Below are 288,358 nucleotides of genomic sequence, written 5' to 3'. Positions count from 1 at the left end.
TTAGAGGTAAATAAGAAGTAATAAAATGAGGATCAAATATGTACAGATAAAGGAAATGGTTGGTGATTAAAAACCACTATATTTATGCTCTTGCTGATGGGTGGAATGGGGCTTATACATTTAAGTATTTCAAGTTTGAACAACAATTTGTAAACTGCAAATGTTTATAATAAGTGTAATTTGTTCAGCTTATGTTAATAGAATAAAATAAGACATGGTGTTAGCCATTAAGAGATACTTCTCAGATTTACAAAAAGATAATTATTTTTATGGGAACACAATCAATTACAAGATAGATATTTTATTATTTTTACAAATCAGGGAAATTTGAATTTCAGATAAGACTAAAACATAATCCTGTCCACAGCTGCACTGGTACTGGCACTACAAAAACAGGTTATTCTCAATGAAAAGGGACTAAAGAAAATGACAACTAAATGCAATGCCCAATTCTTGATTAGGTCTTGGATTTAAAAGTAGCTATAAAGTATATTATTGGGACAATCAGATAAATTTGAGTAGGGGCTGTATATCACATAATATTATTGTACTAATGTGACTAAATAATGTAGTATACTAGTGGTGTTGTTACTATATTAGAGATTGAGTTCATTCTGGGAAATACATACTGAAGGACTTAGAAGTAAAGTGTCATGAAGTCTGCAATTAATGTCTTTTTTCAAATGGTTCAGCAAATATGAAATGATTACATGCACACACAAAGAGGGGGCAAATGTTGCAAAGTCTTAATAATTAGTGAATCTAGGTTAAGGGTATATTGGTGTTCATTGCAATATTCTTCCAAATTTTCTGTAAGTTTTTAAATTTTCAAAATAAGAAGTTGGGAAATATACAGTTTTAATATTTACATGAACTCAGAAATCTAGATGGAAAATGGCCAAAATTATTGTGGAACTCATAGGGCAAATAATTTAGCTGCAAAATGTTTAACTCTGTCTCATGAATGAGAGATGCAAGCAATCTATTCGTCAGCCTGCTACTTGACCAATTAGATGACTCTTATAGAATCTAGATGGCTCGGTTTCATAAAATGACAATTATTCTAGGGGATAATAGATGTAGAAATCAGGAAAACATTATTTCACTCAGGATAGGTCAATTTTATGAAACAAAAAAATTAGCAACCTCAAGGTGATATAGCCTATGTTATATAAAAATCCTTAAAGATCCTGCAGGAAGCCAATTTATGGAAATATGCAAGCACAGAATTCCATATTGTCAGTGTGGCTCATCAGTACAGATTGCTCCCAACTTCCCATGAAAAGAATCATATAGATAGATAAATAACCACAAAGCCCAATCACATATTGAAACATAAGTTAAGAACTGCCATGGAGAAATTTCCATTAACTGCAATTTTGGGGGATAAAAGCAAAAGGCATTCTTCAACATCATGCACTCTGTTTTTAGAAGCAGAACAAGACAGAAAGCATTAACATAGATAAGAAGTCTTAAATTCACTGCCTGTTGACCCTCACACAGGGATGTAACGAAGTGTAGGGATTGTTTTATGAACTGATCTCTTCCTTTTTAACCAGATGTTTTCTAAGTTGCACCTTCTTCCTTCACTGTAATTCCATCAGTTCATTTTGGTAGCTGCTCTGCGGAGAGCACAGTGTGCTCTGAAATGCATTGTCACTTACGAAGAAACAAAGATACAGAAGAAGCCCTGACAATGGGGCCAAATAGGAGGGAATCCCTCAGGGTACACACCCAAACCAAGAAAAAGTATAGACTATTATCTTACTGGTGAAGTCATAAAGCATAATGAGCAAAGCAGAATCTTCTAACTCAGTGAAGTTTATGAAGTGATGAAACATTTGCTAATCACACAAACTTCTGTCATATCTCCATCTAAAAAGAGGCATCAATTAATACCCAAGTGTACACAGAGAAATTTAGGACACTCCTCTCCTCTCTGTTTCCTTTCTATTGGAAAATCCTCAGCTAATACACACCACTTCACCATGAACAGACTCTGTATTTAATACGGAGAGGGAGCATTATGAAGAAGACTCTGAGCAAAAGCATTTCTCTATTATAATAGTTCTACAGGAATTTTAGAACCTACACCTTTGCTGTCCTCAACTAATTTGAAGGAGAGGAAACATGAACAAGAAACTGGAAGACAAATGGCTGAGACAAAAGTTGAGATAAAAATAGAATACTCTAGCCCTGACAAGGTGGCCCAGTTGGTTGAAGCTCATACCATACACCAAAAGGTTGTGGGTTTGATTCCCCGTTAGGACACATATCTAGGTTTCAGATTTGAGCCCCAGTTGGGGTGCATATGGGAGGTAACTGGTCAATGTTTCTCTCTAACATTCATGTTGCTTACTCTCTCCCTTTTTCTGTCTCTCTAAAATCAATAAACATATCCTTGGGTGAGGATTAAAAAAAACTAGAACACTCTGAAGTTTAAAAATAAGTGAAAGAAAACTAGAAATATGAGGTTGAAAGTAAAATTCACATCATACACCAAAAGAATGTTATATTTAGAACAACATTTAAACACAAAATTAAAACTAATATGGTATATGACTTTGAAAATTTGTTGATGATGCGTAGAAAAATAACAAAAGTATCATTGAAGTGAGTGAATACAATACTCATGTAATGCAAAGAACAGAGATTCAACCAAATGATATTTTGTTGTCTACAAAAATGCTTCAGAATTTTGGAGAAATATTAATCCACAAACTCAGAAATAATAATTATAATGAAACTGCAGAACACTAATGACAGAGAAAATACTATGAGGGGATCAGAAAGGAAAGATAACAAAAATAACACAAAAATTAGACAGATAGTTGACTTCAAAATAATGTGGGAAGACAGATGTAAATAGGAAAAAAGTATCCTCAAAGTGCTGACCTAAACCAAAATAAAGCAACTGCAACAAAACTGTTAACCAAGACCTGTGTTCTTCATAAAAGTATCTCCCACAACAAGCTTTATATAAAAATATTTTAAGATAAACAAAAACAGAGTTTCTGAACTACATATACTCTAAAAATTTCTAATAAAATATATTTCAAAAAGAACACTGGAAAGGTGTATATGTGGATAAATATAAACAAACACTGAAATACTAAAACAATAATAACAATCCAAATTGGGGGGATAATTAAAATAAGATAGAGATAAAATACACAACAACAATTGAACGTTAACTGGAAGGAACAGATTTGACTTAACAGCATTCTAAGGGTCTGTGTTGTTTGAGTAGAAATACTGGATAGCTTTTGTCTTTGGTAAATATTAAGATTGAAATTCCAGTGGTAATAACTTGAAGAACATACCTCTTTCAAACCAGTACAAAGGGAAAAAATTGAACAAGAAAAACTAACAAGCAAATAAATAAGAGAAATGGTAAAACTTTATTGAAAGACCTTAAGGAATACCTAAATAAATAGAGAGATAAATAGTGTTTATGGCTTATCTCCTGAGAGTAGGAGTTTTCTTTTGTTCACTACTCTCTTCCTAGTGAATATACAGTACTTGGCCCAATAAATTTTTTGAGGTGCTTGGTAAATATTTTTGGAATGAAAAGATGAATAAATGCATGCATGAGTTAATAAATGTGAGGAAAAAATATGGTAAAGATATAAATTTGTGGAAAATTCTTACACTAAATATGATTTATAAATTGATGGCAATCAACTATAATACAATTAAAATAAATGGTGACTGTAGTATAAATATTTTTTAAAACAATGCAAAACCTTGCCATTTGTGACAACACAGATAGGCCTACAGAGTATTATGGTCAGTGAAATAAGTCAGACAGAGAAAGACAAATACTGTATGATTTCACTTATATGTGGTGAGAAGAAAACAAGTAAAACAAAACAGAAACATAGATTCAGAGAACAAATTGATGATTGCCAGAGGAGAAGGAGAGATGGATAAAAAGGGTAAAGGGGAATAAGAGGTATAAACTTCCAGTTATAAAAAAATAAGTCAGCGATATAATGTACACCATAGGGAAAATAGTCATTATAATAAATTTGTGTGGTGACAGATGGTTACCAGGCTTATTGTAGTGATCATATAGTAAGGAATATAAATGTGGAATTATTGCTTTATACATGAAACAAATATACTATTGTGTATTAAATATACCTTAGTAGAAAAAAATGTAGACTCTCAGCGTTTTTCCTGATGATGGCATTTAGATTTTTTCTAATTTTTAGCCTTTAGAAACCAAGTGGAAAATTGCATTACTGTACATGTAGCAATGCACAGTTGTCTAGTATATTTTGTAGAATAGTTTCTACTGGGTGGATCAATGATTATGAGCATTTTATATTTTATAGGCAATATTCTCTCAGTTGTACTAATACTACTAACAACAGTGCAAGACAGTACCTGTGTTCTTAGTTCCTTGTCAGCATGGATATTATAAAAATTTTTACTTCACAGCCCTGGCTGGCGTAGCTCAGTGGACTGAGCATGGGCTGCAAACCAAAGTATCGCAGGTTCGATTCCTAGTCAGGGTACATACCTGGGTTGCAGGCCATGACCCCCAGCAACTGCACATTGATGTTTCTCTCTCTTTCTCCCTCCTTTCCCTCTCTAAAAATAAATAAATAAAATCTTTAAAAAATGTTTTACTTCACCTCTCTAAAGAAAATTGCTTTTTATGATTAATTTATTTTGTGTTAAAAAACTATAAGGTTTAAAATTCTTACATAGAGCTAAACTTGATAAAATGGATAAATTTCTAGAATCACAAAGACTGCCAAAATTAAATCATGAAGGGATACAAAATCTGAAAAGATTTATAACTAGCAAGGAGATTGAATCAGTAATTGAAAATCTCCCAACAAAGAAAACTCTAGGATCAGATGGTTTCACCGATGAACTCTACCAAAAGTGTAAAGAACTAACACCAACCTTCCTTAAACTCCTTGACCTGCTTATATGTGACTAGAGCAAAAAAGGGGTATGTGGAAACTAATGAAGCCAGAGAACTCTGCCCTCCCTGAAGAGGTTAAGGCATTAAAGGCTTCTGGGGTGGTAAAGGAGGTGAGCAAAACAAAGGTCTGGAAACAAGAGAACAACTGAAAACCTGGAGGTAGAAGAGTTTATTCCCACCACTGTGAATAGAACTCAGGCAACTAAGTGTCTGCCTCCAGGCCAGAGATCAGAGGCTTCTGGGCATCCCTAGCTCATGTGACCATCCAGCTAAAATGATCCTCATCAGTCAGCAAGATACTTCACCGTCAGTAACATGCAGAATTCTCAATTAGTTTTTCAATGCCTCGTTCTTTAATATCACCATATACTTTAGAAGATCTTTCAACATAAGAGGGGAAATAAATACTAAAGAAGCAGGGAAAGAGAAAAGAAATGACCATGAGGACACAAAGAGACGGATTAGAACTTTACAAATCTCTATTTGATGATGCTCAGAAATTTCTGAGGTGATATGGTAACCATATAAGATCAGAATGTTAGACAATTTTTCTAATGAAAGATCAAGTTTAGACAAGACAAAAAAAAGACAAGATGGATTATGTATGATGAAAATAAAAGATGCTCAATCTAAGAAGCCTAACATTTCACTACTAGGTGTGCCAAAGAGAGGAGAAAAAGTAAGAGGAAATCATCAAAGAAGAGTGTCCAGTACAGTAATGAAAGGATGTTCAGCCCTAGATGTGCAATTATAAAATTTTTCCACACTAGGAGTAAAGATATCAAAACCTTACAAAGGGAAAACAGGGACCAAGAGAAATGGAGACAGGATGGAGGGAGGGGGCAGGAGAGAGAAAGTGAGAGACAGAAGGAGCAGCACCAGAGCTTTCAACCTCAACCCTACAAGTTAGAAGAATATGAGAACATGAAACTGTGAGTCCAACCGAGGAGAGAAGTCAGGAGAAGACTCAAGGTGACGGAGCTACATAAGGCCTGGAGAGCAACATGTTTACATTAAAGCAGGATAGACCCCTGGAAGGGAATTTTACTTGGAGGGGAAAGGAGAGATGAATGGGGGGGGGCGTTAGAACAATATACCTGAAATTATACTAGTATGTACAAAACACTATTCCAAATTCTTTTTAGGTAAATGTTTTTAGTCCTCATAGCAACCTGTGATATAGGTAATACTATTCACCTCATTTTACAGGTAAGAAAATAAAGGCATAGATTTGTTGAGTAACTTGCTCAAGGCCACACAGCTAGGAAGTTCTAGAGCCAGAATTTGGGCTGGGTGGCTGGACTCCAGAGCCCATGTTCTTACACTGTACTGTGTGTCACTATATGAATAATCTATGGGGAGAAAGATTGGGCTTGAGGTTGGAATGTAAAGTAACACAAGTAAGAAAAATAAAATTATAATAAGTGCTGGAAAAAAACAAAGTTGCACAAGAAAGAATGCAAGACTTGGTTTGGCAGTGAACTGCATTGTCACTGTTAAAATCATATAAAAGCTAGAATAAAGTCAAAATAGAAATAAAACTATATTGGTTTAATGAGGAGTGGAAGAAGTTAATAAGTACTTTAAGAAGTACATTCTCCTGGCTGGCGTAGCTCAGTGGATTGAGCGCGGGCTGTGAACCAGGCATCACAGGTTCGATTCCCAGTCAGGGCACATGCCTAGGTTGCAGGCCACGACCCCCAGCAACCGCACATTGATGTTTCTGTCTGTTTCTCTCTCTTTCTCCCTCCCTTCCCTCTCTAAAAATAAATAAATAAAATCTTCAAAAAAATAAAAAAAATATGGAAAAAAAAAAAAAAAGAAGTACATTCTCATCCATTTGTGCAGGAAAAAAAAAGATAATGCCCAAAGTGGATAAATCAAGAAGGTGTTCAGAATATTGTGGGAACAGTCAAAAGAGACAGCCAAAATGATAGAGTCGCTTCTGGGCCATAGAATGAGATTGGGAAGAGACAGTGCAGAACGCTATTTTTTAAAATTGTCATTACAAGTACATTACTTTTAAAAAATACATTAGATAATACTTAACAAAATGATTTAGATGATTTTTAAAACTAAAGGACACACTCATGACTGTTCCAGGCCCAGAGAACAACCGGTCCCATGGGGATAGAAAGTCTGAGGGCTACAGAGTATCTGTAAGAAGAAAGATTTGATGCAACAGAAACCGTAATTAAGAAAATGAATAATCTTAGTGATATGGTGCAGGCATACAAAAAGAGGAGTTGAAAAATGAAATTAGATATGCAAGAAAAACAAAAGATAGAAATAAAGACATGGCCCAAACTTGACTAAACTAAAATACGTATTGAATGACTGAGATGAAGTCAAAAATTAAAATCTATGTGAGGTTAATACATGGAAAATTCTCCTTCAAGTGGCTTGGGTTCTGGTAGTGACTTTTTTCTTTAATGGTAAAATCAGATTTCTTGTTTCTGTAGTGAATGATACAGCAACAGAAACACCATTTGAGAGGATTCAAGTTTTAGAGATAAAGCCACAGACAAAGCCTTCTCTCAACTGCAAATGTGGAGGGCAGGGTCAGGTCAGATGGAGTTTTGCAGCACTGAAAAGACTGGAGAAGAGACTTAAAGATCACCTGGGTTAAGCATTGTGGTGAATTCACAACTTTTCTACTAGCTTCCTCTTCACCCAACAGATATTTACATTCTCCTCTTGAGCCAGAATAATCCAAACAATATGATTACTATTGTTTGTATGCTTAGACCATGTCAGAATCATAGATGATAAGTTATGATTCCTGCCCTTTACATGAAATAACAAAAACTTAAATACAGAGAACATACACAATAACCTAAACAGTGATTGGGATGTGCTAAATTGCATACTGTGGGCTGTGTATTGCTATAGGACCCAAGAGCACAGCCCAGTCTGTGAGGGTGGCAATGGTCAGAAAGACCTTGAAAAGAGGCTAAGTCTTACGCTAAATTTTGGAAGGCCTGTAAAGTGAAGAAATGGAGAGGAAGGTGTTCCAGGAGATAAGTAGCAAGTGAAAACAGTGGAAGTGACTCATCAACATAGAGCAGACCTGCCTGAGGGAGAATGAGAGTTGCCAGCTGGGGAATAGAAGAGGCACACCTGAATGGTGAGGAGGGGACAGTGAAACTATGGGAGACTTTGAGGCTCAGGCGTAGTTTAGATTTGATGGACTTACCTGGGCTTGAGCAAAAAAGTTAAGGCTCGAAAGTAAAGTCTACCAGGGAGGGTCAGAGTATGGCATGGAAAATTATCTAGGAGGCTGATGAAATAATTCAAGAATGGGAGAGGAATTATTCATGTGTACGGGTTTTCCCAGCTTTCACAACCTTGTTCCAAGAAGGATGCCAAGTCAGCATCCTTCTTGGGATGCAAAAGATCTGAGATACAGGGAGAAGGCTACTCTAAGAAGAATATTTGACATTAAAGCAAAATCAGTTTTAACAGCTCCTGATCCATAAGACAAAATTGTTTTCACTAATAATCGTGTAGTAGTAATTAGTATTACTCATTATTATCTTGACACTTCCTTAGATTTAAACCAATAACAATTAAAAATGAATAAATTTCTATTTTAAAGTGCTATTCAAATACAGTAAAATATATGAAGTCTATCCAGAAGGTATCCAGCCATGTAATATGAAAAATAGAGATATTTAGTGAAGAAGAAACAAGATACAAGAAACATTGTACATAGGACAAAGACACCTCAGTCCCCTTCAAAGTAGGCACCTTGGGACCTCACACAGTTCTCCCAATCACCATCAGCTGCCCTGTTGTTTTCCTGAACCTCATCAACAGTCTCAAATCTTTTCATTTCAAAGCCAGAAGTCACAGGACACCAAATCTGGGCTACAGCAGGGCTGAGTCACCTGGGTGGTTTGATGTTTCACCAAAACACTCTGTTTAAGACATGATTCATACATAGGCACATCGTAGCGATGAAGCTGACAATCACCAGTTGCACATAGCTGTGGCCTTCTGAATCATCTGAACAGTTCCCATGGAGGAATGTTCAAGCTTAACTCAAAATTTGAAGTAGATTTGTTGCTCTACTCACTCAGTCATTTTGAATGTGACAGCCACGGAGTACACATGCTCACTCAACAGTGTCTACTGCCCTCACTGACTAGTACAGTGAAATTCTCATTGTTCATGTATGTGCATTCCAATCCACTCTCCTTGGCTGCCAGGGTACATCAAAGTTGCACAAACTATTCTTGTTATATTCACAACGGCTGGACTTTTTCCAGACAGGCCTCATACATTGCAGGTCATGTTCTATTTCATTGTTTTAAATTTAAACACAAATTAAAACTTCAGCTAGTTATGTAAAATGCCAGAATGGAAATAACTCAAGTTCAGTTTCTACATCTTTATAGTCACTGTGCTACCTTTTTTAAAAAAAATTTTACTGTTAAGTGCAGGAATATGCAATACCGTAGATTTGGAGGTAGAAATTGTGTCCAATGTGGCTGGAATGATTGAACTCTCATGAACATATTCTCAAAAAGAACACATATCTTTTAGTCCACGTGTTAGGAGAAGTGAACTATGTAGCTGAGAGTTCTCAGAATTTATTTGTAGGTAGAACCCAATGTTGAGTAGAAATATGAAATAAAAACACAGTCATATAAAATTTTTAAAAAGATTTTATTTATTTATTTTTAGAGAGAGAGGAAGACAGGAAGAAAGAGAGGAGAGAAACATGAATGTGTGGCTGTCTCTCATGAGCCCCCTGCCAGGGACCTGGCCCACAACTCAGGCATGTGCCCTGACTGGGAATTGATCCAGCAACCCTTTAGTTCACAGGCTGGCACTCAATCCACTGAGCTACACCAGCCAGGGTCATATAAAGGTTTATATGCTGTTGACACCAAGAAGGAATATATCCATCAAAAAGGACTCCTTGTGGTAAATTGAGCCCAAATTTATAATCAGAGTCTAGCAGCCAGATGTTTACAGGGGCCCTCTCACACATGCAGGGAAAAGCCACAGACTGGACTGCCAAGCCCCTGCTCTCTGAATCATTCCTTATGAAGGAGTTCCTGGAATTGCATTTTGCCCAATGGGCTGAGACCTGCCCTATCCAATCAGAGCTCTGCAGCTATATCTTCATTTGCATGTTTACTGACCAATTAAAGCACTTCATAAAACCTATCAAGACTCTGACCAATCAAGACAGTGTTATTTGGACCAATCAAATTATACAATTTGATTCTCATTTATACAATTTGATTCCTCATTTATATAAAAATAGAGCAGTCAAGGTCTAGGGCAGGCACTTTCTCTACTAAGCTGGCCCCCCTTTGTCTGTGGGTAGTAGGCCTTCAGTTTTCTCCGGAGGCTGCGTTTCCTCATTTTGCAAGTGGTTCACCTAAATAGAGTCTCTCCTTTTACTGCACTCCTCTCAGATTGGGAACTCCTGTTGGCATCGGATTGGTGACAGTGGCCTTTTGTTGATAATACATAACATATATGCATATATGTGTTATGTGTATATGTATTTATATATATATGTGTGTATGTTATTAAAGTTCAAAGTTGCCATATCAACTAGATTAATAAAAGATTGGGAGAAAGAGAGAAGTAGTTTATCACTGATATTTTAAGAATTGCCAGCACATGGCAAAAATAAAAATCAAGCTGACTTTTCATTAGTTTGGTTATTGATTTTAAGTTTTCTATAATGAGGAGACCTCTCATTAACTGCACCTGGTAGACTGCTTTCACCATTCTTTCCTTGGTAGAAAGTTTGAAAAATCTAAAACGATTGGAGATGAGCTAGGGGACTTTATAGTGGAACAAGACGAGAAAAGTGTCCAGCAAGTTGAAAGAATGGCCAGAGATATTATGAGCAAGGTGGGCTAGTTTCTGTGAAAGGATTTGAGTCAAATAGTTGAGAGTGGAATAAGAGATATTTTAGAGAAAACAACTGCTATCCTCTTTGATAGTAACAAAGACTAATAAGGATTTCAATAACAGTAAAATCAATAATAAAGCATAATAATCTACTATGTACCAGACATTGTTGTAAATGCTTTACATGTGTTGAGTCTTCTTAGTCTCACAATAATTCTCTGATGTAGGTACTACCTCCTTTTATCACTTATTATCCCCCTTTATCATTTCTCAGATGAAGTAACTGAGCCAGATGAAGGGGCTAGTAGGAACTGAGAGAGCCTGCTTTTAACCCAGGCTGTCTGCCTTCAGATCCTCCCTCTTAACTATTACTCTATGCATTTCTTGAGAGAATAAGTAAAGACTTGAACTGTCATCAATTTTATTTTTTAGTCACACTGCTTTTCCTCTAAATTGATGTAGCACAGGAACTCAAAGTACACAAAGGGTATCTGAGTTACACAAGGACAGGCGGTAAGAATATGAAAATAGGAGAAAATGAATGGAATCCAGAGACATTCTGCAAAACAATTACATAGGATTTCATGGTGACTAAATAAAATCAGAAGATAAGAAGGATGAGTCAACAATGACTCAAAAATTAAGCCTTAGTAATGCAGAAAATGATCATGGGATGATGAGTGGGAAGTGTACAAGTTGGTGGATCAGCGGTGGAAGGTGATGGTGAATTTAGCTTTGATAACCAAGGAGAAATTTTCGGTAAGCATTTAGAAATACTGCAACACTCGAAAAGAGATGAAAAATGGAAACGATTTCAGAAATAATAGTGTAGATGGCATAGGACACAGTTGAAAATTTAACTCATTTTATAAGTTAGCATGTGATGCACTGATTGAATGCTTTAGTTTATAGCTTGTTTTTTTTCTACAGAGAAGCTGAAGCAGTTTATGTGAAAATGTATATGATTATTGCTGATAATTAATTGTATATATAGATTCACTTATTTTTAACTTCATTTTTGTCTTTTCAAATTAGGGTGATTTCATTTTTTCCTCAGCCCTTATCCTAGATTCAAACTTTTTTTCACTTTTAAACAAGATTTTTGTTGCCTTCTGAATTGGGATGGTAACACTATTTGCCAGTTATGGTATTTTATATACACTGTCTTGTTTTGTCTCATTTTGCTTTGTTCCACATCATATGAAATATTGGAAGTCTAAGTGGTAGTAACAGCATTTGAAAATCATAATTGGAATTATATGTATATATATATATTTTTCCACAATCTATTTATACCTTTGCTCTCCTTTTCTATTTTCTCAACAATTGATAATTTTTGCAGATTTTTAATAGAAACTTTTGAGATCAGTCTTCCTCCTCCAGCATCTAAGAAACCAGCAAGTACATAAATGTGGCTTTGACTTAAATAGTAATAATTATGATAATAGATATGTCAAGTAAGAGAATTAGTAATGAAACTGAGCAGTAATTTTGAATTCTCTCTTACTAAATTTCAGTTTTAGCAGAAGCTTTACAGAAGTTTAGCAGAAGTTTGAACTTGGAATCTATAATGTGTATCAATTGGTAATAAGTGCTTGTTAGGTTCTATCCATTCATTGCCACTGACTAGCCCTTAATTCTCAAGCAAGTCTATTTTCATCTGTAATATATGCATAATGTAGAATTTCAACTGTGGCATTTATAGTGTATTTTGAGGACTATTCCTTACTAAAGGTAGAGTAGAATCAGAGATAAGCAGAAATCACAGTAATAGGGAGTGCAGAGAAAAGGCTGCAAGTTGAGGACCAAGGCATCACAGTAATGTAAGACCTTAACAATTGCGGAAACTAGGCGTGGAGTACAGGGAAACACTCTAACATCTTTCTGACTTCATTGTAAATCTAAAACTATTGCAAAATTTAAAAGTTTATTTATAAAAAGTTTAAGAAAATAAGTGAAAATACAGGAAAGATTGGAGAATTTTACCAGACTCTCTTAATCATTTTTTTTAATGAATCAAATGGATAAAAGTGGTTCAGATACACTCAGCAACTGAAACTTATGAAGAGGAAGATAACTCAAGTAAGAATAAATAAAATGGAGCACAGAGAAAAAGAACATTGAAATAAGAAATATGTGGGGCATATGTAAAATTTCTACATATATGCAGTTGGAGTTCCAGGAGAGGAGAAAGAAAATGAAAAAGGAAAAATATCCTAAGAGAAAATAGCCAAACATTTTCCAATACTGATTTAAAAAAAAAAACTCACAGATTAAAGAAGCTCAGAGAAGCTGAAATATGATAAACACAAATGCAAAAGAAAATTGCACCTAAATAACATCATTGTCAAACTGTCAAAAGCCAAAGAAAAGAGAAAATCTTGAAAGAATTTTAAAAAGCTACATTATTATGATATATTAAAAAAACTCTTACAATTCAACTGATAAGAAAACAACTTGATTTTACAAAGGAGGAGGCAAAATATGTTAACAGGTATTTCACAAAAAGTTTTACAAATGGCAACAAAGCACATAATGAATATTCAATATCATTAGTCATTAGGAAAATGCGAATTAAAACCACAAGTAAATACCACTGCACACAAACTAAAGTGGTTCTAATGAAAAGTGGAATAAATCCTAAGAGGTTATTTTGAGAGAGGGCTGGCGGATCGAAGAGGCCATCTCCACAATGACTCCCTCTCTGGGCCACCAGTATATTTCACCCGTGAGCATGTATGTGATGTTTCAAAATAAGTTCTATCTGGTACTTCAGATTTTGTTTAGGGCTAATCTTACAGGGTTCCAGTGAGGTGAAGGGAAGGTTAGGGACATGAGGAGGAAGGTCAATAGCCTTGGACAGTTTAAAAGAATAGAGAACAGTTATATTGAACTTATTGTAGTAAACTTGTTAGTGCCTTGGAGCTACTGTAAAGTATCTATGAAGCCAAACTTTGTTTATAGACTAAAAATAAATTCTGTATACATATGTACCAATATACATCACTTCATATAGACAACATTGTGATTACTAGTTGAATAATATAAATGCATGTAAAGGTGTGACTAAAATTGTAGTAGTTGCTTTTTTTATCATGATGCATTTTCTAAATCACTGGTAATCAAAACATGACTATTAGGGAAGATTATCAGAACTGTTTTCTCTCTCAAAAGAAGGCTTATGCTCCACAACATTTGAAATGACCTCTTTAAAGAGAACCAGTGAATTACAGACAAAGGCTGTTCTTTTGAACAGCCTGTCATGATGATGAAAATGGTAAACCAAGCATCCCTGACCTCTGAGAGAGGGTTCACACATGTAGGGAAGTTTGCCTTTCCACTTTTGGTACAACAAGCACTTCCAAAATTCATAGGTGACCAGTTGCTAGAAAATAAATTTTAAAAATAGAGGGGAGTTCAGCACAACTATGCTTTCCTGTTCAGAAAGCTTGTAACTGCCGTGGCTAAGCCATTGCCACGTGCCTCTCACTGAGAGTGAGCAGAGGCACCTGATAGTTGAGCCAACATCCCCCTCAGACAGTTCTGATTCCCTATGATGCAGATAAAAGGCCAATGAATAGATCTCCCAATGCACCTGGCACAGTATGCATATACAACGGAATATTATTCAGTCACAAAAATGAAGAAAATATTGTCATTCAGAACTATGGATGGACCCTCAGGGTATTATGCTAAGTGAAATAAATCAGACAGAGAATCCAATACTGTATAGTCTCATTTGTGTGTAGAATCTAAAAGAAAGTAACAACCCAAACTCATACATACAGAGAATAGATAGGTGGTTGCTAAAAGTGGGGCTGGCAGTGGGAAAAATGGTTGAAGGTGTCAAAAGCTACAAACTTATAGTTATTAAATAAGCCATGATAATGTAATTACAGCGTGGTGACTAAGTTAATAATACTGCATTTCATATTTGAAAGTTACTAATAGAGTAGTTCTTATCACAAGAAAAGAAATATTTGCAGCAGTCAATAGTGACTGATGTTAACTAGACTTGTGGTGGTCATTTCCCAATATATACAAATATCATTATGTTGTATACCTGAGAATAATGTTATATGTCAATTTATCTCAATAAAAAGAAAAAAAAACCTTTGGGCTGCATTTTTCCCCAGGCAATGAAATAGAAATGTGGGGAGCCTACTGACTGACCACTGCTCCACACCCTGGGGGAGAGTCAGACCTGTCTGAGGAGGAAGTCTGCCCGAACGTCAGGTTCTTCTCCTTCAGCTCACCTCAGGACAGCGGCACAAACTTCCAGTCAGGCAAGAGCCCTTGCTGGATCTTAGTTTCCATATCTGGATTTTAAGGGACTCTTCTATGACAGTTGTTAAGGTTTCAAAACCTCCCAGAGAGCACAGCCTAGGCTCACTGCAGTTGGAATGTTTAAATATGTCCCTGAATCCAGAGTTTGGCAGAAAGGTGGATACCTACACCATAGTAATTTGACCCCTCGAATTTCTTTTAAAAAATTGTGGAATGTTGTGATGTCATAAACGCATACAAAGCTTTATTTAAAAAAGGCCCTGATTCCATCGTAAAGATGACATCATCTATACTATCCATGGTCCTTTTTATGAGGAATCCAGGAAAAACTCCTGTCTGATCTTAGAAAAAAATAGTTGTAAGGGGGTGAGGATATACATGGTGATAAAAGGACACTTGACTTGGGTTGGTAAGCACACAATACAATAAACAGATGATGTATTATGGAACTGTACACCCGAACTTGTATACTTTTACTAACCAATGTTACCCCAATAAATTAGATAAAAATAGTTGTAATTTTCTTGAGCTGTTATATTCATTTTTATCTCATGTACTGTATGAATCAGATCTGTCTTTGTTTCCTTTTTCCTGGTTCTAGAACACTGTAGTGGGCTTTGCGGGGCTGACCAATATCCTGCTCCGCCTCTTCCACATGGAAGGCTAGAAGTTCCAGCTCTCTTGCAGTTGGAGTCATGCGACCAGTTCTAGCCAGTGAGAGAGCATAGAAACAACGGGACCAAAGCACTTAATTGCTAGTATAAGATCCTTCAAAGCTTTCTTTCCCTCTGCACAGTGACTGACAGCATGAGTGACAGTGGCTCCCCATTAGCATAGACATTAGAGGGAAGCGTGGGGAGCAGAACTCCAGCTCCTGCAGTGGGTCTGCAACCTGAAAGAGAAATTATAGTTGTTATCAGCTCCTGAGATTTTGGAACAGTTTTTGCTATAGGTAACCTACTGTATCCTGATTAATATGTGCATGAAGGGCTAACTATACAGCCCATCGATGAAAGGAAGGTCAGTTGTCATTCTATATATTGTAATCTAATTTCTTGGTCATTTTGCCTCACTTTTTAAAAAATCATTCAATACAGTTTAACATATCCAATTTTGTCATATTTTATGCATCCTTGTAAGCCATTTATGAGCCATTTATGAGACTAGGTAAGATATAATTCATAAGGTGAAATAGTGAATTTGTATGAGTTCTGGAGAAAGACAATAGTATGAGCTCGGTATGCAGCATATACTGAGATTTTTAAGCAGAAACTGCTCTGGAAATTCTCTTCTTAAAAGAGAAAAATATTTACATAAACAAAGAGCTAGCCGCTGTATTTCCAGAGGAATGCACTAGAGGGCGTGTCAAATTCAAGTACAGTAATGACATAATTGGCCACTACGGGGGCCCTAAAAAGGGATACTGTCCAAACATTTTGGTGAGAGTCTTTGTCTATTTTTCCATATTTGAAATTTTAAAAATCTGTATTAATTGAGTTCCCTTTTATTCAAAGTCAGTCAGTCAGTCCAGGGCAAAATGACTTAAAAAATCTAAGCTTGCCTGTATGTAACATTATTTTACTATAAAATTCAGAATTGAAAGGCATCTTGGAGTTTTATGGAGTCTCTTTTCTCACTGGTATTTGCTTTCAGTGCAGAACTCTACCCAAACTTGCTCAGTGTTCTTTAGTTATTGTCGCCTCTTTTCTCAAAACCAGTAAATCCTGGCTTTCACTTCCCGGGAGAGACCTGGTAATTGACCTGTGTGTTAATCTGGTAATCTAATTTGGGATAAAGTACTAACAGCTGGCAATATTTTATAACTAACCACACCTATCTGTCCAGATAAAATTATGTTTTTAATTGGCTCAAACTCCACAGTCAAAAGGGAACTACGAAGTGTGGTAGTTGCTTTAGGGTAGAAAAGCCTCCAGGCATGAGTACCATAACCAACTTCCCATATGTACCCATGAGCCTAAATTCACAGAGATTTATAAATCAACCAAGGCAAGAGTTCGCTCCCAGTAGAATTTCTACTCATATAGCAAGTCAAGTACCATTAAATATGTCATAGAATTTTGTTATTCAGATCCCCAATGTGAGGATAATACATCTGAAGTTTTGGTATGTTTTGAGCTGTTTTTGTGATTGTTTTAATCTTTGATAAGAGTAACAGGAATAGGTACAGGGTTGAAATGCATTTTATAATTTCCAAACATTTTTTTAGTCAATAGCTTCAACCTTCTCTCTTTTAGGAAGAACGTATAGGACAAATGAAAGAGCACAGATTTTGGAGTCAAATAAATCTAGATTCAGACCCAGCTACCACATTATTCTGAGACTTATATTCCTCAACTTGAAGATGGGACATCAATACACATCTCAAGGACCAAGGGAAAGTTCTATGTCTTATGAAAAGTGCCTGGAATATCTCAAGAAAATGTTAACTTTGTCTTTTCCAACTCCTTTATGAGGGCTGGCTCGGGTTGCAGAAACGTGGTGCAGGCAGGCAGTTCAGGGCAGAAGCAGATATTTCAGTCCAGGCTTGTCCTTGAAGTGCAGTTTGCATGAGGTGCTACTGTGTAGAAACAGCTCTAAATTCTGTTTTTTTTCTTTGTGTTTGTCTTTTGGGTTTTATTGTTTGTTGTTTGTTTTGCTTTGTTCTGTTTTTAATTTGAGCCCAGTTACCTACCAGGAGCCCTTCTTAGTAGGTCTCTTCTTCTCAGATAAAAAGAAAATAAAACTTTAGAGTAGAATAGACAATATAGTTAAAATGCTTGTGTCGCTTGGATAGACTCTAAGGTTTATTTTTTCATTAATTAGTCTTTTCAACAGTATAATAAACTAAAGAAATAGTCAGTTTTAGGGACATTTTCCAGGTCATATGCTATTTTAGTTTCTGCCCCAAAATCTATATGCCTGGTTAAATTCAATTATTATAAACTGGCATTTTCAAAATAACCACTTAAGTTCAACATGTTATTTTAACCAATTGGAATATGCACCAGAACCAATAAAAAACAATATGTATATAGGATAAGAAGTTTCTATTATAAGTGTCTGCTATAAGATGTACCTTAAAAAAAGTTATGTATTATTCTAGAAAATGATTACTGAAATATCAGCTACTCTAATGACAATCAGGCCACTCTTGTCTGCAGAGCGAATACAAAGGAAAATAAGCAATTCTATGAGATCTTTGATTACCTACATCTAATTTTTATTGAGTCATGGCTTGAAACTTGATACTCTTTGCTACCATCTTTTATATTTTCACTAATGTCCTGGAGCCTGCACAGATTGTATTGGACAATGGGTGACACAGTCTTTTTGTAGTTTTTGTCCTGAATCTTCAAATCATTCTGAGGAAAGAAGAATTGCTGTCATCACCCTTCCTTTAGAGAAATAAATGGCTCTGTTCAAAGTATTAATTTCCAGAACCATCCTATTATGACCTTCTGTTTGAACCAGAGACAGTATTCAAAACTGATTAAAATACAACCACTAATGGGAACTCCCTTGGGTTTCACTGTAAAATATAATTTTGTGCATTTCAGATTTAGTTAGTTAAGTTTTTATAGCTAAATTTTTCAAGCTTTTATTTTTTGAGAACTTGTATAATTTTGCATCATGTATGTACATTAAACAAGATTAAAGGGAGCTATTTCAGAGGGCAACCCATTCTCTTTTTCTGGTTTGCCAATCTTCTTAATTTTGCCAAGGAACTAGAATCACTCCCACTCTATGGGCAAACTCCTTAGACCTTGTTCTGAGTTCTCCTGACTCCCTTTCTCCTCTCCATCTTCTCTCCCTACACTTCCTGGATGTTTTGTTCCTTTGTCCTTTTAACCCTAAAGACTAGCAGAAATTGCATGCAAACCTTAGTTATTTTGAGCAAAGGAAATAGACAAACTGTATGATACAAGGAACAAGAGGAAGAACTTTGGAGAAAGAAGATACAATATTAAGGGAGGGAGAAAGGGGTTAAGTCCTGAACAGACCAGAAGAAGGGCCAGGTCAGCAGCCAGGTGGAAACAAGTGCACTGGGGCAATAGAAAATGAAAATCATTCTTCAACTTGGACCAAAGGGAGTGAGAGCTCAACAGGCTCCTCACATTCCCAGACACTGCACTGAGTACAGAGACACAGTATGGAGGTTAGGATTTGGGGTGAGCCAAGTCAAAAAAAAAAACAATATTAAGGAGAACAACTAACACAATATTAACCAAGAACAAAATTAAGATGGTTGTAAAAGAGAAGATGAATGTTTTGGGGATAAATTACATCAAATAAATTGTGGTTTCCTATGTGGTCTAGCTATTTCTATGGGAGTTTCTACTTCTCTTTTTACTTCAAATAGGAAAATAACTGATCATTTATCTTGCATAGGAGATTCTATTCTAGTCAATCTTGCAACTTACTTTGTTTGTTTTCAAAGGAACTCACTTTATTCTCATTAATTCACAATTTACATCACTGCAGCTCAGCTCATATAAGGAGGCTACACAAACATTTACCCAGCCCCAACTCCACACCATCTCCACTAACTCCTTCACAGCAAGAACATCCTCTGCCATGGTGATTCTGAAGCAAAGAAGTTGCCAGTATGGAGGAGAGGTTTAATTGGTTGTTTTACACTTTATTCTTTTACCATCAACTACAGTTTTTACGCTAAAAACCCATTTTCTATTTATTCAATTTAATCTTATTGATTCACTTAATCCATTTACAGACCTGCTCTGCTTTAGCACCTCATTGAAACCCTTACGGAAGCAAAACCCTTACTACAGGTCTGGGCCCCCTCCAAAACCTTTCATTTCATGGCGGCCAAGCCCAAACTTCCGCTGGTATGCTGGTGGGAATCCTTTGGCTTCTGGTCAGGATGTCAGGTGTTGAAAGCTCAGCACGCATTCCTCCACTGAAGCCCCCAGGATGACATGGCCCAGTGTATGTGAGATAGTAGAGTCCACAGCCATGCTAGCTGCAGTGGTTGCCATCTCTGCCATCAGATCTGGGCGCCAGGGCACAGCACTAGGTAAGGCCACTGCAAACAGTGGGGACCCTACTGGTGCTGAGCTGCTGCTGCTGAGCTGCTGGTGCTGCCAGGCAGCTCCCTTCCAAGACACTTAGCTGGCCAGATGCTCTGACTTCCAACAGGCATTGCAACTCCTCCACAATTTGGCTCCTAGAAGTGAGAAACTCCCGAGTGTTCATTAAATATTCAAGCTTCCACTGTTGGATACTTTTTGATATAAAATCTATCCATTATTTTTACTGGTAAAACTTACATAAAAAAACAATTGTTCAGGCCTTCCTTATATAATAAAAGTCACACAATGTTCCCTTCCTAAGTTTTATTTAAAATATGAGTGTAGTTATTTTAAACATGTTTCAAAACTGGTTTTTATTTAAAAGAGGCAAGTAGTCATTTAGGAGCAGTAACTGTATCCAGAATTATCCCATCTTCAGTATTTCCTTTTTTTCATCTACAAGGTAGAAACAGCTGTACCAATACCCTTAGCCTCCAACCTGGGTAAGAAGATTGGAGTTCTTTAATATAAAATCTGCATCTCAAAGTCTTCCTGAACCTCCAACTTTTCTATATCCTTTGCTTACCTTTTCCAAGAATCATTCCTCTGTCTTCCTGATCCCTTCTCTCCAGCTAGCTCCAGACAACCTTGAACTTTTTTATACCTTTGTCTATAAATTGGCTCTGGTCTTTTCTCTGCTTAAACAAAATGGCTTTCTCCTCAACCCCTTTTTTTTAAAAAAATAATATTATTTTTGTGTATATTCTTTAGCTATTTTCTTTGTGATTACCATGGGGATTACATTTGATATCCTAACACCCTAACTTTTATACTATCTTAACTTCAATAATATATATGAATTCTGCTCCTTCAACAGCTCCATTACTACCCTTTTCAGTTGATGTCACAAAATTACATCTATATATATTGTGTGTCCAAAAACAAACTAATAATTTTTTAAATATTTTATTTATGTATTTATTTTTTTAGAGAGAGGTGGGGAGGGAGAGAGAGAGGGAAACATCAATGTGTGAAAGAAACATTGATTAGTCACCTCTCACATACTTTCAACTGGGGACCAAACCCACAACCCAGGCATGTGCCCTGACTGGGAATTGAACCAGCAACCTTTCAGTTTGCAGAACGATGCCCAACCTACTGAGCCACACCAGTTAGGGCTAAACTAATAATTTTTTAATGCGTTAGTCTCTTAAATTATGTAGAGAACAAATTGTGGCTTTATAAACCATTGCTATAAAATTATCAGCTTTTGAAAGAAGAGATTTTGCAAATGTATTAATCTCTTAAGTCATATAGAAAACAAAAGGTGGAGTTATAAACCTTTGTTACAATAATTCTAACTTTTACAATTGCCCATGTACAAAAGTTCTTAATTCAGTTCATGGATCTTTTCTCCTTTCTGTTGCTGTTAAATTACTTGAAAAATTATATGAACTAAACCAGTAGCTTCACTTCTTTAATACCCATTCACTTCTAAAAGTAACTCTTTATCGATGTATAAAATAATATACATAAAAATGCAAAAACCATTAAGTGTACAACTCAAGGAATTTTCACCAAGTTTGGGGAAAAAACAATCTAACTGCCACCAGATCAAAAAACAGAACACCATGAACACCCCCAGAAACCTCCTTTATGTCCTTTTCCAGTAGTTTCCTCAACCCAAGGGGAACCACTCTCCTGAATTCTGTTACTATCAATTAGTTGGACCTTATGAAATGGAGTCATAAAAGTTGCATTGTTTTGTGTGTGGATTTTTTGCTCAATTTTATTCTTGAGAGATTAATTATTGTTCCCGCATGTAGCAGCAGTACTTCACTCATTTTCATTGCTGATAATTCCATTGTTTGAGTGTATCATGATTTGTTTGTTCTTTCTACAATCATTGTTTCATTTTTGGATTATTGTAAAAGCTCCCCCCAAAATTTTGAACATGCTTTTTCCCATACATATACATGCTTTCTGTTAGATATATACCTAGGTGTGGGAGGTGTATGTCTCTGGTACATAGAAGGTATTCAAGTCAGTGAAGGAAGGAAAAAAAGGAGGAGGGAGGGAAGGAGAAAAGGAAGAAGTAATGGAGGGAGGGAAAGAAGGAGGGAAGGAGAGAGAAGATTTGAATATTTCTTACTCATCTTCTAGGCAGTTTATGTTACTTCCTGATATTGTGAATGAAATAGCTCCATTGCATTATCTGATTTGGAATTATTGATATATATTTTTAATGCCAGGTTTTTAAATAATTGTAGTTGACTTACATTTTCTAGATACACAACCAACAATCTGCAAATGATGACAGATACATCTCCCTGTTTCTCCCTCTCTCTGTTTCTCTCTCTCTCTCTCTCTCTCCTCCCTTCCCTCCCTCTTATATTTCTTTTATGTTTCTTATTCTTGTCTTCTTGTGATAGACAAAGAGTTCCAGTAAAATACTGGTTTGTAGAGGTGATGAAAGGCACACTTGAATTACAATGATGATATATAGTGGTTATGGGTTTCAGATGGGTGTGTTGTGTGTGTGTGTGTGTGTGTGTGTGTGTGTGTTGGAAGTTCCCTTTTATTGCTAACTTACTGAGACTTTTCATTAAGAATAATTATGGAAATTTAGCAAATGATTTTATGCACCTCTTGGCATGATTATATTTTGCCTTTTAATTTGTTTGTGTAGAGTTTTTTAAAAACCCATCCTTAGGCCCTGGCTGGCATAGTTAAGTGGATTGAGTGCAGGCTGCGAACCAAAGTGTTGCAGGTTCAGTTCCCAGTCAGGGTACATGCCTGGGTTGCAGGCCATGACCCCCAGCAACTGCACATTGATGTTTCTCTCTCTCTCTCTTTCTCCCTTCCTTCCCTCTCTAAAAAATAAATAAATAAAATCTTTCAAAAAAAAACTTGCATTTCTAAAAATTGTATAGTGTTGGCTCTTTCATTTAAGTCTAGAATCTTTTCAGTTAACTTTTATATAAGGGGTGAGATGAATATCTAATTTACCATATTTTTGGACCATAAAGACACACCTAGGTTTCACAGGAGTAAAATAGGGAAAAAAATTTGAAGCAAAAAAATGTGGTAAAATATTTAATAACATAAATAACATAGTATTTCACCAATGTAAATCTAAACAGAACTCAACAGCAGCATTAACAACCATTATTCCTCCCAAATTTGGGGTGGAAAGTGCATCTTATAGTCCAAAAATGTGGCATATTTTTGTGTGTAGGTATGCAATTGGCCTAGTACCATTTGTTGAACAGACTATATATATTCTCTAGAAAGTTGTCTTGGAACCTTTCTTGAACATTAGCTGACTAAAATGTAAGGATTTATTTCCAGACTCTCAGTTCCATTTCATTACGCTATAGTTCTATAAGTCTATCCTTACACAAGTACCATACTTTCTTCATAACTATAGCTTTAAAGTAAGTTTTAAAATCAAGAAAGAGAAAATTTCTTATTTTATTCCTCTTTTTCAAAGTTGTTATGGCAACTCTAGACATTTTTCCATATAAATGAAAGATTGTCAATTTCGATTTAAAAAGCTGCTGTGGTTTTCATAAGGGTTGCATTAAGTGTATAGCATCTTTTCATTTCTGATATAAATCCAACTTGGTATGATTTTTTAAATATATTGCTTATTTTATTTATTATTATTTTATGTGTGATGTTACATGATAGTTTAAATAAACTATCATTTTTTCTCTTCAGTGAATTTTAATCTATTTTTGATCAGTTTTAATATCAATGATCTCTAATTGAGAATGTTTTCATATTTTTGTATGGTGAGAACTCTTACCAAAACTATCTTTATGTGGGGATCAGACATGATTATTTTATTAGGCTTTCCAAAATATTATCTATTCTGTAATTGATTAAGTAGACTAACTTTTAATTTGCTCTTTACTTGAATTTTGATTTTATACTTATCTCAAGAGTTGCTATATAGTGTTCTCATTTACAGTCATTCCTCAGTAGCTTATAATTTTCATTTTGTTTTCCTATTCACCCCAACAGTTGTGTTTCTGTTATTAACAGCATTCCATTTTTATCAATGACTGATCTGTAGGTTCTATGTTCTTAAGACTTTATTACAGTTTTGTTTGTGACCTAATTTAGTCTATTGTTTAATGTTCTGCATATGTTTGAAAATAATAATGCTTATATAGTGTGTTAAAATTTTATTTAAATCTAAAAGATTAAGCTTGTTAATTGTGCTAGTCAAATTCTCTATATTCGCATTTAATTTTTCCTCTCTTTAATCTGTCATTTCATGAGAAAAAATGTTTCCCATTATACTTGTGGATCTATCAACATTTGTAAATGTATTATTTTTTCTTTATTAATATTAAAGATATAGTGTTAGTTACATATTTATAGTGAATAAGTTTTTATTCCATATATTTTTCATTGATTTCTATTTGACATGAAAATATCTTTGATATCTTCAAATTTTCTGGTGCATTTTTTAGACAGTTCTTTTTTTCCCATGTTATTATGGAGTTTTTCTTTGTAACATGTTTTCATAGCATAGTTATGGGGAATGGGGGGAGGTATACATGCTCAGTGTGCCGTTTTGGCCCAATCTCACGTCTTTCTAACTGTGTCCCCTTCCATACTCTGTGTACCAGCCACATTCATTTAACAAACGTTATGGGTACATATCTTTTGCTTGTATTCCCTCAAATCTTGCATCTTCTATTGGGACTCTCACTACACATTTCTTTGCCTATCTCAAGGACTTTCTGTTCCTTGAAGACTTCCCTGATTCCCATGTCCAAATGTCAATACTCTCCCCCAGTGAATATGTGTGGTCCTTAAGTTGAATCTCTGTTAGGACAAAGTTATAGCAAAGCAGAATTTATTATCTCTGAACTTGTTACTCATTCACAACCTAGCATGGTATCTTTCTTATCTTAGTATTCCCATTAAACATAACAGTTCCTTCCACATAGTAGGGACAAACTTCTGTGACTGAAGTTGAATTAATTTGAAATTGTGCCCAGGTCCCATCAATAAGAGAAAATTTGTCTTTATACTATGCTTGGGCTGAACATCAAATGATATTTGTTAAGAAGCACGATAAAATAAATTCTGCTTGTGATTAACTTTTGTCCTTAAAATTGAATTGATGCCTTTCTCACATACTATGTTTGTATATTAAGAACCCCAAAGAGATATTTTAAATATTTCTGATTTACTCATTACTTATACACATTAGTTGATAATGATATTTTCTTATACAATGCTATCTACTCAGCACACACAGCCTTAATCTCTGGCAGAGGGTACCACACTGACACATATTATTATTTATCACAACACTGCCCCTAATCATTCACGCTGCTCAACCTCATCAGAGGTCCTTCCATCAAAGTGTGTCTCCATGGTAACACAAGCCAGATTGGCCATTTGGTCTCTGTTTGGAACACAAAGGTCACTTGAGTGTTTATGACATTTGGATTTGGAATATATCTCCAAAACAACACATTCTGCATGGTGTTGACATTTAGAAATACTCTTTATTAATAGTATTTCCCTTGGTGTACATATATTTTTCAATTTGGAATTATATTTGTTTATTGGAAATAAAAGCAGCCAATGTAACCAATTTTATGAAATTCTCTTTTTTGTTTCTTCATTACAATTCTTTCAAGAAAATATTAGTTTGTACTTTAACAAAGTGTAAGAAAATAACTGTAAAAAAAGAAAATCACTGTAAAGTATAAACACTGAGATCACTAAAAATATCATAAACTGACAAAACTAAAAACCCGATTATTGATTATTTTATAATGTTCTCCTTTTCCTCAAAATATAATTATATCTTGAATTGTATTGACACAGGATAAAAGAATTATTTAATCTGTCATTAGGTATTGCAATCTTTCTTATTTCTAGAAAATATTTGATTTTTGGATGAAAAGAACAAATATGTTTTTATTGAAACAGAATCATTTGCATCTAGATTTGAGGTTGTCTAGAAGAGAAAAACTTAAGTTTTTAATAAAATATTTAGAACTCTAGAGTCTTCCCAAAGGATATTTGGATATCATAAAGACCATAGCTATTTCTGGATAATAAGACAATATCACAGAATCAATACTTTATAAAGGTATATATTTAAAATAATAATAGCTAACACATACTAAGTACTGCTATGTGCATGATTCTGTCCTAAATACTTTAGACATATTTGCTTACTTAATCCTCATGGCAACCCTAAGAAATCAATGCCATAATACCCTCCATTTTACCAATGACAAACATACCCAAAGAGATTAATCACTTGCCCAAGCACATACAACTACTAAGTGGCATAATCAGGATGCAAACCCAGGCAGTCTGGTGCGACAGCCTAAGTTAAACTGCCTCCAGCTCTCTGAATTAGGGAGATTACAATAAAAATCCAAACAAGATTTTTTTTCAGAATTTTTTAAATGTAGATTTTATCTAAAGGAAAAAAAGAGTGTAGCTATGAAAAGTCTCCAAAAAGAAGAGGAATTTACCCAATATTTAAGTATTAAAAAAACAGGAACTAGTTAAAAAATAGCTTTAAAAATTATGGACTTCATTTTTCTCAACCATTTTCTTAACCAGAAACCTTGAGGACCTGCAGTGCCTCCACAATATCTTCACAAGAACACAAACTCCCTGTCAGTTTCCTCTTAGCCATGCTCAGTGGGAGCCTTAATTCTCAGCTTCTTCCTTCATGGTTACAAGATGGCTGCCCTCCATCCCACAACACTTTTGGACTCTAGTGAACAAGAAGGGGATGAGCAAGACAGAAAAAGACATAAGCCAGATGAGTTGGCCCCTTTTAAAGAACTTTTTCAGAAACCACACTGATTTTCACCTACAGTTGCCTAGTTCTATCACATCACCAAACCTAGCTGCAAAAAAAAAGGCTGATTTAAAATTTTTGAAGAAGTACCTTTGACTGGACATATCACCCCCATGATCAAAAGCTGGATTCTGATAGTAAAAAAGTGACATTGGGTCAGGTCTGGACTAGACTTTACTCCGAAGTGAATTTATTCCTCATACTGTTGCACAGTTGAGTATGTCCTTAGCAGACTCTGGATGTATAATGAGCTTTCTCACACTAGTCAGGTCCCAACTGTTTGGAAATGGTGAGTTCACAGCTTCCTGTTAGTTTTTTGCTCTGCTTCACGGAGCTTCACCCTAAGGAGACATTTTTTTCATATACCTCCCTCCTCTCACATATCACAGCCCTGTGCCATGTGTCAATCAATGTCTAGAAATACCTTGTTGAGTTTTCCAACTGTTTTTAAGAGAGGGCAAGTTTAGTGCAGTTTCACCATCACAGGAAGAAGGAGTCTTCCAATTGTCCTTGTTTAGATTATCCTATATGACACTAAAAAAGAAGCATTTCTTCTCTTGAGTTGTATGTAACTCTTCCTTTATTAAACAGTTGCTCGGAAAGTGAAATACATTTCTCATAGAAGCTCATTAAACATTTGCAAATTTACCAAAGATGTGGGTTCCACAGGCTAAGATTTTAATCACAGTTTATCATACTGGGTTGGTAGGAATGCCTGTGGAATTTCAAATAATTCCCACATGTAACAGATGATCTACATGCCATCAATCCTCTGGTATACCAGAAGCTATGTTCCACTAACAGACCTCAGTCATTCCAAATCTTTTGTAAATTATGACTATGTATCACTTTGAAGTTATAATTACATAAATCTGTCACATCTCAATGCTAAGTGTCCTATTTTGTATTTGTTTTTAACATTAAGGAAAATTTAAGTTACCATTTTTTGAGAAAACGAGATGATTTTATAATGGGCCTTAAGAGGGATGCCATGCAACTAAGATTCACAAATCCTGTCTTAAGCAAAACTGTTTCGTGCCAGATAAATTCACTAATAATGTAAATATGGGAATTTAGGGTAAATTATAAATCTAGTGGAGATTTTGCTATTGCATTTTTGTTTTTTTATTTGTGTTTTGTTTTATTTAATATTCAAAGTGCTTTTAAACATCCCTCTAGTTATGTCTAACTCCCAGAGTTAAGGATGTCAGCTCGCATGTAGAGGAAATAACCCTCTGCATAGAATGATTAGATGGGTAGCGAAAAGTCTGCCTGTACAACATCACTTCTCCATTTCTCTTATCTTGGGATCACAGCTAAGAAAGGTCTAGTTAAGTCCATTGTGTGAAGGTAGACCAAAACTTGCTATTTATAGACATTATTTCTTGGATTGGCCAAGCACCATAAAACCAGGTTCTAGAAGGGAGGTTAGTGAACTAGAAAGAGTTCAGTACCCAGAGCCTGTGGGGCCAGAAGCTCAGTACTCTGTGCAGTTGATGTGGTGTTGGGGGAGGAGGATTCCACACAAGCAAGTGGAAAGGAAGCACAGGTGATTCCAAAGTGGATAGCATTGAGAATCGGCCAAGCAAAGAGAATCAGCATTGACAAAAATCTATCCTAGCATTGCAGGAACCCAGCAGAATATCTAAGATTTGGGGAATAGTGCTAGTCTCTTGGAGCAAGACTAGAAAGGCCTTATAGGCCATAGGCCTTATTTCTGGAAGGACAATGGTACTAGGACAGGGGTAAGGCAGAAAATCTAATATTTGAGTTGAACTGGTGGCCAAAGGATCCATTCAGAAAGTATCCATTCATACTGTGAGGCAAGAACTTTCTAATCAGTTAGCGGACATTTGGTCCTGTCCAAACACCCATGGAGACATTTGGTTCACTTCAACTCATGCCCAGTGCTCTGTGACATTACCAGTTAGGCTTCCAAAGCTAGAAGGGTTCTTATTAGCAATACAGCCACAACCCAATATTGGACATAAAATATGATAGAATTTTTATGAATTAATCCTATAAACCAAAAGCATAAATATTATGGGATGTGGGAAGCCAGTGAACATTTTGGATGGGACCAAATGACTCTAATCCATCTGGTCCTGTGTACCAGTTGATCTTTGCAGGTTTTTATGAAGCTGAGTCTGACGGAGAAAGGGAAGAGGCACAGCCCCAGGGGAAAAAATTACACTAGGGGAACCCTGGCAGGGCCTGCAACTGCCAGCCAGCCTGCCATGTGCTTAAACAGCTCATCTTTAAAGTCATTTTCTGGAGTTCTTTCAGAAGATCAGTTAAGATAAATATATATATATTTCCTCCAGGGAGGAGACATTTCAAGCTCTGGGGAGAAACTAGATGTTAGCATATATTAGTTTATCAGATTAAGTGTTAGTTTCAAACAGGGGGAGTGGTGTCCTGAGGAAATACGATTCAGACATTAGATTTAAAGGATAATTGAAGGAAATAAAGTTGCAGAGTGGATAATCTTACACATATTGTAAATTAGGGGGAAATTTGTCTTTTATGCCTCTCATATTGCATTTTCCCCTAGGCAACATGCATCAAGAGTCACTATGCATCCTGCACATCCAAGGTTCTTTAAATATATTATTTCATTTTATCTTCCAACCCTATGAGTATGTTCCTTTTAATTTTAGAAATAGAAAAACAGAGGCTCCAAAAGTACTCCAGGATTACACAGATAGTAAGCTAAAGAACCTGGATTTAAACTCCTCTATGCCTGATGACCCAAATATTCTTATAGGAGAGTCATTCATAGGTCCAAGTGAAAAGCATTGACAATTTCACTAGGGAAGGTGTCATTGGAAATAGTGGGATGGGAATGAGGCAAAAAAAGTAAATACATATCAGAGAGAGCAAGTCAATAGTTAACTGCTATTGTTACTCATCAACCATGATCAGAGACTGTGCCAAGTACTAAGGATACTGTCATTAGAAACCAGATGTGACTCAGAGACTTCATGGAGCTTATAGTCTGGCAGGGAAAAGACATTCAACCGATAATGGAAAATAACTGTAAACAAGTATCGACATTACAAAGAGTTGAAAATAGAGGTACCAGGGGTGGCTGCCACTGGTAGAACTGCCACTACTGTTTTCATAACTCATATTTTAGCAAAAGGAGGACATGAAAAATTATTCTGAAGGTGAGAGAGAATGGAGGTAGGAAAATCAGGGGGCATTTGTGGAGGAAAACATGCTGAGACGCGTTCAGCATATGTTGAATTTAGGGTGAGTTTGAGACATCCAAGAATTGTCCACTAAACCACTGCTGATAAGATCAGGTGCCAAAAGCAAGGGAAAAAGACCCTTTTATGAGCCCCAGAAAAACACTTTGCATACAACCAGGCTGGACACGGAGAAGAAAGAAGCTAAGGGCTCTTCAAGGCATGATCTTCAATTCATATCCACACTTCCAGCAGCCCCTGCGGTAAGAGAGGGGAGGGAGGGCTCATGAGGGGTAAATGAACAAAACTGATAGCTCAGTTGTAATATTACTCAACAACATTCTACCCTTTCCTCTTTGTTTCCTAATTTTTAGGTATCATTTGGGCAGAACAATGTGAACTTCAAAGCAAACCTAGGGAACAACCACAGATTGGTATGGAAGTTAAAATCTTAATTCACCTAAGCATTAAAACAAAAAATGAAAACAAAGCATTTAAAATAGGTCTTTATTTTTGTATTATAAAATCCAGGAAAGTTATTGTATTGTACCCTAATCTGATTGTTACTGTGCCTCATTTATTCCTTTTGGTGATTAAGATAATTATGCTTATTTGGAGGAGCAGAGTTTTAGCTGTGTGTGCAGTAGGCAGCAGAAAGACAAGGCGACCCTACACCCTTACTGTCATTGGCATTCCATAGGCAGGGCAGCCAGTGTGTCCTTAATTTCTTGCTCCACTGATTTACAAATGGTAACTGTATAGCTGGGAATCAGCACAGTGGGAGACCAAGGAAAAAAAGCCCCTAATCTCTTAAATGGCCAGCAGGCAAGTATCCAAAAAGCATTGTTATCTCAAATAGCAGAGTGACAATGGAAACATTGATGTTGGAAGATAGCAAGTCACAAAGCTAGATGAGAATACTGGGTCATTGGTGCTTAAATGTTTCATATTGTTTTCAAAGGTGCAACTTTTATTATTCAGGTTCACAATGGTACACTTGCACAGAATAGCTTTTAGATATTATTAATATTATGGTAAACATGACAAATAAGAAGACCCTTAAAGAGAAGGAGTGATGTCAATATTTCAGCTTGAAATAGATCTTTGCAGGTGTCTACATATTCCCAATACACAAATGAGTCAATTTTCTCTTCTCCATATCTAAAAAGGAGTCACCTTTATATAGTATTTTAGGCTTAAAAGGTGCTTTCATATGTACTACATCTTTTTTAAAGGCAAACATTTATTTTAAGGACTTGTTCAGCCTCATACGCTGTGTGGAGAGCGTATGAGCATTGCATTGTTATAAAATCCTCACAGGGCAGCACAGGGTGACTTTCAGATTAGCCCTGTTAAATAGATGAGGGAACAGAGGTTACATAGGGCAGGGAATTTTCCCAAGGTTATGCCCCATTTCTAGTAAGTGCTAAGAAAAAAGATTACTCTTTCTGTATTTGGCCATCCTGGACCAACTTTCTGTAGACCTCAGAGTCTACTTTAGAAGTTTCTTGATAAGCTGATTTTTCCAGTATTCGATATCCTTTGATGTCTCTTTGGGCTTCTAACTTCTTTCCTCCCCATCTTCAAAGCTTTTTTGGAAGCAGCCACAAAGGGGACCTTATTATGAACTCATGGATGGAGCATCAGTAATCTTGATCAGTTGGAAGAATTAGGTATGAGCAGATGAAACAAATTCAGAATATCAGGCCTGTCTGACAAAATGTATTTAAAATACTTGGGACTCCGAAATGCAGACTAATATCGGCTCCCCTCTAAGAGCATTGGAGTATAAAGTTACATCTTTATGTCTCTGCAAGATACAAGAAGGAGCTCCATTTTTTCCCCTTTACACCAGGACTTGAGGGAACCATGTAAGTAACTGAGTCTCAAATGGCTTATGAACAAAAACGACATTTCTGCAATGTTTTTACAAGTTTGAAATTGTTTCAAAATAACATTAATTTCCCCCAAAAAACAAACAAGTGTACCTCTTCCAAATTATACATTTTTGCCTTCTGCCAGTTGGCTACATCTAAATCCTGTGTTAATATCATCATATATGTTTGGTATATCAGTTACAGCAGTTTAATTTTCCCTTGTACAAATTTAAATGTCAAACATTAGAGGAATTATTAGGATATAGCTATATCCTAGACATTATAAATATTTTTAAATGCTCCTGTTTTGACAAGTAGGTAATAACATGGGAAAATTCTCATAGTATATTATTTTAAAATAGGATTAAAGTAGTACATACCAAACTAATTTGATTCTGTGTGTACATTTGTGACTTCAAGGGATTAAAACATTGCAACTATGGTCCTATCTGAGCAGTATAAATATGGATGATTTGTTTTTATTCTAATGTAGTGTCTCAATTTCCTAAAATGACCGTTTGTTCATTTTTTAAAATAACCTAAAATGTTCATTTTTAGTAATAAAAATTTTAAATATAATATTAATATAAAATGATGTGAAGAAGAGCAAGAGTAGTTGATTAATGAGAAAGCCTAAGGGTGTGAAACCCTGCTGGATATATTATAGAAGTTACAGTGGTAAAGAAGGAATTAGGGTAAGACCAGAGACCAACAATTTTGCTCAAAGAAGGGACCCTCAGGTGTGATTCTGCAACTGATGTCTGCATCTTTGCTGAAATACAGCTTTAATCCATGAGTAACCCGAAGGTGATCAGCAGAAGACTGATGGGTGTGGCAAGGACACAGACTGGCTGTTGGCCTGGGTTTCCCCCTCCTTATTTTGGTATGAAGTTCAGAGACACTGTAGGTGAAGCCCCCAGCACAGTGTCTGGCACACTTACCTGGTCATGGCACTTCCTGGCTCATGTTGGGGCTACCCCTCTCTTGGTGCAGGGAAACCTGGGCATCCCCAGGTACACAGAGCAGCTCCACTGGAAGATGGTCACCACCATCTGCATCCACGCACATGAAGGGCACCTTTCTCTATCCATCCTCTGGTGGCTGGGGTGTTTGGCGGGGCTTGGCCTACAACAATAAAAATGGGGCAAGAGACGTCAGTAATTCACAAACTCCAAATATTCAGTCTTCTGTCAGACATATAATTACCCTTATTCTCAAATCAAAAGGCTGAAAATTATGAATCAAAACATATGAAAATTAATGCATCTCACTGCCTTTAACATTAACAGAAACTACAGGCAGAAGTCCTCTATAAAAACAACAGACATTACGGATTTGACAATTCATCCTGCCTTCTATTCTAGGATCGGTTTAGCATATTTGAATTCAGCTGGGAGGCTTCTGTTGATACAAAATATTGCAGACTACTTATGCTAAACTAGTCATATGACAGATGGTGGCAAAGTATTAACTGAAACTACCACATGACAATATGAAGAAAATAAGTTGCCTTGCAGAGAAATATTAGAATGTTTCATAAACAATAGTAAAAAATCAACATCTCAGAAGGCTTAAATTCAGTCTGTAGAAAAACGGCATAAGCTTTGAAGCCAGGCTCCGTGAGCTCAAATCCCAATAGGTAGGCAGTAGCCAGACAAATACATAATATGACTTTGAGGGAGTGATTTAAACTCTATAAGTTTCGGTTTCCTCATATGATAAATGAGGTCAGCCTCTTGTGATTGTAGGAGGAATAAATAAAATACACATATGCAGCATGTAGCATAATCCCTGGTCTATATGGAAAAAATGATAAAATTATTATTATCCTCATTATTGCTTTTATATTGTTAATATATTTTTTGTATTACGCATGAGGTTAATATCTTTATGCTATGAAGACATACATAGGCATGCAGATAGAGAAGGTGAGAAAAAGAAGGAAGACCCCGAAAATCAGAAAATAAATGCTAATTTACTCCCCAACACCTAACACTCAAATATTTTTTTCTGTTCCTAATCCTCCTCATCTCAGTAAATTGAAGTATCATCTGCCCAGCTGCTCAAACCAAATATTTTGGAGTCAGCCTTAATGTCACCCTTCCCTTGCTGCCTGGCTCCACCCCACGCTCCATACAATCTCAATGTTCTCATCCCAATCATCTCACCCTGCTTTTTAGGAAGAGTAGCTTTCCTAACTCTTTTCCTTGTTTTTACCCACAGACCCCTCTAGTCCATTCTCAACATATAACCAGAGATACCTTCTTAAAATATAAATTAGGTCTCCCTTCTCAGCTGGAAACCCTCAATGACTTCTCACTGTACTTGGAATAACATCAGAACACCTCCATAGCCCGGCATGATCTGCATCCTAGCAATTCCCTAATGCCACCTTCTCTCACTCTCAACACTTCAGTCAAGTGACAAACAAGGCACCTTCTTCCTTCCCCTCTCACAGCCTTTGGACACATTGTTCTCTCTGCCTGGGACACTTTCTCTTTCACAGAAATGTCTATCTGGTCCCTTCTTCACCTTCAAGCCAGAGATCCAAGGTCATCTCAGAGGCAACTTTCCAATACCCCAGTGAAAGCACTGACCTTTTTACCGCAGTTTCCTCTTGATTGGCATGCTGTCTCCTTAGTATCCCATAAACCAATTTGTAATTATGTTGCTTTTTTTTTACTTTTTTTTTGTCTGTGTCCCCCAAAGACTATAAATAACTTGAAGGCTAGGGTCATATCTTTTTTATTTTTAAAGCACTGCCAGTGCTTAGCTTAGGCATTATTCTGGGCACAGAGATGTTCAGTAAATGTTTGTTGAAAAACACAATGAACTGAGTAATTTAATCATGCAAATTTCTATGATTAAAATACTTTAGATATATAAAAATTTATTTTCACTCTATTAAAAGGACGGTGAAGGGGAAAGGTAAATAACATGTACCCTAAAATGGTTAGAAATATCTCACTCTATATAGAGCAATTGTTTGAGAATTCTCTGTTGCCCAGAAAAAGGTCATGTTCAAGAGGCAAATGTAAATTCAAGAATTTTGCTTATTGCATTTACTTAATTGACATTTTTAGGGCCACTAGATTGCATAAGTGCATTTTCTAAAAGCCCTCATTTCAGAGGATACTTGGGTTTGAAATCAACATCATGAGTACGTTTCATAAGATTCACCCTTTTTTGGTCAAGGATAACCAAAGATCAATTTTTTTCAGATGGGTATTTGTCATTTGGGGGCTTGTCATCTTCACATGGGCCCCCAACTGATTGGCTTCTGAATTATTTAGCCAACATATGAAGTCTGTACAGAAAAAGTCTAGCCATTGTTAATATAAAGAGAATGGTTTGCATGACATCGATGTAACCTGGCAGCCAAGGAGAGTGAACTGGAATGAGCATATGTAAACAAAGATGACTTGACTGTACTTAGTCAGTGGGGGTGGTAGAGCCATTGAGTGAGCATGTGTATTGTGTGGCCATCACATTCAAAATGAGTGAATAAGTAAAGCAATGAATCTACATCCAATTTTATGTTAAGCTTGAACATTCCTCTGTGAAAACTATTTGGATGATTCAGAAGCCACAGCTATGGGCAACTGGTGATTGGGAGCTTCAACACAACAATGTGCCACTTATGCATGACATCTTGTGCAGAGTTTTTTGGCAAAACATCTAATAACCTAGGTGACTCAGGCCCTCTACAGCCAAGATTTGGTGCCCTGTGACTTCTGGCTTTTCCTAAAGCTAAAATCACATTTGAAAGGGAAGAGATTTCAGACTATTGATGAGATTTGGGGAAATACAATGAGGCAGCTGATGGCAATTGGGAGAACTATATGAGGTGCCTACTTTGAATGGGGACTGAGGCATCATTGTCCTATGTACAATGTTTCTTGTATCTTCTTCAACAAATGTCTCTATTTTTCATATTACATGGCTGGATACCTTCTGAACAGACCTCATATATAAAGTTGACTGTAGTGGGTACTGTGGTATGGCACTTGGATCCTGCCTTTGGGACTCAAGCCTTCATACTCTAGCTGTTGGGCATGTAGTTGAAGAAACTGACTTGTCTAGGGTCACACCCCATTATTAAATGAGGGGATGGTCCTCATTTAATAACTGGCCCTGAAGTGTGTGTGAGTGAGGAGACAGAGGGAGATTCAGATTCATTCCTCTTGCCTAACAAAGGCACAACTCATAGGGACCATCCCATTCCAAATCTCTGTGAGATTAGCTGAGACCTTTGCTGCAATTGCACTGACTACACAGAATCTGGTTTTTCCTTACACCCAATCTTGCTTTCTTATTTCTTCATAACTGCTCATCCTGACAGCACTCCCCAGTAAACTCCCTTCACCCAAATCTCCATCTCAAGACACTGACCAAGCTGATTTGTTGCCACTTTTTCCCACCATTTCCCTTTTCCTTGGCATGAAAGAACTCCTATCTAGTAAAGGTGAACAGGTAAAATCTGTTGCCCAGCTCTCTCCCAATGACAAGTAGTATTTGATGGCAGAATAGGAAACAATAACACAATCTGTTGCTGACCATCCCTGAGCCTATACCACCACCCTCTCCTTTCCCTACCTCATGTGTCTTCTCAGTGCAAAGGAAAATGTAATAGAGACCACTTCTTTACTAGTTAGTTAGTAAGAAACTAACCATGAGTCTGTATTCTGATATAATTATTCTAACAACATGTGTTATGGCACCTAGGCCAGTGTGGCTCAGTTGGTTGCAGTGTCAACCCATAGACCAAAAGGTGGCAGGTTGGATTCCCATTCAGGGCATATGCCTGGATTGCAGTTTCAATCCCCAGTTTGGGTGTGTATAAGAGGTAACTGCTCCATGTTTGTCCCTCACATCAATGTTTCACTCCCTCTCTCTCTCCTTCCCTCCCTTTCTCTCCAAAATCAATGAGCACGTCTCCAGATTGAGCATGTTCCCAGGTGAGATTAAAAAAATAACATTTGTTATGAGATTAATTGTGTCCCACCCCAAAATTGATATGTTAAAGTTCTAACCACCCCCTCCCCAGTATCTGAGAATGTGACTGAATTTGGAGACAGGGTCTTTAAAGAGACAATTAAGGTTAACTGAGGTCACTCAGGTGGACCCTAACACAATGTGACTGGTGCCTATGTAAAAATAGCTGAGGATATAGGCATGTACAAGAAGATGGTGTGAAGGCCCAAGGAGAAGAGGGCCATCTGCAAGCCAAAAGAAACCAACCATGGTGACATCTTGATCTCAAACTTCTAACCACCAGAACAGTGAGGAAATAAATTTCTGTTGAGTAAATCGAGTGAATGCTTTGTTAAACTAGCCCTAGCAAATTAATACAACATGCAATTTTAATGCCTGTGGCTTTTGTTCCATGCCCTTTAAATGCACTGGGCACACCTAACAAGGCCAGAGAAGGCACCTACAGGAGGCCTCAGGACAGCTCTAGGCTGTATGGATTCTTCATGTCTTGCCCTGCCCTATTTTTGTTTTTCTCCCCCATTCCCCTCCCCCATATCTTTATTTCTGCTTGATATGGGTACCTCACACTAACTGTGTAGTTTTAGAGTGTTTCCTTCAGCCCCAATGTACACTTCTGTCTACACCTTCTTTTGTTTTGATGCTGTTGTTTGGCTGATTCCTTATTCTGTATCCCAAATCCCGGGCCCCAGGAAGTTATTTTGGTCAGCTTCCCACTAATCTAGCCTTTCCTGAAAGAGCTGCTCATAGCTCAGAGGTCCTGAGTTAGCAGCTTGGGATTAATCACATTGATTTTATACTGATTTCCCACCTAGAAAGGTAGGAAATTATCTGTGGGAAGCCTAGTGCTTCCTAGATGTAAAGCATTAGACTATAATGTATTAAAGCTATTTAATTTAGGAATAAAGAAGAAAAATATATTTTAGAAGAGAACATCATTGAAAATGAAAATTTCTATTGTCCTAGAGAGCTCTTATGTGACACTTTAGAGCCTCTATCCAGTCTTCTCTAGGCATTCTGATGATCAAAGCATCTCAGATGACAGCTTCCTGGCTTCTGCTGTCTCACACCTGGACCATCACCGATGTCAGGAGCCCCTAGGACCATGCGGTGGTCTATGGTGGAAAGGACAGCTCAGTCTCCTTGCAGGACTCATACTTAAAGAGCAGCAGATCTGTGCTGCCCACATGGAAACTCTCAGCTTCCTATGTAACAGCTTTTAGTTGCTTCACTTACAGCTTCCATCTTTGCCCTTGACTCAGTCAAAGTCCAGGGATGTAGTTGAGTGACAGCTTCTGGTCTGTGCTCCCCTCTGATGACTAAGGCTGTATTTCTGGGTCAAGCTTGTCACGACTCCTTGCTCCCTTCAGGGGAATCTCTCTCCCAGTTCCCTCCTCAGTCCCTCATGCAAAGAGACTTTTGATAGTCTGTCCTGCCAGCTCTCAGAGCATGCCTGCGAGAGCAAATGCTAGCTTCAGGGCAGCCACAGCTTTTTGTCTCCAAACATCTACCCTCAGCCCCCTCCCTTATATCTGCACAGAATGACTACATAGTAAAAAAAGAAAAAAAGAAAAACAAAAACAATGCAGTTGTTCCTTTAGGGAGAAGCTGCAATGCTAGCTGCATGCTGTCTGGATATTCTGTGTTACTCTTGAATCTGTTGTCTGATCTGAGATAGGACACCTAATTTTGCATTATTATTACTATAGATGAGTCTTTGTCTCTTCTTGTTCATAGAGAATGGCCATGGTACTTCCTAGTTCTGTCACCTAAGTGTCTGTAGATTTCTTGTCAGGTGAGTGTTCCTTCACAAAATCAGTGTTGTCCTGTTCTGTTCCTGAATCTTCTAAGCACACCCGGATAATGTGAGGAGTTTGAGAGCTTTTCCAGTGACAGTAGTCCCTCCTACCTAGAGCTCAGACAAAAAGTGAACACTCCTGAATGTTTTAGCTTAAAAACCCCATGTTTGATTTGACATGGAAATCAATTGAATAAAAATATGATGTGTAAATTGACATTACACATTGGATTGGAGAGAATAACCTTGTGTAGGGTTAACAGTTTGCCATCATAGAATCCTTCAGATATGCTACTTGGATCATCTGCTAACAAATTATTTTCTTTGTTAAATAAAATTTTCCTTAAAATAAGTGATATTTTCTCTTTTTATTTGTATGTAAATCTGAATTGCTGTTCTTATTAAGACAAGAGGGTAAAGCTAAGATACAGTAGGATTTTTTTTGTTTGCTGGTTGGCTAGTTTTTTCCATGTGAAAGGATATAACGATCCAGCTTCCATCAGGACTTAGGAAAAATGGAAAGCAAGAAGATGGGCAGAAAAGAGTTAATTCTTTATTGATGTAGGAGCAATAGCCCTTGACATCTTCACTGTGCCTTCACCCCACTGAAAGAAGCATGTGACCTGGTGCAGGCGAGTACTCTGGGGACCAACTCAGGGGCAGCTGCCCGAGGCATGTTATGACCTGGGTTTCTTTGGGAGCTATTTGCTCTGCCATGTACTAATACCCATGAGTATTAACCCCTGCATGGGATCAAAGTTAAACACCAGAGCCAAAGACAGAGCCAGAGGACATGGTTTTAAAATCTACTCCCAAGAAATTCCAAAAACAGGTCTTCACTCATAAGTGCAAATAAACTAATGTCTGATAACAATAAAGTCAACAAGAGAAAAAATCCTAAAATAATTCAGCTGAATCATCTACACCCAGACTCTGCTATTATTCTTCTAAGCTCACATCCCTTGCTTTTAATTCTCCCTTACATGTTTATGATGCTTACTGCTTGGGTGCTTTAAAAGGAAATTGCTGTGTGAGAGTGTGTGCAAGTGCAGTTTGCACAGATTCCTCAAAAAATAAATTGTGCAAATATATTAGACTTTCAGGAGCCAATGTCAATTATTACTTCATTTAGATTTAATATATCCTAAATCCTTGTCCACATAATCTCCCCTGCCATTTTAGATGAGGCAAAGATTACATCATTTCAACTACCATGTCCTCTCATTAGAGGCCACTGTGCAGATACAAAGGAAGTCAATGCTTTGGTAGCACCAATGAGATTTTTCCTAGCAGAGGAACTGGCTATAGTGGGAGAGGAGACCCACTCCCCTTTCCTGGGAGGGCCGCATGGCCAGGCTGAGCTAGATATCCAGCTCAGTTACGAGCTAGATGTCCAGGCAATTAGCTAGATGTCAAAGGTCATAATGATCTTTGATATATGACAGGGATTGCTGTTGGCAGCTTTGTCAAGGCAAATCCTCATGCATAAATAGCAAAGGAATTGAAGTCTGGCACTGTGGTCAAGGTTCTAGGCAGTCCTAACAATGGCAGAATATTTCCCAAAGCTGGTGGCTCAATTTTCTTTTTATGACAAAAACTAACATTATAGCAAGATGTAAATGTGTTAAAACACCAGAGATTTTAAGAGACACATAACTACAGGAGAACAATGATCTATTACCCATGACATTGAGAGGAGACAAATAGTTAAACAAATAGTCCTGGTTTTGAATCTCAGCTCAGCTGTTTGCAAATTGCAAATCTCTCTGTGCTTTAAATACTGTTTTGATATGTAAAGGAGATGATTCATATAAACACCTAGTATAGAGCTTGGTATATGGTAATTACTGAAGACCCTATTGAGAATAATTGGTATTTTAAAAAAACTTTTGGGTTTAATTCACCTAAAATTAGGAACAAAACTTCATGGTAAATGATAAAAATAAAGTACCAATCAGTAAACAAATAGGACAGTAATTGGGACTCTATCTTGAATATAGAAGTTTTAAAGAAATTTTATTTTATAATCAGCCTTACACTATAATTGTTAGCAAATTCCTGTTCCCATTTCTTATGTGCATGTCCTGTCCCCTCACCCTGATCCCAGGTGGTGGGATGAAAAGGTAAGCAGCACTTGGCTTGAGACTTATAATCAAGACCCGCTCCCCCAGGGCAATGGGGAGTAGGCATCCACCTTTTCCCAGTCCGGCATTCCCTCTGTCAGCATTGAGGACAAACAGAGGAGGATAGGAATGCACACCCCTGACCTATCACTTCCCATGACATGGTCCCCAGGCCAGTGGGACAAGCAGAGCCCAAGTGGTTCCCACAAGCTCCCTCAAATTATTTCCCCACATGCCCTCCATCTTTGTCTGTGTTGTAAATCTGTCCCAAATTCCTTCTCAGATCACCCCTTAAAATGGAATTAAGCAGACTACACACACAGCTCTGTCTCTGGTTACTTCTTATTTCCTTTCACAAGCCTTTTCAATTTTAATGTAATTAGCATTGAAAAAGAGCCCCATAACCAAAGCAGCTGCCCTGGTGCTCACAGCTGAGCCTTGGGCCAACCACCTGTTCCAGTTGGTTAATCCCCACACAAATTCTTAAAGACCCTAAACTTCTGGTGTCAGCCTGGATGGAGCAGGCCAATTTACTGGGGACTTCAGGTAAAACCTGAATAAGCTGTAACAGGGGTGAGTTCCCCATTTGTAGTTCCCTCTATATCCCAGCTTCAACCTGCAGTTGGGCCTGATGGCAGAGCTGTGCTGCAAAATCCCATGGAGAAACCCCTTGTTTTAGCCAGATGACTTGGAGAAGGGGCCCCTGAACACCAGTGAGTGTGGCAGGAGTTCCAGATTTTTTTCTTGTTTTCTCTCTTTCCCCTCCCAGCCCTGTCCTAAAGCCAATAGGGAGCTGCTTCGTTGCGGCAGCAACTCTGAGATTTAAAACCCAGAGAGATGAGAGAAAACCACACTGTCCAGAGGAAGAAGGCAAAGGGGTTTTTAGGAGCCAAAGAGTGGGTAGGTACTGCTGGAAAGAACAGCTCTAGAGAAGGTGATCTGTTTATTATACAAACTTGCTCTTGAGCTGAGCATGTGCTGAACACACCCAAAGAAGCATAGCAAATGCTTCAAGAACTCAACTATGATATAAACCACTACCTAAATTCTAGACTAACTCTAAAGTGACACATGTACCAGGTAGACCTAACCAGCAAAGGAAAGGTGAAAACTAAACTAGTATTAGAACCACTGTCCAGAAAATGAGAGACAGAACTTACAGTCTGACCCAACTAAAGTAATACCCATGAACACATACACTTAAATTATTGTCATAGTTGCCTTAGCCAGGTGATTCAGTTGGTTGAAGCATTGTCCTATATACCAAAACATTGCGAGTTCAATTCCCAGTCAGGGGTCAGGGCATATACCTAGGTTGTGGGTTCATTCTCAATTGGGGTATGTATGGGAGGCAACCAATTGAAGTTTCTCTCTCACACTGATATTTCTCTCTCTCTCTTTCTCTTTCTCTCTCTCTTTCCCCCTCCCATCCTCCCTTCATTTCCCTGTTAAATCAATAAACATACCCTTGGGTGAGGATTTAAAAAATTACCTTAATATTACAGGGATTCAAACTACCTAGAAAGATCTATTGCCCTCAGGGATATGTTCTGACCACAGTTAAGACTGGATGATAGGTAAATGGGTACTTCTCAAATAGCCGAGATTCTTGGAAAGAAATAATTTGTCAAGATTTTAGGCATTACAAATTATTTTTTGTTTTTTAATATATTTTATTGATTATGCTATTACAGTTGTGCCATTTCCCCCCATTATTTCCCTCCACCCTGATTCCCCTTCCATCCCTATTCCACCCCCTTAGTTCATGTCCATGGCTTGTACATATACATTCTTTCACTTCTACATTTCCAATACTTTTCTTAACCTCCCCCTGTCTATTTTCTACCTACCATTATGCTTCTTATTCCCTGTACCTTTTTCCCCATTCTCCCCCTCCACCTCCCTGCTGATAACCCTCTGTGTGATTGATCTCCATTTCTATAATTCTGTTCCTGCTCTAGTTGTTTGCTTAGTTTATTTTTGTTTTTGGTTTTTAGGTTCAGTTGTTGATAGTTGTGAGTTTATTATCATTTTAACTGTTCGTATTTTTTTATCTTCTTCTTAGATAAGTCCCTTTAACATTTCATATAATAAGGGCTTGGTGATGATGAACTCCTTTAACATGACCTTATCTGAGAAGCACTTTATCTGCCCTTCCATTCTAAATGATAGCTTTGCTGGATAGAGTAATCTTGGATGTAGGTCCTTGCCTTCCATGACTTGGAATACTGCTTTCTAGGTCCTTCTTGCCTGAAAGTTTTCTCTTGAGAAATCAGCTGCTAGTCTTATGGGAACTCCTTTGTAGGTAACTGTCTCCTTTTCTCTTGCTGCTTTTAAGATTCTCTCCTTCATTTTAATCTTGGGTAATGCAATTATGATGTGCCTTGGTGTATGCTTCCTTGGGTTCAACTTCTTTAGGACTCTCTGAGCTTCCTGAACTTCCTGAAGCCTGTTTCCTTTGCCAGATTGGGGAAGTCCTCCTTCATTATGTTTTCAAATAAGTTTTCCATTTCTTGCTCTTCCTCTTCTCCTTCTGGCACCCCAATGATTTGAATGTTGGAATGTTTAAAGTTGTCCTGGAAGTTCCTAAGCCTCACTTCATTTTTTTAAAATCCTTGTTTCTTCATCCTATCCTGGTTAAATGTTTCTTTCTTCTGCTACAAACCATTGATTTGAGTCCCAGTTTCCTTCCTGTCACTGTTGGTTCCCTGTGCATTTTTCTTTATTTCAATTTTCATAGCTTTCACTTTTTTTCCTCTATTTTGCGACCATACTCAACCAATTTCTGTGACCATCCTGATTACCAGTGTTTTGAATTGTGCATCTGATAGGTTAGCTATCTCTTCATTGCTTAGTTCTATTTTTTCTGGAGTTTTGATCTGTTCTTTCATTTGGGCCATATTTTTTTTAATCTTAGCATGCCTGTTACATAGTAAGGGTGGAGTCTTAGGGGAGGGCAACCCAATTCACTGCATTGTAGCACAGTATGGGGGAGAAGAGTCTGAGAGGGAACAGTGCCACTTGCTCAGCTCTCAGTGGGCTTTCAGTCACTTCCTTCACTTCCCACAAGCAAATTGGGCCCTTTGGGTGCTGAGTCATGGGTGGGCAGGCTTATGTACATTCTAGGACCCTGTGGGTCTCTCCAAGAAACTCTCCTGTGAAGCTGAGAGTTTCTCCTACTGCTGCAACCCCCACAGGTTTTTTCAGTCAGAGGTTTTGAGGATTTATTTCCCCACGCTGGAACCCTAGGCTGCGTGGTCTGTCTCACTCCCCAGCTGTTCCTCCAGGTTTATCTGCATGCAAATGTGGAACCACTCATTCTGACAGCTGCTGCCCACCCAGCCACTCTGTCTTGCCAAGAGTCCTCTCTTCCAAGCTGCCCCTCTCCAACCCTCATATCAGTCTGGATGAATGTTTCTTCTTTAACTTCTTGGTTGTCGGACTTCCATACAGTTTGACTTTCTTCCAGTTCTGGTTTTTGTTTTTAAATTTGCTGTTGTCCTTCTTTTGGTTGTGCAAGGAGGCACAGTGTATTTACCTATGCCTCATTATACAACTACTTTATAGTTAATGAAAGAAGGGTCTGCCATGTAAAATTAATTTGAAAATATCAATTTCAAAAAATCATCAGTAGAAGGGTATAATTTATAAAGAAGTATTTATTATATCTCAGAACTAAAGGGTGGCAAAGGAATTAGAGGGTAGAAAGACAGTTTTTACTTGTTTTAATTATATTTTATTAATTATGCTATTAGAGTTGTCTTGATTTTCCCCTCCACCAGCAACCCCACTCCCTCAGGCAATCCCCACACTATTATTCATGTCCATGGATCATGCGTATAAGTTCTTTGGCTACTCCATTTTGTATACTGAACTTTACATCCCCATAGCTATTCTGTAACTACCTACTTGTACTTCTTAACCCCTCATCTCTTCACCCATTCCCCTTAACTCCTTCCCATATGGCAACCATAAAATTACTTTCCAAATCCATGATTCTGTCTCTGTTCTTCTTTGCTTAGTTTGTTTTTTAGATTCAGTTGTTGATGTATTTGTATTTTTTGTCATTTTATTGTTCATAGTTTTGATCTTCTTTGTCTTAAAAAAGTCCCTTGAATATTTCATATAGTAATGGTTTGGTGACGAAGTTTTTTCTTGTCTGCAAAGCTCTTTATCTGACTTTTGACTCTAAATGATATCTTTGCTGGGTAGAGCACTTGGCTATAGGTCCCTGTTTTTCATGACTTTGAATATTTTTCACCAGTCTCTTCTAGCCTGCAAAGTTCCTTTTTTTTTACAGTTGTGTAAGAGACACAGACTCGTTTATTTTCAGTGTGTATTTTTTGTTATGTACAACTTAAAGTCTTAATGGATAAGAACTTCTCCTCAGGAATTAGTATATATCAAATTAAGGTACCTAAAAAGATATCTAAGGGTTCTACCAGCCCATAACCAGCTTTTAATAATTAATAATTTAGACAGAATAATTAAAGAGAATTTTATCAGATGGATGACTTTTGACTAATAATAACAGCAATGCTCTCCTCATTTAAAAGTTCAAGTTAATGTTTAGGGTGCTAACATATAAACAAGACTTTTACAGGATATTTTGGAAACTGTTTTTAAGAGGCAAATTGAGAATACAAAGATTCCTGTTTCTTCAGAATATTTGAAAACAAATCATCTTGATTATTTGTGTATAAGTGTAGACTGATGTGTTAGAATGACATCTTTGAAATGTTAATAGGATCATTTGGAACATGTGTTATTAATTATTTAGCAGCAAAATATATTTGAAGTTTCATTTGAAAATACATTTATTTCTTGAATTTCTTTTGCCTAATTAAGACATTGTTAAGGTGTTCTAACAAAAGAAAAAAATGAGGGGCTTGGTCAGATGAAGGTGGATCACAGAAATCCCACATAGATTTGCTCGAGCCAACTCCCATCCCCTGGACAGAGACTGAGAGGTCAGTGGGATCCCAGAACAGCAATGGCAGTGTCCCAAGGTCAGGAGAGGCAGAAAAGTTAAACAGAACCCAAGACAGGCACAGGATTTAGATCAAAGAACAAGAAAGATCTAGAGTTTTAAAAGCAGAAATAAGGGGCAACTTGGCAAAGACTGTCAGATAAAGTGTGGTATTATTACAATTTTATAGGTTAACTAAAGTGTAAATTGAGCTTAATTGGCCAAGACCATACAAACAGTAAACAGAGGAGCAAGGACCTATACTCATTTGACTCCTTCAAAGTTGTATAATGACATTGGTATGTGAGTGAAGAATAAACCAATGGAACAGAACAGCTAACCACAATTCACATATTTAGAAACTTTGTTTATGACATTTCAAATCCATGGGACAAGAATGGCCTATTTTATAAGGTTAACCTGGGGAAATTTCCATCAAAATAAAAATTAATAAAATTGGACTCTTTCCAAATCAAACATAATAATCCATTACAAATGTGAATTATAAAATTATAAAATTTTTAGAACATGTAGAAGATTACCTTATGACTGTGATGTGGGGAAGGACTTCCTAAACAACATAAAAAAGCTAATAACCCACTATTGGCAAAATTTAAATTATAATTTCCAATTTGACTAAAAGTTTATAAGGGAAGTAAGAAAAAAATGCACAATCTGAAAGAAGATGTTTCAACACATGTGGCATAAAATTATAGCTAAAAATATAAAGAATTGTTATAAATTAATAAGAGGACACAGACTTTGATAGAATTGTGTCACAACATGTATTATATTCAAAACATATAAAAATTGCTGAAAATCCAGAAAAAATAACAATAAAAATATGGGAAAATGCACAAAAGAAATAAATAGACATTTGACAAAATTGCATCATAATTTATGAAAATATATCCAAACATACTAGTAATAATAACAATGCATATTAAGGCTGCAGTAAGATATTTCATATCATTAGTTTGGCAAAAAAAATTTAAATATGATGATATGAGGTGTTTGTGATGAAATAAGGGGAAGACAGAGAGAACACAAGAGCACTTCTACCCTGCTGATAGAATGTAAACTGGCACAACCATTTTTGAAAACAACTTGGCATTTTCTTGCAACATTAAGGAAACATAACTAAAGACCCAGAAATACTACTCCCAGGCCTGTACACACCAGGAGATGTATAAAAGAATGTTTGTAGAGCATTATTTGCAATATGGCATAATGAGAAAAAGAAATATAGCAGTGGAAATGAACTTCAGGTGCATACATTAACACCAATGAATTTCACAAACATAATGTGGTGGAATATAATGCCAAAATGCATTCTATATGATACTTTACTAAGTTAAAGAACAGTTTTTTAAAAACATAGAAAATTGTATGTCCTCCTTGGAGAAGTGTCTATTCAGTTACTTTGCCCATTTTTTTCATTGGATTGTTTGTCTTCCTGGTGGGGAGCCATGTGAGTTCTTTATATTTTGGAGATCAAACCCTTGTCTGAGGTATCATTGGCAAATATATTTTCCCATACAGTTGGCTCCCTTTTCATTTTGCTGATGTTTTCTTTAGCTGTGCAGAAGACTTTTAATTTGATTAAGTCTCAGTTGTTTATTCTTTCCTTTATGTCCTCGTTCTAGGGGTCACATTGCTGAAAATATTGCTGCATGGAATATCTGAGATTTTCTGACCTATGTTCTTCTCTAAGACTTATATGATGTTGTGACTTATATTTAAGTCTTTTATCCACCTTGAGTTTATTTTTGTATATGGTGTTAAGTTGGTGGTCTAGTTTCATTTTTTTGCATGTAGCTGAGCAGATGTCCCAACACCATTTGTTTAAGAAGCTATTTTTACTCTATTTTATGTTCCTGCCCCTTCATCAAATAGTAATTGACAATAGAGACATGGGCTTATTTCTGGGCTCTCAAAGAGAGGCCAGAGACATATGAAAGGATACTCAGCATCACTAGCCATCAAAGAAATGCAAATTACAACCACAATAAAATAGCACATCACACCAGTCAGAATGGCCATCATAAACAAATCAACAAACAAGTGTTGGTGAGGTTGTGGAGAAAAGGGGACCCTACTACCTTGTTGGTGGGAATGCAGACTGGTGCAGACACTGTGGAAAATAGTATGGAATTTCCTCCAAAAACTAAAAATGGAACTGCCTTTTGACCCAGCAATTCCACTGCTGTGATTATATCCTAAGAATCCTGAAACACCAATTCAAAAGAAACTATGCACCCTTATGTTCATAGCAGCACTATTTAGAATAGCCAAGTGCTAGAAATAGCATAAGTGCCCATTAGTAAATGAGTGGATCTCAAAACTGTGGTACAGTTACACAATGGAATACTACACAGCAGAAAGAAAAAAGGAGCTCCTACGCACATGACAGCATGAATGGAACTGGAGAGCATTATGCTAAGTGAAATAAGCCAGACAGTGAAAGACAAATAGCATAGAATCTCACCAATAAGTGGAACGTAGTCAACAAAACAAACAAGCAAACAAAATAGAGCCAAAGACATGGAAACAAAGAATGAACTGAACACAACCAGAGGTGCAGGAGGAGGGGTATAACAGGAGAAAGAAAGGTCACCAAGGAACACATATAAAGGACCCATGGACAAAGACAATGGGGGGGGAGGACTGAATGTGGGAGGTGGGGGTGGGTAGGGCAGGGGAGAGTAATGGGGGGAAAATGAGGACAACTGTAATTGATCAACAACAAAAGAAACACAGAAAATTTGGCTTCATACAAATCCAGTAAACTAATAAGGCCTTTAAAAATCCTCAGTTTAGGGTAGTGGTATCCAAGTTTGAGGTGGGGAATGGCGAGGGGGCTGAAATAGGGCACCATCAAGACTCAAGGTATTTCTAATGTACTTTTAAGCTTTGTGAAGTGCAGTGTTCATTAATATATGTATATATATTAAATATATATATTTAATATATATTCAAAGGGAACAAAGAGTATGAGGTCTCAGAAAGAAAATCTTGTCCCCTCCTTTTACAGGATCAGAGATGGAGAAAACAGGTCAGAGGTCTCCTGGTGAAAGCATTTGTCAAGTTTCCATTTAACTTCTTAGTTCTAAAGAAATCTTCACTTCCCCCTCCTTATAAAACAGAAACCATTGTGTGTAATAATGTTTCACATTCTTATGTGACTTTGAGAATGGTTTCATAAACGCTATTTTGTTGGCTGGGCTTATGGTTCTCATTTTACAGATGAAGAAACTGGATCTGTGTGTCCATGTTCAGCAGCCAGTAAGTGATAAACCCAGAGAAGAACCTGGATCTGGAGACTGCATCACCCTAAACACACACACACACACACACACATATGTGTGTGTGGTTTTGTGTATATGTATATATGTAAATGTAAAGGTGTACACACCTATATATTCACTATGTAGTATAAATACATATTAAAGTATATTTATATATAAATATTATATACACACATATGTACACACAGACAGACTTATGGTGTACTAAGGAGACTAAAGTGATTTAGAATGCAAATAACTGCATACAAAACCTGGTCCCATGAAGAGATCCCCATAGATCTCTTGTGAGAAAGAGAGAAATAAGACTGTGAGAAAGCACTTAAGTACAAGTCACCATAAAGGGCAGCTATTAAGTTTTTCTGTCATGCTGTTCAATGTGACATAAACAAACACTTGACGGCAGGAACCATTTCATCTATTTCTTTTCTGTCAAGGGAACCTAATCCAGTGCTAAACACACGTGGTTAACATTAATAGGGAATAAATTCTTGCTCGTTGAAAACCATCATGGTATTAATAAGATGCCAAAACATTTTGAAGAAATTTATGAATAAAAATTAAAGTAGAGGAACAAAGAGATGAAACACAGGAGGGTAGATTGCTACTGGAAAATGTCTGGCCTCTGTTCAGATGTGTTTGCCTTTCTCAGATGCTCATTCTCGCCTAGTGGAATTAAGCAGGCCTCTCGGAGTCAGGCAGCTGCTGGCACAAAAGTGATTTTGGAAAAAGTGGGCTGAGTATCCTAGACCAAAGTGGCAGGTGTAGTTGTTTCTTAGAATTACTTTCAGAGTGACTCAGATGATCAGATGCTAAATGTGTATAATGTCTAAGAACCAGAAAGATAGTTCACAATCACAGAGGAAGAAATCATGTCACTGAGATATACGTACATTGTGTATTAATGTCAATATATGTGAATCATCTTGTCAGGTCGTCATGATCTGCAATGCTCTCTCTGTGGATGAATCTATGAGGTAAATGGGCAATTGACATTCCCTAGTGGAAACAATGATAGATTTAGCTGAGGAGTCTTATTCAAATTTAATGTTTGCTTATTTTTCTATGTAATTCATCCTGCAGGGGAGGCCAGAAATTCCCTCACTGTAGACTTCTCCTAACTCACACTAAAGGAAAGCTGGGGTCCCAGATCAATCATGAGAGCAAGGTAACAAAAACTCGCTGACATGGGTAGTTCTTGGCCACGCACATTCTGTAAAAGGCCTGGAGGACACATGAATGAGTAAATGATGGCTTCTGCCTCTGAGGAGACATTAGCAGTTGTTCTGAAAAAACTTGTGGAAAGCGAGTAGCACAGGGCATGACACAGATGCTTAACATATACTATAGATTTCTTTTGCAAGATAGATCGACACATGACCTTCAGTTACTCCCCTTCTATTGGCTCCTTTCTCTTGCCCTGATTTCCACTAATGTAAAGAAAGCCTTTTCTACATGCTGCCTCTCCTTCTAACCTTTATCCTTTATAATCAAACCTCTTAATACAGTCTCCTCTGGCTAAATTTTCTTATTTACCACCCATTCATTCTAAAAATATTTGTGACCTTGTGTGAAACAGGAATCATGCAGTATATGTGCATATGTATACATACTGATACACTATGGAATTCATTTTCCAAACAAAGTATTTTGGATTATTTACATTTGTGTGTGTGTGTATGTGTGTGTGTGTGTGTGTGTGTGTGATGTTGGAGAAATTACGTGAAGACAGGGAGAAAGCATTCCTGTTCTGGTATTTTGGGGCTTTTCCTAACTTACTCTTTAGTCCTTTTAGGGCCTTCCTGATCCAATATAACTTTGAGAGGCATCAAGCTCTCCACAGTCTCTATTAACCAGAGCCAATCCCTTGGGGATGATCAAAGTTTATATCTTCATTTCCAGGACTGGTATAGAATTGGATCACCCTCCACAGGCCAGAGAGTCGAGTAACATTTGCTGAGGCACTTGTCCAAGTGAGTATAATGAGCCATGGAAATAATCTTTTATATCACACTCACCAAAAAGATATACTATGTCATTGTTTATTTAGAGACTTTTAAGTTAGGCATCATTCTTGGTATTTTATATCACCTAATTCATGGTCTTTTTTGGAAAAAACATGTATAATCTCACTGCTGATGTGCTATCCCTGATGGTAGAACATGACTCTGCTAGTTTGTTTAGTTTTAAGCTTATATTTAGTAGTCACGGTGAATGTGTGAATTGTAATCACCACTTGCACACTACTATGTAAATCTGTGATACCCAAGCTGCGGCCCATGGGCTGCTTGCAGCTCAGGAATGCTATCATTTCAGCCCAACACAAAATTGTGAATTTACTTAAAGTATTATGAGCTTTTCTGTGATTACATGTCACAATGTATTTAATGCATGACCCAAAACAACTTTTCTTCCAGTGTGACCCAGAGATGCCTAAAGGTTGGACACCTCTGATATAAATTAAGAAATACTTTGAAATAGGGAAATTATATTAAGAAACCATTTTTATTAAGGATACTAGATTGTGATAGGTCATTCTAAAGCTTATTTCCATATTCTTTATTATATTTTTCTGTTTATTAATGTTTCTAATTTTGTCTCATCCCTGAATTCAACACATTATTGTTCTATTCTTCTAAATTATTTAGTTAATAAAATCAGTAGATTGCTACATGGTTTTCCATATTTGAAAGTTCTTAGTGTCAGTTGATCAGGTGCGGAACAGATGAGTGGGGTTATGATGTCTGATCGTTTCTTACTGTCTAGCTTATTTTAAAACACAGGTATTGAATTGATATTTTAAGTTGCATTATTGGAATGTTAAACATTATTAAATGTCTATTTTTAAATAAATGGTGTCCATAGTAATTCTAGAGCCATAATGTACCAATTTCTGAATGGGAGTATAACACTTACACATAATGTTTCATTTGAAATATTCAAGTTTTATACTGAACACACAAAAAATGTTTGATGAGCTTTGTCATTTTCAGTTAAATCAAGTAAATAAAAGACCATAATTCTCTGAGAAGCTTAGGAAACATTACAAATTCAAATGCTTTCTTTTCCCTGTGAAGATAGTGATCTCCATATTTTAGGTATAAAATTGTGAGGGAGAGAGGATCTTGCCAATACCCAATAAGGCAAAATCCACCCTCAGTAAAATGTTACTGCATTGTTTCCCTTAACTGACATTTCAACATTCCACTCTTTTGAAAGCTTTCAAGTCCTAGGATCTTTCACTTGAATTTAGTTTTACTGCACACATCCACGTTTTCAGCCCTTTTAACTCCCAAACCATCATCAACATGAAGCAGTGCCATGTCCCACACTCCCTCGGGTCCTGCTCTTGCTAAGCAGTTCAATGATTTTTATATCAGTGATAATAATATCTGCTGTTGGATGCTGACCAACAGCGTCCAACCTGGAGGAACCTGGGTTTGAATCTCCTACTTCTTGCATAATCCAGATCTCAGTTTCCTCAAATGTAACATGAAGATAATATTGACTTCACACAAATGTTTTAAGAATTAGCCATATGTGAAGACAATTACAAAAGTGCTTTTTACTGTTAACAACTAATATGTATTTTACTGAGACCCTTGAATGACTCATACATTGCAGAGAATTTCAGATTAAGTTATAAGAAAATGGGAAAGATATTTTGGTATATTTATGAAGTTTCATACCTTTTTATGCAGAGGCAAACTTATGCATTAAGTGGCAATCAATCTCACCTCCCATGTATGAGGATCACTATTATCAAAAATCAGAACATAATAAACATTGGAGCAGATGAGGAAAAATTAGAACTCTTGTGCACTCTTGGTAGGAATGTAAAATAGCACAACCTCTGGGGAAACAGTATGGTGGTTCTTCAAAAAAAATTAAAATAGAGCTTACCATTTGATTCCAAAATTAAACCTTGGGTGTATACCCAAAAATGAAAGAGACTTAATGACATATTTGTACATCCATGTTCATAGCACCATTACCCACATGGCCAAAAGGAGGAAGCAGCCCAAGTGTCCATTGACAGACGAAGGAAAAACAAAATGTGGTGTGTTTATGCAATGAATATAATTCAGCATTAAAAAGGAAAGAAATTCTGACACACACTACAACACAGATGAACCTTGAAGACATTATGCTAAGTGAAACAAGCCAGTCCCAGAAGAACAAATACTACATGAAACCACTTATATTAGGTACCTGGAGGAGTTAACTCATGCAGATGGAAAGTAGAATGGTGGTTGCCAGGGGCTGGGGGAATGGGAAATGACTGTGTAATGGATACAGAGTTTCAGTTTTACAAGACGAAAAGAGTTCTGTGGATGATTGTGATGGTAGCACACAGTGTTAATGTGCTTAATGCCACTGAACTCTACACTTAAAATAGTTAAGATGGTTAATAGTTAAATTTTATGTTATGTGTATTTTATCACATATTCTTATAAAAGCAATCAACCAACCTGGCACATCAAAGTCCCTCATTTCTTCTTTTTTAAGTAATTTTTTAATTTTATTTCCTCATTTCTTATCTAAATAAAGAAGTGTTATTAGAATTTATTATCTCAGGCAACTTTTCAAACAAGACAAGTCTGCTCCACATCTCTTGTTCTGTGAAGCTCAAATGCATATAAAATTGCTTCTCTCTACTTGGCTTCACCACTTATAAACAGTACTACATAGGCTAGTTGTTTAAACTCTCTTAGTCTTAGTTTACTCATCTGTAAAATGGAAAAGCTAATTTCTTTCTGCTCGGGTTCTTGCTAGGATTAAATTAAATGGTGTAGTGGCAGGGTCTAGCAGGTGTATAGCTCAGTCATTGTTCAATCTTTGTTTCCTTTTATAGATGAGCTCATTAAAAGGAGAATTAATTGTACCATAAAGGTCACAATAAAAAAAGATGAGAACAGATATGCATGGAAGGGAGTAGGGTGAGCCCACTCTTTCTCTTGAAGATAATGGGTACCTTGTGGCTTTGCAGCCTGTGGTGTACATTTAGCCATCAGCTTCTTTTTGGCACCACAAGAAGATATAGTTCTCAACACTCACCCCTCCTGACTCCCTACCCAGTCTGTACTCTGCTTCCACCAACACTGAGGAGATCCCCACTAGCAAGGGGCTACAGTCATTAGCTCTAATTTTCTCTGCCAGAAAAATGTCCCTGTATGTGTTTTTAAACTTCAAAGACTAAACACTCAAAGTTGTATAAAACCACATACTTGGTGGAGTTGGAGGTGGGAGGAGAATATGCTGGTGGATCTGGAAACATTTTAAAACTTATTGCCAAATGTGGATTTTGTTCTTGTTTCTGTTTTACATGTACTTTGCTAGTTTTCCTGCTTTTTAAAGCTATCTTATACAGAATCTACTGTCCCCATTACACTAATTGGCAATGTAAATATTTTAACAAACTCCACGGGATTACTTTACCTCATCTTTAGGCAAATGTATAATTTAGCACTACCAACCCAACTTGTATCACCCCATCATATGATGCCTCTCTGTCTTGAATTAATTACATGACAAGGAATTTTGCAGTTTTGAAATCAGAAATTACTTTGTAATGCAGAAAACAAGGCTGTGCCTTCATTCAACTTCATGAGTTCTCAAAAAAGAATGCATATTGAGATTTTTGTTGGTGTTTCTTAAATCAAAGGAAACAAATTCTACAAATGTACATGTTCTGAACTCTTGGCCTGTTAATTAACTATTATAATCATGGGGAAGTTTAATTATATCGCTAATCAGGAGTTCATCTTGACCCATGTTTGTCTACAAACTCTTATTTCATGGTCTTTAAATGACATGTATACAATCTCTCCACCCCCTCCCCATTGTGTTGAAAGAGGCTTGCTTTGGAGTGGAATATACAAAAACAAATTTTATGTTAATTTTTCTATTCTTCCTTCTTTTCCTCTTCTCCCCCTCTTGTCTCTAATACTCAAAATCTCCAAAAGTGCAGTATTTATTAAATATTGCATATAGTATATATACACTATTATATTTTATATTATGTTCTGTATTGTGTGTTTTTATTATCTATATACATATAGATATTAGCAGAGTTACTGTTGCATCAAAGCAGAGTCCAGCAGCTGGTTGACGTTCTCTCTTCCTTCCCAGCCAATGCCAAGAAAGAAAGGACTTCATCTGCAGTGCCAATTCCTAAAGGATTTCTTAAATTTTTTGGCCGAGATGAGGAGTCATTCTGGTCAAGCACCATAGGAAGCTACATTGTATTTTACATCTTTCTTCTAGTACCTTCATGTCTGAGTGTGTATCAATGAAAACTTGTTAAAATGAACATTAAGAGAAACTTTAATTTGTGGAACTCAAGAAACAAACACTATGAATTGCAGCTTCAGATAGAAGTAGTCCTCAGAGCAAATACCAAACAGCCTGAGAGAATCACAAAGGGTGGAGGTGGGAGCCAGACATCAATGAGACCAGGTTGGATACTGATGTTAATTGTTTTACACAATCTCCGAATTGCTGTCAGTGAGTGGCCAGCTCTCAGCTCCTTCTTCCCTTGCCTTTCCCATTTATTACCAGTGCCCACAACACTTTAAATTTCTAGATGCTTAGGACAGTTTTAGACGGAAGGTAAACTTACACTAGCCACACCACTACTGACAAGAGTGAAGATGAAGTGAGTATGGAACCCCTGGGAATTAGGGGGCTTCAGAGGAGATAGCCCTTCCCATTGGAGGGGCCACCTTCAATGGTGTCAAGAACTTCAGCTCCATGTGTTCCAGCTGCACCTTCAGTCTCGAAGTCTCACTCACAGGGCCCATGTTCTACCTTCTCGGTGGGTCCTGCCTCCCATAGTACTTAAAGTTATATTCTCCACCTGCCCACACATGCTTTAAGAAATTTTATTGTATCTTCACCCAAGGACATTTTTTCATTGCTTACAGAGAGAAGAAAGGAGAAAGGGACAGAGAGAAACGTCCATTCAAGAGAAACATTGATTGGCTGCCTCCCACAGGCACCTAATTCAGGGATCATACGTGCCTGGACTGAGGATGGAACCTGCAAGCTAGGTATATGCTCTGACTGACAATCAAAACTGCAACTATTTGGTTATGGGATGACACTCCAACCAGCTGAGCCACATGGGGCAGGGCCTCACACATACTTTTTATCCACCTTCCCTGCTTTATTTTTTTCGCGTTTATCACTATCTGACATGAAATATATTTCACTTATTGATTTACTTAATCTCCACAACTAGAACACACTCTCCACAAAAGCAGTGATTTTTGACCATTTTTAAAGTTATTATATATTCCATACTTATTACAACACATCTGCCATTAGGGAAGCTCTTGATCCATATTTCCGAATGAAAGAAGTAACAGCTTATTTTCTTAAATCTTTCTCTATACACTGATCCTTTACAAATAGGATTTCATAATGTTGACATGAGGACATCTAATTCCATTTTCTGTGGACACTGAGCTGGAGATCAATGAGTATAAGCTTAACAGTAAAGATTGTGACAATATGCATCTTTGTTTAAAAAAGTGATACTATATAGCTCATTCCTCTCATACACCATAATGCAAAGCAATGAAGGAAGTTGAAAATACATAGAGAAAAATAAAGTAGATAACACCTATGACCTCTTAAAATGTGTAATATTTTATGAACAATTATGTAAGTCAAGTGTTGGACCCATTTTGCATGAGTAGATGTAATGAAATTATAGTTCTTATGTACTTGAGCTTGTAGTGTGTCTATAGACATGTATACAGGTCCTTAGAGCTAGAAAACAGACCATGAATGGGGCACCAGCCAAAGTACCCAAAACACACCTGTCAAGAACACAACTGAGCTACCTTTTCTACTAAGTCAAGAATCTAAACAATAAATTAGATGATTTAGAGAAAGTTAGTAGTGAAAGAATGTGTTCATCTCAACTATCAGAGTATCATTTACATTAGTAATCTTCCACTCAGTTATGAAGTGAGTGTCAGCTCAAGTAAAAGGCAATTCTGCAAATATTTTGTAGGTATATATATATATATATATATACCTTTACTATATATATATAGTAAAGATCTGTTTCAATGTCAATGCCTAGAATAGTTCTAGCATGTGCCAGCACTCAGTAACCATTTATTCAGTGACGAATAAAAGTGCCTACTGTATCCATCATGGTGATAAATGCTATTCCATAGGAAAGGAATAATCAAGTATATCACTACTGAGATTATAATGGCTCAGTAAGTACAGAGGACAGTGGGTGTTCAGTTGAGATAGAAGAGCAAGAGGGATGTCCCAGGAAAGTCTCACCATGCAGAGCTCTGACTAAGCCCATCACTGTCCCAGCATTCAGAAGTTAATGAATGGTGTTTAGATCATTTGAAGCATCATGATTTCAACATTTGCTACCTCTGTGAGGATCATACTCTAATTTGAACATTTACAGGGTTGGTAGCTTTTTGAATTTATTATCTTAAAAAGGCAATTACTTTAATACAATTATGGCTTTTGAGAAGTCATTAATGAATCTGTGCTTCAATTTTCTTATTAGTAAATAGAGGCTCTGACCTTACAGGTATTTCCATTAGAGAGGATACTGTGCAAATAAAAGGAGATAATGCACTTGAAGAAGCATATTTAGTATATTTTATTAATTACTGTATTTTCTATTTATTATATTTCTTGCCTGAGAGAGGCACCACATATGTGTACTATTAATGCAAGGAGACTTCCTACAAGGCCTGGAGTAACACATCCAATGTTTTAATTTATTATAAAGCTGAGGGGGCAAGGCAGGGACAAACATCAGGGAAATGTTGGAACATTCTAGGATGGTGAAAGTCTAAAGGCAATACCAGTGGAATAAAGATAAGGATACATTTCAGATGTAATTTAATTGGATGGCAATTCACATACAAATAGTGCCTGGTGGGGTTGCTGAGGCTCAGAAAGCAGACCGAGTGCTGTTCATTCCCTTGCTCGCTCTTCTGGGGTTCTGCACCAGCGGTGCTGGGTCCTCTTACAAGGAGCCATTAGCTTACATGGCAGGTCCATTCCTCTGCTTTCTTTGAGTTCCTTTGCCCCACACTGAATGAGTGGGTTAAACCAGAATGAGAGGTAGAGAGGATTGAGCTTATCATATAATTTCATTTGAACAATAATAAAGATCACATTCAGTTTCTTCGGTCTCATTTCCAACTTGTTAGAAGTGAATCGAAGATATGTTTGTGTTAATTAACTTCCCTAAGCCTCTGACAGAGACATAAGTATTTTCTGATAAGATGGGGGAAATCCAGGAAAAAAATACTGTGAGAAGGCAGAGAACTAAACCAATATGAAGAGCTTATGAGCAGAACAAAGTGATATAAAAGGCAAAGGAAAAGCAAACTCTGTCCTTTTTGAAGCTATAAACAAATATGAACCTATTCTTAAAAAGGGACTTTGAGCATTCTAAGGAAGTTCTATCTTATGTCTAATAATAATTTACATTTCAATCTCAATATATAAAATTTAAAATTCATTGTTTCCATCCAAAACCCACATCTCCTACTGTATTTCTGATCAGTTTCTGGCCCAGCAGTTCATTAACCAGCCCATGTAACAACAACAGGAATGAGTCTATTTGAGTCAGTGGAGGCCAGACTTAGTGCTTCCCTTAGCCTCCATCCCACACCAACCCACCTGTAGATGCTACTGGAAACTTCATGGAGGGGAGATGGCTCCATCCCCTCACCTTCTAGCAAAATGTAATCAAATGGCTGAGTCTATCAGTTCTTTCCCCAGAGCCTTTCCCCCAATTTTTTAATTCTACTCAGCAAAACAAAGCCCTCAATTAAGCCCATGGAGCTTTTTGTAGAAAACAGTTCTGCAACTATTTATCACTTTCCTTGGGGGGATAGTGGTGGTGGTGGTTATAGTATGTGCATGTGTATCCAAGTATGCTTATTGAGGTATTCCTTCATTGAAAATACATCTCATGTGTAGGCAGAAGGAATGGGGAGTCTACTGCTAACTAAAATAAGGCTGCCTTTTCTGTCATTACATCCAAGACAAAATAGTCATTCTTGACTACATTATCTCTCTTCTACATTTAGTCACCAAATCTGACCACCAAAATCCTGAATATCTCTCAAAGTCACCTCTTCCTCTTTGTTTCCAGTATCAGAGTGTGTTATTCATTACCAAACATTCTTCAATAACTTCCCATGATCTATACTGTTTGTTCTGGCATGTTGGGGTCTAGTCGAGCTCACCAGTTTTGCAGCTTTATCTCCCATGCCTCTCCAGCCACATTCAAGTAACTTCTTTCCTCCATGTGTCTATTTTTGCACATACTACTCTGTTTCATATGACCTTTTCCCTCCATCTACCTGACTTGCTATGCATTCTTACACCTTAAACCAAACATCTGTTCTCAGAAGCCTTCCCTGACTGCCACCTTCTCTTTGCCCTGATCCAACCCCTCAACCCAGGCCCACATAGAATTATTACTTGCCCTTTCTGTTCCCACAGCCAACTGCCTGTCCATCTTTTGTAGCACCTACAATTTCTGTATAGCATCCTCTAAAGCCCTGGTGTTTTTCTTATCCATTTTAATACACTTTTTTATGGATTAAATATACGGACCCTATTTGATCTGTTGCATGTGAGTCGTAGAGAATTTGTGTCCCTTCGCATGCTTGTTGGGGTTTGTTTGTTTTAGGCGATGTTTTTTAGGGACATACCAAATTTTTAAATAAAATGTACCAATTATTTTCCTGTGTAATTGTTTTTAATATTTTAAACATAAAACATTTTCCTATCCAGATATTTGATACATATTAATTTTAATTTTATCTAAACTTTTGGTCTAAATTTAACTTTTTTATCCTTATAGTATTTATCTTGTGCATGATGTGACACAAGGATCTAATTACACACAGGATTTCCTAAACCTAACCAATAGTCCTCAAATTATTTCCTAAACAAACTTGTTCTCCTATATTGCTTTTTATGGCCTTGTATCAGATGTTAAGTTCTTATTATATCTTTTAGCAAGTGCTTTTGGGCTAGTTAATTAGTTTATTTTGAGAAAGAGAAAGTAGGTCAGTTGAAAAAAGTACAATCCACCTGGCTTTTCTGGTAGAGCCAGCAGGAAACCACACTTGTCCCAAGGGCTCTCTACAGCTGTAACGCCGTCACAGCAGTAGTTGTGTCATTTTCTTTGAGTGACTACTGTTTTCTTACTTGATAGAAAATCTTGTTCTCTAATATCACACACTGTCAGAATTTTTTATTTTTGAAATTGTATTAGTGAGATAGAAGCATCCTGCTCTTGCATGGAGATTCTAATTCACTTGGACACAAAGAAGTGGTCTTGATTCACAACTCAGGTGCAGAGCTTCAGATAAGGCATTTCTGCATACAGCGTTCTACATTTACAGCAGGAAACAGGGCCTCTGGGATCATTGTGTGGTCCAAGCCTCATGTTGATCTACTCACAGTGTTGATCTGCCTTGAGCCTACCAAACTTCAACTCGTGGCTTCTCTGGTGGGCTGTGTCCACTGTTGCAATGAGTCGGCAAACCTGACTGTGAGACTAGAGGTTCTGTCTTTGATGGTTTTAGGTTGATTGGATTGGATGCATTATTTTATTCATGTGTTAGTGCCATACTCTTAATTATTAGAGTTTAATAATATGTGGGATTTTTTTCACTGTTACCAAAAGGTTCTGAAATGTTTTGATCTTCGGACACATTTTTTACACCCTTTTTTAAAAGATTTTATTTATTTTTAGAAAGAGGGGAAGGGAAGGAGAAAGAGAGGGAGAGAAACATCAATGTGTGCTTGCCTGTTGCATGCCCCCTTACTGGGGACCTGGCCTGCAACCCAGGCATGTTCCCTGACTGGGAATCCAATCGGTGACCCTTTGGTTCATAGGCCAGTGCTCAATCCACTGTACTACATGAGCCATGGCCTATTTTACACTCTTAAGAACCATTGAAGACACCAAATAACTTTTTTTGTTTATGTGTTATAGCTATTGATATTTCCAATATCAGAAATTAAAACTGAGAAATTAAAAATGTATTTATTTTAAAAATAATTTTAAAACACTAGTCAACTTATTACATGTTCACATAAATATCATTTTTATAAAAAATGACTATAGTTTCCGACACAAAAGAAATTTAGTAATAGAATATTTTTGCAAATTTCCTGAATGTCTGGTGTAACAGTAGATGTATCTGCTTCTGCATTCAATCTGTTGTGATACTACATACTATGTAGCTACTGGAAGACTTCCCTGTGTACTTGTGAAAGAATGGGAGTGAGAAGGCAGTTAAAAAATGTCAACCCTGGTCAGTGTGACTCAGTGGGTTGAAGCAGCAGCCCATTAACCAAAAGGTCATGGGTTCAGTTCCCCGTAAGGGCACCTGTCTGGGTTGAGGGTTCTGCCCTACTTGGGACATGTGCGGGAGGCAACCAATCAACGTTTCCCTCACACCAATGTTTCTTTCCCTCTCTCCCTCCCTCCCTTCCCCTCTCTCTAAGCATCTCCTCAGGTGAGGATTAATTTTTAAAAAGTCAGTATTATTATGGAAACAATTTTGATTCTGTGAACTCCTTGAAAGGATTTCTTGGAACCCCAAATGCCTCCAAACCACACACAGCCTGAGAACCCCTGATCTAAGCTAGTCTAGTTTGTGTAGTTTCTCATATGAATTGTAGAATATTTTTGTCTCTGAATTTGAGAAGTAGTAATTATGTATGTAAAGTTTTATCTTGTCACTTAAGGATATCCTATGTCTTTGCAGTTAATAAAATACTTTATAAAATATTTTTCAGTAGCCTTACATTCTTTTTTTAAAACTCCCTACATTTCTCATTTTTATCAGTCCTAGGGTTTTTTTTTTTTTGCTCTTGTGAGTGGCCTTCGTTTTTTTCATTGCATTTTAATTGGTTATTGTTGGCCCATTTTATTATGTGTGTGGCCTTGTTATCTTTATAAATTCTTCTGTTAAATAGTTGATATAATATTTTCAAAAGAAATACCTTGAAATTTGAATGTTTATATTAGTATTGATATGATATTCTCAATATTTCAAGATGTCATCTATAAAAGATGCAATACATAATATTCTAAGAAAAATCCACTGCTCAATTTCAACATTTCAGAGATATTTTATGAGGAAAGATCTTGAATATGCTGAATAACTGATTGGGTATTTTCTTTTTTTAAAGACTTTATTTATTTATTTTTAGAGAGTGAGGAGGGAGAAAAGGAGTGAAACATCAATGTGTGGTTGTCTCTCCTGCACCCCCATCTGGGGACCTGGCTTGCAACCCAGGCATGCGCCCTGACTGGGAATGGAACCTGAGACACTTTGGTTTGCAGACCGGTGCTCAATCCACTGAGCTACACCAGCCAGGTGATCATGTATTTTCTTAACACAAATGGTTGATTAGGACTAAATGACCTCCCTTGGGTCTCATTAAGGCAACATCATAAATGACAGACCCTTTTGGATGTTAACAAAATCAAAATGTTGCTTGAGACTGTTCAGGAGCATCTGGCCAGACTGGACTAGTGAGCCCTGTTTGTTAGAAGACAGGACAGGACTGCAACGGACCAGTTAGAGGGATGATCATTAACATGCGTCCTCCTGAAGGCAGAAGTTACTGCCTTGCCTTCAGCTTGAGCCCCAACTTCCTGAAATCTGCAAGTGAATTGGTATACAGGAGTGGTCTCATCATCTAAACCGATCCTTATTTTCAGTGTCGGAGCCTCCCAGGAAGTAGCTCCATTTAGTTTGGGCAGGCACTGTGCACTAAAAGTTTAATTTGCTGTAGAACACTGGCCTGTCCGAGAAGGTTCCAGGGATCTAGGGGCGCCCCGGTGGGAGCTGCACTCCCTTTCTCCTGGGCGCTGGCCAGGGAGGCGCGGCCGGAGCCTCTTGAAGCCTTGGCCGCCAGCCCGCCAGCCAGCCCGCCAGCCCACCAGCCCACCGCCGAGGCACCAATGGCACTTCCTCCTCTTGGCTGTCACCGGGTAGGCGGCTCCAGGGGACAAGGTGAAAGAATATTCCTCAGAGCCTGGACAGGTTGCCCCAGTCAACTCTTCCCACAGACCTGGCAAGAGGCCCTGTCCCACCCCCGGGAGGCTGCCCCGCCTGCCCGCCCTGCAAGGGAGCGGCGCCACGGGCGCCGGGAGGGGAGTCAGGAGGAGCCCTGCTGCCGGCCCAGGTAGGGGTCAGGCCGTGCCCAGATCCGAGGGGCACTAAGGGAGGGGCAGGACCGTGGGCACCGCGGGTGGCTCTGCTTCCCCAGCCACAGGAGGTGTGTGGGGGGTGCGCAAGGCAAGGCTCCCGGGAGCGTGGGCCCATCTCTCCCGCCCCCAACTCGGACAACAGCAGGTAGATCTCAAAGGGGAGCAGGAAGAGCGTGAGGTGAACCCCAGGCAGAACGTGGGGGGCGGGGAGTGCTTTAGAACCTGCAGAGAGAACTCCAGGGGTATACCCACCTCCAGTAAGCCAAGCCTTAGGGGAGAACCTGTGGCCGGTGTGGGGTGGAGTCCATCTAAGAGATGGAGGTTCAGGGTTGATTCTCTAGGGCAGGTTGGTGGAGCCTGCGGTCCCTGCTACCCTAAATGCATCTGCAAAGTCTTCTTTTAAAGGAGAAAGACAAGACAAGATCATGGTGGTCGTTACTGCAAAATAAAGAAATCCTACCAGAAAAGTCATTTTAACTTGCTCAACAACAGCTTTGTTCTGTTCCCCAGTAATTTCTATTTGCGCCTTGCTAAAATCTTCCTACGAGAAATGTAATATAATTCTTAAGATGGTAATTGGATGTAAGTCTTAAACTAGCTATTTTAATGGCACCAAAATTATTATTTTTTAAGATTTTTTGAAAATTTTTGCAAATGCCCAAATCCTCATAGATTTTGATGTTGTCTCCAGTTTCTTGGTGATTGCTTGGTGCTCTCAAAGCCTCTTAAACATTTTTAGAGTTCACACTGGTCCAGTATAACTATAACAACTTTAGAGTGGTTTTATGCAGGCACAGAAAATGACATGCTTTGTGTAAAAACGCTAAAACCGAGGAGTAAATAACAGTCATGCCATACTGTCTAAATGTTTCTAAGTGCAAGTTCTAATTATGTTCCTCAGATCATGAATGCTCGTCCTTGTAACTCCATGGCTTTTTTGTTGTGTTACAGGCCGAGGATCACAGCTGCTTCCTGGACATTCACCCTGTCTGGATATCTGAGCATTATTATGCATTACGTTCAAACTTTGCTAAAGGTGGGTGATGACGTTGACAAATCTTCTGAATTTGCTAGAGCCTAAGTGCCAAGTTTTGACAGATAAATGAGGGTGCATGTTATTTGTGCCATATTGATTTTTATTACATTATCAAAGATAATTGTTTTAAAATGGGAAAATTGAGAGATGTATTAGCTTTCAAAGATAACTTGCTCTTTATGAATATATTGATGTGATGTCTGACATGTGAAAAATTACTCTCATTTGTCTCAGTCCTTTTTTTATTATCATTGTTGGTACCAAAAAAAAGTGCAAAGTAAATGGTTCAATTTGGTGATCTCTAATGCCAGCTTAGTATACCTATTATCAGAGTGGTCACATCACATAACAGGATAGCATCATCCCACACTTCCCTTTTCAACTGTATTTCTACCAGTCTAATTTTTTTGTGCAAATATTCTTTGAAAAATAACTGTAATCTGCCAAGTTCAAAATATTTGAAAGTTTATTAGTTGTTACTAATGGTTTGATAAATAATATTTGAAAGTGAAAATATGTTTTAGGTTATGTAAGTGTAAATTATAAGTTTTGATGTAAAAATGTTTTATCATTTTAATAATTTCTGCAATGTCAGTGCTTTTGCCTAGCCATTTCCAACTTTTTTTTAAACGAAGGTCCCTTCCTTAGTTTTTTCCCTGTATTGCTATTTTGAGAGATTATATCTAACAAATTCCCTTTCCTTGGTAATGGGAAACAAACTGTTTTTCCATTAAAGGGTTAATAAATTTCCATTAGGCTTTCAAACTAATTCTCAGAAGACCCTTTACCACTTTGGGGACACACACAGTGAGTCAGGAACCTCAGGCTGGGAAGATTCAGTCCTTTGAACTGAAATCATGAGCATTGAACACCAAATTTCTTCCATGGACTTTTACCTGGTTTGTATCTTGACTTTACCATTTACCAGCATTTTGGCCTTAAGAACTCTCTCTAATCCTCAGTTTTCTTTTCTGAAAACATAGATTACAGTAGTGCCTTTATGAGAGGTCTCTTATGAGTATTAAATAACACAATGCATGTAAAAGTGTAAGCACAGTAGGTTCCTAGCATACAGCAACCAGTCAGAAAAATGCTAGCCACTGTTATTATCCATTTTTCCACTGTCTGAGGGTGATTACACCTGTGGAGAGGTTTATGTTTATGTTTATTGGCCTTGGTTGTCCAAGAACACAAAACCCCAGGTAGAAGTCATAGGCTGATAGCATAAAGGCTGAATTTGGCCTTCAGTTATATTTATCTGGGCCAGCTCAGTACTTTAATTGGATACTTTAAAATTATTTTCCAATGCTTTAGAATTAGTAAACTTTACATAATCCCCAATGTCCTAGCTTCTCCTGAAAAACAAGAGAATCAGGCCAGGCAAGGCTTGTAACTACCAGCACTGAAGCCAGGATGTGGTTTTCCACTTTGGGTGGAATATAGTCTCCACGTTGCCACAGTGCTTTACTCCCTGGTTGTATTTCATCCAGACCTGCTTCACTCATGTATTTTACCTCTCTTGCCCCTACAAACATTTTCAGTTTGTGAGCTCTGGCTAAGATATATCATTAACTAATTTGTGTTGCCAAAACAGTAAGAGATAGAGGTAATTGTATCCAAAATTGTAAACTCTTTCATGCTTAAAGAGTAATCTTGTATTATAATTTACAAAGCATTTTCTCCTAAAACTCATTCAATACCTATATCATTTCTGACAGTTAGTTCAGACATGCATCATTATTGCATTTTATAGCAGTGGACATTGGAACTTTTAGTGTTCCAATGACTTAAAGTTCTCACTAATCCCACTTTTTAAATATGGAGAAATCCTCTAGGAAATGATAGCCTTTCTTTTGGTTCCAGCATTTATTTTCAGCAAGTGCTTTGATCCCTGTAATTGCAAAATGATAAAATGGTGGTAGAAAGAAGAACACATGTATCAAGTACATGAATAGACCTTTTTCCCTGTCTCCACAAAACATTTTTAAGTAAATTGAAGGGAACAAAACATTGGTTATGGCTTATTCAGAGCAAACTATAAATTTAAGTGCAAAAGTCTGTTTTAAACCATACTTTAGGTTATTTAAAAGATGAGAGGTCTATGTGTCCAATTCATCTAGTCTGTAGTTGGGCTAGACCAGAGATTTTTGTGTCGGTGTTTTAAAGTTTTCTGAGAGAGATGGTACCTGAAGCTTGTTTGGTGATTCAGCCTACTGTCTCTGGAAGGTTGTTTTACATGCCAGATTAACATTCGGTAGGCTTTATTTTCTTACTTTCATTATTATACCAAGAGAAGAATCTATAGAATAAATTAATCAGAGGTAGTTCATTTGTAGATATAGTAACTGTATGTAAGTATGTATGAGAGAAGTTGAAGGCAACCAAGCAGAGGACTGGGGGAAACCTCTAGGCAAAGATGTCAGGAGGTCCTGCAGCAGAAGAGTTTGCAGTGTTTGAAGAACAGTTAGTTAGAAGGCAGTTGAAGCTGAAGTCACTGTGACTGGTAAAGAAGAACATACTATGAATTTAGGGAGGTCAGAAAGGGCCAGATCCTTCCAGGTCTGGAGGACATAGTAAGAAAGTAGATTTTGAAGGATTTTTAGCAGGAAAACAATGTGATCTGAATTCTGTGCTGAGATCATCCCAGCTGCTCTGTGGAGAGAGACAAGTTCCGTAGCTGACCTGCTGACATCCCAGTAGGTGTCTTCCATCATAGGCAGCTCATTTTCAATCTAACATAAATATTACCTAGTAGAGTTTAAGCAACTTGGCAAAAGGGAAGGATCTTGGAATAATATTCTACAGAAAATGTATATAGAAGGTTGGTTTTGAGTAAAGCCTTCTGCTAATTTCTTAGTGTGTTCTATATCGTGGAGAAATTGGAAGAGTAATTTTTCTGGCATTAATTTATCTACTCTCCTCAGAGATTTTATGAGTTAAGAATTAAGTGTTAGCAGTGTGAAAGCCAATTAATGCAAACATACCAAGAAAAATCACTTTTCTTTTTTCTTTTTCTATTTTTTCCTTCTATAATATTATTTCTATAAAATTATCCATTTAATCTCAGTGTTTATTAGTATAAAATTATATCCTTTATGGAACATTGTAGTTCCTGCTTTAATTTCTTAGTCTCTTTATCCTTAGTGTAGCTCCCCTGTATATTTTCTCTTGCTTTTTTCTTGATCAGTCTTGGCAGGAGTTATCAATTTTTAAAAATTAACTATGAAGAATTATTATATTTATCAATCCTCTCATATCTTATAATGTCTTTCTTTAATTTCTACTGTTATCTATCTTTTTCCTACACTCTTTGCTACATAATTTTTAGCCATCTTTCCTTTGTAATATAAAATTTGAGGCTGCATGTTTTCCTTTATGTACTGCTTTAGCTGCATCCCACAATTTTTTTAAGGAAATGTTAGGGGCTGTGGATGCCCTCAGTGTTATTGGAGTCATATTTATCTTTAAAGACAGGGGAAAAAAGGAGAAAGAGAAGGAGAGAAACATCAATGTGTAGTTGCCTCTTGTGTGCTCCCTACTGAGAATCTGGCTGGCAACCTAGGCATGTGCCCTAATTGGGACTTGAACCAGTGACCCTTTGGTTCACAGCCCGGCACTCAATCCACTGAGCCATATCAACCCAGGGCTGCATCCCACACATTTTGATGAGTAGTATTTTCATCATTATTAAATTTTAATTGAGTTATAAATGACATGCATTATATTAGTTTCAGGTATACAATGTAGTGAATCCATATTTATGTATATTGTGAAATGATCACAACAATAAGTGTAATTAACATCCACCAGCATGCATAGTTGTGGAATTTCTTTTACTTGTGATAAGAACTTTTAGGATCTACTCTCCTAGCAAATTGCAATACTGTATTATTAACTACAGTTGCTGTGCTGTACATCCTCATGACATTTATTTGCTAACTGGATGTTTGTAGCTTCTGACTCCCTTCACTTATTTTGCTCCCCCCACCTCTAATCTGTTATTTTTATCTATGAGCTTGTTTTACTTCTGTCTTTGTTTTTGATTCCACATAGAAGTGAAATAGGATTGTTGTCTTTCTCTGTCTGATTTATTTCACTTAGCATAATGCCCTCAAGGTCCACCCATGTTGTCACAAATGAAAAGACTTCATTCTTTTTTATGGCTGCATAATATACACACACATACACGTCTCACATTTTCTTTATTCGTTCATCCTTTGATGGACACTTAGGTTGTTTCCATATCTTGGCTGTTATAAGTAATGCAACAGTGAACATGGGGTGCATATATCTATTTGAGTTAGTGTTTTTGTTTTCTTTGGATAAATACTAAGAAATGGAATTGTTGGATCATATGATAGTTTGATTTTTAACATTTTGAGCAACCTCATATTATTATCTGTAGTGGCTGCACCAATTTACATTCCCACCAATAGTGCACAAGAGTTCCCTTTTCTCCACATTCTCTCCAGCACTTGTGATTTCTTGTTTTGTTTTGGGTGTTTTTGATAATCATTCTACCAGGTATGAGGTAATATCTCATTATGATTTTGATTTGCATTGCCCTGATGATTAGTAATGTTGAGCATCTTTTCATGTACCTGTTAGCTGTCTGTATGTCTTCTTTGGTGAAATGTCTATTCAGATCCCCAGCCCATTTTTAATCAGATCGTTTGTTTTTGTTTTGTTTTGTTTTTACTGTTGAGTTATGTGAGTTCTTTCTATATTTTGGATATTAACTCCTTAGCAGATACATGATTTGCAAATATTTTCTCCTATTCAGCAGGTTGCCTTTTCATTTTATTGATGGTTTCCTGGCTATGCATAAAAATTTTTGTTTGATAATGACATGTTTATTTTTGCTTTTGTTGTCTGTGCTTTTGGTGTCATATCTAAAAAGTCATTGTCAAGACCAATGTAAAGGAGCTCACTGCCTATGTGTTCTTCTAGGACTTTTATGGTTTCAGATCTTATATTCAAGTCTTTAATACATGTTAAGTCAATTTTTGTGTATGACATAAATAGTGGTTCAGTTTCACTTTTCATATGACCGTTTAATTTCCCAGCACCATTCATTGAAGAGCCTGTCCTCTTTCCCATTGTATATTCTTGGCTCTTTTGTCATGAGTTAATTCACTGTATAGGTATAGGTTTATTTCTGTGCTTTCTATTCAGTTCCACTGATATGCATGTCTGTTTTTATGCCACTACTACACTGTTTTGATTACTATGGAGTTGTAATACAATTTGAAAAAAGGAAAAAACAAAGGAAACATGATGGTTCCAACTCTGTTCTTCTTTCTCAAGATTGTTTTGATTTATTCAGTGTATTTTATAGGATTGTTTTTAGGATTTTTTTGTTCTATACAAATTTTAGGATGGTTTGTTCTATTTTTGTGAAAAATGTCATTGGAATTTTGATAGAGATTGCAATGAATCTGTAGATTGCTTTGAGTAGCATGTGCATTTAAAAAATATTAATTCTTCCAGTCCATGAACATAGAATGTCTTTCAATTTATTTATGTCTACTGCAGTTTTTTTTATCAGTGTCTAATAGTTGTCAGTGTTTAGGTCTTTTACCTTTTTTGTTGAATTTATTCCTAGGGGTTTTTGGTGCAATCATGGATGAGATTGTTTTCTTAATTTCTTTTTTTGATAGTTTCTTATTAATGAATAGAAGTGTAATCTACTTTTGAATATTGTTCTTGTAGCCTGCAACTTTACTGAATTCATTTATCAGTGCTAATAGTTTTTTGATGGACTCTTTAGAGTTTTCTATATATAATATGTCATCTGCAGATAGCTGCCTTTATACTTCTTCCTTTTCAAATTGGATGCCTTTTATTTCTCTTTCTTGCCTAAGTGCTATGTCTAGGACTTCCAGTACTATGTTGAATTAAAGTGGTGAGAGCAAGCATCCCTGTCTTGTTCCTGATTTCTGAGGAAAAGCTTTCCACTTTCATTGCTGAATATGTTGTTAACTGTGGGCTTGTCATATATGGCCATTATTGTGTTGTGGTACATTTCCTTAATACCTGTTTTGTTGAAAGTTTTTTTATTGTAAATGGAGGTTGAATTTTGTCAAATGCGTTTTCTATATCTATTGAGATAATCATATGATTTTTATCTCTCATTTATTAGTGTGGTATATCACCTTGATTTGTGGATGTTGAAATTATTGTTTTAAGTTTATTTTAAAATTTTCATTATGAAAATTTTGATTTTCAAAATTGAAAATTTTGACTCTTTGACTCTTTAATTATTTAGTAGTGCTTTTTAAAATATCCCACTTTAAAAACTTATCTTTTCATTGTTGATTTCTTACTTAATTATGTTGCAGTTATATGTTCTCAGGGAGAATATCTATTTATTTTTTGGATACAGGATTTCATGTGTATTTCAGTATATCCATTAAATTTTCTGTTAATTATGTTGTTTAAACTTTATTTATCCTTAAGAACTCTTGCCCACTTGATCCAGAAATCACTGAGGTGTGTTAAAATCACCCACTGAAATTGTGAATTTCTGTTTTTCCTTGAATGTTTTTTGTTCTTCTTTTATATCTTTTGGCTTTCATATTTTTCTTGGTGAATTAAGTCTTTAATTATTACTTAGTGACCCTCTTTACCTCTAATAATTATTGTTGCCTTTGAGTATAATTTGTTTGACATTAATCTAACCACAATGCTCTCTTTCGTTGAGTGTTTATATGGTACTATTATCTTACTTTCAGTCTGTCCCTATCTATAGTTTATGTGACTGTCTTTCAAACTGATAACTTGTAGCTACCAATTTCTGTAATTTCACTTTTGAGTTTTGTCCATTCAAAAGGATTGTGATAACTGGTATATTTCTAATTATTTCCACAAGATTTTTTTATGCTTTCTGTTTCTTCTGCTTTTTCTGTGCTCCCTTTATTCACCTTTCCTGAGTTTTTTGATTGAGTGAATGTATTAATGTCAGTTTTTTTCTAATATTTTAGAAGCTACACATGGTATTTTTAGATTCTCATTTTTAATATAATTTTTACATGTATATTTATCTTAAAGTCTGAGATTATTATTACTGACTACCTGTTTATATAAGGAACTTACCAGTAAAAACATTTTAAATCCTGCTAGTCATTTTTTATTATCATTTGATTATCATTTGATTTACATTTTTGTTCATTATTGGCTATTATTTTTTCTTATAGTCAGTGTTTAGATTTATACCCATGATTAACAATTTTTTTGCTGTTTTGACGATGTATATCTTTCTTAAGGGATCAATATCACTTTCAAAAAAATAACCTTTAGAAGCGCTCTTTCTCAGGGGTTGTTGCTGTTGAACTCACACTTTGGAGGTAAATAATATCTTTATCTTGCCTTTGATCTTGAAAAATACTTTTGTAGGTAATTTTTTAATCCTCCTGCAAGAATATGTTTATTGACTTTAGGGCTGTGGATACTTTTGTTCATGTGAAATATCATTCTAATCATTTTCCTCTAATTAATATATCTTTTCTATCTGATTGGTTTTAAGAGCTTCTCATTGTTCTTCATGTTCTATAGTTTCATTGTGGTGTATCTAAGTGTGGATTATTTTTTATTTACCCTACTTGTGCTTTTAAATGTGAGTGTTCATACCTTTTCCCTATCTGGGAAAACTCTCAGTCATTATCTATTGTCTTTTCTCTATTCTCTCCTTCCTAAACTCTGATTAGGTGTTTGTTAAATTGAATTAATCAGGAAAACAGAGTTAATGCCAGGCAATTCAAAAGAGAAAATTTAATATGGTGCTATGGTCTGAAGGTTTGTGTCCCCCGCAAATTAGTATGTTGAAATCCCAACCCTCATGGTGGTAGTATTGGAAGCTGGGACCCCTCATAAGTGATGAGTCATCACCTTATGTCATGAGGATTAGCATCCTGAGACCTCAGAAAGATGCATCATCCTTTCTGTCATGTGAAGTCACAACAAAAAGATGGTTGTCTAGAAAGTGGGCCTTCACCAGATACCAAATCTGCCTGTACCATGATCTTGGATTTCTTAGCCTCCAGAACTATGGAAAATAAATGTTTGTTGTTTATAAGCCACCCAGTTTATGGTATTTTGTTATAGCAGCCCAAATAGACTAAGACATGTGGGGAATTAATTACAAATGTTTTAGAATATCTGAAGGCTAAACAGGGGATAGTGAGGTGATCTAAAAGTTACCAATAGCAAAAAACTGTTGTCCCTTCTTGAGCTGTAAGAATACAGTAGGGAGATAGTCTTGCCAGAACCCAGAAGCTGAAGCCATCTCATATGAGGGCAGATTCTGTTCTATAGGAACAGGGACAATGGAAGAGACATAGCTACTACTAGAGACACTACAAACGCCAGAGAAAGCAGAGCAAAAATATCCTGGCCTTTTCCTTTCTCCTACCATCCAATCTCCTGCCTGGGACACTCAACAACAGAATCTAGCAGGTCAGGATGCCAATGAACAAGGAGTATGGGAAATACAGTTGTGAAATGTCAGCTGCTAAGATTCAGAACATAAAGGCCATGCATGGATTTGAGAGCAAGCAAACCATTCCATTTTCCTTTCCATATCTTTCCACTTGGCTTTCATATTTTTTTATTACTTTGTTTTCCTGTACTGCATTCTAAGTCGTATTTTTATTTTGATAAAGTCTACAATACATATAATTTACCCTTTTAACTATTTTAAATGTGCAATTTAGTGGCATTAAGTTCATTCACATTGTTGTACAATGAATACTTTCAACCATCTCCAGAACTTTTTTGTCTTCCCAAAATGAAACTCTACCCATTAGGTACTATATATAAAGTGAATCATAAAATGCTTGCCCTTTGTGACTAGCCTATTTCACTCAGCATAATGTCTCATAGGCTCACCGATGTCATAGTATGTGTCAGAATTTCCTTCCCTTTTAAGGCTGAATAATATTCCATTGCATGTACATATAACACTTATTTATATATTCATCCACTTATGGACATGTGGATTGCTTCCAACTTTTAGCTGTTGTGCATAATACTGATAATAACATGGATGTACAAATACCTCATTGAGATCCTTCTTTTATTTCTTTTGGATATATACCCAGAAGTGGAATTGCTGCATCCATCATATGGTAATTCTTTGATTTTTTGAAAAACCATCCCATTTTTCACAGCAGCTGCACTATTTTACATTTCCACCAGCAATACACAAGAGTTTTAATTATCCACACTCTCAATAACACTTATTTTCTGTTTTTTTTGATAATAGCCACCCTCATGGGTGTGAAGAAGTATCTCATTATCATTTTGATTTGCAGTTCCCTGATGATTAATGATGTTGAGTATTATTTCATGTGCTTATGGCTATTTGTATATATTCTTTGGACACACATCTATTTAAGCCATTGCCCATTTAAAAAAATTGGTTTATTTTATTGTTGTTCTATAGTAGAAGTTCTTTATATATCCTGGATATTAACCTATTACCAGATATATGACTTGCAAATATTTTCTCCTATTCTGTGGTTTATCTTTCTACTCTGTTGATGGTGTCCTTTGATGTATAAGAGTTTTTAATTTTTACAAAGTTCAGGTGATCTATTTATGACTATTACCTGTGCTTTGGTATTATATCCAAGAAATCATTGCTGAATCCAATGTCAAGAAGCTTTTAACATTTTCTTTTAAGTTTTAAAGTTTTAGCTCATACATTTAGGACTTTAACCCATTTGGGGTAAAGTTTTGTATGTGGTGTAACATAGAGATTCAACTTGACTCTTTTGCATGTAGTCAGTGTTCTCAGCACCATTTATTGAAAATGCTGTTCTTTTCTCCATTGATTTGTCTTGACAGTCTTACCAAAAGTCATTTGGCAACATATGGAAAGTTGTATTTCTTGAGCTTTTTGTTTTATTGTATTATTCTATATGTCTGTCTTTATGGCAGTACCACACTTTTGATTATAGTGGCTTTGTAATAAGTTCTGAATTCAAGAAATGTGAGACCTCCAATTTTATTTTATTTTTTTTAGGATTGTTTGGGTTATTGGCAGTCCTTCGCAATTTCATGTATATTTAGGATGGATATTTTTTATTTCTGCAAAAAATCTCATTAGGATTTTGATGAGGAATGAATTATATCTATGTATCATTTTGGGTATTATTGACATCTTAACAATATCAAGTCCTCAATACATGAACACAGGATGCCTTCTTATTTACTTGTGCATTTTTAAATTTTTGTCAACAATGTTTTGTAGTTTTCACTATACAAGTCTTTCACCTCCTTGATTAAAATTTATTCCTAAGTATTTCATTTTTTTGGTGCTATTGTAAATAGAATTGTTTTCCTAATTTCCTTTTCAGACTCACTGTTAGTGTATAGAAAAGCAACTGAATTTTGCATGTTAGTTTTGTATGCCATAACTTTCCCAAATTCATTTATTTATTCTCATATTCTTTTTCATGGGTTCTTCAGGGTTTTTCTACATTATAAGATCAAATTACCTGTGAATAGAGATAATCTTAGTCTTCTTTTCTAATAAGGATACCTTTTCTTTCTTCCTTTTTTTTTTGACTGCATGATCTAGCTTGGACTTCCACAACTATGTTGGATAGAAATGGCAAAAGGAGGCATCCTTGACCGGTTCTGGTCTTAGAGGAAAGGCTTTCTGTGTTTCACTACTGTTTATGATGTTAGCTGTGGTTTTTCAATATACATCCTTTATTATACTCAGGTAGTTTCTTTTCACTCTTAGAGGGGTTTTTTTTTTTGTTTTGTTTTGTTTTTAAGGATTTTTGTATCAATGTCTATGGAGATATTGGTCTGTAGTTTTCCTGTAGTGTCTTTCTCTGGCTTTCATATCAGGGTAATGGTGGCCTCATATAATAAGTTAAGAAGTGTTCCCTGCTCTTAAACAATTTGGAAGAGTTTGAGGATTGGTGTTAATTCTTTTAATATTTGGTAGCTTTACCAGTGAAATAATCCAGTCCTGGTTTTGTTGTTTAGAGGTTTTGGAGTTTTGATTACTGATTCAATTTCCTTACTAGTTATAGATCTATTTAGATTTTTATTTCTTCATGATTCAGTCTTGGTAAGTTGTGTGTTTATAGAAATTTGTCCACTTCATCCACTTTACTATTTATGTTGGCATACAGTTCCTTATACTATTCTTATAACCTTTTTTTTATTTCTGTGAAATCATTTCTGATTTTAGTTATTTGTGTCTTCTCCCTGTTTTTAAGTTAATCTACCTAAAGGTTTGTCAATTTTGCTTATATCTTTGAAGAACCAAGTGTTGGTTTTGTTGATTTTCTCTATTTTTTCTGCTTTCTATTTTATTTAACTCTGCTCTGATCTTTATTATATCCTTTCTTTTACTACCTTTGGGTTTAATCTATTCCTCTTATTCAAATCTTAGTTAAGGTATAAAGTTAGGTCATTGATTTGAGATATTCCTTCCTTTTTGACATAGAATTTTACAGCTATCAATTTGCCTCAGAGCACTACTTTTGCTACATCCCATAAGTTTATAAGTTTATTGTATTTTTTAGGATTGTTTGGGTTATTGGCGGCCCTTTGCAATTTCATGTATATTTAGGATGGATATTTTTTATTTTAAAAATATATTTTTATAATATTTAAATTTATTTTTAAAATGTTTATTCTGTTCCTGTTGAATGGAGTATTCTTTATACATCTGTTAAATCAACTGTTCTACAGTGTTGTTCAAGTCCTATATTTCTGTATTGATCTCCATTTCATTGTTTTGTGCATTATTTAAGATGGGGTATTGAAGTCTTCTACTATTTTTGTACAACTATCTATTTCTCCCTTCAATTCTGTCAATGTTTGCTTATTTTATTTTGTAGCTCTGATGTTTTGTGCATTATAATTACTATATTGTCTTGGCGAATTGATCCTTTTATCATTATACAATGTCTAGCATCTTTCATTTCAACCTGAAAAACTCTCTTTAGCATTTCTTGTAGGACAGATCTAGTGGTAATGAACTCCCTTATCCTTGGTTTATTTGGGAATGTGTAACATCCTCATTTTTGAAGGACATTTTTAACTGATACAAAATATTTAGGTGACAAGGTTTTGGGTTTTTTTTTCCAGCACATTAATATATTATCACACTGCCTTCTGGCTTACAAGTTTTCTGTTGAGAAGTCTTGTTGATGATCTCTTAGAAATGACAGGTTTCTTTTCTTTTGGGACTTTCAAAATTCCTTTTTTGTCTTTGTCTTTTGACAGCTCTCTTCTTCTTCTAGGACTCTTTTAAGGCTTATATTGGTCATCTTGATGCTACTGCAAAAGTTTCTTAGGCTCCATTTACTTTTCTTCATTCTTTCTTTCTTTTTCTCCTCAACCCAGATAATTTCAAATGACTTGCCAAGTTTTCTTCTGTCTATACAAGCTTGAAATTGAACCACTCTGGGGGAATTTCTGAATTCAGTTATTGTTTTTTAATGTACAAAATTTCTTTTTGGTTCTCTTTTTTTATAATTTCTGTATCTTCATAAATACTCGCAATTGTCTCTTTATCTCTATTTTCTGAAAACATTGAATAAGATAGCATTATTTCTTTTTTAAGTATTTGATAGAATTCATTGGTAAAACCATCTGAAAATTTTCTGTTTACTGTTCTCTTTATTTGTACCCAATATTCAGCAAATTCTTGTAGAGTGCCTCCTCTGTGCCTGTCTTTGGGATATATCAGCAAACAACCTGGATAAAAATTTTAGTCCTCATAGAGCTTGCATTCAAAAACAGTAAATAAAACATAAGTAACAAAGAAGTGAAGTAGTGTGTTAGGAGGTAGTAAGTGCCATGAAAATAGAGCAAGTTGAGGTGGACCAGTTGTTGGGAAGCAGGATGAGATGGAGAAGGGCAGGAAGAGATTTTTAACTAGGGTGGTCAGGATAGTGCTTGTTGAGAAGGAGATCTCTGATGTAAGACTTGAAGGTCATGTGGATATCTAGAGAAATACCTTCCAGGAAGATGGTAGAGACCCCTCAATGGCAGATCATTCCCACTGTGTTTTTGAATGAGCATGAAATCAGTTTGTTTATTTTATTAAAGAAGAATTAAGTGCAGGTTTACAAAAGCAGTCAGAGTAATAGTTGTGATGAATGTCAAGATCCTGAAGTCAGATAATTTTTTTCATGATATTATGATCTTTTTCCTATTGTGAAAAAGAACCAACAGATGAATATATAATAAATCAATTTAAAAAGATGATTCTTCATTTTTAATGTAGCTTTATAAGTAACTTTTCAGATTTAGGGCAAATACATATACCAAAATACAGTAAATATGTAACAAAATAATTCTTTAGCTTACCTTATTATATAATTAAGAACTTGCTGATTATATGTTTTAGTTTCATGAGCTAGAGAATTTGTTTTTATTCTGTGAGTGCTAAAGGACTAGAAAAAATACAAATATTTATTGCTATGTAGAATGCAATTTGCTGTAGTCATTAAATAAGTAGTTGTTTACTAACTGTGACAATTTTTTCTTAAAGAATAAACAGGTGTATATAGTGGGAAAAGTATAGTTTAGGAGTCAGAAGACTTGCTTCTATTTTAATTCTTGAAATTTTAATGTTTGATTTCAAAGAAGTCATTTTAGGCTTTATTTTACCTACTTGTTAGGAGGTTTTATTTGTTTTTAATGGAATTTGATTAAGTATATTCTGAATTCAGAAAACCTGTGCTTTTGTTATTCTGTGATTATTATTTTATAATAATTTGTCTAACTGAGAACTTTTAAAGAAAAAATTTTATTAGAGACAAACTCTTGTTCATAGTTAATGTCTAGCTCTAGTACTGCTTATTTTCTGTATTTTTTTATGTTAACTTCAGAATTAATTGCTTCTTGACATGGGCTACTATAGTACTTCATGCATATTTCTATTACTAATCACTTTTCATGCTATATTATAGTTTCAATTTATTTATCTATCCATAAATAAATTGTTTATCTTTGTATCCTTAAAACTCTAAAATAATTTGCATTCATTTGGTGTTCAGTCACTTTTTAATTGAACTTTTATGCCTATATATTTAAAGACTAATACTTAATTCCTGATAATTAATATAGCAGAAATTAAAATTGTGTTCAATAATATTAGTTCTTAAAAGGAAATATTCCATATAAAGAATATTTCTCATCATTGAAAACTCCTGTCTCAGGCATTTAACAAGATTTAAGTTGGTCGTTTGGTCTAACTTTTATATTGGATGGCATAAATGTCATTTGCATGACTCTGATAGATATAAGAAGCAGTTATCTTGTCTTTGCTTGTAAAATCACTAAAGTGGATGATTATTACTAATTACATTCTACTTGTTCCTTTGCATTTCAAATCAAAGGCACAAATTTTATAAAACTTGAGTGTTCTAAGAGCTATCCATAAGTGTATTTTCATGTGGTAATGTAATTTTTTAGCAGTCAGTCATAGCCATCTACCAGGTGATGTGCCCTTACATATAATGAATCAGATGACCCATTTCTTTTTAGATTTTAAAATTCTCTTCATCTCTCTCTAATCTCTATTTCTCTTCTCTTTTTTTCAAAAACATTTGTTTTATTCAACAGCTACATTTAACATCTATGTGCCAAACAAAGAGTTAGGCTTTATTAGATTTGGAAGTGGACAAGATAGATAAGATCTCTGCTATATGAATTTAAAAAATAAACAAACACTTTCCCATTTAGCCGGTATTTACTGATTGCTTACTATGTGTTAGGTATTGTTCTAGGAATTGTGGATACAATAATAAAAATAACAAAGTCTATACACTCTTGTTGTGGAGAAAGTTACCTGTTACACAGATTGGTCAAGAAAGACCTGTTCTAAAAAACTACCATTTGAGCTGAGGAGGAACCAAAGAAAAAGACTGATACCAAACAGCAGTTGCTGATGCTTTGAATGAACTCATTGTGTTGGCTGTACATTGGTTTGTAGTTTTTTGAGATGAGAAGATTAAGGAATGTATTATTGCTTCCAGGTTTTCAATTAATTATTAAATAAGGGCATCATCAGCTGGGAAGTTCATGGTAGTGGGTGGATGGTAAAGAGAATAATTAGAAGAGAAATTTGAAGGAGAGAAATCAGCATAAAATAGTCATTCCGAAGAGAAGAGAACAGTCAAACCAAGGAAGTGCAGTTTGTTGAGGGTGTACTTGTAGGTTTTCTTAACCTGAATTTAAAGTGAAGCTAGTCAACGTGGTTGTGTGGTTCTCTCCCGATGCAGAGATAGGTCATGAAAGCATACAATGCTTAACCAGAGTTGGGTTTGTTTACCCCAGGAGACTGTGGTGAAGAAAGAGAGGAACGAGTGCTGGGGGTGTTTGCAAGAAAGCCAGTAATTCAGTCTGTGGAATTTATATTGGGGAAAAAGAAAATAAAGAGAGAATGAAGCCTGAAGGGGGTTGATAGTGAAAAATCAATGCATTGGTGGTGTGGAGGAGGTTGAAAGTTGTGGTCAGACAAGTGAATTTCATGGACTAGAGTGCTGAGAGCTTTTTCCATTCCTTTTTTCTTTTTTAATTTCACACAGATGGTTAAATGTATTATAGGGAGAATGTGGAAAGTTAAAAAGCACTACTTAGAAGTCAGAAACCTAGCATCTCAGGTTACATATAAAATCTCCTTTAAAGTCTTGACCTCATTAGCCATATTCTAATTATTCCAGCCCTGTGCCAGGTGCCAGGCATACAGTTATCAGATATAAGGTAGGCACAGAATGTTGTTGGAGTGCAGAGGTGAGTCATGGAACCCAAGTGGAATGGAGAGTGGTCACATTTTGAGGAAGTGACATTTAAGCTAAGATATGAAGAATAGGTAGGAGTTCAAATTTAGCAAAGGAGCCATGGGCAGTGAGGTGGGAGGAAATAGTGTATGTTAAGATCCTCAAGCAAGAAAGAAATGACCTGAAGGGTCTCAAGTGGCTGGATTAGAATGTATGAGAGAGGTGTAGAAACATTAGCTTGGAAAATTAATCAAGAGCTATATTTAAAGGACCTGGTATGTTATGTTATAAAAACTTCATCCTAAAAACAATGGGGAGGGACCCATTTTTGGGGTCCACACAGAGAAGTGTTATAAAACAAGATCACCTTGAAGTGGGGATTTGGTTTGTTGAAGTTGAATTTTATCATCTCTAAACTTCATTCTAAAATCATTTCATATCTGTGTATAAAGCAATAAAACAAAATGATTTAAATATGTACCTTTTATTTTAATCTGAAAAGAATTAATAGTAATTAATATGGGACTACATTAAACATGGAAATAAAGCCCTGCTTCAAAGAAATATTAAACTCATATTAATCTGTTTGCAAAAAGAATGCAAATTAAAATCTTCTATAACTTTGAGTACATTTGGTTACTGATGTATATTTTCTATCATTTCAGTGAAAATATTAGATAATTTCCCATGAGTTTATGTATGCCATTTAATATCCCAATCCATTGGAGATGAAACTCTGTACTTTTTCTCTCCAGTGACTTAAACTTTTGAGATGCTTCCATTAATTGGAAAAACAATCATCTTTGATAATTTTCCTGATCCTTCTGATACATGGGAAATCACTGAAACAATCGGCAAAGGAACTTATGGGAAAGTTTTTAAAGTGTTAAATAAGAAAAATGGCCAAAAAGCAGCAGTCAAAATTCTGGATCCGATTCATGTAAGTCATTGTTTTTATCATGTAATTAACTTTGTTTTTATCTGTATTAAACAGTGGAAAAGCCTGTAAGTACTTTATCTTTTTTGTTTTTAATTCATTTATTTATTTTTATTGTTTTCAAAGTACAATTGTCTCCATTTTCCCACAACTGCCACTGACCCACCCATCCCTGCCTCCCACCCTTGATCCTACCCCTTTGGTTTTGTCCATGGGTCCTTTATACATGTTCCTTGATGGCCCTTCCCTAATTTACCTCATTATCCCTCTCCCCCCTCTCCTCTGGCTACCATCAGTCTGTTCTTTATTGCAATGTCTCTGTTTATATTTTTCTTGCTTGTTTGTTTTGTTGATTAGGTCCACTTATAGGCGAGATCATATGGTATTTGTCTTTCATCACCTGTCTTATTTCACTTAGCATAATGCTCTCCAGTTTTATCCATGCTGTCATAAAGGGTAGGAGCTCCTTCTTTCTTTCTGCTGTGTAGTATTCCATTGTGTTAAATGTACCATAGTTGTTGATCTGTTCATTTACAGATGGGCATTTAGGTTGCTTCCAACACTTGGCTATTGTAAGTTGTGCTGCTATGAACACTGGGGTGCATAGTTTCTTGATTTATCTGTCACAATGTCAGTTATAAGTCTGATTGTTAGATTTTCCTTGTTTATATGCTTAACATATAAAGTAAGCCCGATAAATATTTGATAAATGAATAAATATATAATATAAGTAAATACAGCTCACAACAGCTCAACAGTTGATTTGACATTATTTTAGATTTCAAAAAATTATAAGAATGGACTTGTGGGTCTAGAAGTAGTCCTAAAATACCATCAGGGCCACATCTCCCCTTTCTTTCTTGCATTTATTTAGGCTATAGGAAGAATTTTTCTTAAGCCAAGTCAGAAATATTGTTTTAAAATTAAATTTCATTCAGAGAAGGGAAATTAATTTTCAGGTTTCCCTAAATGGTTTCAAAGCAGAGATGGTGTTAAACTATAATCAGTCTGAGATTCCTTGGGAAGAACTGAATTCCCATGGTCTGTCTGTTTAAGCAATGCTCCAATGAGATCCCCCTTTGCTTTTTTTGGAATTCCAGTTGTGATCAGGGAATCCACTAAGCCTTTTCTTTGCCTTGAAGGCCATGAGGAGATTGACAAGATTATTTTCTGGGAATAAGAGCTGGCCATTTGGGAATGTGAGTGGGTTTAGTGATCACATGATCCCCAAACGTCTATTGAGAGCCACTTGTCCAATTATACCACTCTTGCTCACATGATGGGGGCATGGCTTGCTGAAAATGATGTGATTTGTGGTAGGGGGACATCAGAGTCCTAGTTCTCATTACAGCTCTCCCACTAACAAATTGGAGAATACTGCAAAAGGTCTCTGGGCCTCTGTCCATTTTAGGATCTCTCTCTCTCTTTATTTCTACTAAACCTATACTAAATACAGCATTTCATATTACTTTGAGTAAAGAAGAGAGTGGGTTTTTTAAAAGTAACTAGGTAATAATAAGTAAAAACAATGAGCAACACTATGCTTAGTTTTAACCCTATTGGAAAGTTCTTACATTTGAACTGAGGGAAGAGAGACCAAAGTTAAGTTGTACCAGAGTAACCACCCTTCTCCTCCAGTCTTTGCAATTAGCGGTTGGGGTTTGAGGTGGCCAGAGAAAGTGTTCCAAACAGTTCCCAATGTCTGATTCCATAATCGGTGTCTCTCATCCCATTTCCTCCTCCTTAATGGAGAATAGCAAATGGCTTTCATAATATATTCACGTTTGGTATACTACTGGCCTAATAATGCTGTGTTGTGTTGCTCTAATAGAACATATTGATTGCATAGCTTTAGTATGAAGTTTGTTCTTTTGCTGCTTTTATTCTTGTCATAGTACATATTTGGTTTTCTAAGAATTATTTACTCTCCATCCATCATGTCACAAGTCAAATAAAAAAGATTTATAACCAAGAGATTATAATCTAAATAAAATTAATTTAAATGCATCCAAGCATTTCACAGAGTGGCTTTTTTGTTAAAAGGGGGTTCTTATTATGGATTCTGAACTAGTAATTTTCTTTCAAGAAAAGGCTGAACTGAGCAATATTAGAAGGTAGTAGTAGATAGTGCATTTGGAATCTGGTGCTGGATCTGGCACTAACCAGCTCTGTGACTCGAACTCCTGTGAGCTTTAGTTTCTTCCTCTCAAATTAGAGCTTTGTTCTAAAATTCTTTCCAGCTCTGTGATTCCATGATCTGTCTTAAAACAATGTAGACATTAATTACCATAAAAACAATGTTAGAAAGCTTTTTCTTATTTATCCCTCTGTGAGTTGTTTCATGTATATGCAGTTTTCTAGAAACATAACTGGGTATGTGTCTTGCATTTTTATTGACAGGACAGCAACCAATTCTCCTTCCACTGAATGGGCCTTTGGCTAATTAAAGGCTATATGCCATCTTATATAATTTAGCTGTATTTTACTTTTTGGTAAGGTAGGAAATTATTGTTGGTATGACTAGTTTTGATAGCATGTAAATATCTTGTATTTCAAAGAAACAAAATAACCCAGCTAAAAGTTTTTATTTCAAATCAATGGCTTTGCCATTGAAATGCAGTTAGCACTACAAAGAAAAGAAAATCATCTGAAAGAAAAGAAAATCATCTGCAGTAATTCTCCATATATAATAGCCTTTATTTATCCCCTTTTAATCCAATGTAATTAACATAATTGGAAATGTATTTGATTAGCAAGAGAATCCCAGTCTCTTCCTTTAAACCATGTAATGAGCAATTTTAATATATAGTACTGAGCGTAATAAAAACTGTAATGACCTTGCTTTGACAAAATTAAATTCCCTATTTGGTAGTTTATAATATGTTTCTTTGACATTATTCATATTTTTCTCACAGTTCTCTTCCTATGACTTTTTGAAACTAGGATATTGATGAAGAGATTGAAGCAGAGTATAATATCTTGAAAGCCCTTTCTGACCACCCTAATGTGGTCAAATTCTATGGGATGTACTTCAAGAAGGATAAAATAAATGGAGATAAGCTTTGGTTGGTTCTTGAGGTAAGTGCTTCAATGTTGTTTTATGGGTAGAAATTTGTAATGTGGTCTTGAAATGACTTAACATTTATGTCACATCGATACCACAAGGCAGTTGTTGTGTGCTCCTGACTGGTCACACCCTCAGTAGAATGTTGTGCCCAGTTCTGGCCCTGTCATCTTAAGACACATTAGAAATTAAAGAAAAGTCACAAAGATTGTTAAAAATTAAAGGGAAACATTTCCATAATAAAAGGCTAAAGGAATGAGGGTTATTTTCCTTGCAGAAGAAGCTTAAAAAGGGCTTCATTATAATGTTTATTTATTCATCCATATTTATTCAACTAACACATGATGGAAGCTTTGTGCAGGTGCAAGGATGGAAGGGAACATTAATTTAAGTGAAGCTTCATTAGGCAAAAATGGTGAGCTGCAGTAATTTTTTTCTATTATCATTGAATACTAATAACATAAATTACAGAACCAGGTATTTACATTTATGGGAAGGGGCAACCTTACTAGAAATGGTGTTGAATACTGAATAAGCTGCCAGAGGGAAACTGTAGATTCTGCCTTTTTGAGTCCTGAGAGTAAGTTTGGACAGTTTTCTCTAATGCAGGAGCACCAGAATGTGCCCAGCTAAGATAGCTGCCAGTGCTTTACTAATTTTCACTGAACAGCATTTTTCAAGTGATTTAGGAGTTCTTAAAAGTTGTTATTATGACTAGTAAAACTTTATTTACCCACTGTGACATCATAGATCTATTGTGTTTATTATTATTTTATTAGCATTTTGTCCATTTCTTTCAGAATGTTCTGTTGATTTTCTGTTGGTATGGCAGTAGCACAATAATCATTTATAAATTATATTATTACCTTACTCAACATTGTATTTTTATTATGGTTTTTAAGTGACTCTAGAAATAATGGATAGTAATTGTAGAAAAATACTTGAAGCTATAAGAACCATTCTTATTGTTTCCTTCACCTTTTCTGTATGCTTAAAAAGATTGACAATATCAACTATGAAATTACCCTATTTTTCACTTAATATAATTTCATATAGACTTAATTGCTTTTCCCTTTTTCAAAATAAATACATTCACATGATTAATAAAAAGCAAGTAAAGCCAAAAAGCCTAAAATATAAAGCAATAATCATGTATTTGCAATTTAGTGGTGCTACCTTCCCATGAGTAGGTCTGTGCTTTTGATGTATTAATTGATATACCTGGAAATGTATCGCTGAACATCTCTGCTCTTTCATTTAGTAATCCATATTCTGAATTTTAGCAATTGTTATTGCATTTCTGGACTCTATCTCCTGTTCCATTCTGGAAGTCTGTCATGCATCTGACAACTGATACCTCACTGCTGCTCACATGGGTAGAATCCACAATTTCCTAGATCCCTGGACCTCCTCTTTCCAACCTCGGTTCTCTGTTTTACACTTCCTGTAATGGTTTGTGCCTTACTTGCATTACCCACTCTACTGATATCATCACATCTTGAGTCCCTTTAGTTCATTTCTCCAAGGAATGAAACCTCCAGATTCTTGCTGAGTGTGTGTGTAAGGAGTGCTCAAGCGGGCTTCTGGTTGTGGATAGTTTGTATATGGGTTGAGAGGGTGTCAAGGCTTTTGATTAGAGACTTCCAAAGGAATTCTGTTTTCTGCCCTTCTGTCACCATCCTACCTCCACTTTCACTGTGCCTTATCCTGTCTGGATTAGTTTGTTCACCTAGCACTTTAGTTTGTGGCTTCCTTAGCATTCATTGCTAAATCAGTTACCATAGGTCACCTGATTTCCATATTGAAAAACTTTACTGAATCTCTTGTTCACCACTCTCTCCTTTTTTCTGTTCTCTTCTTTCTTGTGACTTATACTTCTTTATTCCTTTACTAGCATTTTAATGAAGAGTAATGAGTGAGAGGGAATAAATTTATATATTTAATCTGCCACCTTTCATTCAGCCATAGAGCCTTTCAAAATTATAAAATAGTGCTTTCAAGAATCTTTCTAAAATATTAAACTGTATTACATTATTTTATAGAAGTTTAAAATTTTAGAAATAACTAATGTGTTCTTTAGAAATAGGCAACTTATGATTTCAGATTTAATTTTTATTTCTTGATTAAGTTCTAAATGGCTTTATATTTTTTACTTAACTCACACATTAAAACAAAACAAAACTTTTACTCATATAAACTTAATTACCTAAGTAATAAAATATAAATTATAAATTTAAACCTTTTTGACTTAATGGAGATTTTAAGGGTTTATTTCATGTTTGTGTTTGTGTATTTGAGATGTAATGCTGTGCAAACCCTTAGTGTAGTCTTGAATAAAATTTCATATCTTTATATCCTTCAAAACATTTTCAATAATTGCATCTTTACTTTTTTCCATGCAGAATCATTGGCAGATTAGCATTAGAAAGGAGATTTAGGCATTCTGCATAATGTAAGCCTATATGGGCAAGAACACAAGATATAAATCTTTACTTTTAACACTATTGAAGGAGATCAATCATTGTCTTTTATGACAATCAAATCCCTATTCCAATTATACTGTCATTCATTATTATCATGTGGAATTAGGTAAGAGTTAGAGACTCCTGGTTATAGTCAAATGTTTTTTTCAGAGGGCAGGAAAGATTGATTAAAATGATTTTGAACATCCTGTACAAATGAAGCAGCTCCCTGATGTAATGAATCAATAGAGACTTAGCAGCTTCTCTGAGCTTTGTCGTTATATCTTATTATCAGGTGGAGGTATTGGAAATATCCCTAAATGGCTTTGAGAAAAAAAGAATAAATGGTAGTTTATTACAATGGGATTTCAGAAATAGAACCTATCTGAACTTGTGAGGTAGGGGAAAAATGAATAAAGAAAGCAAGAAGTTGGCCAACTAGATATAAGATAATTGATTCACATATGCAAATCAGACTACATGTACACGTAAGTGGCTAGATGTACAATTACCTGATTTATAAACATAAATGATGCAGCTGCTGCTTTAGAGGCACTTTCAGAAAATTGGCTTGTGACATCAGTACTTTATTCTACAAAATAACTGTTAATTATATCTATTATTTTAGTAAAGCCCAAATGAATTATTTTGCATGAGGGTACCAAAAGAGTGGCCAGAGAAAGGCTGTAACGTTACCCACAGAGTCATGCTAACAATGCTTGGTTTCCCATGTGAGTCTGCATAAAGATGTGTCCTGGAGGGACTGAGCCATTAGCCACACCCCTCATTATTCAGTCTGGCGTGTGGGCAGGCTCCCTACCAGCTTCAACCAAATCCTGTCCAGTGACTTTTTACCATGAAAAGTCTTTTTATCTATATTGCAATCTAGAATTAAAATCCTAAGAAGAATTATGTGTATGCAGATCTTTTTGGGCAGTCTGTTTTCTCTATTATTTAATTATGATTTTTTAAATGATTTCTTTCACTTTGATACAATTTTTTCTTTCTTGTATTTTTTCCTTCATCTTGTTATAAGTTTTGAAGACAAATAATATACAAGCCTGTTTTTGGAAATTCTTTCCTCCTAAATTTTCTATATATTTATTTTCAGACTAAAAATGCTGCCCTGACTTAGTAAAAGAGCACTAGTTGTTAGCCTTCCGAAATTCCAGTTACACAGTTGTAATGAAATGACCTACTAAGAGAAGAAATAGAACATTTTCTGCTGTGGGATCTGATTTGGTATTTTTAGAGAAAGTCTATGGAGATCTTTACTGTCAGTTAACACTTTAGGTTTTTCTAATGATGAAGGCACAAAGAGAGAACTACTTTTTTAATCTCTGTCTCATATTAAGGTACCATACTTATATTAATTTTGCCTATTGCTGTCGCATCTTTTGGCTGATGTGCTTAGTGAAATGTAGATACTGTAGTCCCTCTTATCCATGGGGAATATGTTCTAAGACCTCTAGTGGATGTTTGAAGTCATGCGTAATACTAAACCTTAAATTACTATGTTTTCTCCTACACATATTTACCTATGATAATGTTTAATTTATAAATTAGGCCCAGTAAGAGATTAATAAAAATGATTAATAATAAAATAGAACAAGTATAAAAATATACTGTAATAAGAGTTATGTGAATGTGGTCTCTCCTCTCTCCCTGTCTCAGAATATCTTATTGTACTGTGGATATGCAGCATGGATATGCTGGACGGAGGGATGATTCATGTCTTGGCCTGCTGGGGCAGGACAGCAGTAGAATCCATCACACTACTCAAAATGGCATGCAATTTAAAAGTTGGGAATTGTTTATTTCTGGACTTTTCCCTTTAATACTTTCAGACCATGGTTGACCGTGGCTAATGAAACTCTGGAATATGAAACTGCCAATAAAGAGGGAAACTACTGTACCTCTTTTGGGTTTGTGCTTCCTTTAACTCCTGATGTATACACTTGAGGGCCAGTGGCAAGGGAGATATAGGAAGGTGGGAATTGGTTAGTTTTCTGCATATGCTTATCACTGAAATCAGGAGACTAAAACAGTCAAATGGAGTTAAATGTCATGATGAGCACAGAGGGAAAAACTGAGATATAGCTGTAATTTTCCCCTTCTTTGTTGGATGAGCATCTACATTTTAAATCTGTAAGCAATCCAGTCTTCTTTCTCAGGGACTATTTGCTTAGTGTGCCCCCAGCCATAATGGAGCAAAGGTACAGAGTTAGGACATCTTTCTGTTAAAAGACTCTTTCCCTCATAAACCAATCTGAGGTATAATTGCTCCTTTCACAGTGGCGCTACAGACTGCATTCTGTAATTTGTCTGAGTTGGTCCTGATTTGTTCATTCTTAATAGTGACATTGCTTTCCAATTATGGCAGTTTTTCACTTTGAAATTTTATCCCTTTCAAGGGATCAAAAACTAGAAATTACAAGTGGTATTTGGAAGCCTCTCCAATACATATCTCAGGTAATCGAAGTGTTTTTCACAGACAAATACTACTTTCATATGTCATGCATTATTAGTTACTCTGTCATTATACTTTTTTAAGATTTTATTTATTTATTTTTAGAGAGGGAAAGGAGGGAGAGAGAGAGAGAGAGAGAGAGAGAGAGAGAGAGAAACATCAATGTGCGGTTGCTGGGGGTCATGGCCTGCAACCCAGGCATGTACCCTGACTGGGAATCAAACCTGTGACACTTTGGTTCACAGCCTGCTCTCAATCCACTGAGCTATGTCAGCCAGGGCTTTATTCTGTCATTATACTTACACCTAGTAATCTGTCATGAGGAAAGGAAACATAGGATGATAGAAGGGAAATGAATGAATGGTTTCTATTTGTTGAGCTATTAACCCTTTGAGATCACTACCCTGGAGATAACATGTACACAGAGGAGTCATGCAGTCACTCAGGCTTGTATGTGTGGGAGGGGTCAGGGGGGTGCAGGGCTGAAGTGGGAAGCTGGCTTCCAAGTGGCTCTGACAGGACAGCATTGCTCCTTCTCCGCTTTGGCCACACACAGTCACAGTGGAGAAGTACAAGTGGCAGGATGATTTCCTTTCATGTTCTTGGGCTGGAACCCCAGTCTCCAGCTCTCATATAAAATGCTGTTATTTGGTGTACTTACAACAGAACAGACAGCCAATTACCAAGAGTCATTTCATTTTATGTTTTGTTTAAAGGGCAGTATGGAAGAATAGTTGAAATGTAATCCTGGAAATATAAATTAAATATATAAGTATTCCTTGTCTTTCTTCTCTCAGAGTAATTCAGTGCTTGAAAAAGCCTCTGCTGTCTGAACAGGAGTGCAAGTTCATAGTATCACTTCAGGGGGAAAATATGAGGTTGCCTGAGATGTTATGCCATTTGGTAAATCATGCATATTAAATATTTCTAAGTTCTTTTCTTTTTTAATCGTAGATTAGATTTATTTATTCTGGATTTTATCATAGAATTCTTATTCCTAACATTACCAATGTTTATTGGTGTTTTCCCAAGAATTTTGAAACAGTTTGATTTAATGGAACTGTTTTATATCTTGATTTACTGGTTACATAATTGTATACAATTACCAAAATACATCAAACTACATACTCAAATAAGCCAATTATATTGTATGTCAATAATGCTTTAAAAATACTGCTTCTAGTTTATACACTAGAAAAATAATATGAAAATTTTACCTATTATGAAACTTCCACATTGGGAAACATCTATTAGATGATGATGATGACCATCCTCATTTATCTTATCTGTACCTGATCAAAATACAGATTTTTGTACATTAATATATTTTATTAGAATTAAGTCAAACATACCATACTTTGAAGATGTCCCTTATGTACCTTGTGAAAAGACATCCTTGCCATTTTGTATGTGTGTGCATCCATGCATAAGTGTCCAGAACTTAAGTTTATCCACCCAGTCATTTGTTTATGTATTCCATAGATATCATCTGTTACTTTGGCTCAAGCATTTTGATAGATTCAGGGGCATTCAATAGAGAACAAGGCAAACTCTGTCATCATGGAGCTTACAGGCTAATGGTAGGGGAAGACAATTTAAAACTAAATAACATGTACTGGGTGAGGATGTGGAGAAGAGGGAGTCATTTGCTCTGTTGATGGGACTGCAAATTGGTGCAGCCACTATGGAAAACAGTATGGAGATTTCTCAAAAAAAAAAATCCTAAGAATAGATCTACCATATAACCCAGGAATTCCACTTCTAGGTATTTATTCAAAGGAAAAAAACCACTAACTTAAAAAAGTGTATGCACCCCTATGTTCATTGCAGCATTATTTATATAGTGAAGAAATGGAAGCAACCTAGGTGTCTATTGATAAATGAATGGAGGAAGAAGATGTGGTATATGTGTGCAGTGAAATATTACACAGCAATTAAAAGGAATGAAATCTTACCAACTGTGACAACATGTATGGACCTAGAGGGTATAATGTTAAGTGAAATAAGTCAAACAGAGACAGACAAATACCATATGGTGTTTTACTTCTATGTGGAATCTAAAAGGAACAAAACAAATGAACAAACAAAACAAACAAACAAAAAAAACAGACTTAGAAACAGAGACCAAAGGGATGGTTGCCAGAGTGGAAGGGGTAGAGGGATGGGTGAAAAAGGTGAAGGACAATATAGTCAATAATATTGTAACAAGTTTGCATGGTGATAGGTGATTATTGGAATTAGAGGGGTGATCACATTGTAAGATATAAAAATGTTAAACCACAGCACTAATTTTTTTGCCTTAAGATGCCAATAAAATCAAAGCAAATTGAATCCAATGTAAGCTGAAAAAAGAAATACAAAAGTAAAAATCAGTTAAATAGAAAATAAATAAAAACGATAGAATTAAAAACAAAGTTGGATCTTTGAAAATTTTAATAATAAACTTGATAAATCTCTAGACAGGTCTAGAAAATACAAATTAATAATATTATGGATCAGATAGAGAAAATCACAGTTGAATCTACAGATATTCATATGTTAGTAATAAAATATTCTGAGCAACCTTATATTAATATATTTGGCAGTCTATTGTCTTGTGTCCTTCTTAAAAGACAAACTAAAACTGATGAGAAGAAATAGAAAATACAAATACCTTTATACTAATAAAAAACTTAATTTTTAATTAAAAATCTTTCCACAAGAAAATACCAGGCTCAGTGGATTCACTGGCAAATTCTATCAAGTATTTATAACTTAATTCCAAAGACATATAGAAATATTATTCCTGTATAATTCTATTTCACCTTTCTCCTTTTTGTGCTTTGTTGTTATATATATTGTATGAATAAATGGTACAAAATATATTTATAATTACTGTATATAATGTTTTGTATTTTGAAGAATCTGAGAGGAAAGCAAATATAAATAATCAACTTTGTTATGTTTACTTCTTATTAACAGGCTGACAGTGTTCAAAGGGGAGAGGGGAGGGAATTTCAGGGGAATTTCAGGGGAAAAGGGGAAGAGTTTACAGGAAAAAGTAAAAAAGACACATGGACAAAAACTAGGGGCAGGTGGAAATGGGAGGGAGGTGGGGAGGGCTGGGTGGGTGGGCTGGGATGAGAGTAAAAGATAGAAAATTGTACTTGAACAATAATTAAAATTAAAAAAGAAATAAAAAATAAAAGCTAAAAAATTTAAATAAAATAAAATAAAATAAAACTTCTAGTTTTTTTAATGTTTCTGTAAATTTGAGTTACCATCTGGTGTCTTAAGTACCGCTTTGCTCCAGTTCACTTTTTTCATGTTTTTATTGTTGAACATTTTGCATTTCTATATACTATTGACCCAACAATGCAATTATGTACATTTTGTTTTATACAGTGGTTGTTTAAGTCAGTTAATAAAAATATGCATTTTTTAAATCAGATCATTACTTTTACTGGTGCTCTTTATTTTCTCATTTGCATTGAAAGCACTGTCTATGATCACTTGCTTTCAGCTTGAATAACTTCCTTCAGTATTTCTTATAAGGTGGATCTCATAGCAATGAATTCTCTGAGTTCTGTTTATCTAAAAATGTATTTCTTCTTCACTTTTGAAATATAGTTTGGCTGGAATATGAGATTTTTGTGCACACTTTTTTCTTTAGCAACTTGGATATGTCATCCTTTTTCCTATTGGCCTCTACTACCTCTGTAAGTCAGTAGTTAATCTTAAGGTTCCCTAGTACATGAGAATTCATTTTTCCCCTGCTACTTTCAGTATTTCCTTTTTATCTTAGGCTTTCAATGGTTCTATTTTATGTGACTGGTTGTGAATCTCTTTGTTTTGCTACTTGAGTTAATTGAGTTAATTGGTTGTTTAGATTAATATTTTTTATTAAATTTGGGAAGTTACAGCTATTTCTTCCAAGAATTTTTTCTGCTCTGTATTCTTTCTCCTCTATTCCAGTACTCCCATTACATGTATGTTGGTATGCATACATTTCTCTGAGACTTCATATAATGAAGATATTCTTTCTTCTCTTTTTTCATATTTCATAATCTCTATTGCTCTCTCTTAAAATTTGTGGATTTCTTCTTCTGCCACTTCAAACCTACTATTGAGTTCTTCTAGTGAATTTCTCATTTACATTATTCTACTTTTTAACTCCAGAATTTTTTCCCTAAAATTATTGTTTATTGATTTTAGAGAAAGAGAGGGCGTGAAAGAGAGAAGCAGGAACATCAGTTTGTTGTTCCACCTATTCACACATTCATTGCTTCCTCCTTGTACGTGCCCTGACCAGGACCTGAAAGCAGGGCATACTGGGATGACACTCTAACCACCCAAGCTACCCATCTAGGGCCTTAGTTTTGTTTTTTTATGAGTTCTGTATTTTTATTGGTATTCTCCATTTAATGAGACATTCCCATCATACCTTTCTTCACTTCTTAAAGCATGTTTTTCTTCAGTTCTTTGAACATATTTCTATTGCCTGCTTTGAAGTCTTGGCTAAGTTCAATATCTGGGCCCTCCCACAGGCAGTTTCTGTTGCCTGCTTTTTTTCATTTGAGTGCATGAGATTTTCATGTTTCTCTGCACACCTCATCATTTTGTTCATGGAAAACTGGACATTTTATGCCATATATTTAATATACTGCAGGAACTCTGGATATTAATTCCCTGGGGAAGGGGGTCTTTATGTTATTATTGCTTGTTTATTTTTTTAGTGACTTAGCTGGACTGTTTTAGTGAAATCTGTCCCCCACAATATGAAGCCCCTGATGTTGCTCCTCAAAGGTCACAGCCTTGGGCATGTTCACAGTCACCCTGGGATGACAATGGTTTTAACAGGGCTTCATTTGTATCTTTCTCTGATCTTTTTATTAGGCTGTGTGCCTCTGTTGATATAACATCCAGCTATGGGCTCCAGTAATTGTCAAGAACTTCCTTCATTGTTTTCCACAATGTATGTCCTAGAGTATAATTTTTTTAAAAAAGATTTTCTTTATCTTTAGAATGAGGGAAGGGAGGGAAAAAGAGAGGGAGAGAAACGTCAACGTGAGAGAGAAACATTGATCAGTTAGTTGCCTTTCCTATGCTCCCTGACAGGGACTGAACCCGCAGCCCAGGCATGTGATCTTACCAAGAATCAAACTGGCAAACTTTTGCTTTGCAGGATGACAGCCAAATAACTGAGCCACACTGGTCAGAGTCTGGGTTATAAATTGATTCACAGTCTGGTCCAGTTAAATTCAGGTCTCTCTGAATGGGTTGTTTTTTAAGGCTGGTCTTTGGGGTCTTCAAAGCTGATACTGACCCCAGGCAACATATTCTTACCTGTTTCTTTTCTGAATCTCTCTTCCAAGCCAACTTGTCTATGGTTAGCTGCTTGCTCTCATGCGGCTACCAACCTCCTTGTAATTACCTAGGTCTCCACTATTTTTAAGAGTAGCCTATGCTTGAACTATCTCATATGCTCTCCCAAATAAAGTCAAGTCCCTTGAGGAGAGTTTTGGAGCTCTCTGTTTTTATGGCCTGCCTCTCTCCCTGGGCAAAATATCTAAGCCACTATTCTTGAGTTGGCAGCAGGAACCGTGGCCTCCATCTGTTGGAGAGACACTCTGTTTTATTATCAGGGTTATAGACCAGAGAGGTAGATTCTGGTCTTCTTAATTTGTGTCTTCGCCATGGTGTGAGGTCAGTGTTGACCATTATTATTCTTGGCTTTCCACTCTTGAGTTACAGCTCAATTTTATGGATGGGGGCTGGGTAGAAGGAGCTTCTTACACACACCTGAGTTTTAGTTCTATGACACAGAGTTGGGGAGAAGGTGAGAAATGCTGGTGGTCTGTTTGTCTCAGTAAGGTTCTGTAGGCCTTGGATGGGAGCTGGGGGAAGAGGAAACCCCATCTTCTTGGAATCACTTCTCCAGAGTAGAGCTTTTGTCACTGTGCTGGTCAAAGGTGGGGAGAGTGGCTCTAGTGTCCCAGACTTTTGCTGCTCTTACTAAGATTTAGTTTTATTCTTGAATGTTTCTTCACTTGCTATATGCCCTTATAATATTTCAGAGATTTTAAATGGCTGTTTATTTTTATAATTTTTGCCAGGTATAGTTGTTTCACTGGATAATGGGTCTACAGAATTCTTCACATCACCATCCTAGGAAAAATGTCCTATTAAATCTTTAAAAAAGAAATAATGAGTCTTGTTGACTCATTTGTGAGACCAGCATCATACTGACAAAAGAGTATAAAGATATTGCAAGAAAAGAATACTATATTCTAACATTCTGCATGACCATAGATGCAAAAATCCTTAACGAATCACACCCAGTAATATATAGAAAATGTTTAATGCATCATAACTGAGTGGGATTAATCCCAGTAATGCTGGCTTATTAAAACATTAAAGTAAGTCTGTTAAATATTGAAATTCACTGTATCATATAATTCACTGTATGAAGAGAAAGAGAAGAAAATCATGAAAAATACACCCAAATTCAGCACCCATTAGTGATACTCTCAGAAAACTAGAAATAGAAATTTCACTTAATAAAGTGCATTTACCCATTTTTTGCTTAATTTCCTTTTCTATTTATTTTATTGTTGTTCAAATACAGTTTTCTGCCTTCCCCCCATTTACCCATTTTTTTAAAGTGAGCAAAAAATGTGGACTCTCACAAAAACTTTATGTTCAATGTCTCTGGTCTTCAGAGAAGTTCAAATTAAAACCACAGTGAGATTACCAGTACACATCAACTAAAATGGCTAAAATTAAAAAAACTATTAGTCCCAATATTTTTGAAGTTGCGAAGCAAATAGAAGTTTTATACATTGCTTAGGCAGTGTGAAATGATGCCCTTACTTAGAAACAGCACAGCAGTCTTGTAACATCATATACACACTTACCATATGATACAAAATTTTCACTAGTGGGCATTTGCTAAAGATTAGTTTCTGCAAAAACACTTGTAAAATAAGTAAAGTAAAAACTAGAATGAATATTAGTAAATAAAGGTTTTTGTTTTTGTAACCTTTCATGGAATACTGTAGACTAAGTAAATGGCTTTTGAGTATTCTTAGAATAAACAAAAACAATTGAAAAACAGCAAAAAACAGAGATGCCAACTGCAGATATTAGTCCTTTTTTTCAGAAATTTCAGTTAAAAAAATCTCATATCCTCTTTTAACATGGTAAAGACAGAATACATTTAGAAAAATTATAAAGGCTGACTTTGGAGGTTAATTATAATGATCTATTTATAGAATATCATCCCTTTTGATTTAGGGTTTCTTTTTTTAATGTTTGACGAGAGCTTAAGTAGAGTTCATTTTCAGTGCTGCTCTGTTATTTAATTAGTGTAGCTCTGGTTTAAGAAAATCACACTTCAGTTTATTCTTTTAAAGAACATTCCAGAATGTCAAATAGTTGGACTCATACAGTATGTAGCCTTTTCAGATTGCCTTCTTTCACTCTTGTATAAGTAAAATAACATATATTTAAGATTCCTCTCTTCTTGGTGTTGGCAACTAGATTTTAAACTCAAAGCAGAGTTGTATTATCTGGTTCTTAGAAACTTTTGACTAGTAGCAAAGTGAACTGTAATAACAGGACATTTACATACAATCCAAACCTCACACCATGTACAAAAATTTACTCAAAATGGATCATAGACCTACCAATGTGTAAAACCTAAAACTATAAAACTTCTCAAGAAACTACAGAAAAAATTTCGTACACTGCTTGTGGGAATACAGAATGGTATAGCTACTTTGGGAAATAGTTTGGCAATTGCTTAGAAGATCAAACATATGACCCATTAGACCCAGCCATTCTTTCTCGTAGATATTTAGCCAAGAAAAATGAAAATTATATTCTCATAAAAACCTATATGTGAATGTTTAATAGTTATAATTGCCCAAAGCTAGAAACAATTCAAATATCTTTCAATTAGTGAATGAATAAGCAAACAGTGATTTATCTATTTAATGGAATACTCAACATCACAACAGACAAAAACAATATTATTAAAGCAGCATTTAAAAGGATGTGTGGGGGGAAAATGGAGACAACTGTACTTGAACAACAGTAAAAAATGTGAAAAAAAGGAATGTGCAACAACATAGATGAATCTTAGATTCATTATGCTAAGTCAAAGAAGGCAGATTTAATGGGCTGCACACTTATGATTCAATTTCTATGTCAAAAACTATGGGGACATAAGGTGGGTTAATGGTTGCCAATAGGTAGGGGAGGAGTGTGACTACAAAGAGACATGAAGGAAGATTTTTAGGTGATGCATTTGTTCTGTATCTTGATTGTGGTTGGTAGTGGTTATGTGACTAATATCAACTTGGCCAAAAATTTTATTTGTTTTTTTCCATAAGATGATTCTAGCAGTGCTTAGTTGTCTTTAATTTCATTCAAACAATTTTGTTACATTGTATTGTGACAGCTATCATATCAGCATGCATTTTTAATGCCATTTTAATATTGAAGATGGAAGAAAATACACAACATTTTTGGCACATTATGCTTTATTATTTCAAGAAAGGTAAAAGCACAACTGAAATGAAAAACTGATTTGTGCAGTGTATGGAGAAGGGGCTGTGACTGATCAAAGATGTCAAAAGTGGTTTTTGGAGTTTCTTGGTACTATTGACATTTTGGCCAAATAATTCTTTGCTGTCAGGCTGTCTTATGCATTGAAAGATGTTTAGCAGCACACTTGGTGTCTACCCACTAGACGCCAATAGAGGAAGATAGCTGACACACTTAAAATATCCAAGTCAATAAAGTTACTGGTGAAAATGAAAAATGTATCTTTTATTTTACAAAAAAAAACTAAATGGACTTTTGGCCAACCCAATACATTTGTCAAAATTCAAAATTGTATACTAAATTGGGTGAATTTTATTATATGTAACTTATACTTCAATATACCTTACTGTATGTATATTATTAAAAATTATGTATTCTAAACTTTAACGGATGGGGAAAGTAACTGTTTTAAATAAAAATTGATGTCAGAAAGTAAAACTTGAACTGCTTAGTGTAAATTGTATAGTTGCATTAGTACTTACATTTCACTTAAAATTTTTATTTACTGAGCATTCTTTGAGTTCCTTTATTCCCCCCATAACATTCTAGCTGCTTATTCTGCATTAACATAATAGTCAACCACAGAAGAGGCAGCCATGGAGAGGCAGATTTTGGAGAAACAGGAAAAGACAGTTAGCCTCTCTGCAGTGATTTTTAGAAAGTTTTAAACTGGTCTTGAAACTTCATCCCTTTAAATAAATACCTTGCAATGTAAAGGGCTCTAACTTCTTTTCAGTCAGTTTTGAGTCATTTCGTGAACCGATCATGCTGACACTTCTCTACTGCCACAGCAGACCACTGTGCTGTCCGTCCAGTTAGAGGGCATTCCCTCTTCTTGATATAGAAGAAAACACAGGTTTTTCATGTCTTCGAATGTAGAAAGACACTGGTTATAAGTGGGGCTCCATCCAGTTGTTCATTTGTAAGTTCAAGTTTATATTTTAAAGCTTTCCCTTATAGAAACAGCATCTTACACGATGGTTGGATCAGCCAGCCAGCCCATGAAGCACATTTGCAGGGTCACTAAGCAGTGTGGTGTCGACTCCACAGTCAGACTGCCTGAGTTCATGTCCTAGCTCTGTCACCGCTTGGGTGGCCTTCTGCAAGTTACTTTCCTACTTAGTACCTCAGTTTTCCCCTCTTTAATATGGTGATGATAATAATACCTATTTCAGAGAATTGTGAGTCACAGAGATAATAATATAAATGGATTAGAAATATGCCTGGCACAAAGGATATGTTCATTCGTCTATGAAACCAAAAGGATGATGAAAATAATCACTTGAAAGAAAAAAAAGGGACAATTTTTAAAAATGTTTTGGGGAAACCTTTTATAGCAAGTACTTAAAATACCATATTCATTTTAATATTAATCTTGAAATATTCTTTTATAGCTGTGCAATGGAGGATCAGTGACTGATCTTGTGAAAGGATTTCTGAAAAAGGGTAAAAGAATGAACGAGCCCATAATTGCCTATATTTTACGTGAAGCACTAATGGTAAGGCAATTTAAATTGTTTGTGCATTAATTATGAGGCAGTTCTAGTTAAATGAAAAATGTGGATCATATTTTTAGAAAACTATTACTACATTAGTATGTATTGGTGCAAGAATATATGCAAAATCTAAAATGTTTAGCACACTAAATCTTCTTTCCATTAGAAATCTACCCTCCTTGTGTCAGTAGAACCTTGAGTTCTGATCTCCTAAGTGTATTTCTGAGATTGTGATTATGATGAAGGTAGACCATGCGTATTTTTTACAAAGAGTGAGGCTTTTAGTTGCTAGTATTTAATATAAGTATATAGAATGTTTTCTTTTGAGAACAACACATTTTAATAAAATATTTGATAAAAGCTGAGGGCATGCCCACTTTTAGGAATTTTTATATAATCCAAAATGTCAATGACATAATTTTATATGACTCATTCATTATTAAATATTGAAGAATGCTTGAATGTTAATTTTCACTGTGTTTCTATTGGTTTTGCACAAATGCATCCATCTAAAAAATGTTTTTTTGTTTGATCCTTTCTTTAAAAAGAAATATTTTCACCCTGGCTGGTATGGCTCAGTTGATTGGGGCACCATCCCTTAAGTCAAAAGGTCATGGGTTCAATTCCTGCTCAGGGCACATGCCTAGGTTGCAGGTTTGGTCTGTTCAGGCATGCAAGAAGCAACTGATCAATGTTTCTCACATCAATGTTTCTCTCTCTCTCCCCTCGCTCCCTTTACCTCTCTGTGAAATCAATAAGCATGTCCTCAGGTAAGGATAAAAAAAATAGAAAAATAAAATAAAATAAAAAGAAATATCTTCTACATTCTAGGGACTTCAGCATTTGCATAACAACAAAACTATCCACCGTGATGTAAAAGGAAATAACATCTTGTTGACTACTGAAGGTGGAGTTAAACTGGTAGATTTTGGTAAGTTTTTTTTGAAATGCATGAGTTTGGACTACAAAAATGAGTAGTATGATATGATTTGATCACTTTCCATTTGCCTTTCTTTCCAGACATTGAAAGTAGAGGAAAAAGCTATATCTCCTTGAGGTTAGAAAGTGCAGAAATTTTTTAAAACTTGGCTTTCAATATGTAATTAGTAATCAACTGTTTTCATATGCTTGTTTTCAGTTTTCATTTTGACAAACAAGAACTGTAATTACAGCTATCAGAATAAAATCTATCTATTAAAAAAATTGGCAAATGTGTGATTCCCAAAAGAGTGTTTTCTTTCAAGTCAGCTAGCTCGTGCCCATAACACCACTATAGCAGTGTGTGTGTGGTTGATTCCCTAAAATAGAGGGCATCCCAAATGATTACCCTAAGCCTAAAATGTGACAGCCTTTACCAGTAATTGCTTTACAAATGGGCATGTGCTCAAATCAAGGATTTTGAAATGGGAGGGGAAATCTTCAAAAGTCTCTGGGAAAATTTTTTCTCTCCTGAGAAGGAGGCACAAGGGAAAGATGGTCTTTTTCTTCCTCGGGACCTCGGGACCCTCTGTGTCTTACTGTGATGCCTAAACTGCTATAGCCACCTTGTTCTGCCATGAGATGTTCCATTTCAAGTGGAAAGCCAACCCTGAGAAAGGCAGAGCTGAGGACAGGAAGAACAAGGGTCTTTGATGACATAATCAAGCTACTAAATCAACCAACTTTGGAGCCTGCCCTAGTTCTGCACCTTTTGTTATGTGAGATAATGAATTTTCATATTTACTAGTAAGCCAACTTGGAGTTTCTGTGTCTTAAACTCTAGGGCACCCTAGCTGATACCTGTATTCTTCATCTGGGTGGTGATTTACCTGTTTTGACAGTGCTCTCCCACACCTCCTCTCACAAGATCCCTACTAATAATACCCAAATCCTGTAAGGGTGGGCATAATTGTTCTAAGACATCTCCATGTCCTTCCATCATTCTTCCTCTTTCCTTGCCCTGCACTCTGGCTGGGAAAGGTGCCCTTCCGTGTGCTTCTGTACATTATATATTTCTCCATTTTTGTGTTTGTCACATAGAATTATAATGATCTCTTTGATCATAAAAAAAGATACTTAGAAAGATAGATAAACTAGTGTTTGAGCAGTGGGACTATGTCTTATTCTATCGACCCAACATTTTAGATATTAGTAGTTCAGTGAGTGATCACTGAATGAATGAATCTTCTTTCATTTTGCATTTTGGAAACTGAAGCTAAGAGAAGTTCATTGGTTAATTTTAGGAATGAATTTTTTTATACCCTCTTATGTAGTTCTCTAAAGATCTAGTTTAATTTAGGAATGAATCTCAGACTATCTATAGAGAGGAATGGATAACTGGCAGACTAGCATATCTTTCAAACAAACATGCATATGCCTTTTCTTTTTCCTCAGATGAGCTTTTGAAAACTACCAAGCAGCTGTGAGTTTGACAGTTTATTCCTGATTAATAACAGGGACACAGGTAGTCTGTGTTGCTAGTTGAGTTCAAAGCTGTGTATTTGAACAATTTGGCTAGGTTAGGATACTAATAATAAATTGTGCCTGAAATTAAACATACGTGCACACACACACACACACACACACACACACAATGCTCTTCACTGTTCCGTGGACCCTGACTCTCCTCAGAAAATAATTCTGGCTCCCCTCTAACAGACCCAAATGGATAATTTAATATTTAACTGGATATCTCATGAATTAACTAATTCTCTTGCTCTAAAAAGTGGTTACAGCATATATACCCTAGACAAAAGTGTTAAGGAAGTATAAGTGAACAGCTTCTCAGTCATGAAAGAAAACCTCAGTAAACCAGTAGTTTTGAGAAGTACAAGTTCCTGGGATATCCTTCAAAGTAATGTAGATTAAAAACATATGCCCAGATAATAAATAAGGTGACCCTTTATGTGATATCTTATAAGGTAGTCATAAGTTGGAAAGCTGACAAAAATAAGAGCTTTGGTTTTAAATTAATTGACTTAAAGACTTAACTTTCAGCAGCATTTAGAAGAGGGTCCCTGCCTGTTAAATGTGTTCCTAGGTCTCATACTAAAGTGCTAGTGTTTGTATGTAAGATAATGTGTATATTTCTGTCTTCCATTGTAAAAGGACATGGATTCAGTTCACCTAAAATGATTTGTAGGTTTTCATATGAATTAAAATCTGAGGACAGAGGTGCATGCATTATCAAACTTCTCAAGGGCAGAAGGAATAGATGTGGTAAACCACAGACTGCAGAATCAAACTGAAAATCAATGTCCTCATTTTATGATTAAATCAATTTTTTAGAGAAGACTATAGATAAATGTAAAGGTTTTAGAATACACATTATTTGAATTTCTTGCCTCGTAAAATAGATGGTAAGCTCATTATTGGGTACTGAAGACCTGTACTGGGATGGCCTCCAGTCCTGAAAATGTCCAAAATCAAGCTCCACCACCTCATCTATCCCCAAAAATCTGCTCCCTATCAAGAATTTCTTGCCTTAGAGAATTGTCATGTCTGTTTTGTTGTTCAAGCTATAAATCTTAGACTCATCCTTGAGACTTCTCTTGTGTTCACCCTCATCTATACTGAGTCAGAAAACTCAGGCTCTGTAGTATGCACGTATAGCCTCAGATTCCATCTTAGTTGCTCCTCCTGAGTCCCAGCCATCATCTCTGACCTGGGCCTCTGGGCTTCTGTAGTTACACTTTACCAACCTCCCTGCATCTAGTCTCATTCTCTTCCTCCCAGTCCATTTTCCACACTGCAGCCAGAGGGACCCTTTCAGAAAACACACATGTTCCAGCCACTCTCTTGCTCACTATTCTCTTCAGCTGCTTCTTCTTAGCCCTTGGGAAGGACTTTCCTTATGGTCCTCTGTGCTGGCACAGACTAAGCACTGAGTGAGTGATAACTTTTTTATACCTCTGGTGCTTGTAAGGTACCTTCGCCCCTGTTGTCTAAAAGCCTGGTCAGCTTCTCTCGGTTCATTAAATGTACCACACTCTTTCTCAGTTTGGGCTCTGGCACATGTAGTTGAGCCCTTCAGAGTACTTGAAAATTTGATTACTTCCAAGTACTTTCAGGAGTACTCCAAAATTTATTAGCATGAGTTCCACTTTTGCCCATCTAAAAATATGATCTTCACCTCAGTCTGACTGAGGCATCTCTCTGTCTAGGGTGAGATTAAGGTTTATTCTAGAAGGAATGCAAGAAAATGAGTGAGATAATGTTCAGTTTTTAACATTAGAAAATAGGAATCTGTAGCAAGACCCAGGCTATCAGTTGAAAAAGTTTTGCCTAAATTGCTCTAACTTCTTTAGCATCTGGAGAGAGAACTTCCAAGGACACAGCTAACTTCTTTTTGCCAGCTGAGTGCCTTCCTAACACCTAATACCTATACTTTGTGTAGCTAGCCAGTTGTCACACTTGATTGTAACCATATTTTTAATTTGACCACCTTCTCTGCCAAGCTATACGCTTCATGACGACAGGGCTTTCCATCTGGTCTATCACTTTGTCCCTAGAACCAAGCCTGGTACTGGCATATCGAAAGGGCTCAATAAATACTCTTGAATAATTGAATGAGAAGTAGGATTTTCTACACAATTCTGTGACCTTGAGAAAGTCACTAAAAAACTCTAAGGACATCAATCTGCTCATCTACAAGTATTTTTAAAAGCCATACAGTTGATTGCTATGAAGAGTAAATGGGGAGATACAAAACTATTTAGTAAAGTTACTGACATTTTATAATTTTTTAAATATCTGAGTTATTACCCTTATTATGAAATTATAATCTCATGTAGCCACCAGCTCAGTGTTATACACAAAGTAGGTACACAATAAATAGTAAATAAGTACTTTATTAAATAGTTGCTAAATAATGCAAATTATTATAATGAAATTATAATTTAATTATACATTATATAATGATTAGTTATAAATTATATATAATTTCATTATAATTAATGAAAATTATTTGAGTTCCTAAAAGACATGCTTCTTTCTGTTTTTTTTTTTAAAAACTTTTGCTATAGTAAATTCAGTATTACTTTAAATAGCAAGCTTTTATTTAATTACACGAAAACTTGGATTCAGTTTGGTAATACTAGTTAAGAAAATCTTTCGGGTTTTTTGCTAAGTGGGATATGCTTTCACAGAGAACCACTAGACACCTCAGAGAGCAAAAAGACAAGTGAGCTTGTAAATGTTATTAATGAAATACATTAGCAGTCACTGGTGTGTGATCAATCAATAAATAATATGACCTCCCAGGAGGCAACCCCCTTCAGGCAAGTCAACCAATGTCTGAAAAAGCAGCCCTTGTCCAGAATAAAAAAGTGAGAGACTAAATTTGAAGGGCAGTTCTTGGTTCTCATTTCTGTGGATTTCTTTCTGGGGAATTTCATTTCTGATAGGTTGGTTAACATTTCAATATGAAAGTACAGAATGTACTTCATGTGATTTATTTATACATTGTTCTTACGACAGAATATTTTATGGCTTTAAATCTCTTATTACCCACATGCCCAAATTTAGACCAAATCTCCAATGAGTAATATAAGTCAAAGAGAAGTTGTGATTTATTTATTAAGACCCACTTTTTAGTATCAAGTAAGGCAATTACATCTGAACTTAAAATTTTTGAAGTTCCCTTTATTCCTTCCTTTCTTCTCAAGTAATCCAGAACAAAAGCTTTTAGGTGAGGTAGAGCAAGCATGAAGTGCAAGGTGTAGCATGTGGTTGGATGTGAAACAGGTGAGGGAGGCATTCGTGTTGGGAGGGTGGTGGTAGTGGTGGCTTGGATGAGTATTGAGTCCCTGAATAAGACAAGGAGAGAGTTTGTTTAGGAGGACTATGGTGATCCTAGTCAGGTTGTCAGAATCTGAGCTAAGTAACAGAGGCATCTGCACAGTAGTCAAGATGGAGACAAGAGTTTGGTTGCATAAAGGGGGGCTTAATACAATCAGGAAAAAATAATAGGGACAGTGGGAACCAGGTTTCTTACCATTGGAGAAAAGAATAACAAATGAAAAGGGAAAAAAAACTGAACCCAATGGTGTTGGATTGGAATCAGAGAGGTCAATGTGAACTTGTGGTTTTCAATATGTGTAGATGGATATATTGTCAAAATAAATACAGCATGTGTGAGGGTGTATGTGTGTATACATGCTACCTAGATGTTTCCACTAAGAAGTCTTGCAAGCATTGATGCCTCAAAGGCAAGCACATCAAGTAGCTAACTCAGATTTTAAATATAATTCCTAACTAAGAAGAAGCAAGGATTCTTGGAGAAAGACTGGTTTTCAGGGCTATACAAGATGAACCTGGACCTTAATGTGCCAAAAGTAAGGAAATGTTCAAAGAATGATAGAGACATGTCAAAAGGTATACAGAAGCCAAACTGAAGCTATTCTCACTGATCACATCTTGGAGCTTCAAAATGATAGTAACTATGGTAACAGTGGTAACACACTGAATGAAATAGAAATCCATTAATCTATATTTTCATACCTACATGAATAAATGAATGAAAAGAAGCAAAACCCAAGAGCTTAAAAATGTCAAGGTCATAAAATTCAAGGAAAGGTTAAGGAACTGCTCCATATTAAAGGATATCAAAGAGACATGACAACTAAATTCAACACATGATCCTGCTTTGGATCCTTTTGTTGTAAGAACATATTTATGACACTTGAAGAAATTTGGATGATGTCTATAGGTTAGATGGTAGAAATATATCTGTTAAAATTTCCTGACTTAATGAGTCATGTTATGGGTGTTTAAGGAAATGCCCATATTTGTAGCAATTACACACTAGAGTATTTTGGGGTAAGGGACATCATGTAACCTACTTACACTCAAATGATTTAGATAAAAATTATTTGTGCTTTTCTTGCCAATTTTTCTCTAAGGTTGAACTTAATGTCAAAATTTTTTTTAACCATGCAGTAGAGTTGGAGAATTAACAGAGAATTCTAAAGATGTTTGTGTATATATACATGTCTAAATATTATAATATATATGTAAAATATATATATCAGGTAGTTGAATAAATCTTGAAAATTTGAAAGCTAGTGCTTTATATAAGTAATATGTTGAGCTCAAACCTCACCCACAACTACAGTATCTTCCAGGCAATCATAGCTGAACTGGCAGGGACAGAATGTCAGGTTCCTGATGGAGGCCCTGATCCAGTCAAGGGCTAACATATCAACCAAACAGGGAGGTTGGAAGACGGCAGCTAAATAGGTGGAAGCTGAGTTCTCTAGCACCCAACTGATCTTCTGACAAAAAAAAAAAAAACAACTGAACAATCAATAGTCAAAACTGCGCCATCAATAATCAAAGCCCAAGTACAATAAGAGAGCCCACATAAGCTGAATAAAGGGCATCACTAGAGCATCTAGATCAGGAGATTAAAGAGATTGCATCACTGAGTCCCACAAAACTCCTACCACAGAAGGCCACTCCACAAAGAAAGACAGTCAAAACAGAGCATTCTAACATGCAGAAAGAAACAAAAAAAAGAGTCCCCCAAAATGGGGAGACAAAGAAATAACCTCCAATCAAAAGGAAAGGAGAAATCCCCAGAAAAAGAGCTAAATGAAATTGAGGCCAATGACTTATCGGACATAGAATTCAAAATAATAGTTATAAGGATGCTCAAGAGACTCAGTGAGAACTACAAGGAACTTTATGGAGGTACAAGGAATTTAGTGGGAACTACAGCAGCATGAAAAAGGACACAGAAGCTATGAATAAGAACCAGGGAGAAATGAAGAATACAATATCTGAAATGAAGTATACACTAGAAGGAATCAAAAGTGGGTTACATGAAGAAGAGGACAAAATCAGCAAGCTGGAATAGAAAATAACATCCAGTCAGAACAACAAAATGAAAAAAAAGATTCAAAAAGAATGAGGATAGTTTAAGGTAGCTTCAGGACAACATGAAACATTACAACATTCACATCATAGGAATATCAGAAGGAGAAGAAAAGGAGCAAGGGATAGAAAGGCTGTTTGAAAAAATAATGACAGAAAACCTCCCTCATTTCATAAGGGAAAAAGTCACACAATTTCAGGAAGCACTTATGGTCCCCATAAAGATGAACTCAAAGAGGCCCATCCAAGGCACATCATAATTAAAAAGGAAAAATTTAAAGACAAAGTATCTTAAAGACAACAAGGGAGAAACAGCTAGTAACATACAAGGGAGCTCTGATGAGGCTATCAGCCAATTTCTCAACAGAAACCCTACAAGCCGGAAGGGAATGACAGGAAATATTCCAAGTAATGAAAAATAAGGACTTACAACCAAGACTACTCTATCCAGCAAGGCTCTCAATTAAAATGGAAGTTGAAATAAAGAGCATCCCAGACAAAAGAAGGCTAAAAGAGTACATCTCCACCAAGCCAGCAGTGACAGAGAACCTAAAGGGACTGGTATAAGAAGAAGAAGAGAGAGAGGGAAACACAGGTATGGAATAATTGGCAATGAATAATAATCTTAAATGTAAATGGGTTAAATGCTCCAATCAAAAGACATAAGATAGTTGAATGGATAAAAAGTCATGACCCATATATATGCTGTCTACAAGAGACCCACCTCAGAACAAAACATCTACACAGACTGAAAAGCAAAGGGATGGAAAAAGTATTTTAAGAAAACAGACAAGAAAAAAAAGCAAGGGTAGCAATGCCTATGTCAGACAAAATAGATTTCAAAACATGAGACATAAAAAGAGACAAAGAAGATCACTACATAATACTTAAGGGGGTCATCCATCAATAGGACATAATCCTAGTAAACATATATGCACCCAACATAGTAGCACATAAATATATAACAAAAATCTTGGAGGACTTCAAGAAAGACTGACGGCAACACAGTCATCATAGGGGATTTTAACACCGCACTGTCAACAATGGATAGATCTTCCAAACAAAGAATCAACAGGATTTTGTGGCATTTTTGTGGCAAAGGATATTGTGGCATTGAATGACACTCTAAATCAAATGGACTAAATTGACATATGCAGAACCTTTCACCCAAGAGAAGCAAAATCCACATTCTTTTCAAATGCACATGGAACATTTTCAAAGATAGACCACATGGTAGGACACAAAATAACCTCAATAAATTCAAGAAAATTGAAATCATATCAAGCATGTGCTCAGATCACAATGGCTTGAAACTAAAAACCAACCTTAAAGAAAAAACTCAAAAACATTCAAATACATGGAGACTGAATAACATGTTATTAAATAATGAATAGATTAACAATGAAATCAGGGAAGAAATCAAAAAGCATCAGGAAACAAATAAATATAAACACACAACATCCCAAAACATATAGGACACAGCGAAGGCAGTTCTGAGAAGAAAGCTGATAGCAATATAGGTCTACCTGAAGATGATAGGAAAATCTCAAATAAACAACCTAACTCAGCATATACAAGGACTAGAGGAATAACAAAAGAGCAGATAATGGTAGGGAAGGGTTTTCAGGAACATCTATAAAGGACACATGGACAAAACCAAAAGGGGGTAGGATGAAGGGTGGGAAGTGGGGGTGGCTGGGGTGGGGGAGAGTGGTAGGAGGAAGATAGAGACAATTGTACTTGAACAATAATTTAAAAGGGATTAAAAACAAAATAAATAACTTTAAAATGGAAAAAGCAAAGCCAAAAACAAGTAGAAGGTAAGAAATAATAGAGATCAGAGCAGAATTAAATGACAGAGACTAAAAAAAATTCAAAGGATCATTAACTCTAGGAGGTGATTCTATGAAAAGATAAACAAAATTGACAAACCTTTAACCAGACTCATCCAGAAAACAAGAGAGAGGACCCAAACAAATAAAATTAGAAATGAAAGAGAAGTTACAGCTGATACCACAGAAACACAAAGGATTGTAAAAAATTACTATGAACAACTATATGCCAAGAATTCAACAACTTGGGCAAAATGGACAAATTTCTAGAAAACTACCATCTTTCATAACTGAATCAAAAAGCAGCAGGAAGCCTGAATAGACCATTAACAACCAGTGAAATTGAAGCAACAATAAAAAAACTCCTGGCACGCCAGGACTCTGTACCAGATGGCTTCCCAGGTGAATTTTACCAAACATTTAAAGAAGAACTAACTCCTTTCCACATAAACTATTCCAGAAAATTCAAGAAGAGGTAAAACTCCTAAACTCTTTTTATAGGGCCAGTATCATCCTAATTCCAAAATCAGATAAAGACACAACAAAGAAAAAAAACTACAGAGTAGTCAGTATCTCTGATAAACAGGGATGCTAAAGTCCTCAACAAAATATTGGCTATCTAGATTCAGCAATACATTGAAAAGATCATACACCATGATCAAGTGGGATTCACCCCAGACATCCAAGGATGGTACAATATGTGCACATCAATAAATGTAATATACTGCATAAACAAAATGAAGGACAAAAATCATGTGATCATATCAATAGATACTGAAAAAAATCCATCACCCATTTATGATGAAAACTTAGCAAAGTGAGAATAGAAGGAGCATACCTCAACGTGATAAAAGAACATGATATGAGAAGCCTACAGCCAACATTATATTCAATGGGCAAAAACTAAAAGCTTTCCTCTTAAGATTAGGAACAAGACAAGTGTGTCTTTTTTCACCATTCTTATTCAACATAGTACTGGCAATTCTAGCCATGGCAATCAGACAAGAAAAAGAAATCCAAATTGGAAAGGAGGTAATAAAACTGTCATTATTTACAGATGACATGATAGTGTACATTGATAGTGTACATAGAAAACACTGTAGTCTCCCCAAAGCCTACTTGACCTAATAAGTGAATATGGCAAAACAGCAGGGTACAAATTCAGTATTCAGAAATTTATGGCATTTTTGTACACCAACAATGAAATATCAGAAAAGAATCCTATTTGCTGTAGCAACAAGAAAAATAAAGTACCTAGGAATAAATTTAACCAAGGAGGTAAAAGACCTACACTCAGAAATCTATAAATGCTGAAGAAAGAAATTAAGGAAGATACAAATAAATGGAAGCATATACTGTGTATATGGATTAGAAGAATTAACATCATTAAAAAGTCCATACTATCTAAAGCAATCTATAGATTCAATGAAATTCCTATTAAAATACCAATGGCATATTTCACAGATCTAGAACAAATACTTCAAAAATTTATATGGAACCACAGAAGACCCTGAATAGCCTCAGCAATCTTGAGAAACAACAAAGTAGGAGGGATCACAATATGTGATATCAAACTATACTAGAAGTTCATGGTAATCAAAACAGTCTGGTATTGGCATAAGAACAGACACATAGATATAAGACCATGTTCTATGGTCAATTAATATTTGACAAAGGAAACATAAACATAAAATGGAGTAAAAACAGCCTCTTCAATAAATGGTATTGGGAGAAGTGGACCATTACATGCAAAAAAAAAAAGAAACTAAACCACCAATTTACACAATACACCAGAATAAACTCAAAATGGATAAAAGACTCAAATATAAGTCATGACACCATAAAAGTCCTAGAGGAGAACATAAGCAATAATATTTCAGATATCCACGTAGCAATATTTTTGCTGCTATATCTTCTAGGGCAAGGGAAATAAAAGAAAAATAAACAAATGGGAGTACATCAAATTAAAAAGCTTCTGCATGGCTAAAGAAAACATCAGCAAAATGAAAAGGGAACCAACTGTATGGGAGAACATGTTTGTCAATGATACATCGGACAAGGGTTTGATCTCCAAAATATGTAAAGAACTCATATGACTCAACACCAGGAAGACAACACATTTAATTAAAAAATGGGCAAAGGATCTGAATAGACACTTTTCCAAGGAGGGCATACAGATGGTCCATAGACATATAAAAAGATGCTCAACATCAGTAGCCATCATAGAGATGCAAATTAAAACCACAATGAGCCCTGGCTGGCATAGCTCAGTGGATTGAGCTCGGGCTGTGAACCAAAGTGTCGCAGGTTTGATTCCCAGTCAGGGTACATGCCTGGGTTGCAGGCCATGACCCCCAGCAACCACACATTGATGTTTCTCTCTATCTCCCTCCTTTCCCTCTCTAAAAATAAAATAAATTAAAAAATCTTTAAAAATACACAATGAAATACCACACCTGTCACAATGGCAATCATTAATAAATCTACAAACAAGAAGTGCTGGCGAGGATGTGGAGAAAAGGGAACCCTAGTGCACTGTTGGTGGGAAAGCAGACTGGTGCAGCCATTGGGGCAAACAGTATGGAAGTTCCTCAAAAAACTAAAAATGGAACTGCCTTTTGACCCAGTGATTTTACTGCTGGGCATATAGAATCCTAAATCAGCAATTCAAAAGAATTCATGCACCCCTATGTTCATAGCAGCACTATTTACAATAACCAAGTGCTAGAAACAGCATAAGTGCCCATCAGTAGATGAGTGGATCAAAACACTGTGGTACAGTTACACAATGGAATACCACACAGCATAAAGAAGGAAGGAGCTCCTACCCTTCATGACAACATGGATGGAACTGGAGAGCATTATGCTATGTGAAATAAGACAGGTGGTAAAAGACAAATGCCATATGACTTCATCTATAAGTGTAACCTAATCAACAAAACAAACAAGCAAGTAAAGTAGAACCAGAGATATGGAAATAAAGAACAAACTGACAGTGACCAAAGGGGAGCCGGAAGGGGTATAACAGGAGAAAGAAGGGGAAAGGTCAAGTAAAGGACTATGTATAAAGGACCCAAGGACAAAGACAACAGGGGGGAGGACTGACTGTGGGAAGTGGGTGGTAGGTAGAGCAGGGGAGAGTAATGGGGGGAAATGAGGACAACTGTAATTGAACAATCATAAAAAAAAATCAGTGATGATAGAATACCCTAAATGAGGAGAATTATATATACTGAACTCTCTATAACTGAGGTTCAGTACTATACACACAAACACAAAGTCAGGTACAGACAGCTCTAGTTGCATAGGTCATGTGTTCAAAGCCAAGGAGAGTGCAGCAAGTAGTAACCTTGATGTCTTTAGAGAAAGCATTACACCATTTTGTTTATATGAGCTGAGTAAAGAATTGACTAAAGAAAGGGAAAGATCTAGCACCAGGTGGACTGGAAAGAAGACAGATTTTTAAGGGAAATCACATTAGTATTGAAAGAAGTGGTGGTTGCATAGAATCAATTACCTTGTGTCATCTCATGGACTTCTTAAATGTTAAAACTGGAGATAACCTTGACTTTCATTTGCTGTATTAAGTACAGGAATGTCAGAAGATTTTTGATATTCCTCATATGCAAAACATGGGAATATTAATTTCCTATTGAGAAAGTATAAAACTTTTATGAAAGTCACTAAGTAGTTTGTAACCCAAGAGTAATGAAAAATCATTGATTTATTCCAATTTCCTAAATCAGCAATGAGAAAACAAAAGCATGGGCCCGCTGTGAGACAGACCTGAACTGAAGCTCCAGAGCTCACCTCACCTCTCTTAAGTGCCTATTCTGATGGAACAGTTACCTGTAGGGTCTCCTGGAATTAGTGTCAATTCAGACTTAGTATCCAGTAATCCCAGAAAAGTCTGATTGTTTCCTTGTCCCCAGTGCACCCTAGGAAAAAGCCATTGGTCCCTTTTGAAAGGTTGGAGAAAGATCAACAGTATAAATTTTGGGCAGTGTCCTGGGGTTCTCCCCTTCAATCAAGTGATTCTGGGTCCATAAAATATTTGCAGTCTTGGAATTGATTGAGGGGCCATGACTGTCAATTTTTATGATTCAAGTTAGGCTTTATTCACTTAACCTAGAAGTATTTTGCTTATACAGATCAAGTAAGAATTTAGTAGGCTTCCCATCTACAACTTTTAGGAACGCCAAGATCAAGTAGCAACACTATCAGTCTCTGCAAGTCAACTCATACTGCTTTGACTTTGCTGCCCATTATGGTAACCATGTCCACCTTGCTTTTGGTAAATGAGGGTCACCACTTGGCCCCTGCCACCCTGTGATCCAATTATTCCCATTGCATTTAGCTCTCCCAGCTTAGTGGCAGCAGTTCCCATTGTAAGTTCTAGCCTACAGAAAAGAATGATAACAGAGCTCTTCAGGGATGCTGGGGCTCCCCTCAAAAACTTTTTTCTCACAGTTCTGTTGAAACATGTATAGTCTGTGGGGCCTCCCATGTTGGGTGGATAGGTCTTAAATGATAAATCCACTCTAACATCCCAACATTCTTAAGCTTTTGAATCCCTTCCTCTAGAGTAAACTAATGTAGTTCTGGTATTACAAGTTCATGTATTGGGAACCACTATTAGGCCCATGTCTGAGCTTACCAACCAAACAAACTTTGCACTTCATCTTTAGGGTTGTGTTGGGACTTAAGTCTAATTACAGGTTTGGAAGCAGAGAGAGGTGGTTAGGGTGAGGCCTGAAGAGAGTAAGTAGTATCTAGTAAGGCAACTACTTGTACATCAGAGGAGGCCATTACCGTTTCCTCAGGCAATGCAAGGTTAATCTTCTTCCATGGGGTTAGAGGGCTCAACTGTACCAGCAAAGAAGACTCATCATAATTTAGGAGTTCAAAGTCCCCAGCTTCTACAGGTCCACATTCCAATTTTCAGGATCCCTTTCCTTTTCAATAATACCCTCACTTTAACAGTAGATACCATGGGATGTTGTCAAATTAATTTAGAATCTTGCAAGATGAGATTCTGGGTTTGGTTTTCAGCAATGTAAGTTCTTCAGCTACTTGAGAGAAGGTTCTCTTTAAGTGCAGACATAGAAGTTCTTGGGTCATTTATGCAACACTTGAGCTGAGCATGTGAAACCACAAGCTCATTATTTTCTGTCCTCACTCTGTCCAGTGACATTAGAAGCAACCAGCCAGTCTCAATATACTCAATAGTTTAACAAAAATGTTTAAAGAGATCATATAGATGGTCACCCTGAACTGGATGTCTTGTAAGTGTTTGATTACAAGTATCCAGGGATGATATTTTGCATATCCCTATTGCCACACCATGCCCATGGTGTATCAGTGCTCTTTACTACTGGAAATAAAGCTAATATTGTTAAGTCTAATGAGATTGGAAAACAAATTCCAGAAGCACCAGAACCAACTCAGAAAATTCATTTTTAAGATTCTGTTCCTCTAGAACTACTCTCAGTACCAAAAATCTGTAGTAGGTTTCTCCAGAGAGACAGAGTACAGAAAGAGATTGAGAGATTGATTCTTGTATCTCTGGAGACTTGACAACCTCCAAAATCTGATGGTAGGCTGGCAGCTGAGAACCCAAAAAAGAGGTGCCATGAGTCCAAAGGCTGTTTGCTAAAAGAACTTGCCCAATGGGGGTCAGTCTTTCTTCTATTAAGGCCTTTTACTCATGGCCTTACTCAGTGAGGTTCACCAGCATTATGCAGAATAATCTGCTTCACTCAAAATCTACTGATTTGAATGTTAACCTTATTCAAAAACACCTTTACAGAAATATCCAGAATAATGTTTCACCAAATATCTGGGCCCATGGCTTAGCCAACTTGACTCATAAGATTAATCATTGCATTGTCTTAACCTCATTACCAAAATAAAGATATTGTTTTTTTAAGATTTTATTTATTTATTTTAGAGAGGGAAGGGAGGGAGAAAGAGAGAGAGAGAAACATCAATGTGCAGTTGCTGGGGGCCGTGACCTGCAACCCAGGCATGTGCCCTGACTGGGAATCGAACCTGTGATGCTTGGTTCGCAGCCCAAGCTCAATCCACTGAGCTATGCCAGCCAGGGCTCAAAAATAAGGATATTGGATAGTGTAACACATTTTATGGCCCTTCTTCTTCTTGAAAAAATTATATATCTTTATAATTTCAGTTCTTATTCCTACAGTATTTTGTTTATAACAAAACAAACAAAAAATCCCATGGTCTTCCCTTTGGTCCCTGGAGATGAGAGATGTCAAGGGCTTTCCTGTATGGTTGTAGGAAATCAAGTCCCTGGAATTTTCTGGTCTGTTTAAACCATGTTGAAAACCACATGTAATGTTTGTTCTGACTTGCTAAGACCCTAAGAGACCTTTAGACTACAGGTGTGAAACCTGCACATTTTTTCCCTTAGAAGCAGGACTAATGTGAAGGGAACAGATTTGCTGTACAGCCATCCAACAGCCCAGGAAACCTTGCTGAAGGGACCTAATATAGCATGAAAATTCCCCAGCAGTGTAATCAACTGGGGGACTAAAGAATCGTTAATATGAACCTATGCCTTTGACTTTCAGTTTATTATTGTCCTCTCTTCTACTGTTTTCTGTTCAGTCCTGATCTCCTCTTGACCTCCTGTTCTTTCAATAACCTTTCACTATTCTAACTTTCTGCCTGGAATTTTCCACCCTTTGGCATTTTCTCCCTTGAGATGCTTATGTAACTGTTTGGTGACTTATTCCATTAGTTCCTCTCTGGACGAGATGATTTTGCTAATCTTGACATCCTAGGGCTCCTGAACTCATCATTTAGATTCCTGTTGCCTTTTAAAGTCATTTGTGTCAATCATTTTTTAATAGAATTTTATATTTGTTACCTCCTTAGCTACTTTCCTTGTGAGAATTTATATTGAGTAAAAATGCCATTTGTCCTCAGGAAACTCATTTTTCTCTCCAGCTGAAGTTTACTAATCTGAAGTAAACTTTAGAGCCATTGAGTTGCCTTCTAGCTCTGAAGCTGTTTGGCTATGTTGGTAAATGGCCTGGAGGTTTAACAATCACTGCAGAAGTGGTCAATGAACACACGAGATTTGGTAAATGACTCATCTGTCAATTTCATACTTGGGTGTGTATCCTGTTTCTAATGTGACGATCATCCAATATTCTCTGACTCACTGATTTCGTATTCTATATAGTTGTATTTTTTCTTCTTAACTTATTTTGGGACTATGTTTTTCCTTTATAATCAGGGCTGAATTTTTCTTGTTTCCATGCAGTTTATAGGAATTAGGTATAAAACATTCTGCAGTATCTCAGCAGGCACTAAAAGGTATGTGAGACTCTAGGAGCATTGTAATTCATTACCCCAGCATCTTCAGAGGGAGTGTCAGTCAATACCAGGGTGTTTGCAAAATATCATTGGCATGCAGAAAGAAATACTCATACCTCTGTTACAGTTATTTTAATCTCATCCTTTAAAATTATCTTCATTTTATATTTTATAATGTCTATATTAATATACCAGTAGATATTTAGAGAATAGACTGTCTTTATATCTGCGTACAATGTACTTACTTAAAAGTTTTTTATTGTTTGGGAGGTGTGATTAAATAGTTTGGAGGCCAAACATTTGCTCCTTCAGGTGTAAAGTCATTAGGGTCCTGTATTAGTCAGCGTTCCTTTGTTGTAAGCAACAGAAACTCATTGACCAACTGAGGCAAGAACTGAAAACACTGCTGGCTTAAAAAGTCAAGAGAGGGCTGGGCCATCCAGCCTCTTAAGAAGAAAGCTATAGCAGCCTTGGACTTCTGGGGCAGCACCACCTCTACTAATCCTTAGGGACTTGCCATTGGTTGACTCAACTCTAGTTATCTCCCTCCCTCAGGGTCTCTACTCAAATTCATGTTTCTAAGGAAGAGAGTCTGAATGGTCTACCTTGAGTCACATGCCCCACCTCTAAAAACCTTTTCTTAGCATTTTTTCATAAATATGTCCTGTGAAATATTTTCTGTTATAAATGTCTATAAATTCAGATACCAAGACATGAATACTTACTGAAAAATGCCGATTATGACATAATTTTCATACCCAGAAAGAGAAAATGTAGCACATGTTTAGTCGAAAATGTCACTTTTCTGCCAGAAGCAATACTTCTGATTTTTAACTTTGTTGTGGTTTTCTCCTTTCCTTTTCTATTTCACTTACTTGACATTTGAATTCTTAAACTTTTTTATTGTGGTTCAATTACAGTTGTCCCCATTTCTCTCCCCTACCTCCCACATTCAATCCTCCCCCACCCCCATTGTCTTTGTCCATGTGTCCTCCATACATGTTCCTTGATGGACTGTCCCTTATTTTCTCCTGTTATCCCTCTCCCCACTCCATTCTGGTTACTGTCAGTTTGTTCTTTATTTAAATATCTCGGGTTATATTTTGCTTGCTTGTTTGTGTTTTCCTTAGGTTACACTTATATGTGAGATCATATGGTATTTGTCTTATACTGCCTAGCTCATTTCACTTAGCATAATGCTCTCCAGTTCCTTCCATGTTGTCATAAAGGGTAGGAGCGCATTCTTTCTTTCTGCTATGTAGTATTCCATTGTGTAAATGTAGCACAGTGTTTTGATCCACTCATCTACTGATGGGCACCTAGGTTGCTTCCAGCACTTGGCTATTGTAAATTGTGCTGCTATGAACATTGGGGTGCATAGGTTCTTTTGAATTAGTGTTTCAGGATTCTTAGAGTATAATCCCAGAAGTGAAATTGCTGGGTCAAAGGGCAGATCCATTTTTAGTTTTCTAAGAAAATTCCATACTGTTTTCCATAGTGGTTGTACCAATCTGCAATCCCACCACAGTGCACTAGGGTTCCTTTTTCTCTACAACCTCTCCAACACTTGTTTGTTCCTTTGTTTATGATAGCCCTTCTGACCAATGTGAAGTGGTATATGTGGATGGAGTTGGACATTAAGGGATACAATTAATGTAGAACCAAGACGTACTACGTATTAGATACTACATACTACTACATACTAGTGTGTTTTGGTTCTACATTAGGGGCTAGTACATACTAGCCCCTTTGCTCAAACATATTTCCATTAGAGAAATGCACATTTGGTTGAATTTCATAATAAATGTCAAATACCATCTTAGAGGAATTAAATATATCCAATTTTACATTTCTATTAGTGCCTTGTTCTACTTGGCTTGTCAGATAAACATCCAGAGCCTAAAACAAATGTGACACCTAGGAGGTACTTTTCAAAACAGAGCAATCAGGGAGTGAAAGTCCCTGATTTGGTTATAACCCATCAAGTCCAAAGAAGGTCAAGGGAAGTAGCACTGAACCACCACAGGTAAGTAACCAGGTCCCCGTGTGAAGAGCAGGAGTGTAAAATGCAAGGAGAGAGACTTTCCTTCTAATTTTCTTAAGAGTAAGTTAGGATTATGTCTAACCTGGTGGGACTAATAGGATGACATGATTGAAATACTTGATTGTACTTCATTGTAGTCCTTTGGTCTATATTCTGTCTAAAGGAAAAGAATGGATTCCATTATATAGATATTATTGATTTGGAAACTTCCTGTCACCTACTATATGCATACCACCATAAAATATTCTCATATTCACCGGAATTTGATAGTGAGCAGAGAGAGGAGGAAGGGTAAGAAGCATACCATTCAAATAACAATTACATGCTGAAATATGTAATACAGACAGATAGTTAAAAATGTAGAAGGTCAAGAGAAATAGAGGTTAGTATGATCAAATGCAGATTAAAAGTCAGCATGAGGAACCTAAAACTTGAAATGGGGCTTTAAGGATGCAAAGGTTTGCACATGAGAAACAGAAAACAGGAGTACCGGTCTGTCTTTTGGCTATGCAGAAATCCTGGCTTGGGATACTTTAATGTGGAGTTCAAGTCCAGTGGCAGCTTAAAGGAACAGAATTTTAATATTAGTTTTTAAGCAAGCTTACTGCAATTGGAATCTCTTTACATGAGAAATTAACACAAGAAATAAGTCTAGTCTCTTCCTTCCAGGTGTGTCTGCGCAGCTGACCAGCACCTGGCATCGTCGGAATACTTCTGTAGGAACACCATTTTGGATGGCTCCTGAGGTCAGATAGAGTTTTAGGGAGACAAGTGTAATATTTGATCCTTTCTGACTTTCCTCTTAAATGAATAATCTATCTCCGTATGTACTTAGGAATATTACTATAATAGAAGAAACCGTCAGCTAGTATTGTTTTTATGTGAGGTTTTTGCATGTCTGAGGAGGAACTGGGAGGTGCTCACTGAATCTGCCATGGATGAACAGATGAGCAAATGAAGCATCAAATGAATAAATGAATGAATCAGAGGAGCTAAGGAGAAACTGCCTGTAGCCTTAATTTTTCATTAAATTTGTTCTGAATTGCTTAGCGTGTATTGATATAAATGATACTTAGATTCTGGTTTTAAATTATTTTAGAAATATTATGAAAACCCCTAGCCTTTGTTTAAGATCAGATTAGGTCTATTAACCTACATAACAGATTTCCATAGTGAGTCACTCTGCTTGGAAATTGTGTTTCGCTTTAGTAGATTCTTTTCATTATTGTGGTTGGGATGGAGAGAAACTGCCAAAATAGTTGAGGAAAAGAGTGTTCTAGGGTCACATCTCTCCACAGTCACTGTTAATGCCTTCAGTCTTTTTAATTATGTTTATCAGAAAAGAACACTTATGTTTAAAAACTCTCTTTGCAACCTTTGCTCTGCTATTTATCTGCAATTTTCTGAGGAGAGAAAGGAGGAGAACTAAATCAAATACTACATTAATATTGCAAAATCTTATAATTAAATTTGTTTGAGGATTAAATCCTGCTGTACTATTTCTATTTTAATAGTAATTTAATTATTACTTGTGAAAAAAGTTAAATTGTAAATGTAATAAAAAATGGAGAAAGGAGAAATTATCTTAAGAAACTCTTAAAAACTCCAGTGGATTTAAAAACTTTCAATAGGGACTACATCTTAGAATAAAAATATCATCCCCAAATCATTTTTTTATTGGTCTTATGGGTTGGAAGTCACAAAATGTAAAAAATATTTTAAATATAAAACATAGTTCTGAAGGAGGGAAAATAAATAAATAAATAAAACATAGTTCTTAAAAAATATAAAGTTGAATTTTTTGTGATCATTGATGTTATAATCATTATTTGCAGTCCATCTGTATTTATATTTGCATATTTAGAAATAAATTCTGAACTAATTGTTTAGTAATTCTTCCGTGTATCATTATTTTATAATACTGTGGAAAAATTCAATTTTTTTCAATTATATCCTTTGATTAGTGAAATTTTTAAAAACCTGGTTGCAATTTCACAGTTTCATGTGCTCCCAGGTAAGTGTTAATAAATTTTTAACAATATTTATTTTTATTTAGTATATTTTTCTTTTATGGCATATTTTTCTTATTAATGGCATAAACCTGATTGCATTCCTTCACACTCATGCCATTCCTCTCTTAGGTACCCCTGCCTTCTAGTTGCTGGGAAAGATCAAATTCATTTAATTAGACTGCTCTCACATTTATTTTTCTTTATCTTCTTCATTTTTAATTCACTAAAGATATGTTCTTTATCTCGCCAAGATGTATGACTTCATTTACTCATCGACTGTTTATGGAGTGATTGATTGCACAATCTTTAGCTGCTCATTTGATCCCATCTCTTTGCATTTGGGACACAGTTTCTTTGCCCTTTCTGTTTGACATTTTCACAAATATTTCTTTTCATAAGCTTCTTCCCTTATGTTTGCAAGCCTCTGTTTGCTAAGGTGGTCTATGTTCTCAGAATGAAACTACTACTGCTGATAACAATTTGAGCTTTTACTCTCTCAAGTTACTCCTTTACTTACATTTATCAAACTTCATCAGTTTGAACACTTACACACTGTTCTAAACATCTTGCTACATGTTTTTTTCAGTCCTCACCTGAGGACATGCTTATTGATTTTAGAGAGAGTGGAAGGGAGAGAGAGGGAATGAAACATTGATGTGGGAGAGAAACATCCATTGGCTGCCTCTTGTGACTGAACCTACAACCTAGGTATGTGCCCTGACTGGGAATCCTGCGCTCCAACTAACTGAGCCACATCTGCCAGGGTGCTACATGTTTTTTAAAGTCATGAACTTCACTTTTCTTTTACATTTTCTACTAGGTAATTGCATGTGAGCAGCAATTGGATACCACATATGATTCCAGATGTGACACATGGTCCCTGGGGATCACAGCTATCGAACTAGGGGATGGAGACCCTCCACTGGCCGACCTGCATCCAATGCGCGCACTCTTCAAAATACCAAGGTGCGCAGATTCTAATACTTGGTCCAGTGTCTGCAGCCCAGCTTTCCTCCTCCCACCACTGAGTGCTCATCATGCTCATCATGGAAATTCTCAGATACATGTCAGCCAGTTGGGGGCAGAGTGGCCTGGAATATCACTGTGCTCCTTCCAAGATACTGTATTTGCTTGATAATTTCATTCCCTTGGTCTACATGGAAGAGTTTTCTCTTGACACATAGTATGTCTCTTTTCTTTTGCAAGGATTTAATCTCAGAAAACAGCAGCTCCTCCCAGTCTTTATTAACTCCCACCTTAGTGCGGCACCCTGGCCCACAGGCGTGCAGCAGTGACTTGCTTTGCTTCACTCTGTTGATCTAGTGATTTTCACTGCTTGCTAAGGCTTCTCTTTGTTTAGAACTTTAAAATAAAATTATAAAAATTATAAATAAAATGTACTCATAAAATAATAATTATGTAAATATGTTAGTGTTTTGAATATATTAACATAAAATATAAACTTAGAAGAATAATCTATTTGGAGCCATGAAAGCCCATTCCTGTATCTATGTAGACCCCTCCCCTTCAGTTTATATGTTGACAAACTTTCTCCTGCTTTTTCTACTCCTATTTTATATGTTTTGGTTAGTTCCTAGATAGTTCAGAAAACTGACACAAAAAGACTGCCTATTTTTATTACAGATGTGTTATCTTCTAAAGACTTTCTTAAGGATTTTGCCTAGTACCTTAGTTTTAATGGAATGCACATGGAGGGCCTGGGGTGACAGGGTCCAGGGCACAGTGCCAGGTGGTATATTATGGCTTGTGACCATGTTCTCTATTAAATTCTATGGTTTCATTGCCTGTAGAACATAGAATCATATGTATAAAGCCCTGGGGGTAGTTTTCTAGTCCTAAGAATGAATGCCAACATTTTATATTGATTTCCAAATGGACCCATTTGGAATATTTGGCATGTAATTAAATTAGTGTAAGACCAAAGCATTTGACTTTGTTTGTAATTTTACTTTTGAATTTCCTGTCCGATCTATAGGTTCTGAATTGTGACACAGCATTGTCAATGTATCTTTTAGGTCTTATTGTTTGTAAAATACACTGCTCATTTGGTAAGTAGGGAAAAAGATTACAAATAGGAACAGAAAACCTGCTCTATACCATGTCTAAGACATTCCATTAAATTCAAGGAAAACAGAAAGACACTCAGTATTTACAAACTGCTATTATCACTCAGTAATGTATAATGAAGCACTGAATTTCCCGAACCATTTTAATTATGGTTTAAATGCCCACAGTTCACCCAATGCTATTGCTTTTGGTGACAACACTACCTGGAGGAGTAATGACACCACACTGTTGACATATGCTGTTCCCATGAGCAAGGCACTCTAGAAACTATATCATCTTAGTTATTGCTTACTTCTTTGACCACCAGTATATCTGTAAAATGGAATTCTAAGAATTCCTACTGACTGTAGGAACAAATACAAAAAAGGAATCTGAAAAGCTACTCAGTTCTGAATTCTCTAAAATCATCAGAACTTTGTTATCCTCAGAGCAAGCCAGTATATCTCTTAGAAAGGAAATTCTCAGGAAAACAAGAAACAAAGCAAGATTGTCAAGGAAGGAAAGAATTGCTTCTTTTAATGTGCAAATCAGCACTCTTCCAATCATCCTAAGGACTGTAAAATGAGCTTTAGGGGTGATCTAGGGTAGATGAGTAGCTGTACTTTTCTTTAATGAGCCTGTACAAACTGTACATTAATTTCATTATAAGCTATTTAAGGGGTAATGCAGGACTGAAGACAAAATGTTTCCATTCCACTAATGAAAACAAAGAGCTGTTAGAATTAACATAAAACAGTACTTCAGCAAATTCAACTACCATGGTTGGTCAATGTTGCTTGATTACAGAGTTAGCTCGGCCTCATTTTCAAGTGATGTTCTTTTGTATTCATAAACATGTTGAAGAAGAAAAGATTTGTTCAGCTTAAAAATGAAAGGAATTAATAACAAAATCTTCTAAGTGGCATTCAGACCTTTATATTGTTCAATTCCTTGCTTTTATAACCTTATTTCTGACCATGTATTCACTAACAACAGAACAACCCATGGAGGCATTGTCCTCACTGTCATGTGCCCTTCTCTGCTCCAGTTTCCTCCGTCTCCTGAGCACCTCCTGACAGGTCACCTCTGTGTACCCTGGGTGTCCCTCAGAGACTTCTGCGGGACTCAAAGCAAAAATCTTTTTCCTAGTATTCTTTGTCTCTCTTCTGCTAAGTATTGATGTTTTCCCCTAGGGCTCTTAGGTAAAAGCAAGAAGATTCTTTAAAAGAAAAAAAAATTTCAGTTAGAAAAATTGGGTCATCTATTAAATGCTTTCAGAGAAACAAGAAACCCGTCATTTTATATAAAGAATGATTAATAACTCATTATCTGCCTTTGAATTGGAAAATGATGGTAATGCTTGATTTTACCTGGCAGGCCCTGTGAGAGCAGTACTGGATTAGTCTGTCTGGCTCTGCCCCTACTTTTGCATTGACTCAGCCATGTGTATAATCCAACCTTGATTCTTATTTTTCTAGGAATCCACCTCCCAAACTAAGGCAGCCTGAGATATGGTCAGCAGAATTCAATGATTTCATTAGCAAGTGAGTAACAAGAAAGTCTTTTTTTCAAAAATTGAAAAAATACCATCCTGCTCACCTTGAAATGTACCTTTTAGAACAATTCCTTTGTCCTTCTGAATCTCTTCCTTACTTTTTCTCTATTAAATAGTCCCAGAGGTTTCCATTGTTTTCTTCAAAACAAGCATTTGTTGATTCTTGTGAATGTTCAGTGTTCCTTGAATTCATTGTTCATCAAACAATGTCTCAAGGTCCTGTTTATCCACTTACTGATAGTGATGCTTATGCAGACATTTTCATCATTCAGTAACACATTCTTCTGTCCACCTGCCTTTAGCTGCCATACCCACAGCTTTTCCCACCTGCTCATCCACCTTCTGTTTAGTCTGTTATTTAACCTTCTGTTTATCTTCATCATTAATTTGCATCTCAGAGAATATTTATTGCAGTTGGTGAATCACATAATCATAAAGATATATTGCTTATATATTTGAAATTCAGTGAACGTTTTTAACTTGATAGTATAGTGCAGTGCCTTAGCAATTCCAGACGCTGCGACTCTAAGTCACTTCCAAATATCCATCCCACAGACTTTTTTTTTACTTAATCAATTTCATTGTTAGGCATTATGAATGTTTCAAATTTTCTTTTTTTTTATTGTCATTCCACTATAGTTGTCCCAATTTTCACCCTTTGCTCTCCTCCTCCCAACCCACCCCACCACTCCCACAGTCCTTGTTTTTTTTCATAATCTATTATCACTTCACTTTAAAAAAATAAGGGTATGGGATGACCCCAGATTGTAAATGGAAGAAAGAGGTCATTAAGATTTGGTGTCAGCTCCACTTAGAAAATGCAGAAAGGGCAAAGAAAGTAGAGGAACCAGTCATACCCATATGTAACTGCCATCACTGGTTTTCCTACCAAAGATATCTGCTTATTCTTACAAAGAGAAGGGGCATAGATAGATTTAATGGTTGTATAAACCCAAAAAGGATGGATGACCTTTTTTTTCTTAGTTTTTACTTAACCAGTCACTACTGAGTATGTGTTATGCACTAGAGAATATTTAATAAACTGCAATCGAATTTCACAAATCTCTTAAAAAAATCATTGGCAACTTTGAAAGTCTCTCCTCAGTTCATAATTACACTCCATGTTCACACACCCTTGGTGGAACCTGGTGACTTTGACATATTTCACACAACTTCACCTCTGAGAAACATTTACTGATTTCCTCTAGGCAGTTAGTATTCTGTTCTGTGTGTTCTCACGGCATTTCGTTTGTCTTCCTCTGGGTAACACTGCCACTTCTATTTGTCTCCCTTCTTAGAGAGAGGCCTTTCTTCCTAACTAGACAAGCAACTGCAGGGCACTGAACAGGCCTTCATTGTCACTGTACAGCAGTGTCTTAGCAAAATACCTGTACACATCAGATATTTGATGAAGTTTTACTTAAATAAATATTTTTTGAATAAAATAATTTTATACGTGACTAAACTCACTATATACACATAAGTGCTTCAGATGTCAGAAACTGACACATTTTGTTAAACTAAATGAAAACTAAGAGCTTTCATTGGCATCCTTATCCCATCCTTACTCCTTAGCATGTTTTAGCATACCTCAGAAATATTTTTTTGGTTAAGCCCAATAAAATTAATTGCCTTCTTACCATTTCAGGAGAATTAACAACAGATTAGAAATGGCACTGCTCAGGTCAAGGTTCCTTCCTTTTTTCCTTTTTCTGTATCCCCAAATGACAGCCTGACTCTGGCCAGTTTTCTCATAATCACAGATCCTCAGAATCTCGGGGTTGGAAGGATATTGTAAATTTATATAGCCCAAACTTATATTCAGAGTGTAAATGCTTCTCAGACATAGCCACTGGGCAGTCATCCAATCAGTAAACACCCCTAATAAAAACAGTTGTACTTCCGAATGTGGCCCAGTCTATCCTTGGGAAACCTCACTGTTGAAGTTCTTCCTTATGCTGACCTGAAATCTGTTTCTCTCTTTAAAAAAAAAAATATTTGACTTAAGAAACAAAAAGAGATTGATTTATTGTTCCACTTATTTATGCATCCATTGGTTGATTTTTGTATGCACCCTGACTGGAAATTGAACCCACAACCTTGGGCATATTGGGATGATGCTCTAACCAGCTGTGCTAACCAGCCAGGGCCTGTTTCTCACTTAATTCCACCAGTCCATCTTAAGGCTTCTGTTTGTTGGTTCTTTTTGTTGCTGTTATTCTTTCTCTCTTGTGATCACTGAAAACAGTCTAATCCCTCTTCCAAATATCCAAAGACAGCTCCATACCTGAAGGAAAATCCTAAGTTTGTTCAAATGTTCCTCCTATGGTGTTGCTTCAGTTGCTCTCCCTCCTGGCCTCCTTTCTTATAATTCTGCTGTAGTGGAACCTCTCAAGGAGTGAACCACACGTACATTTACTGATATGGAATTTTAAACATCTTAAGTGCATGAGCTTTCTCAAATGAGTTAGCAGTTTTATCACGTAGAAAGAACTAGGTCAATTGAGAAGCCTCTAAAAGCATTAGCAAAGGGAATCTGAAAAGTTTGTTTTAGTTTTAGATAAACGTCAAAACTGTAATGACTTCATCGTTGTTTATTTTTAACTACTAACTTGTAAAGGAGACTTCACAGTGCAGACCAAATTTAATTATCACTATGCAATAATGCTTTCTGGGAGACTAAGGAGTAGTATTTAGATGGAAGTTGGCAGCACTGCAACATAATCACAGATGTGTGCACTTTCACAAACATTCATTTCATCATATTGCAGTTTAACATCTTGTGAGGTGTTTCCTGGGCTGAGCAATTATGAAGAGCATTGTTGTCTTATGTTAGCATCGCTTTTAGAAATATGAATCCTAATTTATCTAACTTATCTAATAATTGCATGTTCTTTTTTGCCAGTGCAGGTGCTTGACTAAAGATTATGAAAAACGTCCAACAGTGTCAGATCTTCTACAACACAAATTCATTACTCAAATTGAGGGCAAAGATGTGATGTTGCAGAAACAACTCATGGAATTCATCGACATTTATCAATGCATGGGAGGCACAGAAAAAGCCAGGTAATCAAATAATTCTTGATTCCAAAAGCCCAAGGATCATCTAAAAATGTGAACAATTTTATAATGAAGTAGTTGGTAAGATGAGAAAAGAACTCATTTAAATTCCCTGCTTGTGATTTAGAGATATTGAACACTTACTGTACATGAAAAGTGATTGCCACACGTTGAGTTGCACCCCAAAATTGGTAAACTTACTGGCAGCCTTTTTTTAAAAACTTCATCAGAACAAAGAATGTGAATTTCAATAGATGATTAGTATCGGTGCATACTTTCATGTATTTTCTACTCCTCTTTAAGTAAGGTAGATCGAGGTTTAAAAAGGAACATAAAATTTAAAAGATTTTTGATACTAGTATTTGTTGGTATCATTTTCCCTGGTTGAATTATATTCAAAAATAATTTTAATGTCTTTATACTTCCCATTTGGATTTTTAATAATCTACTGTGTATTTATAATATTGACTATGTTTTATACTCATTTCAGATACTGTATGTGTTTATTTTAGGAAATTTAGATGAGAGAGAGTATAGAACATAAAAATCAATCAAGTATAACATTTTAATTTATAACCTAGAATCTTATGAATAGAAATACATTTTAAAACAAAATTAGAGTAATACTTTTGTTTTAAAGACTACCTTCTTTCAGTAAATAGTGATTATCCATATCATTGAATATCCTTCTACCACAATTTTTTTAATTCCTGCACAACATTCTCTTCCATGACCATTCAATGACTAATTTAACTAATCCCACATTATTAGACATTTAAGTTATTACTAATTATTTTTATTCCAATAAATAACACTGAAAAAAGCTATACATGAATCTCTTATTATTTCCCTAAGATAAATTGTTATAGATGTGCTGTTAAATTTAAGAGTAGTCTCCTGTAATTTAAATTCATTCTTGAGAGTCTTACTAGTTTCATCTCAGGAGCATATCACTATTTAGGGAACTGGGGTAAGTGGGTAGAAAATAGGACATGACTTACAAGGCAACCATATTTGAATTCCTATTGTAGTTTTACATATTTAATTCCTATTTTCTTAGTGCTTACTACATGCCAGACATTGTATGAGGACTTTATTCATGTTACCTCATGCTCCTTTACAACAACCCTGAGGAAAATGTTTTATGACACCCCATTTTCACAGCTGAGAAGAACTGAGGTTTTGTTTTGTTTCTGTTTTCTTAGAAAGACGGGAAGGGAGGGGGAAATAGAGGGAGAGAAACATCTATGATCTGTTGTCTCTCGTATGTGCCCCAGCCAGGGACCAAAAGGCAACTCAGGCATGTGCCCTGAGAGAGAATCAAACTGGCAACCTTTTGCTTTGTGGGATGATGCCCAACTGAGTCATGCCAGTCAGGGTATTTTGGGTTTTTTGTTTTCTTTTGTTTTATTTTTTAGAACTAAGGTTTGAAGAGACTCACTAATTTGTATGAGGCTGTATAAGTAATGAATGCCTTAGCAAGAATTCAAATCCTGATCCAAAATCCCAAGCTTTATTCACTTGAGTGTAAATGACTTTACAATTGTGGATGATCTTGGGAGACATTAATCCTTGCCTATGTGAGTTGATAACTTTGCTAGAGAGAGACAGATAATATACCTGTAATGAGGAAAAGTGAAAGTTGTGAGTGGAGTAGAGTGCCAAAGAAGAAAGTATGGGAAAGAAGGGAAAGGGTCATAAATAAAGGAGCCATGGACAAAGCCAAAGAGGTAGGATTGAGGGTAGGAGGTGGGGTGGGTAGAGTGCGGGGAAGTGGTGGTTGGAAAGTGGAGACAACTGTATTTGAACATCAATAATAAAAAAATGATTGCAAAAATGAAGGAAGCAGGCATGGAGGTAGTCTTGGGCTCATAGATGCCCATTTTCTTGTCTTTGTGTGAATACAGTTTCATAGTCTGCTACAATCCCATCCTTCTCAAAACAAAGAGACAAACAACCAACAAACAAAGCATACAGAAATTGAGTTTACCAACATTGTACCTGGTGTTCAATGTCAATAGTGAGAACTATTGTCAAGAACTATGAGGGATCTGAGATTTACACTACTTGCCAACGAGTAAGTTGACTTGCCAGTTTCATGAAGGGTGGCAGAAGACCCAAGACTCATGGATCATGGACAAAGGACTTTTGTTACTCATAGTTAAGTCAGCAGCATGAGTTCATGTTTGTTGTCCTTGCCACACACGTCCTAGGGCTGATAGCCTAAGTAGGTACTATATACACAGGGGGTTTGCCTCACAGTTGTGAAATTCTAAGTTTGGGAAACCAATCCTTTAAAAAGGTCTTTAGCAAATCTGTCCAAACTCCCTGGAGCAAACATTATCTTTATTATCCCAGAAGACAGCAAATAAAACTTTCATCTGTTCTGGGGGGAGATGTTTTCTTTGGATCGTAAGCCTAGTACTTTAAATTCTAGTGTGAAAAATATTGAAAATGACTATATATTGGGCACTGTGTTAGGCTCACAGTTTCACAATGCTTCTGTTTCTGAGTCACAAAATTTATTGTTTATCCAGCTAAGAACTCAATATGTTTGCAATGAGAACTCATGTCTCACACAAATTATGGAAAATTTTCAGTCATTATTTATTTAAATATTTATCCTTTTTTATTTTTTTACAACCAATAAATAGATATTAGAATGCCCTACTTTCTAATATCTTATATGTCTTATAATTTCTCTTTCATGTTGTCATCCATTTGTCAGTCTCTGCTGCATTCTGGATGACTTCTTTAGAACTGTTTTCTAATTCACTAATTCTCTCTTAGACTAATCCTAGTCTAAATGTTATTATATACTGATTTTTCTCCTGATATTTCTGTTAATATCTGTACTTCTCATTTCTAAATTTATCACTATTTTATTTTTAATGATTTACTCATTATTCATATCTGACTTATTAGCAATATCTGGCTATTTATATATGGCTAATTTCTTTTTCTTTTTTGTGAATATAATTCTTTCCTTTTACTCTTTGTTCTGACACTATTTGACAGTGATTTTTCATTTGTGTTTCAATAAGAATGAATTATCCCAGTCAATGAGTTTGTTTCCTTAATATTTGATTTCCTTCTGTGGTTCAGAATTTTATCTTACTCTCTCATCTTGAATGGGGAGTTACTTGTTTTGATTTTTCTTTCTTTTGACATCCTTTTCTCCTGTTTTGGAGGTTTTGCCTTTGCCATAATGTGGCTTCAGGAGCACCCTAATCCAAAGCCTTTCTGCCTATCATGACTTTGAGGATACTCAAAGTACTTGGTGAATATGTAGTCACCAAGCCAGTATTAAGTAGACCCCATGCCTTTGCTCCATCCTGCAATCTCAGGCATCTGGCTGCATGAAAGGGAAAGTGCAGAATCCTTTCAATCTTCTCTTTCAGGCAAGATATACCTTTGCCTTCCCACTCTTCCTTCTCTGCTACACACACACATTCAAGTCCATGCCCTCCACCAAGTCTAGGTCAGGACATTCATTGTGTAGTGTCATGTTTTAGTTCCTTTACCTTCCAGGCCTCTTCTGCCTATTTCTAGTCCTAGATTCAGGTCAACCTGTAGTTTCTTCCCCCTTACCTACTGTGTATCTGTTCTGTTAGGTCCATTGTAATATTCCTCTTTTATCTTTCAAAAGTGTATGTTTGAAGAAGGTGGGAGTGGCACTGGAATCATTAACCCACAGCACTTTTTTAACTATAGATCTTAGTTCCAAGTCATAGGATGAGGTAATATTTTTTTTGTGTGCAGCATTTTTGTGCTAGTTCCAAAGTATGAGACATACTAAGGAAAAAGAAAGGAGGCTCTGGTACACCAGTGCCAACGCCTTGAGCAGAAGTAGTTCTCTTCAAGATCATGTAAAATTGATTGATTAATTTGTCAAAGTTCCCAACATTGATAACATTGATCTAAAGCCTGGCATTTCTCAATCAATATAGCCAACTCAAAGCTGGTATTTTTTTGTACCTGACAATAACTTTTGAAATTGGATTGAAATATGTGCTTGGCAGGATACTTAAAAAACATGCAATCCAGTTTTAAAGAAGACTGTTTTACTCTAAATTTTACATAAACTGAGTAGTTTAAATTTCCAGATGATGGAGAAGGGGTGGTGTTGGAAGACACTATTGAATAAATACAAGAACTTTGTAAGTCAAGGCCTGAGTCACTGTTATAACTTTAATTAATCTAAAGAATTTAGGTATATATATATATATATATATATATAAAATCAACTGCTTCTATGACATACTCCTCATAGGAGTTAAAACTGAAAAGGTTAGAGTACAGACTGAATCAGTGAGAAATTTAAAAAAAAATTTAAAAAGAAAAGCTTACTTCCTCCGCTCAGTATTTTAAAATATACAAAGATTTGATGAGAATGGATAAAAGTCATTTGTAATTAAAGTATACTATTCAGCATTCCTGAGTAAAAACAATACCAGCCAACTTAAGAAGAAAAGCAATTTAGTGAAAACAATGGATGTCTGAGAAAACTGAGAAGGCAGAGAGCCAGGCCTAGGCATGAAACAATGGAAGTAGGGGCCTCCAGTCCCCTGCCTCAAGAACTGCCAATGATACCCACCCTCCACCCACAACATTTCCTGCAGCAACACTAGTTTCTTAAATGCCACAACCACCTCAAAGTGTGGATAAACTGATCTTGAGTTTTGTGTTACTCCCTCAACATTCTACATTCCATGCTGGACCATCTGATTCCCCATGGTCACAGGTGTGTGCTATAGGTGAAAAGTGTGGTGGGAAACACTTGGTCTTTTCTCACTTCCGGCTTCTGTGTCTCAACCATCTGGGAACTAGAACCCCCACCCTCCCCACCTTCTATAGAGGAAGGCATTTTGATCTGCTGGAACAAGGAATATTCATTATGTGGAATATCTAAATAGGTTCCTAAAATTCTTTCTTTTATATATCTTGACCATTTACCTAAAAACGTTATTTAAGCTGTGATTTATATTATAAAGGAAAAACCTAGCCCACTTAAATGATGACAAATTCCAAATTAAAATTTGTTTTTGTAGTAGTTATATTAACGTTATCCTTTAAATTTCTTTGCTGTATGTATAAAGTAAAATAACTTTAATGTTTTATTTAACATGCTCTATATGCTGGCGGTAATTAACTTTAATATATTTAAATTAATTTTGCATATAATTTTATCAAAGCAAAAGGAATCTATGTAAGTATTTAGTAACTTAAACATAGTATCTCTTAGGCCAAAAATCCTGGCTGTATTTGTGGTGCTGTTTCAATCACCTACTTGTCCCAGCATATATGTACTTTTCAAACCAGGATATAAAGCAACTTTGACACATTTCTCAAAGGATTAACAAATGAAAAACAAACTAAAAAACTGTCTAACCACTCAGTGCTAAAAGTGCCTGGTTCAAGCTGTCAACTCTTTAGTGAGGTGTAGGGCTTTATGTGATAGAAATGCACTTGAATGGGATTTTGATTTTACAGAAATAAATGAAAGGAGAAGGCAGAAAAATCAATAGTAAGTAATAATAAGGTTCTTTCAGTGCAATACAATGCATGGCTCCATTTTACTTTCTATTTTCTAAGCAAGATAATTTTTCTCTAACGGCTGTGATCATGTTGTGGTGAGAATTATTCACCTTTTGGAACATTTACTCCTTTTGCTTAATACATGGGACTTCTAAAATGTTATCCTGGCTGCTCTTATAACAAACATCCTTTTGATTCCCATCTCCACCTCAATTTCAGATATTTCAAAAATACTGCAAATTCAACATGTCTTAAATTGAACTTACGCTGTCCCACCCAATATTAGTTCTTAGTTCCCTATCTTATTAATGGCAACACCACACATTCAATTCTGCCGACTAGAAATCTAGGCATTATCTTGACATATTCTTCTTACCTACTGTCTGTTTTTAGTCCACAGCAAGACTAAATTTCTTACACTCCCACTCAGCATTCGTTTGTTGAGGCCATTGTGTAAAGCTCTGGGTGAGTTACTACCCAGGGATCTGAAAGCTGAAGCAGCTATAGAATCTACTCTGGGGAGTTTACTTTTTAGTAAAAGGTGTAAGACAGGCATGTAAATAAACATTACACAAAGTAAGAAGTTTAAATCCCATGAAAGGAATACAAACAATGTTCTGTGAAATTTCAGAAGTACAGGATATTTCTGCTAACACGTACAGGACAGGTAGGCTAATCTGGAAGGCAGCCTTTAAATCAGCACTGCAAGGGATAAACATGACTTACTCATATGAAATTTAGTGACCACTAGATGAATATTATTGTGAAAGAACAACCTGCACAAAATCATGAAAGCAAGGAGATGCGCTCACAGAAAGGCAAACATATAACTAATGTTGCACGGGAGAAACTCAGAAATAGCGCTGGAGAGACCAGACCACAGGGAGCACTGAAAGTCAGGCTGAAAGGTTTGGCCTGCATTCTTGACAGTCCATACTAGGGAGCACCCCTAAGACACCTGTATCCTATGGTGCACCATCCTTTCATGGTTTCTAGCAGGTAAGCTATGGATACACCAAGACACACTACAGCAATACTTTTGGATGCATTTTGCTTGTTCCCAATATTTCTTCCTATATTTAAGCCATCGTATTTTTTTAAATACTGTATTTTCAAATTGGTGGCAAAGGTAGGTCTGTACGTTTAATTATCAAGGCAGTAGGTAGTTTGTAGATATTTTGAGATGATGAATCTATTGATATATATTTATTTCTATGTTTTTGTGGGATGTTTTCATTGTTGGATATGTTTATACTTATATTCTAAGTAAATTTTATTTTTGAAAATTCCGATCTTATTTTGACCAGAGCAGAAGGGTAAAGGAATTGTCTCTATGAAATCTAGGAGAAAATGCCCCATCAAGGCACAAGTTAGTGGCAGTGTCTATCCAAGACAGAGATCAGAAAGAGACAGATGAAGCTAGGGAAATATAGTAAGGGCCCATCTAGGACCAGAATATTAAGAAATGATAACTTATTTTCACGCATCTGAAATATTACCTCATGCCTTTCTCTTCTACTTCCCCTTCTAGAAAATCTCCCAAATAAGAGCTGAGTAGCTTTCAAACATGGTCTTTTTTCTTGGAGCAGTTTAATGAGGAATGGGCAATTGATTAAGCACTCCCTGGAGATCATTAATGAGAATCTGTACTCCTAAATAGCAGTAAATAAAAGGATTCAAATAAACAAGAAGAGGCAGTTGCTAAAATGTGCTAAGGAGTTGTAAATAATTCCTAGAAATAAGTTACACTGATACTTAAAACAAACAATAAAAACAGAGGACAGAGCCATTATGTTCACACAATTTGCCATCTGTGTTGATTCACATAGCACAGGAAACGGAGACCTGGGGGGGAGAAAAAGCGTTATGCGGAGTCACACCACATTGTGAAGAAATGTAGGGGCCAGAGCCCATTTGTCTTAATACCTAGTTCAGTTCCTATCTGTATCACATTGTCTTCTTTGACCTCCAAAGAATAATCATAAAATTATAGACTGTTATTGCTGGAAGGGAACTTTCCTCCTGGTTCCTTATCTTAGAGATCAGAAAACTAAAGCCAGAGGAATTTTAAAGCCAGTTAATGGTCAGCCCTGGGCCATAACTCACATGCCCTAATTTTCAGACCAGCACTTTCACTAGCACCTGTGTTCCTCACTAGTTGTTTGTGTTCACAAAACTGATGATATGAAGAGGTTTTGTGGGACTTTTGGGGGCTGCTTTTTATGATTTACTTATAATGGGCATTTAAATTTAAATTTTAACCAATCTATTTACAATTGGGATTTGCATTACTGAGTAGTATATTCAAGTGTCAAGAAATCTTTGCCCATGTTTCCCCAAAGACTTTTGTTTTAATTAAAAGGGTTGAATGGAAACAACTAGTTTAAAATGGCAATCTGATCTATAGCATCCTTGAAATGTTTGGGAAATAAGCATTTAGGAACTAAATTTTAATGACCACTTGACATGAGTTGATGACTTTCAACACTGTGATCTTTTCATTTCTTTTGTAACAATTCATCATCTCTGCTTTGCATTTAAGGATCTGCATTTGTTATTGGTAATGAACTTATCAGCAGGGACCAATAAAACCACATTAATCAAAAAAGTCTTAGTTTCATTTTCTCTGCTAATTACTACTGAAAGTTGTACTGCACTCTAAGACTTTGTGTGGCATGTTATTTTCTGTGCTGTATGGTATTTATTTTTTCATCCGTAGTTTCATTTAGGTCTAAAATGGTGAGTCCTCAGTGACTGCGAAAATGTGTCTTTGATGACAATAAGTGAGCCTGTGATGACCAACTTGTCCATCTCTCCCCATGTACCCATACTTAAGCCACCAAGTCACGAGCTGGTTGCTGAATCTATCATGCATTTTCATTTCTCTTTATTTTGGCTCATGCAATATTCTGTCCTTGAAATCCCGCCTGTTAGTCATCTTCTTGAATATAAACTTGAGAACCACATCTCCAAATGTCCCACCTTTGAGAAGCCTTTTCCCCAAACTCCAAGTGTACATTTTCCATGTTTTTCCTCTGTGGTCGTACAGCATTTTGTTCAGACTTCAGAGTGAGACAGACCTGGAATCAACTCCTCATCCTCTGTGCACTAGTCCTGTCATGCACTAGTTTTGTGACTCAGGGCAAGTGGCTAAACCTCTCTTAGACCCCATTAAACTTGTTTATGAAATGGAAACACTACTGAAACTTACCCTATACAGTTCTGAAGATAAATAAAACAGCCTAAAAAGCATGAAACTCAGTACCATCACTTTATAGATAGTGATATGCATTTACATTTTGTGAATCTTAATCATCATTGTATGTCCCATGCTGAACCTAGTACCTTGCCTGTAGTAAATGCTCAATAAATATATATTATCTTGAATTGGAGAGTTTGGGTTGTGATATGGAATAAAATACTCTCATCTGGCTTTATATATTAAATAGAATCCATTAATAGCACATTTGGCTATTACTTTACTGAGATTAACTAGAGAAGCAATTAACACAAAAGATGTTTTTGAGAGGAGTTTAAAATTTTTTTCTAGAGAAAACTTTTAACAGTTCTTTTTTATAGTTCTCCTACTAAGTTAATGGCAGAAGCATAAAGAGGACTTAGGAAAAAACATGATAAAATATATATTAATATCTCATTTGTTCCTAACACCATTTATGTGAAGTTGCAGGATGTGAGTCACAGTCCTTCTAGCAGGATAACATCACTGAGGTGCAGGAAGCTATTGCAGAACTAGGACTGGTCAGTCTCTCATGATGCAGTCACCGGCAAGCAGTGTCCGCTGTACCGTGGATGAGATATGAGATAAATTCACATGGACTACTGAGTCCTGTGGAGGAAAAGGGATGGCATAGCCACTCTCTCAAGAGGAGAGCACACAGACCCTTGCCTTGACTAGCTTTTATTGCTTTTCTGGGCACATTACATTTGCTTTAGGTGGTTGCCTTTTACGGAAAACAAAGGAAAGAATGTTGCTAATACTTCAAAGAGAAGGATTTTGCAGACCAAGGGAAAAAGTGGTTAGACTGGTCATACTCCATACTGGAGAGGTTTAGCACAGACTTTAGGAAGTTACAGTAAGCACTTGCTGCCTCAATTCAAGGTGAGGGAGTTTTAGCAAAAAGCCAGTCTCAAAGTGGCCTAAGTACAATGCAGGCTTGATTTCCCATGGGAGAACCTATCCGTGAACGTGGGTCTTATGCATCGGACCTTGCTTTCCACTGGCCTTCCGAGTGGGAGCTGGGCCCAAGCCATGCAGATCAGTCTCCTATACTCTCAATTTCATCTCTGTGATATTTCTTGAAATTTAGTTATTGTTCAGCAAGATAATCCAACTGATACCCTGGGGATAAATTATAGGTCCTAGGAGGTATTTTACTAGTGGAAGTTATGGATTACATGGATTTGGTCATGCCATTACTTCAGATGCCTTATAACCAACACACATAGTTCTGTAGCTGAAATGGCAATGCTGGCTCTTAGAGGAGAGTGTTGTATTTTCTGACTGAAGCCCCTCTCATGGGGCTCAAACTCTCATTATCACTCTAATTTTGCCATGGAGCCAACACAGTTATTCACATGCTCTTCCTTCGACTTTATCTTTGCCTTCCTCAGTCCATCGCTTTTCTCAGATTGTGGTGAATAGAACTTTGAAACATGTATTGATACTCTCTGCTTCTTAATTCCTTTGCAGGAATAATGAATATTAGCTTATTTGTAAAAGTAACCCTTACTTATTATTTAAAAATTCAATTTGTACATAAACATATAAAGAAGCTTTAGAAAACCACTGTACCAAGGGGAAAAATAGCATAAACATTTGATGCACACAATTCCAGATATTCCTTCTCCCTCTCTCTCTCTGTCTCTCTCTCTCTCTCTCTCTCTGTATGTGTGTGTGTGGACAGCAAGAGACATAGAAAGTTTTTAATTAAATTTTTATTGAAATAATTAAAATTTTACAGTTAAGAAATAATACAGAAAACCTCTGTACTCTCTACTAAATTTTCTTCAGGAGTAAACATTGGCAAGACTATGGACACCCTCCTATCTGCAGAGAGTGCATTCCAAAACCCCAAGTGGATCCCTGAAACCTTGTTTAGTATTGAACCTTATATATACTATGCTATTTCCTATATATACATCCCTATGATAAACTTTAATTCATAAATTAGGCTTAGTAAGAGATGGACAACTACTACTAATAAAACAGCATACTGTAACAACATACTATAACAACTAATAACAACATACTGTAACAAAAGTTACATGCATGTGGCATTATTAAGTAAAATAAGGGTTACTTGGACACAAGCACTATGAGACCGTGGCAGTCAATCTGATAACTGAGGGGACTGCTAAGTGACCAACTGGCGGGGAGAGTGTGCATCATGCGGACACTGGGCAAGGGGTGATTCACGTCCGGGTCAGGGCAGAGAGGGATGGCTCGAGATTTCATCACGATACCCAGAATGGTGCACAATTTAAAAGTTTCGAATTGTTTATTTCTGGAATTTCAGACCACAGTTGACCATTGGTAATTATACCTATGGAAAGCAAATCAAGGAATGGAATGGGGGAACTACAACAAACACTATTTTAAATGAACATGTTATTCAAATTTAACAGAAGAAAGACAAGCTAAAGAGAAAATGAAGATATTATTAAAGATAAATGTTTATGTTTCTTCACTTCAAGAGTTTTTGGCTTTTGCCAAAATTTAAAAGGTTAAATTCATTTTGATTTTATTCTGGAAAATATCTACTCTTTCCTGGCTCTGAAGGATGAAGTTGGCAGTTCTGCTTCCTCCCATGCCCTGCATTTTCACACCCTAGTACTGTTATACTATTCTTTTATGTTGTCAAAGTTTAACATTTATAGTCTGCCTATAATCATAATTTGTAGGGTTGCATAATCTTTCTGCATTTAAATTGACTCATTGTTCACCACAGGTTTTTTTTTTTATTATACCCTCTCCTTTTCTGTGTTCTTTCATCATTCTCTTGAGTAGCTAACTTACTGCATATCATGGTTATTTCCAGAAAACGTCAAACCCTGAGTTCTTTCCTGCTTCAGTTTGAAGCTCAGTTTAGTTAGGTAAAAGGTACTTAACATTTCTTCTCCTCAAAATGTAACGAACATTGTTCCACTGTCTTTTCAGCAGTGTCTGTTGCCCTTGAGTGGAATGAGGCAATGAGATTCCTTTCCTTGTTCATGACTAACTTTTTCTGCCAAGCTGTGTCTTAGAGTCAGTCTTTCCATATCAATTTGCTTGTACCCTGTACGGTGTTATAGCCAGCTTACACTGGCTCATGAGAGCCAAATGAATCTTGGTTCTTTTTGTTTTCATTTTGCATGCTTAAACCATGAACCTTACCCTACTGGTGAACTCAGTCATATTTATTCTGCATCTCATTGCTTGTCTGTCGTGATTTTCCTACGTTTCTTTTCCCAGTTCAACTGACTCATTGTTTATCTATTTCTGATTTCTTTTTATCTCTTTACAAAGCTTTATCCCTTCTCTTGAGGGGTTTTCTCTTTAATGAGAGATCATGTAAGAAATGCCTTTGAAAGACAGAATTTTTGCCTGAAACTTTTCTATGATTCTTTTTTTTTAATATTTCTTTCCTGTGTTATGTGTTCTTCTGCCTTTTGTTTATAATCCTTAACCCCTCCTCTTCCTTTTTTTTTAATTTTTCTTTTTTGTTAAAAGTATGCATGATGATGAATCTCTTCTCAGATCCAAACAGGAACAGCTCTGTTCTAGAAAAGAACAGGAATGGTAGAAGGTTAATTTAAGTGTTCAGTTTGGATTAGATTGATTCTATAGAACACCAAATCTGTATTTTCTTTGTCTTTCACAGCTATCTTGGTTTTGAACCTTTAAAAAGTCAATGTGCAGGGCCCCTGGGTGGTGCAAGCCCAAGGAGCACCATTCAACATTGACTCTCTGTGGTTCACAGCAAAATCCCATAATGGCAGCCTTTCTGTATCATGATGTAGTAACTGCTGCTGCTTCTCTGCTTCCCTGTGCCCTGTCTCCCGCTGACCACTGTCTGTCCCTCCACTGGATGAGTAGGTAATAGGTCCCTGCTCTGTGGTCTTCTTCAGCTCCTCACCCATGGCTCTTTCATATGTTGACCTGAGTCTCATCAGGACCCTTTTCTACTTCCCATGTGACCTACTTATGCCCCAAGCAAAACTCATTGCATAGACCTCTCAGGGATATGCACTTTATGTTAGAAAAGTCTTTTTCATTACCAGTTGAGGTCTAAGGAGTTGTGTGTTGGTTCTCAGCTTCTTTCATTTTAAACAGATTTCACAGTGTTTGCCAACTTTGCTTTATAAATTGAAGGACTATAACCATTACTGTTTTTCATGAAAGAAAGACTATACTTTTCACTCTTTTTGCTGTTTAATATGTTTTAAGGGAAGGGAAAATTACTTTATTCTGTGACCTTTTTTAAAATTAATTGTATTTTTCCACTACCATTTATCCCCTCTGTACCCTCTTCCACCTCCAAACCCTCCCCAGCAATCACCATACTGTTGTCCATGTCCACAAGTCCATTTTCTTTTTTGCTCAATCCCTCCACCCCCTAACCCCCTCCCAGAGCTATCAGCCTGGTCTCTATCTATGAACCTGTCTCAGTTTATTCATTAGTGAATAAACTGAGACAAATCACAAATCAGTTTATTCATTAGTGAATAAACTGAGACAAATAAACTGAGTGAAATCATATGGCATTTGTCTTTCTCTGACTGCCTGATTTCACTTAGCATAATGTTCTCCAGGTCCATCCATGCTGTTGCAAAGGGTAAATTTTTTGTCTTTTTATGGTCAAGTAGTATTCCATTATGTAAATGTGCCATAGTTGCTTTGTGCATTCACATACTAATGGGCACTTGGGCTGCTTCCATATCTTTGCAATTGTAATGAACATAGGGGTGCTTATGTCCTTTCAGATTAGTGTTTCCAGTTTCTTCAGATACATTTCCAGAAGTGGAATCCCTGGGTCATAAGGCAGTTCCATTTTTAATTTTTAATTTTTTGAGGTAATTCCATACTGATTTCTGCAGTGGCTGTACCAGTCTGCATTTCCATCCAAAAGTGCAAAAGAATACCTTTCTCCACATCCTTGACAGCACTTGTTTGTTGATCTATTGATAACAGCCATTTTGACCAGTGTGAGGTGATATCTCATTGTGGTTTTAATTTGCATTTCTCTGATGATTAATGACACTGAACATCTTTTCATGTGTCTATTGACCATTTGTATGTCCTCTTTAGAGAAGCATCTATTCAGATCCCTTGCCCATTTTTAAATTGGATTGTTTGTTTTTTGGTTTTGGTGTTGGATTTTTATAAGTTCTTTGTAAATGTTGGTTATTAACCCCTTATGTATCAGCAAATATGTTATTCCATTCAGTGGGTTGTCTTTTTATTTTGTTGATGTTTTCCTTTGCTATGCAAAAGCTTTTTAGTTTGATGTAGTCTAATTTGTTTATTTTTTTTGTTTCCTTTGCCTGAGGAGATATATTAGAAAAAATATTGCTACGAGCAATGTCTGAAATTTTACTGCCTATGTTTTCTTCGGGATTTTTATGGTTTCAGGTCCAACATTTAAGCCTTTGATCCATTCTGAATTTATTTTTGTGTGGGGGGTAAGGTGGTCTAGTTTCATTTTTCTGCACGTATCTGTCCAACTTTCCCAACACCATTTATTGAATAAACTATCTTTAGCCCATTGTATGTGCTTGCTTCCTCTGTCAATTATTAATTGCTTATAAAAGAGAGGGTTTATTTCTGGGCTCTCTATTCTATTCCATTGATCCACAGATATGTCTGTTTTTATGCTATTACCGTAGTGTTCTGATTACTGTAGCCTTAGAGTATAGTTTCACATTAGGTACAGTGATTCCTCCAACTTTGTTGTTCTTTCCCAAGATCATTGTTGCTATTCAGGGCCTTTTGTTTGGTTCCATATAAATTTTGGAAATATTTGTTCTAGTTCTGTGATATATGTCATTAGAATCCTGATAGGAAATGTGTTCAATCTATAGATTGCTTTGGGTAGTATGGACATTTTAATGATGTTAATGCTTCCTATCTGTGAACATAGTATGTGCTTCCACTTATTTGTATCTTCTTCAATTTCTTTCTTTAGTATCATAATTTTTCTGAGCACAGGTCTTTGACATCCTTGATTAAATGTATTCCTAAGTATTTTATTCTTTCTCAAGCAATTATAAATGGGATTGTTTTCTTAACTTCCCTTTCTGATAGTTCATTATTGGAGTATAAAATGCAACTTGTTTCTGGATATTTGTTTTATATCCTGCTAGTTTACTGTACTCACTTATCAATTCTGGTAGTTTCTTGGTAGAATCTTTAGGGTTCTCTATGTACAGTATCATATTACCTGCATATAATGACAGTTTAACTTCTTTCTTTCTAATTTGGTTACCTTTTATTTCTTCTTTGTGTTTGATGGCTGTGGCTAGGACTTCTAGTACTATGTCAAATAAGAGTGGTGAAAGCAGACATCCCTGTCTTATTCCTGATCTTAAGGGGAACAGTTGAAGTTTTTCCCATTGAGTATGATGCTGACAGTGGGTTTGTCACATATGGCCATTATTATGTTTAGGTATGTTACCTCTAATTCCTACTTGCTGAGAGTTTTGATCATAAATTAGTGCTGGATTTTATCAAATGCTTTTTCTATGTCTATTGATATGATCATGTGGGTTTTAGCTTTCATTTTATTTATTTGGTGAATCACATTTATTGACTTGTGAATGTTTTACCAACCTTGCATCCCAGGAATAAATTCCACTTTCCGTGGAGTATGATCTTGTGGTTTATTGCTATATTCTGTTTTTTAATATTTTGTTGAGGATTTTAGCACCTCTGTTTATCAGGGATATTGACCTATGATTTTTTTTTGTAGTGTCTTTATCTGGTTTTGGATTTAAGGTCATGCTGGCTTCATAAAATGAGCATGGGAGTCTTTCCTTCTCTTGAAGTTTTTGGAATAGTTTCAGAAGGAGAGGTGTTAATTCTTCTCTGAATGTTTTTTGACACTTTTTTATTAAGAGTTGGAGTATTTCTTGCCTGCCCATGATCCCTGGCATTTTCTGTGACCTCCTTAGTTGATAGAAGATAACAAAAGTAATGCTATGGTGTTTTTGAGCTAAGGCCTTAAATAGCTGTCAGTGGCCACATCATGTCTCTTGGAATATTTTTCCTGCAAACCCTGAGCTGCTGTGAGCTGGAAGTGAGAGTGAAAGACCACTGTGCTGGAGATACCATATATAGGCACTATGAAAATTTTGTACTCTGAAGTACTTTCACATAGAATTGCATTCATATAAAAATGCTTACAGAAAATCTGTACAAAGATGAAATCCTATAATGTTTCCTTAAAGTTTGAGTGGAGTCATTTATTTAGTACTTCCTTGGTATCTTCAGCATCATTTAATGTAAGATTGTTTTTCATTAGAATTTAATATTAAAATATGCTAATTTTTGTAGGGAAGTTTAAATTTTATCAACTATTTGGACCACTTTATAAATTCTGAAAATCACATTAGATTCCCAAATTCCTATAAATGTTAATATCTCCAATGATGTTCTAGAAATCATTATTTTAAAGATGACATTATTTTTTTAGCTATATTAAATTGACTCAGATCCTTACTTTAAAATATTTTTATTTTTTCATATAATTTTGTAATTATTTTATTTACAGAGGCCTCTGAAAATAATCACATTTGATTTCATGGGCTAAAATGAATCCAGCAAGTATATGTAATTAAATAGAGCAAAATATAATCCATTTTTTAAAAAACACAAAAATTCCTGAAAAATTCTGTGTGTACATTATTTGGCCTTTCTCTTAAAGACATTCATCTATAAAAATTTGTATTCTGGAGAGAAAAAATAATCTAAGGGATTATTAAGAACATTGACCTAAATTATAAAGGTTGCAAGAAATACTGCAATATTGTCCATTTGTTTATTTTTTTTCAAGTTAACAATGGCCTAGGATTTGACTGCATCTATTTTTGGTATAAAATACATTTGCATAGAATTACATTTACTGTTGAATCCTGCAGTGCCTCACGGACCCAGGACACTGAGTGTGGATGGTACTAAATTTTTTGCAGTAAAGCAAGATTCACGAGATGCGAAGGCTGAGTGGAGAGCAGAGCAGCCCTTTTCCCTGAGTGCCTTCACATTTTCAGTTCTCCGCATGTTTCCATCAAGTCACAGGGACTGAGTAAGGAGTATACTGAGAAGACACTGGAAATTTTTGTGCTTTCAATTAGCTAAAATTTTAACCATCTTTTTGCCAGAGAAAAACGAAAAGTCTTTTTTAAGGATAGTAGTTAAGGGTTAGAGCAGAATATTTCAGTCTGTGAGTAGAATTCAAGATGATGTGCCCTCATTCCAACCACACATAACGTTTTATCTCTGCCTGCTCAGCTGCCCTAATCTTGTTTGCTTCCTTATTTAGTTTTGTAATCTCTGCAAAAAAAAAAAAAAGTGCTGTATTTAACGGAATTTTTTGGTTTTGGAGGATTATGATTCATTTTTGAAGTTAGATTTCTATACATGTATATAAATACAGCTGGATTCTTTTAAGTGAAAAAATATAAAGTCAAAATGTTGTTTTTTCAAAAAGGAAAGAAAGAGAAAAATACCTGACTGTAGCTATGCTAGTCTTGTGAATTGAAATTAAAATAAAGGGTCTGGCACAAATAACACCCCTTTCTTATTACAAAATATTTTATTATAAAATTAAAGCTTGTAATTCTATAACATAACAGTATCACACTCAAGCACACCATATGACATTTTAAATGAATTGTTCAAATTAAAACTATAAATTATTATACACATATGATTACCTTACCAACCACACTCAAGCAAGCATTATTTCTGCTGCACCCTGTAGAATACTATTGTTTTATGTTTGGCTCATATAGATTTATGTTTGACTGTACCACAAGTTCCTCTCAGAAAATTACATATGTGTATGCTTGGGGGAGGAGGAGTGTGTGTGTGTGTGTGTATAAAGACATTACCTTGGCAGCCAGCCTAAAATGTGGGTGTCGTTCCCCATCCATGGATGATGATAGTGTAATCCTCCTGTATTTATTCAAGTAAGGTGGAAGGAGTTCTTGGATTCTTTGTGAGGGGGTGGGTAAATTTGATATAATTAAACATAAAAGCAGAGTTATCAAGTAGGCAGTTAGATATAGGAATCTGGATTTCAGGAGAGAAATCTATGTTGGAAATCATCTTTATAAGTCTTTTGCTCATAGAGGTTCTTAATGCCTTGGCACTGGATGAGGTCACTGAATGTGAGTATTTAGAAGAAGATGTGAAAGGGGCCTAGGGCAGAGCTCTGGGAGACTTGGCAGAAGGTGAGGATTCAGAACTGGAGGTTAAGAGAGTGTGGTCCTCTATGGAGGAGGAGCTGGGGAATGTATTCTGTTGCAAGCCACATGAAGCAAGTGTTTCAAAAAGGAGAGAATAGTCAGCTCTGCTGAATAGTGCTGAAAATTTAGGAAAAATAGAGTAATGCTGAATTTGGACACAAGAATTTCTCCAGTGACCTTGACAAAAGCCATCTCAGCAGGATGTGGTGGAAGGGAGCCCCAGCCAGGTGAGGTTAAAGGAGAGCAGTACAGTGAGGAAGAAGAGCTACTCTTTTCACAAACTTACACCATACACAAAAATAAATTCAAGGTGGATAAAGGCTTAAATATAAGTTGTAACACCATAAAAGTCCTAGAGAAAAACATTGGTAGGGAAATCTCAGACATTCCACCCAGCAACATCTTCACAGATATGTCCCCTAAAGCAAGGGACAAAAAGAAAAAAATAAATGAATGGGACCTCATCAAATTAAAAAGCTTCTGTGTGGCTAAGGAAAATAGCATTAAAATGAAAAGCGAGCCAACCATATGGTAAAATATATTTGCCAATGACACCTTAGGCAAGGGCTTGATCTCCAAAATATATAAAGAACTCACACAACTCCACTCCAGGAAGATAAAAAACCCAACTAAAAATGGGAAAGACTTGAACAGACACTTCTCTAAAGAGGACATACAGAGAGAGGGCCCAGAGGCACATGAAAAGATGCTCAGCATCACTAGCCATCATAGAGATGCAAATTAAAACCACAATGAGATACCACCTTATACCAGTCAGAGTGGCCAACATAAACAAATCAACAAACAAGTATTGGAGAGGATGCAGAGAAAAGAGAACCCTAGTGCACTGTTGGTGGGAATGCAGACTGGTGCAGCCACTGGGGAAAACAGCATTCAATTTCCTCAGAAAACTAAAAATGGCACTGCCTTTTGACCCAGCAGTTCTGCTGTTGGAAATATACCCTAAGAGCCCTGAAGCACCAATCCAAAAGAACTTATGCACCCCAATGTTTATAACAACAATTTACAAAGCCAAGTGCTGGAATCAACCTAAGTGCCCATCAGCAAATGAATGCACAAAAAGACTATGGTACGTTTACACAATGGAATTCTATACAGCATAGAGAAAGAAGGAGCTTATACCCTTTGTAACAGCATGGATGGAACTAGAGAGCATTATGCTAAGTGAAATAAGCCAGGTGGTAAGGGACAAATAGCATATGATCTTACCTTTAACTGGAACATAATCAACAAAAGAAAAAAGCAAACAAAATATAACCAGAGTCATTGAAATTAAGAACAATATAACAATAACCAGAGGGGAGGGGGGAAGGGACAGTGGGAAGAAGGGTTTTCAGGAACTACTATAAAGGACACATGGACAAAACCAAGGGGGGAGGCTGGAAGCTAGGGAGGGAGGTGGGTTTGGAGGGGGGAGGGTTGGGGAGAAAATATGGACAACTGTAATTGAACAACAATAAAATAATTTAAATTTTAAAACATTTTAAATAATTTAAATTTAAAAAAAAGAGGCTCAGCCATGAAAGGAGAAGAAATGAGGCCACAGTGAAGGAATAGGGGATCAAAGGAAAGATTGTTAAAGGGGGAAGACACTAGAGCCCATTAGAATGCTGATGGAAAAGTTGATAATGCAGGTGAGAGAGCGCCCTTACAGCAGCATACTGAGAGAGCAAGGTGCAAGTAGAAGAGTTGGCCTTTGCTCACAACAGGAACAGTTTATCTGTGTCTGTGTAACCAGAGAGGAAGCTGAGAGAATAAGGTGACACAAAAAGGAAATTCTGCCAAGTTGTTTAAAAAATATGTGCAAAGAAAAAAAAATACAAGAAAATACCAAAATGGCAGTAGTAGTTATGTTATGGTAATGGAGTCGTAGGTGATTTTTTCTTATATATTTGGCATTTTTTTTGAATTTTTAGTAAAGAACAGAGATTATTTTTATACTTGGAATAAACTGAATGGAATAAAAATAATCACACACTGTTCAGTGACCCTTCATGCCATCATTCCTTGAAAAGGCAAACTCCACGAAACTCCCTAGCCATATTTGTTCTTAACCAGATAAATTTTCTGTAATGATGTGTGTCCTGCAGGTGCTTATTGAGGCAATGGTAACAGAGCTCTGCCTAGTGCAGGGACTGTGCAACTCCCTCTTTGGGGCAGAATCCCACTCACAGAAACGGTGTCTTCTCTGCTCTCTCACTTGTTTCTCAGGTAAGAGTGAGAGGAAGAAAGATGTTAGGAGCTCTTGACAGATAGAGAACAGCCATCAAATATTCTTGTAAACACAGATGTCAATTTTACTTCAACATCTAAAACCAGGTCACTCTATCTAAAATAATAGAACAGAGAAGTCCCATTCACAGCAGAAGCAGACAAGATTTCCCAGTGGGAACAGTTTTCTTTGGTCTCCAGGTAACTGATTCTTTTTCCAGAGTGCAGAGGCACACTTTCACCCTTCCCAGAACCACCTCCAAGTGATTACTACATGCTATACATTGCTTAAAACCTGCTCATAGCCTTAATACAATTACTCTTTCTAATAAGTGAGATTGTGCCTATTGCCCAAATCATATACAAAGAATTATATACTTCTTGATGCAGGCTGCTTCTTAGTTATAAATCAAAATCTATGCTGGAAAATAGCATTTCCCTTATTACGCTTCTTGGATAGGTAATCCACACATATGGAAATAGTGTAAGCATAGTCAGTGAAAAGTAGTCTTCTTCTCACTTATGTCCCTTCTCAAAGGCAACCAATGCATGCAGTTTCTTGTGAGGTATTGTTGATATACAAACAAATAACTAGAGAATTAATGGAAAGTTTAACAATCCTCTTTTAATATTTAATTTCATTGTTTAATATTCTTTATTATTTTAGCAAAAAACATCAAGGCTGGTCAGAGAGGCCTATAATGTTGAAAATCACTGACAATTAGAGGTTGGAGAGAATTTAATATTTTTTTGAAATAAAAGTGTTGAAGTTTGGAGAAAATACTCAATTTTTAAAAAGTTGATTCCCATACCTCTCACTGACACATCAATTGTATTAAATGATACCTCTAATTTATTCTTCAATTAGCTTGTAAGCTTTTAATATAATATGAAGCACTTCATGGTTTAATATCTTTAAAAAGTTTTGCTCAGTCATAAAGCATACATTAATATTTAATGCACTGATTTTTTTAAAAAGGCCTCTCTACCTGGTGAACAGAGTTCATTGATAGATTCTGCTGTCCTCTCTTCGAGACCCTTGTGTTTCCCCCAGGTCTCGTGGCTCTCCAAAGCTCAGCAAGGTTTGGCTTGTGGGCCAAACCTGGCCTGCTGCCTGTTTTTATAAATGAAGTTTTAATAGAACACAGTCATGCCTATTCATTCATGTATTTTCTAGGCTGCTTTCACGCCACGATAACCAGGGTGAGTAGCTGTGACACAGGTCAGATAGCCTGCAAAGCTTGACATGTTTCTTTTTCTGACCCTTTCCAGAGAAGTTTGCCAATCCATACCATAGAGCAGGGGTGTCAAACTCATTTTCGCTGGGGGCCACATCAGCCTCGTGGTTGCCTTCAAAGAGCTGAATATAATTTCAACCCCTTAACGGTTAAGGAGTAGTCACATTTATACAGTCCTAAAATTATTTTGGCCCCAAAAGAAAAAAAGCAAACAAAATATAACCAAAGTCATTGAAATTAAGAACAATCTAACAATAACCAGAGGGGAAGGGGGAGGGGACAGTGGGAAGAAGGGTTTTCAGGAACTACTATAAAGGCCTTTAAAGGTAACTGTGAGGCTGATGCGGCTCCCGGTGAAAATGAGTTTGACACTCCTGCCCTAGAGTATGGAATTTTGGTCATGGTAATGAATGGGCAAAAATCATTAGCAAAAAGAAAAATCAGAAAGTGATTTTAAATGCAGCAATAAAAACATTATAATGGTACAGAGTATCCTGTAGGAACATGCTAATTTTTTACAGAAACCTTCAGTGTTCATTTATTCCATGTGCTTTAGTACCCACATGGAGAAAAGAGGAGAGAGCCTACTAATACAGATATTTGGAATAAATTAAGGAAGATGCTAACAAAGCGCAGATTTTCATCTGCTTCTATATACAGCTGACCCTTGAACAACAGGGGTTTGAGCTGCATGGGTCCACTTAGACATGGATTTTTTTCAATAAATATATACAGTACTATAAATCTATTTTCTCTTCCTCATGATTATATTAACATTTTTTCTCTAGCTTATTTTTATTAGATATAATTGTATATAAGACAAATAACATAAATATATTCATTAATTGACTGTTTATATTATTGGCAAGGCTTGTTGTCAGTGGTAAAGTTTGGGAGGAGTCAAAGATTTTATGTGGATTTCCAACTGTAGGGGAGAGCAAGGTGGGGGAGGGTAATATTCCTAACCCCCGTATTGTTTAAGGATCAACTGTATTTCTTTTCCAACCTCACCCGGCATTGCTTCAAATTTTATGAATGTGCATTTATCTGTACAGTACAGATTAAAGCACATCTTTAAGGAATTACATGCAAAAGAGGAAAGGCTCTGTGAATGAAAAGGACAATTAAAATTGTAGTGGGGGCTGGGTGACTATGACATCTGTCACTCCAGTCATTGCTAGAATTATTCAACTAATCCGGCTTTCTTTCCCATCATCATTTCAGAGCTACACACTTGGCCAAAAGGGCCAAACTGCACATAAATAAAAACTAGTTTTCCAAGGCACACCAGTGAAAGCCGTACTCCCATTGGTACTTCCAGTTGTGACTTTGTTTCTAGAATTCAAAGATGGACATGGAAACTAAAATAAAACCATTGATTAGATTTATGTTTAACAAAGGATTGCTAAACCATCCCAGTGGCTCCTGGATTGCCTTAGAAGATAGAGCTTGATATTTACAAGAGTATATCTCACCAAAGTAAAAGCAAATAAAGCTGTTGCATTGCAATAGTACAACTGAATAGTAAAGAAAATATTTAACACGAAACAGCAATAGTTGTTTAGTGTGTAGAACTGAAATACAAGTGAAACTATAATAACTATCCCTGAGGGCATCTGTGACCTTTGATAGCACAGAAAGAAAATATTTATAGTCTGAAACTATGTCTCTCTAGTATTACAGAGTAAATGCAATATATAATCTGGCTAACAAGCTGTACTTTTCACAAGAGGACAAAAATCTTACAGAAGGATTCTGACTTTGCTTTCTCCCAAGTATTACAGAAATTAAATATTAAATACAGTAATGAGAATGGAAACCAATTCTATAAAATAAAGGCAAAAGGAAAATGTTAGAATTATAAAATTATCTTAAAACTTATATACTGAGTACTTCAATTTAGTTTTTAATTGAGTACTTCAATTGTTTACCAGAGTAAAAAAAAATAGTAAAATTTTTCTTTGGTTCCACAGTAGATGAACATTTAGTAAAAAGAAAATATCCACACTTTTACCCAAGAAATATATTTTAACACTTATCATTTGTAAGAATCTGGTCTAGCAGAATAGGGTATATCAGTCAACAGATTTACATATTTTAAAAAATTCCTGTTCTCATGGTGCTTACATACCAGTGGGAAACACCAAACAATAAATACGATAAATTAGTAAATAATGTAGTATATTAAATGATGATGCATGCTAAAGAAAAAATAGAGCAAGGTAAACTGGATTGGCAGTCTTGAGTAGGGGCTAAAATGAAACTACAACATTAAAAAACAGCTATCAGCTCAGAACTCACAATGGAAAGATCCTCTGAAACATTTAAAGTTTTATTAAAGACTCTCTCTGTTTAGGATTTAGGATTTAGGAGATCAGAATATTGTTCAATTGTAAGAAATCTCCCTTTTTACCCAAGTATCAAGTCAGCAGTCCAAGGCAAATTTTCTGAATGTTCCTACAAATATTCTATAACTTTCACACACCTGACTTTTCTCTCCTGTCTGTTTCACTGTTCCTAACTTCTGTCAACTCCAGCTCATTCAGTGGGACCATCATCTTCTCAGTGGGGATTGGGAGAAATGGAGACTTGAGAAGTTTTAATTAGATGGCAGCACTACAATTTGGTGATAGAGTGCAAATAGAAGATGAGGGAGATTGAGATTTCTACTGTGTGCAGCTAATCAGATGAGTGAGATAAGTCAGTCAGCGAGATAAGAAACACTGGGTGAGATTCAGGCTTTGCTACGGAAGGTCAAAGGTCATGCTTTGCTTGTAGGGTGTGTAGAATCTGAGTGCATTTAAGACATCTCTGTTTCCTCAGCCTCCAACATCATGCACTGCTATTTCCCAGGCTGTTCAGACCTGACCAACCCATCAGTCACCAGCCCCTCATACAGGCCATGGAATCTTAACTTTTACTTAAAAACCAAGATTAAATGCCGAACAAATAAAAAACATTTCCCCTGGCTGGCGTAGCTCAGTGGATTGAGCTCGGGCTGGAAACCAAAGTGTCCCAGGTTCGATTCCCAGCCAGGGTACATTCCTGGGTTGCAGGCCATAACCCCCAGCAACCGCACATTGATGTTTCTCTCTCTCTCTCCCCCCCCCTCCCTTCCCTCTCTTAAAAATAAATAAATAAAATCTTTAAAAAAAAAACTCAAAAAAAAAACATTTCCAGTTCACCAGAATGGAATTATTTCCTCCTTATTATTTCCACAACATTTAATATTTACTTCACTTGTGGCACTACGCCTTGTGTTGTTTTAAATGTTATGTATCTATATATCCCGTTAGATTAAAACTCACTGAATGCAGAATTTTGGATCTTATTTCATACACAGTAATCCCTCAACACTTAGGACAATGCCTTGCACGTAGAAAGGCCTCAAATGAATAGTGATTAGATTAAACTGCACACTTAGATTTTTATTAAAATGGCAGTGATATGAGAATAGTCTAAAGAAAAGCCCTTCCAAAATCTGTAGCAATCACTTCCTATGCATGTGTATCTTTTTAAAGTATCACAAATTGAGCTCTGGCTGGCGTAGCTCAGTGGATTGAGTGCAGGCTGTGAACCAAAGTATCACAGGTTCGATTCCCAGTCAGGGTACATACCTGGGTTGCAGGCCACGTCCCCAGTGGGGGTCACATGAGAGGCAACCACACATTGATGTCTCTCTCTCTCTCTTTCTCCCTCTCTTCCCCTCTCTAAAATTAAATAAATAAAATTTTTAAAAATAAATAAGTATCAAAAATTATTTTCATTATAATTCTGTCTGGCATGTAGTTAAATCTAATAAATAAAAATCATTTAATACTGGAAAAATGAAAGTTGACCAGAAAAACAATCAGTCATGATTGATAAGATATCCACTACTGTGTAAAATTATAGAAACATTTAGATGTCCTTGTAGAAATGTAATAACTCATTGTAAGAAATACCTAATTGTATAATAAGAAAAATCATTCAAAGCTATTTATTTACCCAAGTGGACTCCAAAGAATTCATTTTGTTTCAGACAAACATGGATATTATGTTAATGCCATGACGAAGACTGGGCTAGACATCTTCCTTTGACGAATGATTATTTGGTCATTCTACAGATGGTTACCGAGTACCTGTGTCCCAGATGCTCTTTTAGGTGCTTAGGATACATTAGTGGCCAAAAGAGACATGAAAGAAGATATAAAGTATTTTCACAACTATTGATTCTTTTTTAATTTTCATTTATAAAGTCTACTTTTGTTTTTCTTCATCACGCATTACAACTTTAATAGCTTTTAAAGTGTTTAACCCACAGAGAAAGCTTTCAAAATGAATTCATGCATCTAAATTAGCTATGCTTCATTTATATATTTTTAAAACCCATGTGAATGAATATATGTCAATTAATAGAGTAATATTTGAAGCATTAGCTAGTTGTACCTCCTTGATTTTAACATATTCTTCTACAAAAATGAATCTGCCCAAATATATAAGCCCTAGCTGAAATTATCTTAAATTTTTTTGTTGATTTTTTTAATCCTCACCCAAGGATATGTTTATTGATTTTTTAGAGAGAAAGAAAGAGAGGGGGAGAGAAAAAGAGAGCGCATGGATGTGTGGGAGAGAAACATCAATTGGTTGCCTCCTCCATACACACCCTGACAGGGGATTGAACCTACAACCTAGGTATATGCTCTGGCTGGGAATCATAATCTTTTGGTGTATGGGACATTGCTCCAACCAAATGAGCCACCTGGCCAGGGCTGTTGATTTTTTTTATTATTATTAACTCTTTCATCAGACTGTGTGCTCCATGTGAGCAGGGACCTGTTCTGGTGTCTTCTTATCTCAGTATGTTGGGTGCTCCAGAAATTTAAATAATTGTTGAATGAATGAGCTGTTGAATGAATACAGGATTGAATGTTGAAACACATATAAATCAAGGCTCTGCTTGTGTGTGTGTAGTGTGTGCATGTTTGAAGTGGGGGAGAAATTTAACAAATCAGATTAAGAATGGAATGTTACATTAATCACGTGGTTCATTGAGTTTTGCCACAAGGTTGAACCCGATACAAACTTGCTGATCTGACTTTTCACATTTATTAAAATGAAAGGAAATTGGACTGCATTATATTTCACTGTTCTTCTCACTCTTATGCCCTATGCTCTTCCATATTGTTAATTGTGTGGCTTTATCAATGTTACACTAATTTTAAATTTGAACAATATTATTGATACAACTGTCATGCTACTCAAAACAGTAGAGATGTGAGTCATTCACAAGTCCTACTTTGTTGTGACAGCTGTAACTGTCTCCTTTTCTTGCCTCATTTTCTCCATAATGTTTAAAGCCCGAGCAAGTGACAGCAGCACTGACCATGCTGTCCAGAGCAGCCCTTTGCCAGTGGCTGTGTTCTGCAGTAATTAGTGATGTAGAAATATAGTTACAGAAGAAAAATAATTACATAATGTATAATCTAACTATATATAATTCTATATGGGAGAAATATAGTTATACAAATAGGCTATTTCAATGGTCAGGATGCTTCTTTAGTTAAACTGACCTCAACCTTGACCAAAGAGAGATTGGGAGGGAAGTTTGCTGGAGCCAAGATGTGTTGGACAACCACGTGCCTTTTCATTGTGTTCCTCTAGCACCTAACTGGGCTTCAGTTCCCTTGCCAAAACGGTTAGTTTGTACACCAGCTGGTAGGAATAGGGCTCAGTATTTCAACTAAATCCACCAGTTGTATTTTACATCTTTGTATCCTCAACACCAGGCATGGAAAGATGAATAACATTTGGTTTCTCTCACAATTTATCGCCATCTGGCAGGGATGATGAACATGAACGTACGTAGTTGAATGTGAGCATCTCTGCTCATGGTGTATGCTCTCTGCAATGGCTTCACAGAGAGGGTGCTAGCTGAGCCTGACTTTGCGTGATAATTGGTAATTGGCCAAAGAAGGGAAGAAAGTAATTCCAGGCAGAGAAAACAGAACAAACAAAGTAAAGAATCTTGGAGATGTTTGACATACTGGGGAATGTTCTGTACAAGAGGGCAGGCAATGGAGCTGGAAAGGTTGTTTAAGGCAAGATTGTGAAGATTCATTGATTTCATGGCAAGGAATTTTTATGTCATACTCTAGAATGAGGGGGAGGGGGACATCTGAGATTTTTAGTCATCACAGTATCAAAATCTTTGCTACATTTTTAGAAGCTAATACCAAAAGTATCATGGAAGACGAATTCACAGGAGCAAAAGAATGAGGGTACCAGCCAGCCAAGTATTGATCCCCTGGTTCTTTCCCATATAATCCTTTTCAGTCTTTAGCTGCCAGGTGGGCCCATAAAAACAGATGAAAACTTCAGGGCTCTTCATTTCAATCAAGTGGATAGTTGGACTTCTTTTTCTCTTTTATAAAAAATTATATTTGAGTTTCTTTGGAAATGGGAGGATAAATAAGATGAAATGTGTTGTGTTTAGAAAATGTGGAGACAAACTATGTGCCTGTCCTGTACTAGAAATCATAAGGGATATTCCATCATTTATTCATTCATTCATTCATTCAGCAAACATTTACTGAGGACCAACTGTGTTCTAAATGGGAACTATGACACACATAGCCTTGTACAAGGAGCTTACATTGTGGTAAAGGATTCAAATATTAACTAAATTATCCACACAAATAAATGCTTAACTATAAATTTCTATAAATGCTATAAAAATTATAGAGGACTCTAAGAATTGTAAATAGGAATGAAACTATTCCTATTATTAGATTCAAGTATTATATCATTACATAATTTGCAAATATTTTCTCCCAGTCTATGGCTTCACTTTTTATTCTCTTAACAATGTCTTTTGTAGAGCAGAGTTTTTAATTTAAGGGAACCCATTTTACCATTTTTTCTTCCATGGATGGTGCTTTTGAAGTTGTATCTGAAAACTCATCTCTGAACCCAAGGTTATCTGTATTTTTCTCTTATGTTATCTTTTAGGAGTTTTATAATTTTGTATTTTACATTTAGGTCTGTGATCCATTTTGAGTTAATTTTTGTGAAGGGTAGAAGGTTAGTGTCTAGACTCTTTTTTACTTTTTTGCATGTGAATGTTTAGTTGTTCCAGCACCATATTTTGAAGAGATATCCCTATCAAAAGGAAGTTTACAGTCTAGTAAGGGAATAAAATCCACACGCAAAGGACTGCCTGAAACGACTTAACTACGATACTTGTCCCAAAGGATATAAGAATTATGCTGAGTGGTACAAAAGAGTGACATTTGAGTCAGACTGTGTAAAGTAAATAAAGTTTCATCACACAGGTGGGGGCAAGGAGGAAATAAAAACAAAGGACACATCTTACATGTTTTTTAAAAAAGGTTGCTCTGACTACAGTGTTGAGAAGAGTAGCAAGGCAGAGATGGTAACAGAAACCACTTGGAAGGCTACTGAGATGAAGTGTGATAGAGGAGGTAGATGGTGGTGAGAAATGTCCAGTGGTAGAAAGAGCTGAACAGGTTTGTATATAGATTGCACGGGAAGTGTGAGAGAAAGAGAAGAGCCAAGGATCACTCTTAGGCCTTTGTCTGAAGAGTAAGAATGAAGTCACCATTTACTGAGATGGAGTCATGGTGCAGGAGCAAGTATGGGGCTCTGGGGGTATTCAGGAACATGGTTTGGAATGGGTTAAGTCTGCCGGTTAGACTTCCAAATGAAGTGTCGAGTAAGCAGTTGGATGCTTAAGTCTGAAGGTCAGCAGACTTGTCAGTGCATGAGTAGTATTTAAAGCTATGAAACAGGACATGAAGGCAGATAGAGAAGAAAATAGCTGCAAGGACTGAAGTTTGGGAAACTCCAAAATGTTACAGAAAGATGAGGAGGAAACAGAAAAAGACACTCAGATGAAGATGCCAGTAAATTAAGGAAGAGAATCAAGGGAGGATACAGGAAGCTGAGATGGATGTAGTCAAGAAGGGGGTCTGTCACATGCTGCTGATACGTTAAGTAAAATGGGGACTAGAACTGACCACTGGATTAGTGACATGAGGCCATGAATGTCCCTTAGAGAAACTTTCCTGATTGAAATGGGTTTTCTTAATGATAGAGAAAAGTGGAAAATATTGAATTTAGAAAAATTGTTTATAATTTTTGTAATAAAACAAGGAAACGAAACAGTAGATGGAAAAAACAGAAGTCAGGGAATGGTGTTTTTTGTTTGCCATAACAGCTAACAGGGAAGAGTGAGTGATGTAGTCATGAGAAAGGCGCCAACAAGAGCGATTTCCTTGAACAAGTGAGAGGAGGCAGATGCAGTGCACAAAAGCAGGGCTGGCCATGGATAGTGGCCGGGACAGTTTATCAATAGTGACTGAATTTTCCAAGTAATGAGAAAGCATTCAAGTTTACTGAGGGAATGGTATGATTCTTACTATTCCTCATAATCTATTTATTCTTTTTCCTTTTACTAATAGAGAAATTCAACTACTTAAAAGTATATCCAAAAATAAATGTTGGAAATACAGTTTTGCTCAAAAGAAAGTGGATGATAATTTTATGCCCAGAAATGGTGAAACAAAGCCTTGTGTTTATCTCAGCAACTTCTCCAGCCTCTGTGTCAAATCAGGATTCTTATGCTTTTAGTGAAAGATGCTGAAATGCTTTCCTTTGAGAATAAACTTTCTAATGTCTGGAGTCAATTTTCTTCATGCATTTAACCTTTTGAAAATCCACAATGTGGTTTATTTTTTGTACTCTTCTTAAATTTTGCTGAATAATAATTTTTAAATTAGCATTCCTTGACCACCAATGGCCTAATACTACCTCAGACAAAATTGGAAATCTAATGAATTCAAATCTCTGTGAATCACTAATTTGTAGCAGATTAAATCACGCATGGGAATTTAGAGAAAACATTAAAGCAAATTGTATGTAGGATAGTTATTGATAGAAACTATGAACTCTTGATCATCCATGAAATAAATTTAACAAGTTATTTTTCCAATAGAGAAAAAAGACAAACAGATCAAATGCATTAGGCTATTTTCTGATAAATTATTGTCATCAAATTTAGTAAATCAGCTTCATAGAAGTTTTTCAGTCTCATATGAATCTAAAACATATTTCCAGTTGTGATCAGTTATAAGTTCTCAAATCAAAAATGGTGTTTCTTTTTGTATTGCTCCACAGACACGAACGTATTCACACCAAGAAAAGTAACTTCAGCAGACCTTTAATTTCCAGTCAGAAGGATGTAGATGATTTAGCAACCCTAGAAGTTTTGGATGAGGTAAGGAGCTCAGTTTAACTGAACATAAACATTCTTGATTTTTCTAATGTATATAATTGATGTGAGCATCAGGTTGTTTGAATAGCATCTGTAAATATCATGCTTTCTTTGTCTCTTAGCTTCCTGAATTTCTCACTTATCTTCCACTTTAACGCGTGTGACAGGAATGTCCAGGTAGCTCCAGTCTGCTGTCACTTTTTGTCTGCTTCTGATATTCAGATTGCAAAGGAGTGAGCTTCCACTCTCATGAGTGCTTATAGATCACAGATTCTTCTTCCCCTGAATTCCTTCTGGGAGTTTCAAAAAGATGATGTCCTGAGGTCAAAAAATTTTCTCCTGAAACCTCTAGGTGGTGTCCTTTCTTTTTCTCCTCTCCTGTTCCACTCTCAGAAGCAGTACCTAGAGGCCTCCAAGAGATATCAAGAGCCTGTTACTATAGTCAGTGGTCCCCCTCATGAGATCAGAGAGCTCCTGCTCTCACAGAGCTAGGGCATTGAATTTTTAGGGCATTGAATTCTTCTGGGAACTCCTTACTCACCCCAGTGACCTCAGAAGTAGTTCAAACATCTCTGTGTAGGTCCAAATCCAAGCCAGTACATTGCAGTTTCAGCCTTCTTTCCTTTCATTCCCCTTTATTCCAGGTAATCAGATCATTAGAGAAATGAATAGTTCCTTTTCAGTAAAAAGTTAGGATCTCTATCCTGCCTGATCAACAGATTTTTATTTTTTAAATACTTCTGATACATGCCTGATCATTTTTGCTCAGAAATGCAACAAATCAGGAGACATCTTCTGAACAGAAGTAGTCATTTGGTAAATTTAGGGTTGCATAAACAACTCAAGGACTTCCTCAAAATAATCTGTCTAGTGGACATCAAACATCTTGTAATCAGACAGTTTGCAAGTCAGGTATTGCCGAAACCTTCATGAATCCTTATGTATCAAATTTTCCAATGACGTGAATTCCTAGGTTTGTGGATCACAAAGAAGGCCTTGGTATCCCTATTGCTGATCTATATGTTAAACACTGGGTTTGTTTGTTGCTATTGTCTGGGCTTTCTTCTTGTCTCTTTTTTGACCTAAGAACTTTTGGTCCTCTCTTCTGTCATATACTATTAAAGTACATGGTGCTATTAAAATTGATTTCATGTACTCATGATTTATCCACTATGAAAGTTACTTTTCTGAACTTTACATTCTGCCCTATACAGCCAAATGTCTAAACAAAGGGCTAGAATATAACACAAAGCCACTGACCAACCTCAATTCGGAATGATAATGTGTTCACTACCTTCCCTTGCCTTTTCTAGTATTGTTTCTCTTTATTTTATCTTCTGCATTTATTTATTTCCTTGAAGCATTATATATACAATCTCCTATATCAAATTTGTCCTTTGGGAAACACAGGTAACAATGACATCCCTCTACGGCTCTCACAACCAGAAAAAATGCCTGTCAAGTAAAAGAGCAGCTGTTAACCAAATGTTACATGTCCTACTATCAGTACATCTTTTCTTTCTAGAGCCTTGGTCCAGACTCCAGATGTTTTATTTATTACTGGTTCCTTCCTTTTTAAATTGCAATTAATCATAAATTATTTTTAATGAAAAAATTTATGTTTATTTTCTTATAGAATACAGTCTCTGAGCAGCTTGAGAAGTGTTATTCCAGAGGTCAGATTTATATCTATGTGGGAGACATACTCATTGCTCTGAACCCTTTCCAGAGTCTGGGTCTTTACTCCACGGAGGTATGTGGTGTGCTTTGCATTCTCTTCCTTTATACTGATAATTACACTATTCAGGTATGTAAACTAATTTAAATTATGCCAAAGAAAGTTTTATTTAGTACCTTGAATAAACAGTTAAATAATTATTGTAAAAACATAGAGACAGGAAAAAATAAAAGATGGATTAATCTGGATGCCATATGTGGTCTTCCTTTTCCCGAAAGTATATGGCAGAATGTTACTTCCAGTTATTGATAACTAGTCTATGCTGAATGTCAGATCAATACACAGTTGCCTAAAAAATTGTCTACTCAATGTCTACCTCTAAACCAAGTGTTGGAGAATTAAAGATATAGTTACATTGTTTATATAGGTACTATATACTTAAGAGCCATAAAACCGGTCTTAGGAGTTTAACAATCCTTTAAACATGTTAATTCATTTTTAATATCAGGCCATATGTGTGTTATCTGAATATAAATATATAATTATCCATTATTCAACCCCTAGTGGTTTAAATATAGAATAGTATTCTGGAATTAAACTAAGCTCTTTTTAATTGGACCCATTCTCTCCTATTTGTGTACTCCAGAAAATTATTTAAGACAGGGCCTGAGTTATTTTTTACATGTAAAAAATACATAATACTTTCTTCCTCTACCAACTTAAAATTTACACAGTGAATTTAGGAACCTCAATTTAAGTTTCAGATGATTTTGCACTTTAGTGCAAATTCTGCCATCAATCAACTATATGATCTTAGACAAATCAAGTAAGAGAATGTGTGTAAAAGATGTGAAAGGAAAAAGTGGTGACCATATGTCAGACATTATCATGCCCAAGGAGTAGTCAACAAAATGATACTTGATTGACTTATTTTTAAAGGTTCTTTTACTTAAAGAAATAATAGTATTTTCAAACCATAAGTTCTATTTTGGAAGTGGTATGCACTCCCAAAAGAGTCTTTTTTTAAATACTGCTATGAGAGTGATACTATATCATATAATCATATCATATTTCATTTTGTGTCAGGCTTTTTTATTTTACATAATTTTACATGAATTGTGCATATATGTAAGTGTGTGGTGTGTGTAACATGTATGTAATGTTTGGTAACATAAAACTTTTTTTATGTTTTGCTTTAAAAAATTGGAGCTCTACCTATAAATAATCTAGGGTTTAAACAAAAACAATAGCCCTACAAAATGTGATATTTTTTAAACCCTTAGCATTCCAAACTATATATTGGAGCAAAGAGAACTGCCAATCCTCCTCACATTTTTGCAGTGGCTGACTTCGGCTACCAGTCAATGGTAACATATAATTCAGATCAGGTAAGGAAGGAGTCACACATTCTTAGGAACTCCTCCTACTTTCTTTTGCCGGCTGAATTGCATGTAAGAAAGCCTTCTCAAAGTTTCCTTTTCTCACTGTGCAGTGCATTGTTATCTCTGGAGAAAGCGGTGCTGGTAAAACTGAAAGTGCTCATCTTTTAGTTCAGCAGCTGACGGTGCTTGGAAAGGTACAGTTTATTTTTTCTCTGTCCTAATAGAAATATTTGTTACATATCAGAACCTAATATAACTAATTATATTAATAGTCAGTAATTCCCACATTTAATAATGCACAGGAATTATAAAACACACTTGTTATTCTTTGTGAGTTTAAAATATAACAAACAATATAAAAAGCATACGTTCTCCTTTGAGAATATTTTAACTTCTTTCACTCTTAGGTGGCAAAGCTTCATGCACATGATTTTCTCTTCTTTTAGCCCCAACACATTCACTGAATACTTGCTTTGTCTCTTTTTGTTACTAGCAGGTTAAAGAAGAGTCAATATTATAAAAATCAGTTGTATTTACATATTATACATATATACCTGCAATGATCAATTAGAAATTGAAATTTGAGTATAATTTACAACAGCACCAAAAATATTAACTATTTAAATCTAATTCTTACAAAACATGTTCAAGAGTTGTATGTTTAAAAGCATAAAAAGTTGATAAAATAAATCAAAAACACCTAAATAAATGGAGAGATATACTATATTCATGGATTAAAAGACTCGGTATTATTAACATGTCAGTTTTCCACAAAGTGAGCTGTAGATTCAATTCAATTACAATAAAAATCTCAGCAGTAATTTTTTTAAGATTTTATTTATTTTTTTAAGAGAGGGAAGGGAGGGAGAAAGAGAGAGAGAGAGAGAGAAACATCAATGTGCAGTTGCTGGGGGTCATGGCCTGCAACCCAGGCATGTGCCCTGACTGGGAACCGAACCTATGACACTTTGGTTCGTAGCCCATGCTCAATCTACTGAGCCACACCAGCCAGGGCAGCAGTAATTTTTGTAGAAAGAAATTGACAAGCTGAATCAAAATTTATATGGAAATGCAAAAGATCTATAATAACCAAATAATTTTGAAAAAGAACAAAATTGGAAAATTAATATTACTTGGTTTTAAGGCTTACTATGAAATGCAGTGGTTGTTAGATACAATATAAAATGTATAATGCATAAAGGGAAAATTATATTTTACCAAAATTAAGAATTTCTGTTCTCTGAATGACATTGTTATGAAAGTGATACCACAAGCTAGATACTCAAAGAAATTATTTCCATGTCTTATATCTAATAAAAGACTATATCCTTAATATATATGTATTTTAAAACTCTTAAAACTTAAGAAATCAAATACTTTTTAAATGAACAAAAAAACACTGATATAAGCAATGAATGAATCTCATTAGATGAAGTTTGGATGTTTCAAGTGCATTATGCCAGGTCAAAGAAGCCAGGTTCAGAAGAGTGCATACTATATGATTCAATTTATGTATCATTCTTACATATTTAAAACTATAGGAACAGGAACACATCAGCGGTTAACAGGGGCAGAGGATGGAGCAAGGTGTTGACTACAAAGATTAATGATACAATTTGTAGAGGGCAATGGAATTGTTTTATGTGTGGGTTGTAGTTGGGGTTATATGATTGTATAGTAAAAACTTTCAGAACTTCACACTACAGAGGATGAATCTTACTTTATTAAATTATGTCTTAATTTTTGAAAAGGGGACATTGATAATGGACACTTGGCTTGATTTTCTAGATAGAGCCCTTGAAGTGAAATAAGTCAAAAATTATGTGTTCATATTAAGCTAATACCTTTTAAAAATCACTGTGCACAATTTATCTTTCTGAAATTTTTCATTATGATCTAAATAGTTACAATTAGAGTCATAATTACATTTTTTCCTATCACTGTGATTGTAGGGATCTTGTGTTAAAAAATAGTGTGGATGAAAGGACAACCCTGTCTGTTAAAGGGTGAGGCTTAATAGTATCAAAACAACTGCTTAATTGAGTCTAATTCATTTTCAGCATGATGAGTTAAAAAAATTCCATGTTCCTATTAAAAATTGGTTAACTTGTTTTAATGTTTTCAATCATATGTATTGGTATAGAATAGAAATATACTTTGCTCAATGGATTTTTTATGAACTCTACTAACTAGACCTGTGACCCTGAAGGACTGGAAGAGCCAGAAGAGAGTGGGCAGGTGGTGCTACCTCAGGGCTGTCATCTCAGTTCCCTCCCTATCCCCTTGCCCATCGCTTCCCCTCTCTTTACAACTAGGATAAGTGTCATTCTAAAGGCTTTGAGCATAATAAAATAAGATATAATTTTGGACGGAGAAAGATGGTGATGCACAGCATACTATCCTGACATAGAAGAGTTGAACATCTGAATTAATTTAGACGAGTCTTTGTAATAAAATGGCCTTTACTATTCATTCTTGATTTGTGGGCCAATAGAGGTTTTTATCAGTAAAGGAATGTTGTTTTGTAGATGCCACCGAATTTGTTTATCTAATCTCTTTATCTTGTTCTATATCTAAAAATATGCTTTAATACTGATTAGGGATGGCCACCCATGCACACACACATACACACCTCAGAAACCTACCTTACAAGATCATATCATGTCTTTTACTTATCTTCTCAGTAAAGATATACCAGATACAAATATGGGATGCTAGGCAGATTGAATTTACAAATGTAAAATGCAGTTCTCAAAACCTTAGGGGCAGAAGCATAAAAGGGAGTAAAAATATTCTCTTCAACAAATGGTGCTAGGAAATTCAGAAAAGTATATTTCCAAAAAACGAAATTAGACCACCAACTTACACCATACACCAGAATAAACTCAAAGTGGACAAAAGACTTAAACATAAGCCTTGACACCATAAAAGTCCTAGAGGAAAACATAGGCAGTAAAATTTTGCATATACCACACAGCAATATTTTCACTGATACATCCTCTAGGATAAGAGAAATTAAGGAAAGAATAAACAAATGGGACCACATCAAATCAAAAAGCTTCCGAATGGCTAAAGGAAACATCATCAAAATGAAAAGGGAACAAACTGTATGGGAAAACATATTTGCCAATGATACATCAGACAAGAGTGTGATCTCCAAAATATGTAAAGAACTTATATGACTCAATGCAAGAAAGACAAACAATCTAATTTAAAAATGGGCAAAGGATGTAAGCAGACACTTCTCCAAGGACATACAGAGGGCCCATAAGCATATGAAAAAAAAGGAAGCTCAACATCATTAACCGTCAGAGAGATGCAAATTAAAACTACAATGAGATACCACCTCACACCTGTCAGAATGGCCATCATAAACAAATCAACAAACAGCAAGTGCTGGCAAGGATGTGGAGAAAGGGGAACCCTAGTGTACTGTTGGTGGGAATGCAGCCACTGTGGAAAACAGTGTGGAATTTCCTCAAAAAACTAAAAATGGAACTGCCTTTTGACCTAGCAATTCAACTTCTGGGATTATACCCTAGGAATCTGAAAACACCAATTCAAAAGAACCTATACACCCCAATGTTCATAGCAACACAATTTATAAGAGCCAAGTGCTGACAACAGCCTAAATGCCCATCAGTAAATGAGTTGATCAAAACACTGTGGTACGTTTACACAATGGAATACTACATGGCAGAAAGAAAGAAGGAGCTCCTACTCTTCAGGACAGCATTGGTGGAACAGAGTATTATGCTAAGTGAAATAAACCAGGTGGTGAAAGACAAATACCATTTGATCTCACCTATGGTGGAACCTAATAAACAAAAAAACAAACAAGCAAAATAGAACCAGGGGCATGGAAACAAGGAACAGACTGCGAGGGACTAGAGGAGAGGGGAGGGCATAAGGGAAGAAAGAAGGGGAAGGGCCTAGATAAGGAACAAGTGTAAATGACCCATGAGCATGGACAGCAGGATGGGCATTGACTGTGGGAGCATTGGGCAGAGGGGTGGTGGAGCAGGGGAGATCAAAGAGGGAAAATTGAGGCAACTGCAATAAAACAATAGTAAAAAATATCCCACAGAAGCCTCAACTCAAAAAAAAAAAACCTTTACTTAGCAGGGAACTAATGTACATGGATGAAGATGTTTTCTCATCTTTTTCATGGGTGCAAATCCAGCCCAACATTTTAAAAGAGCCAAGTTTGTTTCAATTCATGTTACTCTCTTTCAACCCTTATTACCTCTTTTAGAAATACCTGAAGTCCTATACACCCTTAAAACCTCACTGTGAATGCCCCCTTCAGCCCATTCACATTGTGCTGTAGTCTGTGTTCCAAAAATACCTATTGCTCTAGGCCCTGACTTAACAAAATTCCCAACTTTAACATAGCTAAACTCAGCAAGATATTACACTGCACATAATCTACCCGATCCAAAATTTCTACCAAGATGTGAATGACTGATACCTCCTTAAACTTCTCAGGGTGGAGGATGCTTTTCTAAAAGAGGTTGCTTTGTAATACAAATGAATTTCCACTTGGTAGAATTTCAAAGTGATAAAGACAAAAACATTACACTTGTTTGAGGAGAGGAGAATATGAAGTGGGGTAGGAAAAAAACACAGGGACAGGCAAGTAGGCCTTGACTGGGCTTCCACTCCCCCATCTACACTTCTAAGCTGTCCTCAGGTTTCCCAATTACTCCCTTTCCTCTGCTTTTGAATTTACAAATTATCTAAACTCCCTTAGTTGCAGGTTCAGCAGCTTCCATGAAAGCAGGGAAAATGGTTCTGGCTTTGGGGAACATTTGGATGGGGGCCAAGACTGGAAGAGGAGGAATAAAAAATAAGTGTACCTCAGTATGTATAAATTGTGTTGGCAAATAAGGGACTGAATGGAACTGTATTTGAATAGAAACAGCACAAAATGTCCCTTAGCCCCTCTAAGGGATCAAGGGGGTGAATGCACATATGGGAGGGGAGAAATAGGCTTGGTTGTCCCATCTGACAACACACCAAGTATATGCTCATATATGTTTATATATACATAAGGTGCTTGTCAAAGAAGAAACATTATATACAAATTAATTTTTAAATATAAACATTTTCTCTAGGCTAATAATATAACCCTTCAAGAGAAGATTTTACAAGTGAACAATTTGGTGGAAGCCTTTGGCAATGCCTGCACTATTATAAATGACAATTCCAGCCGATTTGGAAAATATTTAGAAATGAAATTCACCCCTTCTGGAGCCGTGGTGGGAGCACAGATTTATGAATATCTTCTGGAAAAATCCCGAGTTATCCACCAAGCTCTGTAAGTTCACATACAATCTCTCCTATTTTAGGGAAACAAGCAAAGATATGTGTCATAAGCAGCATACTTATCACAAGTGACATGTGTGCCCCAAGCAGCATGTGTGTTGTAGGTGACAAGTTTCATAAGCAACATATGCATCACTAGTGACATTTGTACCATCTGTGATGTGCATGTCATTAGTGACCTGTGTGTCCTGAAACTGTGTGCCCTAAACAGCGTATGTGTCACAAGTGGCATGTGTGTTCCTTTTGACAGTTTGTAGATGAATGACAAAGCTTCTTCTCTGGCCTAATAATTCCAAGATATCTTTGTTATTTTTATGAGGAAACTATAGTCACAACATCAGAGTTCTATCCCAGTGGTTATATATTATTTTTAAGTGAGCAAGTTAAAGTCTTCCATTTTTTATGTTGGTTTTATGCTAGATATACCTACATTATTGTAGTAATATGTCATGGTTAATCCATGGGAACCCAAGCTCTTGTTATGTAGTAGCACATTATTATTTAATATGCATGCCTTCAAATTTGCTGTCATTCAACTATGAGTAAATTGTGAATACAAATTGCCTGGAATCCAGCTCCTGAGCTCAGTTCTCAGTGTGGAAAATTATTCATTAGTCCTCAATTCAAGATATATAAGGAAAGACTATTAGGTAAATATGGTTTTTAATTATGGCTCTGAGACACATAGGTCCCCTTTGGATAAGATATTTAAATTTTAAAGGCCCTTCTAGGATCTTGGTTCTGAAAGTTACTATGTGTATCATTTGAAATATTTAATCTCTCCATACCTCAGTTTTTTGTCTTTGAAATAGAAATAGCAATAGTCCTCCCTATCGATTAAGATAATGCCTGTCAAGTATTTGTACAATGAATAGCACACAGTAAGAACCCATCATTTTAAGCTATTATTGTCAGTAATAGTGTTGATAATTTCATGAAGATTCAAATAACATCTAGCACAGACATAGAAGTCTGAAGATGTTCTGTAAACAGCAGCTATCATTATCAAAGTGCACCCTGTGCCCAGAACTTAGTGGACATGCATAGGTGGCCATTGCCACCCATACTTAGAGGGACCTTGGGGTCTTATGCAGATGCGGAGCCTTAACTTGTTCTCAGAAGAACATGTCCTGCTCTCGTAACTGTGTAAGATTCTCCTTCAGGCGTTTGGGAAGATCTACCTAAGAGGCTAAATTATTGAGATTTAGATGGTGCCACCCTGTTGCATAATGTCAGAGGGCACCACTCATATTGGGTTCTGTGGAGCATCATTCACATGGAATAAACTGGACAGTGATGCCCTAGGTTAAACACAGAAATAATTTCATGAATGCTTATTGAGATATCATAGGATACATTCTAGATAATTGCTCAATTAGGATTATATTTTAGGCATGCTATAAACTAAGTAAACTTTTTTTCCAGCTCTCCTAAAGAGCTAGTCTAGTTTACTACATTGTTTATTGAGGAAAAGCACTCCGAGTTCCAAATTTACATTCAGGTTGAAATACAACTCAGTTATAATTTGAGCACAACTGCCTTACCATTTTTCCATTTTTCTGTTTTTTACATCTTTTTTTACTTAACTTCAATTGTATTTTTAAATCCCAAAGAAGCTTTTTGTAATCTTTAAAAATGAAATATAATGGAAGAAATCTTAGTAGGTCCATTTTTAAATTATAACTGTAAATGTACTCTATCAGTCAGGGCACTGAAAGCAAAGGTCTAGTTCAAAGAGTTTAACTGAGATGATTATCAGCCGAAGTAGAGAGGGCATCAAAGAACCAAGAATAAATGTGAGACACCCACAGAAAAACAGCAGCGAGGAACTAGTACTACCCTTGGTCTAAAGGGCCCAAGGAGAGAACAGCATTGCACCATATGGTGAGAGCCATAGCTCTGGGGGACAGGCTGTAGAACAGGACCTGTTAATTTAGGGAGTACAGCCTCTGTGAGGGGCCAAGGGGGCAATACTGGACTTCTGTCTTTTCCCTCCCTGCCATCTCCTGCCTGTGCTTCCTAGTGCACAAGCCCCACTGGAAAGCAGAGAAGGCTGGAGCCTAGGTGGGTACCGCAATCTGGCAAAGAACAGAAAATGGGTCTCAGGAGGCAGAGGAGAATCAGAGCAGTTATTTTTTTTGTTGTTGTTGAATTTAGCATTTCTTTGTAGGGAACAAGTTCTCTTCTTCACTTTTCAACTCAAGTCATCCCACCCCAATCTCTGACCATGTTTATTTTTATATTTTTAATAATGGCACTATCATATAAGTTGTGGCTTAAGTCCCTTATTCTAAAGAAGTTTTTAAAAGAGGTTGCTTTAATTTCACTTGTAAGTATAAATTATAGCTGTTTCACTGCCTTTTCTCCCATGCTACAGTTCACTTCAGCAAGCCTCAATTGCATTTCTCTTGCACTCACAGCACCTTACCAGACCCCACAGGAGATATGAACAGAGTGCACATGTGGTGCTCTCTACGGTGCAGGAAGCAACAGTGTTCCTCATGGAGCAATCACTGTGTCACGCATTGTGCTAAGCACTTTATAACCATTATTCTTTTAATTCTCACAGTGATGTGGCAGGATATTATTGTCTCCTTTATACATGAGGAAATGAAGACTAAGAGAATTGTAATAAGTTACATGATATCAAGAAGCTAATAAATGACTGAGTTGGGATTTGAACCCATGTCTGTTTGGCTACAAAGTTCATCATTCATTCATCCATTCATCCATCCATCCATCCATCCATCCATATGGCAAATGTTTATTTAGTGCCTACTAGGTTCCAGAAACTGTTCTAGGCAGAGAAGATACAGAGCTAAGGATTCCTGCAGTAAAGCAGTTCACCGTCTTTTGGAAATCCGTGTATACTTGGACACAAAGCATGCTGATCACCTGTTGGTTTCTAATCTCTCACAAAAGTAGGCAATGGGTCCATCTGCTATGTGCGAGCAGGGAGATGGCAGATTGAGGGATTGAGGAGACTGCACATCTTAGAGGAACAACTCTTAGTGGAGGGAGCTGTAATTAAAAATGAAAAATCAAAAGCCCTGTTTCATGAATATTCTATAGTGCTTATGAATACAAAGTTGTACTGTTGGCTTTCTAAGCCTTATTGCTGACCACTTTGTCAAAGATTCAACCATTTTACAGTTGGAGTAAGCCACACCCTTATGAGGACCTTGCCACCATTTTGAGGGTGTTTGAGCCCTTGGCTACATAATGATTCCTAGGATCTAGAGCAGATGAACACACATGAGACACCCCGGAGGACCTTCCTGAAAATGGCTCAGTGGGACTCTGAAGAAGTATTATAAGACACACAAGGGTGTGGCCAGAGACAGAGAAATACTCTGGTAACTTGCTGAGACCCTGTTTGTCCCCAACCATTGTGACCTGGGAAGCACTGATCATAGGAGCACGTATGGAATGGGATGGTCCTCTGCCTACTTAGGCACACCTTTGACATGGTTAGGGCAAGTCATGAAATGGCTACATTTGGCAGTACCTCTCTCCTGCTTCTTTAACTCTCTGAATGTTTGTCTACTGACGGTCAGTATATTTCCTATACTATCTCCAGGTCCTGTCAAATTACAGTTCTTTAAACACAAACTGATAATTAAAGAGAAAACTACCAATTCTGAGTGTCTCCATTTATGACTCACTTCTCTGGTTGTACACTGTGTCATGTAAGCATTAAAGGTGTGACACACAGAGCAGTCACATGATTTCATTAGAACAAAGCAAACTGAATTGCATGCTGTGCCAGCCTTAGAGAAGTTTCATTACTTTGTGCTGAGAAAAGACAAGAACTAAAATTTTCATTTTGTTCTAACCCCACAGTGCTAATCTTCATTGAAGTGTTACTGGTGACTCTGGGTGTGTGGAGAGTGTGAACACAGCCATTCTCAACGCTCTCCAGTCCTCACTGCAGCCTCTGAGCCAGTGGACCACCCCTTTTCTCAAAAGTTCCCCTGCCATTGCTTCTATGATGGGATTCCCTGATTCTTCTCACACCTCTCTGAATTCTGCTCCCCTGACTTAGCTTCATCCATTCATTTCTAAAATGTCTGTTGCCCTTGATGTTTCTTTTCTCCTTCATTGATCAATTCATATTGCACAGACTATCTCTCCCCCGACACACAGGCACACCCTGTTAGTTCTGTTTCTCTGGAGATTCCTGACTAATACAGCCACAGAGAAGAGTGCTTGTGTAGCAACAATTTAGCATCTTCTGACCAAGTCCCTCTTGTAACATTCAAACTTTTATGATGGGGTGGGAGCCTCGTAGTAACTGAAAGAGGAGTCATATGAAAAGAAATAAAGACAGCAAGTCATTAGGGTTTGAGGCTTATACTGAATTTAGCCCCTGTAGGGGGAACCCTTCTCTTCCCCAGGCCCAGACTCAGTGTGATAATGGAGTGAATAGTCAAGTGAAGATTTAGAACCATCCCATACTAGAGGAAGGTGCAGTGAGAGAATGAAAACAGCAATCCAACAAGACAGAGGCGAACCCAGAGTCTCCAAATGGACGAATGTGGCCTTCAGAATCGAAGTACAGCAGGGCCAAAGAAGGACAATGCAGACAATGAACCTGGGAAGCAGGAAAATCAGCCTTCTCTGTTTCTGAAGAGAACTTGCCCGACCTTGGAGAGAAAGCATGATCCATTTCAGGAACTCTCCCAAGCCACAGAGAAGACAAGGAAAGTAAAAGTAGGAAAAGGGGACCCTGAGGTCTCAGCAGTTATGCTGTGGACCATCCTGAGCCAAAGACTCACCATGTGACCCACATTCCTTCCCTGAATTATATTATTGCAGAGTCTGGGAATGTTGTTTATGTGTAGAACCACATAGTCACACACCCCGGAAATGGGGGAGGGATCTGAGCTGCGCATGTGTGACTGCAGACTTTGCCCCCTTGCTAACCATGGCAGAAGAGGGGCAAAGAAGAACATGGCTGACCCTGGCCTTCGCTGGTTGGAAGGCTGGATGCTCCCATTGGCTTTCAGCATGCATGGGATTCTGGGAGAGGACTTTTGAAATGAAGCATACCAAGCAGCAAAAAGTCAGTTGGTTCTTTTCCCTCCCCTGGGTGGGGAGCATGTCAATAGTCTCCAGTGGGCCTGTGAGCAGATGCGTGGGGCACAGACTCCAAAAGATGCCTGAAGCTGGATGGCAACTAGAGACCAACTAAGCTACCTACATTTATGATACTGTTTGGGTGAGAAAAGAGGTTCCTGGTGCAACCTTGAACTGATCTGGCAGAGGAAGAGGGGGTGATTTTTCTTTGGGTGTCTTAGAGGGAACAGCCCTTGAGGCAGAAACTTGCCATTACTTCCAGAAACATTGGTGGTAGTAGTCAGCACTATGAACAGATTTTTGTTCTTGTGTTATTTTCAGTTCTTCAACCTATGTAGAAGTTGTAATGATAAATATTTAAATATGTTATACTCTGACTTTTCCTTTCCCCTTACTTTTGTTACCTAGGTATTTTAGGCCAAAATTTGTCACTAAACAAAAGATTCCTTTCTTTTCCACCAAACTCCATCTTTGGAGATTTGCCTGGCAGGCAGAGAGCAGTAGGACCCCCTCTACTGTTTGGGTTTGTAACAAAAGGAAGACAAGAAAAGGAAGAGAAGGTGGACCATCCAGAGCCAGAGACTCACCATGTGATTCACATTCCTTTAATTATATTATTCCAGAATCTGGAAATGCTGTTTATATATAGAACCACAGAATCATAGAACTTGAGACTCATAATAGATTTCTCATACAGTGAGAAAACTGAGCCCCACAAAGTCAGTGTAACAATGTGGGCTTTGGATTCAAACAGCCCTGGTTTGAATCCAGTTTAGTCATCAACCCTGACCTGAGAGGAGATTGGTAACTGCTCTAAGCCTCAGTTTCCTTGTATGTAAAATGAGGGAAGTGTATTCACAATAACCAGGGGATTATGGCAGGTAAGTAAGATAATGTAGTGCTTATGATCATCTGGCATGCTGTCTATATGTATTATTAATTTGTTTCTTTTTCTCTCTGCTCCACTGGCATGTAAACTCCAAGAAGTTAGGGATCTTCTATTATATTTTTTCCATTACCACATATCCCCCTTATATTCCACTTCCCCCCACCCCCCACAATCACCACACCATTGTCCATGTCCATGAGTCCTTTTTCCTTTTTGCTCAACCCCTCCACCCTCTACCCTTCCTCCCCTTTAGCTGTCATCCTGCTCTCTTAGGAGTCTGTCGCTATTTTGCTTGTTAGGGATTTTTGACTGTTTGCTCCTGCTGCATCCCAGTGCTTGCAAGAGTGCCTGGACTCACTTTCAAACAGCCATTGAGTGATTCATATAAAATGCTTAGTAGTGTCTGGAATTCAACGACAATGATTGTTGAAAATAATACCAATGAGAACAACCACAAAGCCAAAATCCAGTATCCCAGGAAACTCATATTGGCACTCACAGTTGTTCTGATAATTATATTGCCAAGTAATTTTAATGATTAATAAATATTCCTACTAACCACCTTACTGAAAATATCTTACTTTCTTAGTGGAGAAAAAAATTTTCATGTTTTTTACTACATCTATGCTGGTTTAGCTGAAAAGAAGAAACTAGCCCATTACAAGCTTCCTGAAAACAAGCCTCCCAGGTAATTCAGCAGATTGTACTTTTCACAAATAATACTTTAACTTTCCACTTAATTTTAGATGTTCACTTATCCTACCATATTTTTTTCAGATACCTACAGAACGATCTCCTCAGAACAATACAGGACATGACAAACAATAGTTTCTATAAATCTCAGTATGAATTAATTGAGCAATGTTTCAAAGTCATAGGTTTTACAATGGAGGTGAGTATGAAAGACATTTGAACTGCTTTGGGAAGTATCTTTTCATCATGGCTAATTGCAAGAGTTAGCAACTATCGAGTGATTAATGTATGCCAAGCATTATGCTAAGTGCTTTACATGGGTCATCCTTTTAATTACTCAAGTAACCTTATGAGATGAGTAGAATTATAATGTTTATAGATATGGAAACAGTGTTCTTGAGGTGTAACTGAATTTGGTTTTGTTCTTAATCTTTTATTTTACATATACTTGCATCTCCTGCATATGCAAAATTTTACATATGCATAAGTGCAATCATATTACACGTTATTTTCTAGTGCAATCTTTTTTTATAACAACTTCATTAACATAATTCATGTACCATACAAGTCAGCCATTTAAAAGTACATTTTTTAAAATCCTCACCCAAAGATATGTTTATTGATTTTAGAGAGAGAGGAAGGGAGAGAGAGAGAGAGAGCATGCGAGAGAGCGAGAGAGAAAAATATTGATATGAGAGAGAAACATGGATCAGTTGCCTTCCATATGCTCCCTGACCAGGGATCGAACCTGCAACCTAGGTATGTGCCCTGACTGGGAATCCAACCTGCAACTTTTTTGGTGTATGAGAATGTCACTCCAACCAACTGAGCCGCCCAGCCAGGGCAAAAGTACCTTTTAATGACTTTTAGCATATCCACAGGTGTCTGTACCCATCACCATCATCATTTTTAGAATATTTTCATGTTCTAAAGTTTTCACCCCAAAAAAGAAACATGCTAGAAGCAGTTTCTCCTCATTCCTATCCCACCTCTGCTTTCTATCACTATAAATCTCTTTATTATGGACATTTTACATAAATAGAGTCATGCCATGTGCCATCCTTTGTGACTGGCTTCTCTCATTTAATACAACATTTTCAAACTTCATCCATGTTGTAGCATGTATCATTACTTTATTTCTTATTATTGTTGAGTAATATTCCATTTTATGGATATGCCTCATGTTATTTGTTCATTCTTCAGTTTGTTGCCATTTAGGCTGTTTCCATTTATTGGCCATTATGAATAATACTGCTATGAACATTTGTGTACAATTTTTATGTAGATGTAAGTTTTCATTTCTCCTTGGTATATAACTAGGCATGAAACTACTGGATCATAGAGTAATTCTATGTTTAATCTTTTGAGAAACTGCTAGACTTTTCCAAAGTGGGTATATAATTTTACATTCCAACCAGCAGTATAGGAAGTTTCCAATTTCTTCATCTTCTCCCCAACACTTAGTTTTTATGTCTTCTTGATCATAGCCATTCTAGTGGGTGTGAAGTGGTATCTCACTGAGGTTTTGATTTGCATTTCCCTAACTGGCTTATGATGCTGAACTTCTTCTCATGTACTTATTGGTCATTTTTATATCTTCTTTGAAGAAAAGATCTATTCAGACCTTTTGCCTAATCATTTGCCTTTTTATTATTGAGTTGTAACTATTCTTTAAATTTTAAATACAAGTTTCTTATCAGATATATAATTTGCAAAATTTTTCTTTTTTTTAAGATTTTATTTATTTATTTATTTATTTGACAGAGGGGAAGGGAGGAAGAAAGAAAGAGAGAGAAACATCAATGTGTGATTGCCTTGCATGCACCACCTACTGGAGACCTGGCCCACAACCCAGGCATGTGCCCTAACTGGGAATCAAACAGGCAAGCCTTTGGTTCACAGGCCAGCACTCAATCCATTGAGCCACACCAGCCAGGGCGCAAACTTTTTCTTCCATTTATTGTCTTTTCACACTCCTGATGGTGTCCTTTGAAGCATACAAGCTTTTTCTGATGTCCAGTTTATCTATTTTTTTCTCTTGTTGCTTTTGATTTCAGTGTCATACATAGAAATGACTGCTAAACCAAAGTCATGAAGAATTTTGGCTAAGCTTTCTTATATGAGCTATATAATTTTAGCTCTTACATTCAAGTCTTGGTTCCACTTTAAGTTGATTTTTGTGTCTGACTTGAGATAGGGGCCCAGCTTCTTCTGCATGTGATATTAGGTTGTATCACAACCATTTGTTGAAAAGACTGTTCTTTTACATTGATTGGGCCTGGCACCCTTGTTGAAAATCAATTGACCACAAATGTATAGAATTACTCATGAGCTCTCAATTCTATTACTTGGATCTCTGTATCTGTCTTTATTCCAGTACCACACTGTCTTAATTACCACAGCTTTGTAATAAGCTTTGAAATTGGGATGTGTGACCCCTTCAACTTTATTCTTCTTCAAGATTGTTTTCGGTTTCTTGAACTTCTATATGAGGATCAGCTTGTCAATTTCTAGTGCAGTATTTTTTAAAAACTTCCCTTTTTATCAGTTCTGCCTTCTCTATCCTACCCCCTTTCATCCATATCTGCTCTCTTTCTTCCACCAGCTAATGGATAGTAACAATCCAGCATACATAGTCTAGTACTCCATATTTATCTCCCTGCTCATAAAATCTTACTTGTAGATACTCCACACATATACACACTCTACACCACACACATAAACACAAATGTGTACATGCACCTTTATCTGGAGGGTTAGCTATTGTTTTATTAATATGAGATTATATTACATACACTCTTCTATACCCAGTTTTTCTCACTCATCAGTACTTTGTGAAAATCCCTTCAAGTCACCTAGTATAGCATTAAATCAGTTCTCTTAAAGGCATCATAGTGTCCTGTGGTGTATACTACTTTTTATTTAGCCATTCAGCTATGACTGGGCATACAACTATTAATGTTTCCAGATCTTTATCACAATAAGCAAAGCCAAAATATGTCTTTATTTATTAGTGTTTTTATTTCTATGGAATAAGTCTCTAGTAATGGTATTGTTTGGTCAAATGGTATATGTATTTTAAATTTGAATATGAATTGCAAAAGTGCCTTCCAAGAATTCTGAAATACTTAATATTTCCACCAGCAATGTATAAAAGTGCCTTCTTCGTCCCCACCCCTGCCTACCATGCACTGTAGCTTTTTCAATATTTGCTTATCTGATGGGTGAAAGTAACATCTCATTTCCAATTTGCATATCTTTAACTAATAGTGAACTTGAACATATTTCCATTTGTTTTCTGGCTGCCTGGGTTTGTGTTTTTATGAATTGTGTATTTATGTATGTTGCCCTTTTAATATAGTTTTAATTAAATTTATTGGGGTGACTTTGGTCTGGAGGGTCACATAGGTTTCAAGTGTACATTTCTATGATACATAATCTGTATATTGCATCATGTACTCACCACCCAAAGTGGTGATCATCTTCCATCACCATATAATGGTCCTCTTTACCTTTTACTATCTTCCCCACCCTCTTCCCTCTGATAATCACCATAGTTTTCTGCATTGGTTACAGTTTTACATCCCACACATGTGTAAAATCATATGGTTCTTAGATTTTTCTGACTTATTTTGCTTAGCATAACATTCTCAAGGTCCATCCGTATTGTCACAAATGGCAGTATTTAATCTTTTCTTATGGCTGAGTAGTAGTCCACTGTATGTATGTACTACATTTTCCCTGTCCAATCATCTGTTGAAAGACACTTTGGTTGCCTCCACATCTTGGCCACCATGAATAATGCTTTAGTGAACCTAAAGATATATAAATCTTTGTAGTCTGTACCAATATTCTGTTGACTTGATTAGAGTGGTTTGATGCTATGTTTTTCTGCTAAGGCATCATACCTAGTAAGGTAAGTCCTGTTCTCACTTTCCATGCTTTTCTCAGCTATTGTCTGACATTTAATTTTCCATATAAATTTTAAAACCAACTTATTCAATTCTCAGACCCTCAGTTGAAATCCTAATTAGAATTGTATTAAATTTATATGTTAATTTGGGGGCATTGCCATTTTTATGATATTATGTCTTCTCATCCCAAGTCATGGTATGCCTTTCCATTTGTTTAGATGTTGTCTGTTTTATAATTTATAGTTTATTCATCTAGAACTTGTTTGATTTTTACATCTCTTTCTAACTATGTAATGGTGGTTTTGAGTGTTATTCTAAATGAAATGTTTTTTCCATTGGTAACTTTCTCTAAGTATGTAATCATGTCACCTGCAAAAAGAATGGTTATTTTCCCTTTTTCTGCCAGTTATTTCTTTTTCTTTTGTGCACTTAGAGCATCTAAGACTTAGAATCTAAGCCAATATTAAGCAATAATGATTACAGCTTGCCTCCTTTTTTAGGTTCTAGTTTTAAGTAAATTAGTTTTAGTGTTTTGTTCTCATTTCTGATAAAAAACACATCATAAATAATATCCTTTTATTGATGCTTTGCTTAGAGTTTTTGTTATGAATCCTGCTGAATTTCATCAAATGTTTTTTATTATCTAATGATATAATCATATTTTTCTAAAGCCATATGTTGATTTTTATTATTATGTTGAGAGATTTCTAAATATATAAGTATCCTTACATTTCTGGAATAATCATAATATACTCAAACTATATTTCTCTTTTGACACATTTTTGGACTCTATGTCCTAGTTTTATTTAGAATTTTTGCATCTCTTCATTAATGAGATTTATCTATTGTTTTAATTTTCTTTTATGTCCTTACCAGATTTGAGAATTAAAATTATGACAGTGAGCATTTTTATCTTTCTTCTTTGGCCTGTAAGAGTTTAAATCAGAGTTCAAATCAGTTCCCAATATCTCTTAAGATATAAAGCACTTAGACACAAATAGCTAAGTTCCAACCAGACTATATAAAAATTTCCATGGAAGTAACCTAGTCACCCATGTCTTTTACAAGCATCCCTGGTGATCCTTACTAATTAGAGAAGATTGGAGAACATTAGTTTTTAAAACTTTGAACTAAGATGAGACAAAACTTAGCTGCATGTGCCTCTGGTCCTGGGGCCTTTTTTATACTGAGTCTTTAATCACTTTCTGATTCTTCTGTGGTAATTACCTGCTCAAATTTTTCTTTTCTTTCTTTTATTTTTTGGTTGTCTGTATTTTGTTAAGGCTACAATCAAATCTGAGGCCATAGATTGATTGATAAATTTTATTATAATACTTTTAATTTATTTTATATCTCTAGTTGCATTTTCTTTCACATTCTAGTGTTATATATTTATTGGTTTTGTTCTCTTCTTATCTTTAATTAAGCTTACAGGAAGTTTTCAATCCTAAGAATAAAAATGAAAACAAAACAACAGCTATTAAATATATTTACCCATCCTATAACTTTTTTCATTATCTGTATTATGGATTTTAATTTTACTTTTATATATGTTTATTAATTTAGTCATTTGGTTTGTTTCATTGTTCTTTTTTAAAAAAGCAAATACTTGGTATCTCTTTTCTTCACTTATCTTTTTTAATAATGAAGGCATTTAAGGATATAAATTTACTCCTGAGTAATAAAGATTTCTTTCTGTACCATTGGTTGTAGTTTTTAATTTTTACAACAAAATATGTTGTTTAATAGGCTTTTAAAGAAACTTTCAGACTCTGTTCTTAGCAGTTTACTGTTTGTGGTATTGATTTGATCCAGTGATAAAGAATAGTTCATGGAACTTCTGGTAAAATAGAAGCGTAAATATGGTAATTGGAACCTCCCACAACCACATCAAAATTGCAACTAAACTACAGAACAACCATCACTCAGAAGCACCTGAATTCCAGCTGAATGTAAGTCCTACAACTAAGGATATATAGAAGAAGCCACTTCAAGACTTTAGGAGGGGTGTGGGCTTGGAAGGGGCTGGTCCTACACCCAGGTGTGATGGATAAAAATCAGGAGGGACATCTCAGCTGCAGAGGTCTCTCTTGAGGAGTGAGGGGATCCAGGTCCAGCCTAAGTACAAGTGCCAGAAAGAGAAGTTCCCATTACTTCTGGCTATAAAAACCAGTGGGAATTGTGTCTGAGTGAGACAAAGTCTTCTGAAATCACAGGCAGTTCCTTTTAAAGGGCCTACCCATATGGGACTCATTTGCTCTGAGCTCCAGTCTTGGAACAACAGCTCAGAAAGCACCAGGGACATATCGGGAGGAACTGAAGTGGCTGGCATCAGGGCAAGAGCTGGAAAGGCAGCTTTCTTTCAGCCAGAAGTACTGTCAGAGACCATTGATCCTTTTCTGAGCCCTTCCCCGACACAGCCCGTGCCATATCTGAGTCTCCATCAACTATAGCCCCGCTCTGATAATTCCCTAAGACCCTGCCATACCCAGCTTGCAGGTCCATACAAACTGTTTCCAATGGCTTTTCAATAAAAATGGCCGGTCTTGGTTCATACTTCAGACATTCCTAAAATCTCTCAAACAAGCAGCATCTGGCCTCAGGAAGCTCCATACCTCTCATCAAGTGGTCCCAGGCCTATCCCTAGTGGCAGTCAGTATTGCTTCACAGCTTGGCCTGTCCTAGACACCTCCAAGCCCAGCACAAGTAGCAGCCATGTGCAGATGGCTTTGTAGTCCATGGTGGGCAGCCCCAGCTACAACTCAGGTGGTGACTGACCTTGACCACCACCTGCTGAGAGGCCCCAGAGCCGGCACACCCTTTAGACAGCTTCACAATACCACATCACAACCACCCAACCACCCAACCACCCAACCACCTCCACAGTGATATGCTCAAGAGGTAGGCTCAGAGGGCACCAGAGCCCTGATTAAGTATACCCTGTTCCATAGGGTGGTACCCTGCTTCACAAATGAACCCTCCACAGTGCTCATAGCCAGTTTTTGCAGCCAACCAGCTTGGGGGTAAATCCCTCCCATTGACATGCCAATAGCTATCAAGACTCAATTATAACAGGAGGATGTACATGACCCACATGGGGTATGGGTGTGCCCTGCTTGAGTGAATAGGAAGGCTGTGCCACTGGACCCTACAGAACACCTACTACATAAGGCCACTTTACTAAGCCAGGAAGATGTAGCAGCTCTACCTAATATATAGAAACAGAAACATGGGGAGCTGCCAAACTGAGGAGACAAAAGAAACAAGTCTCAAATGGAAGAACAGAACAAAACTCCAGAAAAAGAGCTAAATAAAATGGAGACAAGCAATGTACTAGATACAGAGTTTGAAACCCTAGTTATAAGGATGCTAAATGAACTTAGGGGAAGAGTAGATGAATATAGTACAAACTTCAATAGCATAAAAAAGACATGAAAACTATAAAAAGAGCAAGTCAGAAATGAAGGAAACAGTAACTTAAATAAAAAAAAACATTATAGGGAGTCAAAAGTGGAGTACATGAAGCAGAGGATCAAAGCAGATATTTGGAAAATAAGAAAGCAGAAAACACCCAATCAGAACAGCAAAAACAAAAAAGAATCCAGAAACATGAGGATAGTATAATGAGCCCCTGGGACAACTTCAAGCATACCAACATTCATACCATAGGGGTGCCAAAAGGAGAAGAGAGAGGAAGGAATTGAAAACCTATGTGAAAAAAGTAATGATGGAAAGCTTCCCTGACCTGGTGAAGAAAATAGACACACAAGTCCAGGAAGTGCAAAAAATCCCAAATAAGAGGAATCCAAAGAGGCCCACACCAAGACACATCATAATTAAAATGCCAAAGGTTAAAGACAAAGAGAGAATCTTAAAAGCAGCAACAGAAAAACAGTTATCTACAAGGGAACTCCCATAATACTGTCAGCTGATTTCTCAAAAGAAACTTTTCAGGCTAGAAGGGATGGGCAAGAAACATTCAAAGTGATGAAAAGCAAGGACCTACAACTCAGAAAAACTATCATTTAGTATCAAAGGACAGATAAAGGGCTTCCCAGACAAGAAAAAGGTAAAGGGGCTTATCACAACCAAACCAGTATTACATAAAATGTTAAAGGGTTTTCTTCAAGAAGAAGAAGGAAAAGATAAAAAATATGAATAAATAAATGGCAGTAAGTACATATCTATCAATAATTTAGTCTAAAAAACAAAATAAACAACAAACATAACAGAAACAGGCTCAGATACAGAAACCATTTTGACAGTTGACCAAATGGGAGAGGGTTTGGGGAATGGATGAAAAAGGTGACTGTAATTGAAAAATAAAAATTATTTTTAAAAAATAAATACTTCACTCAGAATGTGAATCGGGATTTTAGATAAACTCTGTTAGGAAAGTAATATTCAGTTTGTTGAATTTTCATTTTATTTTCATAAATAACACTCCTGCAGCTTTAAGCAGTTGATGTGTCTGTTTAAAAAGTTTACTGAGATTCCTTGGGTTATCAGATCTAAGAGCTTGTGCTAAAAATAAAGTATGAAATTATTCTCTTGGAATATTTTATCAAAAATAAAATATAAAATATAAAGATGCTGATACAATTGAAACTTTACAAAAATCATTTAAATTACATGCACTGAAGTTAGGGAGTCTAATCATTTTATAGTATTTTTAAGGCAAAGTTGACTCTCATCTAAAATGGAAAGCTGTCAACAATAACCTTTAGTTCATTGGTCCATTTGCTTGCCAGAAAGTAATATTTCTACAGATACATATGTTCTTGACATAGAGAAAAGTTTGTAGCTAAGTGCATTTTCTCCAAATATGGAACTATAAAACCTTACTATTAATTCTACACTCTTGCCTTCTCTTTGAAAACTTTTGGATCCAACATGAGTATTCTTGCTGTAGACTTGTGGCGAGGATATTCTGCAGACCTTGATGCTAGGGAATGGGGCATGATCTCTGCCAACTGGGTGAGGTTGGAGAAGAAAGCTTTTCTCTTGATTTGAATTTAGGGCCCTGTCTGCATGGGGATGTTTACAGAAGTTAGGGTAATCTTTGCCCATCAGAAAACATTTCACCTCTTAGAGTTAATTTTTGTAATGTGGCCTTTATCCATAGCCAAGAAGAATTCATATTTTATGGGGAAACTCTGTGCCTAGCTATTTACAACCTGAGAGTTTAGAGCCCCTCCTTGAGTTGTGAATAAATAATTGCTACTCTGTTTCTAGATGAATGAATTGGTTGTATAGAGAAGGGAGGAAGAGTTTGAGGGGACCTTACAGACTGCTTCCAGGACCCACTGAGGAGAAATAATCCTCCTGAGACCAGAGAGGAATTATTGCCATGACTTCCCCAAAGAGTTCTCAGTTTTTGCCAGAACACTAAATTATATGAATGAAGGAATATTGTGGACTCAATGGAAAGCCAAGTTTGAATGCATTTTTAGTCAAATACTCTACTCACAGAAAGTCTTAAGCTGAAAAGTTGAGTAACTTTTTTGGTTTAGAAGTAGAGACTCCAACTTGACCATCCTCATTCAGAACTATGCATTCTCTCTACAGAGAGAGAACTACCTTGGACTCTACCTTGAACTTTGGGCTTATGACTCAGGCTGTCACTCTATAACTACATAGTTAACTGCTGCTCAAATCAGGAAACTCAATGGTTCTGTGGTCTCTAGACAGAAAGGAGATGATCCAGCCCTTTTCTCTGTTGATGCATTAAATAGCTTTTAGGCTGTCAAATGGTATAAAGAATCTGTTATTTGATAAGATTTCTGAAGGTTTGTGGAAAAACTTGCAGATTCTGCTCAAAGCTGTAATATGTTACTGTGAAGAATTTTTTCCTGGCAAGAGAGATGCCTGGTTCTTAAAGTGACCAGTATGTGAATCACATTCCACCACTCCATCTTTATAACAGAAAAAAAAAAAGGAGGAAGAAGAAGCAAAGGTTAGCAGGGTAACTGGGTTGATGTATGAAGACAGGAGACTTCGCTTGACCAGTAGCAGCCTTTGCTGGACAGCTGGGAGAGAAATGGTGGGAATTGAGCAGGAGTTGGACAATTAAGAGATTACTAAGCTTGTAGAATTCATTGTGCCTATCTCATTTAAAGAGTAGAGTGGTGCACACCCTTTTATAGGGCATGAGGTGGTAGACATCATGTCAAGATGAGAATTGTGCTGTTAAGCTTATCTAACTGCCTTTTGGGAAGGAGGTCTGAACTGTAACATCTGGAATCAGATATGACCCTAATACCTTCCCTAATAAAAATAGATATTTTTATTACTAGTGAAATAAACATGTTTGTAATTGGTTCAGCTCTGAGAGAGGAAGTCACTGACTCAAAAGGCATGCGTTTCAGCCATATTCCAGGTGACATGATTACCACCCAATGATTGCAGACAAGCTATGGGAGATGCTTCAGATGTCACATGCCACCCTGTCTCAGACATAGTCCTATTCTTATATTCTATTCCAATGTCCCAAGAATCATCAGTGACTACATGAGTCTTTCTCTCTCATCCTGGTTCAGAGGACCAAGACCTTATCCTCCCTTGAGTGTTTCAAGACAACATTAATCCTAGGTTAGATGTACCACGAGTAAAAGCAGGGTATTTTTCTGTCCCAGCTGTCTGGTATGACACACTAATTAGTTTAATACTAACTCTGTCTGGACACCAATCTTTCGTGGGTGTGGGCACTTTCAGGTTCATCCTCCTCACTTACCCCTGCCAAATTCTAATTTAAATCTGGCTCCTCCCCTTTGCCTGCATCCCTTTCCCTCCCAAGACTCTCCATAGCTCTGTCCTCACCCACAGCTTTCACCTGTGGAAGCACGTTAACATAAGTACTAGGAGGTATCCTATTTATTTAGGGGTAATGTGAATAAAGGGAAAAGCAGCATCCACCTTTTCTCCAACCTTTGATCTTAAGATGAATGTTGCTAAGTGGCAGATGCTCCTTTAGACTGTGATCCGGCTCTGTAGTTTGCCTGCTGAGCAGAAAACAGGAGAGTGTAATTAGAAATCTGCATCCTCTAAACTAAAGTATCTTGTATAGAAGCAAGCAGCTCCTGCTCTGACCAGGAGCTGGGCATCTCTGTACTTCTCTGCTTTCTGTCATCAGGAGAGCCGACCTTACCAATTCCCTCCCCCAGAGGTTCCTATCTTAGAAGCAAAGAATCATTTTTAATTGGTTTGTTTACTTCTAAGCCCCACTCATTAGAGGCAATCTTTCCCTTATATTTGGTTCAACTCCTCTCTTTCTTGCTTAGTAGAGCAATGTTTAGTAGCATTAAATGAAACCAGTCTTGCAGTTAGCATCCACAGACAAACAGAATTCACTTATTTAAAACTGTATATTCCAAATGTAAACACACTCTTTATTGAACATCTGAACATACAGCTTATGATAAGGCAAACTATAACAGCTGTTTCTGAAGCTGAGGCACAATCACTGCTAAATATTTTGTGAAGACTTAGTCTGGTTCCAGATGACTTTCCTGGGATGTGGCGGTCTCCCATCTGAAACCGGGGATTCAGACTTCCCAGGGCAGACTGACCCAGTTCGGAGGCCATAGAATGAAACCAAGTGTGTATTTCCTTTTCATACTACCCCTAGTATGTTTTGTTTGTTTTTTCTTTCCCACTGGCTTTCTTGAATATGTCCTTTGTCAGTAGCTGCTTCAACTCCATTTTGGAAAGAGGAAACTCAAAGTCAAGTGCAGTAGCATGATTCTCATATTCCTTGAGCACAGCTTGCTGCCATCACAGTTGACGGTAGCACAGTTTGATGACTGTCCAATATAAAGAGTGTCTCCTCTCTTTTTAAATCCTGATGTTTCTCTGATTGGTGTTGACAGCATCCACCATTTGTGTCCTTCTAAATAGTCAAAGGGCTTCAAGTTCACTTGTATGCTTGTCATTTGGCACAGTTCAGGCAAAACAAAACTGAATTGTCTCAAACACACACACACACACACACACACACTGTCAAACTCTAAAACTTTTCTAATCATATGATTTTTATGCCATTTTCCTGCCATAGTTGAAAATAATTGATTAGTAGTTTTGTGAGTCAACTTATTTCAAGGTAATTTTTGCCACATCATGACAGGAATTTTTATTAGTTTCTCTGCACAAAGTCATATGTCTTATGTCCAAGATGAGGTTGTTGTTTTTCCTGCTCTAATTTTGCTTACTATTTTTATGTAGTCTAAAATCACAATCTGGCACATTTTCTTTGGATTACAGTTATGATTTTAGTTATAGTCAAATAATATTTTTGAAAGAAATTTTTAAGTATTTTAAAGTATCACACAAAGTGTTGGATTTCTGTAAAATACTTCATTTATAAACATTGTTTTGGCCAGTGTGGGAGTTGCATATGTCTTTTTTAGTCATTTGGTAATTTAAAAATAGTAATTCAGCCATGGCTGGCATAGCTCAGTGGATTGAGTGCGGGCTGCAAACCAAAGCGTCGCAGGTTCAATTCCCAGTCAGTGCACATGCCTGGGTTGCAGGCCACGGCCCCCAGCAACCACACATTGATGTTTCTCTCTCTCTCTTTCTCCCTCCCTCCCCTCTCTAAAAATAAATAAATAAATAAATAGTAATTCAATCCCTAGTTCATTCAAAACATATAAAGTTAGTTACTTGTACAGTGTTATTCAGCCACCATTGATGAGTTGAATGGAATGACAGGACCAAGGAAGCCACTTGCTTAAAACAAGAGTAATTCTATACTAATGAGTCATATCTATGAGTTAAATAAAGTTCTTGACACTGCTAGTCTCTGGCTATGTATCTTTAGAGCAATAGCTAAACCTCTCTGATCTTTATCAGTAAAAGGAGGGCAGAGAAATGATCTATTTCTGAGTCACTTCCTACTCATTATCTGTGATTCAAATTGAAGGCTATTTAATTTTATTCTAATCTTTGCACACTGTTCATTTTATTGTTTTAGGCATCTGCAAAAATCAACCTAAGCACAGAGAAATAGTTATATCCCTTACACACAAACAGCTGCAAATACTGCTTACAGAGCTCCTCTTTTCACCTACCCACTTCTGTTTGCCTGGGACGTGGTCTCCCATAGCATCTGGTCACAGAGTACTGGCCCCAGCCTGCTCCTCCCCAGCCAGCCCACTCTTGTCTATTATCAATGGCAGCATCAGCATCTTGGCTTTCCCAGGACTGGAATTGATAGTGCCACATTCCCCAGCCTATGCTAGTGTCACTTTGTCATGGCCCCTGGTGATTCCCATCTACTTTGAGGTCTAGGTGTTGTCCTTTATCTCACCCCTCTCTCACATGGGTTTCAGTTAAACAAGAAGTGTGGGTTGAGGCTCTAAGAAAAGATATGCGTGCATGTCACCAAAAGGATTCTTCACCAAACTCAATCCACCCAGCAGGGACATAACTTCCATTCCCAAAACAAAATCAGGGAGAGGGGATCATGCATTTTCCAATGACCAGGCTCCACTGCTTAGAGGAGTTAATTGGTTTTGGGAAGAAAACAAGTTGGCCTAGCATGGTCTTGTTATTCTCATAAAATCTGACTATTGACTCATGGTGCAAAGCTTGAGACCAAAAAAGTGGACAACTAGAATTTTTAAAAATCCAAGGAAGATGAGCACCCCTATGTTCATTGCAGCATTATTTGCAATAGCCAAGGTATGGAAGCAACCCAAGTGCCCATCTACAAGTGAGTGGACAAAGAAGATGTGGTACTTTTACACAATGGAATACTACTTGGCCATTAAAAAGAGTGGATAGACCTAGATGGTATTATACCAAGTGAAATAAAGTCAGACAGAGACAAACAAATACCATATGATTTCACTTACCTTTGGAATATAAAGAAGAAAATGAACCAAGAAAATTGAAACAGACTCATTGATACAGAGAATAGATTTATGGATGCTAGAGGGGAGAAGAGTAGGGGCCTGGGTGAAAAAGGTGAAGGGGTTAAGGAGTACAAATTGGCCTTGGCTGATGTAGTTCAGTGGATTGAGCACAAGCCTGTAAACCAAAGGGTCACTGGTTCAATTCCCAGTCAGGGCACATGTCTAGGTTTCAGGCCAGGTCCCCAGTAGGGGGTGCACAAGAGGCAACCACACATTGATATTTCTCTCCCTCCCTTTCTCCTTCCCTTCTCCTCTCTCTAAAAAATTAAAAAATAAAAATTGACAGTTACAATAGTTACTTGGATGTAAAGTAGAGCATAGGGAATATAGTCAATAATATTGTAATAACTATGTATAGTGCTGGGTGGGTACTGGAAATATCAAGGTGAACACTATATAAATTATGATTGTCTAACCACTATGCTATACACCTGAAACTAAAACAAATAATATTAAATGAAAACTGTAATTGAAAAATAATATTTAAAAAAGGAATCGGGAACAGTGTGAACTGGAACTAAAGTATGAAAATAATCTGGAATTGGGAACCTAAAGGAGTGTGCCTCACTGAAAAATGTGTGAGAGAAAGTAGCTGAAAATAAAGGTGCAGAAGCCCCAAAGGATGTAGAACTTCTTCTTTTCTTGCCTTGGTAAGGAGCTGGCACTTTATCTTCAAGGAAATAAGGGCTGCTGAAGGATGTTAATTGGGGATAGAAGATTATCTGAGTTGTCTGCTAGAAGGATCATGGTGACAGTTGTGTGGAAGATGGATTGGAGAGTGGAAAGACCAGAGGCAGAGTCTCATTAGAAGGAGCCCAATCCCAGAGACTGAGCCCATGCATTCATTGTTCACGTTTGTGAGTCTAGATGTGACCCTTAATCCTAAAAATGGTCACTTCACCTCTTTATTGTTTTTAATGTTCATAGAGGTCATGTTTTTCACAATTATTTCAATATATTAATGATTTTGAAACCAAGTACCTCCCTTTTCCCTTAAGATTCTGCTAACACATTTTTTAAGATTTTGGTTTTTTAAGAGCAATTTTAGGTTCACAGCAAAACTCAGCAGAAAGTACAGAGTTCCTGTATACCTACTGCCCTCCCACACACACAGCCTCCCCTATTGTGACATCACCAGAGTGTTGCATTAATTACAATCAGTGAACCTACACCAACTTACTATTGTCATCCAAAGTCCATATTTACATTAGGGTTCACTCTCAGTGTTGTACTTTCTTCAACTGTGAACAAATGTATAATGACCAGATTCCATGGTTATATTACACAGAGTAGTTTCACTGACCTAAAAATCCTCTCTGCCTTCTATTCATCCTGTAACCCCTGGCAACCACTGGTCTTTTTATAGTCTCCAGGAAAACTTTAACCTTTTCCAGAATGTCAAATAGTTGGAATCATTTAGTGTACAATGCAACCTTTTCACATTGGCTTCTTTTATTTAATAGTAGGTATTTTAAGGTTCCTCCATGTCTTTCCATGGCTTCATCGCTCATTTCTTTTTAGTGCTGTATAATATTCCATTACCTGGATGTACCACAGTTTATCACTCACCTCTTGAAGAATATTTTGGTTGCTTCAAGTTTTGACCATTATTAATAAAGCTGCTACAAATATCTGTGCACAGGCGTTTGTGGAGACATGAATTTTCAGCTCCTTTGGGTAAATACCCAAAGGAAACCACCAAACTGTCTTCAATGTGGCTATACCAGTTTACATTCCCACAAGCATCAAATGAAAGTTCTGTTGCTCCACACTCATCAGCATTTGATGTCAGTGTTTGGGATTTTGTCCATTCTAATAGATGTGTAATGATATCTCATTGTACCTCTAATTTGCATTTCTTTGGTGACATATCATGTAGAATATCTTCATATGTTTATTTTCCATCTATTTATCTTTGGTGAGGTGTCTGCTAAGGCCTTTGGCCCGTTTTTAATGGGAACTTTTTATCATTGAGATTTAAATGTTTTTTGTATATTTTGAGTTAACCATTATCACATGTGTCCTTGCAAATATTTTTCCCAGTTTGTGGCTTGTGTTCTCATTCTCTTTGTAGGTGTTTTTATTTAATTTGTTAACCTAATAATATTTGCATAAGAATAGAAATGGCTCTCAATGAACTTTGTTCACCTAACTCATAAATATAACTTTAAATTGCCCTAAACAGAACTAATTAAATTCTTTTAAATACCATACCTGTATTAAAATTTAGTATATCTATCTCTGTCTTCCATATATTCTCAATGACTGACACTGCAGGTTAACAAGGACTGTAGGCACTTGTGAAACTTTCTAATCATTTAACTAAATCTTCTTAAGTACTTAAAATTATTAGCCATGAATATCTAATAATTCAAAAATTTTAATGTAGTAGATCAAGTTATCCTATACATTTGAATATGATTTGCAATCAAATTATATTATGCTTTTCAAATTAAAATCATGTGTATTACCAAATAAGCATTTAAAATCAAGCCATAAGACTAATCGTCAGGTTTTTTAGTTTGTGTCTAGTATTTTCTTAAATTTTTAAATACTTAAGAATGAACATATTGAGCCCTGGCCAGTGTGGCTCAGTTGGTTGGAACATTGTCCTATAACTGAAAGGTTGCCAGTTCAATTCTCTGACAGGGCATTCTACCAAAGTTATGGGTTCAATCCTGGTTCTACGATCAGGTGCATGTAACCCTTGGTCCAAATGTGTTCAATGCTCAGTGGAGGCACCAATCCCTAGTCCAGGTGTATATGGAAGGCAACCAATGGATGTTTCTCTCTTGCATTGATATTTCTCTCTCTCCCTTCCTCTCTCTCTAAAAGCAATGGAGAAAAAAAAGATCTCCAGTGAGGATAAAAAAAATTAAGAAAGAAAAAAAAAGAATGAACATATTGATCACAAGATTACACACCTTGTTCATAAATTTAACAAAAAAGCATTGGTACTGTATTCATTTGCTTAGCTTGCCATATCAAAGTACCACACACTGGGTGGTTTAAACAGAAAAAATTTATTTCCTCACAGTTCTGGAGGCTAGTATTCAGAGACAAGGTTGGATCTTTCTGAGGGCTGTGAGGGAGAATCTGTCCCATACTTCTCTCCTAGTTTCTGGTGGTTCCCCAGCAATCATTGGTTTTCCTTGGATAGCAGATGCCTCACCCCAATTTCTGTCTTCTTCACATGGGGTTTTTCCCTCTATGTATCTCTTCATATCATGTTCTTTTAAAAAGACACCCTACTCCAGTATGACCTCATCTTAACTAATTACAGTTGCAATGACCCTATGCCCAAGTAAGTTCACATTTTGAGATAATGGGGGTTAGAACTTTAACATATGAATTGGGGTAGGGAATATGACTTAGCTCCTAACAGATACTGTACATTTGATTTACTTCAATATCTCTATTCTTGTATTTTCCTAGGGTTGTGAACTAAGGCTAAAAGTTCAGAGCCATGTTTTGGGACAGAGAACCTAAGACTTTGGGAAGTGGGTCCTGAATATTTCCAGAACAGGGTCTCTCAATTTTGGCCTATTTACTTTTGGGGTTGGATAATTCTTTGCTGTGGGGGCTGTCCTGTGCATTGTGAGATATTTATCAGCATTTCTGCCCTCTACCCACTAGATGCCAGTTAAACCCCAGCCCCAGTTAGGACAGCCTAAAACATCTGCAAATGTTGCTGGATGTCCACTTGGAGCAAACTTGTCCCTGGTCGAGAATCACTGTTCTAGGATGGCTAATTCCAGTCACTGATCTGAATCTGCCCTTTGACCTGTGCTCTCTTCACTGTTGTCGGGGGGAACCATCGCAAGCCTTATCTTCTCTATTTGAACTGAATTTAACCAATCCCTATACCTTGTGATTGAATTCTGTATTCTTTTTGTATTTCAGGCTCAAAGACCATAGTTTTAACTCATTATATTAATAACACCCACATCAATAAAAAATATTTTAAAAAGTAAAGTTAGACATGAAATAGAATCAAAGCCATCAATCACTGCTGCACTTGAAAGTTCACATAATCTTCAGAATGGTTAAAGTTCACAAGTCTCCATCCATCTCATTTTCTTCTTAAAAAACTACTTTTCCTGAACTCTCAGAATTCAAGCTTAATGGGACATAGTCTTATCTTCAAGCTGATGTTTTAGCACATTCAGAAATAGTTATTGGTCTTGAATTATATATCATTTCATTTGAGGATATATATTCTATTTATTTTATTATTTTAAAAATAAATTTTGATAGTGTTATTTTCTACCTCTTATTACAAAAGTACACTATTTCCATTATATTGTGAGTTGGAGTGTGCTCAGTTAGGGAAATTTTCCTTCTTACCTTCAGAGCAAGGTACACATGGAGGCTGACAGAGCCATCACGAAGGAAGTTGCTTCATCTTACAGCTCCATGCTACGTGTCTCAAAGTCAGTTAACAAAGACACTTTTGGAATATCATGTTTTATAATTTAGATACATCCTATATTTGAGCCACAAGGTGATGTATTCATCCTCATCTCCCTGGCATTCTCACCACCATGATATTCATTATCTATCATAAAAAAGCACACTTATTCATTGATTACACAAGCCTTGAATCATTGCTGACCATGTGGAAGGCAAGGGGCTACAGATTAAATAGGATCTGTGGACCAGACACAGATCCTTATTGTCAGGATTTTTAAGTCCAGCAGCAGAAATGTTACTTTTTCACATAAAAGAAATAACAACAATGAAATACCGCCACACACCTATGATTGCAGAATGGCCAAAACACTGACACCAAATGTTGGTGAAGATTCATTCAAAAAATGTATTTATGTATTCACTTAACATATATGCTATATATGAATGAATAAGTATTCCTGAAGATATTTTTCATATCCAGCTTTTATCTTGAGTTGGAACGTTGGAGTGGATGGAATAATCATTTTTTAAGTGTAGCAGCTGGACTAGAATAAATGCAGCAAAATAAAGCAATAAAGGATTTTCTCCCTTTCCTGTTCCTCATTGCACCATGAACATAGTTGGAATGCCACCTGAAAGTACCATAGACTCCTTAACAAATGCCTCCAGTGCCTTTGAAAAGAGGCATATATGTGTGTGTTTACATGTTTATATATACATATATGTATATGTGTTTCTGAGTCTATTTTGATATACATTACATAAGATGTTATGTTTAAAAAGCAATTACTATAAACTAAACTATAGTCCAATGTTCTCCTACCTGTTCTTAAACCACACATATGCTTTGATTTTGATGCTGGGATTATTTGAATGTTCTTCCTTAATTATCCTTTATTCACACCTATAACCTTACTCTTTAGATGGCCTCAAAGGAAATGAACACATGGAAATGACCACATTAAGGTCTGACATTAACTATCACATGGACAGACTTCTCTGTGGCCTAATGAATTAGCCATTTCTACTAGCTCTGAAGGGAGCTCCTCATTTCTATTTTTTATTCATATTTGCATTAATAAAATATTTTTAAGCACTCACCTCATGAGTAACAGACACCATGCTCACCCCTAAGATTAATAAATGAGGCCAGGCTTCCTTGGATTCTTGCCTACTTGGTTCTCTTAGTCTGACACCATAGTCTGCAGGATGGCCTTCTTACTCTAGACCCTGAGGATTCTCCCAGTCTATCACCACCCATAGTCACTGACTTGCCATACTCAAGGGTAGAGTGATGCTAACATTTGTGTGGTGTGTTTCAGCAACTCGGAAGTGTATACAGTATCCTTGCTGCCATCTTGAATGTTGGAAACATTGAATTTTCTTCTGTGGCAAGTGAACACCAGATTGACAAGAGCCACATTTCCAATCTGGCTGCTTTGGAGAACTGTGAGTTCTATTATCATCCATTCAAAACTGAGCTCTTTAAAGTATAATGACATACTGTGAGTGTGATAGAAGGATAATTTCAAGCAATTGTATTTCTCTGGGATCCTTAAAAAGAACACTCAGATTCAATTTGTGTGAAATGAAGTATTTTAAGTCCACTATTTGAAACAGATCTTCATACCTCCAAATTAACTGTTTACTGTAGAAAGCATTTCTAAAGACTAAACTTTTGTGACTATTTTAGGAGCTACTTACATTTCAATGTAAAAACACAGAAAATTTAATTAAAATTTAGTTAACTAATCTAAAAAGAGTTAAGGCTGTTATTGTATAGATTTAGCATCTGTATCATTTTATAAGTAATAAAGATCTGTATACTTATTTTTATACTGCATAGATTTTCACACATTCATCCTGGGTTGATTAATTTTGCAGTCATTTTCTACATAAGAAAAGTACATCATGGTATTTGCTTCAAATCAATTTTTCACTCTCTTGCAGCTTGATGTTATAACTCCATTAACTTAAGGCTCCCCACTGATATATTCCAGTGGCATAGCTTTTTTATTTTGATTACATGATATTAATTTTTGAATCATGATGTAAATTTTTATTTATATATTTTTCTTGGCTTATACTTAGGCATGAACAGAATGAGATGTTGTAAGGTAATTTCAGAGGACCAAATGCCCAACTATTGTGGTCTGGACCTCTCCCTAGATCCCTATCATCTCCATCCCACTGTGTCTCAAGAACCAGCTTGGTAATACAGCAGAACAAATGTCTGAGGTTGGCATGTACCTAGAAACCTGTTCTGATATTTCACATTTAAAAAACTTAATTGGTACATAAGACATTAGGTTATGAGAAGTATAATAACCAGATAACTCCAATGAGAGGATTAAAATCCTCTCAATTGATCATATTAGAATTATCACCAACCAATATAATGAGTTACAATAGAGGTATATTATACAATAGATATGAATATACTTAGAAACAATTGAACTAAAAATTATTTTGATTATTGAGTACCTATTTCTGTGTAGCAAGAGACAGGTCATGAAAGGTTAAAATTAATAAAAATATAGTTAAAATTAATTAAAGCACTTTCTGGAATAACCACTCAGAGAAAATAGAAATTTTACTAATTTTCATTAAAATTATTTATAATTAAAGTTACAAGGAATTATCTTTAAACCAACACCATGTCTCCAGTTGATTTTGCAAGTGCATTGTTTCATTTAGGCACCAAGCCTATCCATTCTATTCCATAAATATTTATCAAATCTGACACCTTCTCTTTATCTCTGTCATTACCATTGTCATCCAAGACAATATCATCTCTCACTTTGTGATCTCCCATTTGTTCATTCTACACTGATTGTTGATTTTTTCCAGTCCATTCTCCACAATTTATCCAGAAACAAATTAATGCCATCTATCAATAGGCTCTCTCAATCTCCCTCTCCCTCCCTGGAATTTTCCTCCCCTTTTCCCCACTTTCCTCCCTCTCATTTCTCCTCCCCCTCCCTCTACTCCTCCCTTTATCTTCCAACTTAAATTTCTCATTAGCTTCCCATTTATCTGGGATGAAGACCATCAAGACTAGAACTTTATTTTACAAAGTATTGTACTTACCAGCACAATGCCTGGCATGTAGTAAATACTCAATTAATTTATGTCAAATGAATGAATGATATGGGGTTTAAATAGATACACAAATCAGTGGAAGACACTGTTCAGAAACAGATTGAGCATTTCAGGCCCCAGACAGGAGCAGCATCACTTCAGCAGAAGGCCTAAGTGCCAGAGGCCTCTGGGATGGTGTGGGACTAGAGATTTAAATACTAGTGGAGAGACTTTCAGTCAAGATGACAGTGTGAGTAAACACTACTTGCCTCCTTGTACAACCACATCAAAATTACAACTAAATTATAGAACAACCATCATTCAGAATCAATATTAAAAGCTGAATTGAAACCCCACAACTATGGAATTATAGAGGAAATGACATCGAGACTGGTAGGAGGGGCCGAGAGCAGGAATGGGCTGGTCGTACACCCACATAGCAGACAAAAATTAGGAAAGATATATTGGAATGAGAAGTCCCAACCCCACACCAGCCCCCACCCAGCACAGGTTTCCAATGCCAGTAAGATAGCTTGCCTTAAATTCTGGCTATAAAAACCAAGGACTGAGGCTCTGGAGTTCCAAATAGCTCCTCTTAAATGGCCCATGTACAGACTTTCATTCCCTCTGAGCTTCAATAGCAACTTGAAAGGCACTAGAGACATACAGGAAATAACTAAATTGTCTAACATTAGGGCAAGAGCTGGAGTGGGGGGCAGCTTTCTCCCAGACAGAAGTGCTGGCAGAGGCCATTGTTCCTTTTCTGAGCGCTAAACCCACAAAGTCAGCAGGCGGGTGCTGTATCTGAGGTTCCATCAACCAGGCTCACACTCTCTGCCCAACTCTGGTGATTCCCTGAGACCCTGCTCCACCCAATTTGAAGGCCCACTCTAACTGTTTCCAGTGCTTTTTCCATAAGAATGACTTGTATTGGCTCATGCTTCAGATTTTCCTAAATTCTCTAAAATTAGCAGCATCTGGCTACAGAAAGCCAGGGACATCTCTCTAAGTGACCCCATGCCTGGTGACTAGCAGCAGCTGGTTCTGATCCACAGCTTGGCCTCACTTGAGTACGTCCATCCCAGCACAAGTAGCAGCCATCTCAGCTTACTTTATAGAGCATGTGGGGTAACCCCAGAGAGAACACAGATGGTAGCTGATCTTGGACATGTCAACAGCAATAAAGGCTAAACTACAAGAATAGGGTGTATACAGCCCACATGGTGGACTCACCTTGGGTACCTAGATAGGGGAGGCTGTGCCACTAGACTCTACAGGACACCTACTACATTAAGCCACTCTACCAAGCCTGAGAGACATAGCAGTTCAACCTAAAACATAGAAACAAACACAAGGATGCTGCTAAAAATGGGGAGACAAAGAGACATCGCCCAAGTGAAATAAAACAAAATTCCAGAAAAAGAACGAAATAAAACAGAGATAAGCAACTATCAGATACAGGGTTCAAAATACTGATTATAAGGATGCTCAGTGAACTCAGTGAAAACATCAGCACCATAAAAAAGACCAAGTCATAAATGAAGGATACACTAATTGAAATAAATTAAAATTTACAGGTAATCAACAGTAGAGGGGACGAGGCCAAGAATCAAATCAGTGATTTGGAATATAAGGGAGCAAAAAACACCCAATCAAAACAGCAAGAAAAAAAAAAGAAAAGATTTAAAAAATTAGAATAGTGTAAGAAGCCCCTGGAACAAGTTCAAACATATCAACATTCACACTAAGGAAGTGCTAAAGGAGAAGAGAAAGAGCAAGAAATTGAAAACCTATTTGGAGAAAAAATGACAAAAAACTTCCCTAACCTGGTGAAGGAAATAGACATACAAGTCCAAGAAGTTCAGAGTCCCAGACAAGATGAATCCAAAGAGGCCCACACCAAAACACATCATAATTAAAATTTCAAAGGTTAAATACAAAGAGAGAATCTTAAAAGCAGCAAGAGGAAAAACAGTTGCTTACAAGGGAGTTCACATAAGACTGTCAGCTGATTTCTCAAAAGAAACTTTGCATTCCAGAAGGAATTGACAAGAAATATTCAAAATGGTGAAAAACAAGGACCTACAACCAAGATTACCCAGCAAAGCTACCATTTAGAATCAAAGGAAAGACAAAGAACTTCCCAGATAAGAAAAAGCTAAAGGAGTTTATCACCACCAAACCAGAATTGTATGAAATGTTTAAAGCATCTTATTAGAAGATCAAAAATATGAATAATAAAATGACAATAAATACATATCTATCAACAATTAAATTAAAAGCAAAATAAACAACCAAGTAAAACAGAAGCAGAACAGAGAATGTTTTGATAATTGCCAGATGCGAGGAGGGTCATAGAGATGGGCAAATTAGGTGAAGGGATTAAGTCAAATTGATATTAACAGAATAGTCATGGGGATGTAAAATACAACATAGAGAATATAGTAGCCAAAGAACATATATGCATGACTCGCAGACATGGACAACAGTGTGGGGATTGCCCTAGGAAGTGGGGAGGGCTGGATGAAGGAGAGCAAAGGGGGAAAAATTGGGACAACTGTAGTAGCATACATAATGAAATACAATTTAAATTTTAAAAAAAGAAAAGAAGTGGATCAAAGTACAGTTAGCTGAAATGGCATTCCAAATCATTAATAATCTTGCAGGGGCCATCAACTAGCTAACCATTTAGGGGACGGAGTTTTTGAATCTTTCTCATACTCAATGTACCAAAATGAATGCCAAATATATATTAATTTAAATGCAAAAAAAAGTGTAAAGGCACAAGACACAATATATTTTTTTAAAATCTTGAGAAAATAAATACTTGAAGGGCTTTATGTGTAAAAAAAGGAGAAATTTTTAAAAATGGGCATCTGACAACATAAAAAATTAAAACTCTTCCATATTAAAAAAATAAGTGAAATTGCGATGAAATTAAAACTAAGGGAAAATATTTACACTACATATCAAAACATTCTCTTTAAGCTATAAGGGGCTCTCCTATTGGGAAAAGATGAACATATCAATGGAAAAAGGGAATCCCCCAAAAGCCACTAATAAACCACAAACTACTAATAAAAATATAACAACAAAGTATTCAGCTTCACTAGGAATCAATTAAAAACAAGTTGAAAGAAGCAATTTTTTCCTATCAAATTGGCCATTTTGAAAAATAACAATCTCTGGTGTCCATTGAATTGTGTTGAAATTATTGCTTTTTATTTGGCTGACAGAAGTGTAATTGGTTCAGAGATTTCGAAGAGCAGCTAGAAAGTATCTATCAAAGGCTTAAATATGTTTATACACTTGAAACAATTGCTAAATTTAGGAAATCTATGCTAAGAAAGTATTATACAACAAGGACATAAACTCATGCCCAAAATATTTATCCCAGCATTCTTTACAGTTATGAGCACGTGGAAGCATTCTAAGCATCCAACAATTTAAAAGTTATTGATATATTATGATATTTCAGAATATTAAGCTACAACTTAAATGATAATTATCAGCAATACTCAACAAAATAGAAATACTTGATACTATATTAAGATAAAATGTATGTGCAGAATAATGGTAATAAAATGCTTACTTAGAAGGAAAGAAATGTAGAATGTTAACTTCAAAAGTGAGATTTATGCTATGAGCCTATATTATTTTTAAAATGTGAAAAAATATTTTCCTTAAATAAGGCCCAACTATCTTCACTACGTAGCTAAGGAATATCTTGTTCCAAATACTAAAAGTAAATTCTTTATGTTCAAAATATTTTAAAAGAACAATTGATTTGAAAACTTAGCCTATCTGTTGTGTAATGGTTTGAGTTAAAGATATTTATTTTTTAACAAGTTTTGTTCACTGGGTTAGATATTATTAATTATTTTATTTTTTTTTCCATTACCATTTATTCCCCCATACCTTATTCCACCTCCCCCTCCACAGCACTCACCACACTGTCATCCTCGTGTATGAGTTCTTTGTCTTTTTTTGCTCAATCCTTCCAATCCCCCCAATATATCACCCCCTAAGTATTATTGATTTTAAACTCTAGTGATAATGAATGATTTTTCAGGCATCAAGTTTTAACAAAATTTAGTAATCGAAATATGTCCCTGAAAGGTAGTATAGTAGTAGGTATGTGAATGTCAAAATAGGTATACATTCTTTGGGCTGTATAAAGCAGGAGGCACATGAAATATATTTGTTTGGGTATATTCCTGAAATCTGGATAACCTTCCATTTAATTGCTACATTCTGAAAATTTTTTATAGAATAGTGGTATCCAAAATTATACCATCTATTCATTGTTTTTAAATTATTTAACATAATTCAGTAAAATTACATTTGGTATCTTTTTTTAAATAACTACTCTATTATGAGTAGTGAAATATGCAAACATTTCACTCTATTGGCCAGTTTAGTTTGAGCTGTGCTGTATTTTATAGCAGCCTACATGTGACCAACCAAGAGAAATAGAGAAAAGTGATCAAGAAAAGGCGTCGGACTACTATTGAACTTATTTTTACATTATAAAATCTTTGCATATTTATTTCATGTCATTTGAAGACAATAAGACATTTTTTTTCTCTGGGAAGTTTCTTCATTGCCATAACTTCTTCTAACAACACATCTGTTTAATTTTTTAGCTGCTTCTTTGCTTTGCATTCAGGCAGATGAGCTGCAGGAAGCTCTCACCTCCCACTGTGTGGTCATGAGAGGAGAAACTATTATACGACCCAATACTGTAGAAAAAGCCACTGATGTCAGAGATGCTATGGCTAAAACTTTATACGGCCGTCTCTTCAGTTGGATAGTCAATCGAATTAACAGCTTGTTGAAGCATGACACAGCACCAAGGTAAACATTTTTATGGAAACATTTTTTCCCAAATGTCAGATGCTGTGAATCTATTTTGTAATTTTTAATTTATATTGGAGTCCCTTTGAAGATGTTTCTAACTGGTAACATTTAATTTATCAAAGTTATGTTTCAGTAGATCTGCTTTGTTTCCTAATAGTACCACTTCATTATGCCAGCAACATGAATAAACATAATAGAAAGTGAATTTTTAATGTGACATCTTACTATCAAACTATGGCTTTTAAGTAGAAGGTGTACTGTGAAGTGTACACCATTTTATACTTATATAAAATGTCAATTCGGTGGTTCTTTGTTTTTGTTTTGAGGTTTTGAATTAAATCTTGAAGGCAAAGAAAAACTTTTTTTATATTTTAACTCTCACTATAATCTTGGAAAGGTAGGTCTTATGACAGCCAATGAAATTTGGCGCAGAAATACTCTAAATAACTAGCTAATGGTAGATCTAGGATATGATCAATGCCTTGTGATCATAGGCTACTCCCTGATCATAGGCTACTCCCTGCCTATGTCCCTCATCTGAGAAGTGGAGGTAATAGTAGCCACCATTGACTGTGCGCTCTCCATGTACCAGGGATTGCACATAGATATAAGTCCTTTCATTTACACTAAAGTTCTGTTTTACCATAATTTATATGATCTCTAGAAATTTGAAAGTGAAAAAAGAAGACAGATGCCTGTCCTAAGACTACCTCATTCACACTTGCTTATTAAACATAAAAGACCATTTTATACACATTTCAAGCAAGCAATTTATTGTTATATTTCCACTAAAATACACATCACACCATAATATGACCCAGTTAAAATTATCCTCAAAACTGCTTCTTTACCTTCCTGCTAAACTATACCTTTTATGATTGGATCTGCCAATCACAATCCAATGTACGCATTATGAGTTAATGGTCAAATAGTTTGTATGTTCATGTGCTGCCACTTATATGATGCCAGGCTCTCAGGAAGAAATGGAAAACTTAAAGAATGTTTCAATATTTGTATATTCCACAAAATGTAGGCTAGACATTCAGAGATTTGACCTCATTTGTTAGCTGTGATCTGCATGTTTGGCAGTGAATAATGGCCAGAAGGGTCTGGCTTCTAAGCAGGTGATCTTTTGAAAGCCCCACTGTAGCCTATTTGCCACATGGTCGCTTTCCTTCCCATGTATTAATGAGAACTATCCAAATCTCAGATGTTTTTAATTTTAATAAAAAATTTATAAAACTAAAACAAAACCATTGAAATAGTTTAGTTCAATCTGTCAGGATTTTTAGAGAGCACATGTTTTATGCGAGGCTTTGCCACCAACTTCTTGTGTGACCTTGAACGTGTTGCTGCATTTCTCTGCATCTCTTCCTGCTCAGCTATTGAATAAGGCTGTGGAACGACAAGGCAGTGGTCTGAATTGTTGGTGGGTTTCTTGGAGCCTTTTAAGAACCTCTTGAAAATTATGTCCTCCACTCCAAAATCAAAACTGGTATACTTAAATACATCCACCAAAATACTGCACACAGCTGTGACTCCAGGCCTCTTTAAAGCCATTCACAAATCTCAGTTTAACAATCTCTGAAATATATTTTTTTAGAAATCCTGAAAAACACAAAACAGAAACAGACTTATAGATACAGGGAACAAAATGATGGTTGCCAGACATGAGGGGGCTTGGGAAAGGGAGAAAAGGTGAAGGGGAACAAGAAAAACAAACCTCCAGTTAAAAAATAAGTAAGCCATGGGGTTATAAATAATATCACAGTAACTTTATATGGGGACAGATGATGACCAGACATCACAGTAATCACATTGTAAGGTTTATAAATGTCACATCGCTATGTTGTACAGCTGAAATCAATAATATATTGTGTGTTGACTATAATTTTAAAAACAAGAAATCTTCAACTAGATCGCTTCTTTACCTCCCTGCTAAACTGTATGCTATCTGACTGGATCTAACATATTAGTGTTAATATACATGTCAGACATTCAGCTCAGTGAAATCCTGCAGAACAGAGATGGTAAAAGAATAATCATTTTGACTAAACCAGCATAAATTTGAACTAGACATTTTCATCATATAATCACATGAAATTACACTCACTCTTCCAAATAAGAACTTTCAGAAATATTTGATAGCTTTCCTTTTGTCAATCTCATCACATATTCAAAGTGTTCTGTAACTCCACATTCTAAATTCAGTCAGTTTCTCCCAATATAGATAACATCCTCCAGTTCACAGCATGCGGTTGCTGTCTGTCACTTCCAAATCACTGCCTCACACAGCACTGAGAAAAACCCAGACTACTTAATGATGAACAATAAAGAAAAGTGTTTGTACTTTCCTGTTTAAAGTCACGTGAAAATTATTTGAGAATGTATATATTTCTTGGGGGAGGAGCAGACTTTTGACCAAGTATCTAACCTTTAGTGAGCAGAGGTAGCCATTACAGAGGAGCAGGAAAAAATGCATTAGTAAGTTGTAATTACAAATAGTATTTAAATGTATTTTAAAACATTGAATTGTAAAATAAACCCACACATATTTGTTCCCCGACTGGGGCCTGGCACTGAGCAGGTCCTCTTGGGGCCAGCTAGTAGCGTGTGGGTTTTAACTTTGTGTCCAAAAGACTTCACAGCACGAGTGTGGGTGACTCTGAGGGCACTTTTATTAAAGCTGGGACAGTGAACCGAGGAGGGGTTCAGCATAGAAGCAACAGAGGAGCCTAGGATGGGCTGCCTTAGGTCACTGGGAAGTCAGAGAAAAGGGGGCTTTAGGGACAAGTTCAGGGGATTAGCCTGGGACAAGCTGCCAGCTGCCCATTGCCTTCGAATTCAGGAGACTCGTGCCTGTGGGGAAAGAAGTGTGGGAGGAGAGGTAAGGGAATGAATGACTCAGGCTGCTCCCCAGAGGGAAAGCACGATCTGTGGGTCCTTTGTCTTGAGGCTTTTATCTCTTTCTTGCAGGCGGGAACCTTAGGGGAGGTCTCAGGGGAGGAAGGTTTCAGCAGAATATTCATCAGTTTTCCAAGTGTGTCCTTTCAGGACTGTGGTCAGTGCCAGGTCAGGGGATCATTAGTCATTGCAGTCCATCCTGGCGTTGTTGTCGCCCACCTGGTTTTGCTGCTTTTCTGGGCCTGGAGCTGAAATACAACTGAGGCTCAGATGTTATCCTCAGGGGGTGACCTTTTGTATCTGGCCGCAAATTGCTCAGCCAGTTTGTTTAGTTAGAGGTCTCCGTTTCCCTGTTCCACTTACCAAGGAATTTTCCTAGCTTCCTACTATCCTGTCTCATATTCACAACTTTCTTTGGGTTAACATTTGTTCTGTATTTTAAAAATTATGAATGAATAACCCAACAACACATAATGATTCTTTAAAATAATTAAAATATTTTTAGCAAGATGTTTTAATTGTTGCTCTTTCACAGAATTTGTTGGGGGGTATAGTTTTTATTGAACATATTTTTGCTGTGTTCTGAGAGAGCCTGGTTTTCCCCATGAATCATGACTCACTCAGGTCTGCAATCATGTGCTCATAACCCATAGGAAAAAAAGTTTCTTTTGTTTAAGGATGTATAATAGTGTAGGAGTGGTTTCTGAAGTACAAGGAAAATATTGACCATTTTCATATTAAAATTGATGCTACCTAATTTGTCTTTTAAGTTCTCTGGAGGGAAACATTTTCAATAAAAAATTTCACTTTAACTGTGCATGCTGGTAGTAGTTTTTAGCTAAATCTCAAAAACATACTCTGAGATAACCTGCTTCACATTACCTCTTAAGAAAGTAAGAACTCAAAATAATATCTCTCTAATTTTCCAGTGGGAATGGCGATGAACTGAGCATTGGCATTCTGGATATATTTGGCTTTGAAAATTTCAAAAAAAATTCCTTTGAGCAGCTTTGCATTAACATTGCAAATGAACAAATTCAATATTATTTCAATCAACACGTGTTTGCATGGGAACAGGTAAGTTGATGTACTACAAAGATGCATGCATGTCTATGTTATGTGCATTGAAGCAGAACCTGAATCACAGATTTAAAGCCTCAACATTTAATAAAGACAGAGAAAAGATTTCCCCCCTCTATTCCCATTGTAAAAACAAACACAAGCCAAAAAACTAGTATGAACTTAGTGTGTCTTGAATGTCCTGCATTGAAAATCCATGCACCCTTCTCCAAAACTTAGCAAACCTGCACCCTTGCAAAGAAGGAAGTTTCCTTTGAAAATCTAAGATGTATATATCCAACTGTTTCTCTTTCTGTAGACTGCATTGCTGGAATTCTGTTTGAAATTTAAATATCCATCTAAAATGCATTAAACTTCAGAATTCCAGTAACTAAGCAACAGAACACAAGATAATGGGTTTGATGCAAATTCCATGAAACAGTAGTGCTGTCAGGGTATAATGTGTAATTTATGAGTCACCCTCAAAAATGTTCTTCCTTAGAGGAAAAAAAAACAGATTTGCTTGAATTGCATTCAACAAAAATGTAGTATGAAGATTATTTTAAATATTTTATCAATTCTAAAAGTTATATTCATTGTCATTTGTCTCCTTTAAATAATATTAATTGTCTTGTGTTTAGAGATTACAACTGAAGTTTTTGTTTAAATGTTAAGTACATTGGAGGTACATGAACCTTTTTTGATTCAGAATATTTAGGTTTATTGAGATTTAACTTTGAAATTGCATTTTGAAAACAGCAGTCACAAAAGAAAATGTTTAGACCTTGAGATTTCTTAAGCCAAAACAAAAATGGACATAAATTTAAGATTTTAATCTGTATTTGCCAAGCTCTCATCTCCAGACCCTCTTTCTTCCCTTCACAGCCAAGTTCTTTGAAAGCATATTCAATATTCATGCCATTATATTGCTTTCTTTCTCACCTAGTACACTGAGTTTACAGCATCTGGCTCTGACCTCTCCCACTCCATTGGAATGGCCCTTCCTAATCTAACCAGTCATTAGTATCAGCAACATTTTACTCACCGTATCATTTGTCTTTCTGTAATTTTCAGCCCTGTTGACAGATTCTTATTTCTGGAAAGCCCCTCCTTTGACAATGTCAGCACCATCTTTCTGTTTCTCCTCTCCTTGAATGGTTTCTTCCTGTACACCTCCTGCAACATCCCCTAAACCAATGGCCCTCAACCCTTGCTGCATATTAGATTCACTTGAGAATCTTTGTAGAATTTCCATGCCCAGATCAATTAAATCAGATCTCTTGGGATGAGACCCAGGCACAGTATTTTTTAAGGTTACCAGTGTACATATATCCAATATTCAGCCAACATTGAGCATTATTGTCCTAAATGCTAGCTCCCTCAGAGTTCTATCCCTGACCCTGTCACATAACAATTGCTCAATAAATATTTATTTAATTAAGTTCATCTTGCTTTAATGCCTCACAGTGTTCACAGAATTCATTCTAACCAGAGACTGAAACAAGTAAAACAAACTTTTGGTTTGGACTTTTTGGTAGGAAATCTATTAGAATTACCTGCTTCACAGGGCAAGGTTTCTCTCTTTGTGTATTTCCCATCTATTCATTAACAACCTATGTAGGTAGACCTCTGTTATTCTCCTCTTTTGGAGGTTGAGATTAGAACCTGGTTTATTGGAATTAGCCTTTAAACCAATGTACAGATCTTTCAATTATTACTTGTTTTTTATTTTTCATGTAATGTTACAATTTACAATTTACTTTGATTGGCATTCTTGAATTCTATCCATGATTATATGCTCCTTATTTTTTTGTCTTTGGGCTGGCTACAAATGAAACTGTTCTATAAGACCCTGTAAAATATATATCCTTGAGAGGTTTTCAAAACAAAACAACTCAAAATTGTCCTCAACAAATTAAAATTTTAACTAGGATCCAGGATTATACAAAACACTTTGAGGAATTAAGGCCATTCCCAATTCTTTCAAGTGACTTTTTAGGGATAACTACCCAAGAACCCCTGCTTCATGATCTTAAGGAGCAGGTATTGGCAGCTGAGTGTGTGATAAATATGTGATCTGGTGAATACAGGAGCAGTGATTCTGTTGACTTTAACATGTGGGTGTATATGTTGTTGTTGTTGTTTTTCTTTCACTATCACTTCCTGTAAAGGCAAAAATATGCAACTGAGAAATACTAACTGTAGTTGTATATATTGATTGTCACAGAGAAAGAGTGCACACTCACACTAATTTCTATAAATGAGAAAGAGCTGGTAAGCCAAGTCATTAATTAAAGTCATGGTCACACTTGTTTTGGTAGAACATATTCACAGGTTTGACCTAACTCAGAGCTCCTCCGTGTAAGAAAGCCATTGTTGCTCATCAGTAAGATGTACTGTTCTCAATTTTGTGTTCGTACAAAGGATCTGGCCAGTCTGAGCAAACCACAACCTACTTCAGGCAGCCTCTTCACAGATAAAACAACTCTGGTACTGCTTAAACCAACAAATACTATCTTTATTGGCAGTCCTACAACATTGAAACATAAAAACAGATTTGCTGAAAGCATTTCCTTATTTATCCCATTCAGTTTATGTGTAATATACACTGGGACACTCCAGCAAATTTGATTACAAAGATATTTTGAATATCACTTCATTTTACTTACCATTAAAAAAATAATCGACTACAGGAAAACATGTTCAGTGAAAGAGTTGATGACAGTGACCTAATCCATGGCTTGCTTGGTGGATAGTTTCACATTTCTTGGAATGATTGCCTCCAACTAACCATCTGAATTATTTTTCAATGTGTGCTTAAATCTGGGAACTGCACTTTTAACTCACTGGCAGCTGTGCCTTCTTTCTCCTCAAAACCTACTTTTCTGTGGATATAAATTGTATGTCTTGTAATCTCAATACCCAACCAAGAACATCAAGACCTGTGTCCTTTTTTTCTTATTATTATCTATATATTTAGAATATCTAAGACAGCTGGTCTATGGTAGCATTATATTTCTTACATGTATACTATATAGCTCCTGAAAATTTTCTGGAGTTCAGTATTTCATAATATCTGGAGCTCCCATACTTTCCTAGCACTAGAAGAACCATTTATATATATATATATATATATATTAACTTTAATAAAATTTAAAGGGATGATTGCATCTGAAAACAATAGTTTGAACATTAGATGATAACCCAGGTCCCCACCCCTGCAGATAGACAATGAGGAGTATAATTGTAAACTTTTAAAATCCCAGACTCAAACTCTTCTAAATGAGTTGCAACTAGAAGATATGTGATTTTTCTCTCAATTTTATTCATTTCACAGAATGTTCATATTTCCTTTTACATGTGTGTAGAGTTATATTGATGCACACTATTTCCATATTTTTCAAAAAGCTTTAGTTAGCAGCTCGAAAGGCATCAAACAAGTTATCCCATTTCTGCTTCAGGTGGCATCTGTCTGCAAGTGCCCTCACACAAATCTCCACAACAATTATATAACCAAGATTGGCTGGGGAGGCAGGGATGGGGTGATTTATTTTCAGGTTATCAAGAGAGCTCAAAGTAAACAAGTGTGATAGAAATCTTGAAATTCTCTTCAAGGTAGAGTCTTGTTAGTGCTGCAGTGATGGGCTTTGTCCTTTGTTTAAATTTTGCACTATGGTATAATCATTATAGTATAAACATATCAAAAAATGAACCTTGTTCCCTACAAGTTTAGGTTTCAAATCAAGGAGAATGCACATCAACCATTAATCAATCACCCATGGACATGATTAGAATTGGAACAAATGCTATTGTTCTTTAAGGCCATTATGATACTACAAAGCATTGTTCTAGAATCCTGAAGATTCACTCTACTTCCTTACATGCCTGTTTATACCTAGGATAAGCATTCTTGTCCATTAGTGTTGCTCATTTTTCTGTCTGTTAACTGAACTGAAGCTCATTTTTAAAGTGAGCTATTAACATTTATTTTTGTATGAGGATAAGTTGTTATGTATATCACTTATATATGTGCCCGTGGGTTTAGAATTAAGAGTCAGAAGTCATTTTATAGGTAGGAAACTATTTACAGCATAGAATGGAAGCCATAACTGCAATTATGGCTCTGGCTTCTCTGGCTGAAAACGATGTGTATCACTTTCATCTCCAGCTGTTCACATCCTAAGGATTAAAGCATTTAAGATTTTTTAATGTGGGCTCTAAAACATAATTTGTGGTAATTACAAAGAATAAAAGTTTATTCTATTATATAATATCTACATTTTCAACTTTTTTAAGTTCAACATCACGAAGTAAAAAATCAGTCATCGGATAAAAAATGTGTGGGTGATTCAAAATGAACCTCATAAATGTGTTCAAATTGTTTTGCTTGCAAAGTGCAAATTTTTATTTTATATCCAACTTTCTTCCTTACTAAACAAGTCATATGTGTGCTATGGTGGTGAAGGCTATTTTATAGGCATTTTCTTTAAGCTCTAAAATAGACATACATTTAAGAAACATTTGATACAACACATATTTCTTTTTAAATGCTCAGCCAAGACTTAGGTTACTGTTTGAGATCACATACAAGTGTTCCTTAAGCCCCTCACATACTAGGAGAGTATGGAACTTGACATCCCAATGGTAAGATACGTGTGGAGCAAGCAGCCCTGCAGCAGCTCCTGGCTGTGGATATGTCCTCCTCTCCCTGAGCTCTTGCAGGCAGCCCTTTGGGTTCCTTGTCTACGTCACCCCTCTCTCAACATGGTGCTGCACACAGTCTGTCTCTCTTCCATTGATGAAGTTGGGTCAGCACCCTTAAGGTGATGCAGGGATTTGTGGTAGTTATTTTGATAATTTGATAATCTTTTAAATAACCTTTTAATTATGATAAAAGATTATTTTCAATGAGATGTATAACTAGAAGTATAGATCCATATGACTGCTATAAGTTTCTATATATGAGGTTAATACATGCTGTTGATAAATGGAAGTAAAAAAAAATGGTAAAGATTTAAGCATGACAGCAAAGGAGAAATAGTTTCAGGTAATAGAGATATACAGAAAATTACATTTCTGAATTCCCAACTGAAATACCTCCTTATCTTAAGCCAGTACCTTAAGTCAATAGAATAAAAATTTGTAAAATTCTTTATGATTTGTAAAGAGCTTTCAAAAATAGGTGTCATACACAAAAATACCTTTCTTCTTAACATGCCTTGTGTAACTCTTTTTCTGAAAAAGAAAATGCTCTGAAGAGCACCACTTAAAATTCCTTCCTCCAAAGTTCATTGTGTGTGTGTGTGTGTGTGTGTGTGTGTGTGTGTGATAAAATGTGTATATTTTATTAGGAATTACCCGGACTACTTTCTCATTAGGTTACTTGTCAGATTCTGAATTAATGACCTATGTCACCTTGAGTTAATCATAAACAACATTCCTGTGGCTTGCCATTAATGTTAACATAAAAATCAACAGAATCATTGATACCAGTTTTGAATGGAAAATACAGAAAGAAATAGATTTCAAATTATACATTTTACTTTACATCAAGAGTTTAGATTTTAAACACATGTATTATACTTTTTTCTCCATTTTTAGTTTTTTAAAATAGTTACTTCAGCAAAATGTTATTACTAAAAATAATATATACAGAAAAGAGAATGAAAGCAAATGTGATAAAATGTTAGCAATTGAGGAATTTGGGTAACGGGCACCTGAGAGTTTTTTGTACCATTGTTGCTATTTTTCTTTAAGTTCAAAATTATTTCAAAATAAAAGGTGGCAAAAGTTTCTTTTTTCACTATAATAAACATACTGACTTTAAGTACTAATAACACTCTAAATCCTAGATTTTCAGCCTTTAAAATGTTTCTCTCAGAATGAGGATTTTTGTCAATGAGTAGCTTCTCCATGTTTTCTGTCCACTCTGGGAAATGTTTTTGTAAATGTGTATACTCATATGAACAGCTGGTGAGTAGGAATTCTTTTACCAAAAGACAGACTTCAAGGAGTGGATGTGTTTATGTGGTTTCTTTCCCCTTGCAAATCTTTTGTCAACTGACATTTATTTATTAATTAAATTTCACAGCACTTTGAGGCTGTTTTTGCATTTTGAAATGTTAGAACCAGAAGAAACCTAAATAGATTCTATTTCACAGATAAAAATAACTCCCTGGCACCTGCCCAAGGTTGCAGGCTGGTGAAACAAAGCCAGAACCACAATGCAGTTCTTCTGATCCCTGTCCTGGGTTCTTCCCATGAACAAACAAATAAGTAAAGTTGAGAAGAATCAGAGCCTGACAAAGTCACTGCTCATGCAGAAGAAAAGGTTGCTCCATGTATTTGAAGGAGAGGAGGGGAGGGACAAAAAGAAAGAGAGAGCGAGACCATTTTTTTCATGTGAAAAGCCAAGAATGAACCTAAGGCAGGAAAGAGGGAAACTGGAGAGAAGAGTAGCACTGAGGCAGGTGGCAGTGGTAACAGATGGTGGCAACTGGAGGCAGCAGAGACCCCCTAACAGGAAGGATATAGTCCTAAAAGATGCAGCAAATGAAAGAGAGAATATACCAGAAGCAAAGAAACTCTAGGATGTGTCTTCCACGTTGGAAGAGAACATCTACCAGGCAGAGAGAACATCTTTGTTGTGCTTTAATGGACAGAGACTCTACCTTTTTCATCTTTATTTCTACCCTCCCCTGTCTACCCAAGAACATACACATAGCAGGTGTTCCTAAAATATTTGAAGAATTTTAGTACATGACATCATTTACAATCTATACAGAGATAGTGCCACACACCTAGGTGAATTTCAAATGCCATCTCTTGATATAAATCCCATACATTCTTCCTCCCTTGATCTGCAATGGGTAGAAGCATTAAAAAAATGGACCCTTTTCACACAGATGGTGCCAAAAATGAGGAAGGAAGCCCCTGTTCCTCCTCAAGCCAAAGCCAAAACGAAGTCTTTGATAGCAAAGAAAGCAGTGCTGAAAGGCATCCACAGCCACAAAGGAGGAGGAGGAGGAGGAGGAGAAGAAGGCAGAGGAGGAGGAGAAGAAGGAGGGGGAGGGGGAAGGAAGGAAGGGAGGGAGGGAGGGAGGGATGAAGGAATTAATATCACCTGCCTTCCAATGGCCCAGGACACTGTGACATGGAATGCACCCTGACTACCCTCTAAAGAACTGCCCCAGGAGAAAAGAGCTTGACTGCTATGCCATCACCCAGTTCCCCCTGACTACCAAGTCAGCCATGAAGAAGACAAGACACCAGTGCACTTGTGTTCATTGTGGATGCTGAGGCCAACGAGCACCACATCAGACAGGCTGTGAAGAGGCTCTGTGACATTGACGTGGCCCACGTCAACACCCTCATCAGGCCTGATGAAGGGAAGAAGGCATATTTTCAACTGGCTCTTGCCTGTGATGCTTTGGATGTTGCCAACAAAATTGGAATCATCTAAAATGAGTCCAGCTGGCTACTTTTAAATATAAAAAATGTTCACTGTAAAAATAAGTGGGCTAAACTTTAAGAGAGTTACACACAATTGGTGGGGCAATAGAGAGTGACCAGTTTAGGAAGCAGGGTTGCTGGCTTAGTTTGGGAAATAAGAGAAGGTCTCTCTGAGGACATGAGACCTGAATGATGAGAATCAAGCCTTTATTGTGTTATTAATCTGTGCTGAGTAATCTACACTAAATTTTTCTCCTGCCAGGCTTACAGCCTCTCTCGGCCTGTGGTAAATGCCCTTCCACACTACGCTATGAGTCTGAAGACTCAATTTAGTCATCTCAAAACTCTCCTGAAATCACAGACTGGCCCAAAATATTTAAGTTTATTGTCTAAGACCTATAGCTATGGAAGTGCACCTTCTGTGGGCTTTCTTGCTAGTGCATCCTTTCACAACCCACACTCGAAATTCCATGAAAAACAAGGGAGACTTTGACTGAGATGAGGTTTCCTTGCCTCCTTGATATATTCTGTAAATGATAATTCATCCAACCTTTTTCAAAAGAGAATTCATGCAATGTGAACAGAATAGGGGTTACATATGCTAAACAGCTCAGCTTCACTGTAGTTAATAACTTCCTTCATCTGCTTTAAATGTAGTTTTAATGCACAGGGCAAAGCAGAGGACTTTCTGAGGAGGTAGATGAGCTTCATTTATCTACATATGCTTAAAAACAACTAAGCATTTTGAGATCTTAGCTGCTGTAAAAATATATAATATGTTGTTTTAGTCATGATCGTTTTGCTGAAAGTGCTTTATAAATCTGAGTAATAGCATTTTTCTCCATTGGTGTGCCTGGAGTTCGTAATGCTAACAAGTATCTGAAAGGGGATCCCCTTGTTTCCAAGTTCCTCATCTGTGCCTGTAAGGCCTGCCACAAAAGCATGCCATGGATTTTGACACACAAATAGAGAAGACAAATGCATTGATTCGGACCTTAATCAATATAAAGTTCTGATATTGATTTTTTCTATATAAAACATACAAAACCGCCTTTGAACTTTGCAATTGCCATTTAAGCTATAACATGCTGTCTGCATAATGTATCTAATAGTAAAGTAATTGTAGGTCTGCATACTGCTCCAAGGTTACCTTCCACTGAGAAAACTATGAAACTTCAAAACATTGTTCCCGTTTTTTTAAGAACTGGTTAAACTAAATATCTTTCAGGTAACCTGCCTTTTAGACCAGCTGGTTCTGTCTCATTTTTATGTATTAGACTTTGTTTTATTTAAAAATGCACATGTACCTTTTTTTTCTGGTGACACCCTTGAAATGAGATTTCAATTTCATAAGGTTCTGAAAGTAGTGACTAAAACTTTTGCTTATCAAATGCCCCGGCTGCCATTGACCTAATTCCTCCATGAAGTTGCCAGACACAAGTTCTCTCTCTGTCTGAACTCTTGTAGTGCATGGTGCACAGCATTTATCTGTCACATCTTACCTTGCATTTTGAATATGTATTTACTAAACTTATCAGTCAAGATACTTGTATACTTTAAACTCATTGCAGACAAGGAATTTGATTTAACATCTTTTTGTCTATTAACTAACACAGTGCTTTTTTTTCTTTTCTAATTTTATTTTAATCATTGTTCAAGTACAATTTTCTGTCCTTTACTCCCATCCTTCTTATATGGCGTTTAATGAATTTAAAAACATAAAATATATAAAATTAAAATTAAACATTTAAAGAAAAATAGCCAGTAATTTTAATCTGTGAGCGGAGCAGGGACATTCTTCCTGAGTCAGTGGTTATCTGATACACTTCAGAGTAAGAGCTGCTTTCCTACCTGAGAACTGGTGAGTGCCCTGCATGTGAACATTGCTGCAAGTCATCGTGCAGATGTCATGTATGTCCTCTCTTCTACAGACTGTGAAGTAGGGACAGAGCAAGAAGGCAAAGGTGTAGAGACACACAATCACATAATTCTTCATGTCTCTTTTGCAAAAGAGATCATCAGACCTATGTTGTTCTGGAACCATGATCGAACAGTAACTGTTGTTCATTGTTTTTTATTTTATGCATCTTAAATATACTCAATGGCAAATTATTATTAATGTGCCAGATATTTTTACTTTGTTAGATGAATATCATGAGCTCCACTGAGTTGTTCATTGTTGATGAGATGTGAGTATATGAGGAAATGGAAGCTTAGAGAGTGTGAAAATTCCGAAGGATTATACAGCTGGCTAAGTGTCAGAGCCCAGATACAAACCTGTTTGTTCCTGGTTCTAAATCCATTTGTTGTTTTTGTGATCCACAGCTGTCTACTCTAATGAAGTACATGTTGTTATGACTGAAACATTATGTAAATGTTTGTAAAAGATTCATATCTGGAACTAGATGAAAGGCTTGGATTGGGGGAAGTATAACCCTAAAATATACTTAATTGATATTCTATAAATTCTGGAACATAATTTTGTCACTGCTCATCAATACTCCCTTACGTTTTGAAACCTTAACTGTCTGTAATTGTAGCATAGCAACTAGAAACTTTTTGTTACTATGCAGAGCAGAATCAGCGCTGACTGTAATGAACTACCACTTCTGGAGAGAGAAAAATATGACACCCTCAGTTTAAGGGCAAGGTCAGAGGGAGTGATTTATTATACTGTGTAAAGTAGGGGTTTAGGTTATTACTATAAAGCTACATGTTATTCACAAAGTTTTAAGTGAATTGGTAATGTGAATTTTTCTGTATGTCTCATTTCTTGTTACAGAATGAATATGTAAATGAGGATATTGATGCCAGAGTTATTGAATATGAAGATAACCGGCCCCTCCTAGATATGTTTCTGCAGAAGCCAATGGGCTTACTATCCCTACTCGATGAAGAAAGTAGATTTCCCAAGGCCACTGACCAGACTCTTATAGGTGAGTATTAAATCCAGTATGTCTATGTCATTTTTTGATACAGTCATCTAATTCTGAATGGTTAAAAATAGATTTGTAATTGTTTGGAAGGAAATTGCTGTCATAAAGCCTGCAAAGCCTTAAAGACAAAGCTTTGGATCTAATACCTGGACTAGTGAACATTTAGAATAGGGTGAAAAATTTTATGACCAATTAAGTAAGTTTAGACATTGAACTTCTCCTTACTTTATGGCAGACCCCCAACCATAGGTCAGAAATGACCTTAGAAATTAGAAGACAAGGCAAAAGGAAGTTCTAGAATTTGAAAAGAGCTAATGGGAAGGAAATAAATTCTGGGGGTAGGACCTGGCAATCTGTGTTTTTTTTAAGATTTTTTATTTATTTATTTTTTAGAGAGAGGAGGGAGAGGGAAAGAGAGGGAGAGAAACATCAGTGTGTTGTTGCCTCTCACATACCTGCTACTGGGGACCTGGCCTGCAACCCAGCTATGTGCCCTGACTGGGAATTGAACCGTCAACCCTTTGATTCTCAGGCCAGCACTCAACCACTGGTGCACCGTCACACCAGCCAGGGGGCAATCTGTGTTTTTAAAAGGCCCTCCAGGGGACTCTGATACTTGCTCAGGTTAGAAAACTACTGCTCTGGGTTATAACAGAATGGTAGAATTCATGATACTGAGTTTTGCCTTACCATTTATAAATATATTCCATACCTGCATATATTAGCTATGTAAAGTTTTCTTGTACTGCACATTGTCCATTTTATTAAGAAAGAGATCATTCTGTCAATCTGTATTTTTTGAGGATCTCCTGCATAATTGAGATTGGAGTTTAATTTTTTTCTATAGAAAAATTTGAAGATAACCTAAAATCGCAGTATTTCTGGAGGCCCAAAAGAATGGAACTTAGTTTTGGAATTCACCATTTTGCAGGAAAGGTAAGAACTTTGAAGAATTATGAGTTTCTCTTTAGTCTGTTGTTGAATGATCAGGGTAGGTGTGAAATGATGGCCCAAAATATACACAGATGGTTACAGTGAGATAGCTACCTGTTTTGTCCCTTGTCTACCCCCAACTCTGCTCTCCAGCTTCCTGCAGTCTGCCCTGTCCTTCTGCAGCCACTCCCACTCCAAGGTGACCACTTCTAGCATCTGGCAAAGGGGGAGGGAGGAAGGAAGGAAGGAAGGAAGGAAGGGAGGGAGGGAGGGAGGGAGGGAGGGAGGGAGGGAGAAGGAGGGAAGAAAGGAAGGAAGGAAGGAAATAGAAATCCTTCTTAGTTCAGCAAACACAAGGTAATAGTTTTTTTAGGGAATTTTTATTAAGAAACTAAGGGAAAACAAGAAGGAAAAGAAAAGACAGCCTTGAACAGCCTGTCTTTCTGATGCTGACATCTGGCTTTGTGTAAGATTGGTTAACAGTGGGTACCTAGTTTTTCCTTCTGTTAGTGATAGCTGGGAACATCTATTATAAACTGCATTTTTTCAGACATTAGGCACTTCTCTCTTCACTGCAGCCTTTGTCTCTCCTCCCTCCCAACAGGAGGAGGAGCCAGGCTGCAGGTATGGTCAGGGAGCTAAGCTAACCCAGGTAGATGAAATTGGCTAATGGACTGGTGCATAGTTAGAAGAAGAAATGCTTATGCATCACCAAATATACATTCCCACACCAGATCAAACCTCAGCACCCAGAGGACATTTTCCTTCCCTTCTGCAGAGGATAACAGGTCATTCCCTCACAATGATGTTATAAATATGGGAGGACTAAGAAGATATTAAAATCAGGAAAGAATGCAATGACTTAAAAATGCATAAACAAAATAAAATAATGCCAAACACTGAGCACTCTAGTTTACTAGAACTGTAATATTCCCCAGACTTGTCACACAAAAAAAATCTCAATATTATAATATAGTCTCTCTGATGATTTTTAGCATCTGATTTTTTTAAAGCCTCCTTTAAAACAGCCATTAACGATTGCCTATGATCACTTTATCTACTTTTTAGTAACTGTATCAGTCTGCTGGGGCTGCCATAATAACAAAAGCACCACAGTTAGGGGGGCTTAAACAACAGAAATTTATTTTTTCACAGTTCCGGAGATTACAAGTCCAAAATCAAGTTGCCAGCAGGGTTGGTGTCTGGTGAGGCCTCTCTTCCTGGCTTGAAGACAACTGCCTTTCTGCTCTGTCCTCACATCTCCTTTTCTCTGTGTGCATGTGAGTGAGGGTGAAGAGAGACAGATCTCTGATGTATCTTCCTCATTTTATAAGGGCACCAGTCCTATGGGATTAAGACCCCACCCTTATGACATCATTTCACCTTTGTTACCTGCTCAAAGACTCTCTCTCAAAACAGTCACATTAGAGGTTAGGGATTCAACATAATAATTTTAGAGGAACACAATTCAGTTCATAACAAGAGCCATCTTACAGAAATCTTTGGGTTACACTGATCTTTAGAAAGTCTTTAAATTATTTGGTAGTGCCAGAAATGTGAGCACCCACAGTGGACTTAGACCACACTACTATGGAGACAAAATGTGTAATGACCAATTTGCTGCAGTGAACCGATTATCACAGAGATCAGAATGCCTGGGTGGCCCCTGTGCACTTCCTGCACGCCACCCCCAACCTGTCAGAAATGCACCAAATGGGAGGAATCAGACTTCTCTTTTCATTTCAATCCAAATAAAATCAGTGAGATGAATCGTTCTCTGACAAGGTTTACTGTAAACAGGGAGAGGTTTGCTTTTCCATCCAGGTTATAAGGGACTACCTTTATAAATCTCTGTATACCTGTCACTCAGCAAAGGGTAAACTCTCAGTAAATATCTACTGATGATGATGTGACAGTGACACTGATTGTGACGATGATAACATACTTTATCAACAGGTCCTCTATAATGCAAGTGGGTTCTTAGCTAAAAATAGAGACACTCTTCCAACTGATATTGTGCTACTTTTGAGGTCATCAGAAAACAGTGTAATCCGGCAACTAGTCAACCACCCTCTGACAAAAACAGGTAAGCTAAGACAGTTTCCTTTAAATGAAAAGGTTTCTCAGGCCTGATCAAATAGTTTCTGATTGTGATTTTCATGAGTAAAATCCTCAATTTTTTGTTGGTTTGTTTTCAGCTCATTAAATATGCAATTATTAATGTCCTCTGCCTGATCACCTGAAGAAAATACTAAAACATAAAGAAGGCAGGTTTTCATGAAAGAAAGTGAAGCACTCCCCAGAAAATAAGTGATGCCCTAGCTGCTCACAGGAAGAATAGGCTCCCCTCCAGAGAGATCAGAATTGCCTGTTTCAGAGTGACTAGCATTTTGGTTTAGTGAGCTCTGCCTGATTTATTAAAAACTCACATGGTCTTGTTCCATTCAGCTATATACATTCTTGGATTTGCTTTTAAGTAGAAAAAATGTGTTTTGAGGTTATTTTCTTTACTGGCATTTAAAGTTGTTCTCTGTATTTTTAATAGTTTTATTTAGGTATAGCTGACATAAACAACACATATTTTGACAGTAAAATTTGATGAGTTTAGACGTACATAAACACCTGTAAAACATCACCACAATCAATAATGAACCTATTCATCACCCCCAACTGATGTGTCTTCATGACCCTCTGTAATCCTTTCCGCTACTCCTCCCCACCTCTAACCAACTGTTCTAGCATTTGTTGAAAAGATGTTCATTCCCTCAGTGAATTTCTTTTGCAGTTGACTCTACAGGAATAGGTCTATGTTTAGGCTCTCTACTGTCTGTTACTGGTAGTTGTATCTTTCTGCTAGTGCCATACTTCTTGATTATAGTAACTTTATAAAAAAGCTTGAAATCTGAAGTATGTTACCCAACTTTGTTCTTTTTCAGAGTTATTTAGGCAATTATAATGCCTTTGCTTTTCCACATAACTTTTAGAGTGTTTGTCAACTTCTACCAAAAATCCCATTGAGACTTTAGAATAAACTGAAGCTATTAGATTCATTTTAGAAGAAATGACATCATCACAATATTGAGTCTTCCAATCAGGAAGCACAATGTAGCTCTCCATTTAAGTCTTCCTTAATTTCTGTCTGCAATAGTTTATAGTTTTCAGTGTACAAATCTTGCACATCCTTTTCAAAATATCTGCTAGTATATCACATTTTAAGGTATTATAAATGGTAACTTTAATGCAAATTCTGAGTGTTTAATTAATTTTTGTCTATTAATCTCTTGCCCTGCAATGTTGCTTAATTCATTTATTAGAGTAGGTTTTATTTATTTATTTACTTATTTATTTTTTGGTAATATTTGTAGAATGTTCTACATAGATGGTCACATCATTTATAAATAAAAGGGTTTCTCTGTTTTTCCTTCTGTTTGCTTTTTATTTCTTCCTCTTTCCTGGTTGCACTGACTAGAATCACCAATGCAATATTGAATAAAAGTGGCAAGAAAGGACATTCTCACTTTATTCCTGATCTTTGGGCAAAAGCATTCAGCTTTTCCCCACTAAGTATGATGTTCTTTACCAGGAAAAATAAGTTAGTTTCTAGTCCTAGTTTGCTGAGTTTTTATCAGACATGCATGTTTGAACTTTGTCAAATTCTTTTTCTGCATCTGATATATTTTATTTGTCTACTTTTTAATCTGTAAACATGGTCAGTTACATTGATTGCTTTTTGACTATTATATCAACTTTTTATTCCTCAGAAAATCTAGACATGGTCATGCTGCATTGGATGTTTAACGTACTACCTGACTCAATTTGCTAACATTTGGTTAAGAATATATAATATTCTATAATATTTGGTTAAGAATATAGAATATATGTATATATATTCATGGATATTGGACTGTAGTTTTCCTTTCTTCTAATTATTTTTTGTGATTTTGGAATCAGAATAATACTGGCCTCATAAAGTGTATTGGGATGTATTGCCTCCTCTTCAATTTTCAAGAAAAGTAAAATTAGTATTGTTATCATTCTAAGTTGCTTTGTAGGACTCACCTGTGCAGCCATCTGGGCCCAAAGGGCTTTTTGTGAGAAGGTTTTTAATGACAAATTCAATTTCTTTAATAAATATGAAGCTATTTAAGTTATCTAATTTTTAATAAGCTTTAATAGGTTGTATCTTTTAAAATTTTTGTCTATTTCATCTGTATAGTCAAAGTTATTGATATCAATTTGATTATATTATTTCTTTATTAGTGTCTGTAGATCTTAAAGCTATATCAGCTCTCTCATTCTTGAGACTGATAATTTCTACCCTTTCCATTTTATTCTTGATAGATTGACATCAATTTTAATGGTATTCTCAAAGAACCAGCTTATGGTTTCATTGATATTCTCTATCGATTTTGCTTTCTATTTGTAGATTTTTTGTCACTTTTATTTTTATTACCTTCTTTCTTCTGTCTACTTTGGGTATTTTGTTTTCCTCCCCTAATTTCTAAGATAAAAAGCTAAGGTCAGTGATTTAAGAAAATGTTTCTTCTTTTCTAATATAGATATAGGCATAAATATGTTATTTACAAGTCTTATATTTAATTTCTAAATATGTTGGGACTTTCAAGACACCTTTTTATTATGGTCTTCTAATTTATTCAATATTGATCAGAAAACATACTTTGTATGATTTAATCTGTTTAATTTTATTGAAACATTTCTATGGCTCAGGATATGTTCCACCTCATTTATGTTTCATTTGCACTTGAAAATAATGTATATTTTGCTGCTGTTCAGTAGAGTGCTCTATAAATGTCAGTTAGTTTACTTGTTTGATAATATTAGTCAAATCTTCTCTATTCTTACTGGTTTTCTTCTGGCTCAATCAATTGCTGAGAGAGGGGTTTTGAAATATCTGACTACAGTGGTCAATTTATTGATTTTTCCTTTCATTGCAATCATTTTTCCTGCATGTATTTTTAAGGTCTACTAGTGGGTACATAAAAATTTAGGATTGTTTTATCTTCTTGATGAATAGACCCCTTTATTATTATTAAGTGACCCTTTACCTCTGGTAATATTCTTTTTCTGAAATCTACTTTGCCTAATAATGATATGGAGACTCCAGCTTTCTTGTGATTCATGGTTGAATGGCATTTTTACACATTTAATTTCAATTCATTTTTGTGTTTCTATTTAGAGGGGTTTTTCTGTAGATAACATATAGTTGGACCTTGCTTTTTTAAATCCAGTCTGAAAATCTCTGCCTTTTAATTGTGGTGATCAAAACGTTTACATTTAATATGATACATTTGGGTTGATCCTACCATCTTGCTATTTGTTTTGTATTGGTCACACCTATTCTTTACCCAGGCTTTACCCTCTCTGCATTTCAGCTTAAAACCTCTTCAGAAAGAGAAATCTGGGGGAATCACAGGGCTCACTTCATTTATTTCCCCTCTGTCAGGGATCACTGTCCTGGACTGCTTTATTCACAATGAGTAAAAACTGCTCCCCCTAGAAAAATATTGTATGATTCCACCCAAATGAGATAGTCACTCTGAGAGACATAAAGCAGAATTATGGTTATCTGGGGTTAGAGGATAAGAGATTGGGTAGTTGGTATTTAACATGTGCAGAGTTTCAGTTTTAGGACATGAAAAGAGCTATGGAGATGGATGGCAGTGATGGTTGCATATCGTTATGAATGTATTTAATACCACTGAACTATACACTTTAAAATGGTTAGATGTCTGCCCTGGCCGGGTGGCTCAATTGGTTGGAGTGTTGGCCCATACACCAAAAGGCTGCAAGTTCAAACCTCAGTCAGGACACATATCTAGGTTGCAGATTCATATGGGAGGCAACCAATTGATGTTTCTCTCTCACATGTTTTTCTTCCTCCCTTCCCCTCTCTTTAAAATCAGTAAAGCCTTGGGTAAGGATTTAAAGACATAGAAAAGAAAAAAACTGTTCCATATATCTTGGGGTTTGTTTTTTTTTTACTCATTTCAGTTAATCTAGTCTATCTTTTTGCTTCTAAAACCAGAAGCAAGTTTTCAATTTTGAGTTTCACAATTACTGTCTCCTTCTGTATCTACCTACAGCATCTATGCATCTAACTTCATGTTTTTCACCCTTATAAAATATGCAGCCAAGTTTTAATACTACATTATGCCTCCTGACTATCAGCAGAACAGTTCGTTCTCTAGCTGAAGAGAACTTCATAGTCAAAAGTCGTATCAGGAACTCAAAACCTCAAACCCATCAAAAGTATATGGGCTTTATATTCACTTAGCTATGCAAACATATAGTAATAACAACAAAAATAATAGATAAATTTGTTTTAAAATTGCATTGTGCTAGGTACTATGCCAAGTACTTCTATTTACTCCTAATAGCACTCTGTGGAAGAAATCCTTTCACAGATGACATTGAGGCTCAGAAATGTTGAGCAACTTTTCCACTGTCACCTCAGAGAAGTAGGCTTGAAAATCCAGGTTCTTCAACCCTGCATTTAAGCTGTCTTCGAGATTCTAAAATAGGACATGGCCTTTTGCATTTATGACTTCAAATATGAAAGAATTCAGCCATTATTAAGGGGAAATGTGGCACAGTTCCTTGCAGCTCACATCTCTGGTTTGGTTTATCATAGGTTTGTTCATCAGGCCGACAATAAAGCAAACTGGATTTATTTTCTAAAATTAAGATTTATGCTAATTTTAGTTCCTATCAAAATGCAGAGATGGGTTTTTAAAAGAATTTTACTGCTTGTTAAATGATTTGATGACTAGTATATACATTTTATTAACATGAAATTATTAATCTTTTACTAAATTTACTCTGTTTTTTTAGTTTTTAGATAAACTTAAAATTTTAGGTTTCATTTAGGTAATACTAAGTATCTATTAAGTAGTCTGTCCTAATCAATGTGCTACTAGCAATTTGTATATTCATCATGCTTCTAAGAAATCTCTAAGTCTGTGATAATTTTTTTCCTAAAACTCCTTGGTAATCCTAATAATAACAATAGAAATCCTTGAAGTTCTTATCTGGAGATCACCTGTTCCTATCTCTCTCTACCTTTCTGTATTCAATAAGTTTCACATCTGAAGGGTGAACAATGCAGTGCGCAGTGTGAGCCCAGCACAAAAGCTGCTGCAAACATTCATCTCAGCAGGGAAGTGGGTGTTGGGGTGAATAGAGCAGAGCGCTGTGGGCCACACCCCAGGCAGAGTTCCTTCCTTACCATCATCTCAGAGCCACCTTTTCAACCACAAAGCACGTGAAGGATTTGCCCAAAACATCTAGCTTCTTCTGCTTATCACCTAAGAGAATGAGAGCAGGAGAAATTTTCTTTCCAAAGAGATACCCAATTCTGGAGATTTTTGAACATTACTGCTAGAATGATAAATTTTTGGATTGTGGGTGGTTGTCCTATTGTGCTTGGCAAGGTGTGGGAGAACAGTGAAAGTGAACTAACATTTCCAGGTGCCTACCATGTGACAGACATACTATCATATTGCATCAAAATTCTGTGAGGTAGACATCATTTTCCCCATTTTATGGATCCAAACTACAACCATAGACTTAAGTAAATACCCCATTGTAACACAATTTAAGTACCACAGCTGGTATTCAAACCCAGGTCTTCTTGGCTTTGAAGGTCATTATTTTTTTCCTACACCATCATATTTTCATGACCTTTGGTTGTAAACATTTATATAGCCCTCGCACCAAGCACAAACTTCTGAATATTAGGTTGAAATTCGCCAGTGCTCTCAGCCATACTTGAATCACTATAACCCCTTCATAGCAATTAATGATCTACATGATTTTTAGGCCAGTTATATAGTTTGTCTTTGTGTTAAAGAAAATCTCAGATGCCATTTAATGTAAACACAAAAGAAGCAAATCACTTCCTTGTCACAATCACCCTATATTTTATAGCAATTAAAAGGAAATCCAAAATTTACCTCTGTCTTTCCATTCTCCAAGCTGGATTTTTTCCTGAATTAAAATTTTCTTATAAATCTTTACATAATATTACTTGATATTTAAGTTTTTTAATAAATAGTTAACTAATGATTTAAGTCTGAATATTTTGGGATCTACAATGCTTAATTTTAATATTTAAGTAATTGGGGAAAATCTTCTAGCCATGAGAATTCTAAAAGATATATTATTGTTATCTATATTCTAATAGGTAATCTTCCACATTCAAAAACTAAAAATGTAATAAACTATCAAATGAGAATTTCAGAAAAATCAGTCAACCTGACAAAGGTAAGAAAATGCATTTTTAAGAATCACTTACAATAGCAGTATTTGCGTGCTTCTAAAAGTAAAGTCTTTTTCTTCATTTTTCTCTTTGATCTTGTTTTCTGCTTAAACAGATATTTATGTTATGTTTGTATTACTGCTAGATACTAAAATAATCATGCATTTTTGATATATTCTTAACTCTTAATTTATAGCTAGTTTTAACATTACACTAAAACAAACTAAAAATGTATTAGCAAAAATAAAAGATATCCACACCCTATGCATGACCAACCCAAGTTCCAATGAGAATTTGAACAGTTACCTTAAAAAATTACCTTAGTACTTCTGGTTGAGGTGGTGGCATAGGTAAATGCGGCTCATCTCCTCACACAACCACATCAAAATTACAACTAAATTGTAGAACAAAGATCACTCAGAACTGTCACAAATCAAGTTGAGTAGAAGTCCAACAACTGTGGAATTAAAGAAACCACATCCATTCAGACTGGTAGGAGGGGCAGAGCATGGGACGAGCTGGTCCCACATCCATGTGTAATAAGTAAAAATTTGGGAAGGATATCTTGGGGGTAAGGAGTCCCAGCCCCACATTAGACCCCCAGCCTAGGGTTCCAGTGCCAGGAAGATAAGTCCCTATAACTCTGGCTGCAAAAACCAGTGGGGGTTGAGTTAGTGGAAGAAACTTCTCAAGTCCCAAACAGTTAAATAACTCACACACAGACTTACTCAGACTCAATCCCTGTGAACTCCAGCACTGGGACAGCAGCTTGAAACGGACTAGTGGCATACAGGGAAGAACTGAAGTGTCTGCCATTAAAATGAGAGCAGGGGGTGGGAGGGCAGTGGGAGGAAAGCTTTCTCCCAGATGGAAAGGTGGACAGAGGGACCACTGCCCCAAAAGGGACAAAGGGACATTGTCCCTTTTCTAAATCTCCATCCCCTCTCTCACAGAGTCAGAAAACTGGCAGGCAGGATCTATATCTGAGACTCCATTAACCTGGCTAACACTGTTTTCTGTTCCCTGGAGATACCCTGAGACTCTGTTCCACCCAATTATGAACCCACCCAAGTAGTTAACAATAACTTTTCCATATGAATGCCTGGTCTAGGCTCATGCTTCACAACTTCCTAAATCCTCTCTAACATGCAACAGCCAGCCTCAGTGAGCCCCCAGCACCTGTCCTCTTGCTAAGTGGCCCCAGGCCCAGCACTCGCAGCAGCCAGCATAGATTCACAAAATGGCTTTGCCTGGGAATTCCTAAGCTCGGCAAATGTAGCAGTCACCTCAGATTGCTTTATAGCTCATGTATGGTAGCCCTGGACAGAACACAAGTGGGGACTGAGCTTGGCCTGCACTACCCAGGAAACCTCAGAGCTTGCTCACCCAGTGGACAGCTACAGACCACATCGAAACACCACAGCCCTGCATCTGTAACAGCTGACCCTCCACGGAGGGCATAGGGTGGTGGTCAGTGGTCACAGTCAGTCCTTATAGCTGACTGGCCTGGCAAAATCCCTCCTTTTGACCTACCAACAGCAATCAAGGCTCAACTACAGAGGAGAGTGTACTCAGCCCATATGGAAGGTGCACGTCAAGTAACCAGCTTGGGTTATAGGGGTAGCTGTGTCAGTGGATCCTCCAAGACAACTACTATACTAGGCCACACTACCAACACAGAGTATCATAGCAGCTCTACCTAATATGTAGAAACAAACATAGGGAGGCTGCCAAAATGAGGAGACAAAGAGGCATGGCCCAAATGAAAGAACAGATCAGAATTCCAGAAAAAGAGCTAAACAAAATCAAGATAAGCAATCTTTTAGATGCAGAGTTCAAAACACTAATAATAAATATGCTCAAGGAACTTAGTGAGGACCTCAGCAGTATAAAAAAGATCCAGTTAGAAATGAACAATACACTAATTGAAATAAAGAACAATTTACAGGGAAACACCAGTACAGTGGATGAAGCTGAGAATCAAATCAATGATTTGGAACATAAGGAAACAAAAAAACAACCAATCAGAACAACAAGCAGAAAAAAGAATCTAAAATATGAGGCTAGTATAAGCAGCCACTCCAACAACTTCAAGCAGTCCGGTATCACACTATAGGGGTGCCAGAAGAGAAAGGACAAGAAATTGGAAATCTATTTGAAAAAATACTGAAAGAAAACTTCCCTAATTTGGTGAAGGAAATAGACATGCAAGTCCAGGAAACACAGAGTTTCCCAAACAAGATGGATACAAAGAGGCCCACTTCAAGACACATCATAATTAAAATGCCAAACGTTAAGGATAAAGAGAAAATCTTAAAAGCAGCAAGAGTAAAGCAGTTAGTTACCTATGGACGAGTTTTCTTAGCTGTCAGCTGATTTTTCAAAACAAACTTTGCAAGCTAGAAAGAATTGGCAAGAAATATTCAAAGTCATGAAAAACAGGGACCTGAAACCAAGAGAGCTCTACCCAGCAAAGCTATCATTCAGAATTGAAGGGCAGATAAAGAGCCCTTCCCCCCAAAACAACACAAAACAAATCAAAGAAAAAAAAAAAAGCAAATCAAACCTAAGAGTTCATCATCACCAGACCATTATTATATGAAATGTTAAAGGGACTTAAGAAAAAGAAGATCAAAACTATGAACAAGAAAATGGCAATAAATATGTGTCAACAATCAAATCTAAAAAAAAATAAACTAAGCAAACAAAAAGAACAGAAATAGAGTCATGGATAGATACAAAGAGCATTCGATGATTGCTGTATGGGAGGAGATTAAGGGGAATAGGTAAAAAAGTGAGGAAATTAAGAAGTACAAGTAGGAAGTTACAGAATAGCCACAGGGATGTAAAGTACAGTATAGGAAGTGGAATAGCCAAAGAACTTACAGGCATGGCCCATGGTCATGGACAATGGTGTGGTGATTGCCTGAGGGTTCAGAGGGTACTCTTTGGAGGGGCACAAAGGGAGTCAAATTGGGACAACTGTAATAGCATAATCAATAAAATATAATCAAAAAAGAAAAAACAATTACCTTAAAGAAAAAATATCAGTGACATTTTGTTGCCTTATGTGTTTGAATGCATAGACTATGATAACCTGAAGGAAAATTCCATGTGCTCCCTGTGGATCACAAAGCACAGTCAGTACTGAGGCATCACTGTCTCCCTTGGTCTTCTTAGGGTGAAACTGGAGAAACCACACGTCACGCCAGAGAGACGACCAACATGAAGACACAAACAGTTGCATCATATTTTAGGGTAAGATATTAAATTATGATATGCTGTGCTTAAGGGTGTTATTTATTCTAAATGAGAGTGACAGATCAAAAGTTAGTAATATAGTGTGCTATCAACAAAAAAAGAATTTTTACTGTGTTTTAATTACTATTTGTTAGATATAGGATGTATTATAGTATACACTCAAAAATCTGTAAAATTACTGTATACTAGGTCCATCTTAATAGAGGGTTTATACCTGGATTAAAATTTGTCCATAGAACCAAATGCATTTCCACCAGAATAAAACTTAAAAAGGGCTTTTAATTTGATGCTACAGTAACTATTAATGCTCCTTCCCACTCCTGAATAATTTTAGGATAGACAGACAGGACAAGATTGAGCATTCATTCCCATTCCATGTCTTGCTGCACACAGATAAGGTGAAAACCTCAAAAGAATGAACACAGAGTAACCACTGGGTCCCTAAGGAAAACTAGTGCCTAAACTGCAAGAAGCTCTTGCCCAGCTTACCAACAGATTTGTCTATCACCTTTGTATCTACACTGTCTGGCAGATGTTTGCAAGGCTAGAGGAATGATGACTCACTGATAAATGTAATGAGAAAGGGCTCCAAAATAACAAACCCAGCCATGTGACGGAGATCACATCTGAGCCTCGGGGCCGAGAGGAAGCCATGCGAATCCAATGCTGTGTCAGTTGCCCAATGCCAGCGTTTGGTTTGCTCTGGCCTTGTAACTAACTGTAGGCTTCTGTATTTCCAGCACTGAAAGAGATCCAGCCATCAACAGCCATTAATGTCCACACATTCATTCCCTGGCCAACTACCTATAATCCTGGTCTCTAACATACCGGTTTTCTGGTATTCTACATTTAATTGAACCATGATTATCTTAATATGTTATATATTTAATTAATCAGCTACTAGTTTTTTATACTTAGGAAATTGGCTGCTGCTTTAATAAGGTATTGCTGCATAACAGTTTTCTTATTTCTATGATTTTTAAAATCTAAAATAAATCAGAAAATTATCAATCTAAAGCAGATTAGAGAATTTACATGGATTTGCTTATTTTTATAACTATGTCCTACATATTAAACTGCCTTAACTTCTCAGTCCTTATGTTAAAGTAGGAGATGATTCTGACAGGGATTAAAGTATGTTTACTTTTATTCTTTCTATAAAGAAAGAGCTAGATAAGGAAATTAGTAGCATAAGCAGGAAACTAGATTGTGTGCTTAAATATTATAATTTGGCAAGTCTCCCTGAGAGGATATAATTACTTATAAACTATATCAAAAATAATTTAATCTATTAATTACAGTTGCCTTTAGAATTTACAGACACATTTTTTAAAAGATTTTATTTATTTATTTTTAGAGAGGGGGAAAGGAGGAAGAAAAAGAGGGAGAGAAATAATCAGTATGTGGTTGCCTGTCACTTGGCCCCTACTGGGGACCTGACCCACAGCCCAGGCATGTGCCCTGACTGGGAATCAAATCAGTGACCTTTTACTTTGCAGCCCACACTCAGCCCACTGAGCTATACCATCCAGGACACAGGCAAAATTTTCCATAGCTAAGTTCCTAGTTATTGCCTCTACATTTTTATGAGGAAATCTGTCTTTTAAAACATACTATATAATCAGCAAAAGAAAAAAGCAAACAAAACATAACCAGAGACATTGAAATTAAGAACAATCTAACAATAACCAGAGGGGAGGGGGGAGGGGACAATGAAGGGAAGGGTTTTCAGGAACTACTATAAAGGACACACAGACAACACCAGGGGGGATGGTGGAAACAAGGGAGGGATGGAGGTTTGGCTGGGGCGGGGGTAGTGATGGGGGGAACGCAGACAACTGCAATTGAACAACATTGAAATACTTTTAAAAATAAAGTATACTGTATATAAAATTGTCATTAATACAAATTTCCCTCCATTCACTATGAGTTAACACAAGCATGTTTAATATTCAGTTTTTAGTTTTTGTTCCTTACAATAAAAAGTAAGACCTAGAAGCTCATAAACTTTTGTATGCCACACTGGGAAATTTACTTTTGTTGCATATTATAGTATTCCCTGATGGATTTGTTATCTAAAATGGTGGTGGGCCAACCTCATTTTGTTCGTTGCATCAAACCAAATAATGAACGTCAGGCAAGAAAATACGACAAAGAGAAAGTTCTGCTACAGCTTCGCTACACGGGAATTCTGGAAACAGCAAGGATTCGAAGGCTAGGATACTCACATCGGATACTTTTTGCTAACTTTATAAAGCGGTATGTGGATTCCTTTTTAAGTTTCCATGTGCAATTTATATCAAAATTCTTCAGAAGATTATAGGAAACAATAAGAAACAATTGCTTAGGCATTCTTGGGAGGAAGCATTTTGTTCATGCTAAGGATTGTGTATTGAAAGAGAAGGTAACCAGTCTGGTTACTGTCAGTATTTTGCTTGCTTGTCTGTTTTGTTGATTAGATTCCACTTACAGGTGAGATCATATGGTATTTGTCCTTCACCACCTGGCTTATTTCACTTAACATAATGCTCTCCAGTTCCATCCATGCTGTCCCAAAATGGACAAAACCAAAGACGGGTAGGATCAAGGGTGGGGACAGGGGATGGCTGGAGTGGGAGGGGGAGGGTGGGAGTAAAATAGAGACAACTGTACTTGACCAACAATTAAATAGATAGATAGATAGATAGATAGATAAGTAAAAGAGAAGGTAACCAGGAACTGGAGCTGCAAGTCTCTCTCAGCAGCTGGGAGGTCCAATGTGGCAGCACAGGCAGCATGATTGAGAGGCCTGAGCTCCTATCTGGTTCTCATCCTGGCCCTGCCACTTGCTGTGTGACCATGGCCTATACCAGTGATTCTCAGTAAGGGGAGATTTCACCCTCAAAGGACATTTGTTGATGTCTGGAGACACTTTGGGTTGTCTCACCTGGTGAGATGTGGAGATGGCTGCTGGCATCTAGTGGGTAGAGACCAGGAATACTGCCCAACATCCAAAAATGCGCAGGACAAGCCCCTGCAACAAAGGATTATCCAGCCTAAAATGTAAACGGTTGAGAAACTTCATTTCCCTCGTCAATAAACCTGCTATGACTACCCGATAGAACTGTTACAAGAATCAAATGAGATATGTCTCTAAAGGTGACTTAGGAGACATAAAGGGTATAAGGATTCCTTTCTGATATTTGAGATTAATGTAAAATGAACTAAACTGTATATTAAATATATTTTATTAAATAACACATTTGTGGTGATGTAGGGATTCAGTATCTTATGTATTTAAAATTTTAAATGCTTATGTTTTTGGTATGTATTCTATGGTTTGTATTAGCCATTAAACTTGAAGTTTTAGTTTTAAAAGTGAAGTCTATTCAAATTTTTAGGTAAAACTTAGCATTTGCGGAATTCTCCATATTCTCTAGCTTTTTTCAGAGTTTATCAATTAGTGTTAAGAACAAAGCAAAGGTTTGTGACTACACACAGAACTATGATTCTGACTCCCTCCACCCACCAGAAAACAGCAAACCAAAACATGACCTTGAGTCAAGCGTCCTTTTACTGGGGGTAACCAGTACCTTTACCAAATGAAATGAGAATCCTTATTCTTTTTACAAATTTTCATAGTTTCAGTAATCCATGGTAGTTCCTGATTATTTTTTTCTTTAAAGAAGTAGGAAAGAAAAGATAAGCATTCATTTGGAGCACCTTGAAGTGAAGTAAACCCTACCACTTTGTTATAATGGCATCTAAAATTACACAAATATGGTGACTTCCACACTGACAAATTCTTTATTTTAGTTTAACACAGACTTTAAAACTTCAAGTTTTAGAGTTCAGAAGTACAGCCAGCATCTAACTAATCACTGACTTCACTTCTCACATAGCAGACACAATTTTATATCCTAAACTAAGAAATTTAAAAAATTGTAATTCTTATTGGCCAGTAGGTAAAGTTTTCATTCTGAACATGAAAGAAAGCAGGTAACCCACAAGCTCTTGATGCAAAAGAGCCTCAAGTTTTAAATTAAAATTTGACCATGTTACCATGCTTTTCACTTTTAGAAGAGTAGATCTTTAACTTGCTTAAGAATTAATATAAGTAACATTAATATAATACTAATATATATATCCTTATATTTTAGTGATTTTTTTAATGTACAAGGTGCCATACTAATCACTATTGGAAACACTGAACTTTAAAACTTTAAAATGCAGGCTTAATCTTCAAGAAAAAACAATCCAGTTAAAATTATCTGAGCCATAGGCATGGAAAGTTAATAAGCAGTGCGGGGTAATAAATACCAAGATCCAAGGGAATGGTACACATAATATAAAAAACTGAGGAGAGAATGATCATCTCCAAGAGGACTGCTAAGAGAACATCAAGAAAGAAGACTCAAACTGGGACCAGATAGATGGCATGTTTGGTGGAAAAGACAGGAAGGAGCTTTCTCAGGGTATAAGTGGTGTGCCTAAACTAGAGGGGCTTAGATTAAACTGGATTGGCAGAATGGGTGTTACTGAAATGACAGACAATAAGGTGGGATAGGATGAGAAAACTGATCGGGTTAAAGATATGGCCTTGAATGCCAGACTAATCTAGTTCTTTCAAAATTATCCATGGTTCTACAATATGGACCATAAGGAAAACTAAGCTCATTTTCTTGATGATAATTATAGTGTGGGTTGCTTATTTAGAAGGACAGAGTGAGAATAAATTCTGAAATGTATTTCTAAGTCCTGTACTATTATAGAATAGCAAATTACTACATGATAAATGAGGAGAAGGGAAAACTAAGTAGATAGAGAACATGTGAAAAGCTGTTCTAAATAGAGGAAGTTCCAGAAATAAAAGACCAAGCCTCTTCTCTGTCACTGATTTGAAAGCTATCATCCAAATTGGCATAGACTCTTAGGAAGGCAGAACAATTTGCCAAGGCCCTGTGGAGGTGTAAATAGGGCTAAATGAACCTCCTCTGTCCTGCCTTAACCTTTGACTAACCTTCCTTGTGCAATGCAAAATTCATCAGACCCTTTGTCTGTTCAGTGGTAGAACACTTCTACTCTGTGGTAAAGAAACAATCTTAAGGAAAGGTATATAACATGAACTTACTTTGCACCTGACACTGGGTTTTTACTATAGTTATTTCAAATAAACCCTTATACTAAGAAACCACTGGAATTAGTTCAATTTTCCCACCAGGCATCTGTAACATGGTGGTTTGGCTCCCAGAGTTCTAATAGAACCAGAACTTATGATAAGCAGTAGTATAGTAAAGTAGGTAAGTAAACATACTTTGAAGTCAGAAAACCCAGGTATGAATCCCAGTTCTACCACTTATTTAAATATGTGACCTTGTTCAAAGTTACTTGAATACTAAAAGCTTCAGGTCTCTAATCTGCAAATAGGAATGATGATCATCATATCAGCTTTATATGTGGTTAGAAGCATTAAATAAAATAATATGTGCAAAGCTTATTGATAGAAACAATTGTCAATAATACATAATAATGATAATTATTTTATTATTATTTTTGCCTCAGCCCCCAAATCCCCAAATTACTATCCATAATGCTATAGTCCTAAATCCCACAGTTTAAATCACAAAGCTAACCAAAACAAAGCAGAAGTCAGTATGTTGGCTTTAAATCAAGTCTTTAAACCAAGAGGTACAACAAAGCACCAATCTGAGCGTTTCTCTATAAACACATCTGATCTGCTTAGATGTTTATTTCCACAGCAAAGTCCCAGAGACTGTTCATTAGTCATTCAATAAGCATTTAATTGAGCATCTACTGTGTTCCAATCCTTAAAAAAAACAGATGAACACAAATCCTAATCCAAGATTAATAAAAGAGTCTCTGATGTTAAGAAACTCACAGACTAGTTGTGGAGACAGGGATCTAATTATCTACATTATCATACAATGTAATGTAAACTCCAGGAGGCAAGGGTGTCTGTTGGTCTGCTGTGTTCATGGCTGTGTCCCCATCACTTACATGGGTGCCTGGAACATACTAGGTACTCAACAAATACTTGTTGAATGAATATAAGAATGGTGGATATTTTCAATGAAAGTATACACAAGGTACTCTGAGAGCATGAAGTAGAGATGGTGAGTGAAGAGGAAAGGGTAAGACTTCTTAAATTATAGTAGTCGTTCCAAAAAAGCAGAGAATCATAAAAGTAATATATACTATAAATAAATATTTATAAAAGTATAAGTACATACTATATATACTTTAACTTAGAATATGGGCATATATTCATTTTACAATCTTTTGAGATAGGATCAATTTTTCTCTTTGAATAAAAGTCCACTAATCAGAGTTAACTGACTCTTTCTTACATAAGCTATCCATAACCCCTTATTTATGATTTCTAGTTAATGTTTCTAGAAGTGAAGCAAGAAGCTAAAGATACTTGTAAAACAATCACAGGACTGAACATTTCTTGTTTCTCCTCAACCCTCTGTAATAGCTTCATCCATGTTTAATTCCCTAGTTTTCTAGAACACTTTTTTTTTTGAAATCTTACCAACACATTCACTGCAGTTTTGTATAAACAACTCTCTGGCTTTCCCCATTCATATTTCACCAATTTACCTGATAATTATTTGACTAATGTGTCCTCAAGTGCAACCGACAAAACAGGCTTGGCAGTAAACCCAGCTGGCTTGGCAGAGCAAAGCACACTGGCGCACCAGCGAGAGCTGCTGCCCGTGAGCTCCAGGAGTGCGGTGGACGTCAGTCAGTGTGCCCCACACAGGGAAGGAGAATGTCATGAACCCAGTCAGTCTGTTCATCGAAAAGAGGTTAAGAAGAGTCTCTAGCCTGTTGGATGAGTTGATCTCCCTTAAGAGAACAAGGAGTGAGGATGGAAGAACATTCAGGCATAGGAAATAACACACACAAAAGCATGGAGGCATGAGCAAACATGACCCTTCAACATAATTTTAAATAACTGTCATGACTGGAGCTCAAGATGACCATGGGAAGTTGCAAAACATGGGGCCGGAAAGATGGGCAGGGATACAGAGCAGGAAGCAGTGTTCAGACTAGTCATCATATGTGGCAACCAATTTTAAATGACTGCTTTCAATTTAAGTTCATATGACTTCATTTCCACTGCTTCTGAGCCTTTCATATTTATGTTACCTGCCAGCCTTTGAAAGGACCCCATTTTGCCATCTCAGCTTAGAACTTGGGAAATTCTCCAAGACTTTGAAGTCAGAAAAGGGTGTGATCAGATTTTCATTTTAAGATAATTCAGACAGAGCTGTACAGGTTGGCCTAGGGAAGGGAGAGGGGAGTGAAGATGGACACAACCAGTGAGGAGACAATTACAGACATCGAGGTGAGGAGTAGCTTTAAAGCAATGACAGTAGGAATACAGAGAAAGAAATGGATTCCAGAGGGACTTTTACGCTTGTTCAGTACACTGAGTGAAGAATAGGGGACACTCTAGGATGACACACAGATTTCTGTTAGTACCTTTTCAAAAGTGGTGATATTCACAAAAATAGGAACTAGCAGAGGAAAGAAAAGATGATGCATTTTGCTGAGTTTGGAGTGTCTGTGCAATAACCAGGTTAGGATATAGAGTCGGCAGTCAGAAGTAATGTGTTCAGAATCATGTAAACAGGTGTAAAGATACAGATTTAGGAATCATCCCATACAGGAAATAGTTGGAACCATGCATTTAACAAGAGATCTGTGAAGAGAGCTTAGAAAATAATGGAACACTGTAGGACACTAGCTTTTAAGCAGCAAATCTAAATATGAAGCATGTCAGGGAGACTGAGGAGGGAGCAGCCAGGGGGACAAGGTGGGATGGAAACCCTGGGGACACTCTCAAGACAGAGAGAGTGGTCAACAATATCAAATGTTGCAGGAAAACACTTATGATTAAGGTGGAAACAATGCTTTAGATTTCATTACTAAAGGTTATATGTGATCCAATTAAGATTCCAGGAGCTGAGGAGTGATGGGAAGTAGAGAAATGGAGACAATTATTTCAAAAAATCTTTCAAATTACCTATAAAACCAGTAGGGGATATAGAATCATTTTAGATGAGAGACTTAGGGGGTTTGTTTTGTACCAAGTGGAAGGAGCTACAAGTAAGAAAAAGAATAAAAAATATACAGAAAAGGAGGAGAAGTCGGCACCCAGAATACAAGGAGATGGAGAATGAGTATCTCCTCTTCTGAAGGAGGAAGAAAGAATCAATAGTGGGCAAATGAACTTGTAGTTGGGGAAGAAGTTGGTGGAGCTTGTGCCTGGTGGCCTCTAGTAAAACAGTAGACAAGTATATTTGCTGAGAGTGGTTCAGAGTGCAGGGAAAATGTAGGGCTTGATGGGGGCAGGAAAGATTAAATAGCTATGTGGGGATTGAGTGAGGGAAGTGGCCACGGACACCAATGAGGATTCTGAGCATCCTTGAGGGCCCAGCTGAATCAGGAGGCCATATATGTGTAGGGGAGTACACCATGAATAAATGGGGATTTTCACGGGCAGTACTCTGAAGCCTGACATGAGAGCAGAGAAGCAGATGGTGGCCCAGGGTGGTCCAGGTTTGCATGTTTGCAGAGCATGTGCAACAAAACAATGAGAGTGAGAGAGTCAAGGGTGTTCACTTAGGGTGGCTCATGTGACGACTTTTGAGATCCTAACTGGATCTAGAAGGAAATGAAGCCGGGACACAGTTGACAGACTGAGAAAGAGCAAGTTTAATACTGAAGCCCTGGACAGTGTGGCTCAGTTAGTTGGAATGTTTTCCCATAAACTGATAGGTTGTGGATTCATTCCCCAGTGAAGGCACACACCTAAGGTTCAGTCCCCTGCTGGGGTACCTACAAGAGGCAACTGATCAATGTTTCTCTCTCACATCAATGTTTCCCTCCTTCCCTTCCCCTCTCTCTAAAATAAATAAGCTTATCCTTGGATGAGGATAAAAAACAAGTTTAATCCTCCAATGGGCAGGGCTAATGCATGGGAGACTAATAGGCACTTTCTGAGATTATTTGCACAGACAGCAAAAACTATGGCCATCACTTCATTGTAGACCATTCTAAGCCAGAATTCTCCAAAAGCCTAACCAGAAACTGGTTCATCTGAAGATTCAATGTAATGAAATGGTGGAACTAGGATGTATTATTTTTAGAGGTTTTATCTGTGGGCTCATATTTAGATAAGAAAGTTGATACTTAAAGAGGTTCCATGGTGTGTCTAAGTCCACACAGGTAACTAGATTAGAGCTCTGCTCCCCTAGCTCTCAGTAGGGCACACTTCACTTCGCCGTGCTACCACAGTCTGCCACATAGCATGGCCTCTTTCTGACATTTAAAACCACTGAAACTTGCTGCTTTGCTTCCACTGAACTCTCAGGTTAATCCTGCACCAAGAAATTGGATAAACATAAGGTAGTATTGAAAACTCTAGAAATCTGCCTTTTTGCACAAGATTGTTGACCAGTGAAAACTGGTTTTTCTTCCTTTAATTCGCCCCCTTTCCCCACTAGACTGTGATTAGCCTGAAAAACTTACGGCCTCTTTTACTCACTTCCTCCTTTCAATTATTAATGTATTAAACCAACAGAGAAATCAACCAGCAACAGACAAGGCGTAACTCAAGGAAAACAGTGATAGAAAGTGTGTAAACACTGGTGGGAAGTTTGCATAGACGTAAACCCTTTCATCCAATTTTAAGATCAGCTTCCAATGTTTTTGTGAAAGTGAAAAGAAAAGAATAAAACCATTCCCTCTGCTTCTTGCCACTGGAGCCCTTCTGCATTCAGTGCACAGAGAAATGTTACTTTTTAAAAAATACCCAGCTAATTTTTTTTAATTTTTATTGAATATATTGGGGTGGCATTGGTTAATAAAATTATATAGGTTTCGAGTGTACAGTTCTACAATGCATCATCTGTATAATGTATTGTGTGTTCACCACCCAAGGTCAAGTCCCATTCTGTCACTATTCACCCCTCCCTTTACCCTCTTCTACCTGCCCCCATGCCCTTTCTTTCTGGTAATCATCATACTATTGTCTGTGTCTGTGAGTTGGTTTGTTTTTTTTCCTTCACTATTTCCATCCAGCCCCCTTACCCTTTCCCTCTGACAGCTGCCAGTCTGTTCTGTGTATCTGTGTGTCTGTTTCTATTTTGTTTGTGTTCCAGTGCAGCTTTTTCCAGAGATTTCAGTGTTAAGTGTTGAAAAGCAATTACTAAACCGAAAAAAACAGTGCTCAAATTCATACAAATAGCCTGGACTGGATTTGTGTTAGTCTAGAATTTGATCTACTCCAGAGCTGGTCTAGAGTGCCTGAGGGATCTGCTGCATTAAATCTGAGGCATCTATTCCCTCCCCTCCATGGAGCTGTTGCATGACCACCAGGCTCAGAGATGTTGGACCTTTGCAAAATGCTAACCAGCCCGTTCTCCCACTTGAAGGTACCATGTTCTCTGCTACAAGTGGAGCGAGGAGCCCCCAGTGAGCCCCGACACCTGTGCCACCATTTTGGAAAAAGCTGGTCTTGATAACTGGGCTCTTGGAAAAACAAAAGTAAGGTTTTCATGTAATTTTCAAGACAAAAATTAGTAGTTATGTTAGCTTTACTGAGAATTATAACATTTTACCTTGATTGAAAATGTTATGGCTTTTTATATTACAGGATCTTAGTTTCACATAGGGGAAAAAGATTTTCTTCAGCAAAATTAAATATTTTGTTCTCATAAATGTTTCTTTTAAGAAGTCCAAGAAAAAAAATTGTCTTGAATACTTATCCAAAAATAGGATGAAATTTATAGTGAGTATACTTCAGATCAAATAGTATCGAAAACAGACTGATGTATTTTCTCTATTTTATCACTGCCAAATATAGTCAAAAAGCTGTAGAAAACCATGATCTAAATAGGATTTTGTGTTTTTTCTTAATTCTCAAATCTTCTATTATAAACTTGAAATTTATCTAGAATGAAGTACTTACCAATATTATTAGACTTGCTATATGTGTTTGTGTACTGATGTGCTCTGTATTAGATGTGAGAGCCTGTGAGATCTTAGTTTATTTTTTTTTAAACTATGGTACATTTTATTTATTTATTTATTTATTTATTTATTTATTTTTAGAGAGGGAAGGGAGGGAGAGAGAGAGAAACATCAATGTGCGGTTGCTGGGGGTTATGGCCTGCAACCCAGGAATGTACCCTGGCTGGGAATCGAACCTGGGACACTTTGGTTCCCAGCCTGAGCTCAATCCACTGAGCTACGCCAGCCAGGGAGATCTTAGTTTATTTAATCCCTTAGAACATGCAGTAAAAAATCATAACCCATTTTTAATATGGAAGTAAGACAGGGGGCTTCTTGGAGAAAAGATACATTGGACTTTGCAGGTACCCGCGGAGTATCACAAGATGGGTATAAACAGATAGAGTACCAGGTCTTTGGGGCACATAAATGTGTCGCTGGGGGAGGATGGATCAGAGAGCCCATCTAAAGAAAAGAAGTACCCAGAGACTGACCACTCAAGGATAACCACTGTCAGCCATACCATAGACCCAGACTCAGACAAACTTCCATGGTTGCAAAGAAATTTGGATTAGTCTTGGAGGGAGGAGGTGTGGGAATCTTCATAATATTCAGATGAGATGTTGGTACTGTAACAATTTAAGAGATTTGTTTCAATGTTTATCTTAGACTGAGTCCTACATGTTCAATAAACTATATTTACTTTAGTATTTAGAAGGGGGAAATTTGGAGCACTAAAAAGATGTGTATTTTATTCATATCCTTTTCTTTTAAATGTTCACAAAGATGAGGTTTGTCAGGCTGAAATCTCATGATTCACGGTCTGAAACACATGCATAACTTCAAATGGAGTTTTAACTTGTAAAAAGGCCCTTTGCGGTTCCAGTTCTGCATGATATTTGAGTAACATTTTAAAACTATTAAAGCTATTTGTATTTTTCCACTTCACCTTTTCCAACTCATTAAGATGGATAAAAGTATTCACTATAGGAACATTTCTAATGCTGCACACACACAAAAAGATGACCTTTTTAAACAGATTGAATTTTAAATGAATTGTCAACAGTAGAATGGACTAAATATATTAATATCTAGAGCCCTGTAGAAATTAAAAGTAACTTCAATCAAAATGTATAAAGCTGAACTGTTTGCCTCTGGTGCCCAGCTTTCAAGTAATGGAATTTTGAGAGAATTTCAGAGTCTGGGCAACCAGGTCTCATGACTCAGCTATTAAATTTGAATTTAAGGGACTTTCTTAGTGGATTCAGTAAACTCTCTTTGAGGAGAATTTTATTAGTAAAAGTAGCCATTAAAAGGAGAAGAAGAAAAAGAACCTTCCTATTTCCTTGGGAGGGGGGTGCAGGGGAGGGAGCAGTGTGAAAACTCTTAGGTGAGAACACCTGCAGGCCTCACGCCCCCCTTTTGCTAGAATTCATTTTGATTTTTAAACGATCAAAGTCAGCCCTCCTTCCTCCATGGTGGCCGCTGGGTCTGGTGAGGAAGTTGCTCATTCCGCCCTCTGCTGACAGCACAAAAGCCCCCAACGGACAGTGCGCCTCCTTGTTCACCTGTACGTCCCCAGCGGGTGAGTGCGAGTAATAGGTCTCCATAAGCATTTGATTAATGATCTGCCATAACTATAATTGCTTTCTGTCTTGCAAATAGCTTTGTAAGATTTTTAGATTAGGGAAATATATAACTGTCTTTTAAAAAATAACAGCATAAAAATTAGCTTTGCTTAAAGTATATGATGCTAAAACTGATAGAAGAGCTCAACATCCTCCACTCTTATTGGCCCAGTCCACAAGACCTGGTTACCTGTTGCAAATAAACAGTGTGATTTTCAAACTGTATTTCTTCTCAAAGAGAAGCATGTAAGCATCTTCTTCAAGCATATAAATCTATGATGTCAGAGCAACATTCAGGCCAAAATCTTATGCTTTGGGAGACCATAAGATAGTGCTCTCCAAAATCTAAAAAGATTTAAAATGTGATCCATTCTTCAAAGCATACTGCATGACTGTTCACATCTGTGTGCCTTAGTTTTATTTGTATTTTCTTTTAATTCTCTTAAGGTGTTTCTTAAATATTATCATGTGGAGCAGTTAAATTTAATGCGAAAGGAAGCCATTGACAAGCTTATTTTGATTCAAGCCTGTGTCAGAGGATTCTTGGGTTCAAGAAGGTACCAAAAGATACAAGAGAAGAGGAAAGAGAGTGCTATAAAAATACAGTCAGGTAATCATCAGACCATCTCACAGTGTAACAACATGTAATGTTATGTTTTGATATGGGCATGAAATCAAATCTTCAATACAAACCTCCAGTTCTTATGCAACTTCTGCATTTCATTCCAGACTCTTACCTTGATACTTTCTGTATACTGAATCTAAATCAGATTGTTCTAGTGATTGATACTTTTAATATTTGAACAAATGTTTTCTTTTAAATAAAATAATTTAATTTTTAAATTTTCTACCAAGTATTATCGAAACACAATTGACCTACTCTGCGAGATAGGGCAAGTGATTGAATTAATTACAGATCTCAAGCATCATATTATTATAACCCATTGGACAACAAGATTTATTCTACTTCATTCCAAAGGTTACACTTGCCATAATTTGTGACATCTTAATTAAATTTCATTTTAAATGGCATTCAATTCTTTCTGTTAATTGTAGGGACATAATATTTATAACCATATTCTAAATTTTTATTAAAATATATTCAGAGTTGGATTTTGCTTTCCATTCTTCTGTAAGAAACTAAATTTAGAACCTAATATGGCTTAGTACAGTATCTTTCCAAGTTTTTTGACTGAACATCTATAGTGAAAAATTTATTTTACTCTGTAACCTGATACATACACATACTACAAGCAGTGCACACTGACATTTTCTATTCTGGCTTATTTTATTTCATTTTTAGATGCTAGATTTAGCCCACTAGATCAATTTTAAGATCCACTATTGATTTGCAGCCTGTATTCTGAACAACACCGATGCGATGGGCAGAATAGCTAACTAGCATCGCAGAGATTCATGTTCCAGCCCTCATTCTGTCACTCCGTGAAGGCTTATCATCATCTCCTTCGGAATTTTAAGACCTTAACTTCTTCTCACTGGGACAACAAAATGCAAATCCTGTAGTTTGGGATCTAATTCTTTATCCACAATTCCAAAGTTTATAAAATGATGAAAAAGGGTTTTCCATAATTCATTTGAAAGTGAAATATGACCCTGTTTTTACAGTCCTTTCTTCATCCCACTTAAAAATATCGTGTTATTCTGCTGAAACATTAGCATTGAATTATGAAATGCCAGCCTGACATGGTGTGTGTTACAAAATATGTTACCACATTTTGCCATATGTAGTGTGCACCCATGTTTTTGGACCAAATTTTCAGGAAAACAAATCTTTCTTTTTAATTTTTTATTTATGTATCTTTAGAAACAAAATCGATTATCAAATTCCCGGGTATTATTTTGCAAACAGATATCATTATTGCTTTCTAGAGTTACACTTTTAATGCATAAGCATAAATAAGAGAATTAAAAACACTTATATAGATATGGAATTATATTGCCCATGTATAATGTGCATTCTTATTTTTCCCTCAAAAATTTGAGGGGAAAAGTGCACATTACATATGGCAAAATACTTTATTTGCTCTCACCTTCTCTTAAAAAGAAGAAAAGTTTAAATCTGAATTCTGAAAAATATCCAGCTCCAAGGAAAATTGGCCAAAAGATCCAAAAAACATTTGGTAATAGCACCTTTTACCCATGGATAGGCTAACATGACAAAAATAAAAGGAAAATAATTATTAACAGATTTTAAGCAAATTAGTACATGTTGTGTTTTTATTAATTTCACCCATTTCTATCATTTTAGTTTCATCTTAATATTGTTTTTAATACAAAAGTTAATCTAACTATTTTCTTGCTATATAGCTTGTCATTTAGAAAAATCTTATTAATGTATTCCTATTTTTTATAAACCTGTTCTATTTCAAGCCTTTAGTTTCATTTTCCTCTTTGAAATTAGTGGTCAAAAAGACATTTGTTTCTACTCATTGAAATAATGGTCTTTTATTTATTATGATTAACACTACTCTGGGCCTTTTATGTTTCAGCTGCAAGAGGACTTCTAGTGAGGAAACAAAGAAAAGAAATCGTTAACACCAAAAACACAGCAGTGACAACCATTCAGACTCAGGATCAGGAATTTGACTACAAGAAAAACTTTGAAAATAAAAGGTATAATAATATCATTCAAATACTATTTTGACACTCTAGAGTTTTCAAATCTGCAAAGTCACCAAATAAAGTTCACAATCTTTCTGGTACCCAGCCAGGCTCCTAATGTTGATGCATTAAATTGTCAGCAAACACCTGTCCCCACTTTCAAGCATTTTATCCTTCTGGGGAGTGCATTGGCCACACTGATGACCACACTTTCCTTTTCAAAGTTTTTCCTTCCTAGGTTCTGCCACACTGCTCTCTAGAGCAGAATTAGAAGTACTTATAATTTCTAATGTCCTTTGCTAATTTCTTCTCCTCTCTCCTTATTTAAATCCTGCTCTACACCTAAATATTGTTCCCAGGCTCTCTCATTCATTCTCATGGCCCTAATAACCAACAAGCCATTGGTTCCTAAGTCATAATCTAACATATAAAGCGTAACACCTTTGCCCTTTTTCCTCTTGAACCTCCATATCTGTATTTCTAAGCACATATTCGCAGACCCACCTGAATTCATTTATACGGTGGGTGTTATGCTAGCAGTGGGAACACACAGATAAATGAGACAAACTCCTTATTCTCAAATTGCTCACAGAGTGATGGAAAAGAAATGTAACCAATAAATACATGATTCTAGGAACATGAGTTAACTTTGCTGTTAAAATATGCAAAGGGTACAGAGGAGGCGTGGAGGAGGGAACCCTGCCTTGTTTGGGAAGGGAAAAATAACTAGATTTTTTTCTAACTGGTAAAACTTGAATTGATGGAAAGATGACTAAGTGGTTCTTCGGGGAGATAAAGATCATTCCAGTCCTTTTGTCTTCTTGTCTTTTCTTTCCAAATCTATTGAAATATAATTGACATACAACATTGTACAAATTTAAGGTGTACGGCATGATGACTTGATACATATTATATTGTGGAAGGATTACCATAGGGTCAGTTAACATCTCCATTATCTCAATAATTACAATTGTGTGTGATGAGAACATTTAAGAACTGCTCTCTTAGCAACTTTCAAGTATATAATAGAGCATTAACAGTCACAATGCTGTGTATTAGATCTTTAAAATGTTCATTTTTTAATTCAGCTTTATTGAGGTATATCTAACATATAAAATTGTAAGATATTTGAAGTATACATCATGATAACTTTATATGTGTATACATTGTGAAAGGACCCCCCATCTACTTATATATAACATATTTGTCACTTCACTTCATTTTCTATTTTTTCTCTACTAGGTGAGAACACTTAAGTTCTACTCTCTTAGCAACATTTAATTACATCCTCCAGCATTATCAACTACAGTCACCATGTTTTACATTTTCTATCTGACTATTCATGTTATAGCTGAAAGTCTGTATCCTTTTACCAACCTCTCCTGATTTTCCCCACCTCCTGCCCCTGGCAACCACTTTTCTATTCTCCCTTCCTATGAGTTTGATTTTTTCTTTTTTTAGATTCACATATAAGTGATACCATGCAGTATTTGTCTTTCTCTGTTTGGTTTATTTCACTTATCATAATTCCCTCAAGGTCCATCCATGTTGTCACAGATGACAGGGTTTCCTTCTTTCTTATGGCTAAATAAAATACTCTATTGTATACATATAACAATCATCCAATGATGGACATTTAGGTTATTTCCATATCTTATCTGTTGTGAATAACACTTCAGTAAACATGGGAGTGCAGATATCTCTTCAAGATAATGGTTTCATTTTCTTTGAATAAATACCCAGAAGAGGTATTACTAGATTATGTGATGGTTCTATTCTTAAATTTTTTAGTAATTTCCATACTGTTTTCCATAGTGGCTATAGAATTTATATTCCCACTAATAGCTCACAAGGTTTTCTTTTCCCCACATCTTCACCAATACTTATCTCTTGTCTGTTTAATAGTAGCCATTTTAACAGGTGTGAGGTGTTATCTGATTGTGGTTTTGATTTGGATTTCCCTGATGATTAATGAAGTTGAGCACCTTTTCGTGTACCTGTTGGCCATTTGCATGTCTTCTTTGAAAAAATTGTCCATTCAGATTTGGCCATTTTTTAATTAGGATGTTTGGGGATTTTTGCCAGTGAGTTTTTTTTATATTAACCCCTTATCATATATATGATTTGAAAGTATTTTCTCCCATTTGGCAGGTTGCCTTTTCATTGTGTTTATAGCTTCCTTTGCTGTGCAGAGGTGTGTTAGTCCACTATTTGATTTTTGCTTTTCCTGCCTGTGCTTTTAGTGTCAGATCCAAAAAATCATTGCCAAGGTTAATGTCAAAGAACGTACCACCTGTTTTCTTCTAGGAGTTTTATGGTTTCAAATCTTACATTCACATCTTTAATCCATTTTGAGTTGATTTTTGTGTACAGCACAACATGGTGTACACAGTTTGAGTATTTAGCATGTGGCTGTTCAGTTTCCCCAGCACTATTTTTGAAAAGACTACTTTATCCCCATTTTATATTCTTAGCTTCTTTGTCATAAATTTATTGACCATAAATTCATGTGTTTATTTCCAGGTTGTCTGTTATGTTCAATTGATCTATGTGTTTATTTTATATAAATGCCATACTGTTTTGATTACTATAGTTTTGTAAGATAGTTTGCTCATTTTTCTCTCATTAATTGTATTTTTATTATATTTAATATAAGCATTCTGAGGGGAGGGTATTAGCATAGCCATTCATAAAAATTATGGGGTTCTTGATTCCCTACCTAGTTCTCTGATCCCTGGCAGAATAATGGGGATTCTGTTATGCCTCCTGTATAAGCCTGAGGATACAACAGTTAGCTTCAGAAGTGGCCAGTAAAATTAGGAAAATAGAGTTCCAATAGCTTTCTCCAAGTTTGGCTCAAAGAAAGCCCTTCTTTTCAAATAGTTCCAAAAGACCAAAACTCTCCAATGGCTTCCCAGGGGCAAAATGAAAAGTTTTGGGGGAAAGTCCCCAAGTAGCATGTCAAGGTGTCGGGTTATGACTTTCTTTTTCAAGGTCAAATTGATCTTGAGAGTTTTGCCCCCACAAAAAAAGAAAGTTATAGAAAAGATCTTACCTTCAATTTAAAAGGAAATGGTGTTGGAAAGATATTTGTAAAGTAATGTGTGAAATTTTTTCCAACATATTAAATGATTATGAACTATAACAGGGACATTGCTTTTACTTTAATTTTTGTAAGGTATTTCCAGAGACCAATAGATTTAGAACTTATTAAAATTTAGCACATCAGCCTAGTGAACATACCCTGCTTACTAGTCTTAAATCTAGATACATGTTTCACACCATCTCCTCACTGCAGGTACTCTGGTTTGAAAAGAACACGTTTGAAATAATTAAATTTCTAAGATTTTGATACTACCCTCAAAAAGTGAAAATATACTATGGTATTTCTCACCCTAAGTTTAAACTAGTCTTACCATTGCTTCAGTAGCCATTACAGTTGTCACTAGAAATAACATTTTGGGATATGATTTGATAAGTTTTTATTTCGATGGGGTTTTTTTCCTCTTTTGCTTTTCTTCCAATATTATGTAGCATGTAGCTATTGCCAAAAGAGGTAATAAGCTCTAGTTTAGTATCATATATATTCAGATGCAATATGTTTTACACAGGGAAGCTTTTGTGAAAAAGCAGACAGAAAATGCAGCCTCTGCTAATGAAAGGGTCAGTCCAGCTCCAAATAATAAAGGGAGTACATCTGTAGTGAAGACTTCCACTTTCAAAGCTGAAGAGGAAGCCACTAATGCTGTTGAAAGTAAAAACAGAGGATATCAAACTCAGAAAAAATTGAATAATGTGTACGGGGAAGAGGCTAAGCAAGAATTGTATTTAGTGGGGGATTCTTGGGCAGAAGTAAACCCCAAACAGAAGTATATGAAAGACGTGGAAGAGAACAGTAAAATAAACAAAGATGAGAAGGAGGACCTTGTGATCCAGAATTACTATCAGAGCTATACAGAAGAAAGGAATTTTGAAGACTCAAAAGCAGCATATCTGGAAAGGAAGGTCATGTCAGAAAGGCCAAGATACCCAGGACTTTGGCTAGCTGAGAATGAAATTAAGCAACCTTCTTTCAAAAAAACTTTGCAACCAAATCTTAGCCCGAGGTCAGTTTATCAAAATGCAGACAGCAAGGAAAAAGAAAAGAATACATCTGTGGTCACCCAGAACACATCCGTGTACAGCCAACAGAGAAGCCACCTGAGGCATGAGATGGCCAAAGAGAGTCAAGTTGAGCCATCAGTGCATGCCCAGGATGAAGAAGATAAAGCAGCAGTGTTCATTCAGAGCAAATACCGGGGCTACAAGAGAAGGCAGCAGTTAAGGAAGGACAGGAGGTCTTCTTTTAAAAATCAAAAGACTGTTTCAACAACAGAAGTAGAAAGAAATACTCAAAATTTGTATTCCTATTCCACAAAACATGAGGAATCCTGTAATATCAAGATGAGGAACGATAAAGACTCAAAAGCAATTGCAGAAAAAGAAGCATGTGATTTGGCAATGTTTTCAAAACAGGTATGTAAGTAAACAAATTTATTTACTAGTACAAATCTCTCAGAACTACACAATAACTGAATTAAACCATAGCTCATTTATCTGTTTTTATGAGACCAACCCTTTTAATAAAATCTCTCAAGGGATGTGCTATCCAAATTGCCATAAATTTTGAAACAATTTGCTATGATAAAATAGTATAAAATATGATAAAAAATAATTTGTTGCAGGGAGACTAGTCATTGGTTTATACAGCTTAAAAATGCTGGCATGAGACAATGTCAGTTTCTATGTATCTGAGATCTTTCCTTATAGTTTTTTTTTTAAGTTTTCTAAATTTTTTAAAGTCTATGCTTTTTTGCCAGAGATCTTGAGACCACATTATCAGGCATGGAAATCAGATGTGTAGCCATACTGAGGCACACATGCAATGAAGCTGAAAGTCTTCATGTTACATCATGACAGTGAGGAACCAAAAAGAAAAGTCAGCAAGAAAAACTCCCTCTTGGAGAACATGTCATGCCATTTGTGGGCATGTCTCAGCAGTTTCTGGAAGGGAGCAATCAGTGTTAGGGCTTCTCACAGGTATACATAGAACTCTGAAAACTCAGTACTATGGAGAGACCACAGGGACTGGTTCTGTGAATGCCACTTCCAGCTCCTGCTCTCTCTAGGTGTTTGACCTTAAGAAAATCACTGTGTGTATGGGCACCTTTATTCTCTTTTGTAAAGTGAAGATTTTAACTAGATGACTTCTAAAATGTATATTATAAACTAATATGAACTACCAGGGCAGTCAACAGTGTATGAAATCATAGAAGAGGTATCATAATGGTTAGTTCAAAGAAGTATCAGCTAATACTGCCGAGTCCCTAAATTCTGCTTTTTTGTCTGATGGTGGCTGAGCCCATGAGAAAGCACAGTAAACTGCTCTTGGACAGCCCCTGAGTATTGCAGGTGAGGCCCAAACACCTCCTGATTTTAGCTGTTAGTAGGATATACCATTGATTTATTTAGCTAGCCCTTTCCTGCCCCATTTGTTTAAGCAGTCCTTTTTTCCCTTGGTGCATAATTTGTTCACTCTAAATACCAAGTTCAGAGTTAGAACCTTGGCATGACATGCAACTGAAATATTGAGGAGATGTAGAATGACCCAGTCATCTACCCAGAGTAGCTGATAAGGCCCTGGGGCAGGTTCATTGCTCCTGAGGGACAAAGATAAAGGCAGGAAAAACAGGATCTCCACATTCAACCTATAAGGACAGCCTTGTGAACAGAAAGACAGAGGCAGAGGGGCCAGGTGGAAGGAGAGGAGCCAGGAGAGAGGACTCCTGAAGTCAGGCAAAGGAAACCGGAAAGGAAGGAGGACAGTCAGTCAGCAGAGGAGCACCTCCAGCTAATAGCAGAAAGGCAAATTGCAAGAGAATGGTAGAGACAGAAGCCATCTCTTAGGAACCCCAGGAAGGAGCTGATCAAGATAGAATGCTTCATGTAGCATGCCATGATTGCCCATTGTAAATGGAAAATGTGATATAGGCACTTAACACAGGGAGTACCTGTTTGTCAGGTGAGGTCTTTATCAGTCCTTTATCAGGGTCAGGGTGTGTCCTGAAAAAGAAGTTCTTGAGCATCCCAGGGACTGCTGATCAGGAATTTGTTAGACACCAGTGTACCTGTGAGCTCTCTGATTCTTCTCCTTGATTTAATCTGATACCTGACCTTCTTTTTAGATATCAAAGTTATCTGAAGAATATTTCATTCTGCAGAAAAAACTGAATGAAATGATTTTGTCACAGCAACTGAAGCCTCTTTATCTGGGTGTCTATCCTCATAAGCCAATTAATAGACGAGTTTCTTCTCCGCAGTACTTCTCAGGTAAAAAATCAGTAGATAGAACTTACTGAAGGAAAGGCAATGCCAGATACTTCCCTCTATGTGCTTCTTAGTTTCCCACATTTATTCTATGGGAAGTCTGCAGTGACTGTTCAAACTGCCTTGGGAAGAACCTTCATTCCTCTCATTTTTTATAAGCAGATGTATACTTTTCATGAATGTTCCACATACTTTCTCTAGCTTTATTCTACTCCTCTTTCTTGTTTTTTTTCTTTTTCCCTTTGTATATACTTTAACTAGAATTTGGCATATGATACCAGAGGGAATACAAAGGGATGGAGCTGGGGGAACCAGGGCAGGGTATAGTTTTGATAAGAGGAAGCCAGCAAGTAAAATATATCAATTTCTTTTGTCAGTGTCTGCCACTTTGAGTAGAGTGTAGAAAGTGCCAGTCTCTGTTTAGATATACAAACTCAGATGCATTATTAAATTTTCTTCCATCAGCCTATATCACACTCTACCCACTTTCCACTAAACTGGCAGGGAATTCAGACTCAGTATTTTGGGGGCCACCTGCTCACCAAGGATGTGCAAAGGCCCTAGAACCTTACACACTCTAAGAACCTTAGAACCTGTGGTGACCAGTCATTTACCCACAGTTACTGTTGTGACACCAATCTCCTAGCTGGCCTTATGATCCCTTCAAGTCAGGAGGCTCTACTGCTCCCATATGCACAAGGGGCACCTGGAAACTGGTGAGCCTGGAGTTGCACCAGGGTCTACATAGGCTGCAGACAGCCATCCGCTCTGCAGCCTTATCATTCCCCTGGGGGGCAGCTGCTGACAGATCTGCTGACCTCTCCTTACAAGAATTTGTGTTTATTTTCCTTTGCTCATTCTCCCTTGCTTTCTCCAAAGCCCTCCATTCTCTCACCACCCACTCCGGGACACCTGGAAGCACCTCTGCAATGAGTTTGGCTCTTGCCAAAGACAGGAAGAGCTGCTAACCTCATGCAGCTTCTGCAAAAATCCCTTGGGCAGAAAAATACTAAAATGAGCCTGACTATTTGCCTAATATGGAAGGAAGGAAACTCTTAATGTTTCCATCAATTATCTTGACACATTATTGTCAAGAATTGTGATGCAACTTTAAAAATAAAAGATATATATAAAAGCTTGTCCACAGAGTGGATTTTAGCCCTTTCTACCCCTGCTTCTCTCAGGCACTGGCCCAGAATCTCTTCCGTTAAAGAAAAGCTTAACAAGTTAAGAGTCCAGAGACCCAATAGTTCAACTGCTACCCATGCCCAGATGGGAGCAGAGGGGGAGGCAGGGGCTCCAGCCTCCCTCTAGGCTGTGGATGTGGCAACCATGGTAAATGTGGGCAGTGAGGCGCTGGTCACATAGGGAAAACAAGGCCAGCCTGGTAGTGTGCCCTGTGTAAGCAGCTCAACCCAGTCCTCAGTGGGGAGGGGGGATGTGAAGGAAATTACTGATGTTTTGCTATAACGTGTATTTCTGAACATCTCAGGGACTTATGTGTATTTAATAAAAATTGTGTACAAGGTCTTGCAGAAGTAATGCCTGCTTGAGTGTGCAGGGTAGGGTAATAACATGGGTGTAATAAATTATAGTTTTAGTTTGGATATTTCACCTAAAATGCCATATGGTGTGCTTGAGTGTGATGTTGTTATGTTACAGAATTACATGCTTATGATTTTGTAATAAACAAGGAGCATTATTTGTGCCAGACCCTGTATATTGAAGACAACATGATGATTTGATTCAATACACACAGTGAAATGATTACTACAGTCAAGCTGATTAACATGTCTTCTCACAGTTACCCTTTTATGTGTGTGTGATGAAAGCATCTGAAACCTACTCTCTTAGCAAATTTCCAGTATTCAATACAGGAGATTAACTTCGTCATCAGGCTGTACGTTAGATCTCTAGATTTATTCATCCTATCTAACTGCAACCTGGTAGCCTTTGACCAACATGTCATTTCCTCTACCTGCTCACCCCTCATAACCATTATTCTGCTCTGCTTCTATGTATTTGATTTTTTAGATGCTGAATGTAAGTGAGATAATGCTGTTTTTTCTTTCTGTGTCTGGCTTATTTCACTTAGCATAATGTCTTCCATTTTCATCCATGTTGTCACAATGACAGGATTTCCTTCTTTCTCATGGCCGAACAATATTTCAGTCTTTATGCATTCATCTGTTGACAGACACAGGTTGTTTCCACATTTTGACTACTGTAAATAATGCTGCAATGAACACAGGTACCTCTCTAAAGTATTGATTTCCTTTCCTTTAAATATAGACCCACAAGAGGGATTGAAGGATCAGGTGGTTCTATTTTTAGTTTCTTGCAGAACCTCCACATTTTCCGTAATGGCTGCCTCAATTTACATTTCCACCAACAGTGTGCAACAGTTCCCTTTTGGCTACACCCTGCCAGCATTTTTCCTCATTTTTGAGAAAAAATTTTTGATAGTACATCCTAACAGATGTGAGGTGATTCATGGCCATTTTGATATCATTCCCCTAATGATTAGTGATATTGAGCATCTTTTCATGTAGCATTGGCCATTTATATGTTATCTTTGGGAAAATGTTGAGTCAGGTCAGTTGCCAATTTTTTAATCAAGTTGCTAGTTTTTTGGTTGTTTTGCTTTTTTTTTGCTATTGAATTGTATGAGTTCCTTATACATTTTAGATACTAGCCCTTTATCTGCTATATGGCTTACAAATATTTTCTCCCATTCTAAATGTTCCCTTTTTATTCTGTTGATGGTTTTCTTTAGTGTGCAGAAGCTCTTTAGTTTGATATAGTCCTACTTGTTGATTTTTGCTTTTGTTGCCTGAGCTTTTGAGTCATATCCAAAAAATCATTGCCAAGGCATTCAATGTCAAGGAGTTTTTCCCCATGTTTCCTTCTAGGATGTGTATGGTTTCAGGCCTTATGTTTAATCCATTAGTTTGCATTCTTCTTCAATGTGCCAATTTTTAAATGAACCTAAAAGGAATATCAGAACAAGTTTTTAGCTTACCTGGAAAGAATTGTAATTCAGTTACTTTTTTTTTAACTCTTTAGGTTAGAGAAAGAACTCTTTGTTCCATGTACATGTAGAAAGGTCACATAATGTACTACACTTTTCTGAGGTTAAATTGGCAAACACCTGAATTGTTCCATGTCCCTGAGAGTAGCAGAGGAGGTGCCTGAGTGAGGGCCTGAAGTAGCCTGAAGACACAGAGAGATCTGGCTGGACCTGACAATCCAGAACTAAGCTAAGGAGTAAGGAAAAACATTGGGAGATGTAAAGATGCCATTGACAAGACTAGTTACTCTCAACAGATGCTGATGGAAAGCCAAGAGTAGCTTCAGAATGGGCAGCTGATCTCTATTAATGCCATGAAGCTGCAAAAGTCCCCCACCCACTTCCAACTTAGATGTGGAATAAAAGAGGAGTGAAAAAAATAGGAAGGTTAGACACCTAGAATTTACTGAGAAGACGCTAAGAAAATTGACAGTCACTGTGTTAACTAGGATTCATTAAAAATAATGTAATGCTAGAAAATATAAATGAGCACAAAGAGGTGGGAATTGAGTCTAGTTTTAGAAAAATCAAATTATATCTGAATTGTGAAATTTTAGCCCTGCCCTAGACGACCTCATTTTTGAAAGATCATTCTGATTGCATTGTATTGAATATAAATGAATATAATTTTATGGCTTTTAAAGAAACATGGAAGGCCAGCAAGAGATGATGGTGGTTTGGACAAAGTGATAGCTGAGAATGTGAATAGTTTCAAGTAACTGTTAGTGTAGATGACCTGCCAGGTAGGCAGGTGGACATGCTGAAGGCATGAGTAAATGAAATCATTCAGAAAGTCCATGTACAGTGAAAAGAAGAGAACCCAGTGCAAGAATTTGGACATATACAGGTCAGGTAGAGAGGAACCAGCAAAGAAGAGCAACAGGAGAGGTGGGGAGAATGTGGGGAGCCTAGTACCTCAGAAGCCATGAGGACAGGCTTTTAAGATCTACAGAATGATGCTGACAGAGCAATAAGAAGAGAACTATGAAATATACATTGACTTTCTATGTATTAACAATTACTAAATTCCCCAGAGATTTTTAAATATTAGAATAGTTACAAATTGAAAGGGGGGATGGATGCAAATATTATTGTGCTGTTTCTATGGAGATTCACTCCTGATATTTACTAGGCTTTGCCATTGAATATAGTCTATATTCATATATTTTCATGATCTCTGCAACTGTTTCTTAAAATTTCTTGAATATTTTATAAAAGTTTATGGTAAAATATTGTTGAAATAATTCAAGCTAAGGTCATAAATTGAGTCAGATATTGCTTAGTCAATATTTAACCCCTGAAATGGTTCCAGATCCATTATTGTATCTTTGAGTGTGCTTGTTTTATCTCACCACTGGCCAGCTACATCCTACATTTTTAGACTCTGCTTTCCTTTATAGGGCAGTCTAGGTTTGCCAGTCTCCTAACCACATTTAAACCAAGAATTCCCACCACCCACTTCCTATTCCTCTGTACCTAATGATTTTCCTAGCTATCTTTATACACCTATAAATGTTGCACACATCACACAGGCATTCGGGTGCACACTTCTTGAAGGGAGTAGGTTATCAGTACCACAGCCTGCATGTCCTTATCCTCAAAGTGAATTCATGTAGATTAGTTTAGTCATCTTCAAAAAGACTTTCAACTCTCTGTAAGCAGGATCATGTCATATACTATGTATTCACTTTTTGTAACCCTAACACATTTATTCATCATGCAGTAGACATTCAATAAGTGCTTATTAATTGGCTAGAAAACTGATTAATTTCCTTCAAGATTTATAGTGGAGCAAAGTATAGCACCTAGTGGAGTGAAGATAAGAAAGTTTGGTTTTTATTCAAACAAAAATTGTAACATTGCATTCTTTAAATATTCATTTATTTGCATATGCTGCCTGCTTTAAAACTCCTTCTGGTAAAAAAGATAAGTTCTTATAGTATATAGAAGTCCTGTGTCCTTAGATCATGAGAATTGCTAAACACTGAATTTGGAACCTTGAAGTACAAGCGGCTGCCCTCACCTGGAGCACCTGCAGTACTGTCCTTCAGGGCAAACCCTACCTCCCCATGAAAATTTTCACCTGGAAAGCCAAAATCAAGCTTATTTATAAATAACTCTATAATTTAAAAAAGCCAAGGAGACACCTGAAATAGTAATTACCTTATGCTTCTCAAAAACTCTACAGATGTCTTCAAATAATTGCTGCTCCCAACTCTGCTGTAAGAACTGAATAAGCCTTAGCTAGCTTGTGTAAAGTGGCCCATTAAAGCTGCTTACCTACTTTAAAGAAGGCCCTAGAAAACATGGAAAATAAGTGAGGATAGTTAAATTTTGCAAATTTAAACAAGCTGTGGCCTTATTTCATAAAGTTTCTCTTTCTGTGAGACATGTTTAAAAGTGCAAAAGTGACAAGAGTAAAATAATATGCAAATTATGAAATTTAAAAATAAAATAATTGAAGTACATGAACAACTTATATCTTTGTTTTGATAATAATTGTTATAATTGAAACTGATAGGAGCTAACTGCACCTGCATTTTCTTTTTTTAATTAAATTTATTGGGGTGACATTATTTAATAGAGGCACCTACATTTTTGTTGAAAGAATACATGAATGGGCTATATTTTACTAGAGCATGGTCATTTGATTATAGGTCCTAGTAACTGCTGTTGTATTTATAAGTAAACAATGACATTGCATTATTTCTACATGAATGGTGTGCAGAGTTTGGGGGATGTTTTCTTCTTAATTATGGTACACCTGGCAATTTGTGTTGACAATTGTGAAGAGAAGAAAAAGATTAATTGTAAGACAAATAAACCCTGGTAACACAAAAACATGTTCTCCTTCTCTCCTTTTACAAAGAAACTATAACTATCCAACAAGCTGCAATTTTTAAATAGGTTGCAAAGTTAACAAATAAGGATGCAATTATAATTCTATGCTTCATTTACATAATATCATCAGTAAATTCAACACTAAATCAAAGTAGTCCTTTGCCAGGCACACATACAGTAGTTATAATGAAAATGCTTTTATGTTGCTTTCAGAGTAAATGTCAGGGGAAAAATAGCAATTTTCCATTTATTTCTAAATATTTATGACATTTAGATTCATGCAATAACTCTAGTATTTTCCATTATTGTGGTGCAGCTTTGATTCAATTTATTTTTTAGGTATGCCTATCATTTTACCATTGTAATGCTAGCACCTACAAATGTGTTTTGCAAACTAAGAAGATATTTCCACATGTATCAACAAACATACATACATTTATGTGAAGCCCAGGCAGCTCAATTAATGTCAGGCTATATGTTTTATATGAATATAATTTCTTTCATTAAGAGTAAAAAGTAAAAAGATTACAGAAGTTATATTGTTTCCCACTCAACATACCTCTTCTTATCTTCTTAAGTTATTTGCTATTCTTCCTCTTTTATAAGAGGTAATACTAATTCCCCAAAACTCTTAAAAACAACAACCTTTATTATCCAAAAAGAAATTATTTTATTTACAACCATACAATTTAGTGAGAATCATTTATCTCTAGTATTTTAATTATACTAAATAATAATTATTTAAAGCATCTTGCCATACATAAGTTTACACTAGAAGTATGCATTTCTGGGGAGTGCACTGAGTTCATTCAGGCAAAATACTTGACCTAGCAACCTTAGATAGAAAGAGCTAAATTTTTTGCATTCAAATTATTTCTCCTCATTCCATACTGTTTACCTACTTTGAACTACAAAGGATGTGGAGCTAACATGGAAACAGAAAAGTCATAAACAATATACTCCCCCCATCTTCCCATTAATTTTTTATTATAATGCACAAAAAGACCAATAATATCATCAGCACTGGGAACTGAGATTTTTCTTTATATGTTTTGAAATTATACTACTTACATGAGATCAATTCAAAGAGAAATTACATAGTCTATTTAATAAAATGACATAAACAACAGGTAAATTCACATGTAATACATTTATAATTTCATAGTACATAAAGGAAATGCCTTCTTTTAAGTTCTAGTATGTTTTTATAAATTGTTCTTATAACTAGACATATTGGGCTAGTCCTCAAACTCCCGAGGATCGTAATTGAACTAGATTACATTTTCTGATTTTGATGCAATTGAGATAAATGTGAAAGGCAAATCTGCATATTAAAAATCAATGGGATGGTCTGAAGTGAAGGAATTCAAATTACAGTTATAAATTATTTCAAAATAATAAAAATGAAAATAGCCACATTAAAAACTTTCAGTGACATGGAGCCATATCAGTATTCATAGGAAAATTTAAATCATTAACTGTTTCATTAATTAACTGAAAGTAATTTTAAAAGTTTGTAATTTAAGAAATTTTTTTAAAAGGAGAACAAATATCATTCAACCCCAGGGAAACCAGAAAAAAGAAATAATTATAAAAAGACAGAAATGCACTGGGAGAACCAAGATGGCAGCAAGTTACACTCACCTCCCAGGACCAAACTGGAATTACAACTAAATTATAGAACAATCATCCTGAATTTAGTTAGTTAACTGAAAACTAGCTAAGAGAAGTCTTATAACCAAGGATTTACAGACGCCACATTGAGACTGGTAAGAAGGATGGCGAAATGAAAAGGGCTGGCCTTGCTCCCACAGGTGGTAGATGAGATTCTATAGGGATATCTCAGCTGTGGGGTGGGGGGGTCTCCCTGAGAGGCATGAGGTCTCAATCCCAAGGCAGGCTCACCAACCCAGACCACCAGAGTAGGGAAGAGGCACCAACATAACATCAGGCTATGAAAATCAGCAGGGATTCTGTCCATCCGGGAGAGAGGAGAGTTCACTAAAGACACAGGTGCCTTATTAAATGCCCAGCGCACAAAATTTCATTAGCAGCTACTCACCCTGGGGTTTGGTGGAGGGAGAGCAGACTAGGCTAGAGTCATGTGAGGAGAGTCTGGGGTTTTTAGCTTTAGGAAGAGAGCTGATGGTACAGCCCAGGGTCAGTCACAGGAATCATTTGACATTGGCCTGCACCAGAATCCCAGAACCAACATATGCAGTGGACAGCTTCAGACATCAGAGCAGAATCCAATGTTTCACAAGTGTCATATCCAAAGGGAGATCTTGGCAGGCACCAGACCCTGCTAAGGTGAATTCTGCATCATGTAGTCAGCACATGCACGTCAGCTTGCCCAGGTTGGGGCTAAACTTCACTGTCAGCCAGCCTGAGAGTCAATCCCAGGCATAAATGGGCCAATAGCAGTGAAGACTCAAGTACATCAGGAAAGCCCACATAATCTACACAAGAAACATTCCCGGAACACCTAGCACAGGTGATCAAGAATACTACACCACCAGAGCCCACAGGACACCTATTGCATACGGCCAACCTACCAAAATTGGGAGTCATACCACAACTACCTGATACCTAGAAACAAACACAAAGAGGCAGCCAAAATGGGGAGACAAAGAAACATTCCCCCAATGAAAAAACTAGTGAAATCTCCAGAAAAAGCTAAATGAAATGGAAGCAAGCAATCCATCAGATACAGAGTTTAAAACAGTGGTTATAAGGATGCTCAAGGAACTTAGTAAGAAGTACAACAGCAGGAAAAATGACATGGAAGCCATAAAAAAAAAACAGTCAGAAACAAAGAATACAGCATCTGAAGTGAAGAACACCATGGAAGGAAGAAACAGTAGGCTGGATGAAGCAGATTGAATAACTGATTTGGAAGACAAGCTAGAAAGAAAACACCTAATCGTAGCAGCAAAAAGAAAAAGAATTTTAAAAATGAGGATAGATTAAGGAACCTTTGGAACAATATGAAATGTAATAATATCCACATCATGGAGGTGCAATAAGAAGAAGCAAGAAACCAAAAGATTGACAACCTGTTTAAAGAAATAATGACCAAAAGCTTCCTAACCTGGTGAAAGAATAAGACACACAAATCCAGGAAGTGCAGAGAGTCCCAAACAAGATGAACCCAAAGAGGCCCATGCCAGGACACATCATAATTAAAATGCCAAAGGTTAAAGACAAAAAGAGAATTTTAAAAGCTCCCGTAAGACTTACAGCTGATTTTTAACAGAAATATTTTAAGCCATAAGGGAATGGCATGAAATATGCAAAGTGATGAAGGCAAGGACCTACAATCCAGACTACTTTTCCCAGCAAGGATATCATTTAAAATTAAAGAATAAATAAAGAGTTTCCCAGACAAGAAAGAGCTAAAGGAGTTTGTTACTGCCAAACCAGTATTACAAGAAATGTTAAAGGGCCTTCTTTAAGAAGGAGAAGGAGGAAGAGCAGAAGGAAAAGGAAGTGTAGGGGGAGGAGAAGGAGGAAAACAGGAAAGTAGTTGAAAGAATAAAATGGCAATAAACATGTACCTATCAATAATCACTTAAAAATTAAATGGCTTCAATGCTCCAATCAAAAGACATAGGATAGATGAATGGGTAAGAAAACAAGACCCATGCGTATATTGTCTACCAGAGACCCACCTCAGAATGAAAGAAATTAAAGACATGGAAAAAGATACTTCATACCAATGGAAAGGGGGAGGCTAGAATGGCAATATTTATATCTGATATAAACAAAGGATATAGTACAAGACAAAGAAGGACACTACATAATGATAAAGGGAGCAATGTTCCAAAACAGTGGCCTAAAATGACACACCGGATCAGATGGATTTAACTGATTTCTTCAGAGAATTTCATCCCAAAGCAGCAGCATACACATTCTTTTCAAGTGCATATGGAACATTTTCTAGGATAGACTACATGTTAGGACACAAAACAATAAAGTCTCAATAAATTTAAGAACATTGAAATCACATCAAGCATTTTCTGACCAATAATGTGTGAAACTAGAACTCAATCATGAGAAAAAAACTGAAAGACACACAAAGATGTGGAGGCTAAAATCATCTTACTAAATGATGAATGGATTAGCAATGAGATCAAAGAAGAAATCAAAAACTGCTTTAAGCTCTGGCTGGTGTGGCTCAGTTGGATGGAGCATTGCTCTATACCCAAAGGGTCAAAGGTTAAATTCCCAGTCAGAGCACATGCTTAAGTTGTGGGTTCAGTCCTCACTCAGGGCACATGCAATAAGCAACCATTCCATGTTTCTCTCTCACATCAATGTTTCTCTCCCTTTCTCTTTACCTCCCTTCCCCTCTCTCTACAAATCAATAAATATGTCCTAAAGTGAAGATTTTTTTAAAGAGAAAGAGAAGATGCCTTAAAAGAAATGAAAATAAGAACACAAAATCTGTAGGACACAGGAAAAGCAGACCTAAGAGAGAAACTCATAGTACTACAAGCCTATTTCAAGGAACAAGAAAAATCTCAACTAAACAATCTTTACATTTAAAGGAACTGGAAAAATAACAACAAACAAAGCCCAAAGTGAGTATAAGAAAGGAAATAATAAAAATTAAAAAGGAGATAAACAAAACAGAATCTAAAAAAATACAAAAGATCAATGAAACCAAAAGCTGGTTCTTTGAAAAAATAAACAAAATTGACAAACCTTTAACCAGACTCATCAAAAAAAAGGGGGGGAACTCAGATAAATAAAATCAGAAATGAAAGAGGAAAAGTAACAACTGATACAAAAGAAATACAAAAAATTGTAAGAAAATATTACAAATAACTATATGCCAACAAACTGGACAGCCTGGACAAAATGGATGAATTCTTAGAAACATACAATCTTCCAAAACTGAACCAGGAAGACTCAGATTCTGAATAGATGGTTTGCAACTAGTGGAAGTGAAGTAGTAATCAAAAAATTCCCAACAAACAAAAAGTCCTGGACAAGATGGCTTCACATATAAGTTTTACCAAACATTCAAAAAAGAACTAACACCTATTCTTCTCAAGCTATTCCAAAAAAATTCAAGAGGAGAGAAGGCTCCAAGCTCATTTTATGAGGCCAACATTATCCTAATTCCAAAACCAGATAAAAACACTACGTGTCCTGGCTGGTGTGGTTCAGTAGATTGAGTGCCAGACTGCAAATCAAAGGGTTCTGGTTTGATTCCCAGTCTAGGGCACAAGCCTGGGTTGTAGGCCAGATCCCCAGTAGAGGGTGCATGAGAGGCAACTACACATTGAATTTTCTCTCCCTCTCTTTCTCCTTCCCTTCCCCTCTCTAAAAGTAAATACATAAATAAAAAATTTAAAGATGCTACAGAGAAAGAAAATTATAGACCAATATTCCTGATCAGCATAGATTCTAAAATCCTCAATATTAACAAAGAGGATCTAGCAATACATTAAAAAGATAATACACCATGATCAAGTGGGACTTATTTCAGGGATGCAAAGTTGGTACGTATCCACAAATCAAAAAGCATGATACACCACACAAACAAAATGAAAGATAAAAGCCACATGATCATATAATAGATGCTAAAAAAAGCATTTGATAAAATCCAGCTCCCATTTATGATAAAAATCCTAAGCAAAGTGGGAATAGAGTGAACATACCTCAACATAATAAAAGCCATATATGGCAAACCCACAGGCAACATCATATTCAATCAGTAAAAGCTACAAGCATTTCCCTTAAGATTGGGAACCTGACAGGGATGTTTGCTTTTACCACTTTTATTCAACGTAGTATTGGAAGTCCTACCCATAGCAATCAGACAAGAAGAAGAAATAAAAGGCATCCAAATTGGAAAGGAAGAAGTAAAACTGTTCTTATTTGCAGATGACATGAAACTGTATAGAGAATGCTGAAGATGCCACCAAAGAACTACTAGAAGTGATACATGAATTTACTAAAGTAACAGGATACAATACAAATACCCAGAAATCAGTTGCATTTTATACACCAATAATGAACTGTCAGAAAGGGAAACTAAGAAAACAATCCCATTCACAATTTCTTCAAAAAGAATAAAATACCTAGGAATAAATTTAACCAAGGAGGTAAAAGTCCTGTACTCAGAAAACTGCAGAACACTGAGTAATTCAGGAAGATACAAATAAGTGGAAGCATATACCATGTTCATAGTTGGGAAGAATTAAGATCATTAAAATGTCAATAGTACCAAGGCAGTATACAGATTCAATGCAATTCCTATCAATATACTAATGGTGTATTTCACGGAACTAGAACAAATATTCCAAAATTTTATATAGGACTACAAACGACCCCAAATAGTTACAGCAATCTTGAGAAAGAACAACAGAGTTGGAGGAATCGTGCTACCTGATACCAAACTATAAAGCCATAGTAATCAAAACAGCATGGTACTGGCATAAAGACAGACATATAGATCAATGGAATTGAATAAAGAGCCCAGAAATAAAGCTATGCCTTCCTAGTCAATTAATATTTGACAAAGGGGGCAAAAACATACAGTGGGGTACAGATAGTTGATTCAATAAATGGCATTGGGAAAACTGGACAGATACAGGCAAAAAATTAAACTATACCACCTTCTTCTACCACATATGAGTATAAACTCAAAATTGATTAAAGAACTAAACATTAGACTCAGAACCATAAAAATGCTAGGAGAAAATATAGGCAGCAAAATCGTGTAGCAATTTTTTTCTGATACATCTCCTTGGACAAAGGAAATTTTTTAAAAATTGGAATACATCAAACTAAAAAGTTTTTGCACAGCAAAGGAAACCATCAACAAAATTAAAATACAATCCACTGAATGGGAGAATATATTCGATAGTGATACATCAGATGAGGGGTTAATATCCAAAATTTATGAAGAACTCAACACCAAAAAAGCAAACAATCCAATTAAAAATTTGACAAAAGATCTGAATAGACACTTCTCCAAAGAGTACATACAGAGGGCCAATAGACATATGAAAATATGCTCAACTCCACCAGTCATTAGAGAAGTGCAAATTAAAACCACAGTGTAATATTACTTCACAACTGTCAGATGATTATAATTAATAAATCAACAAACAGAAAGTGTTGGCAAGGATGTGGAGAAAAAGGAGCTGTCATGCACTGTTGGCGGGAATGCAGACTGGCACAGCCACTGTGGAAAACAATATGGAATTCCCTCAAAAAATGAAAAATGGAGCTGCCTATGACCCAGTGATCCCACTTATGGGAACATTTTTGAAGAAACCTAAAACACTAATTCAAAGGAATATGTGCATTTCACTATGTTCATTGCAGCATTATTTACAATAGTCAAAATTTGTAAGTCACCCAAGTGCCCATCAAATGAGTGGATTAAAAAAAATGTGGTACATCACACAATGGAATACTACTCAGGCATAAAAAGAAGGAAATCTTACCTTTTGCAACAGCATAGATGGATTTGGAGAGCATTATGCTAAGTGAAATATGTCAGTCAGAGAAAGACAAATACAGGATTTCACTTCTTTGTGGAGTCTTGAACAAAGTAAGCTAACAAACAAAATAGAAACATTATCATAGATACAGAGAACTAACTTACAGCTGTCAGAGGGGAGGGGTGTCAGGAGGCTGGGTGAAGTAGGTGAAGGGATTAAGGAAAAAACAAAACTCATTGTCACAGACAACAGTATGGTGATTACCAGAGGGAAAGGGGGTGTGGGAGCAGGTAAAATAAAGGGAGGATAAATGGTGTTGGAAGGAGACCTGACTTGGGTGAGTCACAATACAATACAACACACAATACAATATACAGATGATGTACTATAAAATTGCACGCTTGAAACTTATAATTTTATTAACCAATGTCACCCCAATAAATTCAATAAAATGTTGTAAAAGAAATACACCAAAGATCTAAATGAAGCTAAGATATTTTTTAATAAAACAACAAAATAAACAAATTTATGACTAATTAATAAAAAAAGAAGCTCCCAGCCCTGGAATCGAATCCCAGGTTCGATTTCCAGTCAGGGCACATTCTTAGGTTGAAGCTTAGGTCCCCATTTGGGATGTACAAGAGGCAACTGATTGATGTTTCTCTCTCACACATCGATGTTTCTCTCCCTCCCTTCTCTCTCTCCCTTCTCCTCTCTCTAAAATCAATAAGCATGTTCTCAAGTGAGAGGATTAAAAAAGAAGAAGTCCCCTCAAAATTAGGAAAAAACAAGATTATAACAACTATAATTGATAATACCAAAATTTTGGCATGCTATAAATGTAATCAACTTTACCAAGACAATTTGGGCCTGACATGTTTTTAAGAATAAACTAGTCAATGTGACATTATGCCTGTCAAAGAATTACCTTCAAAAGAAGGTTCCAAGGACTCTATGTTTTAGGCAATTGCATTCAAAGTTTATGAAACAAATAATTCCAATACTATATAATATGAGAAAAAATATAGAAGGTTACATATTTTATGACAGTCATGTATCCTCAAACCAGAGCATGACAAATAACTTTTTAGAAAGAAAGACAGGTAGGGAGGAAGGAGAAAAAAGAAGAGAGAGAGGGGAGGGATGGAAGGGAGGAAGAAAGCAAGAAGGAAACCTAGGAATCGATCTCAGAAATTTAGAGGTTGAACTCATAAGTACAGTACTAGGTAATTGAATGCAATATTACATTAAAAGACTGTCCATGTAACACATTAATGTAACACAATATCAAAAAGTCAAAGGAAAAATATCACCTTGATAAATGCTGAAACACTTTTCAATAAAACCCAACTACCATTCCCCATGAGAAGCAGAGCTCTTACTAAATTAGAAATAGAAGGAGATTCGTTAGCAAAATGAAGAATGTTATTTTGTGAACAAGTGGTCTGCGTCATAATTAGCCGTGAAACACTGGGAGCAGTTCCACTGAGAAATCAAGATTCAGATGATGATGCTACCAGTAATACTTTTTTTATATTTGAAGGAAATTTCTAGCTGACACAATAACACAGAAAGTAGAGGTTTCTAAAAATCGTAACAGTTGAAAAGGAGAAAATAAAATTGTAAGGGTATTGTATACAACATGAGTTTTGACCTTAACAATGCAAAGAATTAGTCAAAATAATAATAGGTACTAGCTATAGAACTCAGCAGTTATATGTAGGTATACAGATACTCTTTCATATAAAAATGTATAATAGAGAAAGAGCTCAATGGAAATAACAGCAAAAAATTAATGTTTTGAAATAAAGCTAGCCAGAAAACCATAAAGAGACCAAAAAAGAGGTGGATAATGGAATGGCATTACATTGTGTGTCTGGACTGGAACATACTATAAACATGACCATTCTAAAATTAATTTCTAAGTTTAAAAATACCACATTCAATCTCCATGAGATTGTTTTAGAAATTGAAAAAATCTCCCTAAAGATTTTTGTAGATTTTCAGAAAAAATGTAATAGTTATAAATAAGGACTCTTCTTATTAGACAGTAAAATAAATAATATAAAGCTATAATAATCAAAACCATGTGCCTCTATTATAAAAATCAACCACAGATTACTGGAACAGGATAGCCTCAAAATTAACCCTAGTATTTCTGAAAACCTGTCACTAAAAGATACACAGGAAAACAATAAAAAATGGATAGATAATGCTTAAAAATTTTTCTTGTTTGGAGAGAAGAAATAAGATGGTTTTACCTTATACTAACTACACAAATATTTCAAAGATATAGTAATGACTTAAGTGTAAAAAGTAATCCACATGATATGAGCTGAGTGTTGCACTATTTCTACTGCAAAAAGGACAAAGCATAAGAAGCACTAAAAAAATTATAAGCCCTGCCTGGGTAGCTCAGTTGCTTAGAGCATACCCAGTATGCCAAGGTTTGGCCATCCTCAGTCAGGGCACATGCAGGAAGCAACCTACAAATGCTGGAATGGGCGGAACAACAAATCAAACTCTCTCTCCCTCTCCCCCCCACCCCCTGCACCCCACCGCCTTCCTCTCTTTTTAAAATCAATTTTTAAAATTTTTTTCAAAAGAATTACAAAGAAAAATTGTGATAGATTTGGATTGCATAGACAATCAAACCTCCTAGAGATTAGAAAGCATCATTAAAAGTTAAAGGGCTAAAGACTAACTGCATAAAACAGTTAAAACAAATGGATCGCTTCTCAGCCTTTTTGCTAAGATCAAGTGTAAAACAAATGGGAATAGGGTTAACATATGTAATGTAGAAAGAGCTCTTACAAGTCATTAGAGAAAACATTCCCCCAACAGAAAAAAACCGGCTCAAGAATGGATTTGTCTATAAAAGAATAAATGCAAGTGGCAAATAAGCATATATATCTTTAACCTAGAAATAAAAAATGCAGTTAAAACAAGTTACTATTTTTACTTATCAAAATGACAAGGAAGAAAAAAAAATAACAGTGAGAAGAATATGCTAATTTAATTATTCTCAAACAGTAATGAAGAAACTGTAAAGAGTCAACATTTCAAAGTGATTTGATGATATGTAAAAAAAATGGAAATAGTTTATATCATTGACCCAGTAAACCACTTCTGATAGCATAGCCTAAGGAAATAATCAGAGCTGAAAAGTAAAAATGTATGTGCATGGCAAAAATATAAAGTTAGACACTAAGGAAATGATTAATAAGTAATGACACATTCATATGTGGAATATTAACAGCCCTTAAATTCATTTTTCAAAGAATAACCTTGGCAAACTGCTAGCTAATCCAACTGTAGGATAAAATATTGCACAATTGGAGTTGGAATGCTGCAAATAAATCAGCTTAATCTTCCCTCGCGTGAGGTGGTTCATTAACAAGAGCATCTGTGTAGAGAGCTCTAGAAAAGCCCAGTGACTGCTGAATAAGAACAAGGTACTCACTCGGCAACAGAGCGGACACTCTCCATCCCTCGCTGACTTGGGCCCTCAGAGTGCATGTCTGTGTAAAATTAATAATATGAATAATGTTCTGCAGCCTGGTCCAGAGCTCACACAGCCATGTGTGATAAGACTAGAAGGCCATCTCCGGGTATGTCATCTTTGCTGCCAGGCTGTCTTGAGCCACTGAAAGCTTGGCTGGCATCTCCTCTACCCATACTTGTGACTAGACACACTCTGATATGGAAAAATGGCTTTTTAAAAATACTGGTGTATTTTATTTTACCTTGAGAGGAACCACCTATTTTTATGTTGTAGGGCATGAGCAGAGGGCAAGAAAAAATTCGTACACGTCACTTGTTTAAAATCAGGTTATGTTCTGATACCCTATGTCTTTACAAATCCAATCTGAGAAAATAACTATGAAATAGTCAATAAATGATTTTCTAAAATTTGGCTCTTTGGGAAAAATTAACATAGGTTTTTACCTCAGGCTACCTACCCAACCATTTTCCAGGTAAATTAAGATCAGTATGATCTTGAAAAATAACCAAGGGGTTATTAGGGAGCCTTAAATGCCACTCTTGAGCCTCCTCCTTCTTCAGGTAAGGAAGTGTGTATTCTGTTGTTTGACTGTACCCACAGTCCCATGGCGTGGATCAGCATGACAGCTCACTATCCCCAACAAAAAGGACACTGTCGAGACACCACCAACATCACTGTGTGCATTCTCATGTGCTTCTACTAGGGCACTCTCCTTTGATAACTGTGCACATGAATGTAAAATAGCTGGAATTAACAGTAATCTACCCCCAGGAACAGGAAAAGAACTAACTAGCTGAAGAGGACTGTAATCCATGACCTCAGATCAGTGGCAATGACAGAAGGTGTGTAGTGATCATATCCAAGAGACAAACGATAGTCCAGAGGCCTCACCGAATAAACCCAGCTGCTTTATTCTCCCCTGTTGCTCCTGTGATGTAAGCAGAAGAGACATGAGGCACAGGTGGGGAGAAGCACCTTACCTAAATCTGAGAGTGTAATTGTAAAAATAAATGCTTTGTCTTCAACATTCTGTATATTAGCGCAACCTACCTAAATCAGACAGTGAAAAAAAGCTCAAAGCCCATGACCTGTAGGGTAAGTACAGGTGTAAGCTGGTTCTGGGGCATTAGTGTTCAGGTGGTAGAAAAAAGCAGAAGGAATCGCTTGAGCAGTTCTGAATGGGATGGGGGCTGATAGCTGCCTGCTGAGAAGGTCAGAGGAAGCCAGGGATTCAGACCCACTGAACAGTAAGGCAAACCCAAGTGTTAAGGACACATGAAGCAGAAGAACCTACCCTTATAACTCCTCACCTCAGGTAGACTTGAAAGAATACAGACCACAGAGCAGAATAAAGCCAGTGGTTAAATCTGGAGCAACCATGAGAAATGAAAATGCCTCCAGGAGCTCAGAGCGCAAGGCAGACAGGAGTGATGCAGAACTGAATGACCCACACAAGCTCAGAATCTGTATCCAGCTCTCTCAAGAGTGGTTGACCTTGTGAAAGGACAGAGCGGGAGAAGGCAGAAACAGCAGCTTCTGAAAGGCAGGTTGCAACCTTGACTCAGGTGAGTCCTGCCTTGTACCTGCAGCAATGAATATTCCTCTCTTCTAAGATTTCCTGCAGGTCACTGTATTGCTTAAAGTTCACAGGCTGTCTGGAGTAAATGGAAATTTACAAAAACTGAAAAACTGATTTCTTAAAGAAGAAATTACAATAGCATGAGTGCTTTACTCTTCTCATATCTGATTTAGGCATGTGATACATATGCAAATTCTACTCTGCATGTATACTTAAGTAAAATAGTGTTATTATTAAAATGAAAGGAATAATGAAATTTAATTTTCTAAAGCTAATATTGACAATGAGTTTTAAATCTACTTTCTTTTCGGTGCAGAATGTCAAGACTCATTATTTTTAAAATTTTCATTTCTGGTGAACTAAGACACTTAATGAAATCATTACCAGAGTTACAATATAAATGAATATTTCACCCTCTGACTATTTAATATAGCAATAACCTTTACTATCTAATATTTATCATGCACATCACACAAAATAGTCACAAACCTAATTTTGCTACTGCCAGTATGGATATGCTGCTGATCGTTTGTGATTACAAATGTTTGTGTCGCCTTTGTAATTAAGGGGTTAGAATGATGTTAGCAGACAGTGTTTGTACTCCCCCAAAGGAACAAAAATTTAGAGGACAAAAATAAACTTGTGCCTTTCTGAAACATTTGTATGCAGACAAGCTCATGGGAAGTTTTTTCTTCAAAAATACAAAATAGTCTGGGTAAATTTAATCTGAACAGTCAGATGCTGTTGAATATATTTATCAATAATTTTCCCTTGCTGACTGCCCACTTTGTATGGCAGCATCTTAAATGAGACACCCTTTACAAGTATTCAACCTTCAGATTGTCCTCGTAAAGGAGAAATGTCAATAAATTAACACAAATGCAGATGCTTCAATATACAAAAATTAAACAGAAATTCTGAAAATTCAATACACTCTGACATTTTTATGCCTATAATATTCACATAAGGCATGTAAATTTATAACTTTACATAAAAGTGACCGTACCATATATTCCAGGATTCTTTTTATACAGTATCTTTTCATTTTCTGTTTTTGTCCTATTTCCTTCTTACCCACCCCTCTATTGTCCAATGTACATTACTCTCCCTTAAGAGAGCTCTTATTATAAAATATGAATTCTTTAATATTTTTTGCAAATATGCATGCATGTGCTTATACACACATATAGATATATAGAGATTTATGCCATTCTTTTATATAAATAGGATTATAATATAAACACTTACATATCTTGCTTTTCTTTCTCAGCATTTTAGCAGAAATCCCTGCACATCAATTGGAATTACTATGTGTATTCTTTTCACTGGCTATATAATATTCCATGGGTAGATCACAATACTTTACATAACCATTTTTCTATTGCCAGATATCCACTTTTTAAAATTTTTACCACTGTGGAAAATGCTACATTAAACTTCTTTGAAAATGTCCTTGTATCCTAGGATTTTAATTTTATGGGAAAAGTTTCCAACATTGGAGTTACTGAATTGAAAGGTATTTTTGGTTTTTGTGAATTGCTTTATTAATAGACCCTAAATATTGACATTTCCTTCCACAGTTTATGAGGATACAGTTTTTCTGACATCCTGTCCAGTAGTATTATCCTTCTTTTTAATTTCCGCTAATGTGTCTGAAGTTAAATGATATTTCATTGTTATTTTAATTTATATTTTTTGTCCACTAGAAAGATCAGGTGACTTCTGTGCTTATTGGCCTTTTGGATTTGCTCGTCTTGACTTTCTTGTTCATATCTTTTGCCCATTTTTCTGTTGGTCTGTGCTTTTCTCATCATTTGCTTACACTCTTGTATATTAGAAATATCAACACTTTATTTGGCATTTTGTGCTATAAATATGATTTTTCAAATCTATTGTGTATCTTTTGATTTCATTGTCCTACTATTTTAATAAGCAGATGTGTCTACCTCTTTATGACTCCTGAATTTTGGTTAAGACATTTGTGCCTTGGCTGGGTGGCTCAGTTGGTTGGATAATCGTCCTTTACATCAAAAGGTCACAGATCCGATTCCTGCTGAGGGTACATACCTAGGGTGCAGGTTCCATCCCCCATCAAAGCATGGATGGATGGATGGATGGATGGATGGGAGGCAAATGATTGATGTTTTTCTCTCACATCAATGTCTATCTTTCTCTCTCTTAAATCAATAAACATACCCCTGAGTGAAGATTTATTTGAAAAGACATTTGTGCCACTAGATTGTTCATGAAGTCTCTGGGTTCTCTTTCTAGAGTTTTGTTGGCTTTTTATTTACCTTTTTCTTTAAAGCATCAGGAATTTATTTTTATACCTGGTGACAGTAGAGATCCAGCTAACAAAAGTGTATTGAGTGCCTACTATTCATTTAGCACTGTGTCTCTAAGCTGAGACAGAATCAGTCAAACTTGTCTGCAAACACCTAGCATATGCAGACCACCAGTGACAGGGCAGGAGGGCACCAGAACCTGAGTCGTGACCGGCACTGTCCAAAATATTAAGTCTCATTATTTAGAAAAACAAATCACCAGTAAAAAAAATAATAAGCTTTTATGTGTTTTACTAGGGCTGTCATAATAATGTTCCAGACTGGGTGGCTTAAACAACAAAAGTTTATCTACTCACAGTCTGGAGGCTAGAAGTTCAAGATCAAGGCATTGGCCAGGTTGGTTTCCTCTGAGACCTCCCATCTTGGCTTGTAGATGGCAATCTTCTCCCTCAGTCTTCACCTCAGGTTCCCTCTGTGTGTGTCTCTGTTCTAATCTCCTTCTCTTTAAAGGACTCCAGTCATACTGGGTCAGGGCCCACTCATATGATTTCACTTTAAAGACCTTTTCTCTAAATGTGGTCATAGTCTTTGGTGCTGGAGCTTAGGATTTCAACATATGAATGTTGAGGAAACATAATCCAGCCCCTAACTTGTTTCAAATGATTTGTGCAGCCTATAAGTACCATTGGTGTACACATGAGAGGGAAATCACTGGAGAGTCAGTGAAAGCTTCAGGGAAGAGATGGGACTGGAGACAGACACTGAAGGATGCTTAAGATGTCAGTGAGGCAGTGGAAAGTCCCACTGTGAAAAGATGAGAATAAAGCAAGTTATAGCTATAACCATGGTATGCCAGGGTTCCTATGAGGTAACTAGGCTGATCGGGGGAGATAGTTAATTTGGGGGAAAGTAGAAGATGAAAGTTGAAACTGCTGATTGTAAGTAATCTAGATTTAGATGTGTAGGCTTAATAAAGGAGGAAAAAGAAGCTTCACAAATTTTTTTTGAAAAATGAAATTTCTTGCAAATGAAAACCAGATTTTCCTTCCTGAAATACCACTTCAGTATTGACAGAAGTTGATGGTTGCCTACTTATAGGAAATGAAGAGGATAGAAAAGACAAGGTGACATCAGTATTTTGAACCTGGGGGACAGAAATAATGGTGCCAGTGAGGCTGTGGTATGCAGAACTCTAGATGGAGAAGAAAGGCCACTGCTGGTCCCTTTGAGTCTGAGAGTTTGAGATGAAAATATCCAGTAAGAACTTAGGGTGGACCTCTGGAGGGCTGAGAGGGCCATGCCTGAGGTATGCACTAGGGAGTCGTCAGTGTGGAGTACACAGAGGAAGGTGCAAGGAGCTGGGAGGGGCTTGATTCAATTCAGAGGGCAAGGGGATTATCTTCTCACCCAGCAAACTTCTATTCAGCATTTACTGTGTGTCCAACAGGGCCTCAAGTGCCAGGAATGCAAAGATAAATAAGATAAGGTGTCTGCCCTCAGAAACCTCATCCTTAGCCATGAAGGCAAGGAGTGGTCGATAATGTTAGATGATGAAGTCAGAGATAATAAGGAAAGATAAGGGACCTCTGATTTGTCAATAAAGTGACCACCCTTGACCTTCTAAGAAGGTAGCTTCAGTAGAGTCTTAATAATAGACATCAAATTGAATAGGGAAAATTTGATGAGAAAATGAAGACAAGAGCAAGACTTTTTTATTCCCAGAATCTGACTTGTTTTTCACTCTCTTTGTGTTTATTCAAATTCTTTGCTATTTTCAACTTAATTAACTTTTGTTACAATAGTAATGTTCTGATATTTTAATTCAGATTTTAAATAATATTAACAGTCAAGTTAAAATTTAGTCACAGGTCACTTTCATGTTTCTAAAAAGATAATAATGATACTATATTTTTATATTTCTTTCCATTCACATTCAGATAAGTAATATAAGTGAATACAACCAATACATTTTAAGATGATAAAACTTTGCAAGAGCCAATAGAAGCTATTTGTTGAACAGCACTGGGGCAGATGATAAGTAAAGAGAAGGAAAATAATTTTAAAAAACACTGTTTATAGAGATGGCAATAATTCAGGTTTTGCCATTTCTCCTTGTGCCTGTGACAATCTTAAAGACAGGATATCTAAATTCCTTCCGCTGTCTATTTCTGCAGAGGGGAAGGGAAAGGGAGAAAAGGGGAGATAAACTTCCAGGGACTAGTTGGAAAAGTGCTTTCACTCCTTCTAATTAGTAATCAGTCTATTACTGATCTCTGTGTAACATGCTCTTGTTAACAAAGACCTCATTTTCTTCTTATTCAAAAAAGGATAGTATGTATGATCATCATAGTTTTCTCTGATTGGCATTGTTCTATGTGCTCCACCTCTCAGAAGTGCTCCCAACTAGTTGATGCATCTCCGTCATCCAACAATTTCCCATAAATTTTGAAGTGAAGGAGCTAGATGATGTTAGACTATGAATGTTCACCTAGTGGGTCAGACAGGGGACCAGAAACAGTTAGACATCAATGTGTCCCCTCCATCCTGATTGAAGCTGATCTGCACTGCCAGTCACAGTTGTCTACACATAGTATTAAATATTCTTTGATTTGATTCTGTTTGACTTAATTTGAATAGTTTTGGTTTGGAGCAATTCAGTTGCTCTGTGTATTCTACATCTAAGAATTAGGGATCATTACTGCCCCTCTTTTATACACAATAACGATCTATCACTACCCTTAAAGTTCAGCTGAGAAACATATGCTCAAGTATCTGCTAAACGCAGGCTGTTGTCCAGTGGACACCCAGGTCCCTTTTCCACCCTCATCCTTATATATCTATGGAGCAGACATTCCTGCACAAATGCAGTCAGCAGACAGAGTGTCAAGAATCAGGAAAAATAGACAAAAATACTCCAGGAGAGGCCTCCTAGCTCTGGGAATAGAAAGTCACTTGTAATGATCACTAACAACCAAGCATGCACTCTGATGATGTTGCTACAGCTTTGAGAACTTGGCTATATTGAGCTATATTGACAGAAAGGGTAGAAAAATATGACAAACGTTCTTCTTTCTTGGTCAACATTTTTAAAATCAGGTCTGAAAATTCTAATAGTGTGAGGTTCTAAGTTCTGGCAAAAGGTTAGATTCAGCCTTTAGAAAGGAGTTAAGGTCTCCTTGTCTGGGCCATTACCTGAGGTGGTGCTCTGAAGGGAAGATAAGGCAGTCCCCAGCTGGCCGGGTGGGTGTGTCAGGCAGGCAGTAGGGGAGATAAGGGGGCAGAAAGAAGATTCTATGCACATAATATCCTTTTTAAAAGATTTTTTTTAGCGGCTTTGTCTCCTCCCCCCATCTGCCCTCTGAACTGTGGTACCCTATTCCACATCACCAAGCTATGTATTTCTTTTCTTCTCCTTCTTTCTTCCCCCTTACCTCTTAGAGCCCTAGACCAACCAGGCGATTGGAAGGAAGCACATGATGAGGAATATGATAAGGGTCAGTTGGGGAAACAAAGGTATTGCCTCTTTCTCCCAGCCCTAGCCCCAATGGTGTGTGTATAATATTTTATTTAACCCAAAAGAAAAACATTGCTCGATGATAGTCCTTATAATTGAATACTTGTTCATAATCACCTTTCTTGTAGGTATCTCTAAAGGAGGGGAACCAAAAATATTGAGACCCCCAAGACGGCCCCGGAATCCCAAAACATTAAATAACCCTGAAGACTGCACATACTATTATCTACTACATGTAAGTGGCTCACGCTTATTATCAATGGGAGCCATAGCATTCATAAAACTATGGCCACACTAGGCCTATGCAAAGGGAGGACTCTGAAATGGAGATGCCCCTCAGTTTCTGCTTTCCTATCCCGGCCTCGGCTGAGGACCTGGGCACTTGGCTGTCCTGCTGCCCCTCTTTGTCACCATCCAGGACCCTCCCACAGTCCTGCAACCCCATGTCCTTCCAGCAGGAAGGTTTCTCTGCTGGTTCATTCATCTGAATGGAGATGCAAATATTAACCCAGAAAGAGAATTGTGTCACAGCAGGAGCTCTCCAGAGAGGGACCTGATGTAAGTGGGTGAGATATGGTGAAAGTAGAAGAAGGGAAGGAAGGGGGGGAAAGACAATTTTGGAGCACCTTGTACTTTTTTTTATTCTTAAGGAAGACTTTTATTATGGAAAAGTTGAACACCTACAAAAGTAGAATAGTATAATGAACTCATATCCATCGCTATCTTCCTCAATTATCAACAAATCTTATCTCCTCTATACCTTTACCTGCAACCTCAATGGATGATTTTGAAGCAAATACTAGGCATCTTATCTTTTCACTTATAAATATTTCAACATGGATCTCATAAAAAACAAAGAGTGTTGTTTTTTAAAGATGTCTACAATCATTATACTACAAAAATAATTAATTTCTTAATTTGATCAATAGTTTAAAAATGTTTTTCTCATTCATAAAGTTGTTTTTCAGTCTTTCTTTATTTCCATTTCTTTTCCGAGTCATTCATTTCATATTTTATCTGCAATTAGTTTTGTCCGTTATGCTCACTTCCCTTTTAAATTCCAGGCCTGGAACAAGGTACATTCACCTGCATTTTGATATCTGATCCTAGAAACAGCCCTGAAGGAGGCATTCCCACATCACAGGCCAGGACACAGACACAGACAAGGCATTTCCTAGCTGTCAGGGTCCTTCACTGTACTGAGGTCCCTCACTCATGGCAGGCAGCATTCCAGCTCATTGCATCACCTCTGCCAGCCTGCCCTTCCTCCCCTGTTCCTGTTGTTCAAATGCCACCATCATCCATTTGGTTACCTAAGCCAACACTTGGTGTCATCCTGAACCTAACCTCTCTCCTACCTGACATCTGACCATTGACTCTGAAGTGTGGCTTCTACTGACAAAGACTGTCTCCCATTCATCCCCTTCTTCTGACCTCACTGCCTTATTTCAGACCATCATTGCTCCTCACTGGGATGCTTCAGGCCCCACCCAAGTGCTTCTAAAGTCAGCCTCTCAAGCCTGTATTAGAAAATTCCTCTAAACCATCAATTTGGCCATGTTCCTCCCTTGCTAGTCCCTTTATAGCTCAGCAATTCCCTCAACATAAAGGCCAGACTATTTCTGAGGCCAAGCAACAGAGAATAAGGTTAGAAAGCACCAACCATTTCCTATTAACCTTGAATATAAGTAGTAAATGATGTTCAATAACATTTATTAATTGCCTCTGGAATGACAATTGGCCTCTGTGGCTTCAACAACAGATACCATTCTTGATATGAGAAATAAGGAGAATGTTTATGACTAACAACCAACCAGTCAGTGAGACTGGAGCAGATTCTGAGCCTCACAAATGAGTCCCAAAATCTTATGTTGTCATCGAACTATTAATTTTTTTAATGAATATAAAGTGTTTTAATACACTTTAAGTTATTAGTGACTGGAATCCTTTTTATAACTCTGAGTCTTTAAATCTTCAGCTTCAGTGAAAAATAAAGCATAGAAAACTAGACTTATTATAAGTGAAAACGGACCATGTGTTCATGTTTATCTTTCCCCTGCTTGGGTTCCGGGTACTACACATAAGTGAAACTTGTAGAAATGATGGGGCCCCACTCCCTTTACCCACCAAAACACTGTAACTTTAAGTGGCTTTCATGAAAATCTTTCTAAACTATATTCTACTACACACTTTAAACCTTTTCCTGATGACCCAGGCTCACTGTAGTCAGCAAAAGTGTACTTTCCTCAGATCTACACCTCTCAGTGAGGCTCTCTGACCACCGTGTCCACGGCAGCACCCTGTCTCTCTGCTTCCCCCTGGCCCTGCATCATTTTTTTCAGAGCATTTGTAAATATGTATTTCTCTACTTGCTTCCTGTCTGACTGTCCCCTGTAGACTATAAGCTCCATAGAGGCAAGGACTTTGCTCGCTGTGACAGCCCCACTGCTGCTGGAACTTGTGGGTCACTGTAGGTAGATAGAAGACTGTTTGGTAAATAACACACTGCTGCCTTACAGCGCTCCGGGAGCTGCCGAGCTGTGCAAATGATGTCCCTGAGCCTGCCCATCAGGGACACCTGTGCTTCTGGTTGTTTTCCCTATTTTTTATAGCTTTTGTTTCTCCTTGGATGTCACTTCTTACTATGGTCATTCTTATTGCCTTAACATCAATACCAGCCCTCTTCTACAATTTGATGCTCTTAATCTCTTACATCTGGGAAATGTTGCTATAGTTGTGTCAAAAGTTAGAGTAGGCTGAGCCTGAGAAGCATGCCCTGGAGGGGAGAACATCTGCTGGGCGCACACACACCTGCCGTCACGGTGTGGGGAGCTGCTCTGTCACTCAGAAGCTGAGCAGCCATCCTCGAAACCACTCGGGGCCAACAGTTTTCTCAAAAAGAGTAACTGAACACATCACTTCAAAGGCCTTCCAGTTTATTATTTTGCCCAGTACCTCTCCTGGCTGCAGTAGGTAGTATAGCTGTCACAAGATATTTTCCCCCCATGTTTTGGCTACTTTCTTCATCCTTGCAAAGACCTCTAAATAAGTGAAATGTTGGTGTATTTCCAAAAGGAATGTAAGACTGTATCTACCAGGATATAGTGGATGTGAAATTTAAAGTTTTATTATAAAATGTGTTTCTTTGTATCAGGTAGGAGGGAAGGGAGTGTGATGCCACTGAGCCTTCAAAGTCCTATGAACTTAGACCTCGGGTCTTTCAACACCTCCTCTAGAGACACCCTCCCGGGACTGCCTCTGCCTAGAGTCACCTCTGTCTCCTTGTCTTTCTCTCTTCTTTACTCTTGTTCCTTAAGAAGCTGCCATAGGACATTTACTTCTTTATTTTCATATCAAATTTCAAGTTGGTAATTTGTAATTTCAAAACTATAATTGAAAAACACTGTTCATCTTAGCAGTAAATGCCCCTAATGTAAAGTCCCAGGGGTTAAGATGTATTTAAATCCTCTCCCGTGACATCCACTGTGCTTCCTTCTCTGTGAGAAAGAATGCAGTCTCGCGCTTCCCTTCTGGACTCCGCAGTGAGAAAACTAGGAGACGACAAATGTGAGGCTCATCTTAACACATGTCACTTTTGCCCTCTTTCTTATTTACAACTTCTGTTTGATTGTATAATTGCTTCTATTATAAACCATCTTAAATAATTTTTTGGAAAAATTTATTGTTGAATTACATTTCATTAGAATATTCTAGCACAGGCAAGAGTGAATAAAACCTGGACAATATTTTCTCTTCTAAGAATTCCTGTAACTTAGAACCATATTGTATGTATATACTACCTACTACCTCCCAGGGAGAAAGGCTGATCCAGAATTAAAAAGGACCCTGGCCAGCTTGAGAGTTCAAGGTCAGAATGTTATTTGATTGATTCTTGGTTGTAGAAAGGGGATGTCTGCCTCTTGGCATCATGCCATCATTTCAGCATAATTTTGGATTGTAGAAAATTGTTCTCAAGAACAAAACAGACTTTTTTCCTGACAGTGGATCAAGAAGATCCTCTGTCATATTAAAACAACAACAGCAACCACAGCAAACACCACCCTGGTCTCGGGGATCATTAACTGGACCGCTAGGGGCCATGTACCTATGCTGGTAGTGTAATTATTTGTGAGCACCTCCTAGCCTGGGGCATTGGGTCAAGAATGTGAAGTAATAGGAAATGGGAAGGAGGATAGGAAGGTAATTGGTGTCCTGCTCCTTGTATTGTTGTTTTCTGAATGGTTCACTCCCAGACTTCATGCACTTAAACATCCACTTCTGCCTCGTCCAGTCCACCCACTAAAATAACAACCAATAAGTATTAAAGAAACTATGAACCATTTCACTCAGCCAACATTTCAGTGTATTACACACAATAAATCGTGAGGAAAAATGGTTGCCTGTCTAAAAATACTGTGGAAACCCTCAATACTTACAAACCATTATTAATTACCACTTTTATTATCTTGTACTTTTATGGTGTCAGCCAACTTGATATCTGCATTAGGGTTTCCACAATTATAATATCTTCAGCTTGTTCAAGGTGAGTGTGGTATTCATTTCTTCATCCTGAGAGACACATGTGCTCTTCTAACATGTAAATATATGAGCTCAAATATATTGAGCTAGCACACAGGGAAGCACGTTACTAGTGTTGTGATACCAGAGATAATACTGCTTTATATGTAAGGTGAGGTGCCATTCTATTATTCAAATTAAAGCATTGATTAAAATATATCTAACATATGCATAATTAAGTGCTCTAACTTGTGCCTTGATGCATAAAGTTCTCATCTATGAAAACATTTTGCAAATGAACATATGTATCATCTGTGCTGCTACTTTTATGCCCTAAATGGGCTCCTACGGGTTAGTGACATCAATTTCATTCTTTCGTAAATGGCTGCAGCTGCCCTCACCCTCTACCCACCTGCTTTACCTGCAGACAAGGATGATGTAGGAACAAGGCATCACAGCAGCCTTGTTATCTGCCTAAATCACAACTGCATTTTTGAAGAGATGTATTTTCCAGAAATTCTTACTTTTTCCCCCATTTGTCAGTAGACAGACCTTATGTAATCTTGTGTATAGTGGTCACTGTGGTAAACTCTTTTTTTTTAATGGAATGCAAAGATTAATTTCAGTCCAGTCCTGGTAAAAAGAATCAAAATTCATAATTAATAAAATCTGAGTAAATTATATTTATTCAGATCTTTAAAATATTGTGTATGCATGTTTATTTCTAAGTTAGCTTTGTAGAAACAAATGTAGGTATATATTAGGATTATAGTGATATGCGAAACACATTATGTCAAGATCATAATATTTATAGATTTTAAAAATTATTCTATTCCCTTTAGAAGTCAATCCAAGAAGAAAAACGAAGACCAAGGAAAGATAGGTAATTATTTCTTTCTGAATTTCAATAAATTATCAAATGAAAAGATAAATCTATATGTTCAAACTAAATTAATAATCACCAGTTTTATGTGGACAGGCTGGAAGGTAGTATGCTCTTAGTGCATTTATATTAAAAACACCTGCCTGTGGCTTGAGATCTTGTCTACCTGAAATACATTGAGCTAGCACAGTGCAAAGTGTACATTGAAAACTCAAATCATTTTGAATGAATTATGCTGTTCCAATACAGAATTTGGTTTTGTTTTGTTCTGTTTTGTTTTGTTTTGTTTTTGGTTCATCGATATGGTTTGATTGGGCAATTTGAACACTCCCATGTCCATGAACTTTCTTTCCCCAAACTCCTTTTTGCTTTTTGTTCTTGGAGACAAGACATGCTGAATCTCAACTTTTATGGCTTTGTTACGAAAATAAGGTTTGTGTCCCCTGTAGGTGTGGTACACTGTAATACATACTGTTCCCCTTTTCCTATAGTGTTTCAGCTACACAGTACTTTACTAGTTCAATCAACTAATTTCCAGACAATGCTAATAACAATTGAGGGTTCTTCTGTTAAGCATGAGCAGACAGAGTTCCTAACTTGTGAATCAATGACATCCTGAAAGCTTATTTATAAATTGGTACCTGGAGCTTGTCAAGCTCTTTTCCCCAGAAGCACCATGACATCTGAGAGTTGCCCAGACCTGTCCCTGGTGACCTCATCTGAAGTCCCATCACACTGCAGATACTGACACCACAGATGTCAGACCATAGTCAGAGTAAATCTGAGAATTACCATGTTTGAGAACACACGCTGTGTGTATGTCACATGCAGGAGTTCATATCTAGCACAAAAAAATAATTTTCTGAAGACCAACAGGTAGGGGGAAGACAGTAGGTTATCTGTGAAGGAAGCAAGGTAAGACCATGAATACACTGTGTACATCAGTGAAAACACTATGTGTTAGTATGTAAAGTGGCCCAAGGGTCTGCTGTGAACTCTGACCTAAACTAGCCAAACTGGAGCATTGTACTATAATTACCGACTACCCCTGTTGTGGTAACTACCCCTGTTGTGCCCTGTTGAATGTGACAGAACCAGGAAAAGCCCCTCCAGCAGCTAACGTTCTCTTCAAGGTAAGAGATAAGTTTTTTAGTTTTATTTTTAATTTATGGTATGTGCTATTTTTGTACATTTCAAGACAACTACTGTTTTATTGACATGTGTATGTTACTCTAAATTACAGTAAATACTTTAAAAGGAGAAAGCAAGTGTCCTATAAGTTTAAGTGAATAGAACATTTGATTGATACTCTGATATGTTTATGTGTTCACTTGTAGTCAGGGGAAATTATTAGATTTGGAAGACTTCTATTATAAGGAATTTTTGCCCACTCGTTCTGGACCAAAGGAACATAACCCTAGTTTAAGAGGACAAAGACAACAGAGAGAACTCCAGAACCAATGTTTTAAGGCTGATGAAAGGTAATAAGCTTCACATTAAGTTCAGCATTTTCAATTTTATACTCGCAATTCCATTTCTAAAACTCTTTCATTTTATGTATGACAAAACATTTAATAAGAAAGCATTACTGAATATTACTCTCTTATAATTGATATGTTGTCTAAAAGTAAAACCATAAATGTTATGGTAGTTAATGACATCCCAGTTTTTCTAGAACAATCCCAGTTTATACCTGTTTTCTTGGTGTAATCATTAATAGCACCCCCTCCCTTTAAAAGTGCCTCAGTTAAGATGATAAATTTATGGTCATACTAATATAAGCAATAAACGATATTCAAAACTGTGGTTAAGCACTAACCAATGTAATTTTAATCACTCATATTAGTTTTTCAATTATACTGTGTAATTTCTCAGAATCAGTGATGTCAGACCAAAAATATTTGGGAGAAAGATTATATAGAAATATATAATTTGGATTGGATTTCTCACTTTGCCACTGACTTTTGCATCAAGTAACAAACTGTTTATAGCTTGCTTACTATTGATACCCTGGGAATTTTTTCTCTTACCTCAGAAATTCTTCATGGAGTTTTGAAATTGAGGGCGTGTAATAAGATGGAAATGTGGTATGAGGAATGGGATCAATAACAGGCTATGAAAAGCTGTTTTTCCAAAGTCCTAAATGAACATCCTACCTGCCTAGAGTACTTGGGTCCCCTCACCTGTCCCTTGTGCGGTGTGAGGTGGTGGTTAAGAGAAGAGGTTTTAGAGTCAGGCACTCACAAATCTCGATCTTAATTCTGCCACTTAGTAGTTGAGTGACCTTGTTTATGTCACTAGACTTCTCTAAGCTTCCGTTTCCACATCTGCACAGGGATTTAGTAATAACACCCTCACCATGTTGTCGTAGAAATTAATGAAATGGTATATGTGAAGTGCTTAACACCAGATGTGGCATAAGGCAGGTGGTCCATAAACATGGCTAGTACCATCTTTATTTGCTTTTCTAGAATCTCCTTCAACTATGATTTCTTCCCCTTGTACCCAAAAGAAGGTGCATTCTTTCATCTTGGGATCAAGAATTGTAACATGCTTAGAGATGTTCCATTCGAACCACAGAGTTCACTCACAGAGTTCACCATGTGAGAGAACACCAGGTGCCAGAACAATTGAGTGACTTGCTCAAAGTCACACAATGAGTTAGTGAACCAAAATCCAAGCTTTTTCACTCCCTGCTCAAATTGCTTTTTACTAACTTGTCTGCTCCCCATTTTAACAACCCAACCCAGTCTGCTTCCTCCCCAGTTTGTTCTCCCCCTCCCCCACAGCAGACACACACGCTCTGTCAAAGCATTACATCCCTGAAGTACTACCTGGTCTTCTAGTGTCTATGAACGTGTAGTGTTCACTAGACTAAGGATGCTAGAAGTTAGCACTGGTCAAGGGTTTACATTATGCTAAGCACTAGACTAGTATCTCATTTAATCCCCACAGCAACCTTCTGAGGCCTTTATATTGCCCCATTTTATAGATGAGGAGGCTAAGTCTACAAATTTTAGTGATTGCGTATACTTACCTAGATAATAAGTGATGGAGCCAGCATTTGAACATGGACCTTCTTGAGTTTATTTTGTTTAATCCTCACCTGAGAATACATTTATTGATTTTAGAGAGAGGAAGGGAAAGAGAGAGAGAGCCATTGATGTGTGAGAGGAACATCAATTGGTTGCCTTCTTCACAATCTCTAACCAGAGATCAAACCTGCAACCTACGTATCAGGGACAACAGCAATGCTGTGTTCAGTGTCTCATAATGAATAAAAGTGATGGTGGCAGGTAGTCAGTGATTAGAGAATAGCATCAGAGAATAACAGGAGAACTGATGTCTCCTCGTCTCCCACTAACATGGCATTTGGTGGGATCTCTGTTGAGCAATAAAGAGTCATTGAGGTATTTAAGGCACAGCCAAGTTTTAATTAGGACAAGAAGACATGGAGAGAATGGAAGGGGAAAGGGGGTAGGAAATGGAACAAGAGTGCTTCAGTTCAGGGATGGGAAAATCATTACAGAAGCATCAGCAGAAAAAAGATAAAGGGATACAGTGGGGAAAGTATAGGATCTGAGTGCTCTCACCTGGCTGTGAACCCCCACTCCATTTCTCCCCAGTCATATCAACTACAGTTTTCTCACCTGCAGACTGAGGATGAGAAAAGCTAAAGCTTTACCAAGCTGTCCTTAGAGTTAAAAATAATGTGTGTGATGTACCTAGCAGAGAATTGTTCCCAATATTCTTACACCAGAAATGAGATAAACAGGTATGAGAATTCAAGTCAGTTACCCCAGATCCTCCCCATAGGTACCAACCAAAGACCTTTCCTGTCATGTATCCACTGAGCTCAAGACCTTCAAGACCCTGAAAGACCTTCTTGGAGTTGTATTTTTTTAATCTTTCAATTGTGACTTACATTCAATATTATTTTGTGTTAGTCTAATGTGTACAACATGGTGCTCAATCACATACTTTACAAAGTGTTCCCCTCAATATTTCCAGTACCCACCTGGCACCATACACAGATATTACAATATTATTGCCTATATTCCCTACACTCTACTTTATATCCAGTTTGTACTTTTTAATCGCTTTACCTTTTCTACCTAGTCCCCCTATCTGGCAACCATCAGTCTCTTCTCTGTTTCAATTTTCTTTGTTTATTTTGTTCTTTAGATTCCACATGTAAGTAAAAACATTTGGTATTTGCCTTTCTCTGACTGACTTATTTCACTTAGCATAATACCCTCTAGGTCCATCCATGCTGTCACAAATGGCAAGATTCTTTTTATGGCTGAGTAATATTCCACTGTGTATGTGTACTATGTGTACATTGATGTAGTACACTACATTGTGTATGTGCACTACAGCCAATCATCTATTGATGGGCACTTGGGTTGCTTCTTTCTCTTGGCTATTTTAATAACACTACAATGAACATAGGGGTGCATATATTCTTCCAAATTAGTGTTTTGGGTTTCTTCAGATATATAGCCAGAATTGGAATCATTGGTTCATAAGGCAGTTCCATTTGTAATTTTTTGAGCACCCTCCATATTGTTTTCCATAGTGGCTGCACCACTCTGCATTCCCACCAGTGCTGCACAAGGGTTCCCCTTTCTCCACATCCTCACCAGCACTTGGTGTTTGTTGAAAATAGCCAGTCTTCCAGGTATGAGGTGATATCTCATTGTGGTTTTAATTTGCATTTATTTAATGATTAGTGACATTGAGCATCTTTTCATGTCTATTGACCATCTATATGTCTTCTGCAGGAGTGTGTATTCAGACCCTCTGTATATTTTTAACTGGATTGTTTGAGGGTTTTTTCATGTTGAGTTGTATTGGTTCTTTATAAATTTTGAAATAGTAACCTCTTATTAGAAGTATCATTAACAAATAGGTTTTCCTACTCAGTAGGTTGTCTTTTGTTTGGTTGATGGCTTCCTTTGCTGTGCAAAAACCCAAAGAATTCTTTTTCTTTAATTCTCTCTCTAGAAGGGACTAGAATAAAAGCATATTCCATCTACATACATAGTTTAGTCTTTCCTTTCTAGTTCCTCATTATTTTCACTTATTTACATATACCTTCAATGACCTTACCCTCTTCTCCCTCAGTTATATTCAACTGGTAAACCTTAATACTGGGTAAACCCAACTTCCTACCCAATCCATACATGCACCCAAGTAGCTGAACATGCCTAGAAAAAAAAAACATCTATTATCACTTAAAACTTACGACCACACACTTTAGGCAGGTCTGTAGAGTTACTTTGAAATACTACATTTTTCTAAAAATCCATTATTCCACTTTCCCAGTTCACTCTTTCAGATTTCCTTCTCCCTATTCAAACCTTCAAAACTTCCTCACTCTCACCAGACAACCTCTTTTTCTGTTTTACTAAGAAAGCAATAGCAGAGAATAGACACATGCTTCCACCACCAAATCTATCACCCACCTTCCTCAGTTTAGCATGAGTGACTGTCCTCCAGCAAAGGCCAAATCTTCCCTTTGTGCACTGGATCCAGACCCTTACTCAGCTCAAGTACATTGTCCTGAAGTTATCCCCTCTCTTCTCTACAACTTAAACATTTGTTCTCTTTACAGCACCATTTCTGACAATCTGTGAACATGAGGCAATTGGACTCACCATAGAAAACACCCTTGACTCAACAGCCCCCCCCCCCCACTATCCATGTTCCTGCCCTCCTTCATTATAGCAAGAATAACCCAGGAGACTGACCCAACCTCCTCCACATCCTCCTTTCCAATCTCTCTTGAGTCCCTTGCCAAGGCCACCAGCGACCTCTACTTTGCCATACGCCATTATCTGCTTTCAATCCTTATCATGCCCTACCAGCATTTAACATTTTTCCTTTACATATTTTCCATTTTCCTCCAAGACAAAACTTCTCTTGTTTTGCTTTCTACCATTCTGGCTCCTCCTTCTCATTTTCCTTTGCTGATTTTTCTTCATTTCACTGACCTGGCAGCATTGGAGTGTCCCAGTCCCTTGCTTTATGAACATGTACTCTCATGACTTTAAGTATCATCTATTTACTTAAAATTCCTGAACTGAAACTCTAGCCTAGATCAGGACTGATGTATCCAACTACCTAGTCAATATCTCCTGTTGGATATCTAATAAGTAAATTTAGCATAACCAAAACCAAATCTTTACCGACCCCTGTCAAAGAAAATGTTCTCCTGCAGATCTTTCCCATCTCAGATGACAGTCCCATTCTTCTAGTTGTTTAAGCCAAAAACCTTAGGGATGTTCTTGATTCATTTTCTTTACACACACATCCAACCCATCAGCAAACTATTTCAGTTCTGTCTGCCAAGTATGACTGGAATCTGATCAATTCTTACCCCCTCTGTAAGCCTAGAACAAGCCATTATCAGTCTTGCTTGAACTATTGCAGAATCTTTTAACAAGCCTACCAACTTCCACTCTGCCAACCAGGTCCTTTTAAGAATCATTCCCCTGCTCAGAACTCCAAGGAAAATTCAAGTATTTGCCATGGTCTCAGAACTCTAAATTATGTGCCGTACTATACCCTCATTCTGCCGGCTCTCATCCCTTGCTGCTCTTCCTCTTGCTTGCTCCATTTAAGCCACAGTGGCCTCTTTCCTGTTCCTTGAACACAATATACACACTGTAATCTTGGAACCTTTGCACTGTTTGGCTGTCATGCTGGAATGACTGCCCTCCCCTCAGAGATCTCCCTGGCCCACTCTTCCCCTTCCTTCAGGTCTCACCTCACCTATCGCCTCATCAGAGAGGCCTTTCCTGATCACCCTCTATGAAATGGTGTGTACATACAGACACAACACACCCAATCTCTCTTCCTCTACTAGCCTGCTTTATCTGTGTCTAGCACCACTCACCACCTGGTATTAAAAGCTGTCTATGGTCCTCTCCCATAATCACCTGCACTGCTGGCTGACACTTATTGGGTGATCCCTGGATAAAATGGATGAGTCTCCATATCTGCCTTTGAGATAGCCCTCTGCTCCCCCAAGCAAGCTGCAGAGTCCAAAGGTAAACGTTAGTGGGGTTCCCCAGCAGTGAGTTTAGGAAATTTGGCTCAACAACCTCATTGAAAATGCTGAAAAAGCCAACAGAGCTGACAGCAACTGTGTCGCTAACAGAGGGGTGGGTTAGCTATGGTAGGAACATTTTTAAGAAACACTTGAGCAGCGTGAAAATGCAAAATAATGGTTGTCCATTAGACAGCTAATATAAGTGTGTGTTTATTGGTTGTGAGGTATTTCAAGAGTAAAGAAACTCACCTTTCTGAACTGCACATTTACTTAGGAGACAAACACAAAATCACCGGGTTCCACCAGCCCTGGTCCTCGGCTCAGAGGAGTTTTGAAAACCTGCTAAGAAAAATTAATGCACATCCATTTGACCACGGTTTCAACGTTTTGAATGTGCATTCTCAAATGCCCGCAGGCAGTGGGGAAAATGGAGAGGAGAACTCGCTTAACTCAGGGTGGGCGGGGATGCGCTGCGCGCTGGCGCCTCTAACGCTTGGGCCCCGGGTCTCGCACGCAGGTGTTGGGCGGTGGAGAACCCGGAGCAGGAGGATACGGAGGAGAATGGACCCGCGAGCAACCCCTACGACTACAGGAGGCTCCTGCGCAAAACCTCCCAGCGCCGGCGCCTGGTCCAGCAAGTGTAACCCTGCTGCCACAGTGGCCACCGACATGTGCCCTAGACTGCGAGGTGCAAATGCCCAAGAGGAGGACCTGCAGGCGCTGAAGTCTGGGCTTGGACCGGGCAGGGGCTGCCCTTTGTGCCGCTTTGGAGCTCGGAGGGCGGAGACCTAGGAGCTTTTAGGACTGCGACTCACCGAGCCTTGGCACCCTTCACTCCCACAAGCGCACCAGTTGGGGCATCCCTGTCCCTGGCCCCCAATTATGTCTTGGTTCACTTGTTTGCGAGTCCTTCTAAGAACCCGACGGTGCCTGAGCTCTTGCTGACTCCTCCTCTCTCATTTTGGGTGACTTAAAACATTTCTTATTTCATGGAAATGCCTCTCCCAGGTCCACGGGACACTCGCGGGCGGGTTGAGTCTTCAGAATGGAATAAAGCCAGGGTGGGAGAAGAAGTGAGAGGATGGTGTGCAAGTTTTGAAGATGAACTTCACCTTAAACTCCTGCTTTCCCTCCCCTTGGTCATGAAGGTTATTAAATAAAGGAAGTGCCTTGGAGAGTCGGTGGCTTTCAGGGCTGGTCCGTTGTGCTCCCCTTTGGGGCCCAAGTCCGGAGGGGGTGAGGTGCCTTCCGCCTGCAGCAGCAAACAACCCCACCACCGCCACCCGGAACGCACATAGGAAGTTACAGCCCATCCTTGCAACACAAACGTGGCCTCCAGACAGATCCCCAAATCACCCAACACACTGCACACACACGGCCTTCCCAAACACGTGCCTTCCTATGGCCCGCCTGTAAAATTTTGGTCCACTACTGAGTGAAGTGTCAGATGTTTTTTTAAGTTCTTCCCGCCTGCAAATTTGAGGCAATTTCCGCTGTTCTGAATTTTGGTGAATCTGAGATGGTGGGGAGGGCAGTGGGTGGGTAGAAGTTTGCATTCCTCGGTTGATGCATTTTATTTTAAAATCCAGGTTGAGCTCTTCTCCGAAACGTACACCCTTCCAAAGTCCCAAGTCTGGACTTACACAACCCGGAGAGGGCAAGAAGGGTGGTGCGGTGTTTTTACCCATAACTGGCTGGGAGGAGGGGTCTGGCTGTGGCGGGGCTTTCCCTTTCCGCCGGTATCCCTGGCTCTACTACCGTGGCCCGGAGCCAGGAGACTTTGAGGAAATATTCCAGCACAGCAGGAGGGCCGTGCAGCCGGCTGACAACGTTTAGTGTGCCGCTCGCCCACCGAACACAATATTTTCTCCAGCCCAAACAGTTGGCACTGACAGGTCCCTTGAGATGACTCGTAAAAACTCTTCACTTTACAAATGAGACTAGCCCGAGGGGAAACCTCCCACTGTGGCAGGGGCTGAGCTCCCAGGACACTAGAGCTCCTCCTCCTACTCTCTCCCTGGGTTCAAGCCATCGCCCTGACCCAGGTTTGTGACCCGAGGGGAGGAGCCACTCGGGGATGTGAGGCCCACATTGTAGCTGTGGCGTGTGGCCGGGCGGGGTCTGGCTCAGGCACCTAGGAAACCGGAAGGACAGGGCACGGTTCACTGGCGGGTCTGGGAGGGTGCAGTCCCTGTAACCAGAGATGGCTGGGCCTCCTCCACCCCCACCCAACGTTCCAGCCGTCACCTGGAGGCCTTTGGGGGTAAAAGCCGAGCTTCCTGCCTGGCCCCTTCTTCAGTCCAGGATTTCCGAGTGGCCCCTGCAGACCAGGGCCCTGGCAGCCTGGCCCTGAAGTTACTGCAAAGGGAGACAACTGACCCTTTTCCTAGGTCATTGCCCCCTCCTTTCAGAGTGGGGCCGGAAAAGAGAATGGCAAGCATTTGGTGGAAGGATGCAACGCTTTTTGCTTTTCTTTTATATTTCTTTATTTTCTCTCCTTTCTCTTTTTTCCACCTCTCTTTTTCCTCTGCCTTTCAACACGTAAGCACTGGAAGAACATAAGGGAAGAACTGTACCATACACTCTTGTTTGGCGAGCCTGCAACGCTATCTCTGGGTAAATCAGGGACAAAAAAAAAAAAAATAGGTCAACTGAGAAAGCCGGCCCGGAGCGTGGGTCTCTCTTCCCTTATCGAGGAAGGGCTTTGGAAAGCTTTCCCAAGCTGGCCCGCCTCCCCTTCCCATTGGGTGGCTGCCTCCTTTGTGAACTAATGACTGCAATTATTACCTCCCTGAGTGCTTTTGTTATCTCCGACCGAAGCCTGAAGAAGGGGGAGTGGGCTCTTGTACTAAATAAAAGTCGGTATAAAGCAAATTGCCGTCTAGGGAGGGATGGCATTAAGGAAGGACGAATCAGATCCTGAGTGCATCTGAAGTAGGGGTGTTAAATAAAAAAAATGCAAATACTACCCTTTGATTCAAAGTATTCCGGAGCTGCCGGATGTAATGGAGTAGAATTTAAATCACTGCGTTTTTAAAAATCTGTGAAATCCAGGTGAGAATTCTACCTGCCTTATATTTTAATCCATGTCTTCCTTCGGGGCCTTGTGTGTGTGTGTTTAATTCTTTTTTTTTTTTTTTTAAGAATCTTTCTGTTTTCGACCACTCATCCGTAATATAAAAATTCTGCCAACCCAGCCTGCTGGCTTGAAGCGAAACATTTGCAGGATTTGGTGTGGACTTAAACAAAGAACGTGTGTCTGCATCGTTGAAGCGAGAGCTGCAGAGGTGCCCTGCCCGCGGCTCAGACGGCGGGACCACCGAGTCATTACACCCCTTGGAGTTGTTACCTAGCTCCACTGGAGCGTTGGAGCCGGGAGCGCGGAAAGAGGGGCCGAACTGGGGCCTGGGTTGGCGCCCACGGTGCGCCCGCAGCCTCATGCAGGCTTCGGAACACAGTTGGCTCTGCCCATTTCCCTGTCCCCACTCCCAGCCTGAGCCCTGCGGCCACGGTGCAGATCCAACGGCTCCGGCCAGCTCAGCTCGGGCACAGGGGAAGAGGACAACGCTTTGTAGAGAGAACTGACAAGGCCCACGTGCCGGGGGACACAGGACTTGAACTTGCACGCAGCCATCCTGGGACCCACAACGCCCTTCCTAAGCTAGGGTCGAGAGGTGGCCGAGACTGAGGGTGTGTGGATTTCTGCTTTGGCAGCAGCTTTGGTGACTTGGCCGGGAGGTCAGAGAAAGAGTGGCTGGAACAAAATGAAATAAAAGCTTTCGCACAGGGAGAGAAGGGGAGCTGTACGCCATGAACTCCGCGGGAAGCTGGACGCAGCCCTTTCCCACCCGGTCCTCCTCGCCCTTTCTCCCCCTCTCCAGCTTGGTGTGCGGGACTGCTCTCGACTGCTGAAGGGAAAGCAGAGCGAATTGAACAGGCCCCGAGCTTTCAGAGCGCCCTCCTCGTTTAACAGCTTTTAGAGAAAGGAAATTTTAAGACTTGAGAGTCTCTAACTTCCTCAGGAAAGGAGAAACCCCTTTTCAACGGGCTGCAGAAATAGTCAACCCCCCACCACAGGCACTCGCACACTCACGCTTCCGCGCGCGCGCGCGTTATCCCACAG

At 36.8% G+C, this 288,358-nt stretch overlaps 1 protein-coding gene and 1 long non-coding RNA gene across 2 annotated transcripts; one reads left to right on the top strand and one right to left on the bottom strand.

Annotated features, from left to right (window-relative positions):
* The first annotated feature begins 81,051 nt into the window (after nucleotides 1–81,051).
* Nucleotides 81,052–285,405, top strand: MYO3A (myosin IIIA). The gene is made up of 33 exons (XM_028507652.2): nucleotides 81,052–81,232; nucleotides 84,173–84,307; nucleotides 99,209–99,313; nucleotides 100,142–100,241; nucleotides 119,054–119,130; nucleotides 121,217–121,362; nucleotides 123,942–124,007; nucleotides 126,929–127,084; nucleotides 157,729–157,828; nucleotides 159,462–159,578; nucleotides 160,787–160,891; nucleotides 160,996–161,079; nucleotides 166,003–166,205; nucleotides 172,771–172,869; nucleotides 172,959–173,073; nucleotides 192,438–192,564; nucleotides 198,843–199,053; nucleotides 202,890–203,037; nucleotides 213,254–213,407; nucleotides 214,255–214,343; nucleotides 216,297–216,426; nucleotides 222,544–222,623; nucleotides 225,799–225,876; nucleotides 227,933–228,138; nucleotides 236,328–236,439; nucleotides 238,980–239,142; nucleotides 241,043–241,166; nucleotides 244,766–245,669; nucleotides 247,379–247,523; nucleotides 271,906–272,012; nucleotides 277,138–277,178; nucleotides 278,516–278,659; nucleotides 284,753–285,405. The coding sequence occupies exons 1-33, from the start codon at nucleotides 81,065–81,067 to the stop codon at nucleotides 284,877–284,879; spliced, it is 4,866 nt and encodes a 1,621-aa protein (XP_028363453.1). The 5' UTR covers nucleotides 81,052–81,064; the 3' UTR covers nucleotides 284,880–285,405.
* On the bottom strand, nucleotides 87,006–108,461 carry LOC118500025. The gene is made up of 3 exons (XR_004902551.1): nucleotides 108,314–108,461; nucleotides 89,219–89,222; nucleotides 87,006–87,015 (listed from the first exon to the last, which is right to left on the bottom strand). It is a non-coding gene; the product is annotated as an uncharacterized LOC118500025 (long non-coding RNA).
* Nucleotides 285,406–288,358: the final 2,953 nt, after the last annotated feature.

The sequence above is a fragment of the Phyllostomus discolor genome, chromosome 1 (assembly GCF_004126475.2).
Source record: "Phyllostomus discolor isolate MPI-MPIP mPhyDis1 chromosome 1, mPhyDis1.pri.v3, whole genome shotgun sequence".
NCBI classification, from domain to species: domain Eukaryota; kingdom Metazoa; phylum Chordata; class Mammalia; order Chiroptera; family Phyllostomidae; genus Phyllostomus; species Phyllostomus discolor.
Note: the sequence above shows the minus strand (reverse complement) of the source record. Positions and strands in the feature narration are given on the sequence as shown.

Excerpts from the sequence above, each read along its gene's own strand:
- MYO3A (XM_028507652.2), top strand. The coding sequence starts at position 81,065 with ATGCTTCCATTAATTGGAAAAACAATCATCTTTGATAATTTTCCTGAT. Across the intron at positions 214,344-216,296 it reads TTCACCATTTTGCAGGAAAG|GTCCTCTATAATGCAAGTGG; the intron begins GTAAGAACTTTG and ends CTTTATCAACAG. Across the intron at positions 245,670-247,378 it reads TGGCAATGTTTTCAAAACAG|ATATCAAAGTTATCTGAAGA; the intron begins GTATGTAAGTAA and ends CCTTCTTTTTAG.